The 288,358-nt window shown below is 36.3% G+C and overlaps 4 protein-coding genes across 4 annotated transcripts; 3 read left to right on the top strand and 1 right to left on the bottom strand.

The window, feature by feature from the left end:
- Positions 1 to 35,209: 35,209 nt before the first annotated feature.
- Positions 35,210 to 72,065, bottom strand: gphb5 (glycoprotein hormone subunit beta 5). Its single transcript, XM_030127240.1, has 3 exons — positions 71,919 to 72,065; positions 61,896 to 62,088; positions 35,210 to 35,519 (listed from the first exon to the last, which is right to left on the bottom strand). Exons 1-3 carry the CDS (start codon positions 71,945 to 71,947, stop codon positions 35,328 to 35,330), a joined length of 414 nt encoding a protein of 137 aa, XP_029983100.1. The 5' UTR covers positions 71,948 to 72,065; the 3' UTR covers positions 35,210 to 35,327.
- A 43,160-nt stretch (positions 72,066 to 115,225) lies between these two features.
- LOC115413213 (nesprin-2-like) lies at positions 115,226 to 146,654 on the top strand. Its single transcript, XM_030125949.1, has 8 exons — positions 115,226 to 115,304; positions 120,985 to 121,046; positions 135,849 to 135,944; positions 136,841 to 136,918; positions 137,016 to 137,108; positions 138,467 to 138,669; positions 142,956 to 143,155; positions 146,599 to 146,654. Exons 1-8 carry the CDS (start codon positions 115,226 to 115,228, stop codon positions 146,652 to 146,654), a joined length of 867 nt encoding a protein of 288 aa, XP_029981809.1.
- Positions 146,655 to 146,830: 176 nt separating this feature from the next.
- Positions 146,831 to 186,127, top strand: LOC115413212 (uncharacterized; the record flags this gene model as incomplete). Its single annotated transcript, XM_030125948.1, has 22 exons — positions 146,831 to 146,956; positions 159,522 to 159,635; positions 161,092 to 161,229; positions 161,938 to 162,102; positions 163,597 to 163,709; positions 164,524 to 164,692; positions 164,811 to 164,907; positions 167,273 to 167,472; positions 168,625 to 168,789; positions 170,136 to 170,276; positions 170,642 to 170,743; positions 170,898 to 171,071; positions 171,552 to 171,710; positions 171,792 to 175,199; positions 175,812 to 175,946; positions 177,721 to 177,837; positions 180,828 to 181,021; positions 182,739 to 182,820; positions 183,017 to 183,117; positions 183,205 to 183,325; positions 183,728 to 184,018; positions 185,915 to 186,127. Coding segments are annotated over exons 1-22 (6,525 nt in total), but the record flags the coding sequence as incomplete, so codon positions are not given.
- A 52-nt stretch (positions 186,128 to 186,179) lies between these two features.
- On the top strand, positions 186,180 to 275,300 carry LOC115413488 (microtubule-associated protein futsch-like). The gene is made up of 51 exons (XM_030126360.1): positions 186,180 to 186,510; positions 187,566 to 187,721; positions 187,856 to 188,006; positions 189,484 to 189,642; positions 191,184 to 191,351; positions 191,443 to 191,544; positions 192,373 to 192,573; positions 193,454 to 193,661; positions 195,106 to 195,218; positions 196,069 to 196,271; positions 198,217 to 198,324; positions 198,441 to 198,720; positions 202,507 to 202,833; positions 204,701 to 205,030; positions 209,020 to 209,349; positions 210,958 to 211,257; positions 212,183 to 212,410; positions 212,585 to 212,701; positions 214,239 to 214,565; positions 215,580 to 215,924; positions 217,047 to 217,225; positions 217,359 to 217,575; positions 218,433 to 218,531; positions 218,743 to 218,907; positions 220,036 to 220,383; positions 220,479 to 220,615; positions 223,289 to 223,418; positions 223,547 to 223,720; positions 223,823 to 231,145; positions 232,432 to 232,581; positions 232,832 to 232,984; positions 233,803 to 234,044; positions 234,840 to 235,503; positions 237,119 to 238,507; positions 240,863 to 241,197; positions 242,948 to 243,092; positions 244,728 to 244,928; positions 245,943 to 246,202; positions 247,456 to 247,615; positions 252,950 to 253,105; positions 254,310 to 254,450; positions 255,505 to 255,681; positions 258,290 to 258,427; positions 261,092 to 261,277; positions 261,623 to 261,736; positions 265,728 to 265,880; positions 265,975 to 266,076; positions 267,331 to 267,465; positions 268,519 to 268,617; positions 270,811 to 270,876; positions 272,689 to 275,300. Exons 1-51 carry the CDS (start codon positions 186,200 to 186,202, stop codon positions 272,842 to 272,844), a joined length of 18,558 nt encoding a protein of 6,185 aa, XP_029982220.1. The 5' UTR covers positions 186,180 to 186,199; the 3' UTR covers positions 272,845 to 275,300.
- The last annotated feature ends 13,058 nt before the right edge of the window (positions 275,301 to 288,358 follow it).

Here is a 288,358-nt window from a genome sequence, read left to right as displayed (position 1 = left end):
ATCAAAAACAAGAATAAACTCTTCCCATTTTATACAATAATACACATATCAAAACAAAAATAAACTCTGTCCATTTTATACAATAATACACATATGAAAAAAAAAAACTGTTGATTTCATAACAATAATACACATATCAAAAACTAAAATAAACTCTGCCCATTTCATAACAATGACACACATATCAAAAACAAAAATTAACTCTGTCCATTTTATAACAATAGTACACATATCAAAAACAAAAATAAACTGTTCATTTCATAACAATAATACACATATCATAAACAAAAATAAACTGTCAATTTCATAACAATAACACACATATTAAAAACAAAAATAAACTCTGTCCATTTCATACAATAATACTCATATCAAAAACAAAAATAAACTCTGTCCATTTTATACAATAATACACATATCATAAACAAAAATAAACTGTCAATTTCATAACAATAATACACATATTAAAAACAAAAAATAAACTCTGTCCATTTCATACAATAATACTTATATCAAAAAAGAATAAACTCTATCCCTTTCTTAGCAGTAATAATACATATGTCCAAAACAAGAATAAACTCTGTCCATTTCATGCAAAAATACACATATCAAAAACAAAAATAAACTCTGTCCATTTTATAACAATAATACATATATCACCAAAAAAATAAACTCTGTCCATTTCCTACAATAATATTCATATCAAAACAAAAATAAACTCTATCCCTTTCTTAGCAGTAATAATACATATGTCCAAAACAAGAATAAACTCTGTCCATTTCATGCAATAATACACATATCAAAAACAAAAATAAACTCTGTCCATTTCTTAGCAGTAATATACATATCAAAATTAAACTCTATCCATTTCATTACAATAATACACACATCAAACACAAAAATAAACTCTGTCCATTTCATAGCAATGATACACACATATTTAAAAAAACAAAAAGGGAGATGCACGGGCTGTGATGTGTCCAAATTTTACTGAAGACATGGTCAAAACTAATAGTGAAGTTCGTTTTAAAGCTTTAAAAACATTAATATTGTCCATTGAAAGTTGAAGTTATTAAAAACTGGAAAACTGGCTTTGGTACCAAATATTCTTCACAACCATGAGACTTGTTTTTCTCCAGACGAGCACCTTGAAATGGTACCTCCTCTCCGTTCAGCCGTAGACAATATCAGTAGAATGACTCCAGCCCAGTGCTTGTATAACCTTTAATTATCGTGTGGAAGCTCGGTTTGGATGTTTGAAGCGTTGGTGTGAAATTGGAAAATTAGACTGTTAATGGTCTGAAAGTCTGTCCCCTGTGGACTGAACCTCTTTTGATTTCAGATTCAATATGACCATTGAAGAACTATAAAATTATCACTGAAATGTGGAGGAGAATAGAGCTCTTCTGTCTGTTGGAGCCTGTAAATATAAGCTTTATTGTCATTGATTGATCTTCTCACTCAGTCTCTGGATGATGCAGTTACAGCCTCATCTTTTACAAAGAAAAAGAGCAGAAATATTGTGAGTTCAGACTAAAAACTGTACAAAAGATGTTTATGTATTAGCCTGGTCCGTCCATGACAGAAATCTGGGTTAAATACATTAGCATTTATCAGATTTCAGTCGACTATCTGTGAAACCTGCGATTATTACCACCTGCTCCATATAGTGTAGGTTCACAGTATGTTACCAAGACAACCCTGATCCAAGGCCTGGAATCCACCAGACCTTTGAAGGTGTGCAGATCCTTTAAGTCCTGTTAGTACATGTTACAACCCAGCTCTGCTAGGGGTTAGAGCGAGTGGAGGCAGTGACGAAAGAAACCGGGCGGTAGCAGATGTAAGGTGCAATTGCTTTTATTTTGTAGCACTCAGTTGAATAAGCAAAAACTAAACACTGAACAGAAAGAGGGCCGAGCAGGTACTGCCAAATTAAATCAAAACTACAGGGGTTGGACAAAATAATGGAAACACCTTCACCTCAAGATGATAATGCCCCAATCCATACAGCTAGAATTGTTAAAGAATGTGTTATGGAAATGTTCAACTGATAACCCACACACAAAGAGGAGGAGAGAAAATTAGAGTTAAAATAAATAAATGCATTTATTGAGAAGTCAATCACAGAGAAACTCTGTAAGTGAAGTCTGATTAAACAAGAGAAAACTAAAGATTATATAGAACCAAATCCAACCCCCTCAAACTATGATGTCATTCCTTACGTACATCGTACCACTCCCTACTACTGCTTCTCTGCTCCGTGAAGAGGTCATGATGACCTCTTCACTCTAACCTTGCTTGGATCCTATCTGGAGTGCAGGCGCCATCCTCTATCTACACATTCAGACATTTAGGTGTTTGGGTTTTAACTCAAGGCAAGAACTCCGTTCCTGGGTTGGGGGTGTTACAGAGTGGTAAACATCACAGATAATGAATAATGACTCAGCATTAAAAGAAGATGTACTAACAGTATAAAATATAAAGAATATAAAATATAAAAAGTAAATTTTTCCACCACAAATGGCATGAGGAACATTCTAATGAAGTTGAGCATCTCGTATGGCCGGCACAGTCCCCAGACCTCAACATTACTGAGCATTTATGGTCAGTTTTAGAGATTCAAGTAAGACGTCGATTTCCACCGCCATCGTCTCTAAAAGAGTTGGAGGGTATTCTAACTGAAGAATGGCTTAAAATTCCTTTGGAAACAATTCACAAGTTGTATGAATCAATACCTCGGAGAATTGAGGCTGTAATTGCCGCAAAAGGCGGACCTACACCATATTAAATTATATTTTGTTGATTTTTTAAGGTGTTTCCATTATTTTGTCCAACCCCTGTAGAAAAGCACTCAGAGAGCGCAGCAGATCACCCCACCCCACCCCAACCCCCCCGATCACCACCAAAATTTTATCATTTGTTCCTTGTGCCAGTATCAACATTTCCTGAAAATTTCATCCAAATCCATCCATAACTTTTTGAGTTATGTACCAGTACTTATATAGTCTTCTTGGGTGTTCCTGAACTGTTTGGGTCAGTACTTATATTTTGTTGGTTGATTACCTCCGCCAAGGAGGTTATGTTTTTGCCAGGGTTTGTTTGATTGTCTGTTTGTCTGTCAGTTAGTGTGCAACATAACTCAAAAAGTTATGGACAGATTTTGATGAAATTTTCAGGGTTTGTTGGAAATGGGATAAGGAAGAAATCATTAACTTTTGGGGGTGATCCGGAAGAAATCCTGGATTCTGGATCACTTTGAAATTTTCATTAACATTGTGGTAAATGGGGCCAAAATTTTCGTTTCCCAATATCTCGCTTAATTATTGACCAAAACTCATGAAATTTCACTCAGGAATTGACAATGGGGTCCTCTATCACATTCCAAAGGCTGATCCGGATCTGATCCAGAAGGCGGATTTTATCTCAATTTATATAAAAAAATGGGGGTGCCCTTACTTTTTGGCCTACTGTGCCTTTAATATTAAAGGTAGAAATTTCTGACAAGCGCCATCGTGTAGCTCAGTCAGTTCCTCATCGGGAGTATGCCACCGGATTTCATGTAGCTTTAATACTTAAGGAGCTAGATCCATAAGAAAACCGCCATTACGAGAAATGTGATTTTCATGAATAACTACTGAACTAATAAGGATATAATTATGAATCCAGTTGCTAATGGTATGTTTTCATGGTCAAGGAATCTTAAAATATAGGTAAAATAAATATGGGACAAATATTTATGGTGGAAATCACAATATGGGGGAATTGTGCAAATCTCATGCAATTTGACTCAGGGATTTACAATGGGGTGTTCTATCAAATGGCAAAGACTGATCCAGATCTGATCCAGATTGCGGATTTTATTTTGCTTGAATTAAGCAACAAAATCTTGAATTAACCAAAATAATCTTCCAATGGAACAAGTGAAAATTATCTTGGTAAGATTTTTACCTCCGCCAAGGAGGTTATGTTTTTGCCAGGGTTTGTTTGTTGGTTAGTTGGCAATGTAACTGAAAAAGTTATGGACGGATTTTGATGACATTTTCAGGAAATGTCCGAAATGGGACGAATAACAAATGATTAGATTTTGGGACAGATCTGGATCATTGTCTGGAACCAGGAATTTTTAAAAGGATTCTTTATCATTGGGAGATAGGGATATTTTCAACATATGTATGTGTAACTCCACAATGAATGGTCAGAGTGCTTGGTAAAAAAAAAATACAAAATAAGTTCCCAACAGGTTCTACAAGATATTAAAGATGGATTCATCATGTGTAGCAAAAGTGATATAGTAGTTTATCTGTTAGCAAGATAACTCAAAACATTATGGATGGAGTTGGAAATTCAGGAAATGTTGATACTGGCACAAGGAACAAATGATTAAATTTTGGTGGTGATTTGGGGGGGGGCTGATCTGCCTTGGCGGAGGTCTGCGCTCTCTGAGTGCTTTTCTAGTTTTTGTTTTGATTTTACTGTCTACGTGTACGAAATAAAGATTTCAATCAGTCAAGTTGCTAACAGACAAACAGACAGACAAACCCAGATGAAAACATAACCTCCGCTGTTCCTTGGCAGAGGTAACAACAGAGACAGACATACTCCCTCGTGCATATTTTCCACTTAAACAAGTTCTCTCGTAACACTGTTTTTGCAAATGCACTGTTGCAACATCCAAGAACTAGCCTAACAGCTACAATGATTCCTACCGTTTTTTCAGAAAGATAGCTGATGGAGCTGAACCTGAAAATGTAAAGACTTGGCTTTTCTAACACTGGCACTAATGAAGTATGGAGGTACAGCAGGTCAGGGAGTGCATGAGGGAGCGAACACTGAGTCCTTCTGCAGATGGTTCCTTGGTGCAGATGTTACTGTTATACCTTAAGAGGTCTTATAGAGTCCTAGCCTCAGGTAAGAGCCACCTGACACCTACTTGAAACCTCCTCAGGTGCAAACTGCAGGTCTTGTTGGGTGTTCCTGGACTGTTTTGGTCAGTACCTTGCAAAAGTAGTGTAAGGATGGAAAACCAGATCTCAGTCCAAGTGAGCACTTGTGGGATGTGCTGGGCAAAGTCCATGCCCTCCCATGTTGCAACTCCCAAGACTTGAAGGATCTGCTGATGAGGTCTTGGTGCAGATATTACAGTATACCCTCAGAGGTCTCATATACTGCTTTGAGTCAAACATGATTCTGGTTCTGGTTCTGGCTCTGGCTCCTTCCTTGAGTCTCAGAACTGTGGTGCTCTCTGATGAACCAGCCCATGTTCACACCAAGGTTATAATAGTTTTGGATTTTTCATGATAGTTAAGTTTTATTTAGTTTTTTTTTTTTTTTTTCTCTCTAATTCAGTTAGCTTGAATTAGTCTTTAAGAGCAGGTTTGCTAGTTTTTATTAGTTTTTGTTATTTTCTAAATGCTTAGTTTTAGTTTAGTTTTAGGTTTTTTTTATGTTTTTTATCTTCTTCGCCGTCATACTCAAATAAATCCCAGACAGGACTCTGCTGCTTTCTCCCAACTATAGTCTCCATGTTTCCAGGTACAGTGGGGACCAGAAGACGACTGGAAACTACATGTGATAAGAAGTGACGGACCGTTAAATTTAATACGGTGCCAGCAGCTAAAATTGCTTGAGTGAAATAAATTGATTTCATATCAATCCGACATTGACAAAGACAAAAACGAAAGGAATTTTATCTATAATTTTTATATGTTTTAGTTAGTTTTGTAAGCACACAATACAGTTTCAGTTACCTTTTTTTTTTTTTTTAATTCTAGTTTTTATTTATTTCAGTTAACAAAAATGTTTTTACAATTCTAGTTTTTGTCATTTCGTTAGTTTTCGTTAATGATAATAACCTTGGTTCTACTGTCCACATGCCATTTATGACGAGAGTCTGTACGTAACTCAAAAGTAATACAGGAGTCATGTAACGCATTACAATTCTGAGGCAGAAATATTGTAGGGCACAGGTGTCAAATATGCGGCCCGAGGGCGAAATCTGGCCCGCCAAAGGTTCCATTCCGGCCCGCAGGATGAAAGTGCAAAAATGAACCTGAACAGTTAAGGTTGTCCAAATCCTTTTGGTTCAGGTTCCACATACAGACCAATGTGACCTACAGTAAAAATAACAACACAATAACCCATAAATAATGACAACGACAAATTTTCTTTGTGAAAAATTTAAGTGAAAAAGAAAAAAAACATTACACTGTGAAAATATTTACATTTACAAAACTATTCTTTCACAATAAAATGCAAATAAATACATAAATAAAAACACAGATGAACAACCTGAAATGTGCAATTTGAACAATTTTCTGCCTGTTACTAAATGTTTTGTGCATTTATGGATCCACTGTGATCTGTAGTTATGTTAATAATAAGAGATGGAATATTGTAGAAATTGTTCAAATTTTAGTTCCAAACTCCAAAAATTTAACAATATTCTGCCTGTTACCAAATGTTTGTGTAACATTGTGTGTAATGTACATGTATAAATAATAAGTCGAGGCATAATATTGTTAAAATTGCACTAATTTTTCAAATGAAATTTCTGTTTTTTCCAGTTATTCACTTCTTTTTTTGTAAAATGTAAATATTTTCATAATGTAATTGGGATTTTTTTGTACTAAAACAAAACGGAAAAACTTGGATTTGTCATTATTTATAGGTTATAAAGTCATTATTTTACTGGTCTGGCCCACTTGAGATCAAACTGGGCTAAATATGGCCCCTGAACCAAAATGAGTTTGACAGCCCTGTTGTAGGGTAAGGAATTACTTTTAAATATCAGTGTCACAACCCGGCTCTGAGGTTGTGACAAAAATGGAGACGGAGGAGGTGGTAAAAATGTAACAAAGGTTTATTAACTCAAACTAACAACCAAAACCAATGTATTGCAACACAAAACGCCAGTCGAGAGGAGTATGAGGACCAGGGCAGGGCAGACCAGGCGGCGAACAGAACCAAGACCAGACCAGATCAGAGCCGAGCAGATCGAGAGAGCGACTGATCATCCACGTCGAGCTGCTTAAACAGGCCCGTCCCAGGTGTAGCCAATCAAGACCTCTCCACCTGTAAAAGAAATTGACAGTGCCCCTAGTGCCCAGAAAGGTACGGGGCCGTCACAATCAGTAACAAGTAATCTGTAGTGGATTAATAATAATAATAATAATAATAATGGATTGGATTTATATAGCGCTTTTCTAGACACCCAAAGCGCTTTACATTATTAACCCATTATTCATTCGCTCTCACATTCTCCCTCTGGTGGTGGTAAACTACAGGGTGGGGAAGCAAAATTTACAATATTTTGAGGCAGGGATTGAAAGACAGTGTATGACCAATTAGTTCATTGAAAGTCATGAGAATTTATTTGCCACAAGAAAATTGACATAATAGAAAATGTTTTTATTCTATGTGTCCTCCTTCTTTCTCAATAACTGCCTTCACACGCTTCCTGAAACTTGCGCAAGTGTTCCTCAAATATTCGGGTGACAACTTCTCCCATTCTTCTTTAATAGTATCTTTAAGAAAGTCCACATTGCTGTGTGATGTTCTATTGGTAGCATGTTCTAAAACGCCCCAAATAGCAGAATCCAGAGGGTTTAGATCTGGGCTAGAAGGCGGTCATAAACATGATTCCCAAAAATTGCTAAAGTTGGATTTGTTGCTGTTGTCAATAAGTGTTTTGGTGTTCTTGTGTAAGACTTTAACTTCAAATCATATTTTACTGCATTTCTAACGGTCTTGTTGTCTACCTCAAGTTCAATTGCCATTTTTCTCATGGATTTGGTTGGATCCTTTAGGATTTGGGATTTGAGAGCTTTAATAAAAGCTTTGGTACGTTTTTTGTTGCTTCCTCCACTTCCAGACTTTCTCGTAATAGTTTTGCTCATAGTCATTCTCTTCTTTACATTATAAACAGTCTTTATGGACACTCCAACTATTTTTGAAATCTCCTTTGGTGTGACGAGTGCATTCAGCAAATCACACACTCTTTGACGTTTGCTTTCCTGATTACTCATACGGGCAAAAGTTTCTGAAAAGGTATGGATAATAGTGTTAGGTATGATTATGACATCAATATATGTTTGGTTTCAAAACAATTGACGTAGTGCCTGCTGAGAAAAAACAACTAAATGTTCATTGTAAATTTTGCTTCCCCACCCTGTACATTTGTCACTACTGTTGCCCTGGGACAGGCTGACTGAAGCGTGGCTGCCTACGGCCCCTCTGACCACCACCAAACATTCATACACTAGTGTGGGTGGCACTGGAAGCAAGGACGGTGAAGTGTCTTGCCCAAGGATGCAACAGACTGACTAGGACAGAGCAGGATTTGAACCACCAACCCTTCGGTTATTGGACAACCCGCTCTACCACCTCAGCCACAGCCGCCCCGATGACAGTTTGGAAGTAACTTGCACAACACTGGATACTAGTAATTATAAAAAATTACTCATTTAGAACGTGGTCTCAGTGCCTCCATCTTTAAAGTGTGCTATTTAATTAAAGGCCCAGCCTGAACCCACAGATCATCAAGCACCCAAGACTCAGGCCTGTGATGGATCTGCTGGTCTTTGATGACAAGATCTGATCCCTGTGTTCACAAATCAAAAGTCTCCCACGGGACACGGTGTACTGTACAAACCTAATTGATCCCGGGGGTGGCTGGATTTCTGCCAGAGAAGAAGAAAGTCATGGACTGGAGAACAAAGATGAGACGAGGTAATAAAGGATAAATGAAATGCAAAGTTGAGCGTTTTTCCAGTTTTCCACCTCTTTGATTTTTCAGCTCCATGAGGCTTTTGTTTCAGTGTTTGTTGCTGTTCATTTAATGATCATTCTGACTCCACCGTCGCCCTTCTGCACGTCCAGGGAACAGAATAAAACATCTCTACATACATGTGGATCTGCACACGCTCCCTTTCGTACATTTATCCGTGTGTTTCTGCGTATCTGTGTGCGTTCTGGGCTGTTGTTCTTAATCACGTTTGTCTGATTTCAGCAGGTTACATCATCTGGAGGAGGTGGAATCGAAACAGACGGGGGTGAAATCCAGGATCTGAAGCCCACCTCCCCTCTGAGCTTCATCGCCGTCATCATCTGTCACCACAGTAACACAGCACTCCTCAAGGCCACATGAGGACACTGCATGATGGTAACAGTAGGGATGAAGATGACATGTCCAACAGATCTGGTCTTAAACCTGAAGTATACATCAGCACATGTACAGGATCAGTCACATTACATGTTAGTATTAACCCTTAAAGGCCTAGAACTACTTTTGTCGTGACTCAAGTATTTTTTTCTCTGCATTTAACCTTTCTTTTGCAATTTATCATCAATTATTACTATATTATTCTTTGATTTTTTTCATATATATAATTCACTGATCATGTAGATGTTCATAAAACCTCAGAGTAAATCAAAGGTTATTATATCACAACTGAGAAAACTGAAGAAAATGTGACTTTTTCAGCAAAAAATATCATTAACTGAACATAAACCAAGTGTGTCCATCTGCTGTCATTTATCAAACTCTGTGGGTTTTGCTGGTGGATTGATGTTGTAGAAGATAACTGTTTTTCCACGTTTACAACAAAACCTCTGAACGTCCACATGGGTCATATCTGATGGACATGAAAAGATGACTAGATCTGCTCTTACTGTTAGCTTGTTAGCTAGTGTTAGCTACCATTAGCACATAGCTAATGACACCAATTGGACTGTTTATTGAGAAACCTAAAATTATATCTTATTTTTTGGTTTGTACTGAAAGAAAGATGACACATTTATTATTATCATTTGGTTTTTAAATTCCACAAAGTGCCATAAATTATTTAGAATGAGTAACAGGAAGGAGCGTACTGAAAAATTGTAAACAGGAAGAGAATAAAATCACACAGAAATGACTTTAGTTTACTTTATTTCAAATATGCACCAAAACAAAGTAATCCTACTTAGTCTTTACAAATGAAACAGACTATAAGAAAAAAAAAACAAACAAAAAACAAAAACCTGTACATATACATGAAAACAAAGTATGGCTTCATTTGCATATTTGAAAAGGAGTGGGAGGAAGTATAACTTATTTAATCCCACCCATTCTCCACAAAACAGTCTATCGGTTAGCTTCCTATCAGCAGAATGTATGAAAAATCAAGTCCCTTGGATCAGTTCACCTCATTTATTGTCTTCACATACATACATACATACATACATACATGTAATCATACATACATACATACATACATACATACATACACGCATACATACATACATACATACATACATGTAATCATACATTCAGACATACATGCATACATACATACATGCATACATACATACATGCATATATACATACATGCATACATACATACATACATACACGCATACATACATGATACATACAGTACAGGCCAAAAGTTTGGACACACCTTCTCATTCTTTGCATTTTCTTTATTTTCATGACTATTTACATTGTAGATTCTCACTGAAGGCATCAAAACTATGAATGAACACATGTGGAATTATGTACTTAACAAAAAGTATGAAATAACTGAAAACATCTCTTATATTCTAGTTTCTTCAAAGTAGCCACCCTTAGCTCTGATGACTGTTTTGCACACTCTTGGCATTCTCTTGATGATCATCAAGAGGTAGTCACCTGAAATGGTTTCCTAACAGTCTTGAAGAAGTTCCCAGAGATGCTTAGCACTTGTTGGCCCTTTTGCCTTCACTCTGCGGTCCAGCTCACCCCAAACCATCTCGATTGGGTTCAGGTCCGATGACTGTGGAGGCCAGGTCATCTGGCGCAGCACTCCATCACTCTCCTTCTTGGTCAGATATCCCTCACACAGCCTGGAGGTGTGTTTGGGGTCATTGTCCTGTTGAAACATAAATGATGGTCCAACTAAACGCAGACTGGATGGAATGGCATGTCACTTCAGGATGCTGTGGTAGCCATGCTGATTCAGGTTGCCTTCAATCTTGAATAAATCCCCAACAGCGTCACCAGCAAAGCACCCCCACACCATCACACCTCCCCCTCCATGCTTCACGGTGGGAACCAGGCATGTAGCATCCATCCGTTCACCTTTTCTGCGTCGCACAAAGACACGGCGGTTGGATCCAAAGATCTCAAATTTGGACTCATCAGACCAAAGCACAGATTTCCACTGGTCTAATGTCCATTCCTCGGGTTTCTTGGCCCAAATAAATCTCTTCTGTTTGTTGCCTCTCCTGAGCAGTGGTTTCCTAGCAGCTATTTGACCATGAAGGCCTGATTCACGCAGTCTCCTCTTAACAGTTGTTGTAGAGATGTGTCTGCTGCTAGAGCTCTGTGTGGTATTCATCTGGTCTCTAATCTGAGCTGCTGTTAATTTGCGATTTCTGAGGCTGGTGACTCAGATGAACTTATCTTCAGCATCAGAGGTGACTCTTGGTCTTCCTTTCCTGGGGCGGTCCTCATGTGAGCCAGTTTCGTTGGAGCGCTTGATGGTTTTTGCGACTGCACTTGGGGACACATTCAAAGTTTTTGAAATTTTCTAGACTGACTGACCTTCATTTCTTAAAGTAATGATGACCACTCGTTTGTCTTTACTTAGCTGATTGGTTCTCGCCATAATATGCATTCTAACAGTTGTCCAATAGGGCTGTCACCTGGGTGCCAAGGGTGTGCAAGGCAGTCATCAGAGCTAAGGGTGGCTACTTTGAAGAAACTAGAATATAAGATATGTTTTCAGTTATTTCACACTTTTTTGTTAAGTACATAATTCCACATGTGTTCATTCACAGTTTTGATGCCTTCAGTGAGAATCTACAATGTAAATAGTCATGAAAATAAAGAAAATGCAAAGAATGAGAAGGTGTGTCCAAACTTTTGGCCTGTACTGTACATACATGCATACATACATACATATATACATACATACATAAATACATGATACATACACACACATACACACATACATACATACATACATACACACACACATACATACATATACACACACACACATACATACATACATACATACATACACACACACATACATACATATACACACACACACACACACACATACATACATACATACATACATACACACACACATACATACATATACACACACACACATACATACATACATACATACATACATACATACACACACATACACACATACATACATACACACATACATACATATACACACACACACACATACATACATACATACATACATACATACATACATACATACATACATACACACACACATACATACATATACACACACACACATACATATATACATACATACATACATATACACACATACATACATACATACATACACACACACATACATACATATACACACACACACATACATACATACATACACACACACATACATACATATACACACACACACATACATACATACATACATACATACATACATACATACACACACACATACATACATATACACACACACACACACACACACACACATACATACATACATACATACATACATGCATACATACATAATCAATCAAATACAGTTCAAAACAACAGCACTACAAGTACCAGGGAATATTATATTACAGTCATGTACACATATTTCTTCATTTCAGAGTTGTTTTTGCTGTAATTCATAAGTTTAAGGTCATGCATATTTAAATAGCTCTTCTTCTTCAAGCATTTTAAGTGAGAGCAGAACCACAGCACCCCCTGTGGTCAACACTGGTAATGGCTCAAATCATATCATCAGTATTATCCACAAAAAACTATATCAATGTGACTTTTTCACCTCTGTTTTTATTATTAGCTCATGTATGTGTCACTTCCCTCTCTTCCTGAGTCACTATATGTTTACCTGCTTACATATACTTTGGTGTTTGTAGTATAATTTGAATGTTAATCCAGTGTGTGTAGTTTTGTCCCTAGAGTGTAAAATATGTAGATAGTTGCTGCTGCTGCTGCTGCTGTGTGGCTGCCTGGGCTTATGTAACGCCCATGAACACAGTGGTGCAGTGGAAGTGCTGTGACCTCCTGGTGTTGTAGTGGCATTATTGTTTTATCTCCTGCAGAGGTGTGCGTGCTGCGACCCCGCTGCCACCGCTTGCGGTCCTATTCTACGTCAGTGGTGATTATGGCTGATGGGCTGACAGACTGTATCCAGTGGGCGATGCAATGCAGCGACTGGGCTGCAGCGAAAGGGAGTAAAAATAGCAGTATCATAGTGGGCAAATACTCCTGTATATGTATATGTAACAGAGGACGAGGACAGGGGGGTTTACTATTATATAATAAGGAGAGTTTCTAACAGCACACTGATGCAGGATTAGGGGTGTTAGAAAATATCGATTCTGCAATATATCGCGATAGTTCATTTTACGATACTGCAGGGGTGTCAAACTCATTTTGGTTCAGGGGCCATATTTAACCCAGTTTGATCTCAAGTGGGCCAGACCAGTAAAATAATGACTTTATAACCTATAAATAATGACAAATCCAAGTTTTTCCGTTTTGTTTTGGTACAAAAAAAACCCAATTACATTATGAAAATATTTACATTTTACAAAAAAAGATGTGAATAACCTGAAAAAACAGAAATTTCATTTGAAAAATTAGTGCAATTTTAACAATAAAATTGTTAAATTGTTAAAAACTCGACTTATTATTTATACATGTACATTACACACAGTGTTACACAAACATTTGGTAACAGGCAGAATAATGTTAAATTTTTAGAGTTTGGAACTAAAATTTGAACAATTTCTACAATATTCCATTCCTTATTATTAACACAACTACAGATCACAGTGGATCCATAAATGCACAAAACATTTAGTAACAGGCAGAATATTGTTAAAATTGCACATTTCAGGTTGTTCATCTGTTTTTATTTATATATGTATTTGCATTTTATTGTGAAATAATAGTTTTGTAAATGTAAATATTTTCACAGTGTAATGTTATTTTTTTCACTTAAATTTTTCAGAAACAAAATTTGTAGTTATCATTATTTATGGGTTATTGTGTTGTTATTTTTACTGTAGGTCACATTGGTCTGTATGTGGAACCTGAACCAAAAGGATTTTGACAACCTTAACTGTTCAGGTTCATTTTTGCACTTTCAACCTGCGGGCCAGAATGGAACCTTTGGCGGGCCAGATTTGGCCCCCGGGCCGCATGTTTGACACCTGTGCGATACTGTATTGATATTAAAATGTACTGTATCGAGATTTTTAGGTATTTATTCAAATGCAGATATTGTGGAGGTTCTTTTTTTTTTTTTTTTGGTTTTCTTTATTGTTTATATCTTGTTTATTATTATTTAACACTGTTTTATTACTGTTTTATTTTTGCAGTCTGGCATATGTCAATGATTCACAGCAACACTGGTTAATATGCATTATTATTATTATTATTTTTGTGCTTGGTCAAATGTTTTAAAATGTGTTGATGTGCATTTTTTTACTCACTTTGGAGAAGGATGTTACTGTAGGAATTTTTATAGTAATTTCATAACATAGTAATTTCCATTTACTTTTTTACATCTTTTTGTTTTACAATGTGCTGATTTTAGAGGGTGGGTCAGAATATTAAAAATTCATGCAAAAATGAATAACTTCTGAGTTCTGACCTAATACTCTGAATTGTGAAAAATAATTTAACCTTTTATTACAAAATGCACTTGACACATTGTTGTTTTGTTTTGTTTTTTAAATGTAATAACATGGTTCATGATGTAATAACAATCCAAATTAATATAATTTCAGAGCAATTTAGAAGAAAATAGTCACAGGAGCTACAGGTAATGTAATCAGAACTTTAACCACACTGGAACAGTTTTTTCAGACACATTTTTTAAAATAATTTTTATTTATTGATTGACTGTTTTTTTAATGGAATGTCCTTTGTAATGTACAGCATTTTTTAAGTAAAACTGTCAAACTTTTGTCCCCTACAGAGGACAAAATGTATTGCTGGGTCTCAGGAGGATTTGCAAAAAAAACAAACAAAACAAAACACTTTTTGTTTCAGAAAGCTGTTAATTACAGTCTGATAACAATTAGCAACTGATTTACATTAAAACATGTTAGTGCAGATCAGGTTTATAGAATAGAATAGAATAGAATAGAATAGAATAGAATAGAATGTCTTTATTGTCATTGTACAGGTACAACGAAATTAAAAAGTGCAATCGTCTTAGGTGCCATAAAAAAGTATAAATAATGTATATAAAAGAGTATAAAAACTAAAATATAAAAAGAAAACCCTGATGGCATAAATATCTAAAAAAAATCTTTAAAAAATCTTATGAGCAGCAAAGTTGCAATAATTGTATGAAGTGCAGTGTTTGGGAGGATGCATAAGCGTCCACTGTGTTGGCTGATATGGAACTAAAACTACAAAACCCATGAATAAACAACAGAACAGCTGGAGAAGAACTGTCCACTGGAGTGACCACTATGCATGAAAGGGTTAAAGTGCTTTATAAATAAAGTTGGTTTGCTATCTCCTACTATAATGGACGTTCTGTGTCTGGCGTGTCTTTGTCTGACACGTGTCCCGATGTTGCAGCACGGGAGGGCGTATGGGTGCAATGCCGCTGTTGTACCATCGTATAATGGCACCATGGGTACAATGCCGCTAGTGGTAATAAAAAATAAAAAAAGACCGACAGACCCAAACACTGTACAAGGGTTAAAATGCATAATCCCATTTAAAAAAGCTAAAAATCACTCCTTTAAGAGCTGAATGTGTGAGTCATTACATGTCTGTAGCAGTGGCGGCTGCTGGTCTTTCAGACAGGGGAAGCTCATTGTCAGCTTACATCAAAAAAAAAAAATTGGCAAGTTATTTAAACATACATTCAGCCCTCTGTTCCTTTTTAAGAAAATGCTCAGTGACCTTATTGAACCAAGTAGGCGTCTTTTCCAGGGACTGGACCAGTGTCCTCTGAATGTCCAGCAGAGCTAGGCTGCTCAGATTGCGTTGGCCCAGTGTGTTGTAGGTGTCAGACTTCAGCCCTTTTAAACTACAGATGCTCCTTTCACTCCGACCTAGCCGACAGTTTGATTTAACTATCTACTAAACGATATTAAACTGAACAAGAAATGATTAAATTATGTAACTAAAACAAGAAAATGCTGAATGTTAAATTGAAACAAGGAAGTACAATGAGTGTGTTTTATTTACAGTCCAAGAAATGAACGAGTAATTTCGTAGTGGTTTCTCTCTCCATTTCACAGCAGAATGTGCGACGGTATTAAACTGAACTGTGTCAGTGAAGGAGGAGATCTGAAAACAGCTGTCAATCAAACGGAATTCAGCCTTTCGACCGATCCTCCAATCAGCAAGTGGGATTCTGGAGTCCAGCCCGGCTGAGCTCCGCCCACAGCTCCATTCACCCCAAGAGACGTCCGGCGTCCAGGGGCGGGACGACATCGTGGCATTTATCCAATTACCGTCCAGTTCTGAGGCAATGAAAAAAACTGTTCCACTCAGTCCCACTGAAGCCCAGAGACGCCCGCAGTCTACGGACAAATGCACTGAGCAGAGATGGAGGAGAAAACAGCACAACGGGAATGGAGGAGAAGTGAACAACATCGTGTCCATTGATTTGTGATAAAGCTGCTTCTGAACAAACTCGCCTGTGAGATGAACGTGTTCTAAAACATTTGTAGTCAATGAAATGTCAACACAACCGAACATATTTAACCATTTAATTTTCATAATTTTAGGGGAAGCTGAGCTTCCCTTGCAGTCTGTGAGAAATCGCCACTGGTCTGTAGGTAAAACACTGACTCAGATTAACCCCTCGTATTGTTTAGTTTCTGTTTTCTCATATTGATCAGACTCTACCAGATAAATCGATATCCTCTATATTTGGCTCCGAGTTAAAGTCAAACACAAGCCCCTCCCCCTCCCCCGTCCCGTCCCCTCCTCCTGTTCCAACTCCACATGCTAACTGATGAATGATCACTTCCCATGATTCCTTTCATGATTTCAGGGCTGTAAAAATGCTGTGTGCACAGTTTGGAAAGCCAGTTCATCAATCAGCCCCAGCCCCCGCCGCCCCCCCCCCCTGTCATTTTACATGTCAGTGCTAATAAAGGTGATAACGATTGGAGGCGGAGCCAGTCCCTGGAGAAATCTGCCCTCCAGCAAAGCTCCGACGTCACCACGGATCCGGACGGGGTTCACCAGGGCTCTGAACGAGGACCTGTTTAATTCATGCCCCAGTGGCGTTCTGTCCGCCTGGATGTGGAACAGTTGTGTTCAGCAGCTGCATTCATGTTTAATAAGAGCACAGTGACAGAAGTGACCCACACAGCAGACAGGCCTGAGTCCAGTCCTTCCATTCTGACCCAAACTGAACCTGCTGACCCTGGACCAGCCTTCAGCAGGAGACGCTCAAAGACAGGATGGGCTGATCCCAGTGGAGGGGGGACACCTGAGCTTAGGAGGCGCCCAGGCTCCTCCTCCTCTTTTTTCTGCCCCTCCTTCTCTCCCTCCTCGTCCTTCTCCCCCTCCTCTTCCTCCCCATCCACCCCCCTCTTGCTCCTTCTTTTCCTTCTCTCCCTCCTTCTCTCCCACATTTTCTCCCTTCTCCTCCTCCTCTTCCTCCCCCCTCCTTCTTCTTTCCCTCTTCTTCCTCCTCCCCCTCTACCCCCTCCCCCTTTTGGTCCTCCTCCTCTTCATCCTCCTCCTCTACCTCCACCTCCTCTTCTCCCCCTCCACCCCCTTCCTCCTCCTCCCCCTCTACGCTCTCCTCCTCCTCTACCCCCTCACCTCCCCCTCTTCCTCCTCCTCCCCCTCTACCCTCTCCTCCTTCTCCTCTACCCCCCCACCACCCTCTCCTCCTCCTCCACCTCCTCTTCTCCTCCTCACCCCCCTTCCTCTTTCTTCTCCTCCTCCACCCCCCCACCCCCTTCTCCTCCTCCTCCACCTCCTCTTCTCCTCCTCCTCACCCCCCTTCCTCTTCCTTCTCCTCCTCCTCCTCTTTCTTCTCCTCCTCCACCCCCCCACCCCCCTCTCCTCCTCCTCCACCTCCTCTTCTCCTCCTCACCCCCCTTCCTCTTCCTTCTCCTCCACTACCCCCTCACCCCCCTCTCTTCCTCCTCCTCCTCTTTCTCTTCCTCCTCCCCCTCTACCCTCTCCTCCTCCTCCTCTACACCCCCCTCTCTTCCTCCTCCTCCTCCTCCTCCTCTTCCTCCCCTCCAGCCGAAGCAGGAAGTGCTAATGTCAGTAGTGGTTCTGACAGCGGGGGTGGGTGCATGGTCTCTCCTGTCAGGGTTGTTGAGGATAACGGAGGATAACGGAGGACCCTGGGGAGACTCTGAACCTCCTCCTGTGCTCCTCTTAACCTCCTCGATCTCTGTTCACCGGTAAAAGCCTCTTCACATCCTGTATCTGTTCTGGTCCAGGTCTGTCCTCCTCTGGACCTGTGGATGCTCTTCAGTTGAACTCAGTGACACATGTTTTCATCTGAGTTTAGAGCTGAAACAGTTAAAGCAGTTTCACACCTGAGAATAAGAATACGTTTAGATGGAGTTGAGGATCTATTAACATTTAATGGGATTAAATGATTCATAAAATTCACAACAACAGAAATGAAATCCCAACCATCTTGTTGCGTCTCCTACATTGTTTTAATCTTTTATAGAATCTGTCGTAACTTTATTCATTATTGTTTTGGAAAATATCCATGATTTATTGATAGCTGACATCTTTTTTTTTTTTTTTTTGCTTTTTATTTCATTTTTTTTTAAATGGTTTTCATCTTGTAGCATCTTTTACATCGTGTTACATCTTCTTCGTCGTGTTGCATATTTTCTGCCATCGTCATTTTACATCTTTTACGACTATGACATGTTGCATCTTTTATGTCATGTTGCGTCTTTTACTTGAAATTTACACAAAAATTCCTTCAGAGTTTAATATATTTAAAGTAGTTTTCCTCTGTAAGGAAACAAAATTCAGGTATACAACAAAATAAATAACACCCCCCCACCCTCCGGACATGAAAAGAGGGCATGTCTGGACAAAAAAAAGGACATTTAATCACCCTGGTTTTATTCTTCTTCTGTGGTTAAATCATTACAGTATTGGCAGCGCCCCCTGCAGGCAGGAAACCCAAACATTTTATGAATATGACACAAACTCTGAATTTTATCCAGTAAATTATAAGCAAATGAAGCTTAAACCCCGGCCTTTACTAAATATTTTGGTTTGTAACTAAAAACTCAGACAATAAAAACAGATTAGAATTAAAAATTAATTTAAAAACATTTACAGAATTCAGAATAATCATCACATATGCCGGAAAAACTGTGCCTTCTTGAATCTGAATATTGGTTGGTTATAAAATGGAAAAGACAAAATGAACAGACGACAACAAAGAAAGAAAAAAAAAAAAAACTTTTTTTGTTTTTTGTTCATTTTTTCCTTTTTGTAACTGATGGAAAACATGCTAAAAACCAATAAAAACTTAAATGACAAAAGAATCTGAATATTGGATTGAGATAATCGCTCTGTGAAATCCAGTCAACTTAGAACATGTGTAACTCTGTGTTGAATTCTGTCAGTTTTATGTCCAGTATCGGGGGTCCACTCAGTCACCTTTCATGCATACTGGTCACTCCAGTGGACAGTTTTTCTCCAGCTGTTCTCTTGTATATTCATGGGTTTTGTTGTTTTAGTTCCATATCAGACAACACAGCGGACACTTATGCATCATCCCATACACTGACATTCAGACCATTACTGTAACTTTGTTGTTCTTGATGAACCTGATCTGCAGTGACATATTTTAGTGTAAATCAATTAAAAATCAATCTTTTTTTTTTTTTTTTTTTTTTGCATATTATCTCCATGAAGTGAGTAATAACTAGTATTAGAGTATGTTAAAATGTGAGAAAACATCAGATTGGTGGCATTAAAAATGTTTTTATATCATAGTTTTCACACAGTATATAACTTTATTATTGTTATTATTGCCATTTTTTGTCATTTTAGCCACTTTAACAAATTTGTTTATATTGTTTATATTTTTCTCTCTTTATTTTCCTATTGTATTGACCCATACTGTCTTGCACTGCTGTACACACTTCAGTTTCCCCCTTGATGGATCAATAAAGTATATCTTATCTTATCTTATCTTATCTTTTCTTTTCTTTTCTTTTCTTATCTTATCTTACTTTCTGATGATGGGTTTTAAATACATGTTCCTTTCCTTAAAAAATTAAACACATGATGTCCAACTGAGTGGACATTTTTTTAACTCCATGAAAAAAAGGTTCATTAAAAAAAAAAAAAAATTCAGTTGCATTGTTTTTTGTTTTTTGTTTTGTTTTGTTTTTTTCATGCATAAAGTGGAATAAAATCACTCAAGAAAAAAATATTGACTAAGGTTCTCATAATTCATGCATGAAAGGGTTAATACCCACCATCATTTTCCACTCACCGAAAACATCTAAACAGGGCTAAAGGTCAATGAAAAGGAGGCTTTTAAGTGTGCGTTCCTGTTATTTCAGAGTCCACTGAAGGCGTTTTGATATTCACTGTGTTTCTAAAAATAGACCAGAGTCAAGAGTCTGATGGTTATCTCTGAACTGGTTTCATACGGTCAGTCCTGATGAATAGACTCCCTCATTAGCGTCATTCATGTGACCTGATGGTTGGAGTCGAAGGTCACGGGCTCTTCATTAGAAGGTCACGGGTTCTTCATACAGTGAATGATTAAATCACTGAGTGGATGAAAAACAGAGGAAAGAGCTGATTCATATGGAGCCGTTGTTCTAAAGCAGGGACGTCAAAGTCCTTTTAGTTCAGGTTCTACATTCAGCCCAGTTTGACCTCAAATGGATCAGACCAGTAAAATAATAACATAACAGCCGATAAATGAGGACAACTCCAAATTTCTCTTTGTGTTAGTGCAAAAATTGCACTTATTGCACAAATGTCATATTGTTCATCTCTGAATCCTGGAAGATTCTGTTGGGTTTCTGTAAATTGGCTTAGAGTCTGGTTTTGACCAACTCTATATGTGAAGTGTCATGAGAAAACTTCTGTTATGATTTGGTGCTATATAAATAAAATTTGATTTGATTTGACAGATTTGAGCAGATTTGTTTGTTTATTAGGCTAATTTTTTTTCTTTGCTTTTACTATTTTATTTATTCATTTATTTATTTATTTATTTTATCTTTTTTTTTATTTTATCTTTTTTATTCTATGAGTACTTTGCAATTTTTTAAATTACTATTATCAAGTATGTCATCTAGGACTGGGGTGGGAAGAATAGGACATGCTTATTGCACATATTTCATACTGTTCATCGCTGACAGTTTTGCACAATTGCTCATATATGAGTAATTGTGCAAAATGGAAAAGACAAAATGAACAAACAACAACAAAAAAAAAGGTTGGTTGTTTTGTTTTTTGTTTTCTTTATTTGTTTTTGTTGTTGCTTGTTCATTTTGTCTTCTCCATTTTGTAACAGAACCAATATTCAAATTCAAGAAGGTACAGTTTTTCCAGCGTATGTGGTGATTATTCTGAATTCTGTAAATGCTTTAAAATTCATTTTTAATTCTCAACTGTATTATTGTCTGACTTTTTAGTTACAGATCAGAATGAAAAAGATGCAACATGGTGTAAAAGATGCAATGCATACATTACACATTTATATAAATATATATTTACTTAGTAATAATAGTTTATGTTTTTATGCTCATTATCTTTTGCATGCCGTTCTTAAATGCCACTTTGTTTTGTGTTTTAATTCCCCTGTTAAATTATTTTATTTTATTTTATTTTTTTATATATATCTTAAATTCTTTAAGCATTCAGTATGGACAGCAAAGTAAGATTTTCATTATACAGGGAATTCTGACTTTTTTTCTCAGAATTCTGACTTTAATTTTAGAATTTTGACTTTTTTCTCATGAGGAAGAAAATTTGTGATTTGAGAGCACAGAAGGCACCCTTTTGTTTCATGTTCCCTGCCGAGCTAACCTGTTTAGCATTAACCAGTGATGTTTTGATTATATGTTAAGATGCCTCCACCAGGTCTGACAGACTTACCCTCCCTTTCCCTTGGTGTGAACCCCCTTCCTGAAGTGCGACCCCCCTCCCCTTTCCCCTGAATGTAAATTCTCTTGTCTCCTTCCTAAAGTACAACCCCCTTTTTTCTTTATTACTTTGTTTGTCTTTTGTTTTCTGTTGACTGCTTTGAAGTAACTGTATAAATACCATCTGAAAACACAGATTCAGGGTCAGACTACTGAAACAGCCTCTGTCTGCATCGGTACTCTCACCATGCTCTGGAACACTAAATAAAACTACACTCATCACAGCAAACTTTGAACCATGTTTTGTGATTTTTCTTCAATGCTCAGAATAATAAAAAATATATATATTGGACTTTTTTTTTTTCTTTTTCCAGTGATCCTAATCTTCTTCCATAGTTTCTTTACCGTACACATGACAATAAAACATGTCATATTTACTTAGTAATAGTACATATACAGTATATTTTTATGCTCATTATCTTTTGCATGCCATTCTTAAATGCTACTTTATTTTGTGTTTTAATCACTTTTGTCTACATTTCATGAGCACTTTTTGAGTTGACTTTGGAAGGTTTGACTTGTCTATGTGCTTTTTGTGTATTTGTTTTTTGTATGGAAGTCTGTCTGTAACTATTTAATGTACTGCTGCCCGTCTTGGCCAGGACACTCTTGAAAAAGAGATTCTTAATCTCAATGAGGTTTTCCTGGTTAAATAAAGGTAAAATAAAAAAACAAAATTAAAAAAAATCCCTAGTTATTTTATTTTATTTTATTTTATTTTATCTTGTTTTATTTGTATATATCCTAAATTCTGTGTGCATTCTGTTTGGACAGCAACGTAAGATTTTCATTATATAGGGAATTGTGACTTTTTTTCCTCAGAATTCTGACTTTAATCACAGAATTTTGACTTTTTTTCTCAGAATAATAAAAAAATATATATTGGACCTTCTTTTTTTTTCTTTTTCCAGTGATCCTAATCCTCTTCCGTAGTTTCTTTACCGTACACGACAATAAAACATGTCATATTTACTTAGTAATAGTACATATACAGTATATTTTTATGCTCATTATCTTTTGCATGCCATTCTTAAATGCTACTTTATTTTGTGTTTTAATCACTTTTGTCTACATTTCATGAGCACTTTTTGAGTTGACTTTGGAAGGTTTGACTTGTCTATGTGCTTTTTGTGTATTTGTTTTTTGTATGGAAGTCTGTCTGTAACTATTTAATGTACTGCTGCCTGTCTTGGCCAGGACACTCTTGAAAAAGAGATTCTTAATCTCAATGAGGTTTTCCTGGTTAAATAAAGGTAAAATAAAAAAATAAAATAAAAAAAATCCCTTTTTATTTTATTTTATCTTGTTTTATTTGTATATATCCTAAATTCTTTGTGCATTCAGTTTGGACAGCAAAGTAAGATTTTCATTATATAGGGAATTCTGACTTTTTTTCTCAGAATTCTGACTTTAATCTCAGAATTGTGACTTTTTTTCTCAGAATAATAAAAAAAAATGTACAGGGTGGGGAAGCAAAATTTACAACGAACATTTAGTTGTTTTTTCTCAGCAGGCACTACGTCAATTGTTTTGAAACCAAACATATATTGATGTCATAATCATACCTAACACTATTATCCATACCTTTTCAGAAACTTTTGCCCATATGAGTAATCAGGAAAGCAAACGTCAAAGAGTGTGTGATTTGCTGAATGCACTCGTCACACCAAAGGAGATTTCAAAAATAGTTGGAGTGTCCATAAAGACTGTTTATAATGGAAAGAAGAGAATGACTATGAGCAAAACTATTACGAGAAAGTCTGGAAGATACTATTAAAGAAGAATGGGAGAAGTTGTCACCCCAATATTTGAGGAACACTTGTGCAAGTTTCAGGAAGCGTGTGAAGGCAGTTATTGAGAAAGAAGGAGGACACAGAATAAAAACATTTTCTCTGATGTAAATTTTCTTGCAGCAAATAAATTCTCATGACTTTCAATAAACTAATTGGTCATACACTGTCTTTCAATCCCTGCCTCAAAATATTGTAAATTTTGCTTCCCCACCCTGTATATTGGACCTTCTTTTTTTTATTCTTTTTCCAGTGATCCTAATCCTCTTCCATAGTTTCTTTACTGTACACGTGACAATAAAACACTTTGAATCTTTGAAAAAAATAATGAAATTATGGAAATATTTACATTTTCAAACTGTCCAAACAAAAAAAAGATGTGAATAACTTGAAAAAGCTGAAATTTCTTCAGGAAAAATAAGCACAATTTTAACAATATTTAGCTTCAACGTGTACATCACAGATTTGATGTCACGTTTTACATTATTTTCATCTCATTGTGTATTTTATGGTGTTTTTCTTTTACATTCTTATAATTGTGTTGTTCTTTGTCCTCCAGATTGTGTTGTTCCATCTATTACATTATTTTTTATCATATTACACCTGTGTTTCATAGAGTGAAACGGATCAGAGTGCCTTTGTTTTTATGACCTTCCTCCCTCATGCTGTTCCATAATCTGATTGGATGGAGGTAAAAATAAACCGCCAAAGGTCGACATCCTGAGAAACATCCAAAAACAACAAAACAAGAAGAAAATAGAAAACGGCGTCTCTACAGGTTCATACTTTACCTCAGTGTCATTTTTCAAACAACACTTTCAACCAACAGGGACTGAAAACACTGAACTTTAACGACATGGACACGATCGCAAAACCAGGAGTTTAGAGACGACAGTGAAACGTGGATGAATCCAGACTGACTTTTGCGTTTTCTCTCCTCAGTCGTTACATAAACCCGTCTCCTCTCGTGAACCGGACCCAGGCCTGTTTCCATGACGACGGCCCAACAGAACGTTTGACCTCGCCGCTCCGCTCGCTTCATCAGACACTAATGAACGGTCATATTGTTAGACCCCATCAAACACTGATTGGTCTCTGATTAGTAACTGGGACAATTACAGCAACAGCAAGATTTCAGTCAAAACAATAAAGTCTTTAAAAACTAAAAAAAAAACAACCATGAGGAAAGTTTGAGACATTTACATGTGGAAAGTGAATAAAATAATGTAAATATTATCTGTAACAGTGTGTAGAAAATGTCTTAAATTGGTCCCAAACTCATTTTTACTGAGTCTGTAACTGTCAGATTAAAATGCTGTGATATATGAAGTCATTCTTCTAATTAAAATAGGCTCAAACATCTGTTTGTGCTGCTCAGGTTCGATTTATTATTCACTAAATCTGTTTCCATTTCACTCCCTTCCATTTACCTTTTGTCTACATCAGGGGTGGCGAACTCATTATAGTTCAGGGGCCACATTCAGCTAAATCTGATCTGAAGTGGGCCGGACCAGTAAAATAATAACATAATAATATATAGATAATGTCAACTCCAAACTTTCCTCTATGTTTTAGTGTGAAAAAAGTAAGATTACATAATGAAAATGTTTACATCTACAAACTATCCTTCAAAACCATGTGAATAACATGAACAAACTGAATAAATAAGTACAATTTTAACAATATTATGCTTCAGTTTATCATTTACAGACATAATATTGTTAAAATTGTACTCACTTCTCTTAAGAAATTTCAGGTTGTTCATATTTGTTCAGCTTGTTCACAGTTTTTGTGAAATTATACTTTGTTTTAGTGTAAATACATGAAAATGTTTACATTTACAAAGAGAAAAATTTGGAGTTGTGAGTATTTATAGGTTATTATCATCGTATTTTACTGATCTGACCCACTTTATGTCATTTCAGTCTGAATGTGGAACCTGAACTAAAATGATTGTTAATATCTTAGTGTAATTTTTGCATTTCACACACTCATCCAAAGGACCGGACTAAACCCTTTGGTGGGCCAGATTTGGCCCCCGGGCCGCATGTTTGACACCTGTGGTCTACATCATAGGTGTCAAACTCATTTTAGTTGAGGGGCCACATTCAGCCTAATATGGTCTAAAGTGGGCCGGACCAGTAAAATAATATAAATAATAGGATAAGCACTTTTGAGTGAAAAAAGTAAATTCCATAATGAAAATGTTTACATCTGCATATTGTACTTAAACATAATGTGAACAAATATGAACAACCTTGAAAATTCTTTAGTAAAATAAGTGCAATGTTAACAATATTACGCTTTTGTTTATCATTTATACATGTGAATCACAACTTACAGATCACAGTGGATCTATAAATACACAAAACATTAAATAACAGGGAGAATATTATTCAAATTCCATATACTTCTCTTAAGACATTTCAGATATTCACATTTTTTGTTAAAGGCTCATCTGTAAATGTAAACATTTGTGTAATTTTACTTTTTTTACACTAAAACAAAGAGACGAATTTACAGTTTTCATTATTTATAGGTTATTATGATAGTATGTTACTAGTCTGACCCACTTGAGATTAAATTGACCTAAAATGATTTTAACATCCTTGATTGTTAATATCGTCAGTGTAATTTTTGCATTTCACAAATTCATCCCAGGGGCCAGATTGAACCCTTTGGCGGGCCAGATTTGGCCCCCGGGCCGCATGTTTGACACCTGTGGTCTACAACAACTTTTCCATTTCCCACTTAAACTTTTTTTTTTTCCAATATTTCAAGCTTTTTCAGGTTTGAGTTCAGGTTTTTGTCACATTTTCGACATTTCTATTTGGACTTTTTTATGTGTCAGTGAAAAATGCAAATACAAACAGCAGAATGGAGAAGTTTTGACAGTAGAAAAATGATTTTTTTTTTTATGAGCACAGTTTTGTGAACAGTAGTATGTAAATTGTTTTTGTCTGTTTTCTGAGCTTTTGGATTTGGAAACAGTAAATCGTGGACATTTTGGCATCTATAGATCCTGTAGACACCGAAAATGTCTTTTATTATATGTATTGTAAATGTTCTATATTGTATGTGCTAATACTAATGTACTTGTACATTGTCCCTGATAAATAAACAATCAACAAAAGTCAACTAACCTGAAAGGACCTTAAACAAGTCTTACGCAATGTTAGTAATACAACTTTTTAGGCCTCTTAAACCTTCGCAACAGAATTTAAATATTTTCAAATGTTTTACTGTATTTTATTTTATCTGCACATATTCACTGAACCACATGTGAAATATGCTGAAATTCATCAAACCCCAGTTAAAATCTAGCTCTTATTAGGGATGGGAATCGATAAAAGCATCTGAAAAGGATTTCAATTCATGAAAAAAAGTAAGGCTGTATATCACTTGATTTGTATTTGATGATTTGTAATGTGGATTACATTTTTATTGTTTTTACTTTAGTTTATTATTTCAGTTATATTGTATTTTTTAATTCTTTTTTTTTTGTGTGTGTATTGTACATTTCGGGGGAGGTATTCATATAAGCCTTCTTTTTGGCTATAAACCTCCCCTGCACAATTTTGTTACTTGTTTGAATGTTGTTATTTTTTCTATTGCTGTTTTATTTTGTGCAAATAAATTAAATTAAATTAAATAAGAATTTAATGATTCCGATTCCGTTATCGATTTTGCTTATCGATCCGATTCTCTTATTGATTCTCATTGTGTGAGGGAATAAAAGAGTACAAACGGGTGTGTTTGCATTAAATGTCTTTTATATTTCCATCTCTGCACAGAAAATATAACATATACAGTATGAACAAATAATAATAACAGATGATGCTGGGTCTGGATTGGGGGGGGTGGGGGTGGCATACAGTGAAAGTGAACCTTAAGACGCTTTACTAATTCCTATGTCTCCCGTTGTTGTGCACCTCGTTTCCTTTCCCCTATCTTTGGAAACTTGTATTTGAGGTGCCAGGACGTTTGTTGTCCCCACCAGAACTGGGCCCAGATGTCATCCTGGCGTTCACTCTGCCGCTAGATTCACAAGCGTCGCTAAGTAGAGTATCAAACACATGACGTTCCTGTAAATGAATCACATGCTGTGGACAAATGTTTGAACATATTGGAGGGATTCCACCTTCTTGAAGAAATGGAAGCTTTGACAGCGTTCCAAGTGGCCCTCCTGTCATGTTTTTGGAGCGTTTCATCCTTAACGCCAAGTTGGCCACGTTCTGACCAAAACAATGCAGCATGCGCCTGACGTCATCGTGCATGCACAACGAAGGCAGAATCGATAAGCAGAAACGTTAAGCGGGCAGGCAAACGATTCCAAGGAACTGAGCTACTGGGAAACGGTTCTCAAAAAGAACCGGTTCTTGATTCCCATCCCTAGCTCTTTTGCTCCAACTCCAAATCGACCTCCTCTGTCCAACAGCACATTCCATTTGGGTGAAATAATCTGAGCTCCACTAGATATACAAAAAGTAGCAGAAGTAGAAGAGTACCTGAGTGGATTATACACCACAACAAGTTCAGACACTGATAAAGTTTAGGAATTAAATCCTAATCTTAAATTTGTAAGGATTTACCTTCCATAAACACTTAAAAACTTTGCATATTTTGCAGATTTGTGGTAATGTAGAAGAGTAAAAAGTATAACTTATACTCTGAGGCACAATGGAGTAGTACAGGATAACCTGCCGAAAATGTCAAATGCAAATGCCTCTGTCTGAAGTACACTGTAAGCCCGGAATTTGTATTTACTAAAATGCTTTAATTACAATACACTTAAATGATTTAAATTTTATGATGTTACTATAAAATGTTAAGTATATTCTGCTAATTTGTAGATATAGTTGAAAGTATGAAAAAGTTTAAGTTGAATGGAATTAAATCACTAAGTTTTAGTCATGACCACATCTTTTTATCTTCGCATTGCATTGTGGGTATTGGGCATGTTGTTAAAAATGTGTTATTTTTCTGTGCAGGGGTTCAGCGGGGTTGTAGTGTTAGTGTTAATCTGGATTTAATGTGTGTATGCAGGGCCGGACTGAGACTCATTTTCAGCCCTGGAGTTTCATACCTCAGACCGGCCCACTTTAGATCACGACCGATTATTATTAAAATCATGCAATTCTAACCTTACATGTTAGGTCTACACACTGTTCTGCAAAGCCTTCTAATTCAGTGTATTTTCTAAAATATTTCCAATTCAGCGCAAGTAAAGGTTGCTTCACAATGTGGATTTATTTCAAAAGTGAGTGCACATTGACATCTCCAACATTATTATTCCTCACAACACAACAATAACAGAATCTATATTTTTGTTCTTATAAGTGTTAACATTTTTCAAACCTTTAAAATGTTTGAAATGAAATGAAAGTATAAAAATATTAAAAATTACAAAAAATAAAAATAAAGCTTGCTGCACTTTCTAATAACTATTATTTTTGTATCCTCTGAAACAAAAGATTTCCATCACAACTTACTTGCGGTTTGTTCCATCGATGCTATTGAAAACTTTTGGTACAGTGATATTAGGGGTTTGATGAGGATGATAAGAAAAAAATATGTGTATCCTGTGACTGAGGGTGAGCAAAGCAGTCAAAGCTAACAACAGACTCCTCTTCATCTGTGTCATTTGTGCCTAGTGGTTCAGGGCTGTGCTGCTGAGCTGCTCCTCTGTCATCAGTAGACTCTGCTCTCCCTTTCACACTTCCTCCAGTTTCTCTAGACTCGCCTGCACCTGGATCACAATAAAAAATAATATCTACAGACATTTTGACTTACTGAACCAGTTCAGATCTTTACACTGGCTAAATATGCAGGCTTATTAAATATTACTTTATACTATTGCCTTTCAGTTGTGGGCTTTGTGTATTTACTGTCTCACTTTTGATAATAAAAAATAAAATAGGCCAGTATTATCGTTTGGGTCTAGAAAGTGGTTTTAGTAGAACTACTGCTTGTTCACACAGTCTGTTCCAACAGCTCACCTTTTCCTTCCATCCTGACAGGAACAATCCCCTCATCACTACTGGCTCCTGGCTCTGCTTCTGACACTAAAGCACAGTTTAAAAATGCTCAGAATTCTCAGCACAAATCTTCTATTTTCAAAGCCTTGGTGTCAGTTTCATTCATGTAGTGCTGAATCCTGGAGCATCTCAGAGCACCTTTCATACTGAACAGGCCTACACCATACTCTTCACTGGAGCCTATTTCTTCTAATCCTCTTCCCTCTCTGAGCAGTCCTACCTGCCCACTCTGGACTTGTGGGCTCATGGCTGCTGTTTGCTGCTGGATCTGCTTTCTGACTCTGAGGAGCTACAAGACAAAGTTTCCCACTTTCGTGGCGTCGCATCATACTATTATTTAAATGACATAACGTTATGTTCCACGTCATTCATTCATTCATTCATTTTCTGAACCCGCTTTATCCTCACTAGGGTCACGGGGGTCGCTTGGAGCCTATCCCAGCTACATAGGGGCGAAGGCGAGGTACACCCTGGACAAGTCGCCAGTTCATCGCAGGGCTGTGTTCCACGTCACAATGCCACATAATTCACTGACTCGATAATTAACTAACTTGAAAGGTGGTTTACCTGGTTCATCGTCCTTATTAGTTGTTTCCAACCGGAGGTCGTTTTTGTGAAAAAGTTGCAGATTTTGGCACATTTGGCTGCGTTTGCTTCCAGAGCTTTCCTCTTTTTCATTCTTGCCTTCTCCACACCACCCTTGCTCTTTCTATTCTCCATGTTTCAAACAGCAAACACAGCTGACCATCCACAGCCTGCAGAGCACAGATCATATATGCTCCACAGCTACAGTACAGAGCTACTAACCGTATGCAAGGAGATGTTACGCCAGGTCATGGTGTGTCCGCAAAAAAAACAGGAAGAAAACAAAAATAAATAAATAAATAAAATATTAAATACATATTTAAAGTGAACTCCGGCCCTCGCGGCCCAAATATTATACCGGCCCACCGGGAATTGTCCCGGTCCTCCCGATTAGCCAGTCCGGGCCTGTGTGTATGGCAATGTTTATTGGCCTTTTTGTGTTTGTTTTTGTATTTTTGTAGAGCTGCACCATGAGTCAGAGCCATAGGAAGAACTATGGCTTTACTGTTCATCTACAAGTGTTACTGTACAATGGAAATTTCAATGTCTTGTCTAATTAAGAGCACTTCCTGTACTGGCAGATGACATTTATCTATCTTCCATTCATACTACACTATCTTAAGTTGATTAATTTTATAACTATTTTGGTCAGGAATAGGATTTTGAGTTTGATTAATTTAAAAAAATTTGCTTAATCAATCTGGCTGCCATTGAGAAAATTAGTCAGTGTAACCTAAAATGCTGAGTTGAATGGTTGGATAGTGGGGTTGATTTTACAACAGATTTAAAGTACAAATAACTTGTCTTTTAGTGTTTTCTACTTAATAGTTTAAGTGCAATACTTTTAGCATTAAAGTTGAACCTACTTAAACCAATTGATTAGTCGATCATTACTCAAATCATTTAAGTGCGATCACTTGCCTCAAATTTTTTGAGTAAACTCTACTTATCGGGGCTTACAGTGTACAGGTATTTTATCTTATATATTCCAGCACTGATTTATGTTGTTTTGCATCTCATCACAGCCAGACAACAGTTTGTAGACTCTAAATTATATTTTCCACTTAAATTAACAAAACCAGTCATTCCCACGCCACTAGTGAATAGAAAATACACTATATGGACAAAAGTATGTGGACACATTGAATTCAGGTGTTTGTTTTCTAACAGGGGTCTAGGATACGAAACAATAATGACTAATGTCAGAATATAGTTGTATATTATGGGATAAATATCATTGCATCGGAAAGGATATATTGATGTTTTTATCTTAAATTATCACGAACAGGATATCTTACAGCTGTAGACATGATGTGTCCCAATACTTTTGTCCATATAGTTTAGAAACATCAATATTTCCTTGATGTGAAGAAAGTAGATTAGAGTAGTAGAGTATTATCAGTAATCCATTAGTCTTTCTGGGCTTCTGCACCTAAATCACTTCCCTCATGGTGAACACTTTCGAAGACGACTCCATCATAAACACAGTCTGACTGTTTACATAACAAACCTAAATGTCACTCTGGCCTTTTTGGAGATTTTGTCACGAAGATGGATTAGTGATAACTAGGATATCACCAGGGTTCCTGCTTTAAATGTTCTTCCTCTAAATTTCTAAAATATTTTTCCTGCTCTGACTACATATAATAATTTTCTACCACAACTAACCATGTACTTTCTTCGTATCAAGGAAATACTGATGTATATAAAATATATGGACAAAAATATTGGGACACATCATGTCTACAGCTGTAAGATGTCCTGTTCATGATGATTTGAGATAAAAACATCAATATTTCCTTTCTGATGCAATGATATTAATCCCATAATATAAAACTATATTCTGACATTAGTCATTATTGTTTTGTATCCCAGACCCCTGTTAGAAAAGAAACACCTGAATTCAACATGTCCACATACTTTTGTCCATATAGTGTATTTTCTTTTTCTGAGTCATACGTTGCTTTAAAATCATGTCATTTCATCATGTCATGAAAAAAACTAAATGAATGTTGAGAGAAAGTATGTCCAAACCATCTCTGAGGCGTTTTGGAAGCAAAGATAAGAATTTAAACCAAACTAACTTATTTTTTGGTCTTTACTCATATCGATACTTATGGTAGTCCATTTTTTGCCTTATGTTGTTATTTTTTCTTATTTTTATTTCTCAATTATCCATCTATCAATAGGAAATATTGATGTTTATAGACTTTATGGACAGAAATATTGGGACACATCATGTCTACAGCTGTAAGATGTCCTGTTTACGCTGATTTTACATAGAACCATCAATATTTCTTTGAAGTTTAATGGTAGATTTTCCTTCCTTAGTGAGATGTGAAGAAAGTAGATGGTCAGTTGTGGTAGAAAAATATGCTATACACTCATAGCAGGAAAAATATTTCAGAAATTTAGACGAAGAACATATAAAATCATTGTCACGAATAATAAAAATAAATAAATAAATAAATAAAAAAAAACATCACTGTTGAGAAAAATTAAGTCCAAACCATCTCTGAGGCATTTTGGAAACAAAGATAAGAATTTGAACCAAACTAACCAATGAAATGATATTTGTCCCATAATATAAAACTATATTCTGACATTAGTTATTATTGTTTTGTATCCCAGAGCCATGCTAGAAAACAAACACCTGAATTCAACATGTCCACATACTTTTGTCCACATAGTGTATTTTCTATTTTTAAGTCATACGTTGCTTTAAAATCATGTCATTTCATCATGTCATGAAAAAACACTAAATGAATGTTGAGAGAAATTATGTCCAAACCATCTCTGAGGCGTTTTGGAAACAAAGATAAGAATTTAAACCAAACTAACTTATTTTTTGGTCTTTACTCATATCGATACTTATGGTAGTCCATTTTTTTCCTTATGTTGTTATTTTTTCTCATTTTTATTTCTCAATTATCCATCTATCAATACGAAATATTGATGTTTATAGACTTTATGGACAGAAATATTGGGAAACATCATGTCTACAGCTGTAAGATGTCCTGTTTATGCTGATTTTACATAGAACCATCAATATTTCTTTGAAGTTTAATGGTAGATTTTCCTTCCTTAGTGAGATGTGAAGAAAGTAGATGGTCAGTTGTGGTAGAAAAATATGCTATACACTCATAGCAGGAAAAATATTTCAGAAATTTAGACGAAGAACATATAAAATCATTGTCACGAATAATAAAAATAAATAAATAAATAAATAAATAAAAAAAACATCACTGTTGAGAAAAATTAAGTCCAAACCATCTCTGAGGCATTTTGGAAACAAAGATAAGAATTTAAACCAAACTAACCAATGAAATGATATTTGTCCCATAATATTGTAACCTTGTAATATTGCTTGTCTCACCGGGGCTGTGGGTAAGGCGGGTTACAATGGTATTCTTGGTGTTGAGTTTTGCTATCTTCCGTGCTAATAATCACCAAACGGCAGGACAGTTTCAGCCGGCTTTATTGTCAGCAGCTCAGCACAACATACGCTGCTCACGCCCCACCATGGACATAACTCTCGTGTCACACCAAAACAGGTCGTACCACAAACAATAGGCAGGAACCAAAATATTAAGAAAGGCAAGAAGAAACATAATAAAAGAAAATATAATATAAACTGACTAAATAATTAATGAAATAATATGTAAATTACAACATAAACAAATTTCAAAATAATAAACAAAAATTAATGATTTGGAAATAAAATAATATTCAAATTAAATGCTACAATATCAAAGTATACAGGGTGGGGAAGCAAAATTTACAACGAACATTTAGTTGTTTTTTCTCAGCAGGCACTACATCAATTGTTTTGAAACCAAACATATATTGATGTCATAATCATACCTAACACTATTATCCATACCTTTTCAGAAACTTTTGCCCATATGAGTAATCAGGAAAGCAAACGTCAAAGAGTGTGTGATTTGCTGAATGCACTCGTCACACCAAAGGAGATTTCAAAAATAGTTGGAGTGTCCATAAAGACTGTTTATAATGGAAAGAAGAGAATGACTATGAGCAAAACTATTACGAGAAAGTCTGGAAGATACTATTAAAGAAGAATGGGAGAAGTTGTCACCTGAATATTTGAGGAACACTTGCGCAAGTTTCAGGAAGCGTGTGAAGGCAGTTATTGAGAAAGAAGGAGGACACATAGAATAAAAACATTTTCTATTGTGTAAATTTTCTTGTGGCAAATAAATTCTCATGACTTTCAATAAACTAATTGGTCATACACTGTCTTTCAATCCCTGCCTCAAAATATTGTAAATTTTGCTTCCCCACCCTGTATTCTGACATTAGTCATTATTGTTTTGTATCCCAGACCCCTGTTAGAAAAGAAACACCTGAATTCAACGTGTCCACATACTTTTGTCCACATACTGTATATTCCAGCTCTGATTGTTGTTGTTATTGCATCAGATTTTTTCAACTTTCTTCCACAGCCAGACACAACAGTTTGTAGACTGTAAATTATTTTTCCCTCTTGAATTAATCAGACCACTCATCCCCATGCCACTAGTGGACAGAAAACACTTACCATCACTTCCCTTAAATGTGATTAACCTGAGTATTTATGATCGTGGTGTTAGGAGCAGAAACAACAGCTAATGCCAAAGCAGAGAAAATCTGTTTATTGAGTAGAAAACACTGAATCTGAGTGAATATAAAGTTTTTGGAGTGAATGTTGAAGAGGAAAGGGTGATGGGTGGAAGTCAATGTGGAGGTGTTAAACAGAGGTTATGCATTCAGTGGTGCTGGTCTGACACACCCCGCAGTCACACCTGAGGGCCACGGGGTAGGTGTAGGAGGGGTCGACGTGGGGCTGGCAGTTGGGCAGCTTCACCGTCACCAGGCGGGTCTGGTTGTAGGTGCAGACCCTCTGGTAGGACTCGATGAAGGGCGGGTCCAGGATGGGCTTCTGCGAATCAGAACAGACCGTCAAAGAGGGAGGTTCTTAGGACGTTATATTTCTACCTTTGAAGAGGTTCTGTGTAGTATTTATACCACAGGTGTCAAACATACGGCCCGGGGGCCAAATCCGGCCCGCCAAAGGGTCCAATCCGGCCTGCGGGATGAATTTGTGAAATGTAAAAATTACACTGAAGATATTAACAATTAATGGTGTCAGAATCATTTTAATTCAGGTTCCACATACAGACACATACAGTCCAATTAGATTTCAAGTGGATCAGAACCAGTAAAATATTATTGGAATATCCTATGAATAATGACAACCCCAAATTCTCTCTTTGTTTTTTTGGTGTAAAAAAAGTGAAATTACATGAAAATGTTTATATTACCAAACTATACTTTTACAAAAAATGTGAATAACCTGCACAAATATGAACAAACAGAAATGTCTTAAGAAAAGTAATTACAATTTTACCAATATTCTGCCTGTTACTAAGTGTTTTGTGCGATTGTAATGCACATGTGTAAATGATAAACTGATAAACCGAGGCATAATATTGTTAAAATTGCACTTGTTTTTCTGAAGACAAGTCAAGTTGTTCATGTTATTCAGATTTTAAGGTAACTTTGTAGATGTAAACCTGATCATAATGTAATTTTACTTTTTTCACTGCTATTATTTTACTGGTCTGGCCCACTGGAGATCAAATTGGGGCGAATGTGGCCCCTGAACTAAAATGACTTTGACACCCCTGATTTATACTGTCAAATAAATATGAAAAAGAACAAACATTATCATCAGTGTTTAGAATAAAGGTCAGTGAAGTTCTGCCAAAAACACCACTGTATTGGATTGGACCGATATGAAGTGGATTTATTTGCAAAGATGAGCTGGGGGGGGGTGACCACTATAGGCAGTAGTGAGTCACTCTGCCGGTCTGCCAAACAACTTTTAGAGTCAAAGAAATGAAGTGAATCCGTGTATCATTCGTTCTTTTCATATTCACTTGAGAATCCACAATCGGAAAACGAAAAATTACTCATTTCATTATTCATGTACAAATCAAAAATCAAAAAAAGAATTGTTTTTCATTCTTTCGATTGTGCGTAAAAATTAAAAATTGGAAATATGCAAATGGACCAAATGTGGGGCTTCATGTTGACATTTGTCACAGAGGTGGAAATGAGAGGACTCAAGTGCACGGTATTGAAGGGAAAAACGCAAGTTTATTTAACATAAATAAAAACTAACACAATGAGAAACACAAAACCTGGGTAGTGGTCAGAGTCCGTAGTAGATGAAGTGAATGTCCGGGTTATGGTGAGGGTGTCGTAGAGGAACGGAGCAGCGCTGCACAGCTGCAATGCTAAGCCTTAAATAAGGCAAATGGGTGATGTGCTGCAGCTGTGCAGTGCTCAGCAGGTGGGTCAGATGATGGGTAACGAGGAGATAATCTGGAGAGGGAGGAGCCGGACAACAGACCGTGACAACATTTTTGATATCTGGTTTGACCTGGAAGTTACTGACTTCTTGGTGTGTTGTTCTGGACAGTCGTGGGTTTGCTAGTATTCTGTATAATACATTCTGCGATAACGGAGAATTTCATGTTATTCAGAGGCAGCAAACGGGTTATTCTGAAGGAGAACAACATCACAACTGAAAAAATGGTCCGGATCTTCCAGGTGTTGTTGTTTTGTCTAATACAGTGTGTCCATGGTCGACAGTCGGTCAGCGTATCTTTTGGTAATTGGATTTTCTTTTCCAAAACAAAAGAAAAACTAGTGGTTAATTGATTTTGGGTTTGTACAAATCTTCCAGTTCGTACGAAATCTGGAGTTCGTAGACGTTTGTGGAGGGAGCATGTCTACGATGTCCAGATTTTGTACGAACCAGTGGAGGCTGCTGGTCTTTCGGACAGGGGAAGCTCATTGTCAGCTTACATAAAAAAAAAAAGTCAAGTTATTTAAACATAAATTGGGCCCTCCGTTCCTTTTTAAGAAAATGGTCAGTGACCTTATCATTCCAACTAAACAAGAAAACATTGAAATTATGTTGCATTGAAACAAGGAAGTACAATGAGTGTGTTTTATTTACAGTGCAAGAAATGAAGAAGTAATTTGGTAGTGGTTTCTCTGATTTCACAGCAGAATGTGTGACAGTATTAAACTGAACTGTGTCAGTGAAGGAGGAGAGCTGAAAACAGCTGTCAGTCAAACGCGATTCAGCCTTTGGACTGATCCTCCAATCAGCACGTGGAAGCCCAGCGTCCAGCCGTGGCCGAGCTCCGCCCACATCTCCATTCGTCCCCAGAGACGCCGAGCATCCGTGGGCGGGACAGCATCGTGGCATTTATCCAATTACCATCCAGTTTTGAGGCAATGAAAAAAACTGTTCCACTCAGTCCCATTGAAGCCCATAGATGCCCGGCGTCTACGGACAAATGCACTGAGCAGAGATCGAATGAGAAAACAGAGACACGGGAATGTATGAGAAGTGAACAACATCGAGTCTGGATTTGTGATAAAGCTGATTCTGAACGAACTCGTCTGTGAGTTGAACGTGTTCTAACACATTTGTAGTCAATGAAATGTCAACACAACCGTACTGTGCAGTCTATGAGAAATCGCTTCTGGTACAAACCCACTGTTCGTAAGAATCGTTGTGACTTCAATGGCATTAGCGCTCTTTGAATATGAAAAGAACAAATGATACACAGATGGAAGTGACACAAACAGATGCATTCTGGGGTTTTCTCCACTGGACTCAGCTGTAAATATAAAGAATGAAGTCTGATGGTTAAATGTCAGTGTTTCTCCTACATGGATGAATTTGATTATGAACATATAAAGTTATTATGGGATGTTGTTTTCTTTGTTAAGTTGCGTTTGTCCTTCCTGGGAAATGTAGTTTTACTGATGATGAACCTGCAAACTGGAACAACGAGCGGTAAAAGCTTAAGTTTGCTAAATTTTTATCCCTGGGGCCATGTGAATTTTTTATTCCACTCCATTTTACCTCTGGCTCTGTTTGTTTTAGCTGATTCAGTTTCTTTATATTGTAAGTGTCTCAGTAATTCTTGGTTTTTACTGCACTATAGAAAAAGCCTCCGTTGTTTCCTGTTGTAATTCCTTCAACTGTTACTGAATGTATTCAATATTACTACTGTTTCCTGTTTTTTATTCATCTACATTGAACCTCTACAGGGTGGGGAAGCAAAATTTACAATATTTTGAGGCAGGGATTGAAAGACAGTGTATGACCAATTAGTTTATTGAAAGTCATGAGAATTTATTTGCCACAAGAAAATTTACACAATAGAAAATGTTTTTATTCTGTGTGTCCTCCTTCTTTCTCAATAACTGCCTTCACACACTTCCTGAAACTTGCGCAAGTGTTCCTCAAATATTCTGGTGACAACTTCTCCCATTCTTCTTTAATAGTATCTTCCAGACTTTCTTGTAATAGTTTTGCTCATAGTCATTCTCTTCTTTCCATTATAAACAGTCTTTATGGACACTCCAACTATTTTTGAAATCTCCTTTGGTGTGACGAGTGCATTCAGCAAATCACACACTCTTTGACGTTTGCTTTCCTGATTACTCATATGGGCAAAAGTTTCTGAAAAGGTATGGATAATAGTGTTAGGTATGATTATGACATTAATATATGTTTGGTTTCAAAACAATTGACGTAGTGCCTGCTGAGAAAAAACAACTAAATGTTCATTGTAAATTTTGCTTCCCCACCCTGTAATAGTTTTGGATTTTTCATTATAGTTTAGTTTTATTAATTTTGACTTTTTTTCTCTCTAATTCAGTTAATTTTAATTAGTTTTTAGAGCAGGTTTGCTAGTTTTTATTAGTTTTTGTTATTTTCTAAATTATTTGGTTTTTTTTTTTTTTTTAATATTTTTTATCTTCTTGTCCGTCGTATTCAAATAAATCCCAGACAGGACTCTGCTGTTTTCGCCCACCTTTAGTCTCCATGTTTCCAGGTAGAGTGGGGATGAAAAGCAGACTCTAAATGACAAGTGATGAGAAGTGATGGACCGTTAAATATCATACGGTGCCAGCAGCTAAAATTGCTTGAGGGAAATAAATTGATTTCTAATTTGATTTTTAGTTTTTGTTATTTTCTAAATGCTTAGTTTTAGTTTAGTTTTAGTTTTTTACCTCTGCCAGGAGGTATTGTGATCACTTTACTTTGTGTGTTTGGGTGTGTGCATGTTTGTTTGTTTGTTAACAAGATAACTCAAAAAGTTATGGACAGATTTTCGTGAAATTTTCAGGAAATGTTGACACTGGCACAAGGAAGAAATGATTAAAATTTGGCGGTGTTTGGGGGGGGGGGCAGATCTGTCTTGGCGGAGGTCTGTGCTCTCCGAGTGCTTTTCTTTTTCATATCTTTTCTCTTCTTCTCCGTCGTATTCAAATAAATCCCAGACAGGACTCTGCTGTTTTCGCCCACCTTTAGTCTCCATGTTTCCAGGTAGAGTGGGGACGAAAAGATGACTCAAAACGATAAGTGACGAGAAGTGAAGTTAAATATCATACGGTGCCAGCAGCTAAAACTGCTTGAGGGAAATAAATTGATTTCATATCAAGCCGACACTGACAAAGACGAAAACAAAGGGAATTTTATCCATAATTTTTATCCGTTTTAGTTAGTTTTGTAAATACACAATACAGTTTCAGTTAGTTACCGTTTTTTTCTTTTATTTATAGTTTTTATTTATTTCAGTTAACAAAAATGTTTTCACAATTCTAGTTTTCGTCATTTCGACAGTTTTCGTTAACAATAATAACCTTGCCCCAGACTACCTGTGAATTTTGAAACAGCAATGAAAGTAAATAAAGTAATAATTGACAGACAATGTAACTAATAGGGACTTGAATACTTGTCAATATCCATTTTTGTATGTCTGATAGATAATCAAACATCATTTAACAACAATAATCAAAAAAAAAAAGAGTTATGATGATGAGATATCAGGCCTTGATTCTAAAAACTTGGGAAATGAATTCCATATCATGTGGAAGATATGAGTTTTCCCTTTAATTGTGTACAGGAGCCTTTCCATAGCTATGCAGAATGAGGTTATTTACATTTTTGGAAAAGTTATATTATGAATCTAATCCCAGGAATCAATAATCCCTATTAGATTTGTTATCAGTAGCATCTTTGTAGTGAAATTACATCAGAGAGCTTCATTTGATCAACTGTTAGTGGTTTAATCTACAGCAATGCGCCATATTCTATTCTATTTTGTGTTTTATAGTGGTATAAAGTTGACGTAGTGCCTGCTGAGAAAAAACAACTAAATGTTCATTGTAAATTTTGCTTCCCCACCCTGTAACTCAGATTAAATACATGATCAATGACCTACAGCTTTAATAACTGTATCTCCATCCCCAAATGTATTGCAGTTGAATATTTGTAATTAGCTGAGATGTTTTTCTGAGCTCGTGATTTTGTCTTTTTAGACCAAAGCTTTGTAAACACCGCATCTCAAACTTTCCAACAAAACTTTCCCAGAGATCAGCTCCATTTATTCATTATTCATCTCTGAATCCTCTGCTCACGTTCAGCTCAAAGACTCATTTCAGTATTCGCAGACGAGGACAGTAAATTATTTCACACTCATTTAGACCCAAATATGTTGAAATGAGACACTGCGGTCTAATCCAACCTGAACTCAGAGGTGATATTCTAATTTCTAAATTGACGGAACAGGTCTAATGAGGATTCAGAGCGTTTGCTGCTGCAGAAAAACCTTGAAATCTGTTTTAAAGGCAGAACATTTTACTCTGAAGTGGCCTGCTTTTATTCAGAGTTGTTAAAGTCCACAGTGTTATTTCACAGTGTAAAAAAGTGTGATACATTAGATCAGGGGTCTCAAATATGCGACCCAGGGGCCAAATGTTCCAATCAGGCCCGTGGGATGAATTTACAAAGTTCAAAAATTCCACAGTCAAAGGTGTGGAACTCATTTTAGTTCAGGTTCCACATACAGACCAATAGGATCTACAGCCAAATAATAACACAGTAACCGACAAAAAATAATGACTGTATTTTCTTCTTGGTTTGATGTGGAAAAAATATTATATTATGCCTATAAATAATGACAACTTCAAATGTTTGTATTTGTTTTAGTGCAAAAAATAACCTTAAATTATGAAAATATATACATTTACAAACTATCCTGTAACAATAAAATGTGAATAATCTGAACAAATATGAACAACCTGAAATGTCTAAAGAAAATTAAGCAAAATTTTAACTATTTGTTGCCTGTTACTAAGTGTTTAGTGTCTTTGTAGATCCGATCCATAATGCACATGTAGAAATGATGAGTTGAGGCATAATATTATTAAAATTGCACTTATTTTTCTTAAGAAATTTTAGGTTTTTCAGGTTATTCACATCTTTTTTATTTAGATAGTTTTTAAAAGTAAGTATTTTCATAATTTAATGGGGGGTTTTTGCACTAAAACAAAGATAAAAATTTGGAGTTGTCATTATTTATAGGTTATTATGTTATTATTTTATTGGTCCGGCCCACTGGAGATCAAATCGGGCTGAATGTGGAACCTGAAAGAAAATGAGTTTGACACTCCTGCATTAGAGAGTAAAACACTGACGGAATCAAACCAAATATAATAATAATAATAATAATAATAATAATAATAATAATAATAATAATAATAATAATAGCTTTGTTTGTATAGCACCTTTAAAACAAAGTTTACAGAGGGCTTTGACAGAGGGCACAACAGTAGGATACAAGAAGCAAGTAAAAACACTAAAACAGAAGCAACACAATGAGACAGATGTGTACAACAAAAGCAAAAAATATGGTACTTCAAATAAATTAAGTGAATTGGAGTAAAGAGGGCAGGGATAACGTAACAGCACACTTTGCACTTCATGTTAAAAAACTTCATATTATTTTTCACAATTTAAATAAGGTTAGAATTCAAAAGTTGTTCATTTTTGCATGATCTTTAAAATTCTGACCACTGACTAAAATTTGCACATTGTAAACAAAAGAAAATTACAAGACTAGCATCTGTCTCCCAAGTGTGCCTAAAACGCACTATTTCTTCCATTTGATATGTATGATTAGGGCTGACTTTGATTTACTAAAATAAAATCAAATTAGAGCAGAAAAATAAATCAATATATAATATTTAATAGTTTGATTTATAAGTGTGCATTTTACGCACACTTGGTGACAGAGGCTAGTATTTTTGAACATTTGACCTAGCGCCAAAAATAATGCAAATTAACCAGTGCTGGAGTTAGTCATTGACATTTGCCAGGATGAAAAAATCAAATAATATATGATCCACTTTTTATGTAGTATATTGAAAAAAAAAATATTTGTGTGTTTTTTGCATCCAAAAAATGGTTTGTTTACATTACAAACAGCATTTAAAGGGTTAAAAAAAATGTGACAATTATTGAGTATTTGGTATTTTTATTTACAGCTCAAGTTGATGAAATAGAAAAAAGTGTAAAAGAATTAAAAACAAACTGTATGGAAATTTTTTGACATTATTCCACAAGTGTGCGAAAAACGCACACTTGATGCTTAGTAAGGGCCTTGCTGGACAGGATACTGGAGGGTTAAATCAATACAAAAATGAATAAATGACATAAAACAACATCATGTGTGAGAATATATTATTGTTCTTAATGGATCTGACGCACTTGCAGTTTTGTTTTGTTTTTTTTTCATTTTCTGCAGCTTTATCCTTATATTTCTACATCTCATATTCAGTTAGTTTTTACTCCACTGCATCTGTTTGTCAGCTTTATTTCCTTTTACAATTTTTTCGTGAACTGTCTTGGATTCACTGGAAAATGCAGCATCACAAAACTGAAAACAGTCTCGATTTTCTGAGTCCAAGAAAAGTTGAGATGCTTTTCTAACAGGTCAGCGATGCTACAAACATACACACAGCTCTAACGAGAGCGTTTCATGTTTTTCACTGTTTTAGACATTCATGTTCAGGCTTTTGTTTGACTGTTTGTTATTCTTTTAAGATACAAGCATTATTAGATTCTCGTGTCAATCGGTTACAATCCTTAACTGAACTGTGTCAACAAAACCAGATAAGTTAAAAGTGTTCATATCATTTCCTTTAGTAAAAGTACTAATATACACAATAGAGATAGTCCCATTGTGTATTTAAAACCTTACTTGTACATTAAAATACATGTATTACCAAAATAAGATCTCCCTGTTAGTATTATACTACTATACAGTCGAGGAAAAAATTATTAGACCATCAAAAGTCATCAAAAGCAATGGTTATATAATCCAGTACTAACTCCTGTGTGTATCATGTGACTAAAAAACACAGAAAAGAAAACATGGAATGTCTAAAAGCACTGTTTTTGTCAGTACAATGCCATAGATAGTGATGGAAGAACTGAAGTGATTTTGGTTATTATCAAGAAAACACGTTAAATGGATAGATATCAGCTCTGAAATTAAACTACTATGAGCTGTTTTTGTTGTTATCATTATATTTGTCCAAACAAATGGACCTTTAGTTGGACCAGGCATTAAAATGAACAAGAAACTGAAGAAATCAAGGGTGGTCTAATAATTTTTTCTGCAACTGTATAATAATCTTATAGATGTAGATGAAACTGCCAGCTACTTTTCAGTAGGTTCAGACGGTTCAAAGGGTTCTAGAGGTGAGCAGGGTTTTGGTGTCTTCCCACAAGAAAATGATGCTTTTTTTTGTTTGTTAATGTGGATCTATACTAGTAATTTCTTTTTACCTATATTCCTTTTTCACTATTTCATCCATACTATGCTATATGTGAACTTTGCACACACTTTTACTCTGTATAAAGTTCATACAAGCTGTGAAAAGCCATCTTACAGTGACAAGGCTTCTTCAAGGACACAGTGGCGCCAGCTGAGACGTGGACTTATCTACCATTTATGTAAACACATACGTGTAACAACTCTGAAGATTCCTTGAAAAAGCCTGGACACGAAGAGGCAATTCGTATTGCGGACACTGACTGCTGTGAGTGTTTGTTTTTCCATTTATGTTGTCCATCACTGTCTATAGGTACCATATTTATACAGGGTGACACAAAAAAATGGGAACTTTTTAACAATCCAATAAAACCAAGAGTGATGGAAGAAAAATATTTTATTCATAGTAATTGAAACCTTAAAACATGCCATTTAAGAAACAATGATGGAATTTTAATTTTTTTTAAATTCCTTCCTGTAGATGGCGTCCTCCTGTACGAATGCATTCTTGAAATCTGCTGTTGAGATTCCTCATTGACCGCTGCAACATCTCAGCTGGGATACTGTGAATTTCATCCTGAATTCTCTGTTTTAACTCATCCAGAGTTCTTGGTTGAGTCGTGTACACTTTACTCTTGAGATAGCCCCACAAGAAAAAAATCACAAACAGACAAATCTGGCGATCTAGGGGGCCAGGGAACGTTACCGAATCTTGAGATCACACGGTTACCAAACAATTCTCGCACAGCCGCCAATGGTTACTGAAATGGGGGTGTGTTTACTTGCTCAAGGTCACTGTCTCGCAGTGCTGCCACTTGCTCATGTCTGCCAATACGCACTTCAAAAATTCCCGTTTTTTTGGGTTTTTGGTTCATAGTAACCATTGGCAGCTGTGTGAGAACTGTTCGGTAACCGTGTGATCTCAAGATTCGGTAACGTTCCCTGGCCCCCTAGATCGCCAGATTTGTCCGTTTGTGATTTTTTCTTGTGGGGCTATCTCAAGAGTAAAGTGTACACGACTGGACCAAGAACTCTGGATGAGTTAAAACAGAGAATTCAGGATGAAATTCACAGTATCCCAGCTGAGATGTTGCAGCGGTCAATGAGGAATCTCAACAGCAGATTTCAAGAATGCATTCGTACAGGAGGACGCCATCTACAGGAAGGAATTTTTAAAACATGAAAATTCCATCATTGTTTCTTAAATGGCATGTTTTAAGGTTTCAATTACTATGAATAAAATATTTGTTTTCCATCACTCTTGGTTTTATTGGATTGTTAAAAAGTTCCTGTTTTTTTGTGTCACCCTGTATTTTTTAATATATTTATAACCATTTGCTCTACATTCATACCAAACTGTATTTGCACTCTCCTTTTAAACACCTTTTAAACACTTTTTTATTCAAATTTATATGACTGTTTGTTTTACGTGTACAGTACAGGCCAAAAGTTTGGACACACCTTCTCATTCTTCGCATTTTCTTTATTTTCATGACTATTTACATTGTAGATTCTCACTGAAGGCATCAAAACTGTGAATGAACACATGTGGAATTATGTACTTACCAAAAAAGTGTGAAATAACTGAAAACATCTCTTATATTCTAGTTTCTTCAAAGTAGCCACCCTTAGCTCTGATGACTGCCTTGCACACTCTTGGCATTCTCTTGATGAGCTTCCAGAGGTAGTCACCTGAAATGGTTTCCACTTCACAGGTGTGCCTCATCAGGGTTACTTCGTGGAATTTCTTGCCTTATTGATGGGGTTGGGACCATCAGTTGTGTTGTGCAGAAGTCAGGTTGATGCACAGCTGACAGCCCTATTGGACAACTGTTAGAATACATATTATGGCGAGAACCAATCAGCTAAGTAAAGACAAACGAGTGGTCATCATTACTTTAAGAAATGAAGGTCAGTCAGTCTAGAAAATTTCAAAAACTTTGAATGTGTCCCCAAGTGCAGTCGCAAAAACCATCAAGCGCTCCAACGAAACTGGCTCACATGAGGACCGCCCCAGGAAAGGAAGACCAAGAGTCACCTCTGATGCTGAAGATAAGTTCATCTGAGTCACCAGCCTCAGAAATCGCAAATTAACAGCAGCTCAGATTAGAGACCAGATGAATACCACACAGAGCTCTAGCAGCAGACACATCTCTACAACAACTGTTAAGAGGAGACTGCGTGAATCAGGCCTTCATGGTCAAATAGCTGCTAGGAAACCACTGCTCAGGAGAGGCAACAAACAGAAGAGATTTATTTGGGCCAAGAAACCCAAGGAATGGACATTAGACCAGTGGAAATCTGTGCTTTGGTCTGATGAGTCCAAATTTCAGATCTTTGGATCCAACCGCCGTGTCTTTGTGCGACGCAGAAAAGGTGAACGGATGGATGCTACATGCCTGGTTCCCACCGTGAAGCATGGAGGGGGAGGTGTGATGGTGTGGGGGTGCTTTGCTGGTGACACTGTTGGGGATTTATTCAAGATTAAAGGCAACCTGAATCAGCATGGCTACCACAGCATCCTGAAGTGACATGCCATTCCATCCGGTCTGCGTTTAGTTGGACCATCATTTATGTTTCAACAGGACAATGACCCCAAACACACCTCCAGGCTGTGTGAGGGATATCTGACCAAGAAGGAGAGTGATGGAGTGCTGCGCCAGATGACCTGGCCTCCACAGTCACCGGACCTGAACCCAATCGAGATGGTTTGGGGTGAGCTGGACCGCAGAGTGAAGGCAAAAGGGCCAACAAGTGCTAAGCATCTCTGGGAACTTCTTCAAGACTGTTAGGAAACCATTTCAGGTGACTACCTCTTGATGCTCATCAAGAGAATGGCAAGAGTGTGCAAAACAGTCATCAGAGCTAAGGGTGGCTACTTTGAAGAAACTAGAATATAAGAGATGTTTTCAGTTATTTCACACTTTTTTGTTAAGTACATGATTCCACATGTGTTCATTCATAGTTTTGATGCCTTCAGTGAGAATCTACAATGTAAATAGTCATGAAAATAAAGAAAATGCAAAGAATGAGAAGGTGTGTCCAAACTTTTGGCCTGTACTGTATGTGTATGTTTATGTGTATGTTGCTGCTGTCAACACTGTGAATTTCCCCACTGTGGGATCAATAAAGGAATATCTTATCTTATCTTGTGCCAAATAAATCCTTCTTTTTTCTTTGGACAATCCACTGGTTTCACCTGGTCTTTGTGAAACACGACATTAATTACAAAATGTGTAGAAATTGAAAATATTTTGGATAATTATTATTCATTTAAAAAAAAAAATCAAAGGCAATAAAAATTAAACAGCTTCCAAAAAGCTAAAAACAAAACCGCAGACCTGGCAAAAAAAGTCGCTATAGGTCTTCAGTAAACTCCACCCCTTGGCCCCTCCCCCTCTATTTTGTGCATTCACATGAAGGGGTGGGGGTGTCCTGATTATTTTGCCGTTCCTTGGCGGAGGTAATAATGGAAATTTCCTACACTAACCCCCATCTCCAAAGTGAGTAAAAAATGCACACTGACACATTTTAGTCTTTAACATTTGACCTAGCACAAAAAAATAAAAATGCATATGAACTAATGTTACTGTTAATTATTGACATATACCTGGCTGAAAATAACAAATCCAATTATTACTCTGTTTTGGGTTTGGTTAAAATGTGAATAATCTGAACAAATATGAACAACCTAAAATGTCTAAAGAAAATTAAGCACAATTTTAACTATTTGTTGCCTGTTACTAAGTGTTTAGTGTCTTTGTAGATCCGATCCATAATGCACATGTAGAAATGATAAGTTGAGGCAGAATATTATTAAAATTGCGCTTATTTTTCTTAAGAAATTTTAGGTTTTTTAGGTTATTCACATCTTTTTTGTTTGGATAATTTTTAGAAGTAAGTATTTTCATAATTTAATGGGGGTTTTTTTGCACTAAAACAGAGACCAAAATTTGGAGTTGTCATTATTTATAGGTTATTATGTTATTATTTTATTGGTCCGCCCCACTGGAGATCAAATCAGGCTGAAAGTGGAACCTAAAAGAAAATGAGTTTAAGACACCTGCATTTGAGAGTAAAAAACTGACGGAATCAAACCAAATATAATAATAATAATAATAATAATAATAATAATAATAATAATAATAATAATAGCTTTATTTGTTTTTGGTTTGGTTTGTTTCTTTGTTTGTTAAAACTGTAGCAGCTATTGGTTGAATTCATACCATACTGGGTTTATAGATTACCAGTTACCCAGATTAGATGTCATTACATTTTGAGAAAAGTAGGTCAAAGTTAAAAAAAAAAAAAAATTTGTCTGAATTTTTTAAATCTTTTTTTTTCTCCCATTTACTATAATGGGAGAAATTTCTAATGTCTATAAAAACATACATTTTGTTTCAATTTACTTCAAACTTGGCACATATATAGAGGCACTTGATATCAGCACATCCATAGACATGATGACATCAGCTGGGCCGACGTCAAAATAAGCTACAATACATGTGAGGGGCGGGGCTTGTTGTGACTGGAACCACTTGTTATGTAGCATATTGGAGAAAAAATTATTTTTGCATCAAAAAATATGGTTTGTTTACATTACAAATATGATAATTAAAGGTTAAAAATGTGACAGTTATTGAGTATTTGGTATTTATTTATGGCTCAAGTTGATGAAATACCAAAAAAAAATTTTTTAAATTATGATTACGCCGGTGCTAGGCAGATTATGCACTTTTGGTGATTAGAAGGACCTCTGTGGATAAGAAAGTTTTTTAATGCAGTATGTTTAATTATAGTAGTTTCACAGTGTGTTTTGTGGTTTTACTCAAGTGAAAGATCTGCAATTATCATCATCTAAAATATCCCAAACTTTCCTTCCCACTGCTGCAAATCTTAGCGTAATGATCCAAAATAGTGTCAAATTAATGACTAAAATTAACCACAGTGACTTTTTACACTTCAGCAGGTTTGGGTTTTAAGCAGTTTGGATTCCACATTTTAGACAGTATATTTTATATTTACAGTATATATTTGTTATTAGAAAACATAGTATTTTCTCAGCTCTACTTTTCGACGTGCCTGCACTGCAAAAATCTAAATCTTACCAAGTGTATTTCTCTCATTTCTAGACAAAATATCTCATCACACATAAAATACGACATAATCACCTAAAGAGTAAGTTTTCAGTGAGATATAAGATCTGATTTTTAGACAATAGATCTGGATAATCTGATTTCAAGAAATCTTACCAAGGTAATTTTCACTTGTTCCATTGGCAGATTTTTTGGTTGAATTAAGCACAAAAAAAAAAAAAAAAAAATCTTGAATTAAGCAAAAAAAAAAAAAAAAAATCTTAAATTAAGCAAAAAAAAAAAAATCTTGACTTAAGCAAAAAAAAATCTTGAATTTAGCAAAACAAAAAATTTTGAATTAAGCAAAAAAAATCTTGAAGTAAGCAAAACACAAATCTTGAATTAAGCAAAAAAAAAAAATCTGGAATCAAGCAAAAACATCTTCAATTAAGCAAAAAAAAAAGTTGAATTAAGCAAAAAAAAAAAATCTTCAATTAAGCAAAAAAATCTTCAATTAAGCAAAAAAAAAATCTTGAATCAAGCAAAATAGATCTTGAATTAAGAAAAAAAAATCTTGAATTTAGCAAAAAAAAAAAAAAAAAACATTTTTTTTTTTAATTAAGCAAAAAAAAAAATCTTGAAGTAAGCAAAAAAATAATAATCTTGAATTAAGCAAAAAAAAAAAAATCTGGAATCAAGCAAAAACATCTTGAATTAAGCAAAACAAAAACAAAAAAGTTGAATTAAGTAAAAAAAAATCTTCAATTAAGCCACAAAATCTGCAGTTAAGCAAAAAATCTCAAATCAAGCAAAATAGACCTTGAATTAAGCAAAAAAATCTTGAATTAAGCAAAAAAAAAGTTTTTTTTAATTAGGCCAAAAAAAAAAAAAAAAAAAAAGTTGAATTAAGCAAAAAAAAAAAAATCTTGAATAAAGCAAAAAAAATCTCCCAATGGATTTAGATGATTATTTAGGTAATTATTAACTTATTTTTAGACAATAGATCTTGAAAATCTTATTTCAAGTAATCTTTCCAAGATAATTTTCACTTGTTCAATTGACAGATTTTTTGCTTGAATTAAGCAAAAAAAAAAAAAATCTTGAATTAAGCAAAAAAAAAAAAATCTTCAAGTAAGCAAAAAAAAAAATTCTTGAATTAAGCAAAAAAAATGTTTGAATTAAGCAAAAAAAAAAATCCTGAATTACACAAAAAAATCTTGAATTAAGCAAAAAAAAACCTCTAATTACGAAAAAAAAAAATCTTGAATTAAGCAAAAAAAAAAAAAAAATCTTAAATTAAGCAAAAAAAAAAAAAAATCTTGAATTAAGCAAAAAAAAAATCTTGAATTTAGCAAAACAAAAAATTTTGAATTAAGCAAAAAAAATCTTGAAGTAAGCAAAACACAAATCTTGAATTAAGGAAAAAAAAAATCTGGAATCAAGCAAAAACATCTTCAATTAAGCAAAAAAAAAAGTTGAATTAAGCAAAAAAAAAAAAAAATCTTCAATTAAGCAAAAAAAAATCTTCAATTAAGCAAAAAAAATCTTGAATCAAGCAAAATAGATCTTGAATTAAGAAAAAAAAAATCTTGAATTTAGCACAAAAAAAAAAATTTTTTTTTGAATTAAGTAAAAAAAATCTTCAATTAAGCCACAAAATCTGCAGTTAAGCAAAAAATCTCAAATCAAGCAAAATAGACCTTGAATTAAGCAAAAAAAAAATCTTCAATTAAGCAAAAAAAAATCTTCAATTAAGCAAAAAAAAAACTTTTTTTTTTTAATTAGGCAAAAAAAAAACCAAAAAAACAAAAAGTTGAATTAAGCAAAAAAAAAAAAAAATCTTGAATAAAGCAAAAAATCTCCCAATGGATTTAGATGATTATTTAGGTAATTATTAACTTATTTTTAGACAATAGATCTTGAAAATCTTATTTCAAGTAATCTTTCCAAGATAATTTTCACTTGTTCAATTGACAGATTTTTTTGCTTGAATTAAGCAAAAAAAAAAATCTTGAATTAAGCAAAAAAAAAAAATCTTCAGGTAAGCAAAAAAAAAAAATTCTTGAATTAAGCAAAAAAATGTTTGAATTAAGCAAAAAAAAAAAAAAAAATCCTGAATTACACAAAAAAAATCTTGAATTAAGCAAAAAAAAAAAAATGAATTAAGCACAAAAAATCTTGACTGAAGCAGAAAATCTGCCAGTGGATTTTGGTGATTCTGTCTTATTTTAAGTGTGATGACATATTTTGACTAGAAATGAGAAAAATACACTTGGTATGATTTGGAGTTTTTCCAGTGTGAGTCCAAACAGCTGTCCTGAAACCAGTGGACAAAGCTGCATATTTTACAAACCAAAAATGTGCGGACTGAAACCAGTCCGACTGCCTGTTCTTCTCTTCTCCACGAGCCGGTGCAGTTTTTCACAGTGTGCCGTTTGTACTTTGACTGAAGTCATCGATCCAAATAGTACCTCCACGGCTGCCGCCCTGTGACCTGCAGTCTGCGGCTTTGACCTCTCGTCTGTCCGACAGACTGTCCTAAAGCCAGACATCGAATCCCTGCGCAGTGTTCTGACCTCGCTCGCTGAGAGAGCAGACGAAAGCATGACTTTCTTCCCCGGAGGAATCAGAGCAGTATCACAAAACAAAAGCCGAGGCCCGCAGCCGACAGCGGCTCCAGCGCAATAATAATAAAAGACAAAAGCATGAGCCTCCTAAAGCCCCGGCACCGAACACAACCAACACAGGAAACCACACATTTCACAGCTTTATCTGCAATCACTATCCCACTACTTATCAAATCCACTCGTGTCTTTTATGCACTGGAGGCGTCGTTATAGAAACCGCCGCTGTCACTTCCATCTCCAGACTCCAGGACACTTTCCATTTCGTGCACAACATTAACTGGATTTCAGCACAAAGATCTGCAGAAGCATTCATTGTCAAAGCTTCTCATTACGGTGGAATAAAGTTTAGAGCGTGACAGGTTATTATCACCACAATCTGACACACTTACCTGTTTATGTGTCTGTTCACTGCAGCTTTCACATCATTTAATTAATGCAATGATGGAAACCTTTACTCCAGTGGTTCCCAACCTTTTTAGGCTCGTGACCCCGTTTTAACATCACAAATTTGTGGTGACCCCAGACATGCAAAAACAGAGACTTTTTTTTTTTTTTTTTTTTTTGCTTTAATAGTTTGCTGTACTATGTTGCAAATAAACATTATTTTTAGATTACATTTAGTCTATATAATGTATATTATTATGGACGGAGGCAGAAAAGCCAGGTGTAGATTACTGCACAAAATGAGAATTTGATTTTCCTTGGTCAGGATATGTACAGTCAGTCCAGCTTGGATTTACAAGAACGACAGTTAATACTGAACAAACAAGAACTCAAACTATGAACAAGTGTTCAGAGAACGCAAACCTCCACCAAGCACCTCGAACAGTGTGCATGTGTGGATCGATGATTTCTTTTTAAATTAAACAGTTTCAGAGCTGTTCCATACAACAGAAAAATTGCAGTTAAACATGGGAATAAATTTTTATAGGTTTTAAATTTTTATAGTTATAGTTTGATTGAATTAAATGATTTGAACTATAGGTCTTCAGTACAGGGGGTCTGTAGTTTATATTTTTTTATTTATTTATGTATGTATGTATGTATGTATGTATGTATGTATGTATGTATGTATGTATGTATGTATGTATGTTTATATGTGTGTATGTATGTATGTATGTGTGTATGTATGTATGTATGTGTGTATGTATGTATGTATGTATGTATGTATGTATGTATGTATGTATGTATGTTTATATGTGTGTATGTATGTATGTATGTGTGTATGTATGTGTGTATGTATGTATGTATGTATGTTTTTATTTATTTATTGAATTTTAATTTTAAGAGAAGGTGAAGCTTGGTACCAGTCATGTGTATGTCAAATTATATTAAATTCCAATCAATATTTGTTGAGTTATAATGAAAAATGTATCATAAATGGGATTTTCAATGTTAAATGTAAATGTCCACAGAGTCCACCTTCCACAGTGGATGTGGACAATTTTGTGCCAGATACAAGATATTGTTATAAGCTACAGGTGGATCAAATTGAAGGCTAATCGGAGTCGTTTTGAATTTTTATTGAATTTTCGAAAATTGCTTAATGATGAGAGGCAGGAAAATTGTAGATTTTGTGACCTTGCTGTGACCTTGAACTTTGGCCTACTTGGCCGAAAAATTGAATGGGTTGGTCCCAGGGCCTAGGCCTATCTGTGGGGACAATTTGGTAAAGATGGTTGGAATAGTTTTCCTGTGAAGTTGCTAACACACAAACAAACAAACACACCCAAACAAACACACACACAAAGCAAAGTGATCACACTACCTGCTGGTGGAGGTAATTATGAAAGAGCTGCAGCATCTGAAACCGACCACAGTGAACATTTGACAGATAAACAGAACCACAGTGCTTCAGCTTCAGCTTCACAGTTTGTCATGTCTTTTATGGTTTGGGATTGTCTCTGTCAACTCACCATATATTTTTATTAGTAAGTTTTTTGTTTGTTTTGTTTTTATCAATTACTAGATATTTCAGGTGACCCAGTTTGAATTCCAGGCGACCCCACGTGGGGTCCTGACCCCAAGTTTGAAAAACACTGTTTTACTCATTAGCACTTAGGTTATTAGGACTCTGCATGAAAACCTTTAGATGTTTCTTTGGGTAAAGATACATTTATATATGTTTATATCTAATCAGATTTATCATTAGGGATGTAATGATTACCGCTATAATGATAAATTGCGGTAAAATTGCAGACGGTTAGTATTACTGTTTAAATTCTAATTATCATGATAACCGTGTTTGATTACTGCACTTTTCCAGAGAAAACGCCTATGTAAAGATCTGCTTTTATGTCAAATATTTGAGTATAGTTTTAATGTATTACAATTTTTAATTTTCTATACCTAATATTTGGAACCAATATTCACTTTTAAAGTCTTTGAAAAGGTTCGTTAAGCATCTTTGTGTTATTTATGCAATAAATTATATACATTTTTCAAATGGGATTTTATATATTTTTTGTGTTTTCTGGCCTTTTGTGTTGATATAGTAGGTTAAAGTGAAAAAAATAATAGGCAGATGAAGTAGATGAAGTTGTGCTGAAAAAAAAGATCCCAAACATGGGTATAGTAAACATTTGTTTATATAGTATATAAAGGCAAAATCAAAGGGACTGAAAAACGGCCAAAATAGACTCAGACCACTAAGGGTTAATATTTGAATGTTTCTGCAACAGAAGGTACATTGTGTCACTTATTTTATTATTTTTTGTTGCTGTTGTTGTTGTTTTCAAAATACAACTTGGTTAAATTATTTCAGTGTGTGTATTAGTACTTTTTGAACATTTTGAGCACAATTTCAACAATATCGCGATAATAATGATAACCATGATAATTTTGGTCACAATAACCGTGAAATGAAATTTTCATATGGTTACATCCCTATTTAGCAGCATGATTAAATACACTTCATCCTTGGGGTTGCCCATGTGGGGTCACCTGAAATTTCTGGTATTTATTCCTACATTCAAAATTTGCTTGCAGTAGTGAATGTTGTCCTCCATCATCCATCTGGAACTCGATGCAGATTGGTCCAAACACACAGATGGTGAACGGACAGCAGACACAGACATGAACAGATACAGAACTGATCCCATGGATGAAGTTTACTCTCACTTTCCCTCCACACTGAGGTCAGAGCAAGGTCGGTGGCTCAATGGATACAGTAGATACTCAGCAAATGTGTACATCTGAGGTCAGAAGGGTACGACAACCCACCACGAAATGTTTCGACAGAACATTCAACCCTTGAAAAACCCAAAACCATCTACTGATCTAAACTGTTTAATACCTGCTGATCCATTAATCCTATCAATACATGTCAATAATTGGTGTAAAATACAGTTATTCATCTTTTCGTGGTCATCAGATATGACCCATTTGGACGTTCAGAGGCTCCATAGTCACCATGGAAACACTGTCATCTTCTACAGCATTGATTCACCAGTAAAACCCATGGAGTTGAATCAATGACAGTGGATGGACACACTGGGTTTATGTTCAGTTAATGAGAGATTTTGCTGAAGAAGTATATTTTCTCATGATTTACGTGTAGTTGAGCTGGAATTGAAGTCCTGTTCTCCTGTAGAAAAGTGCTTTAGTGGCTTCACTGTAAATATAAATACAAAATCACATCCTCGTTCCATACAGACGGTTGTATTTTTTGCTTGCTTTAAGAGAAAAAGAACCTTTTTGTCTTGATATTGTATTGTAAACTTAAAAACATCGTTGTTCCTTTGACCCATAAAGACCCAAACATCCACCTTTAACCTAAACCATCTACTGATCTAAACTGTTTAATACCTGTTGATCCACTAATCCTACCAATACATGTCAATAATTGGTGTAAAATACAGTTATTCGTCTTTTCATGGTCATCAGATATGACCCATTTGGATGTTCAGAGGCTCCGTAGTTACCATGGAAACACCGTCATCTTCTACAGCATTGATTCACCAATAAAACCCATGGAGTTGGATCAATGACAGTGGATGGACACACTGGGTTTAGGTTCAATAATGACAGATTTTTGCCAAAAAAGTAGATTTTTCTCATGATTTACATGTAGTTGAGCTGGAATTGAAGTTCTGTTCTTCTGTAGAAAAGTGCTTTAGTGGCTTCAATGTAAATATAAATATAAAATCACATCCTCCTTCCATATAGATGGTTGCATTTTTTCTTTGTTTTAGGAGAAAAAGAACCTTATTGTCTTGATATTGTATTGTAAATTTAAATCAAGTCAAATTAAATTTTATTTATATAGCGCCAAATCATAACAAAAGTCATCACATGACACTTTACACATAGAGTTGGTCAAAACCAGACTCTTAGCCAATTTACAGAAACCCAACAGAATCCTCCACGAGCAAACACTTGTGACTGAAATTTAAAAACATCGTTGTTCCTTTGACCCATAAAGACCCAAACATCCACCTTTAACCTAAACCATCTACTGATCTAAACTGTTTAATACCTGTTGCTCCACTAATCCTATCAATACATGTCAATAATTGATGTAAAATACAGTTATTCATCTTTTCGTGGTCATCAGATATGACCCATTTGGATGTTCAGAGGCTCCATAGTTACCATGGAAACACCATCATCTTCTACAGCATTGATTCACCAGTAAAACCCATGGAGTTGGATCAATGACAGTGGATGGACACACTGGGTTCATGTTCAGTTAATGAGAGATTTTGCTGAAGAAGTATATTTTCTCATGATTTACGTGTAGTTGAGCTGGAATTGAAGTCCTGTTCTCCTGTAGAAAAGTGCTTTAGTGGCTTCACTGTAAATATAAATACGAAATCACATCCTCCTTCCATATAGACGGTTATATTTTTTACTTGTTTTAAGAGAAAAAGAACCTTTTTGTCTTGATATTGTATTGTAAAGTTAAAAACAGTGTTTTTCCTTTGACCCATAAAGACCCAAACATCCACCTTTAACCTAAACCATCTACTGATCTAAACTGTTTAATACCTGTTGATCCATTAATCCTATCAATACATGGAAATAATTGGTGTAAAATACAGTTCTTTATCTTTTCGTGGTCATCACACTATGACCCATTTGGACGTTCAGAGGCTCCATAGTTACCGTGGAAACACTGTCATCTTCTACAGCACTGATTCACCAGTGAAACCCGTGGAGTTGGATCAATGACAGTGGATGGAGATACTGGGTTTTTACACTGAGTTAATGATATATTTGCTGAAAAAGTCACTTTTTCTTCACTTTTCTCTGTTTCTGATATAGTAACTGTTAAACTGACTCTAGGTTTTTATGAACATCTACATGATCAGTGAATTAAATATATTAAAATACATAAATTTCACTGAAAAATGCTAAATTCAAAGGATAACATTACATTAAACTGTGATTAATCAGTTGGGAAAGATTAGATGCAAAGAAACATTAATGCAGAGGTCTCAAACTCATTTTCTTTCAGGTTCCACATTCAGCCCGATTTGATCTGCAGTGGGCCGGACCAGTAAAATAATAGCATAATAACCTATAAGTAATGACAACTCCAAATTTCTGTCTCTGTTCTAGTGCAAAAAAAAAACAAAACATTAAATTACGAAAATACTTACTTTTCTAAACTGTCCAAACAAAAAAGGTGTGAATAACCTGAAAAAACTGAAATTTCTTAAGAAAACTAAGTGCGATTTTAACAATATTATACCTCAACTTATCATTTCTACATGTACATTACACTGGTCTACAAGGAAAATGCTTCCAGAATAAAAGTAATGAAATTTTACCACATGAGAGTCACTGATAAAAGAAAAGTCAAGTCAAAAATGTTGGTTGGCTGAACTTTCCAAGATACAGCCTTGGGTCAAAATGTGAAATTAAAGAATTAACGAGAGAATGGGTTTGACTCAAAAGGAATATTTGTCTCAGAGCTACAAGATCTACTTCAAAACACTGTCTGCACATTAGAATACATTCACTTTACAGGTTCTATTTAGTGGAAGATTTATAAAACTATTATATAAATGGACATAAACCAGTATGTATGTGTAATAACACTTAATCATACCTTGAAAACATCAGCAAACCGGCACTTTTGTCATTTATTTTCCAATTAATCTTATTAAAATACGTAACATTTAGCACATTTAATGTCTGAAGCAAATCATTTCTAAAAAAACTGTAGACCAGTGTTATGGATCAGATCTACAAAGACACTAAACACTTAGTAACAGGCAGAAAATTGGTAAAATCGTCCTTAATTTTCTTTAGACATTTCAGGTTGTTCATATTTGTTCAGATTATATACATTTTATTGTTAAAGGATAGTTTGAAAATGTAAATATTTTCATAATTTAATGTTATTTTTTGCACTAAAACAAAGACAAAAATTTGAAGTTGTCATTATTTATAGGCATAATGTAATATTATTTTTTTCACATCAAACCAACAAGAAAATATGGAGTCATTCTTTTTTGTCGGTTATTCTGCTGTTATTATTTGACTGTAGATCATATTGGTCTGTATGTGGAACCTGAACTAAAATGAGTTCCACAGCCTTGACTGGAATTTTTGCACTTTGCAAATTCATCCCACGGGCCGGATTGGAACCTTTGGCGGGTCACATTTGGCCCCCGAGACGCATGTTTGAGACCCCTGCATTAATGGAAGTGTCCTTAAAAACAAGTGCATTAACAGTATTTTCTTCCTGTTCTGATATAGATTTTTAAAAAAATCTTCTCTAAATCTGATGATTTTAATGTGAAGATCAAACTAATGGGATCAAGTTTCATTAAATAACACTGGTCAACAACAAATTTATTATTTAAGTTTTTTGAGCTGATTTAGGATAATTTTGGTGTGCTGAATCCAAAAATCACATTAATTTTGCTCAATCAGGTCAACTTTCTGAACTATGCTACATATTGGCTTTTTAACATTTTTGCTGACATTTATGGGCATTTTCACATCATATGATACAAAATTCTTTCATATTTCTTGCAATAAACGAGTTCTGAAGATTTTACTTTTGCCAATTTATGATTAATGTTTTTTTTAAATATTACAGGTGAATGAAATGGCTTCGACTAGAAGATCTTGCAAAAATAAGCCTGACGTATTCTGCTACATCTGCGGTGAATACATCATAAATAATAAATACATCCTGTTAGAAAATGATTTTTTTTCTCTTAAAACCTATTTTGGGTGAGAACTATGTAAAAAAAAAAATCAACTGATAAAGTCACAAAAATGTAATCAATTTTGTGAGAAGATCAAATTTTTCAAAATCAAATTAGCAAAAAAAACCTGACCTGATTGAGAAAAACAGATGTCATTTTTGGATTTAGCGGTGCAAAATGGTCCTAATTCAGTTGAAAAAACCTAGACAACATGCAAATAACATTTTTTTGTAACCCAGTGTAATCATTCAGTAGTTTTTTTTTTAAATATTAATAATGCTTGAAGTTGGAAGTTATGAACAATTTCTAGCTTTTTTTTCTGTATTTTATTTTATGTTTTGTTGTCTCTCCTGTCTCTCATTCATCCTTTACAAGTTATTTATTAATCTTTTTTCATAATATCATTAATTGCTGTTTAATGTTCATGGTCCGTATATGGACGTTGCGGCGGTATAGCAATTAGCGTGGGCTTCTTCGGTTTCCCCCGCCACTTAAACAGGTAGATGTAGGTTAATTCTCCTGTCAGTGTCCTTGACTGATGTACTGATGCAGATCTGGAGCTGGTCCCAGAGGCTGCTAAATGCTTATGCTAATTGCTAATCACTAATGCTAATAGTAGGTGCTGTGTGTATTATGAGGGTTAGAATGCACACACTGGGTTTCCCAATGAGGATAATAAAGTGAGTTGACCTTTTGACCTTTAGATAATGTTTGTTTAAGTCAGGAGTTACAGGATGGTGTTAGTAGGATGAGGTTGGTGTATTAACCCCTAAAGACCCAAACAGCCACCGTCGACCAAAACCATCTACTGATCTAAACTGTTTAATACCTGCTGATCCACTAATCCTATCAATACGTGGAAATAATTGGTGTAAAATACAGTTTGTCATCTTTTCATGGTCATCAGATATGACCCATTTGGATGTTCAGAGGCTCCGTAGTTACCGTGGAAACACTGTCATCATCTACAACACTGATTCACCAGTAAAAAAAATATTTCAGGAAAAATATTTCAGAAATTTAGAGGAAGAACATTTAAAATCATAGTCATTGATTTTAAAAAAAAAAAAAAAACATCAATGTTGAGAGAAATTAATTAAATCCCATCTCTGAGGCATTTTCTTTTTCTTTTCTTTTTTTTTTTTTTGAGGCATTTGGAAGCAAAGATAATAACTTAAACCAAGAAAGTTAGGTATTGCATTGGTTAGTTTGGTTTAAATTGTTATAATTGGTTACAAAATGCCTCAGAGATGGTTTTTACATAGTGTTAAAGCTGCTGAATACTTGAATTTCCCTCGGGATCAATGAAGTATCTATCTATCTGTCTGTCTGTCTGTCTGTCTGTCTGTCATTGTGCTAATTATTTATGTTTATTTCTGTCCATTTTCTTTCCCATTTTGTTCATTTTTTTTAAATAAATTGTGTCTCATTTTGTTCATTTTTCATTAATTTTGCAGTTTATTTGCTGGTCTTTACTCATTTTGATGCTTATAGTTGTCCATATCTTCCCTTATGTTTTTATTTTTTCTAATTTTCATTTGTTAATTATCCATCTATCGATTGGAAATATTGATGTTTATAAACTATATGGACATAAATATTGAGACACATCATGTCTACAGCTGTAAGATGTCCTGTTCATGAGGATTTAAGATAAAAACATCAATATTTCCTTAAAGCTTAATGGGGGATTTTTCTTCCTAAGTGAGATGTGAAGACAGCAGATGGTTAGTTGTGGAAGAAAATTATTATTTACAGTCAGAGCAGGAAAAATATTTCAGAAATTTAGAGGAAGAACATTTAAAATCATAGTCACTGATTTTAAAAAAAAAAACAAAAAAAAAACCCCATCAATTTAGAGAGAAATTAATTAAATCCCATCTCTGAGGCATTTCCCTCTGGATCAATGAAGCATCTATCTATCTATCTATCTATCTATCTATCTATCTATCTATCTATCTATCTATCTATCTATCTATCTATCTATCTATCTATCTATCTATCTATCTATCTATCTATCTATCTATCTATCTATCTATCTATCTATCCAGCCAGTCATTCATTCACTCATTCATTCATTCATTCATTCATTTTCTGGCCATCCATCATCTCTCCACACATCATTTGTCTGTCCGTCCATCCATCCATCCACTGTAGTGAACCATTTCACCATTTGTTGTAAATATAACATATAGACGTGGTTTTCTTGTGTGTACATGTCAGGCCAAAATGTAATAAAAGATACAGAAAATGTTTGCTTTACAAACTGAATAAAGAAATAAGCTATATTTAAATGAGAAACGACAACAAAAAAAAACTATTTTCTCACTAATAATACATAAATGAAGAACATCTGACACTGAAAAATAATCCTGAAATAATGAAAACTCCAAAAATATACTATCAGAAGGTCACAGACTGAATTTCTGCTTAATGAAGTATCTATCTATCTATCTATCTATCTATCTATCTATCTATCTATCTATCTATCTATCTATCTATCTATCTATCTATCTATCTATCTATCTATCTATCTGTCTGTCTGTCTGTCTACCTCTCTGTCTTTAACCGTGTGTTTTCAGATGTAAGTGGGTAAAGTCAGATTCCTCTGGTGTTGTTTCAGTCTAATCCTTTCCTCCTGTGTGAACTTGTCACTTTGGTTCCATCACCTTCAGTACAGTCTCATGTCCTCTGTGTCAGTACAGTACAGCCTCTGTTTGTGTGATTCTCACCTCCCAGGTCTCACAGCGCCCCCAGCAGGCGTCGGTGGTGATGTGCACGCCCCCGCAGCCCGGCTTCCTGGCCAGGAAGGTGAACTCTCGGACGGCGCAGCCAATGAAACGCCGCAGGTTGACGGCCTCCACCCAGGGAGGGGAGTCTGGGGATGGAGACGCCCAGAGGAGGAGGAGGAGCATCCATCCACACCTGGGGAAGGACAGACAGACCCAAGAGGTGAGTGGGAGGGGGCTTTTCTGTCTTTTTTTTTTTTTTTCACATAAACTTTTATTGGTTTTTTTAACAAACAAACAAACACAAAAAAAAGGGGCCAAAGCTTTGACTTACATATCGATGTAGGTACCCACAAAGTTTGCAGAAAAATAAATAAATACACTACCAGTCAAAAGTTTGGACTCTTAATGCAGAGCAGAGATATATTTTACATATTTTACTATTGATTGCTAAAAAATAGTAACAGTAAATTGGAAGAGTGTCAAATCAAAAACGGTACTAGAATGGAAACAAAGACTGAAACAAGTGTACACTATGGAAAGAATGACCGCATCATTACAAATGAAGATGGATCTTTTTAAGCGGAGATGGCAGATGGTCGAAGACTATTTGTATAATTAAACTTTTTGAGTTGTTGAGGAGAATTGCTCTTATAAGCCCTGACATGAGGTGTTTTGTATTTATATAGATGTGTGCATCTGTAACAGGGTCAATTATCTAGCAGCAATGTGGGTATGTATATTATATTGTGTATTGTTATAATTACACAAAACCTGTTCATTTTATTTCAATTTCTTTTGGTTTGGTACCTGACATTGTGGGCCTCCAGGTCAGTGTGTGAAACTTTTGGGTTTGGTCTGTTCCCCATCAAACAATTTACAGTGTGACACTGCGCACTATAACCTGAGTTTTTGCACCTTTGCCTCTTCCCTTTTGTTCCGGTTTTCTGTGGGAGAGGTAAGCAGCCGTGTAGTTTGTAAAAAGTTTTGGTTTAACTTCCATTAATTTAATTTTTTTTAACATGAACCAACTAGTTTAGGCTGTATTAGGCGCTTATAATGTATTTAAACATATTTCTTTATTATTTGGTTTGTACAGGAGTGTGTTTTACGTGGGATACTGACCGAAGGTCTTAATGTTTTATCATTTTTGTCAGGTATGCTGTATTTTGTTTTAATAATTCAATGTATTTTGTGCCCTTTTGTTCCGGTTTTCTGTGGGAGAGGAGTGTGTTTTACGTGGGGTACTGACAGGAGGTCTTTATGTTTTATCATTTTTGTCAGGTATAACAATAAACGGAGACTGTCTCCAAAGACTCACGAGTGGGTTTCGTCATTAAAAGAAAAAGAACACAACGTAGAGTCTGATACCACCAGTTACACATATGTATACAAATATATGAATATTTCAATATTTGGCAATGTATCTATAGATGTAGTATAATATTTGTAACAATAATAATACTATGTGGTGTAATTTAATTTTTTTTATTTATGTCTTGTCTCAGATGTTTTGTTCTGTTTTATGTTGTGCAAAAATCTAAATAAAAAGTTTAAAAAAAAAAAAAAGTTTGGACTCACCTTCTCATTTAAATGGCACGAGATAGACCACGGATGGCCAATAAGTGCTCAGCATCACTGAGAATGCCTTCAAGATTTTTGGAAAATATTTCAGGTGATGACCTCATGAAGCTCATTGAGAGAATGCCAAGAATGTGCAAAGCAGTAGAAAAAAAGCAAAATGAGTCTATTTTGAAGAATCTAAAATCTAAAGCATGCTTTGAGTTATGTCACACTTTTTTTAACTACATAATTTCATATCTGTTCATTTATAGTTTTGATGCCTTCAATGAGAATCTACAATGGAAATGGTCATGAAAATAAAGAAAAACCAGGTGAGTCCAAACTTTTGACTGGTAGTGTAAATAAATAAATAAATTTCAAGAGAGAGGTTTTTCTGTACAGTGGCCCAGAGGTGCAAAAGGCCAAAAAATTATACACTAGCCCAAAAAATTATACACTATAAGAAAAAAAAGACAACAGCCCAAACAATTATCCACTATAAGAAAAAAAGAGAACAGTCCAAAAAATTATCCACTATGAGAAAAAAGAAAAAAGAGAACAGCCCAAAAAAATGATTCACTATTAGAAAAAAAGACAACAGCCAAAACAATTATCCACTATAAGAAAAAAAAGAGAACAGTCCAAAAAAATTATTCACTATTAGAAAAAAAGACAACAGCCTAAAAAATTATCCACTAGCCCAAAAAAATTATCCACTATAAGAAAAAAAAGACAACAGCCCAAACAATTATCCACTATAAGAAAAAAAAGAGAACAGCCCAAACAATTATCCACTATAAGAAAAAAAAGAGAACAGTCCAAAAAATTATCCTCTGTAAGAAAAAAAAAGAACAGTCCAAAAAAATTATTCACTATTAGAAAAATGACAACAGCCCAAAAAATTATCCACTATGTATTTTAAAGTAACTTTATTTTTAGCGCACCAAACCCCAGTTCCGGTGGGTTATTCATTAGCATTAGCCACATTTGCTTAAGGCTTTAAAAATTTTCAGCCTATGCTTTTTTTTTTTTGTGGTGGCCTTAATTTTAAAGCAAGAGACCTTCTGGGTAAACAGCGCCCCCTTAATTGAAAAGGTGGATGACATTTTTTTTTCTTCGAGTGGATAATTTTTTGGGCTGTTTTCTTTTTTTTCTCATAGTGGATAATTGTTTGGGCTGTTCTCTTTTATTCCTTTATATTGGATAATTTTTTGGACTGTTCTCTTTTTTTTCTTATAGTGGAAAATTTTTTGGGCTGTTCTCTTTTTTTCTTATAGTGGATAATTGTTTGGGCTGTTCTCTTTTTTTCTTATAGTGGATAATTTTTTGGGCTGTTGTCTTTTTTTCTTATAGTGGATAATTTTTTGGGCTGTTCTCTTTTTTTTCTTATAGTGGATAATTGATTGGGCTGTTCTCTTTTTTCTTACAGTGGATAATAGTTTGGGCTGTTCTCTTTTTTTTCTTGTAGTGGATAATTGTTTGGGCTGTTCTCTTTTTTTTCTTATAGTGGATAATTTTTTGGGCTGTTGCACCTCTGGGCCACCACATTTCTGTCTTTAACACAGAGGAGAAATGAACACAAGGAGCTGCAGTCCTGAAGGAGATGAGGCTAAAACTCCAGAGTATTCACATGTACTATGTCACAGGTGTCAAACATACGACCCATGGACCAAAAGTGACCCACCAGAGGGTCCAATCTGGCCCATAGGATGAATTTGTAAAATGCAAACATTACACCAGTCACTTTTCCATTGACCCTCAAATTGCACAAATATAACTTGCACATAAAAATGTACCTACCTTTACCTACAGACTGACTTTAACCTTTAGAACCCATTCAGTTCTGTTTTTTGTGTGTCCTTTAAGGCTGTGCACATATTTCCTGTTTTTTCTTGTTGTATCAGAAGTAAAGAGACTGAGAAATAAAGATGCATGTTCATTTCGACGCTGCAAAAACAACAAATCTAAAGGCCGCCTAAAACTTTTGCACAGTACTGTATGACTGGTGTCAAAAAATCAGTATTTTAATCAAAAGTATTCAATAAAGTATTTAACCTGTATTCATTTGCATGCCAGAAGTTATTCTTAGTGAAATGTGTAGATTGTACCAGAGTAGCTGACTTTTTTTCCTGGGAGACCCACAAAAGAACGAACACATGTAGCCATCAAAAGAGCCCGTGAATTTACGGAAAGTTACAGAACGGGGCGGGCAGAAAGAATATGTGAGCTCATGGAAAGTTTCAGAAAATGTGGTGTACAAAAGAAGTACATGTGAGTGGAAATTTTGGACATTCTGGGAAATAATTTACATTTTCTGGGAAAAGTTTAACCCTTTCATGCATGAATTGTGAGAACCTTAGTGAAGATTTTTTACTTCAGTGTTTTTATTCCTCCTTAGGCATGAAAAAAACAATGCAATCGAGTTTTTTTGTCCTATGGAGTTACAAAAATATCCATGCATTTAATTTTTGAAGTAAAGAAACGTATGTTTAAACCTTTCATGCATAGTGGTCACTACAGTGGACAGCTATTCTACAATGTAATTTAATCTGAACTTCTGTAACAGCACCTGCATAATATCTGCATGAGTGAATATAAAGGCTAGGAAATAAAATGTTATTAATATTTAACCCATAAAGACCCAGCGCTTCTTTAATGGCAGTTCCCAAATGATTTTTTTCTCTCTATTTAACCTTTCTTAAGCATTTATCACCATTTATTGTTAAATTATCCTCAGCATTTAGCATTTTTTTCAGTGTAGAGTAGGTATTTTCCTATATTTAATCTGTTGATCATGTTGATGTTCATTGAAGCTCAGAGTAAATTGAAAGGTTATTAAATCAGAGACAGCAAAAACAGAAAAAAAGTGACTTTTTCAGCAAATGTATCATTAATCAAGTGTGTCCAGCCACTGTCATTGATCCAACTCCATGGGTTTTACTGGTGAATCAATGTTGTAGAAGATGACGGTGTTTCTACGGTAACTACGGAGCCTCTGAACATCCAAATGGGTCATATCTGATGACCATGAAAAGATGACAAACTGTATTTTACACCAATTATTTACATTTTCATGCAGTTAAAAAATGTCCAGGTGAGTGGACATTTTTTTAAATCCATGGTTCATCAAAAAATTTCAATCGCATTGTTTTTTTCATGCCTAAAGAGGAATAAAATCACTCAAGAAAAAAAATATTGACTAATGTTCTCATAATTCATGCATGAAAGGGTTAAAACCCAATAGCAGAAAGTGATATGAAAACAATGAAATAAAAACATTTTTAATGCTGCCAATCTGATGTCTTCTCACATTTTAACATATTCTAATGCTAGTAATTACTCACTTCATGGAGATAATATGCAAAAAAAAAACTTCTTGTCTAACAAATAATAATTGATATACACTTAAACATGTTAGTGCAGATCAGGTTTATGAAGAACAGCAAAGTTACAGTAATGGTCTGAATGTCAGTGTATGGGATGGTGCGTAAGTGTCCACTGTGTTGGCTGATATGGAACTAAAACATCAAAACCCATGAATATACAAGAGAACAGCTGGAGAAGAACTGTCCACTGGAGTGGCCTATGTATGAAAGGGTTAATATTTATATATGATAATCAAATACTGGGAATTAGTTGCATATGTTTATGTTTTGACCAATCCTGACTGACACCAAAAAGACCATACCCTATCGAAGACAAGCTAAAAAGGGGGGCTTCCAACGTGACTAGATTAATGTTCAGAATATGATTAAAAATGGGTATGGTTTGTAGCTAAACCTAACCTAACCTACTTTTGACAATATAAAAGTGGTTTCCCAGAGTGAAAAGTCAGTTGTTTCTGCAGGTACCAACTCAGTGTTATTTTATGCATGAATAAACACTTTATACGGCTACAATTCTGCTCCGATTTTGACTTGACTCTGTGTGCATTTACTTGACAAAGCTCCGCTACATAGATTAGGGAGGACAGAGACATAAATTCAACATGCCAGAGTACAGTGTGGAAGAGCGTCAAAAGGACCAAAGACGTCTCCCACCTGCTGCAGTAAATTTTTCACGACATATACTTTCAGCATTATTTGTTCCAGTTCTACGTCTACATTTCGTCTTTTGCAAACTAATATGTCTGTTAGGCTGTTCATGTTTTTGTTTGCAATTTTTATTCAAGCAGTTAAAAGAGTGTTGGAGGTTTATTTTGTCTTTATTTTAGTGTAGATTAACATTAGTTGCTTTTCCATTGACCCTCAAATTGAGCGAATATAACTTGCGCATAAACCTAATGAAAAAATGACAATTTTGCCAAAACTCGTTTTTCTATTAAAAGTTTTTGCGCTGGCAAGAGGTGGTTTTTTGGGTGTAGTGCAATAGAAAAATCACGCAAAACTGCAATGGAAAGACCTTTTTCTGCAACTAAAGAAGATGAGAAAAAAAATGGTCAAAATTAAACATAAATAAGTAGCACAATGAATAGATAGATAGATAGATAGATAGATAGATAGATAGATAGATAGATAGATAGATAGATAGATAGATAGATAGATAGATAGATAGATAGATAGATAGATAGATAGATAGATAGATAGATAGATAGATAGATAGATAGATAGATAGATAGATAGATAGATAGATAGATAGATAGATAGATAGATAGATAGTTTATAAACATCAATATTTCCTATTGATTGATGGTAAATTTAACAAATAAAAATTAGAAAAAATAAAAACGTAAGGGAAGATATGGACAACCATGAGCATCAAAATGAGTAAAGACCAGCAAATAAACTGCAAAATTAATGAAAAATGAACAAAATGAGACACAATTTATTTTTAAAAAATGAACAAAATGGGAAAGAAAATGAACAGAAATAAACATAAATAAGTTGTACAATGACAGACAGACAGACAGACAGACAGACAGACAGATAGATAGATAGATAGATAGATAGATAGATAGATAGATAGATAGATAGATAGATAGATAGATAGATAGATAGATAGATAGATAGATAGATAGATAGACAGATAGACAGATAGACAGATAGATAGATAGATAGATAGATAGATAGATAGATAGATAGATAGTATTGTCTGATATGTTCTGTTTTATTAAATGATAAACATACAGATTATCACTGAAAAAACAATAAAGACATAACCCAGGTTTCTATTTGTTTATGGACCTGTAAAGTCCACAGATATTACAGATCCACTGCGCTGATAATAACTCCACAACCAGCAATAACACTGAGAAAACAGCATTAGAGCCACAGCGGAAAATAAATATTCAAATGTGGAAAAGAAAAAAAATAATCCTAAAAAAATAAGAAGTACACAGTAATGACTGAGGATGAACTGCCTGAACTGTGTGGTCTGTCTGCTCGGGGATATTTAACCATATATCACACATAAATAAACCACATAATCACATTTATAGACACAGTTTTACTGAAACTCCAGCTCCTCCTGCAGGTTTCACCAACAGTAGTATTTGACCCTCAGTGTTTGTTTTATTTCTACTGAACTCATAATGTGGAAAAGTACAAGTGGAAAAATCCAGGCAAGTCAAAAGGAAGGAAATTAACCCTTACAGACCCACAGCTATGTCTGTGGTGACTTTCAGATGGATGCTTCTTTGCGGTTTTTCTTTCTTTGGTGATTTTTCACCATTTATTATCATACAGTTCTCTGAATTTTGCATTTCTGAGTGAAAATCAGGTATTTTCCTGTGTTTCATATACTGATAATGAATGCTTTTTTAACCCTTTCATGCATAGTGGTCACTACAGTGGACAGCTATTCTCCAGCTGTTCTCTTGTATATTTATGGATTTTGTTGTTTTAGTTCCATATCAGCCAACACAGTGGACGCTTATGTATCATCCCATACACTGTAATTCATACCATTACTGTAAATTTGCTGTTCTAGATAAACCTAATCTGTAGTAACATGTTTGATTGTAAAAAAAAAAAAAAAAAAAAAAAGCTAATTGTGATTAAACTGTAATTAACAGTTTTGTTTTGTTTTTTAACAAAAAGATTATTTTTTTTTGCATATTATCTCCATGCAGGTATTGTTAAAATGTGAGAAAACATCAAATTAGCAGCATTAAAAATATATAAAATGCATCTCATAGTTTTCACACAATATATCAGTAGATGCATGTTTCTTTGCCTCTAACATGGAATGCATGATTTTGTAACTCCATGTAAAATTGGTTCATTAAAAAAAAAACAAAAAAAAAATTAAATCACATTGTTGTTTTTTTTTCATGCCTAAAGAGGAATAAAAACACTTAGGGAAAAAAATCTTGATTAAGGTTCTCATAATTCATTCATGAAAGGGTTAAAGTTTGTTTTTGCTGTTTTTCAAACTAAATATTCCACTTCTGTTTTTCATTTATCATTAAATGTTGTCTATTTAACTTTTTCTTGGACCCAGGGGGAATAGGTATTACTGTGGAAACAACTAATGAGGATCCTGAGTTTAAATAAACAAATGAATAAATCATATAAAATGTAGCTGAAATTGGTCACAGTGGTACAAAAAACAAGTAATTCCCCTCAAATGTATTAAAAGTAAAGAAATAAACCTTATTTCAATAAGCTATTTGCTAAATAGTAGGCACTAAAAGGAAAAAAGTTATAATAAACAGTCAAGTATAGATATCAGTAACAAAGGACTGAGGATGAAACCAATGTTTAAATTCATATTATGGCTGATTTTACATTTATTTAATTAGTTTCCGTTGTTGCTATGAGACTGTTGCAGAGACTGTGACATATGAGTTACTACGATCAAATGTCCATAAAGTATAGAAGAATTAAGAAGGTGGAATTTCTTTGTTTTCAATTGAACTCTGGGAAACAAATCATTATAGAAGAAGAAAAGCACTCGGAGAGCGCAGACCTCGGCCAAAACAGACACCCCCCCCCGATCACCACCAAAATTTAATGATTTCTTCCTTGTGCCAGTATCAACATTTCCTGAAAATGTCATGAAAATCCGTCCATAACTTTTGGAGTTATCCTCCTAGCAAACAAACAAACAAACACGCATGCAAACACACAAAGCAAAGTGATCACAATACCTCCTGGCAGAGGTAAAAATCACAGAAAAATTTTGTCTTTAAGGCTGTTATCATTATATATAATAACAAATACATGTAGTTCTTTATTATTTAGACATATAATTCATGGAAAAAATATCTGATTGATAGATAGATAATTAACAAAATGAATAAAAATGAGAAAAAAAAAAAAAAAGCAAAATTAGGGGAAAAAATGGAGAGCCATGAATATCAAAATGAGTAAAGACAAAAAAATAAATAGCAAAATTTTAAAAAATGAAGAAAATGAGACAAAATTAATACTTTTTTTTTGTTTTTTAAACAAACTAGGCAAGAAAATAGATAGACAGATCAACTATTGATTCCAAACTGGGAAATAGTTTACCATTGTTGTTGGGTTGTTAGGTACTAATGTAAGGAATGATGTTCAAAGGGATCATGTGGATGTGGACAGGGGTCTGGATCAGCATGCATGGAGGTCTAATGTTCTAAAATATATGTAACTTTCACCTTACATGTGTTTTTCTTTAATTTTGTCTTTAAGGCTGTTATCATTATATATAATAACAAATACATGTAGTTCTTTATTATTTAGATAGATAATTCATGGAAAAAATGTCCGATTGATAGATAGATAATTAACAAAATGAATAAAAATGAGGAAAAAAATAGCAAAATAAGGGGAAAAAATGGAGAGCCATGAGTATCAAAATTAGTAAAGACAAAAAATAAATTGCAAAATTTAAAAAAAATGAACAAAATTAGACAAAATTAATACTTTTTTTTTTTTTTTTTTTTTTAACAAACTAGGCAAGAAAATAGATAGATAGACTTATCAACTATTGATTCCAAACTGGGAAATAGTTTACCATTGTTGTTGGGTTGTTAGGTACTAATGTAAGGAATAATGTTCAAAATTAGGAAAGACAAAAAATAAATTGCAAAATTAATAAAAATGAACAAAATGAGACAAAATTAATACATTTTTTTGTTTTGTTTTGTTTTTTTAAACAAACTAGGCAAAAAATAGATAGACAGATCAACTATTGATCCCAAACTGGGAAACAGTTTTTAGGTACTATTGTTGTTGGGTTGTTAGGTACTAATGTAAGGAATGATGTTCATGTGGATGTGGACAGGGGTCTGGATCAGCACGCATGGAGGTCTAACGTTCTAAAATATATGTAACTTTCACCTTATAGTTGTTTTTCTTGTATTTTTTTTCTGCTTATGGGCAAAGAACTAAATATGGTAACTTGATTTTCTCCATGACAATAAAAAAATTAGAAAAATTTGACAACAGTATTACAGTCTTGTTGTGTCCTCCAATAACCGACTAAGGTTGAAGCGTTGACTTTCAGAGTATTTGTATAAAGGGTTAAAGTTCAACTCACCATTGTGTCGTCCTGGTCTTCAGACTCATCTTATCCTGGAGATAAAAACTGAGACTGAGAACAATCCAACAGTTCAGGTAGAAGGTGGTGTTTTCAGAGTAAAAGCCTCAGACCTGTGGATCCAGGTCCCAGGTTCTTGTGCTCAGACCTGAACCACCTGTTCATGCATCTGACAGAACAGGCCTTTTTATTATCATCCTGTCTCTGCCAATCACAGTGGGAGAACCCTCAGCCCGGCCTGTTTTCAAGCCTCCCGGGCCTTTTCCTGCCTGTCACCGGTTGTTCCCACTCCATTAGGTTGATTAAGGGAAGAGTGTGGCCTTTTGTTCGTATCCATCCACCTGGAAAAGGGGGAACAACGCCGTCAAACTCGGCTCCTACCTGCGTCTGATCTCAGTCGACTCAGCTCAATTATGTGGATCCGCAGACTGAGCCGGATCCTGTTCTCACATGCACCATCTAATGACTTCAGCCCGGAGCTTCTGCACCTCCGTTCCACATTGTCTCTCGCTTTTCAGTAGGTCTTTTTCTTTTTCCACATTTGCTGGCGAGACTTTACCGCCCAGGCTGAAGGTATGGTATGTGTGATGAAAGATGGCACAGCAGAAGAAAAGGTGACGGAAAGATATGAAGAACACTGGAAAAAATCCAAATCTTACCAAGTGTATTTGTCTCATTACTAGACAAAATATCTCATCACACTTCAAATAAGATATAATCACCTAAAGAGGAACTTTTCAGTGAGATATAAGAACTGATTTTTAGACAATAGAGCTGGAAAATCTGATTTCAAGAAATCTTACCAAGATAATTTTCACTTGTTCCATTGGCAGATTTTTTTTTTTTTTTTTTTTTTTGCTTGAATTAGAAAAAAAAAAAAAAGATCTTGAATTAAGCAAAAAAAAAAAAAAAAAAAAAATCTTGAATCAAGTGAAAACAAAATCTTAAATTAAGACAAAAAAAATCTTGAATTAAAAAAATAATAATCTTGAATTAAGCACAAAAAAAAATAAATCTTGAATTAAGCAAAAAAATAAATCTTGAATTAAGCAAAAAAATAAATCTTGAATTAAGCAAATAAATCGGCCATTGGAAAAAGTGAAAATTATCTTGGTAAGATTTCTTGAAATAAAATTTTCCAGCTCTATTGTCTAAAAATCAGTTCTTATATCTCAATGAAAAGTTACTCTTTAGGTGATTATGTCTTATTTTAAGTGTGATGAGATATTTGGACTAGAAATGAAAAAAAATACACTTGATAAGATTTAAATTTTTTTCAGTGCAGAGGCCAGTAACTTAAGATTTTTGTCAACTATCATCCATAGAACATTTTTATCATGAGGTATTTAACCCATAAAGATCCAGCGCTACTTCTGTGGCACTTCCAAAGGAGTTTTTTTCTCTGTATTTGACTTTTACTAACTGATTTATCCCCATGTATTGCAATATTATCCTCTGTATTTTTTCTAATGAACATCAGGTATTTTTCAATATTTAATTTACTGATCATGTTCATAAAATGATGCTCATAAAAGCTCATGCTAAAGTTGAAGGTAAACACACAAAACTCTAATAAAGTGACTTTTTCAGTAAAATATATCATCAGCTGAACATTTTACTGATTGATGCTGTTTTTGTTCATTTTGTTGCTCATTTTATAAATTGTTTACTAAATGTTGGTAAATTTTTTGCTTATTTTTTCATGTTATTTTGGATTTTATTTTTTTAAAGTTTGTATTCATTTTTGTTAATTTTATTTATTATATATAAGTCAAGTGTCATTTCTCCAATTCCACGGGTTTTACTGGTGTTATAGAAGATGACAGTGTTTCCATGGTAACTACGGAGCCTCTGAACGTTCAAATGGGTCATATCTGATGACCATGAAAAGATGAATAACTGTATTTTACACCAATTATTTACATGTATTAACAGAATTAGAAGAAGAAGTAGATCAACAGGTATTAAACAGTTTAGATCAGTAGATGGTTTTGGTTGTTTTGGTCTTTATGGGTTAAAACATTTCCATCCTCCTGAGACCTAGGATAGTTAAAGTTTGGACTTTTTACATTAAATAATTTTATTAATTGGAAACAGTAGTCACTTTTCCATTGACCTTCAAATTGCACAAATATAACTTGCACATAAAAATTTACCTAATGGAAAAACGACAATTCAGCCAAAACACTAATTTTTCCATTAAAAGTTTTTGCGCTGGCAAGAGGTGTTTTTTTTGGGTGTAGCACAATTGGTATATCATACAACCAGAGTCACATGAATAAAAAAAACAAAAAAAACAGATGTTGACGGACGTTACAACAAGTGAAGAAGAAGAGTTTTAAAAGAAACATGTCGTGGTATGTGTGGACACACCAGGAAACTGAATCATTTTTTAATTTAGAACAAGATAGAGAAGTAAAATATAATAATAATACTGAACATATCTGTAAATCAACACAATATTTACGTTCGTTGCCATGTTTATGGAATGACTTCTCGTGTCATCTCACGATAATAATATAGTAATAATAGATATATAGATAATAATATAGTGATTTAATGGAAAAACCAACATTACGCACTTCTGTGTTTTTTGACACTTAGTAAATATCGATAAAGTTTTGTGCAGATGTCCAATGGAAATGCCACTAATGTAAGGCAACAGTTTTTCAGATATTTAGTCACAAACACAAAACTATTTTTCCACAAATATTTCATGGTAATATTTGAAATCTTACAGTTTTCATTTGGTCTTTTTCTTTTTCCACACATGACATTTGCTGGTGAGACTTCCCCGCCCAGACCGAAGGTGGGGGATGGGTGGCCAAAGATGTCGCAGCAGAAGAAAAGATGTGAAGCTGAGGTAAGAACTGATTTGGGCGAGTAAGAGCCTCGTCGAGAAATTAGTACCATATATAGATCAGTCCTTGGGGGCGAGGCCTGAACCGGGGGGGGCAGCATATGGAGGCAACTGAGCAGAACCGCACTCAAGTAGTTTGGGAAATGAATCTTTAAAAGTAAAGTTGAAAGTTGGGGCCAAGCAATTAAAGTTAGATTAGAGAAAATATTGAGAAGGATGAGTCAGGGGCAGGTTCACACTGCTCCGCACACCCTGACATCCCCACTTCCACAAAGAATTACCCACCGAAGGCTATTATTGAACAGAGTGCACGGTGTGGAATAACACAATGCATATAATTGGATAAGTGCACGTCTTAGAATGAGGTTAATTGTAATCTAGTAGTAAGAGTGTAAACCGGATTTCCACAATCCAGCTTTTATGTGATTATTCACAGAGCGCAAATGAAAGATTTTAGTTTAACCCTTACAGACCCAAACGTCCACCACCGACCAGAACCATCTACTGATCTAAACTGTTTAATACCTATTTAACCACTAATCCTATCAATACATGTAAATACTTGGTGTAAAATACAGTTATTCATCTTTTCATGGTCATCAGATATGACCCATTTGGATGTTCAGAGGCTCCGTAGTTACCATGGAAACACCATCATCTTCTACAACATTGAGTCACCAGTAAAACCCATGGAGCTGGATCAATGACAGTGGATGGAGACACTAGGTTTATGTTCAGTTAATGATAGATTTGTTGAAAAAGTCCCTTTTTTTTCAGTTTTCTCTGTTTCTGACATAAAAACCTTCAACTTCAATCTGAGCTTTTATGAACATGTACATGATCAGTCAATTAAATATAGGAAACTACCTGATTTTCACTGAAAATACACATTAAACAGAGGATAATATTATAATACATGGTGATAAATCACTTAACTAAAGGTTAAATAGGGAGAAAAATTCATTTAGGACTGTAAAGCAGATACACATGGATGTGCTGAGTGCATAAAGGAGCCAGGACACGGCTTTGTGTGTTGGATTAAAAATGGATCAAACATGTGTTTCTGCAGATCATTAACCTCATAGTATAATGGTCTAAGTCACAGGTGTCAAGCATGCGGCCCGGGGGCCAAATCCAGCCCGCCAAAGGGTCCAGTCCGGCCCTTGGGATGAATTTGTGAAATGCAAAAATTACACTAAAGATATTAACAATCATTTTACTTCAGGTTCCACATTCAGACCAATTCAATCTCAAGTGGGTCAGACCAGTAAAATACTATCATAATAACATATAAATAATGACAACTCCACATTTTTCTCTTTGTAAATGTAAATATTTTCATGTATTTCTACTAAAACAAAGAATAATTCCACAAAAAATGTGAATAACCTGAACAAATATGAACAACCTGAAGTGTCTTAAGAGAAGTAAGTACAATTTCAACAAGATTCTGTCTGTTATTTTAAATGTTTTGTGTATTTGTTGATCCACTGTGATCCACTGTGATCTGTACGTTATAATGTACATATGTAAAATGATAAACTGAGGCAGAATATTGTTAAAATTACATTCATTTTTTTCAGTTTGTTCATGTTATTCACATTGTTTGAAAGGATAGTTTGTAGATGTAAACCTTTTCATCATGTAAATTTACTTTTTTTGCTCTTAAACATAGAGAAAAGTTCGGAGTTGACATTATTTATATATTATTATGTTATTATTTTACTGGTCCAGCCCACTTCAGATCAAATTTAGTTGAATGTGGCCCCTGAACTAAAATGAGTTTGACACCCCTGATCTACAATATTGATTCACCAGTAAAACCCATGGAGTTGGATCAATGACAGTGGATGGACACACTGGGTTTATAATAATAATAATAATAATAATAATATAGAAAATATTCACATTTTACAACCCAGAGAATTTTAACTTTTTTCTTAAAATAATTACCTGAGCCAGTTATCAGTGTAGGTGTATTAATTCAATAGTCAACAACTAATCGAATAGTGGTTGAAGCTCTCTCTCTAAATACAAAAAAAAAAGGTCAACCTGAAGTATTTTAATAAGAGGAATACATTTACATCAACTCATATACCGTTAGCCTCATAGCATAACTGCATAAAGTCGTACACTATATGGACAAAAGTATGTGGACACAATGAATTCAGGTGTTTCTTTTCTAACAGGGATCTGGGACACAAAACAATAATGACTAATGTCAGAATATAGTTTTATATTGGGATAAATCACATTGCGTTGGTTAATTTTGTTTAAATTATTATCATTGTTTCCAAAATGCCTCAGAGATGGTTTTAACATAATTTCTCTCAACATGAATTTTTTGTTCTGTTTTTTTTTTTTTTTTTTATCCATGACTATGATTTTAAATGTTCTTCCGCTAAATTTCTAAAATATTTTTCCTGCTCTGACTGTAAATAATAATTTTCTACCACAACTAACCATCTACTTTCATCACATCTCACTGAGAAAGAAAAATCTATCATTAGACTTTAAGGAAATATTAATGTTTATAAACTATACAGACATAAATATTGGGAGACATCATGTCTACAGCTGTAAGATATTCTGTTCATGAGGATTTGAGAGAAAAACATCAATATTAACAATCAATATGGTATTTATCTCAATGTAAAAATACATTCTGACATTGTGTCCACATACTTCTGTCCATTTGTGTTTGAGTTGGCCAGTTATGGTTTGTAATATTACAGTTGTTTGACATTAGGTGGTTGTACTTCATAAATCTGCCCCCTGTGTTCATAGTGTTTTTTCTCAGAAGGATTAATTAGGTCAATGTTAAGTCTCAAAACACTGATTGTTGTTTTATTATTAATTGTCTCAAGTGCAGCAACTAGAAACCTAACAGTGATGGATTTATTTAGAAGAACAAAAAGTCATGCAGTAAAAAAAGGATTTGGGCCATTTTGATTTACAACATTTAGGAAAGTGAGAAATTACAGATTAAAGTTTCAGGACTTGAATAGAAATAGACATAAAAATACTAATACACAGTAAAAATACTGCACTACAACTGAATGACCTGGAAAAGTATTAACCCATAAAGACCCAGCGCTACTTTTATATCAGTTCCTAAATGAATTTTTCTCTCTATTTAACCTTTAGTTAAGTGATTTATCACCATGTATTATAATATTATCCTCTGTTTAATGTGTATTTTCAGTGAAAATCAGGTAGTTTCCTATATTTAATTGACTGATCATGTACATGTTCATAAAAGCTCAGATTGAAGTTGAAGGTTTTTATGTCAGAAACAGAGAAAACTGAAAAAAAAGGGACTTTTTCAACAAATCTATCATGAACTGAACATAAACCTAGTGTCTCCATCCACTGTCATTGATCCAACTCCATGGGTTTTACTGGTGAATCAATGTTGTAGAAGATGACAGTGTTTCCACGGTGACTACGGAGTCTCTGAATGTCCAAATGGGTCATATCTGATGATCATGAAAAGATGAATAACTGTATTTTACACCAATTATTTACATGGATTGATAGGATTAATGGATGAACAGGTATTAAACAGTTTAGATCTGTAGATGGTTTTGGTCAAAGGTGGATGTTTGGATTTTTACGGGTTAACTTATGATTAGAAAAATATATTAGCGTATGAATAGTCAAGTGTTGATTCCTGCTGCATTAATGTGTATTTTACATTTTCCTGCTGTTCGTGTTCAAAGTTGAGCTGATGTAAACGATTTTATAAAGTGTTCTGTAAGTTTATTTACAACAATGCATCATATTCTAGAAGATCATCATATGACAGATTATCACAGATTAGAAAATGTTTCATTAGTCCAGAAAAACAGGCCTGAGTCCATGTTGTGATGATGCATTTTTCAGAAAATCTGAAAGTTTTTTATTTAAGAGGTTATTTATTTCGCTTAATTTTTTCATTGTTTGTTTATTTTGAGCATTTACTGAATACATGCAAATTCAAAATTCCAAAATCCTTTATTTACACTTGAAAAGGAGTGGGAAGAAGAAAATCTTAATTAATCCCACCCCCATTCTCATCATCAAATAATTTAACTTAATTTAGATTAAGAAGATTTAGAGGAACATTTAGAACTCAGCCAATAAAGGAAACTCTTCATCTAATACATTCATTTAATACAAATATTGAATGTCAACACATATTTTTCAACTCAACAGGAAGGAGATGTAATTTTATTTTATGTTTTGCTTCTGAGATGTAATACAGTAGAAGTGTAAAGCTGCAGAGAATGGAAATACTCATGTAAACACAAATACTGCAGTACAAGTTCTTCGATTGAACCATCACAGTTCATCCCTAAATGAACCTGTTAAAGCAGCCACACATAAATGTTGTACTACACTGCCCTCTGCTGATTATTTGTAGTTTTAACATTTCTCATAATTCTCCAAAGTCAAATATTCTTTTTATAGATTTTTCCTAGAGGTGGAAGTCTGAAATTCATGTATTGTGAATATTTTATTGTTCTGCACAACTTTTTTTTTTTTTTTTTTTTTTTTACACCAGTCATTTCTTCGTTAGATGGAACATAAAGAAAACTATAACTACAAATATCTTGAGTCAGTATTTTTGTGGAAGCCATCAAGCAGCACACATTAGCTTTTATATATGAAGCTTAACCTCTCAGTTTTTAGCAAAGATAAATAAAAAGAAAGTTGAATAATGTAAGATTAAATAAAAAAAATAAAATAAAATAAAGAAAAATCTCCATCACAACCTGAATCTTCACCAAACTATATGAATAAATTAAAATGAAAGCAGGTGGTAATTATGGCAAGATTAAACATTTAAAGTCGAACAAATATTTTCACTTAATAATTAGTAATAATAATTACAGTAATTAAGGGACTTCTATGGCAATGATATTAGATACAGAAATGAAAAAAGTGTTAATTGAAGTTAAACAAACGAAAAATATATATTAAATCATGTGTGACGTTTGGAATAATAATTAAATCTACTACATGAAATTACATATTATAATATTAGCAAAAATAATTATAGTAATTAAAAGACTACCATGACAATAATATTAGATACATATAATTTCATGTGGTAGATTTAATTATTATTCCAAACGTTACACATGATTTAATATATATTTTTTGTTCAATCAACACTTTTTTCAATCTGTTGTATTATAATATTAGTAAAAATAATCATAGTAATTAAGAGATTACCAAGACAACGATATTAGATACATATAATTTCATGTGGTCGATTCAATTATTATTCCAAACGTTACACATGATTTAATATATATTTTTTGTTCAATCAACACTTTTTTCAATCTGTTATATTATAATATCAGTAAAAGCAATTATAGTAATTAAAAGACTACCATGACAATGATATTAGATACATATAATTTCATGTGGTCGATTTAATTATTATTCCAAACGTTATACATGATTTAATATATATTTTTGTTCAATCAATACTTTTTTCAATCTGTTATAATATTAGTAAAAATAATTATAGTAATTAAAAGACTACCATGACAATGATATTAGATACATATAATTTCATGTGGTCGATTTAATTATTATTCCAAACGTTATACATGATTTAATATATATTTTTGTTCAATCAATACTTTTTTCAATCTGTTATAATATTAGTAAAAATAATTATAGTAATTAGAAGACTACCATGACAATGATATTAGATACATATAATTTCATATGGTAGATTTAATTATTATTCCAAACCTTACACATGATTTAATATATATTTTTTGTTCAATCAACACTTTTTTCAATCTGTTATATTATAATATCAATAAAAAATAATTATAGTAATTAAGAGATTACATAACAGTGATATTAGATACAGATTGAAAAAAGTGTTGATTGACCAAAATAAATAAATAAATAAATAAATAAATAAATAAATAAAGTGTAACGTTTGGAATAATTCTACCACATGAAATTGGGATTATTATTATTATTTTATTATTATTTATTTATTTTTACATGTTTGACATGGCCGCTTTCTCTCATTAATTTGGTAATGCAGGTATTTTAATTTCTAATATTTGCAAATTAGCACATTTAGCAGCTGTTTTATTTTATTTTAATACCTTACATGTTTGTCGTGACTGTTTTGTCCTATTTTGCAAAACTAATATTATCGGAGTAATTTTGCTAAATTAGCAGATTTAGTTAGCTAGTGTTGATAATGTAATCGCTAAAAGCTACAGGATAAGCTCACGTCGCATTTTGGTTAACTTGTGTTAAATTTGATAGTATATTTTAATAATTTATAAGTTTACACGTTTCTTGAATTAGACATAAGGGAGAATTTATACCGGAAGAAAAAAAAAATTGGTCAAGTATTTCGCAGCTGAAATGGCTAAATGCTTAATTAAGCTAACGGTAAGCTAAGCTAGCTGACATAAAGTGCTGTTAGCTAAGTGTTAAATGAGTGATAATTCAGTGTCAGTGGTTTGTGTTGTAATGTAACCCCCTGAATTCAACTGGAAGTGTAGTATGTTGTTGTTAACATTCTTGTTGTATTTATTTACAAATGCACATGCTGTTTCCTGGCTGTGGACGGCAGGTTGTAATACTTTGGCTCCAACATGAGTTGACATTAAACTTAGATGCACCAGTTACAGCTGGACCTTTAACCCGGGTTACTGCCACCAGTGCCAAACTGAAGGAGGGGGGTGTGTGTTGAACCCTGGCTGCCTGCTAAATTTAGCGTCCCACTGAGCTCCCTTCCCCGGTATGGCTGAGGCTTCTCCGGTGACAGCCCTCCCGGCCCGGGTCCCGTCCTGTCCCGTCCGGTCCTGGAGCTGATCGGACCTGATCCGTCAACCTGCACCTCAGGTTTCACCTCCACAAAACACCACAGGACGACCGTTCCTTTTCCAGTTTGGAGATCTGCACAGCCTGGACCTGCATCTGTACTAAAACCTGCATCTTCAGTGTAGACCTCATCATCTGCTTTCTGTAAGTACATGCATCCATTTGTATTTATGATGCATTCTGTTCTGCTTCTAATGCTGCTGTTGCTTTTTCTGGCTGTGAGGCTTAAAACTCCTGCTCTAACTCTTCCTAGACATCCTTATTATTACTATCACTCCCTTCACTTCCTCTGGAGTGCATATTTTAATACATAACTTCTCATTTGAGCCTGCAATGCACTCATTTGTTCTACCCTTTATTAAAAAGTCCTCCAGTTTCCTCAAGGACTCATTATGAGGTTGAACTGATCTCAGAGCAGCTACACACGTGTTCTCTGCTGCTATTTCTGGACCTGGACAGCTTCAGAAGACCAACGCTGAGCCACATTCCTGCAGACACACAGTGCACTTTGTAGCACTTGATAACACATCAGTCATATTTACAGCCGTACTCATCTCACTGCTTCATTAGTCTATTATTTTTTGATTAATTAATGAAATAGTTGGAGAGAGAAACAGACAAAGCCACGAGACATGAAAATATATCATGTATTCCTACTACTGGCTTCTTAAATGTAAATAATATAAGGTGTGGTTCTGTTATTACATGAGCTATAATTTTAATTTCCCCTATTGGAATGAAGACGCTTTAACAGTATAGATTATGATAATGTAATATGACCCAAATTCTCTCCATTATAGGTAATTTCAGATCCAGATACATGCCATTGTACAGCACATTTTCAGTAAATTTTGGAAAAGAAAAAAAAAAAAAAAAGAAGTTAATAACAATGCATTGAAAAGTAAGTTTCATCAACAAATAAAATATACTTACTTGTATTTGATAATTTTTCTCCAATCAAAACATCTGTGCAAAACATTATCAATATTTACTAAATGTCAAAAAAACAGAAGTGCGTAATGCCAGTTTTTCCATTAAATCACAAATGCTACGATTTTTTTTTATTATCACAAGATGACACGGGAAGTCATTCCATAAACATAGGATTTTCAAGCTCTATTGTTTAAAAATCAGTTCTTATATCTCACTGAAAAGTTACTCTTTAGGTGATTATGTCTTTTTTTTAGGTGTGATGAGATATTTTGACTAGAAATGAGAAAAATACACTTGGTAAGATATAGATTTTTTTCCAGTGTGTTCATTTCAACGCTGCAAAAACAACAAATCTAAAGGCAGCCTAAAACTTTTGCACAGTAGTGTAAATACCTAGAATTTATTAGTGACAAATTTAAATTAACTGGTATGAAAGTAGTATAAAATGAAACAGTAAATAATCTTTCTGTAGTCACGATAGCCTGGAATTCATGTATTGCGAATGTTTTGTGGTTGAGTTGTTGCTTTAATGGATCAAACTTGTGGACGTCAAAACAAACTGCATGAGATGGAACAGAAAGGAAACTATGACAACTATAAATGTCTTGTTTCAGTATTTTTGTGAATGTCATCAGGTTGCACACATTAGCTTTTATATGTGAACTTTAACCTCTGAGGTATGTCAGAGGCAAATGCAAATAAAAGAAATAAACTTATACAAAAAAAACCCTACATTTTTATTTATTTATTTATTTATTTTGCACATGCATAACATTAATTGAAGAAATAATAAAACAGCACAAGTGCAGGAAGAGGCAGAAAGCCTAAAATGGCTTGTTTTAAAGCCTCTGCCTTATAAATACATAAAAGTTATAAAAGTTATGAGATTTCTTTAGTCCATACACAATCAGAATGCATTAAAAAAAAAGCAAGACTAAATAAAAATATATATATCAATGCATTACACACTTCTTCAGTTATAAACCACATGAACTGATTTAAAAGTAAGACTAAAGATTTAACTTTAATTCAGAAAATCATCCATATATAATAATGGATTAGATTTATATAGCACTTTTCTATGAACGCATACTCAAAACACGTACAGTGGATCCATTATTCATTCATTCACACATTCACACTCTAGTTACTGATGAATAATCATTAAACATGGTCGGCTGCTGCTTTGTTTGTGACTCAAGGGTTTTTCAATTTTAATAGACTGGGTCTTAGATTGAAGTACAGTCTTTTATGGATAAAATGTATTTCTAAGTAAATAAACTGAGGAATTATCCACCATGTCTTTGGCCATGTTACCTGGTCGCTGTAATATTTGTTCTTGTTTTTTTTTTTTTACATTAAGGTGAGTTTCTGCTTCTTATACGAGACGAGTACATTATAGATTTCAGGACGCACAAGTACTAATTCAGTCCTGGAATGCGGCTACCATTTCTACTACTCATACCACTACATTTACTTTTGTCTCTGTTACCCATCATGTTCAAGCCTATAATCCCATTTAAACATTCCTGACGTGTAAATCCAGTGTTTCCCAGCTGCTGACACAGATGAATAACACAGACACTGAAGTGAACAGGGAATCTTCCGTTAAGCATTCTGGATTAGATGCACATGGCGGTATGGCGAGGCTGCTGACCCGGTATGATTGGCAGCACGTTGACGAACAGTGACCCCCTCCCCCCCTGCAAACAAAAGGTCAGAGCAGTGGTCATGTGATCAGAACATCCAAAACCCTTGACTATTGAGGAAAAGATGAACAAGAACTGAGGAGAACTTACACATGTAATGTTTCTTCAACAATTAATCCATCTGTTTATCTGTCATCTATTTATTCAGTCATGATTTTAATGAATCATTATCGGTTTTTACTAATATCTCACTGTAGTTTCTTTAATTGGAACATTTTCTACTTTCCATCCTTATGTGAATATCATTGGGTTGTTGAATAAACAGAACATTAGAGGAGGGTCTTCTTGAACTTGGGAAACACTGGTCAACATGTTCACCATTTCACGACAGTTTATAGACCAAGTAGTTATTTGATTAATTGAAAAAAATCACAAATAGATTAACCAGCAGTCAGTATATTCATTAGTTTCATCTCTATTTGACTGTTGTCTATAGTGGCTGGTTAATGAATAGAATATGTCCGACTCATGTTTTTCATTTTTAATCAGATTTTCATGCTTTCACTCCTCTAATGAGCAGCACATCCTGTACTTTATTTGATTTTATTTTTTTATTTTTTATTTCACAGCTGTAACTTGACATATATCACATAATATTTATAATTACTGTTTGTCAAAGCGTGTTCCATAAAGCTCATCAGTGTAATATTAAAGTACAAGTGATCAGAAAACCACAGCTCCAATGAATGGGTGACTCCCCAACATCAGCTGCAGATACATGAGAAATAATTCCTCTGCTTGATTTAAATTCTTGAGAGACACATTTTAATTTAACTAGAATGTGTAATATGTCAAACCAGTTTGATTGATGTCAAACCAGCTGATTATCAGTTTACACTGCTGTACTGACTTTTACCACTAGGTGTCTCTGCACAGATGTCCGAGTGGAATGTAATGAAACTGAATAACAGCATAAGAACTCCAGTCCACTTGGTGGCACTGTAGCTGCTGGATGAAAGTAAATAAACATTAAGATGAAGAAGCAGCAGGAACGTAAGCAGCGTCATAGTGTTTACATTTTTTGGCTTTGTTTGCTCCAAATCTGAAAAGTTATTGTATCTGTTCAGTTTTATGTTTTCTTTGAGACTTAGTCGTCCAATTATCTTCTTGTCACTCCAGAAACCACATGAATTTCTGCTAAAAAGACAGTACACATCTTCTTTCTCCTGAGACTTGATCTCCTTCAGGTTCTCCACTGTGGATCAGTCATTAACTGTTTCATCTCTTAAAACATTAGTAACTCTGTTCACAGACTACAGTATTATGCTTGTTATGTTGCTTTGCCACCCACGATTTTTTTCTCATACAAAACAAGTTGGGTTTAACCCCGTGGCTCTAAATACTTAATTTCCCAGAACCTGTAATACTACAGATGCTATTTCAGCCACTTTGCATTAATAAAACTGGTTTAAGGTTTTAAAGTGGACAAGACCAGCAAAACCACAAACAACTAACCCCAGCGCTAACCTTAGACATTTAATCAAAACCTTTTTTTTGACAGGCCACTTGCTGTAAAGCAGGGGTGTCAAACTCATGTTAGTTAGGGACCACATGTAGCCCTATTTGATCTCAAGTGGGCCAGACCAGGAAAATGGTAGCATAAATAAAACTTTAAATAATGACAACTCCGATTTCATAGTGCAGTAAAGTAAAGCAAAAGCAAAAATGTTTATATTTACAAACTACAGGGTGGGGAAGCAAAATTTACGATGAACATTTAGTTGTTTTTTCTCAGCAGGCACTACTCCAATTGCTTTGAAACCAAACATATATTGATGTCATAATCATACCTAACACTATTATCCATACCTTTTCAGAAACTTTTGCCCATATGAGTAATCAGGAAAGCAAACGTCAAAGAGTGTGTGATTTGCTGAATGCACTCGTCACACCAAAGGAGATTTCAAAAATAGTTGGTGTCCATAAAGACTGTTTATAATGGAAAGGAGAGAATGACTATGAGCAAAACTATTACGAGAAAGTCTGGAAGATACTATTAAAGAAGAATGGGAGAAGTTGTCACCCGAATATTTGAGGAACACTTGCACAAGTTTCAGGAAGCATGTGAAGGCAGTTATTGAGAAAGAAGGAGGACACATAGAATAAAAACATTTTCTATGATGTAAATTTTCTTGTGGCAAATAAATTCTCATGACTTTCAATAAACTAATTGGTCATACACTGTCTTTCAATCCCTGCCTCAAAATATTGTAAATTTTGCTTCCCCACCCTGTACCCTTTCACAAAAAATGAATAACTTGAACAACTAAGAATGCACTGAAATTTCTTAAGAGAAATACTTTTATTTTAACAATATTCTGTCTCAGTTTACCATTTACTCATGTGCATTACAACTCACTGATCCCATTGAATCTACAAATACCCAAAACATTTAATAACAGGCAGAATATTGGTAAAGTGAACTTATTTTTCTTAAAAATGTCAGGTTCATATACAATATGTTCAGGTTAGTTTGTAAATGTAAACATTTTCATGCAATTTTACAATTTTAAATTTTGGAGTTTTTTTTTTTTTTATGTATATATGCTATTATTTTACTGGTCTGGCCCATTTGAGCTTCATGTAGTGCCTGAACTAAAATGAGTTGGATTGTTAATATCTTTAGTGCAATTTGTAAATAAAATTCAACCCAGGGGCCAGATTGAACCATTTGATGGGCCGGGTTTGGCCCACGGGCCGCAGGTTTAGCACCTCTGCTGTAAAGTATCTAATCTACATGAAATGTTACTGAAAAATGAAGTTTTTGGGGGGATTTGTTAATCTTTTAATGCACTTTGATTAGATCCTTTTGACCATTGAGGCGTTACGTTATCCTTACGTCTATTAACCCTCCCCCAAAAGAACTGCCCCAAGTACCTTATCATCCACAGAGCAGTTCTGTTGTTTTTCTACCTCTATGGAAAGTCATCATGACCCTTAATGTTAATCCCACGTCAGGAGAGAAATGAGGTTAAGTGTTTACATGGATATTAGTTGCTAATATTTTTGTCTGGTGATAGACTGACCTAATCACTGCAGCTGCTGACCTTTGACCTTTTAGAGTCAGTGATGTTGACAGTGTTGAAGTGCAGATTAGAGCTGGACACCTTGGACACAGGTGTGAAGGTGGTGTTTCTTGTCCATTTTAATTCAGATCAGTGAAACTTACGTTAAACCAGTGTAAACGGGGCCGTTGTTGTGTCAACTGCTCGATGCCCTACAGAGATAATGAACACTGTAAATGAAGCCACCCTGACACTGAAACCTTTGGGTGTTTGTCCTAAAATGACCTCTTTGTCATGTTATGAGTCCAATGAAAGCAGGGATAATCCTGTGGCCTGTGCTATTATCATATGTTCCAGGGTGTGTTTGTGAACGCTCTGCGTGACAGGTTCTGCAGCATTGACTCTATTGATTTATTATCCAGACATTCACAGCAGCACAAAGCCCTTATGAAAGTAATTTACAGCTGGCTAATGAGTATGAGGTTATTCCAGTGAGAGTCACGGCGCTGATCATCAAGAGGAAATTATGGTTATTCAATCCTGAGACTGTAGGGAATGTGGTCCATGTGGTTTCTACAGGTGTGAGTTTACAGCGACTGCACAAACTGGAAGGAAGGGTTAGTCTCTGCTACCTAAATCAGGTCATTAAAGTTTGTAGAGGCTGGAACATCATTGTTTTCTGCTTGGATATTGTTTGGGAACTGTGGAAGAGCCCTTTGCATGTTATTTAGATCCTTTAGGCCAAGGGTGTTGAACTCATTTTAGTTCAGGGGCCACGTTCAGCCCAATTCAACCTAAAATGTGTCAGAATAAGATAGTCCATTATAGCAGTCATTGTCATTATGCCTAGAAATAAATGTCATTATTTACAGGCACAATAGCATATAAAAAATGGCAACTCCAAATATTTTACTTTGTTTTAGAGTGAAAAAGTCTAATTAAATTATGAAAATGTTTACAATTTATGCTTTCTCAAAAAAATGTGAATAACCTATAGGGGTGTAATGATGTCATGGTGTTACAGTTAATAGCGATTTTAAATGTAACAGTTAATTAATCATCAAGGCTGCCAAAAACCGTCTCATAAAGTACAGTACAATACAAGTGGCACCAAAAACATGTCAATATGCACTTCCCACACGGAACAACAAAAGCAGCTTTACAGACGCTACATTCAACATTCCACCAGTGAAAATGACAGAGAAGGAACAAGCTTCTCATTCAGAAATTCAGACAATTCAGAAATACTGTATACAGAAAGTATTTCTGAATTGTCTTTGACCATAAATATATTTTCGATGCGGGCTCACTTTCAATTCCATGGAGTTTGCATTCGCTACCATCATGTACACAGCTTCAATTCAGGCTACCATTGGCCAACCCATTCCCAACAATCTGTCTGCTTAACTGTCGAACAGTGAGGCCATTCTTCTCAGACTGTCATACAAGCTTCTGGAGGGTGAACTTGTGAATTGAAGCGGTAAACACGCTGTTTGATCACAAGGCAAACGGCATAAAATAGCCCGATTCGTCACAACAGTGGGTGACATAGAGGAATTAGTAACACATGTTAAGTTTCACTTTCACTTTCCTGGGGGTGCGGCGGGGGGGTTTATACGTGGGGGTGCGGCACAGACTGCACCCCATGTATAAACCCCGCAGAATAATTGTAATAATCGTGAAACCGTGATTATTTCTCTGACAGTAATCGTAGCACCAAAATCTCTTATCATTACATCCCTAATAGCCTAAAAAACCCAGAAATTTCTTAAAAGTGCAATTTTAACAATATTATGCCTCAGCTTATCATTTATACAGATTGGATCTACAAAGACAGACAGATTTAGTAACAGGCAGAATATTGGTAAAATTACGCAGTTCGGAATTACAATATGTTTGACACCATTGACTGTTAAAGTTATACCGTATGATGTGGCATTTTTACACTTTTCTTTTATCATCTTAAAATGCTCCTAAAAAGCGTGTGTCAAACTAAAATGTAAAAGAAATTCACCAGGTATTGAAACTCAAAAATGTTTAATTCTCATGTATTGCTCATATTTCTGATAAAATTCTGACCAATTATTTTATTCGGTCTGAATGAAATAATTGGCCAAACCTGGCTGAGCCTCCTGTCAGTCATCTATCACGGCCGTCCAGCATCCGATCCATTATCGCCATCTCTGCATCCAGTATGTGTCCTTCTGAATCTGACGCTTCACTGGTGCTGCTCCTCCTGTCACTGACCACAGTCTGCTGTCTAGGATGTGTATGGATAGAACTCAAATGCTCATGTGGAAGGGAAAAAATGGATTTATTAACAGAAACAACAACTAAGGGGAACAAACAGGAGTCTGATGAATGAAGGATGGAGATAAAAGTCCGGAAGTCGAGTGTACTGGACTGAACAAACAAGTCTGCACAAAGCTCAGCTTTTATGACCACAGTACTCATACACGTACATGTACTTGGTGTCACATAATGTAGGATTATGTAGGATGAGAAATGTATGGACTATGAAACCTCAAATGTCCACGGAAAATTCATGGAGGCCGCGCGTTCACAGTGCGCACGTCCATCACCTGGGCACCTCATCAACTGGGTGATGTGAAGACACTGACCCAGTGCTGCACAGACCAGACCCTTAAATACAGGGTCTACTGAAACAGGAGCCATGGGCCCGTGGCAGGTGGATGATGTGTCTGATTACTGAGGGAGGGGTCTGTGGACACACCGAAGCGGACCGGACCTCCGCCTGCACCTCCACTTCCACTGCGTGCATCAGGTGAGAGGAGGAGAGTGTCAGAGCTCAGGCAGAGGGAAGTGGGCGGGACTTTGGAGGAAGGCGGCTGGTTCATGTTCAGACTTTTACTAAGTGCTGTGAGAAATGCCACATCGGTAGGTATAGGTTTAATATCTGTTTGCATGTCACAAATTCATGACCTGGGCCAGATTGGAGCCTTTGGGGGCCAGTTTTGGCCCATGGGCCGTATGTTTGACACCCCTGCTTTAGGCCTTTTAGATAGAAAACATCCACACTGGTACTGGTGACCCTGATAACACTGAACACTGGGTACAGTCCAAACATAGCCCTAGTATTACACTGGTGCAGTACATTTTTCTGGAGTAGGCCAATTGAAGAGCTTTTCCTCACCGTGGCAGCTCCTGTTGAAGTTTTCTTCTTCTTGTTTTATTTCCTGTAGCCTTTACTCTGCCAAAGCCCAAAGCACTGTAGTGATTTAAAGCTCTGGGCCATGTAAACATTCATCTTATTGGATCAGTTTATGTAGCAGCCATGTAAACAGATAAAGCTGCAGCGCTTGATAGCTTTTTGGCATCACTAGGGAAAAATCCCGTAATTACCCTTCAGCGTGTTGTGATTCAAGTGGTCTGACAAGAAAATGGAGTCGAACCCACTCATTCTGTTTTCAGACAGGAATGGGTTAAATCTGTGATTGACAGGTGTAATTATTAATCTATTCACTACTATACTCTGATTCTACATGTCGACTCTGTTTGACACTAGCATGAAACATCTGTCTTTACATTTAGTCTTTTTATTTGAATTATTAATTAGAAGGATTTAAGTTGAAATTTTAAGTTTATACAATAGTGGAAAAACCTTTTGGACACCCTTAAAGTTTGACCCAATCTCAAATATTATCATGAAATAGTTGCAGAAGAATCTTTTTTGTGTTTCTAAAGGTGTGGCTGCATCAGACAGGCAAAAACAAATGTACATAATTATTATTTTTGTGTCTATTGTTGACCTTCCAGTATCTGGGTGAGCATATTATGCACACCTTGCACGATATGTTATAAAAGGTCATATTATTTTTCACACTTTGTATTCAGTCAGGATTCAAAAGTTGTTCCTTTTTTGCATGATTTAAAAAATTCTGACCCAACCACATTGTAAACAATGGAAAATTACTACAATAACACCCTTCTACCAAGTGAATGAAAAATATACATTGACACATTTTAGCATTTAACATGTGACCTGGCACAAAAAATAATAATGCATATTAACCAATGTTTGTGTTAATCATTGACATATGCCAGGATATAAAAATAACTAATCCAATTTTTATATAGTATATTGGAAAATAAAACTGTTTTTGTGTCATTTGCATCAAAAAATATGGTTTGTTTACGTTTCAAACATGGCATTTAAAAGGGGTAATAAATATGACATTTATTTAGTACTTGGTGTTTTTGTTTGTGGCTCAAGTTGGTGAAAGTTAAAAAAAAAAAAAGTGAAAAACAAACTGAAAAAAACATTTGACATTACTACTGCACTGAGCAGATTATGTGCTTTCTGTGATTAGGAAGGACCTCTATGGGGTGGACACCAGAGGGTTAATAAGTAAAAATAACCAAACTAAGCCGCTGACAGTTTCAACACGTCATGTCCTGGATGTGTTTCATTATCTGCTGAAACATCCAATTTTGACCTGGATCGAACAGAGCATGTGCAGAAGGAGCACGTGGGTTTGGAGAGTGGAGCAATACTTGGAGTTCAATGACTTCAACGTGATTCTTAATGTAATATATATCACAAATGACATATCTATTTTATATATATATATATATATATATATATATATATATATATATATATATATATATATATATATATATATATATAAATATATATATATATATATATATATATATATATATATATATATATATATATGACAAATGATTAAGAGTAAACTCAAAACCCACTTGTTCCTCCAGGCATTTTAATGGCAGTAGATGAAGGGTTATTATATGACCATCATGTTTATTTTAATTTATGCCTTTTTGTGATTGCAGTTTATCTTGTATTTTATTGTCTTTTGTGAAGCTCCTTGTGACTTCTCTTGTCTGTGAAAGGTTGGGGTGGTAGAAAATATCGGCTCTGCAATATATCGGGATATTTCATTTCATGATACTATATCGATGTTAAAAGGTACTGTATTGGTATTTTTAGGTATTTATTCAAATGCAGATATGGCGGAGGTTCATTTTTGTTTTTTGGTTTTCTTTATTGTTTATGTCTTATTTATTATTATTTAACACAGTTCTATTAAACAATGGTTATTTGAAGCATCCTAAAAGCACTTTTTACTGTCTGAGAAGCAGATGTTCGTGCCATTGTTGGGATTGCACAAAAATACTGTTATGATGTTAGCTATGAACTAAAAGAATATGAACATTTGAACAGGATCTTAATCTGTAATGCAGTGTTTTTCAACCTTGGGGTCGGGACCCCACGTGGGGTCGCCTGGAATTCAAATGGGGTCACCTGAAATTTCTTGTAATTGATAAAAAAACAAAAAAAAACAAAAACAAAAAAATGTGCTAGTTAAAAAATATATGGTGAGTTGAGAGAGAGAATCCCAATACATAAAAGACATGACAAACTGTGAAGCTGAAACTGCAGCACTGTGGTTCTGCTTATCTTTCAAATGTTTATTGTGGTCAGTTTCAGAAGCTGCAGCTCTTTCATAATTCATAGTTTGAGTTCTTGTTTGTTCAGTATTAATTGTCAGCCTTGTAAATCCAAGATGGACTGACTGTACATATCCTGACCAAGGAAAATAAAATTCTCACTTTGTGCAGTAATCTACACTTGGCTTTTCTGCCTCCGTCCATAATAATAAGATTATATACAGGGTGGGGAAGCAAAATTTACAATATTTTGAGGCAGGGATTGAAAGACAGTGTATGACCAATTAGTTTACTGAAAGTCATGAGAATTTATTTGCCACAAGAAAATTTACATAATAGAAAATGTTTTTATTCTATGTGTCCTCCTTCTTTCTCAATAACTGCCTTCACACGCTTCCTGAAACTTGCGCAAGTGTTCCTCTAATATTCAGGTGACAACTTCTCCCATTCTTCTTTAATAGTATCTTTAAGAAAGTCGACATTGCTGTGTGATGTTCTATTGGTAGCATGTTCTAAAACGCCCCAAATAGCAGAATCCAGAGGGTTTAGATCTGGGCTAGAAGGCGGCCATAAACATGATTCCCAAAAATTGCTAAAGTTGGATTTGTTGCTGTTGTCAATAAGTGTTTTGGTGTTCTTGTGTAAGATTTTAACTTCAAATCATATTTTACTGCATTTCTAACGCTCTTGTTGTCTACCCCAAGTTCAATTGCCATTTTTCTCATGGATTTGGTTGGATCCTTTAGGATTTTGGATTTGAGAGCTTTAATAAAAGCTTTGGTACGTTTTTTGTTGCTTCCTCCACTTCCAGACTTTCTCGTAATAGTTTTGCTCATAGTCATTCTCTTCTTTCCGTTATAAACAGTCTTTATGGACACTCCAACTATTTTTGAAATCTCCTTTGGTGTGACGAGTGCATTCAGCAAATCACACACTCTTTGACGTTTGCTTTCCTGATTACTCATATGGGCAGAAGTTTCTGAAAAGGTATGGATAATAGTGTTAGGTATGATTATGACATCAATATATGTTTGGTTTCAAAACAATTGACGTAGTGCCTGCTGAGAAAAAACAACTAAATGTTCATTGTAAATTTTGCTTCCCCACCCTGCAGACTAAATGTTGTCTACAAATAATGGTTATTTGCAATATAGTATAGCAAACTATTACATGATCAAAAACAAATGAATTATTGCAAAAAAGAAAAAGAAAAAGGCTCCGTTTTGCATGTCTGGGGTTGCCAAAAATTTGTGATGTTAAAATGGGGTCACGAGCCATAAAAGGTTGGGAACCACTGCTGTAATGTCTATAAAGCATAATTTAAGTTTTAACACAGGAAAATGTTGAGATATAGCATCAGATCCTTTTGTGATCAAATAAAAATGTGTTTAGTATTTGTGCATATTTCTGGGGTAATTCAATTCTTCAAGGAAATAATCATTTTAAAAAAGACACAAACAAAAAATTGCCTTTTTAACAGTGTCATGATATATCGTGATATATCTTCCTGAGACCCAGCAATGTATTTATGTCCTCTGTAAGGGACAAAAGTTTGACAGTTTTACTTAAAAAAAAAAAAAAAATTCTGTTCATTGCAAAGAACATTCCATTAAAAAATACAAAAAATAAGTAAAAATAATATAAAATATGTATCTGAAAAAGCTGTTGCATTATGCAGTTTCCAATCAAGACAATTGTTGAATGGAAAAAATCTAAAATTTTCACTTTCCTGGGTCTCAGGAGGACATCGTATTGTGATCCTTGTATTGTGATTTGTATCATACCGCCAGATTCTTGCCAATACACACCCCTAGTGAAAGGTGCTGTATAAATACACTTTGCTTGCTTGCAAATGCACGAGTTGAACAAAAATGTACATATTCAGTGTGTGTTTGTGTCAGATTCACCTTTCCTCCTCTTTTGTTGACCTCCTGCTGACGCTGTAAATAATCATGTGATCACCTTGAAGGGGTTGAATACATTTTAGAAAGTGTTACAGCCCCCTGCTGTGCCCCCTCCCTGTGTTTTTTCCACAGTGGGGTGTGATGTGTTCACTGCGTTGTTGCTGCAATTAGAGCTGAACCCAAGTGACATGAAAACGTAGTCACAGACTCACTCACTGCTTTCATTTTTAATTTTACTGCAAATGTTTCTTCTTCTTCCCTTTTCTCATTATTACTCCTGCTTTTAGGGGCTTTCCCTTTTCCTGCCCCCCCCCCCCCCCCTCATTCTCTCACCCCTGATCCCTGTTCCTGCAGCTGACATGAAGCCTTCAGATTACTCAGATGCCGTACTATAGTGGTGTAGACCTCCACCCACCCCCACTCATACGTGTGTCACATGTGCCTGTATTAAGGTTGGAGGTCAGTTGTTCAGTTTTTAGTTTTGCTTTTAGACGTCACATCTATTAAGGTCGTAGACACTGACCCAGGACAAACACTGGTAGTAATAACTGCATATTTTACTCATTATTTAGCCAGATTTTGACATATTACTCTGTAAATGCTGTATTATACATATTTATATGACACAATACATACATTAATGTGTTGTGATATTAAAGTGCAGGTGCATTTCTATAACTCTCAACTAGAAAGACCAGTGTCAGGAGTGACTTCCTGTTGCAAGTGGATGATTTAAATCCGTGTATCCATTCTTTTCATATTCAGTTGAGAATCCACAATCGGAAAATGAAAAAATGACTCGTTATTTCATTCATTTATTCATTCATTTGTTTATTTCGAGCATTTACAGAATACATGCAAAGTCTAAATTCCAAAATCATTCATCTACACTCGAAAAGGAGTGGGAAGAAGAAAAACTTATTTAATCCCACCCCCATTCTCATCATTAAATAACTTAACATAACATTTTAAACACTCACTCCTGTCCTTAGACTTCAAGCCAAAACAATGAACAAAATAGGCCTGTTATTTATGTACAAATCCAAAATAAAAAAAAAAACGAGTTGTTTTTCATTCTTTCGATTGTACGCACAAATTAAAAATTGGAAATAAGCAAATGGACCAAATGTGGGGTTTCCTGTTGACATTTTTGATATCCGATTTGGTATGACCTGGAAGTTACTGACTTCTTTGTGTGTTATGCGAAGTGGCTTCTACTTAGATTGGCTACCATCAGTGTAGGGCAAATTATTTTTAAAAAGTAATTAGTTATAGTTACTAGTTACTTTCCCAAAAAAGTAATTGAAATAGTAACTGAATTACTCCTTCATAAATGTAATTAGTTACCAGGCAAAGTAATTGTTGTGTTACTTTTTTGAAAAACCTTCAAATATGTAAAAGAAAACTGATTTTGAGCATGTTTTCACGGGCCAGTTACATAGAGTAGAACAGCATAGATGGGTACTTTATTTAACTTCATATTTATTGGAGTGTGAACAAAATTAAAGACATTATCCCTGAAACAATAAAGCAGTGTCATCCTTTGTGGGTTCTACTGCCTCTCCTTCGTATCCTTTGGCAAATTTGAGTTCAGGAAGACGAGTGATCTAACTTTTCCATCTTGAGGCAACTTCTCTGGGATAATATTAGATCTGTCTTGGATATCAAAAATGTCAACATGAAATCCCACATTTCATGTGTTTCATGAAGTGTCTTCTACTTAGATTGTCTACCATGGACGCACATTATTAGACAAAACAACAATACCTGGAAGATCCTGATCCTTTTTACCTCTGCCAGGAGGTATTGTGATCACTTTGCTTTGTGTGCATGTGTGCGTGTTTGTTTGTTTGTTAGCAAGATAACTCAAAAAGTTATGGACGGATTTTCATGAAATTTTCAGGAAATGTTGATACTGGCACAAGGAAGAAATGATAAAATTTTGGTGGTGATCGGGGGGGCAGATCTATCTTGGCAGAGGTCTGCGCTCCGAGTGCTTTTCTTGTTTCACTTATCATGTCATCCTCCTTCAGAGTAACGCATTTGCTGCCTCTGGATAGCATGAAATTCTCTATTATCTCAGAATGCATAAGACAGAATACAAGCAAACCCGCGACTGTCCAGATCAACACACCAAGAAGTCAGTAACTTCCAGGTCAAACCAAATTAGATATCAAAAATGTCAAGATGAAACCCCACGTTTGGTCCATTTGCTAATTTCCAATGTTTAATTTGTGCGTACAATTGAAAGAATGGAAAAACAACTAATTTGTTGTTTTTGGATTTGTACATGAATATTGAAATAATGAGTCATTTTTTACGTTTTCCGATTGTGGATTCTCAATTGAATATGAAAAGAATAAATGATGCATGGATTGATTTACTGCATTTTAGTTTATTTATTTGTGAAATACGTTGCATTGTCGACATATTACACAAGACAGACTCAAAACTGCTGAATTTAAACATTTATTTGTTGCAGTGTTTCCAAACCTTTTCCTGCTTAACCCTTGATCAGTATTTTCATCTCATTGCATCTTTTATATCTGTTATTGTGTCATCTTTTTACATGTTTTATATACTTTTTTTGTTTTTTACATAACTTTCCTCTTGTTTCATCCTCTCTGGCTGAGGTCTCTGCTTTACATTTCTCTTGGTTTTGTTGAGGTCAGTGTTTATTAACTATTGGCAACATTCTTCTGAACTAACTATTAAAAATAATCCACATTTCATATTATTATTATGTATTTTACTCAGTTTATGACAGTTGACATCCCAATAAGAACAGCTCTGTGATCCATTTTGTATCCCTGCCCAGAGTTTGGGAAAAACAGATTTAATGCTGTTTTGTCGGATTCTGTTCAAGTAGATCAGTTCCGCTCTTTATCCAACAGTGTTTACTCTAAATAACACAGGGGGTTGCTGATGAGGTCGTCTTCCCACATTTTTCTCCAGTCTATTTTGTTCACCAGCCTCTTGGAATAAACAGTAGCTGATGCTAGTCTCCTAAATTAATTTTAATCACCCAGTAAAAATGGCTTTGACCTTAAAAGTTGTCATTGAGTATGTGTATCTTTGTATATTTATATAGATTCAGTTTTATTTTTGCCGTACCACCATGACAGTAACATCTATTCTATTAAATTATATTGTAGCTGTGTACAGTCCTGTTTAAAAGTCTTATTCCACCTTTATCTTTGTTGTTTTTCAGGGTTGAATTGATCATACATATTTATTTCTCATTCTTTTTTCTCCACATACAACCGGAAAATACAGGAAATATGTGTACAGCCTTAAAGACTCACAAAAAACTGATGTAAATGTGTTGTAAAGGTTAAAGTCACTATTTAATGTGACCTCTGACCCCATGACAAGAAACAGCGCAAACAATTCGAAACATCTGACTTGTGCTGAATGAAACCTGATTATTTTGTTCATTTTTTTTTCCAATTTGGTTTTTGTTATCTTGTTTTGTTGATTGTTTTGTTGATTTTTACTCATTTTTTGGATTTCTTTGTTCTTTTTATTGATTATTGTATTATTTTTGTTGATCATTTTGTTCATTTTGTTGATTATTGTGTTAACTTTTTTTAAATTTATTAATTATTTTGTTCTTTTTGTTGATTATTTCATTTTTGTTCATTTTGTTGATTATTTTGTTCTTTTGGTTGAATATTTATTTTGCTAATAATTGGGTCATTTTGCTCAGTTTGGGTTTTTTGTGGTTATTTTGTAAATTTTTTTAAATGAATTTTGCTGATTACTTTGTTCTTTTTTGTCGATTATTATTTTGTTGATTATTTTGTTCTTTTTGTTGATTATTTAATTTTTTTTAATATTTGTTTTTTCAGTATTTTGTTAATTTTTCCAGATTTTCTTCTTCTTTTTTTTTTTTTTTAATTTGTAGCTCATTTTGCTAATTTTTGTTCAATTTGTTACTGGTATGAAACATAAATAAATTAATGTCATAAATCTCATATTGTCTGAACCAAAGGGTTAAAGACATGTCAAGTGCAAAGGGAGGTCACACTGAATACGACCACTTTGTTTTGTTTTTATAGGAACTATTTTCTCCCTGAAACTTTAGTTTTTCCTTTTGCACATATTTCACATTTATCCACATTGGATGTAAGTACTGAGAAGAGACTCAGAAATAAAGAAAACAAACATAATGTTGGACTAGGACTGTATATCTTTGTATTTGTTCAATGCTCCTTGCGGTTAATATGAGGACTTGGTCACACAAACACTACAAAATGAAAAACTATTCTAAAACAACATCATGAAACAGACTGTTAAAGCATTTGAAGTAAATCTATATAATGATGTCAGGTTTGGAGAAAACCCCACAGACGGCTCTAATTTGACCTGCTCTGACATTTGCTTTGACATGTTAGTGAGGCCTAGTGTTGATTGTCGGTTTTATTTTTGCCGGTCTCACCTGTCTGTTCTCCTAAACTGTCAGTCACGTCATGTGTGTTGAACAGACCAAGACCTTCTGGACAAATCAAAGTCACCTTCCTTTTCTTTGTGTATGATTTGTTTGGGCAGGCGTTGTTGGAAACGTGTCAAAATGTCACATTTTTCTCAGTTCACCTATTCATAACCGAGGGCCAGTTGGGACAAGACCAAACTCAACCCAACAAACACCCTGCACTTTAACTAATGATAGACCGGCCGTGAGCGGTATTTAATAATGTGGCACTGTTTATTCACCTCGTCTGCTTCGTAAATAAACATGTGGATAGTAAACACTTTAGCTTTCTGGTATCAAGGTGAACATATTATGCACACTTTGCATTTCAGGTTATAGAATGTCATATTATTTTTCACACTCTAATGTCATTTGAAGTATTATGTATGTACAGTAGTGGGAAAAAATGTTTGGACACCCTAAAAATTTGACCCAGTCTCAAATATTATCATGAAATATTTGCAGAAACATCTTGTTTGTGTTTCTGAAGGTGTGACTGCATAGACACAAACAAATGCAGATGATTTTTTGTGTGTATTGTTAACCCTCTGGGATCCAGGTGAGCATATTATGCACACTATTCATTTCATGTTATAAAAGGTCATGCTATTTTTCGCAATTTGTATCAGGTCAGAATTTGACTTGGTTTATTTTTGCATGATTTTTCAAATTCTGACCCAGCCACCAAAATAAACAATGTTACATTCCTATACTTTCACCCTTCACCCAAGTGAGTAAAAAATGCACATGAACACATTTTATTTAACATTTGACCTAGCGCAAAAAAATAATAATGCATATTAACTAATGTTGCTGTTAATCGTTGACATATGCCAGGCCAAATAAATCAAAAAACAGTAATTACAGTTTTATGTAGTATATTGAAAAAAGTGTTTTTATGTTTTTTTGCATCAAAAATATGCTTTGTTTACATTACAAACATGGCATTTAAAGGGTTAAAATATGACAGTTTTTCAGTTTTGTTTTTTAATCGTCAGCCACACTGGCTGCAGACCATTGTCATCAGTTGGTTGTTCGTCCGTCTGTCCAAAAACTTTGGCATGCACTGATAAATCAGTCCACTTGGTGGCAGTAGTGCACCTGATAAGTCAGGCTGAGGGTTTTCAGATTGGTGATTCCGATTGATGATGGCGACACGTGTGTGTGCAGCGGCTTATGGCTCTCTCAGTTCTCCTTGAATTTCGTCATGTTGATGCCTTGTGCTAATATAATGACAATAAAACTTCTATTCTATTCTATTTTATTCTATTCTATTCAAGTGTGTACACATTATGTTTATAGCTCTGTGATGAAATACAAAAAGTCAATTTTTTTTCACTGTCTATGTTCTTTATCTATTTATCATGTGTTGTATTTCCACTGTATTTTATTGAATTGTACTATATTTGATCTTTTTCAATTGTGACTGCTGAGAAAAATGCTCCTAATTCCTTTCTCACTGTCTTGTTACGGTGACATTAAAGTTATGTTCTATTTTTGTTTTCTTAATGTGCCCAGACTGCAGTCAGTCTTTTATTATGCAAAAATGATCTTTGCATACTAACTCGTATCTTAAAAAAGGAAGACGTTGACATGCAGTAGTGACATGGACAGGTTATGTGACATTTCTGCACAGTAATAAATCACTCATCACATTTAGGAGCTGATTTGCATTTCTTTTTTTTTTTGGTTTGGTATATGGCATTTGGTATGAAGCTGTTGCATCATCTTCTTTATGCTTGTTTTCTTTTTGTCTGTTACACCATTTCTGATATGTCATGTGCATCAACAGAATTTATTATTAGAATATGACAACATGTGAGTTGTGTAACCAGAAGTATCAGCACTGAGGTGTGTTGTGATTGTTTAGGGTTTAGTTTTAGTTATTTTTTTCTTTTTCTTTGAGTGTGTGTGTGTGTGTGTGTGTGTGTGTGTGTGTGTGTGGTAGATGTGAATAGGCTTTTATATCATGGGTTTATACTATTGTTTATTGTTCATACTGTAAATGTATTTCTCAGTTGAAAAGTCCAATCACTTATGAGATTTGCAATTAGCTCAGTGCTGTTTACTCTTTGTGCATCTGTCCACTATGTTTCACAGCACTGTCCCTGATAAATGAATGAATAAAGTAACATAAAAATAAGGATAACGTTGTAATTCTGACTGTCCTCTGTGTCTTGCAGACTGTTGCCATGCTGTCGGCGGTCAGTGCATGAGAAAACATGGCGTCAGACTTCTATTCCAGAGATGGTCTGGTGGAAAGAGGGTCCATCCCTCTGGACATCGACAACGTCCAACTGCTGCTGCAGGGTCAGTTTTATATCACACTCTTTGATTTTTATTCCACTGGCTGAAGCTAGTGTGAAGGCGCTGTGTCATCATTGTTGTCTTTGTTGTTGTCATCTTCTCCAACAAGACTACTGATCAGATTTTATATGTATCTTCCTCGGGACAATGTCTACAAAGTCTGTTTACAGTTTTGAGAAATTGTGATTTTTGAATTTTTGACGAATTTTTGAAATATTAAAAATCTGCTTATTTGTACTTGTAATGGTCCATATTTTAATGGTTTATAGCATGTAAATGGTTAGAGATATCAATATAGTTACTGTTGAGCACTGATAGGAAGTCATATATAGACTTTCATTTGGGTCCATGACCTTTAACCTTGAAGGCCCAAACTCAAGGTCATCAATGTCTACATTTCAACAATCTTCTCTGAAACTACTGGTCGGATTCATTTAAAATTTTATATGTATCTTCCTTGGGACAGTGTCAACAAAGTTTGTTCGTAGTTTTGAGAAATTTTGAATTTTGACCAATTAATGATTAAAAATGGCCTTCTCTTATAATAGTTCATATTTGGATGGTTTATAACATGTAAATGGTTACAGATATCAATATAGTTCCTACTGATCACTGATAGAAGTCATATATGGACTTTAATTGAATTAGCTGAGTTCTCCTCCAGTGAAAGTACCACCACTTCTATTGTTAGATTGATCTCCTTCATCCAGATCACAGGACTTTAACATAGAACATAACCTGACAACCTCACAAATTCAACTGGGGATTGATTCTTGATAGAACATGCTGGTGAGATACAGGAACATTGGTCCTATTTGTATTTGTAGAACCTAGAAAAGGTGTCTGCTGTGCTTATTGTAGCTGTATTCTCCATAGTGGTCGTGCTATTAGTGAATCACTTCTGCAACCCTTCCAGTGAGTGTTTTGCTCATCCAGAGAAAAGTCTGAGCTCATGCGAGCGTAAAAAGAAAAAAGCCCCATGTCTTGATGTCAGTGTTTTATCTGGGTTGTCGTGGTAACATAATCACCATCAGGCTCCGGTTGTGTTTCAGCTTCAGCGGGGCAGTTCACTGACCCGGTCCCAGTCCGCTGATGGCTCCGTCTTGTTTCACTTTTGGTCTTTTTTTTCTGAGGTCACGCTTGGTTTAATCTACTGAAACTGAACCCTGTTCTCTGAGAGGCATGAGTCATGTTGCAGAAACCGTCCACAGGGACGGAGGACGGGGTGGAAGAAATAATAAGCGCTGCTCACTCACTCATCAGCCCAACGTCTCCAGGGGCTTTTATGAAGAGATGAAGCTCTGCTGTGATGCATCGGCTTTGTAACATGATCACATTCTCACCGCCGGTTTGACTGATTATCAGCTCTCAACTTTTGGAGTCCCTTTTCCAGTGGCTTGTCACTTGTGTGTTAGATTCTGGAATCAGGACACTTTTCATGACAAGTTATAATAGTGAATAATTAACTGACAGTTGATGTTGATTGAGGAGTTTCTCTGTTGTAAAGCAGTTGTCACCAGGGCAAAGAAAAGGATATAACTGATTTATTATTACAAGTTAACGTGCAGGTTGATGTGCTGTGCATCTAAATAATGTTCTGGGTTTTTTTTTTTTTTTTTATTTAACCAAGACAACCCATTGACATTAAGAACATCTTTTTATCTCACCGGGTGATAGACTTCATCTTCATTAGCAATTTCTTCAAAAATCTTCTGTGATGAAACTACTGGTCAAATTCATTTCACACTTTATACGTAGTTTCCTTGGGACATTGTCTACAAAGTTTATTCCCAGATTTAAGATACTTAGATTTTTGAATTTTTAACGAATTTCTGAATGGTTTAAAATGTGCCTTTACTTCCAGTGGTCCATATTTTAATGGTTTATAACATGTAAATGGTTACAGACATCAATGTAGTTACAACTGAACACTGAAAGGAAATCATACATGGACTTTCATTTGGGTCCTTGACCTTTGACCTTGATTGACCTTGAAGGGTTAGACTCAAGGTCACCAATTTCTAGAATTCAACAATCTTCTTCTCCGAAACTACTGGTTGGATTCATTTAAAATTGTACATGTAGCTTAGTAATTTGTTCAGTTTGAGAAATTTAAAATTTTGACAAATTTTGTAATGATTAAAAATGTGCCTTTTCTTATAATAGCTCATATCTTAATGATTTATAACATGTAAATGGTTACAGATATCAATATAGTTATTACTGATCACCGATAGAAGTCATATATGGATTTTGATTTGATTAGTTGACTTCCAGTGAAAGTACCACCCACTTCTATTGGGAGATCGATCTCCTGCATCCAGACCACAGGACTGGAACATAGAGACAGAACCTGACAACCTCACAAATTCAACTGGCTATTAATTATTGATAGAACATGATTTTGACATGCAGGGACACTGGTCCTATATTTTACTAATATTCTCCAGCTTTAGTCTGAACCACACTGCTGATTCCTTCTTCTCCCGGTCGATGACCTGTCAGTGTGACCAGGCCTTTGTTAAAGTTGATTCTCCAGAGATTGAAGTCAGTTAAACTTTGAATCAAACTCTTTTGTGTTCATATGATGGCCAGCCTCATTTCCAGTTTGGTTCTTTTCTTCTGTCTGTCCATCTTCAGGTCATTCTTATTCTCTTTTCCTTTTGATCAGTTTGATGAAGTTAAAATCCTATCTTTTCTGTCTAACATACCCTTCAGAATCAGTCTGTTTTCACCCACCCCAATCCCTCTCCTAATTTTACAAGGTTCTCTACTGAATATTTTTAACACATGACTCCCCACACTTCCTCCTCACATTTGGAACAGAGTGTTTTTATTAAAGCCTTGTGCATTTTCTTTCAGCTGTGTAATCTGCAGAAAGGCTGATGTAAGACCCCATGATGAGCTGTCGTAAATCACACTCCAGAGAGGCTTTTTTCTAAATATTTAAGGTGGTAATGATGAAAGAATGCCACTAAAAATAGATGGTATTGCACATGAATCCTTGGTGTATGTTAAAGTTACATCAGCTATATCGATCTCTTATTATTATGGGATGCTTTTACTGTTTTCTACTCTGTCTAAACAGTTTGATGCACATATGTTAATTTATAGGGTTTTAGGTTTTGTCCAGGAGTCTCAGTCATATTAGACAAGAGGCAGAGAGAAATATGTTGATTATTGATTGTGTCCTTGTGTTTTTAGACGGTGATCATTAACGGGAGCTGGTTTTAACTGATAGACTGTTGGAGGTTTTGTTGATGACTTCATGCTGAGGTTTTATCCTCTGTTTCTGAGGATCATCTACTCATACACAACTGTCATTTGGGTTTCATTAACCCTAGAATCCAGTCTGTCCATAAAACATGCTTTTGACCATATGTGAAGAATCCATGTTGTGAATTTTCTTTTAGTTACTTTTTATCTCACCAGCTGATTGTCCATGAGCTATTGGGAAGGCGTGTTCGGCATTGTTGTCTATGTCATAGTCTTCATTAGCAATTTCTTCAAAAATCTTCTCTGACAAAAGTACTGGTTACATTCATTTAAAATTTTATATGTGTCTTCCTTGGGATAATGTCTACAAATTTGTTAATGGTTTTAGGAAATGTAGATTTTTACATTTTTTAATGATTTTTTTTAAATATTAAAAGTTTGCCTGTACTTTTAATGGTCCATATTTTGATGGTTTATAACATGTAAATGGTTACACATATTGATATAGTTCCTGTTGATCACTGATAGAAGTCATATAAGGACTTTCATTTGGGTCTGTGACCTTTGACCTTGAGTGACTCTGAAGAGTCAAATTCAAGGTCACCAATGTCTATGTTTCAACAATCTTCTTTTCTGAAACTACTGGTGGAATTCATTTAGAATTTTATATGTATCTTCCTGTATGTATCGTCTACAAAGTTTGTTCCCAGTTTTGAGAAGTTTGGAGTTTTGATGAATTTTTTAATTATTAAAATTGCCTTCACTTATAATGGTCCATATTTGGATGGCTTGTAACATGTAAATGGTTACAGATATCAATATAGTTCCTATTGATCACTGATACAAGTCATATATGGACTTTGATTGAATCAGTTGAGTTCTCCTCCAGTGGGCGGTGCAGTGGTTAGCACTCGTGCCTCACAGCAAGAAGGTCCTGGGTTCGATTCCAACACCAGTTGACGGGGGGTGGGACCTTTCTGTGTGGAGTTTGCATGTTCTCCCCATGTCTACGTGGGTTCTCTCCGGGTACTCCGGCTTCCTCCCACCATCCAAAGACATGCACTAATAGGTTAATTGGTTAGTCTAAATTGCCCATAGGTGTGAATGTGAGAGTGACTGGTTGTCTCTATATGTCAGCCCTGCGATGAACTGGCGACTTGTCCAGGGTGTACCCCGCCTTCGCCCCTATGTAGCTGGGATAGGCTCCATGCGACCCCCGTGACCCTGGTGAGGATAAAGTGGGTTCAGAAAATGAATGAATAGTTGAGTTCTCCTCCAGTGAAAGTCCCGCCCACTTCTATTGGGTGATTGATCTGCATCCAGACCACAGGACTGGAACATAGAACAGAACCTGACAACCTCACACATTCAACTTGGTATTGATTATTGATAGAACATAACGCTGACATACAGGGACGTTGGAACTATTTTCCATTTTAGTTTGGGGTATCATCCATTTCTCTCTTATGGCACTTTATTTTTTTAGTTTTTTCTTCTCGTTTTTGGTTTTATAGTCAGTCAGTTAGATGAGTTATACTTTGTTCATAAAATACTGAGAACCAACAAGAGCTGCAACCGATTAATCGATTAGGTGCTTTAAGCGAATGCAAAAATTCACGATTCGATTAATCGACTCGAATTGATTGAAGGGAAATATTCTATTGCAGTTTTCCTGAACTGAAGCTTCTTTGTGCGTCAAAATAAACATCTGTGTGAAAGACAACAGTGGAACCAATGTTTAACAGCAGAGAAATGAAGGAAACAAAGCTTTGATTCAGGAGAATTGTGGTTGAATGGTTTTTTTGGATCACTTTGAGTCGATTAATCAGTTGCAGCTCTAGAACCAACACAAAGGGTAGTTACTTAGATGAGGTTTCTACCCAACAAATTGAAAACAAGAAACAGAAAAACTAAATGAAAAACACCAACATCAACAAAAGCTTTTTTATTTATTATATTGTAATAAAATAAATCCCTTATTACCTACACTCCAACAATCCAGTCAGTCCCAGAAAAATGGTCAAACTCCAACTTTTACTCCATTCAGTTCATATATATTTAACACAAAAAACATTCAAACCATAAAAATAAGTGACTTAAGAAAAAAATAGAAAACAAGAAAAAGCTCGATGATTGAAAAGTCGCATCAGTCCAGGGTAGACGGGACCTATTGGAGGGTAAACAGAGGGTCTGTGGTCCAGCAGAGGGAGGATGAGGAGCAGATGAGGGTGAAGAGGTGCGACATGAACACGGGATTATAATTATAACAGTATTACACACATTGAATAACTAACACTTTATCCTCTCTCTTCTGAACAACATAAGAGCAGATTGTGATCATTTGTCACATTTATCAGATGCTGAACTGCACTGTTTGTAGAGATCTCCTCTGATAAGTTCAGGTATATTCTTCTTTTTAGAGCTACTTCAGACTGGTTTGTGTCTCGAGTCTAATTCAGCTCTTGTTCTAAATAAATACAACAGTGTTTACTGCTGCTTTCAACGCAGTGAACCACAAACAAAAATGAAACAGTGAGCAGAACAAACACAACGTTGCCAACAGTGTCAATGAAATATAGAAGAGGAAGAGTATTTTTAGACGTGGATGTATTGTTTGGTGATGGTAGACGTCTTATTTCATTTTATGCTCTGTTGTTTATCTCAGTGTGTTGCAAATCACAGTGATTTTCTCATCATTTGGACGATGCCTTTTATGGATTAAAGCAGTGTTTCTTGACTTGTATTTTACATATTTATAATTCAAGCCTTATTTTGATGCTGATTTTCAGTGTTTCCATTTATGTTACATATGTGTCTTTCAGTACCTAGAAAAGCGCTTTATAAAATTGATATATTATTATTATTATTATTATTATTATTATTATTATTATTATTATGCCAACATTTATATTGGACCTCTGTTCTATTTTCTGTCAGTGTTTTATGTTTGATATTCATTTTATTTGAGCATAGTCACTTTTTAGGCTTAAACTCTTGTTATTTTATACTTGATGAGTGCATATTATTCAGAATGTAACAAAAATTGGGTCATCTTTGCTTCCAAAATGCCTCAGAGATAGTTTTTACTTAATTTCTCTCAACATTGATTTTTTTTTTTTTTAATAAATGACTGATTTTAAATGTTCTGCCTGTAAATTTCTAGAATATTTTTTCCTGCTCTGACTGTAAATAATAAATTTCTACCACAACTAACCATCTACTTTCTTCACATCTCAATTAGGAAGAAAAATCTACCATTAAACTTTGAGGAAATATTGATGCTTTTATCTTAAATCATCATGAACAGGACATCTTACAGCTGTAGCGAAGATGTGTCCCAATATTTATGTCCACATATTTCCTAAAAGTTTAAAGGGACAAAGTAAAGTGTGAAGCGTTTCTATTAACTGCCTTGACTGTGGAATTTGTCCCACCAGAGTTTCAGAAAGACTCAGAAATATTTTCACACAAATATACACTATATGGACAAAAGTATTTGGACACTTTGAATTCAGGTGTTTCTTTTCTAACAAGAAATATTGATGTTTTTATCTTAAATCATCATGAACAGGACATCTTACAGCTGTAGACATGATGTGTCCCAATATTTATGTCCATGTAGTTAATAAACATCAATATTTCTTTAGAGTTTAATGGGAGAGTTTTCTTTGTCAGTGAGATGTGAAGAAAGTAGATGGAATTTATTATTTACAGTCAGAAATTTAGCAGTAGACAGGGTTTTCACGGGTCATCAAAAAGCATTAAAACTCATTTAATAGATTTTGTGAAAATTAAGGCCTTAAATGGCATTAAAAAGCATTAAATTCAATGTCCAGAGGCATTAAAACATTAAATACACTCGATGGAAAAAAAAAACGACATGACACTTTCAAAACCGAAAGTGAAACTAAATACGCTTTACCTCAAACTCTCCTACTATTGTGCAGCTTCTCTTGCTCTTCCATACCTACTGACACTTCACAAACTTTCAGTTAAAGATGCTGTATGTAAGAATTATGTTGTAAGTAAACATAAAATGGCCCTGACTGTCACCAGACATTAAAGAATCCTGTTCATTTCAAATACTGATATCACTGACAGTAGTAGTCCAGCCAGAATATTTGCATTTGAAAAGCTAAGTGTCAGCCCGTCAATAATGTTTCTGTTGTCATTGTGTGTTGTGGTCTGATGCTCTGCCCATCACCTATCTCCCGATCACAAAGTCAGTAGCCTTTCAGCATCCAGGTTGCCAGTTCCCACTGAGCTGCAGCAGGAACATTTCTGATCATAAATGTCTGACATTTCTAAACCAAAAAGGCCTCTTATTATTCCCAAAGACATTGTGATAAAGTGAGAAACAAAACAAGGATATGTATAGACGATGCTTTTGAAACATGGAGACGACTGAAAACGGAGAACAATTTGACGACTGACGCTGGCTCTTCCGTGGTCTCCCCCCGGCTCTCAGTGGCTCTTACCCGGTGGTGAGACTGTGGGCCCGGGCCGTGAGTCGTGGTGTTGTCTCCCAGCCCGGCCCCAGGACAGAACACTGCGTTCTGGGTCGTGGCCCGGGTGAAGAGACTGGGTCCAGCATAAGTACCAGTGTAGGACTCGTTGCTTGCCGTAGTAGCGCTCCTTGTAGTAGACGCTCATGCTGGATCTGGCAACCCCTAGTCTGGGGGTAAGGAGAGGGGATACCACACTCTACAGTATTTTGAATGTGATTGCAGTACCAGTTTTGGCCACAATCCTACATATGACTCCTTTAAAGGGCCACAGTGGGGGGTGGAGACGCTTCAGGACGTTTGGACGCTTTACGGAACCTGACGCGGCTTCTGTGTCTGCGGATAGACATGGGCATTAAATTTATTTAAAGTGGCATTAAAAAGCATTACATTAGATTTCCTGATACCAGCAGAAACCCTGGGTAGAACATTTAAGATCATAGTCATGGATAAAAAACAAAACAAAATCAATGTTAAGATAAATTAAGTAAAAAAAAAAACATGTCTGAGGCATTTTGGGAATAAAGATAACAATTTAAACCAAACTAACCAATGCAATGATATTTATCCCATAATATCAAACTATATTCTGACATTAGTCATTATTGTTTTGTATCCCAGAGCCCTGTTAGAAAAGAAACACCTGAATTCAATGTAGCATGTATAACCCATGAGGCCGTGGGAGGGCTGGCGTGTTGCAGGTCAGGTTTGGGCAGGCCTGCAGCGTCTGTGAGTCAGGTTTAGCGGGGGCGGGGCCAGCGGGGCTCACCTGCCTCCCTGTAGGCTGCACATGCAGGCTGTTGGCCGCGTAGGTGAGATTAATCCAACTGATTTCAGATCTGTTTATGTTCACCTGCGTTCTCCTGCAGCCGCCGATCTGCAGGGTTTACACTCAGCCCAGTAAAGCATGATTCTGCAGAATCAAAACCTTCTGTTTCTGCTGATCTGGTAGCTTTTCCTGCTGAGTCAACATCAGCGATCCCACAATGGGTGAGTGTTTTTATTGCCTTGCTATTATGGCTTTTATTTGTACACAATAAGTAATTATGCACCACTCCCAGCAGTCATCAGTGTGTTCAATTGGAGAATGTGGGTTAGCAGTGGGAGAACAGTTATTGTACAGAGAGGTGAACTGAGCTCACCTTAAACTGGATGGATGTATTAACTGACATGAACAGTCTGTAATTATTGCAAATAGAAAAAGAAATAATGCATATTTTTAGGAAAAGGATCGAATGTGATGCTTTTGACTCTAAAGTCCTGTTGTTTTTCATCATACACTGGAAAAAATCAAAATCTTCCCAAGTGTATTTTTCTCATTTCTAGTCAAAATATCTCATCACACTTAAAATAAGACATAATCACCTAAAGAGTAACTTTTCAGTGAGATATAAGAACTGATTTTTTAGACAATAGATCTTGAAACTCTTATTTCAAGAAATCTTACCAAGATAATTTTCACTTGTTCCATTGGCAGATTTTTTGCTTGAATTAAGTAAAAAAAATCTTGAATTAAGCCAAAAAAATTATCGTCTAAAAATAAGTTCTTATATCTCACTGAAAAGTTACTCTTTTAGGTGATTATGTCTTATTTTAAGTGTGATGAGATATTGTTTGACTAGTAATGAGAAACATACACTTGGTAAAATTTCGATTTTTTTCCAGTGTACATCGTCCCACTCTCTTGTATTTGGCCAAATAATGAAGATTTGTTGAATTATTTACTGATTTAATTCAACAGTGCATCAGATCATGGCTGTAACTCAAAAGTAAATCCAATCTGTGAACCTGGCTTCTATCCAGAGATTACCCCCCCCCCCCCCCCCCCCCCCCCCGTAGAGCTTTACCCTGCAGCCACAACTTCGCAGTGACATTTCACACAGGTAAATAAATGTCAGCTTTGTCAGAAAAACGGACCCACTTTGAGAAAAAGGCAGCTGTAGTGTTTGAAAAATCTAGTCTTAAAAGCTAAACATTCCTCTGTCTTTAAATGTATTCGCTAACCTGAGCTGAATAAGTTACGTTAAGAGATTAATTTATTTAACGCTCTGCTAACTTGCTATTTCCATGTGACAACACAAAGACAAATGAATGCACTCACTTTTAAACACCTCATCTCACACCAGTGTTTATTTATTTTTCCTCTGACTGAGATTATGGCATCTTCCGCATCCCTTTATCACCATCTTATCACAACCTTTTCATCACCTCCTCATCTCTAACAGGTAAATCAGCCTCGTCAAAGAGATGCTTTGTTATCTTCCTTTGAAACAAATCCAGGGGTTTCTTTGCCAACAGTCAGTGAAGTGTTTCCTTATCTATATATATAACTATATAAAACTGATGTATTATTATTATTATTATTATCTCCATGTAGTTTTTTTTTTACTCTCATTTGTGAGTTCGTACCACTCATGGATCAGCCCAGGGATGTCTCTATTTATCTTAATTCATCATATGATCTACTTTGTGAACAAGAGTTTGTGTATCGTGTTGTTTGTCGGCTGCTGGTGCTGATTCTAATCTCCAACATGCGAGTCTGATTCACACAGATGCTTTGAGCTACACTACATGGACAAAAGTATGTGGACATGTTGAATTCAGGTGTTTCTTTTCTAACAGGGGTCTAGGATACCAAACAATAATGACTAATGTCAGAATATAATTTTATTTTTGGATGAATATGATTGCATTGGTTAGTTTGGTTTAAATTCTTATCTTTGTTTCCAAAATCCCTCAGATAGTTTTGACTGAATTTCTCTTAACATTGATTTTGTCTTTTTGGGGTTTTTTTAATCCATGACTATGATTTTAAATGTTCTTCCTCTAAATTTGTAAAATACTTTTCATACTCTGACTAAATAATAATTTTCTACCACATCTAACCATCTACTTTCTTCACATCTCACTAAGGAAGAAAAATCTAACATTAAACTTTAAGGAAATATTGATGGTTTTATCTCAAATCCTCATGAACTGGACATCTTACAGCTGTAGACATGATGTGTACCAATACTTTTGTCCATTTAGTTTATAAACATCAGTATTTTCTTTTCATGTCCAGCCTGCTTTAGATTAAATTGGGCTGAATGCCTAATCTGAGCTAAAATTAGTTTGACACCCCTGGTCTAAAGCATCTATGTAAATTTTTAGGCTTCACATTCAGCCCTTAAAGCGGGATGGACCAAGTAAAATAATAGCACAATAATCTATAAATAGTAATCTAAAATTTTCTCTTTTAAACGTGAAAAAAGTGAAATTGCATCATGAAAATGTGAATAACCCAAACAACCATATACAACGTGAAATTTCTTTTGAAAACTAAGCACAATTTACTAATATAATGATATGCCTCCAAATTTCTTTATTTATTTTCATGCAAAAAAGTGCAATTTTAACAATATTGTGCCTTAGTTTATCATTTACACATATGCATTACGATGTATAGGTCACAATGGAAATACAAATACACAAAACATTCAGTAACAGGCAGAATATTATTAAAATATCACTTAAATAATTCTCAGGTTCATAGTTTTACATGATTCACCTTTTTTTGTGAAAGGATAGTTTATAAATGTAAACATTTTCATCATTTAATTGTACTTTTTTTTTACACTAAAACAAAGACAAAAATGTGTAGTTGTTATTATTTATAGGTTATTAGGATAGTATTTTACTGGTCTGACCCACTTTTCCATCATATTGACCCCTTTATTGTTAATATGTTCTGTGCAATTTTTGTATATGACAAATTCATCCCGTGGGCCAGATTGGACCCTTTGGCGGACCGGTTTTGGCCCACGGTCCGTATGTTTGACACCCCTGTTGTAGAGCTACATTAGTGTGATTACATTTCTGAGTGGTTCTGAAACTCCGGTGGGACAAATTAGTCCACAGTGGAGGTAATTAATAGAAACACTTCTGCAGCATGTACAGGGAATATGGCCTTGTGTTTACTTCATGTTGTAATTTTCTTTCATTATATAAGATGTGAGGACATTGTGAATCAAATCACAGATGGTTATTCTACCACAAATGATCCTCATATGATCTTTAAACCACATTGAGCAGAACTAAACATATGTCACAGTTGTGGGGTTGATGTGGTTTGTCCTTGAATGTCCACTTCTTCTGCCTGGCTGTAGAATCTGGTGGATTTTGGAGCAAACCTCTCACTTTCACATCTGTGTCTTTGAATCCAGTCAGTTTCAGGTGGTTTCACTTTGTAAATGATGTCGATGTTCTTTTCACCCAGTAGTACTGTCCATATTTCTTAGGTTCTGTGAGTCTTACTAATGTGGGATCTGGACTCTGTTATGAATCCACCAGGAGTTGAGGAATGAATTATTTGAAAATGATCGCACAAGTAAGAGTTGTGGGAAAAGCCGATATCTTGGAGAGCATCTCATTTCCAACATGCTTCTAGTCCTTCACTGTGTAGAAAATGTTCTTATTGAGACAGTGGTTGATTCCTTTAAGGCCAATAACATAGTTAGAAAGTCTGGCTCCAGAGACTGAATAGGTTTTTAATTATTCTTTTCTTAGAAACATCTCAATAGTTTACAATTCTCTGGTTTCTTCACCTTCTTGACCTAAACACATTATGTTTGGCCAGGGGTGTCAAACATGTGGCCCACAGTCCAAAATCATCCCGCCAAAGGTTCCAATCCGTTCTGTGGGATGAATTTGTGAAGTGCAAAAATTACATCGAAGATATTAACAAACAAAGGCGTCGAACTTGTTTCAGATCAGGAAGTACATACAAACCAATGTGAGTAAAATAATAGCATAATAATCTATAAATAATAGCTACACATTTTCCTTTGTTTTGGTGCAAACTTACGAAACTATTTACATTTACAAACTATCCTTTCACAATAAAATGTGAGTAACCTGAACAAATATGAGCAATCTGAAGTGTAATTTTAACATATTCTGCCTGTTTGTGTAACATTGTATCTAATTCTCGCGTACAAATAATAAGCTAAGGCATAATATTGTTACCCCTGTAAAGTCTGAACCATTAAATCATTGACAGAAAATTCCAGTTCTTTGAAACCAGAGCCTTTATTGGTCCTTCTGAACAACCAAATCATTTTTTTTTTCCAAATATCAATCTCCATGTATTAGTTTCAATTTTGTATCGTATTTGATCTATCGGGTCTCAATGCTCAAATATTATTATTTTTGAACAAACAAAAACACAAACACGTCTAACAAATTGGTAATTCCTTTTCTAAATTGTCAAAGTTCTCCCTCATTAATGACAGTCTTGTAGTGTCACTGTAAAGGCCTCTGGTGAATGAATTCCTCCCCCTGGTGAATTATCGGTGTATTGTATGTATCTAATTGTATACATCAGGTTTTTCAAGAAAAATATATCACACTGATCATATAGAGGACTTGTGAACTCATGTATTAAATATGATACGTTTGGTGTTATAGGGTTAAAATTGCACTTTTTTTTCTTAAGAAATTTCCGTCTTTTCTGGTTAGTCACATCTTCTTTGTGGAAGAATAGTGTGTAAATGGAAATATTTGCATAATTTAATGTTTTTATTGGACTAAAACACAGAGGAAAAACATGGAGTTAACATTATTTATAGGTTATTATGTTATTATTTTACTGATCCAGTCCATTTGAGATCTAAAATGATTTTGACACCCCAGTATGAAGCATATAATAATGGTTTCAGACCAGTGACCTCAGTGTTTTCATCACCTTCAGAAGGTTTGTGTTACTGGTAAAGTAAACGTCTTCTTCTTTTCTATCTTTGTGTGATTAATTATAATAAGACATCCGAGTCCTCCTAAGATCAAGATTAGACTGCAACTGATCTGAGGCTAGTGGAGGCCTGCTGTTAAACATATTAAGGCAGAAATAGTTCATAACGCAGCCTGTAGGAGGGTTAGGGCTTTGCATGGATGTTCAGCAGCTACAACAGTGAATCTGAGGTCTGAGGTCAGCTGCATCTTTATTGAGTCGTCCAGAGGATAATGTGGTTTCAGAAAGGTTAATGTGAAGAAGAGTCAGTTTAATGGAGTTCGTGAACTGTTTGAGATGTGAGTCGACTCCGTAAACTGAACCCATGAGGAGATGGAGAATGAGGACTGGATTATATGTGAGAGTCTCCATACGGTCGGTGATCTGAATGACTTCATTGAGCCTTATGATGGTGAGTGGTGGTTTCATTGGTTTTATGGTTTAATGCTTATCTGAGTCTGGCTCCCGTTGACATAATGGTTTTAATGCTTCTATAGATTTGAGTCTTTCTGTCTGTGCTTTTAAAACATGGCAAGAGTTTCCTTTCTCCCTGTTTCTTTAAATATGTTACTGATAACGCTATAACCCGCGGGCCTAAAAAAATTTATTAATATTCATCTACTATAAAAATATAATAAATCAGGACAATGGATGTTTTTTTTCAACTTTTGCACAAAGTTTAGACCTTAATGTTAACAAAAGTACATCAAAAGTGTATTTTAGTGCAAACTTTAATGTTCAAACATGATTTTTAATCTTTGTGGGGTGAAATATACGCTATGAAAAATCCCCGACATGAACAATTAATTTATGCATATTATCGTCAATCCAGCCGAAAAAAAACAGGCAAGGATAAAAAATTCTAATTTCTCTTTTAGTTTGTTAAAGTTTACTCAGGCGTAGTAATAGATATAATATTTTAGACAATGGGAATAGATTCTGTGAGGTCTCTAAATGTCCATAGACACCAAGAACATCCATATGAACCTTATTATTGTGAAGTAATTCTTCATTTACTTTGGGTATGTTTTTTTAGGCGTTTTTCCCCTGAAAATATGGTCAGGGTTAAAGAGGTTGAGCATTTTGTTGTTGTTTTTTTTTTTATATGCTTTTGAAATATAAAATGTCTTACGTTAAAACCTGTCCTTGAAGTGTGCTGCTTCCCTGTCAAACTGCATTCCAGTTTTATGTCTAATCTACTGTAAAGCGTTAGTGGCTATACTGAATGTGTCATACACTCATACAGTAATTTATTGAAGCAGCTTCATCAGGACTCAGAGCAGTAAGAGATTTGTATGAGACAAAGATCTGGTCATCAAACAGAAATAAGCCAGAAGTAGCCTATATACAGTATATATTCACTTATGTTTTTACCTTTAGTGTGCACGGCCATTTTACACAGAAATGGTTTATCATGTCTCACTTTTAGCTCAATAGCCAATACAGCATGAGATATTGTGAAGGCGCTGACAAAACTACTGGTCTGATTCATTTCAAATTTTATATGCATCATCCTTGTGACAATGTTTACAAAGTTTGTTCACAGTTTTGATAAATTTTTATGTTTGAATTGTTGACAATTTTTTTTTTTTTTTTTAAATATTTCAAATGTGCCTTTACTTTATAATGGTCCATATTTTGATGGTTTATAAAATGGAAATGGTTACAGATATCAATATTGTTACTATTGATCACTGATAGGAAGTCATATATGAACTTTCATTTTGGTCTGTGACCTTTGACCTTGAGTGACCTTGAAGGGTCAAACTCAAGGTCACCATTATCAACAATCTTCGCTGAAACTACTGGTCAGATTCATCTCAAATTTTATATGTATCTTCCTTGGGACAATGTCTACAAAGTTTGTTTACAGTTTTGAGATATTTAGATTTTTCAATTTTTGACAACTTTTTGAGCTATTGGCTATTGCCTTTACTTATAATGGTCCACATTTTGATGGTTAATATCATGGAAATGGTTACAGATATCAACATATTTACTATTGATCACTGATAGAAGTCATATATGGACTTATTAGTTGAGTTCTCCTCCAGTGAAAGTACCACCCACTTCTATTGTTAGGCTGATCAGCATCCAGACCACAGGACTGGAACATAGAGACAACCTGACAACCTCACACATTCAACTGGTATTGATTCTTAATAGAACATGACGCTGACATACAGGGACATTGGTCCTATTTTTGATCATAAACTATAGATATCTATGCATTGTACCCATCCTAATACACACACTGTATCTATTCATTTTTGGACCCAAGGAGGACCGTCTTAAAAACAGCATGCAGCTCCAGTCTCTTCAGTTAAAAACCTCAGACCAGACTAGGAATCTGGGTGTTGTCATGGATTCAGACCTGAATTTTAAAAACCACATACAAACAATTACAAAGTCATCTTATTATCACCTCAAGAATATTTCTAGGATTAAACTGAAGACTGATGTTGCAGCAGGACCTTGAAAAATTTGTCCATGCATTTATCTTTAGTCGAGTTGACTACTGTAACAGTATCTTCTCTGGTCTGCCTAAAAAGTCTATCAGATGACTGCAGCTGATCCAGAATGCTGCTGCTCGTGTCCTCACTAAGACCCAGAGAGTGGACCACATCAGTCCATTTCTGAGGTCTCTACACTGGCTCCTTGTCTCTCATAGAATAGACTTTAAAATTCTCTTGCAAGCATATAAAGCACTGAATGGTTCAGGCCCAAAATACATCAGAGACCTTCTAGTCCAGTATGAACCATCCAGACCACTCAGGTCATCTGGTGCAGGTCTGCTTTGTGTTCCAAAAGTCAGAACTAAACATGGAGAATCAGTGTTCAGTTTCTATGCTCCATATATGTGGAACAAACTACCAGAAAATATCAGGTCTGCTGAGAGTCTGAGTTCTTTTAAGTCAAGGGTAAAAACTCACCTGTTCACTGCTGTCTTTGACCGAAAGGCTTTTTAATTTTTAAATTTTATATTCTCTTTTGAAACTCTGCACTCTAACTCTTACTTTAATATGTGTGTGTTTTTATATTTTTGGATTTAAAGTGTTGTTTTCTTACTTGCTGCTTTTAATCACCTTTTACATGTTTCTTTTATAATGTTTTAAATATGTTTCTTTTTCCCTGACGTTGTATTTCAATGTCCTGTGTGAAGCACCTTAAATTGCATTGTTGCTGAAATGTGATATACAAATAAACTTGCCTTGCCTTGCCTAGCATGAGCAATTAGCATTAGCACATAGCACATATTGGTACCAGTGAGCCACCAGGAACACCAACAGGAGAATTTACCTATATATCTCTTCTTAGTGGTGGGGTAAAGTGAGGGAACTGGTAAACTCAACACAGAAAGATTCAAGATTCAAATTTATTTGTCATTTCAGCATATAAAATACACAGAAATGAAACAGTGTACTCAGGTCCCGATTTTATTTATTTAATTTATTCATTTAACCTCTATTTAACGAGGAAGTCCCTTGAGATGAAATATCTTTTTCAGGGAAGACCCAATTGTCAGCAGCATTTAGTAAATGCTATAAAATACTGATAAAAATAATAAAATACTGATAAAAAAACAATACCCCCCCCAAAGTTACCTATAAATAACTAAAATTATTATTTCTAAAGTGCACAACAGTAAAGTGCCAATTAAAAGCGCATTCCGGGGCTCAGTTTCAACAAGACTTCTGATCCGACTGAGAATTGGACCCAGAACCTTCTTGCTGTGAGGTGGACATGTTAACCACTACACCACTGCGCTACCTAATATACAGTTAATAAAGTGTAGCTTATTGGCAGTGTGGTTCATTATTTCATCATCATTATTTACTGTTTGACAAGAATCTGACCAAAATGCACAAAGATAAGATGAACAATGGAGCTAACTGACCTCATTTTAACTCTGATAAAATTGGCTTCTGCATAACCAACCTACACAGTTTGTAGACGTTAAAACACCCACATTATACAAAGTTTACATCTTATTTTGGCTGTGATTCAAGAAATTTTACTCTGTATCTGCTGCAGGAATGTAAAAGTCTACACCCAGCTGCAGATCTGCTCTTTTATGCAAATACACTGAATGTAGACAAAGTATGATATGAAAATCTACTGCTATTGCAAAGATGCATTTAAGAAATATATTGCAAACTTTATTTTTCTCTCACTACACATAAATGAAAATACAATACATCAATAAATGTATAAAAAAGCTAAAATTACATGATTTTCCCTTTGCGTGTTTTATCTGGATGCTTCTGCTCTCAGCTGTGTTTGTGTTTTATTATTTCATTAGACTGTTCATAATTGTGCTGAGGTTCTGTGCTTGTTCTGACACACACCAAATACTTTTGTTTGTGATTATTATACTCATAGTGTTTTGTTTTTTTTTCTTTCCACACTGAGTGGCCAGACCTCAGGGTGGTACTGCAGTAAAAACCTGCCTTTAAAAGACTGGCGCTGCTGTAAAACCCTGAGCTAATCTAATCTTTTCGTGGGTGTATAAACTCCTCAAGAGTTGCTGTTTAAACAGTGCATGTTGGTGTAGGGAGTGGAGTGGTTTGGATGCAGACTTGGTCACATACTTTACAGAAAATTAATTATTCTATATTTGTTTCCTCATTCATTCAGTTTGTAGCAGCTGCACCAGTAGCTCAGTGTGATGATCCTCTTACTGTACTGAGAGCAATCAAACACATGCTGAATAAAGCTGCATGTTTGGTGTATTTTTACTCAGACTGTTTGTAAAAATTCAACTATAAAAAAAAAAAATTCAACTATGAAAAATTCTAATTGTGAAATATAACTGTTGAAAAAAAAAAAATCAACTGTAAAAAAAAATTCAACTTACAAAATACAACTATTAAAAAAAACCCTCAACTATAAAAAAGATTAGATTAGATTATTGATCCAACAATGGGGAAATCTCTGGTCAAGGCACCAACAGAATAAAGTGCAAGAAAAAAAAAGTACATGCATAAGCATAACGCAAAAGACAAAAAATATAAAAAAAAAACATAATAGTAGTAGTAAATAATAAAAATTTTATTTGCATGTTTCCATAATTTCCATAATACACGTTTACATTTTCTTACCATTGTCATTTTTATTTCCCAATTTGATAGATTTGAGCAGTGATGTTTCTTTGTTACTGTCTTGTGTAAAACAAACTCCTCCAGAGTTGTTTGTATTGTGTTGTATTATTACCTCCGCCAAGGAGGTTATGTTTTTGTCGGCATTGGTTTGTCTGTTTGTCTGTCTGTCTGTCTGTCTGTCTGTCTGTGTGCAAGATAACTCAAAAAGTTATGGACTGATTTGGATGAAAATTTCAGGAAATGTTGATACTGGCACAAGGAACAAATGATTAAATTTTGGTGGTGATCGGGGGTGGGGGGCCCACTGATCTGCCTTGGTGGAGGTCTGCGCTCTCCAAGTGCTTCTAGTGTTTATAATGTACAAAGTGCACTCTTTTTAATTGTCTTCATAATCTAGTCTGGGCTGTTCTGTCACAAAAAAACAAACCAAAAAACAAACCAAAAACTCCACAGGCCATCTGCAAATGTTCTGTTAAAATTCAAATTATGAAATACAACTATTCAAAAAAAAGCCCAAAAACATTCAACTATTAAAAAGATTAGATTAGATTAGATTAGCCTAAAACATAAAATAAAATTATAGTAAGAGTAGTAAATAATAAAAGCTCTATATGCATATTTCCATAATTTCCATAATACACATTTACATTTTCTTACCATTGTCATTTTTATTTCCCAATTTGATAGATTTCAGCAGTGACGTTTCTTTGTTACTGTCTTGTGTAAAACAAACTCCTCCATGGTTGTTTGTATTGTGTTGCATTATGTTTATAATGTACAAAGTGCGCTCTTTAATTGTGTTCATAATCTAATCTGGACTGTTCTGTGACAAAAAACAAACTAAAAACTCCACAGGCCTTCTGTAAATGTTCTGTTAACCAGTGACAGGGTGGTAAACTGTCAACTCTGCTGCTGTTCATGTGCGTCTACTGTGATTTACTATGTGAGAAAAGGTGAAATCTAACCCTCCCTTTCCCTCTTGTTCAACAGTGGAACAAGAACAGATTCAGAAGAAGGTCTTCACCAACTGGGTCAACGCGCAGTTGGCAAAGGTGAGTGTGACCTCTGACCTCTGAGTTCGTCCTGTCTCAGCTGTCTGTGATTTTCAAATGGCCTCTCGTTATAAGATGAGCTGAGAAAAAGCATGACATTTATACTTATATATATGTAATGTGGATCATTACTGCTTACAAACAGTGGGACATTCCTTCACATCTAAAGGCTTCACAGAGTTTTAGCTTCATTTCACCAATTATAATGATCATACATGTTTCATTTGGACAAGCTATAAATAGTAAACAGGCTAGAAAGTGGAACATTTGGGACATTTAGAAGCCCGTGACATAGTTCCTTGTCATTTATGGAGATTCCTTTAGCAGAAATGACTATTTTGTGTAGTTTTTGAAACATCTAGGGTCCAATAATGTGAATTCTTGGACTGTACATATTAGGGCTGCACGATTGATCAATTTTAAATCGAAATCGGATTTTTAAATTAGGACAATTTTTAAAAAAGGGAAATCGTAAAATCGATTTCATCTTTCTCATGCCTCTGGGCCGTGCAATTGCGGGCTACCGTAGGCTCTATTTCCTATCTGTGAGAGCGGTCTTTCACAGAAGTCTGTGTAATGATCATGGACGTTAAATCTGTTAATGAGCCCGCAGTACTTACAGCAATATAAGCCGTGGTTTCACGCACGGATCCCGCAGTTCAAATACAACTGCATGGGGATCCCTCATCTTACATTGTCCCGGATCCGTACTGCACTGTCTTCTTCCGATCCGGGTCCGGGTCACGGGGTCATCAGCCTCAGCAGAGGAGCCCAGACAGCCCTCTGCCCACACACATCCACCATCTCCAGGATAGAATCCCTCCAGTGTGTCCTGGGTCGGTCTCTTCCACGCACGGATCCCCCAGTTTAAATAGAACTGCATGCAGATCACTCATATTACATGGTCCACGCACGCACAACTGATGCCTGTCTTACATCGGTATCACTTCTGGGCCTAGATACCCCAAAAAGGAAAAAAAAAACATTTTCTTTTTTTTTTTATAATTAATTTAGTTTTCTCACTTGTAAATTTTTCATTCACAAATGTAAGTTCTGTAACAAAAAAACAAAATATTATTTATTTTTTGAAAGAGGTTGAACTTTATTCAAAGGTGTTCAATAAATCTAGAAACAAAAAGGCTCTAAAAACCATCAGTATTTGCTCTGATCTGGACATTGTATTATAGTGTATTCCCCTTGGCAAACTTATGTTATTTTCTTGTTGTATACATTGTTTGTACACTCTGCTTAATTCAATAAAGATTTAATGAAGACAAAAAAAACTTCTGTGGGTTCATCATGTGATACCATCACAGATTTGAGGTAGGGAGCAGTGGCTTGCATTGTGGGCTGCTCACAAAAATGACATGCTGACCTCTGTTGTCTTTTGTCGTTTTACCCAAAAATTGAAATCGAAAATCGAGTTTTTAGAGGAAAAAATCTGGATTTTTTTTTTTTTGCCAAAATCGTGCAGCCCTAGTACATACTGTAAAATATTGTAAGTATTAATGCTTAAATTAGGAAAGTTACCAGGATTTGATGGCTACATGGCAGAGTGGTACAAGGAATTTAAAAAACAACTAATACCTGTCTTACTTCCCACACTGAATTGGGCCTCTAAAAAAGGCTCAAACGCCACCCAGCTAGAAGGAGGCAATAATTTCAGCCATACCAAAAGAAGACAAGAATAAAATGGAATGTGGATCTTTTAGGCCAATATCTGTTCTCAGTGTAGATTATAAACTATTTACCTCTATCATGGCCAAATGACTGGAAGATTTTCTACCAATATTGATACATAATGATCAAACAGGTTTTATGCACCAATGCCAAACACAAGCCACTATTCGAAAGACACTACATATTTTGAATCATATACAAAAAAAAATAAAATTAAAGCAATTGTAATAAGCATAGACGCTGAAAAGGCCTTCGATTCGGTCCATTGGAATTTTCTTTATTTCGTGACCATAGGCAATAGGATGATTGTGTTGTATGGAAAAGATCACTCCTTACTTGTACATAGTTTTTTCTTTTTTTTTTTCTTCTTTATTTGGTTATCTGCCTTTCTTTTTAGTGTTTGGACATAAAACAAAAATATTATTTTGGCATTTAGAGCAGACAACAGATGTATGATATATGAACATACATATGATGTACCGAATGTCTGATACTGAATGTTGATAAAAAAAAAAAAAAATGTAAGTATTAATTTGATAGACCCGATTTTAATGTTTGGTTTGACAGTAATGCAGTATTTTACAGATTATTATAAGGTTTAGGTGTGACATCCAAGCATTTTTTGGGAGCAGTGATCTAAAACCAATGCAAAGAGCTTAAAAACTAAGTTATTTTTTTATTTTATTAATGTTATGGATGTTTATCTGCGCTAGCTTTCTGTTCACAGGTAGAGTAATAGCAATGACTCAACAGTAAATGATGGAACAGTGTAGATTTTTCATTGAAATATATACACTGGTCTTAAATGAGGACCTGAACATGTGCCTAAAGTCTTCCTTACACTCATGGAAAATGACGGAACCCAGACAACGTGTAACTTTTCAGAAAATCGGATGCAAATTACTTTAAGATTATTGAGAATAAAGGCATGAGGAGTCACATGTGAAGCCAGAGAAAACATCTTAAACAGCCATCAGGAGATGAGCGCCGTCACGTCATGTTTTGTATGGGAATCACCAGGTTTTCCTTCATATTCAAAGAAGTTTTTTACCAGTATGGACACGAAATACATTTTAATTAGATTCACATTGGTCTTAAAAGGGTCTTACGTTTAACTTGCTGAAACCTGCAGAAACAGTTAGAGCCTAAAGGTGGTTTTATCTACGTCATGACATTAACAGTCCTCTGTCCCCTCAGGTCTACATTAACTGTTGTATCCAGTTAGAGTGTGTTATTCATTCAGTCACACAGTCTTTTCTGCTCATTAAACTGAGTCCAGGCCAGTTTCATGAATTCGTGATGCAGCTACATGTCAGAACATGATATGACACATCACAAGCTGTACTTAAAAATTATGCATTAAATAAGAAATATAAGAGTTAGAGTTTAGTTTTATGGGTGAACATGTTTTTTTTTCTGTACTCGGAGAAATGGACTTGTTTTAGTTGAGCTTTCGGTCAATTTAGTGTTAGCTGGAGTTTTTCAGGTATTTTGAGCATCGGTGCAGCCTCTTAATCGCAGTAATGTGTAGTCTGTGTTGCCATGGCAACACAATGTAATGCTGGTCTCAATATACATGTTCTATAGATCCACGTAACCAGAAGAACATCAGATAAAAGCTCAACAAATCCAATTATTAGACAATAGAACACACTCCAGTCAATAAGAATTTAAATAGGTAAATCTGTAAACCAGTCTGACAGTCTGAGATCATATTTATGTCATGAATAATTTAATAAGACAGACCAATGAGACAAACTCTGCAGCGCTGAGCTAACACTAAACAGATCCAACAGCACAAGGATTATTTCTACCGATAAAACTCACTGAACGAGACAAAAAAAGAACAAAAATAAAGGTCACATTATGAAAAAATGATAATGAATATTGTCTTACCTGTGCTGTTTTCTGATCATAACTTGGTTTTATATGATTGAAGCTAATCCACTGTTTGGTGTTACATTAACCTTTTCATGCATGAATTATGACAACCTTAGTCAAGATTTTTTTCTTGAATGTTTTTATTCCTCCTTAGGCATGAAAAAAAACAATGTGATCGAGTTGTTTTTTTTTTTTCTTTTCATGGAGTTACATAATGTCCATGCATTTAATTTTTGAAGGAAAGAAACCGTTTGTTTAAAACCCAATATCAGAAAGTGAGATGGAAACAATGAAATAAAAACATTTTAATGCTGCTAATCTGATGTTTTCTCACATTTTAACATATTCTAATGCTAGTTTTTACTGACTTCATGGAGATAATATGCAAAAATAAACCTTTTTGTCTAACAAATAACAATTGATTTACACTCAAACATGTTTGTGCAGATGAGGTTTATCAAGAACAGCAAAGTTACAGTAATGGTATGAATGTCAGTATTATGGATGATGCATAAGCGTCCACTGTGTTGGCTAATATGGAACTAAAACAACAAAACCCATGAATACGCAAGAGAACAGCTGGAGAATAACTGTCCACTGTAGTGACCACTATGCATGAAAGGGTTAAAATGATTCCCACTGGTATCAAATGCACCAGATTTTAACAGGTTAAAGGAGCTGAAAAAGGTTGGACGAAAGAAAGGCGTAGAATGAACGGTTAACGTTAGATGCAAACCAAAACATAACTTATTGTTTGTTGTTCTTATTCAGTTTTTGTTTTGAAAACTCTTTTCACTACTTATAGTCTTAGCTTTCCGTAAAGGGCTCATATTTTGTTAAACCCACTTTTCTTAGTCTGTGGTTCATTTATTTGTGTATTTGGACCCTAATAGTTCATACAGTTTGAATTTGAACCCTCCAGCTGCTGCAAAACTATCTTTAAATTCATTTGGACAAAAATACAGTGGATTTCTACAACCTGTGTTAAGTCTTTCTTAATTTGTTACGTCTTATAACTAGTTACATCACAACATTTTCACATATAAGGTCCAGACTTCAGACAAACATTTCTCCAGTATCTCTCCATAATTGTTTATCAGCAGCAGCGGTTGTAGTCCAGACTGAAAATATGTCCAAACTTTGAGCTGATTACCTAAAATGTTCAGTTGTTGGTTGAACTGGACAGAGCAGCACAGCCAACAACCTGGAGGGGGCGGGGTCTGACATGGCTCATGTGCATTTAAAGGGCCAGCGCTCCAAACCACCTTTCTGGTGTCATTACTCAGAAATAGGGTTGAAGATGGACCTGTGGAGTTGAATTAATGAAGAATTAAGACCCAAGCAGAGCATTTACAGTTTATGGAGACCACAGGGAAATGTGGGAAAATGAAGAATTCCATTTAAAAAAAAGCAAAATATCACTCCTTTAAGTTGCATGTATTTAACAAAATCTGCACAATAGTAGGTGTGAACAACATGTATGATGGTAAAAAAAATTACATCCACTGATCAGCAATAGATGCATAATAGGACTGAGATCTGTTTGTCCTTCAGAACACTTCAGATAAAGTCCTAAACACTACAGACCAGGAATACCAAATAAGAGCTGCAGGTTCAGACATGCTTTGACCAGTCGTATGGCTGTTCGTGTCACGTGTCATATGTCATGTCAATCTCAGAGTTGTTGAAAGTCGCTCCTCACGCTGCACATTTTGCTGCTTCCATCATGTCAGCGTCAAAACTAAATATTCACTTGCTGCCTAATATATCCACTCACTGACAGATGCTATTGTAACAAAATCATATAGGCTAATCTGTGAGTATGTAAAACAACATAATATAACACATATAAAGAGATGAATACAGTTGAAAAGTCAATATGTAGAGTGAGTCAAGACAGAAAACTTACATTGTTCCAGTGTTTAGGCCCTATTTGAACAAAAAAAAAAGAGTAAATGATGAGAATATATTGAATAATTAGCACTTCTAATCACTGTATTGTGTTTGTTTTTGTGGATTTACTTGATAAACATGAGAAAATACTGCAAAGATTCTTCTGAAATTAAATCAAAAACACGCTTTTTGTATTTTCTGATTGGTCTAAAGTTGTTGAACTTTGTGTCCACTGTTCTTTATTCTGTTCTTTGTCATCTTTAAAGCGCATTAACGTTCCTATTTGTTCCTTTTAACACATGAAGCTCCATTGTTAGGATTCATGGGAGTTGAGCTTTAATTGGTTTAATGATCAGCTGACGATTTTATCTGCTGTTAAACTTCAAAGGGCAGAGGAAAACTAAATGAATTCATTAGATTTGCTATGCTTTAGGGCGACATCAAACCTCCTCAGCCTCTTACAAAAACAGATCAGAACTAGGGCTGGGTGCAGAACTTTTGTACTTTTACAACACTGAACCTAATTGTTTAGATAAGGGATGTCCAACACATGGCCCGTGGACCAAAACTGGCCCTCTGAAGGGTCCAATCCATTCTGTGAAATAAAAAAATTACACTTAAGATAAGACAGTCAAGGATGTAGGAGTCATTTTAGTTCAGGTTCCACATTCAGAACAATTTGATCTCAAGGGTTTTGGACCAGTAAAATACTATAAATAATGACAACTCTATATTTTTCTCTTTATTTTAGTGTAAATAAATTTAATTATATGAAAATATGTACATTTACAAACTATCCAATAATAATAAAACTACTACGAATAATAAATTGCATTTATAAAGCACTTTTCATTCAGCAGAATCTCAAAGTGCTACAGAGAAAAGACAATTTACAAAGCATCATGGTGGGCCATTGAAAGCCTGTCTGAACAGGAATGTCTTCAGTCCCTTCAGTCCCAGTGACTGTAGAGTTCCTTTAGCCTTTAAGAATAAAATGTGAATAACCTAAACAAATATGAACAACATGAGATATCTTAAGAGAAGTAAGTTCAATTTTACCAATGTTCTGCCTTTTATTAAATGTTTTATGTATTTGTAAATCCACTGTGATCTGTAAGTTTTAATGCACATGTGTAAATGATAAAACAGAGAGATAATTTTGTTAAAATTGTATAAGAAATGTCAGATGTCAGGATTTTCATGGTTGTTTATGTTATTCACATTTTTTCAAAGAACAGTTTGTAGATGTAAACATTTTCGTAATGTAATTTCACTGTTTTTCTCTCTAAAACATCGTGAAAATGTTGGAGTTGATATTACTTATAGGTTTTTATGTTATTATTTTACTGGTCCGACCCACTTGAGATCAGATCAAGATAAATTATTATTAATTTATTATCCCAGAGGGGCAGTTCTCTGTGCAGCCAGCAGTCTGTTAAAACATGGACAAAAACACAGCACATAACATAGCAACTGGTGAAACACAGTTCAGACGATTCATAAATACAGTAATAAAATGATCAAGTGCTATTTAACCCTTTATAGTTCACTCATAGAAATGTTCTGAAATTCGGCATTTCAACCTTAGTGTGTTATTGGAGGACATAATAAGACTGTATTACTTTGGTGAAATTTTTCAAAATTTTCTATTATCTAGAAAATCAGAGTCAATGAAGTTGCCATATTTGGTTCCTTGCCCATAAGTGGCAAAAAAAAAAATCAAGAATTATATAAAAAAAATAAATAAGTACAAGAAAAACAAATGTAATGTGAAAGGAACATGTATTTTAGAACATTAGAACATGTATTTTTATAGATGTTCCAGATATTAGATGTTCCAATCAGTTTTTCAGTACCTGGCAACCTGTTGTGAATCACATAACAGAGGTCGATCCCTCACTTATTCCAGAGGAGTCTTATTAATACTAGTGACTAATATCTGAGTCTGATTTTTGGTTTTTAATCTAGTATTATTGTTATTTTTAATTAATTATCTTCTTTTTGTGGTGCAACAGGGTGGGAGTGTTCATGGGTTTGGGTATAAAATGTGATGCTAGGGATGGGAATCGATAAGAATTTAACGATTCCGATTCCATTATCGATTTTGCTTATTGATCCGATTCCTTATCGATTCTCTTATCAATTCTCATTGGGTGAAGGAATAAAAGAGTACAAACGGGTGTGTTTGCATTAAGTGTCTTCTATATTTCCATCTCTGCACAGAAAATATAACATATACAGTATGTGCAAATAATAATAACAGATGATGCCAGGCTCGGTTTGGGGGGGGTACAGTAAAAGTGAAACTAAAAACACTTTACTAATTCCTCTATTGCCGCATTTCCACTACGTGGAACAGGTTTGACTCTGCCCATCTGCCGTTATTATGCACCTCATTTCCTTTCCCCTACCTTCAGAAGCTTGTATTTTAGGGGGTACGATGTTTGTTGCCCGAACCAGAACTGGGCCCGGATGATGGCCTGGAATTCACTCTGCCGCTAGACTCACAAGCACTGCTAAGTAGCGTATCAAATACGTGACGTTCCTGTAAACCAGGAGTGCCCAGCCCTGGTCCTCGAGAGCTACTATCCTGCATGTTTTAGATGTTTCCCTCTTCCAGCACACCTGATGGTCATTTTCAGGCCTCTGCAGAGCTTGATGATAGGCGTATCATTTGAATCAGGTGTGTTGGAAGAGGGATACATCTAAAACATGCAGGACAGTAGATCTCGAGGACCAGGATTGGACACCCCTGCTGTAAACGAATCACATGCTGTGGACAAATGTTTTCACATATTGGAGGGATTCCACCCTTTTGAAGATATGGAAGCTTTGCAAGTGTTACCAGTGGACCTGGTGTCGTCTTTTTAGACCGTTTCTGCCTCTACACCATGTTGGCTACGTTCTGACCAAAACAATGCAGCGTACGTGTGATGTCATCGCACATGCGCAACGAAGGTGGAATCGATAAGCAGAATCATTAAGCAGGCAGGCAAACGATTCTAAGGAATCGAACTACTGGGATCCGATTCTCACAAAGAACCGGTTCTTGATTCCCATCCCTAGTGATGAATTTATTATGCTCTTGTGGATGACTCAGTGTGTAATAAAAACACTTTGAACATGTATTTTAGAGCATTATTTTTTTTAAATTAAATTAAATTTAATTTTATTTAATTTTATTTAATTTTATTTAATTTAATTTAATTTTATTTTATATCTTTATTTAGGCAGGACAGTGCACATTAACAAACACATTTATACATTCCATTTCAGTATAAACATGTAAATATTATTATTAGATCAACATGCGTGCTGATCCAGACCACATCCACATGATCCCTTTGAACATCATTCCTTACATTAGTATCATTACTTCATGGTACCTAACAAAGCAGGTCCACTCCCTGTACGGGCAGAGGTGGATCTTACAGACCCTGGAGACCACATAGGACCTCAGATTGTTTCCTCACTGGAACTGTTGCTGTCACTGTCTTCTAATGTATGTGGAAATTACTAAAAATAATCACTTGCCCGATAAAGGGTTAAAATACCAGTGGCTATGGGGACAAAGGAGTTTTTATGTCAGTCTGTCCTACATATTGGTCTGAATGTGGAACATGAACTAAAAGGAGTTCAACACCCATGGTTTAGATATGACTGAGTATGGAAAAAAAAGCTTTGTCATGGATTTTCTTTTTGTTGAAATGTGAAATTCGTATTGGACTTTAGTATCCTGTTATAGTTTATATTGAAACCGTAGTCAGAATAGCCTGTGTTTAGGATAAATGTGGCGTTTTCAGGAGAATCATTATCAGTGAGTCAGCGGACCGTCAGGCCCGGTTCAGCTTCATACTGGAGGTCAGCTGTGAATGTGACAGTGGAGGACAGGGGTGTGTGGGGGGGCAGGGCAGTGCTCATAAATATAGCATTGAGGAGCAAGGTTCACAACACACAGATAGACAGCGACAGACGGAAACCCCCTCCCCAACCCGCCCCCTTCACGTACCCCATACCGGACTGAGCGTAGTCCAATAAAAGAGCGGTGCAGATAATTGTTAATCCTCTGCTGGTGGAGCACATCTGATCCCACATTGCAGCAGAACCTCATCACATGCAGAATCTTTCTTTTTTTTTCCCAGTTATATGATTTGTTCTGTTCACATTCAATCTAATGTAGTTATTTTGTGCCGGAGGAAACACAAACACTGGGCTGTTTATGCAGCTTAAAGGCTCCTGTGTTGTGTTTGGATCATGTGCATAAGGAGATTATGTCCTTTTGATTAATTTATTTGTGAAAATCAGGACTTCAAGGTGCTCAAGGTTCTCACTGAAGATGCTTTAACCACTAATGCAGCATATAAAGAAGTTATAGATTGTTTCGTTATTGCTGTTAGCAAACCTTTAACCAGGAAAAGCCTGACTGAGATAACAAACCACCCCTCTAAGAAACTCACAAGTAAATAAAACACTTAAAAGTATTCATCCAAATTATCACCAGTCGTCATTATTCAGGTCATTTTGCAGCTGATACCAATTTGTCAAAAAACCAGAGGGGGTGTGTGGGTTTTTTTTTACCCCCGCCAAGGAGGTTATGTTTTTGCCAGGGTTTGTTTGTTTGTCTGTTTGTTTGTTTGTTTGTTTGTTTGTCTGTCCGTTAGTGTGCAACATAATTCAAAAAGTTATGGACAGGTTTGGATGAAATTTTCAGGGTTTGTTGGAAATGGGATAAGGAAGAAATGATTAAATTTTGGTGGTGATCGGGGGTGGGGGGGCCCCCACGGGGGGGGGGCCACTGATCAGCCTTGGCACAGGTCTGCGCTCTCCGAGTGCTTCTAGTTTGTTTGTTTGTTTGTTTGTCTGTTTGTTTGTTTGTTTGTTTGTTTGTTTGTCTGTTAGTGTGCAACATAACTCAAAAAGTTATGGACAGATTTGGATGACATTTTCAGGGTTTGTTGGAAATGGGATAAGGAAGAAATGATTAAATTTGGTGGTGATCGGGGTGGGGGGGCCCACGGGGGGGGCCACTGATCGTTAATGTGCAACATAACTCAAAAAGTTATGGACAGATTTGGATGAAATTTTCAGGGTTTGTTGGAAATGGGATAAGGAAGAAATGATTAAATTTTGGTGGTGATCGGGGGTGGGGGGGCCCACGGGGGGGGGGCGGCCACTGATCGTTAGTGTGCAACATAACTCAAAAAGTTACGGACAGATTTGGATGAAATTTTCAGGGTTTGTTGGAAATGGGATAAGGAAGAAATGATAAAATTTTGGTGGTGATCGGGGGGGGGGGGGGGGGGGGGGGGGGGGGGGGGGGGGGGGGGGGGGGGGGGGGGGGGGGGGGGGGGGGGGGGGGGGGGGGGGGGGGGGGGGGGCGGGGGTGGGGGGGGCCACTGATCGTTAGTGTGCAACATAACTCAAAAAGTTATGGACAGATTTGGATGAAATTTTCAGGGTTTGTTGGAAATGGGATAAGGAAGAAATGATTAAATTTTGGTGGTGATCGGGGGTGGGGGGGCCCACGGGGGGGGCCACTGATCGTTAATGTGCAACATAACTCAAAAAGTTATGGACAGATTTGGATGAAATTTTCAGGGTTTGTTGGAAATGGGATAAGGAAGAAATGATTAAATTTTGGTGGTGATCGGGGGTGGGGGGGCCCACGGGGGGGGGCGGCCACTGATCGTTAGTGTGCAACATAACTCAAAAAGTTACGGACAGATTTGGATGAAATTTTCAGGGTTTGTTGGAAGGGGGATAAGGAAGAAATGATTAAATTTTGGTGGTGATCGGGGGTGGGGGGGCCCACGAGGGGGGGCCACTGATCGTTAGTGTGCAACATAACTCAAAAAGTTACGGACAGATTTGGATGAAATTTTCAGGGTTTGTTGGAAATGGGATAAGGAAGAAATGATTAAATTTTGGTGGTGATCGGGGGTGGGGGGGCCCACGGGGGGGGGGCACTGATCAGCCTTGACGGAGGTTTGCGCTCTCCAAGTGCTTCTAGTTTTGTTTATTTTGTCGGAGTGTGTCTATACGTGGGGGTGCGGTCCATAACTAACGTAACTAACGCTGGCGTGAAACAAAAGTGAAACTTTACATACTTGTAATGTCCAACTCCCGGGTTCTATTCCTCTATTATACAGCAGATCTTACACGAAATTTACACAACTTCTAACCTTTATCCACTGGACACACAAATGCTGGGCCCCAGGAATCTGTCATGTTTACCCCCCTTTACAGTGCCCCCTTTTATGGGGACGTTTGCAAATTCTGAGACTGCGGACAGTTCAGTTCAGGTGAACGTTAGTGCCAGTAATGTAGGATATAGATAGAAGAAAACTGTCACAGCCTGCCTGGTATTTACATTGTTTGGTTGTCTCCCCCCCCCTCCAAAATGAAATTCATTCAGCAGAAGCAGGGATGTAAAAACCAGAGGGGGGGTTGATTCCCCTCCCCATCCCCCTCCCCACCCCACCCCAAAAAAATTGCACCCTGGATACCAGATGATAAGATGCAGCACATTTACATGCTTTTTGTCCTTTTCACATCTGGATATAGGGATGTGAAAGGATTCAAGGAAACAGTTGTATCTGTATGTACCTGTATTCAGGATCACATTTGGCATATTTGATAATAATAATAATAATAATAGTAAATTTTATTTCTAAGCACCTTTCATGGAATCCAAGGACACTGTACAGCAGAGGATAAAAAAGACAATACATAGAATACAAATAGATAAATAAACAAGTGATTCCAGATACAACAAACCCCGCCCCTCGCACATATTATAGCTTATTTTGACATCGCATCATGTCTATACGTGTGCTGATGTCAGCATATCAATTGCCTCTATATATGTGCCAAGTTTATAGTAAATTGAAACAAAATTGATGTTTTTATAAACATTTGAGATTTTGCCCATTATAAAGAAATGGGAGGAAAAAAAGATTTTAAAAATTCATAAAAAATTTGAACTTTGACCTACTTTTCCCAAAATGTAATCACATCTATTCTGGGTCACTGGCAATCTATAAACACAATCTGGTATGAATTCAACCAGTAGTTTTGCTGCTACAGACATGTGAAATTTCACCCATTATAAGTAAATGGGGGTGGGGTGTAAAAAATTCATAAAAAAATTAAACTTTGACCTACTTTTCCTAAAATATATTGAGATCTATTCTGGGTCACTGACAATCTATAAACCCAATTTGGTATGAATTCAACCAATAGTTTTGCTGCTAGAGTGTTAATAAACAGAATGAGCTGGATGTTTTAGGTTTGTTTATGTCATATCTGCCTTGTTCCAGTCTATACATTTCCTACTAGACTAGTGTATAATTCATTTATTGAAAGTTCTTGTCAGTGGTATCGCCCTAGTCAAGAGCCAATCTGGAAAAGACACCCTTTCACAATTCCAGTTTCACGTCCTTTTGAAGCTGGAGAAACCCATCAAGAGGGAAACAACTCCCTTGGAAAGTCTATGGGAGAATGAACTTTGGAGATGTGCTATATGTCTGAACTAGAAGCACTCGGAGAGCGCAGACCTCCGCCAAGGCTGATCAGTGGCCCCCCCGTGGGCCCCCCCACCCCCGATCACCACCAAAATTTAATCATTTCTTCCTTATCCCATTTCCAACAAACCCTGAAAATTTCATCAAAATCTGTCCATAACTTTTTGAGTTATGTTGCACACTAACGGACAGACAAACAGACAAACAAACCCTGGCAAAAACATAACCTCCTTGGCGGAGGTAAATAGAAGAAAATGTATATAATGTCATATTTAGTGACTTATTTACTGACCTGGATAAATTTGTGATCAGATAAAGCAGATCTGAATCATAGATTTTTATGCCTGTGTTTGTACACAGTGGACATTTAAGTGGAATTTTAATAATCCATAATGACAATCAGAATTAGTCTGCATTTAATTACTACATACCAGTACAAAAGAATGGCCATCACTGTTGTGTCATTAAAAACACAAACATGCATTATATTTATATTGTGAAAAGCTGTAAAATGTTTTGTAAGAGACATTAATTTTAATGTGTCTGTTTGTGCTTTTTTATCAACCCTGTTTGTTTTTCCTCCATGAATCCTTCCACGGATCTGCAAGACCAGAACACTGATTTGCAACTTCAAAGATGCAGATCCTTATTCTGGACTAATTAAATTTTTTCTCCAGATTTCTAAAATGTCAGCTTCTCAGAATCCAACTAACAGTCCACTGTGTTTCCAGCTTAGCTAATCGAAGAGTCAAACCGTAATAATGTCTAAATTAAACCAGTTTATATTAGATAAATTCCATTTCATCTCCTGTTTGCACTTTGGTAGCACTGCTTTTTATTTGAATTATTTCTATAACAATTAACCCTTTCATGCAGGTTTTAGATTCAGATTCAGCCTGTTTATTTGAGCAGATAATGTAGTTTACACAACATGTGACATCAGCAATAAGCATTTTGCGCTGTCCAAAAGGAGTTGGATGAAGTACAAACTTATGAACTCCACCAGCACTACAAACATCAGCTGTTATTACAGACAGTGTCACAGTTTCATAGTATTACAGTTGTATATTACATCACTACAGTGTATACACGCATGTACACAGGGTGGCACATGTGCACACACTTCAGTCCACACTCAACAAATTAATTCAGCATTCAATAAATTAATTCAGCCATCAATAAATTCATTCAGCCATCAATAAATTTATTCAATATCCAATAAATTCACTAATATCCCTTCTTGCTGAACACAATTGCATGCACTCACATGACTGACAAACAGGCAAGTGCTCAAAACAGATTAAGACAATAGACCATTAATGCTCCAGTACTGCAGTGCATTACATATTTTCTTCATCTGCAGATTTCTCCAAAATTTCCTGTTTGTATAGTCTTTTAAAATTGTGTAGGGCTTTGCTACATTTTGTGTCACTGTCCACCTTATTCCACAATTTCACCCCACTTTGTGAAATACACACGCTTTTACAAGTTGTAAGAATTATGAGAACTTTAGTGAAAATTTTTGTCCTGAATGTTTTTATTCCTCTTTAAGCATTTTTTTATAAACCCATTTTTCATGGAAATACAAGAACCATGTGTTTAAGTTTTAAAGCAAATAAATATGTATTTAACAAACCAATCTGGTGATGCACAAGTGTCCACTGTGTTGGCTGATATGCAACTAAACCCGTGAATGTACAAGAGAACAGCTGTCGAACAGATGAACACTGGAGTGAACACTAGGCATGAAAGGGTTAAACCCAAGCAGATGCAGTTTGAATGTTTTATTGAAACATTAATGACATAATTGATGTTATTTTGACAGAGGAGGCCGCCATGTATGATCGTGGATCTGTTCCAGGATTTCCGTGACGGCTCCAAACTGCTGGATCTGCTGGAGGTGATGAGCAGCCAGCGTATTGTAAGTCCACTCAAAAAGACAGTTATTTAATGAATAGGCAGCGTTTTAAGGCACATACTAAGCTGAGCTCCAATCTCTGACTTTTCTGGGACTGCTATTTATTTGCACATTTTGCCATTTATTTGCACACAAATTGCTTTCAGACTGCACATACTGTTCTACTGTGGTGTACATACTGTGTTTTTACACTTCTTTTCTATATATGATGTACATAGTGTTGATGCACATATTCTTTAGTGTTTTTATATTTTTATCAAGCCAAGAACTATCTGTAAGAAAAATGTCATTATGTGCGCATAATGACAATAAACATTCTTGAATCTTGAAAAGTCGTCATCATTCATAAGCACTTCAGGGGCAATGTTTTCTCTTCCCTTTATTTAATAGATACTATGGTATCTTGTCATGAAATGTTTCTGTTCTACGTTGTACACCAAATATACTTTTCAGTTGTCGATATAGAGTCAGAATATGTTGTTTTTTTCAGCTTTCATGAATGTGACCACTTTCTGTGTGATTTATTTGACTGACTGAATATATTTTATTAAAAAAGCCAACATAAAAAATGAAGAGTTCATATGTCAATATACATGTAGAAAATTTAGCTAGTGTCACATTCATCAATGTATAATTTGGAATTTATATGATATATAATATACATGATAACAACTAACAAAAAACAACACTATAGATAACATATCATTGGTTGCATATACACACATTTTATTCCTTTCACATGTGTGTATATCATTACAACAATTATTAAAGATGATGACATGCTTTTGTGACAGAATAGACGTGAAAACACTGCCTCAAAATGCTCACAAATGATCACGACTTTTAGTACCTGCTGCATTTTAAGGCTCAGACTGACAGACGCTGTGGTTTTGTTGCAGAGTCGGGATAGAGGAAGGGGAATGTTTCAGCACAGGAGCAACATCGAAAAAGCTCTGGCCTTTTTAAAGTCAAAATCGGTAAATGATGCAGCTACATGCATTCATTCAGTCTCCACAGATTTCTCCTCATTTGCAGCTTTATGAAACTCTGAGATACTTTTGTGTTTGCCTTCAGATCAAACTAGTCAACATAAACATTCCTGACATCATCGATGGTAAACCGTCCATCATCCTGGGCCTCATATGGACCATCATCCTCCAGTATCATGTGAGTTTAAATACTAATACTAATACTGTCATCATGTTTGGTGTTGGAAGAGACGGTAAAAATGGGCTTCTAGGGGAAATGTTTGCATAAAAAAAAAAAAAAAAAAAAAAATTAAAATAGCATGTGATCATGTTTGGTGGGTAAGTGAACTACATCAACCGATCAGATGTGTGGCATCTTGAAACACCTGATTGTTGTGATATATAGTTATAGATTGTATAGTAGTATATAGTTTTCTGAGTTGTAAAAATGGTTCATTGAAGATGACAGTTAATCAATCATTTTATTTATTTAGCGCCAAATCATAACAAAAGTTATCACTTGACACTTTGCATATAGAGCTGGTCAAAACCAGAATCTCAAGCCAATTTACAAAACCCAACAAAATCCTGATCCTGAATCCTGAAGATGTTTAGACAATAAAATAATTAATTAATAAATAAATATCCAATCTGGATATATGCGAAGTAATTACATTAGGAAAAACAAAAGTTTCAGGTTAAAGAAACTTCTATGAACCAAAATGATTTAGAAAAAAAATCCAACAAAATGAACAAAATAATTGATCAAATAAACAAAATAAACAAAAAATAAACAAAATTAACATATTAATCTCATGTAATCTCAATGTACAAAATAACAAATTGAAAAAAAAAAAATCAACAAAATATTCAACGAAAAATAAACGATGTTTGTTGATTATATTGTGACACCTGACTGTTGTTCTAAATAGTTATACATAGATTTAATAGTTGTAAAAATGGTTCATTGAACATGTTTTTCCATCATATTGTGACAGCAGATTGTTTTGTAGATAGTTCTACATACTTTTCCTATAAACGCCTGAAGTATTGCCTGCATTTTTATGTCAATAGTTGCATATAATTGTATTTATGTGATAAATTTGTAATTCTTTTTTTTTTTAAGTTCTCAATTTATATGTTCATTCTAAGTTATAAAAATGGTTTGTTCAACATACTTTCAGTGAAAAACAGTAAAGAATCTAACATGTTCCTACTGGGATTTCATGTTTTTTGTGTGATTTTAGATTCAGTGAGTTCATACAACGTGTCAAATGGAAAAAAAAATAACTGTAAAGTCACACAGATGGCAAAGTAAACAGTTTTATAATGAGAAATATAAAGGCTAAATCCAATGCATTCACTTTCACACTCGTCAGGACCACTGACATGAATACAGTGGACTGTGTTTTCTCATGACTTCATCTCAAAGGTTTCTAAAAGACCTCAGAGCTGTTTCCTTTCCCTGATCCTCCTGGTCCAGTTTTTCAGATTTATCTTCCGTTTCCAAATATAAACGCTGAAAAGGTCAAAGCTGTTGTTTCACATCCTCCGCAGATCGAGGAGTTGGCCAGCAGCCTGTCTTTCAACTCCCGTCAGTCGTCCATGGAGTCGTTGGCCAGTCTGGACTCCCGCTCCACCTTATCCAACCGCTCGGCCACAAGCAGCCCCGTCCCCCCCAGAGGGTCCCCGCTACACCAGAGGTTCAGGGTGTCCGCCAAGAAGGCCCTGCTGCTCTGGGTTCGAGAACAGTGTCACAAGTAAGAACCAGGACAACCGGACAACAAGATATAGTATGTGGACAAAAGTATGTGGACATGTTGAATTCAGGTGTTTCTTTTCTAACAGGGGTCTGGGATACAAAACAATAATGAGTAATGTCAGAATATAGTTTTATATTGGTATCAATATCATTGCATTGGTTAGTTTGGTTTAAATTGGTATCTTTTTTTTTTTGTACATATATTTACTTGAATTTTGATTGTTAGAATCACAGTGCATAGATACGACATGAACATAGACACATAATATGAACTATAGTAACCCCAGCCCCACATCTCATCTATCAAGGTTTACAAAGAGGACAAAGTAAATGCATACATAAATAAACATAAAGAACTTAAATATACATAAAGTTACAAAATTAATTTGTGATCTTTGCTTCCAAAATGCCTCAGAGATGGTTTTTACATAATTTCTCTCAACATTGATTTTGTTTTTTGGTTTGTTTTTTATCTATGACTATAATTTTAAATGTTCTACCTCTAAATTTCTAAAATATTTTTCATGTTCTGACTGTAAAATAAATAATTTTCTACTACAACTAACCATCTACTTTCTTCACATCTCACTGAGGAAGAAAAATCGACCATTAAACTTTAAGGAAATATTGATGTTTATAAACTATATGGACAAAAGCATTGGGACACATCATGTCTACAGCTGTCAGATGTCCTGTTCATGATGATTTAAGATTAAAACATCAATATTTCCTTCAAATTTAACAGGATATTTTTCTTCCTCAGTGAGATATGAAGAAAGTAGATGGTTAGCTGTGATAGAAAATTATTATTTACAGTCAGACCATGAAAAATATGTTAGAAAGTTAGAGGTAAAACATTTAAAATCACTAAAATATAGGACTAATGGCCCTGTAGCTTACCAGCCAAATGAAAAGCTTTGGGAAATGTATCCAGATGCCATTTATTATCACCCAGTTCTGTGTATTTATTATATAACAGAAATAGCCCATGTTTTGGTCATATTCCAATCAGATCTGTAAAAAATTAAAATTCCAATGTGATATCATTGATACTGATTTATTGGATCAATCCACTTCCTATCTGTTGTAATGGGAAAATTTTTCAAAGTGGTACCAAATCCAGAATCAGATCTGGATCAAAATAATTTCAATACCTTGTGTTGACATCATCATACAGAAGCTGTATACCAAGTTTGAAATCAATCAGAACAGTAGTTTCGGAGAAGAAGACGATTGAAATTTTTTCCCCATAACAACCCATGTTAAATTTTCCGTAAGTTCCAGAAGAAGATCCTGATCAGCATGTGGACATTATGTTTTGGTCATCTCCCCATCAGGGCTGGACTGTAGAAATTTACACAGGATATCATTTATATTTACTGAGTTATTGCATTGATCCACTTCCTATCTCTTATAATGGGGACATTTTTCAAAGTGGCACCAAATCCAGAATCAGATCCGGATCCAAATAATTTCACTAACTTTTGTTGACATCATTATAAAGAAGCTGTATACCAAATTTGGATCGGAATTGGAGTTTCGGTGAAGAAGACAATTGAAATTTTTGTAATGGACTACAGACGACAACGACAGATGCCGCCGGACGCCACATGACAACAATAGCTTATGGCCTGTCGGCCGGTAAGCTAAAATCCCAAAAAAAAAAAAAAACTCGTTGTTGAGAGAAACCCATCTAACCAATGCAATGATATTTATCCCATAATATAAAAGTATATTCTGACATTAGTCATTATTGTTTTATATCCCAGACCCCTGTTAGAAGAGAAACACCTGGATTCAACATGTCCACATACTTTTGTCCATATAGTGAACATCTAAATGTGTTGTTACTTTTACACTGAAGTATCATCTGGACTCCAGAAGCATCTAATTGATACAGTTTTACTTACATAGCCAAGTATGTGATCTGAGAAGTGATAAATCCTCACACAGGGACCACAGGGACATTTCAAGTCTGGGCTAAAAACCAAGAATAAAAAAAAGAAAGGTTTGTGTCCGGAGTTTTATGAGTTCAGATAAAAATGCTGCCAGGATCTTTGGTGATTTCAGATCACACATAAAAATACTGTTAGACTTGGACTTTTGTCTCTTTAGTACATGTTTATACACTGTGAACCATAAACTCGGAATAATTTAGTTTTTAGACACATTCTTCTTTTTATTAATATTTATGCACTTTAGTAATCACCTCTAAACTGGTGTAATGATCACATACTGAGTCCCAGTTATGATTATCTAGCAATAATAAATCACACTGTCACAATCATTTCATGAGTAAAAGCTAAAAAAAAATGTATTCCAACTTCATGGGTAACAGTATATTTGAGACATTATCTAGTAGCTCTGATAGTATTTGTTTGGTAGATACTGATTCACTTTAAAAGGTTGATATAATAAGTGTAATTGATTTCTTTTAATTTCAGCAAGAAAGAAAGAAAGAAAGAAAGACAGAAGGAAAATTAATTAAAAACATGCACATCAGTCACCACATTTAAAAGGATATTTAAAACTTAGGTATTCAATAAGCATAAAATATTAGGATAAAGTAAGCCAATTATCAGTATGAATCTAAGATTTTGCTTATATTATATTATTTGTTTTATCTCTATTATTGTTTAAAACTGTGCCATCTTGTGATCTTGTTTTGTTTCTGCAAGTTTCCTTCTTGTAAATAGGGTAGGCATAAATAAGATGTTGCCTCAGCCTAAGCCTTTTCGCCCATGTTTAATATAGAAGAAAGAAAGAAAGAGAAAGAAAGAAAGAAAGAAAGAAAGAAAGAAAGAAAGAAAGAAAGAAAGAAAGAAAGAAAGAAACAAACAAACAAACAAACAAAAACAAAGGAAGGTTGTGTGGAAGGGAGAGTAAGAGTGGAAGGAAGGAAGAAAGAAAGAAAGAAAGAAAGAAAGAAAGAAAGAAAGAAAGAAAGAAAGAAAGGAGGGTGGTGTGGAAGGGAGAGTAGGAAAGAAAGAAAGAAAGAAAGAAAGAAAGAAAGAAAATAGAAATATAACCCAAATAGAAAGCAGAAGTTTGAGGCCGGAATATCTGACTAATTCGAATAGAAAACTTTATTGTTTGTTCCACGTAAAAAAAGAAATCTGTCTTTTAAAACGTTTCCATGGGGCAAACACACCTAAATTCGACTCCCAGGACTGATTGGATTGGATTGGTATCCAGTCCAACTGCTGATTTTTGAAATTAATTACCTAATAACAAATAAATATCATTTATTCAGTCATTTCATCAACTGCTTAACCCTATGAAAAATCACAGGAAATTAATACCCAAATGAATAAATCAATAAATACGTCTGAAATAATGAATGTCAAACTCTAAATACACTGTGAAAAATCAGGAAAATCTGGACGTAAACATCAAACTAACCATCGAAATGGTCAGAGTAAAACAAGTAAAACATCAGCAACAATCTGAGCCAAGCTGTTCTGATACCAATAGACTAGTTTATGTCTAATTACAATACTTTATAATTACTGTCACACATGAACTTATAAAATGGACAAAATACATCTGTTTTTTTTCTAGCAGGAGGTCTATACAATTTTACAAATTGTATACCAGACAAACATTCCTTTTGAGCTTGTATCATTACACTTAGGAGTTCTACCATCACAAAATGTCTCCTCTAATGACACATATTTATTTCAGATTTTAAGCGCTGCTTGTAGGAAAGCTATTACAAGAAAGTGGCTAAAACTTGAAAAACCTACAGTGGAGGAGTGGACTGACATCATTTGTGACATTTTTAAGATGGAAAGAATTATTTTTGCAAAAAGACTACAACAAGATGTGTTTTTGAAAAGATGGGAAAGATGGATTAGGTATGTCACACCAGTTCGACCATCATTTATCTAAAACCATGTCTTATGTCCATTTCACCCCTTTTTTTCTTTTTAAACCCTTTTATATTTAGTGTAGTGTAGTTTTTTTTAATATCACAAATGTGCACCCCAGCTTTCCTGTTCTAGGGAGTTTAGTTCATAATTTTGTATTGTAAAAATGACATCTTTGGTATTGCTGAAGGAGGACCAGTTATCCTTATTTGTATTGTCGGTGGAGTGACGGACGTATCCCTGTGTGATTGAATTGTAATTTTCAGATGAATGAATGAGAATGGTGAATTGTTATGTGAATAAATATGTGAACCATGGAAAATACAAATAAAAAGAGAATAAAAAAAAAAAAAAGAATACGTCCGTTTTGATTTACCATCAGTATAGTTGTAATGACATGATTGCCTGCTTTCAGATCCGGCTGCACCATTAACGTTAAAGACTTCAAAGCCAGCTGGAGGAGCGGCGTGGTTTTCCTAGCCATCATGTACGCTCTCAGACCGGACCTGGTGGATCTGTCCAAAGCCAGAACCAGAAGCAACAAACAGAACCTGGAGGAGGCTTTTCGCATCGCCGAGAGAGAACTGAGGATCCCCCGACTGCTGGACCCCGACGGTGAGAAACCAACATTTACAACAGGTGTTCTGTGAGTCCTGGTTAAAGGAGGCTGTAGACTTTACAGCAGGGGTCTCAAACTCATTTTCTTTCATGGGCCACATTCAGCCAGATTTGATCTCCAGTGGGCTGGACCAGTACAATAATAGCATAATAACCTATAAGTAATGACAACTACAAAGTTTTGTCTGTGTTGTAGTGCAAAAAAAAACCCATTAAATTATGAAAATACTTACTTTTATAAACTATCCAAACAAAAAAGATATGAATAACGTGAAAAAACTGAAATTTCTCAAGAAAAATAATAAAAATAATAAGTTTAATAATATTAAACCGCATTAGGGTTCGGATCTACAAAGACACTAAGCACTTACTAACAGGTAGAAAATTGGTAAATTGTTAAAATTGTGCTTAATTTTCTTTATACATTTCAGGTTGTTCGTATTTGTTCACATTTTATTGTTACAGGATAGTTTGTAAATGTAAATATTTTCATAATTTAATGTTATTTTTTGCACTTTGAAGTCGTCATTATTTATAGGCATTATGTAACACTTTTTTTCACATCAAACCGAGAAGAAAATATGGAGTTATTGTTTTTTATACGTTATTATGCTATTATTTTACTGTAGATCATATTGGTCTGTATGTGGAACCTGAACTAAATTGAGTTAGACAGCCCTGACTGAAATTTTTGCACTTTGCAAATTCATCCCACGGGCTGCATTGGAACCTTTGGCGGGCCGCATTTGGCCCCCAGGCCGCATGTTTGAGACCCCTGCTATATAGAGAAATACAGGACTTCATACTCCAGTCAATAACGAAACACAGAGCCTCAATATACCGGTTTCTGCAGTTTGGCAAAGGTCACCACAACAATGTTTCAGTAAAACGCTGCCCCCTTCTGTTAATAATAAGAACTAGTCATCAATATAAGTTCCAATGTTTATCCTGTTCACACACGTACAAATCATTTTAGTTCAGGTTCCACATACAGACAATATGATCTAAAGTGGATCAGAACCAGTAAAATGCTATCATAAATATAACATATAACATAAATAATGACAACTCCAAACTTTTCTCTTTGTTTAGAGTAAAAAAAGGAAAGTTACATGACAGTGTTTACATTTATAAACTATCCTTTCACAAAAAATGTGAAATCCTGAACAAATATGAACCTGAAATGTCTTAAGAGAAGTAAGTGCAATTGTACCAATATTCTGTCTGTTACTAAATGTTTTGTGTATTTGTAGATCCACTGTGATCTGTAAGTTGTAATGCAGATAAGCAGAAGTATAATATTAAAATTGGACTTATTTTTCTTAAAGGGCTGATATTTTGCTTTTTTAAATGGAATTATGAATTTTAAACCATTCCCCTGTGGCCTCCATAAACTGTAAATGCTCTGCTTGGGTCTGAATTCTTCATTAATTCAACTCCACAGGTCCATCTTCAACCTTATTTCTGAGTAATGACACCAGAAAGGTGGTTTGGAGCGCTGGCCCTTCAATCCAATCCAACTTTATTTATAAAGCACTTTAAAACAACTGCAGTGGACCAAAGTACTGTACAGAAGAATAAATAAAAACCAAAGTAAAAGAATAAAATACAAAAATAGATTAAAACACATGGAACAACTATACAAAAAAACCAAAAAAAACCAACTGTGCTTTAAATGCACACGAACCACTTCAGGCCCCGCCCCCTCCAGGTTGTTGGCTGTGCTGCTCTGTCCTGTTCAACCAACAACTGAATATTTTTGATAATCGGTTCCAAGTTTGAACTTATTTTCAGTCTGGACTACAACCACTGCTGCTGATAAACAATTATGTCAAACTGGAGAAATGTTCGTCTGAAGTCTGGACCTTATATGAATAAATGAATGAATGAATGAATTTATTTTTGGTTTTACATCAATCATTGTACTCAGTTCATTAATCATAATAAACATAAAAGCAAAAAAAGGAATAGACTAGAAGCAAAAGCTTATTTTTTTGCCTATCCTTTTCAACTAATACACTGCATACATCAACTTAAATGTGTACAGCATCGAGCATTCACACCACAATAATTAAAAAAAAACATATCTAACATCTCAATTCAATATTTCTGAATAATTTTAAAATTAAGGTACTTTTTTTTTTCTTTTTTTTTTTAAACGTCACCAAAGGAGTGGATAACTTAAATGCATCATAAGGTCCATTCCGTAATTTCACACCCACAGTCCTAGTTCATCTAGACTTCACATTCGTCCTCACTTTAATCCACTCACTCATATGAAAATCTCTGGAATTCAAATTACTCTCACTTAATTCCAAGAACCATGACTGGTATTTGAGACAATACTATTTTTATCCTTCATCTTCCTCATACCTATCTAGAAACAATTCTTTATACCTCTTTTTAAATATATTTATGTGTGTATTTTCCTTTATCTCCTGTTCTAGATTGATTGTTAGTTTTGTTGATTCTTATTTATTTCTACGTGCACTGCTTATGATGTTTTGTTTTGTTTTTGACTTATTTCCTTCTTTTAATTAATTTTGTTTATTTATGATTGTGTATCATATTAGACACTGTAAGTACTTTTTTTATTTCAAGTCTTTGGGGAGGCCCACGATAAACCACTTTGGTTTTTGGCTTCCCCGGCATGTCTTTAACTATTATTATTGTGTTTTTATTGTCTTGTATACATACAAATGAACAATAAACAAATAAGCAATTGTTCCACAAAGTCACTCCACAGCTTGCATGCATATGTGCAAATGTAGTGACGAAACTAATTATAAAACGTAACAAATTAAGCAGGAATTAAAACAGGTTGTAGAAATCCACTTGATTTTTTGCCAAAATGAATATAAAGATAGTTTTGCAGCAGCTGGAGGGTTCAAATTCAAACTGTATGAACTATTAGGGTCCAAATACACAAATAAATGAACCACAGACTAAGAAAAGTGGGTTTAGAGAAATATGAGCCCTTTAGGAAATTTCAGGTTGTTCATGTAATTCACATTTTTAAGGAAACTTTGTGGATGTAAACATTTTCATAGTGTAATGTAACTTCTTTCACTGTTATTATTTTACTGGTCTGATCCACTTCAGATCATATTGGGCTGAATGTGGAACCTGATAAAAATTAGACTGGCACCCATTCTCTGTCTTATATGTTTAATCTGACTTTAAAGCTGTACGTTCTGTCATTTCTCTAGGTTTCAACACTGACACACGTTTGTCACGTTTTACAGACACTTTCTTCTCAGTTCATTCACCCTAGTTTTCCCCTTTTTCCATGAAGCTTACATCCAAATATCTGTTTGATCCGCTACAAACACTTTAATTCTTGAAACCGAAATTTAATTTCCTAGTGACGTACTTGTGCAACAGTGATATTTGTGTTATTGTGCGAGTCTTTGGCGTTTCCTTGTGAATGTGTGCAACAGTAGCCGAGCCCTTTGAGCCTCGGGGCGAGTACGATGACGATCTGACAGTCTGCTGACTCGCGCTCTGGTTTTGTGCTCCAGTCACATAAAACCTTCACTTGTTTGGCTTTGCTTTGCCTCTTAGACAACTGCATGTCCGAGAACTTAAAGCCCCGCTCCTTCTTAGGCTCCTGTTTCTAGTCTGAAATGTTAGTCTAAACGTGAACAGCGGAGTTTTATTAGGAGTGGAATCATGGAGGACTTTGATGTCGATGCAGATGTGGACGTCCGAGACCCCGATGAGAAGTCCATCATGACCTATGTGTCTCAGTTCCTGCAGTATTCCAGAGACCTGCCGGTACCGGAGGAGGAAATGCAGGTCAGTGTCACGAAATAAAGAAAAAATGAAGTGAATTAATGTCACATTTTAATATACACTATGTGGACAAAAGTATGTGGACATGTTGAATTCAGGTGTTTCTTTTCTAACAGGGGTCTGGGATACAAAACAATAATGACTAATGTAATTTTATATTGGGGTAAATATCATATCATTGGTTTAAATTCTTATCTTTGCTTCAAAAATGCCTCACAGATGGTTTTTGCTTCATTTCTCTCAACCTTGATTTTGTTTTTTTTCTTTATTCATGACTATGATTTTAAATGTTCTTCCGCTAAATTTCTAAAATATTTTTCCTGCTCTGTGAAAAATAATTTTCTTCCACAACTAACCATCTACTTTCTTCACATCTCACTGAGGAAGAAAAATCTACCATTAAACTTTAAGGAAATATTGATGTTTCTAAACTATATGGACATAAATATTGAGACACATCATGTCTACAGCTGTAAGATGTCCTGTTCATGAGGATTTAAGATAAAAACTTCATTAATTTCTTCAAATTTAATGGGATATTTTTTTCCTAAGTGAGATGTGAAGAAAGTAGATGGTTACTTGTGGTAGAAAATTATTATTTGCAGTCAAAGCATGAAACAGTTTTTTAGAAATTTAGAGCAAGAACATTTAAAATCATTGTCATGGATTAAAAAAAAAAACAAAAAAAAAGAAAAAAAAACAAATCGTTGTTGAGAGAAATTAAGTAAAACCATCCTTGAGGCATTTTGGAAACAAAGATAACAATTTAAACCAAACTAACCAATGCAATGATATTTATCCCAATATGAAACTATATTTCGACATTAGTCATTGTTATTTTGTATCCCAGAGCCCTGTCTGAAAAGAAACACCTGAATTCAACATGTCCACATACTTTTGTCCATATCTAGTTCAGACATTCAGTTCAGGTAGAAGATGCAGAAAGTCAGCTTTAACATTAGGTCAAATAAAATAATAAATATCCTGATTAGTCGCTTTTCCATTGACCCTCAAATTGCGCGACTTTAACTTGCACATAAAAAATTACCATTAATTTAGCTGAAACTGTCATTTTTCAGTTAAAGGTTTTTGCGCTGGCAAGAGGTTGTTTTTTGGGACAGGATAGAGGGGTAATATACTGTATAATAATAATGAATATATCTGTAAATCAACACCATATTTACGTTCTTCGACATGTTTATGGAATGACTTTTCATGTCATCTCGCGATAATAAATAAACAAATCATCGCATTTGTGATTTAACGGAAAAACCGACATTACACACATCTGTTATTTCGACATTTAGTAAATATTGGTGAAGTTTTGAGCAGATGTCCAATGGAAAAGCCACTATTGTGAGTCTTTTAATCTTCTAATTCTACATGGATGAAAAGTGTGTGATTGATGGTTTTTCTGCGTCTGAACAGTGAACAGACAGATATAAGTACATGTCAGATTAAACACATGATTACCAGAATCAGTCAAAGCTCATAAATGAAGCGTTGTTCTGCAGATGTAAATGACAGACAGAGAATTTACAACCAAACAATAAAGGTTTTCATGTGAACAAACCCACCGTTCTGCAATCCGTCATGCATCCGTCACAGTTCCTTCAGTTTATTTAAACCTATAAGGATGGGTTCTTCTATGAAACTGGTCCTACAAACAGGACATGGGGCTAAAAATTTAAACCAGATGTAGACTAATGTTATGAAGCAAGTTTAGAAGCAATTTGGGTCTATTTTAAAAATAAATATTTACTGAGATAAAAGAGAAATTTTTTCAGATAAAACACATTTTTAATTATTTTACATGAGATTTAATACAAAAATATGTATGTAACACGGTAAAAAGGACATAAAAATTACACGCTACTATTTTTTTTTTAATATCTTTTTATTTTCTCACAGGTACATTTTGGGAATTGAAATAAATATTCAAGGCAGAGTGTTCCACAAAAATGGCTGCTGTTGCAAAATAAATCGCAATTTGTTCGTGTTTAAAGGTTCAGGTTCTGCATGTAACACCAGTGGACACGATGGGTTACACACAAAACCTGGAATCAGAGTGAGATTCATGAAAAACCCACGTGTGGATTAGAAAAACCACTAGGATTGACACATTTAACACAGTGTCTTTATTTATAGTCTATAGAAGACCATTTACAGACATGTTTTCACATCTAAGGACACCTAAGTAGCTTTTCATGTCCCAATTTTGGTCCTATTTTTGACCCCAATACATTATTAAAAATTAATTAATTATGGGATGGCTCAGAGCAAGAGTATAATTTTTTTTTTTGTATTTATCTGAGGTCATAATTAGGTACATCCTGGGGGGAAATATGTCTACATTTACCTTTTATTATTGGGTCTAAAAAGCTGGAAAAGTGCCAGATACTTAAAAATAAACCCAGTTTCATAGAAGCACCTATAAACAAACTTAATATATATTTTAACAATTTGCACTGAAATGTGTTTTTGCAAAACAGTCACAGAACAAATCCAAAAGTTTTTGCAGTGACACAGATTAACTGTTTGCAGGAATGTGATTTATTTGCCAGTGAAACTCTTTGTTCTTCTGTGCACTCAGAAACAGTGGGAAAAAAATCTAAAAATAAACAAAACAAACAAATAAATAAATAAAACACCTGGCAGTGGGATACAACAAAATGTAGTTTTTTAGTTTCTTCAGTATTTTCTGTAAATTTATTGACATTTTTACATACCTGGAAAGTAAAAAGCACTTGTTACTTTTATTTGATTATTTTTCCCTTTTTATATTGAACCTTTGTTGAAACTTTAACCCAAAAAGGGGACAAAATATTAAACATTGAATATTAATCTGTAAAAATCTCCAAAGGTATATTGAAAATTTACCCTTTTCAAATGTAGCTGTGAACTAAAATAATAGATTTTTTAAATATATATTATTGGTATTTTAAATGTCAGAAAAATAAATCTAGGCCTAAAATGTGAATTTGGTCTGAAATATTAAAACCATATTCAGTATATTTACGTTTTTAACAGTACATCTGTTTGGATTATAATTGCAAACAAAATTTAAAATAGCCAACATAAAAATTTGTATAAAATGCAAAATATAAACGTGTCATTTACTTCAAGTTTAAACTGTTTGTACTTTATTTTTATTTTGCTTCCTAGACTTATACCTGTGTTTATTCTTGCACATTCCTGCATCATTGTTCTTAAAATGTTTCTTTATTGCTGTTTTTATTCGTGCCTTATAACGTGTCCTCAAGTATTTTGAAAGACAGAATAAAATTAATTATTAGCAGTAAAATAAGGCTCCCAATATCAATATATAGGATAAAAACACGAAACAAACTACTGTCTGCATCTGTTATGTGTTTATTTTCTATTAAGACACCCAATATTAAAAGAAAAAGATAATTTATGTTATTAAACTGTTTATAATATGAATAACTAGGCATTTTTTCTATCATCATATGTCACATTTTGTTGATGAAGTTCTCAGTCTGTTTGGAGGATTTGTACTATTTACATCTGGAGGAAACAGACTGACGGCGGCTGGAAAATGTTTATTTGATTGATTTATTTATTGTTATTTTATTAGTTTATTTAACAGGGACGGTGTGCTGTAAATGCACCAGAGTTAATCTAAGGGTTGTTTTTCATTTACAGTCCCTGGACAGAAAAGGTAGCACAAGGTTCTAAACATGCTAATTTAAAAAAGTAAAAAATAGGGAAAATATACTTTGTACTTAGACATATTAAAAATGCAACAGAGACAGGAATAAAACTGTGTTTCGAATTGTAAATAATCTAAAAGTATGTGTTTATTCCTTTTTAATGAGTGCACTTCCTGTTTTTGTTTCCGTTCACGTCATCTTTGCCTCCAGCCTCTGTTTCTGCTTTAACATCCAGTGTCTGGTTTTTACTGTTTAACTTGATCTCCTTCCTCTTCCTCCTCTTCCTCCTCTTCTTTCTCTTCTTCTTCTTCTTCTTCCTCTCCTTCCTCTTCCTCCTTTTCCTCCTCTTCTTGTTCCTTTTCTTCTTCTTCCTCTCCTTCCTCCTCCTCCTCTTCTTCCTCTTGTTCCTTTTCTTCTTCTTCCTCCTCTTCTTCCTCTTCTTTCTATTCTTCTTCTTCTCCTCCTTCCTCTTTCTCTTCTTCCTCCTCCTCCTCTTCTTCCTCTTCTTCCTCTTCTTCTTCTTCCTCTCCTTCCTCTTCCTCCTTTTCTTCCTTTTCTTCTTCCTTTTCTTCTTCTTCCTCTCCTTCCTCCTCCTCCTCTTCTTCCTCTTGTTCCTTTTCTTCTTCTTCCTCCTCTTCTTCCTCTTCTTCCTATTCTTCTTCTTCTCCTCCTTCCTCTTCCTCTTCTTGATCCTTTTCTTCTTCCTCCTCTTCTTCTTCTTCTTGTCCTTCCTCTTCCTCTTCTTCCTCCTCCTCTTCTTCCTCTTCTTTATCCTTTTCTTCCTCCTCCTCTTCTTCCTCTTCTTGTTCCTTTTCTTCTTCTTCCTCTCCTTCCTCCTCCTCCTCTTCTTCCTCTTCTTCCCTTTCTTCTTCTTCCTCCTCTTCTTCTTCTTCTTGTCCTTCCTCTTCCTCTTCTTCCTCCTCCTCTTCTTCCTCTTCTTTATCCTCTTTCTTCCTCTTCTTGATCCTTCTCTTTTTCCTCCTCTTCTTCTTCTTCTTGTCCTTCCTCTTCTTCCTCCTCCTCTTCTTCCTCTTCTTGATCCTTCTCTTTTTCCTCCTCTTCTTCTTCTTCTTGTCCTTCCTCTTCTTCCTCCTCCTCTTCTTCCTCTTCTTGATCCTTTTCTTCTTCCTCCTCTTCTTCTTCTTCTTGTCCTTCCTCTTCCTCTTCTTCCTCCTCCTCTTCTTCCTCTTTTTTATCCTCTTCTTCCTCTTCCTCTTCTTCCTCTTCTTGATCCTTCTCTTTTTCCTCCTCTTCTTCTTCTTCTTGTCCTTCCTCTTCTTCCTCCTCCTCTTCTTCCTCTTCTTGATCCTTCTCTTTTTCCTCCTCTTCTTCTTCTTCTTGTCCTTCCTCTTCCTCTCAGACTCAGTACCTGACTCCCCCCAAAAGTCCTTCTCCTGTCAACCTGCCTCTTCACTACACTCCTGCTATTTCTGCTTCACCTCTGCGACAGGTAGATGCCAGAATCACCCTGCACTTCAGTTTCACCCCCAGGGATCCTCATAATACTCACATATGCAACTGTAGACGTTCACTGTTGGTTTGTCTGGTTCCAGTAGAGGTCAACAGATGCACAGACTGACGACTAGAAAAAAAAAAAAACACCAAAGACTAACATGATAGATTTGGGATGAACTTAGAATGGAATGGAATAAGACTTTGTCACTGTTACAGGAACATGTACTGATACATTTTAGGTTAACATAGAATAGAATAGAATAGAATAGAATAGAATAGAATAGAATAGAATAGAATAGAATAGAATAGAATAGAATAGAATAGAATAGAATAGAATGGCCTTTATTGTGTGTACAGTGAAATTAGGATTGCTACTCCGGTCAGTGCAACAGTATGAATAAAAAACAAAAACAATATGTCAGCAATTTAAAAATAGAGAAATTATAAACTTACAGAAAACTGAAAAGTAAAATAAGAAAATAGAATATTAAATTTAACAATACTAAAATCAAAATAGAACCAACAGTAAAATAAAATCAAAGATAGGCATAAAATGTGTTATAGGACACAATATTTACAATATTAACTGTATTAACATTGTTTATATCTGTGAATATTAACAATATAAACAGTATGTACAGTTTATCTATGGAAGTCTATAAAAATAGTGCGTTTGTGTTTGAATAGATATTGAATAAATGTTGCATTGTTATTGTAAGAACAGATGATTATTACACATAACTTCAACCTATAACTCTGCTGAAGTGCTTTCAAACTGTCAAATTCAACAAAGAAAGTGCAGGTCGTTCAGTTTCATATTGAAGCGGCTGAACTGTAGCATTAAACACTAGTAAATAAATCTCTGTCCTTATTTCAAAGTTGAAAGACAGACATAAACAGATGCCTTTGAGCCAATAATTAGTCAATTACAGAGTCATTATGAACAGTCAGTGCTGCGTTTTCAGCTCATTTGAGGACATTCTGAGCTTTACTGTATAGTCATTCTGTATAATTATGAATTATTACTGCGCAATAGAATCATTAATCTGTTCTGTTTGTGTCTCATCTGTACTGCTATTCTACTCTTATAGAGTTTTTGATTACTTACTGCTATTGTTATGATTTTTTTTTTTTTTATATATATACTGTACATTGTCTTTTGCACTGTCTGCGCATGCACATTTTTTTCTTGAACTTTATTCTGTTGCTGCATTGACCAGTGAATTTCCCCGTTGTGGGATCAATAAAGTCTAATCCAGTCTAATTATTATTATAATAAAAATGTAAAAGTATATCCTGGTTTTTTAATTACGATGCATTGGCCACAATAAAAACACATAGATACAACACTATGAATACCATAAACAGGATAAAACAGTCAGTAGAAAAATATATATAACTATTCATTTAAAAAGACTCTTTGATAACAACTAATTATATATGATTTGACAGCATGTTTTCTGTTTTTTGTTGTACACTATGTGGACAAAAGTACGTGGACACATTGAATTCAAGTGTTTCTTTTCTAACTGGGGTCTGGGATACAAAACAATAATGACTAATGTCATAATATAGTTTTATATTGGGATAAATATCATTGCATCGGAAAGGAAATATCTATATTATAAAAGGGAAGTGGACTCTGTTTGTGTGTGTGTCTCGGGGATCACACAAAATTCGTACAGAGCTGACTGCTGCAGTTTGTCATGCTTATGTATTTTTGGTTAAGGAAGACACTAGCAAAAACGGCAAGTTGATAGGACCAATGTTTTGGGAGATATTAGTGATTTTGGAATTCAACAGCCTTACAGTCACATTGCTATGCCCAGAATCATGTGAATGCTTTGGCGGGGACTGCTGGACAGATGCGGTACAGCATGCATGAATACACAACAAGTATCCATGCTGGGGGACCGGGATGTTGCCCCTCAGGGTTGGGATGTGGATTTTATAAACACCCCCTGCCCCTTTTTTTTTTTTTTTGCACCCCACCCTCGGTGCTAACAATAATGAAGTCTAGGATCTAGTTGATGTTTTTATGTCAAATCATCATAAACAGGACATGATGTGTCCCAATATTTATGTCCATATAGTTTGTTAACATCAATATTTCCTTAAAGTTTAATGGGAGATTTTTCTTCTTAAGTGAGATGTGAAGAAAGTCGATGGTTAGTGGTGGAAGAAAATTATTATTTACAGTCAGAGCACAAAGAACATTTTAGAAATTTAGAGGAAGAATATTTAAAATCATAGTCATGGATAAAAAACAAGTTTTGTTTAAATTGTTATCTTTGTTTCCAAAATGCCTCAGAGATGGTTTTGACTTCATTTCTCTCAACTTTGATTTTGTTTTTTTTATCCATGACTGATTTTAAATGTTCTTCCTCGAAATTTCTAAAATATTTTTCATGCTCTGACTGTTAATAATAATTTTCTACCACATTTAACCATCTACTTTCTTCACATCTCACTGACAAAGACAAATCTACCATTAAACTTTAAGGAAATATTGATGTTTCTAAACTATATGGACATAAATATTGGGACACATCATGTCTACAGCTGTAAGAAGTCCTGTTCATGAGGATTTAAAGTTAAAACATCATTATTTTCTTCAAATTTAATGGGATATTTTTTTTCTTAAGTGAGATGTGAAGAAAGTAGATGGTTAGTTGTGGTAGAAAATTATTATTTACGGTCAAAGCATGAAACATTTTTTAGAAATTTTGAGGAAGCATCAGTATTTCTTTTCCAATGCAATGATTTGTTGTGTATTCATGCATGCTGTACCGCATCTGTCCAGCAGTCCCCACCAAAGCATTCATGTGATTCTGGTCATGGCAATATGACTGTAAGGCTGCTGAATTCCAAAATTACTAATTTCTCCCAAAATGTTGGTCCTATCAACTTGCCGTTTTTGCTAGTGTCTTCCTTAACCAAAAATACATAAGCATGACAAAGTGCAGCAGTCAGATCTGTATGGATTTTGTGTGATGCCCGAGACACACACACAAATGCGCAAACAAAGTCCACTTCCTTTTTGTAATATAGATATTTCCTCTCCAATGCAATGATATTTATCCCAATATAAAACTATAGTATGGCATTCGTCTTTATTGTTTTGTATCCCAGACCCCTGAAACACCTGAATTCAACATGTCCACATACTTTTGTCTATATAGTGTACGTCTGTGGGTTCTAAACAGTTGGTCTCAGAGTGTAAATGGCCGGAGCCAAACATTCCCATCACCTTAACTTTCACTTCAGATAAAGACACTCAGGGTGGTGACTGGGCTCTGCTGTTCCCCACACTGAGCTCTGAATTATTTGGACGTTCCCTCGGAGTCACATGGTGGTTAAAAGCAGGACGGATCACGCTGAATGGAACGGGTTTGCCCTGTTCTCTGGGATCCGGTCCAAAGCCACAGGAGGGTGTGTTCCCGGAGCTCCCATCAGATGAATGAAGGGCTCATGGGCGACTGCGGCGCACAGATTCCAACCGGTATCGCCTCTCGCCGAACTCGTGACGGATCAGTCACACCTGTCGGCTGGAGTTTCTGACAGGATATTAGCGGACGGAGGGTTCTCAGAAGGGTTTTGTGCAGAGATTATACACGATAGGAGAGTTTAGAACAGGGGTGTTAAACTCATTTTAGCTCAGGTTCCACATTCAGCCCAGTCTGACCTCAACCAGTACAAGAATAACACAATTACCTGCAAATAATGACAGTTTTCCATTTGTGTTAGTGTAAAAAAAAAAAAAAAAAAAAAAAAAAAAAGCAAAGTTACATGAAAATATTTACATGTGCAAACTATCCTTTCACAAAAAATATGAATAACCTGAACAAATATGAACAACAGGAAATGCCTTAAGAGAAGTCAGAGCAAATTAAACAATTTTGTTAATGTTTCTCAAGTTTTTGTTGATTTTTGTGCATGTTTTTTGTCTTGCTTAATTAGATCATATTTATTGGCTTTTTGTTTTTTGTTTTTTTTTTTTCAGTTTATTTCTGCTCATTTAGCTCATGTTTACAAGTTTTGATCCTGTTATTCTTTATTTTGGTCATATTTGTTTTTTGTTCTTTTTTCTGTTAACTGTGTTCAATATTATCTATAATTAATGAAAACTTCAAGTTTTTTTAATTGTTTTAGTGCAATAAATAACAGCAAATTATGAAAATATTTACATTTACAAACTATCCAAACAAAAAAACGTGGGAAAAAAATGAAGTTTCTTAGGAAAAATAAGTGCAATATTAACAATATTAAGCCTCAACTTATCATTTGTACATGTGTTACACACAGTGTTACACAAACCTCTGATAACGGACATAATGTTAAATTTTGGAGTCTAAAATAAGAACTATTTCTACAGTATTCCATCTCAGCTTGTTACTAACACAACTTACAGATCACAGTTGATCGTCAAATGCATAAAACATTAGTAACAGGCAGAATATTGTTCAAATTGCACCTAATTTTCATCAAACATTTCAGGTTCATATTTGTTCATTTGTTTATTCCCATTTTATTATTAAAGGACAGTTTGTACATGTAAATATTTTCATAAGGTGATGTTATTTTTTTCACATTAAACCAAGAACATTTTTAGTTGTCATTATTTATAGGTTATGATGCTATTATTTTACTTGACATCACATTGGTCTGTTTGTGGAACCTGAACTAAAACTACAGGGTGTATAAAAAAAAAAAAAAAAACTGTACATTTTGAAAAATTACCCCCAGTTCCACATTTGATAATTTTTTGGAATTTTCTTTTCTGGACTTCGGTAGGTGGATATTTGTCCAAATTTACAGACCCAGGTTTTCATGCATGAGTGAGCAGGGGACAGTTATGCAATCCAAGTTAAAACTGGTTTGTAAAGTAAGTAGCGGGGGGATTTAAATCCAATCAAAGGTCGTGAGATGGGACAATTTTCCACAAAATTGGGTTAGGGTTAGGGTTAGCCTAACCCTAACCCTAACCCTAACTTGGTCTGTCCTCAGTGACATTTTCAGGCCTAAACAAGTTGAATTAACTTTGAAAGGCAGGAACAGCTGCCATGGGTAAAGAAATGAAACTGACATGGTGTCCAAAGTGTTAACGCTGTAACCTGGCAATTTTGTGGAAAACAAGATAGACGCCCATTGGCCCCTCCCACGACCTTTGATTGGATTTAAATCCCACCGCTACTTCATGCAAACCAGTTTAAACTTGGATTGCGCAATTTGCCCCTGCTCACTCATGCATGAAAACCTGGGTCTGGAAATTTGGACGAATATCCACTAATCTCCTACCTACCGACATCCATAAAAGAAAATTACAGAAATTATCAAATATGGAACTGGGGGTAATTTTTCAAAATGTATAGGTTTTTTTTTTTTTTTTTTTTTTGATACACCCTGTACACTCAAAAAAATTATTCTTGGCTTTAATAAACATGAAGTAATATTTTAAAGTAAAATGTAACTGAAATATATGAAATTTAAAGTTTATTTATCCGAAAAAGTCAAACATAATGTGAATATACTTAGTATAATGTGAATCTAAAAAAATAAAGTATACTTTATTTACTAGATCACATAAAAAGGCTGAGCGTCACAGTCAAACACAGTTTATGTAAAAGTTTGCATTAACTAAATCAAATCTCACTGAAGGTATTTAATTTATTCATATTGACTCAGTATGATAGAAAAAACATTGTATTAACTGCAACTCTTTACATTAAACTTATGTAATAAAATTACATGGAAAATTTACATGTAATTAAAATACATAAAGTCAACATTTTTGGCTTAATTATGTTTTTGAGTGTAGTTCAATGTCCTGGACACTTCCCAAATTCATCCTACAGGCCAGATTTGACCCCTTGGAGGGCCAGTTTTGGCTCGCAGGCCACATGTTGGACACCCCAGCTTTAGGATATATGAACAAATGTCATTTACATGGATTCAAACCCATTATGTTCACAAAACACTGACAGGAATCATTCAATAACTATGATCTCCATTAACATTTCCATTGACTGTGAGGAAAATAAAGGCAGTGGTATGTTGTCATGAATTTAAAAAAAAACCCATTGTAACTAAAACAAACATGTACCTGGGCTCGGTTCTCTGCTGTGTACAGGCTTGTAGCTGAACTAGAAGATGTTTTGACACAACAGCTGCTGCTCAGCTTTGGGGAAATATCCCATGACTGGTCACGGTGTCTTGTGGGAAAAGCTTTTCCCACAGCTCCTCCGCTTCATTATATTTGTTTATATCATTTTATTACATAAATGAGACAGCTTTTTTTTTTGCACTGAACAGAATGAACCAGCTTTTTCCTGTAGTTCTGGCTTCATCTAATCACTTTATTCCTATGTCATGGGTTGTAAACATGTAAAGAGAACTGTAAGTGGAGCTGTGTTTGGGTTTTCAGACGCAGTAGTTTGTCATATTTGATAATATACGGCCTCTGTTTGCATCTGTCATAGATCCAGATTAAAAAATTGATGTCACATTATGTTGTAATGTGTCTTAACCCATTAGAGACCCAGTGCTACTTTTGTGGCAGTTTTTCTTTATTTAACTTTTTTACAGTGATTTATCAGCATTTATTCTAATATTATCCTCTGTATTTTGCATTTCTTCTGTGAAAATCAGGTAGGTTATATCAAAAACAGAAAAAACTGAAGAAAACTTGACTTTTTCAGTAAAATCTATCATTAACTGAACATAAACCCAGTGTGTCCATCCATTGTCATTGATCCAACTCCATGGGTTTTACTGGTGAATCAATGTTTAAATTTTGTATTAATTTTGTGCATTGTGTTACTCATGTTGTTCATGTTATTTATTATTTTGTACATTTTCTTATTCACTTTTGTTCATTTTGTTAATTTCATTTACTATTTTCTGGTTTCATTTTATTTTCTTAGCCTTTTTTTTTTATTTAGTTTGATTTGTTAATATTTCTTATTAATTTTTCTTCATTTTATTCATTACTTAGGCATTTTTTGTTCATTTTATTGCTTATTTTATTCCTTTTTTACTTTATTTTAGTAAAATTTTTGCTTAGTTTTTCCACGTTGTTTATTATTTTGTGGGTTTTTTATTCATTTTTGTTCATTTTATCCACTGTCATTGATCAAACTCCATGGGTATTACTAATGAATGAATGAAAAACTGCATTTTACAACAATTATGTACATGTATTGATAGGATTAGTGGTTCTGAAGTTATTAAGCATTTTTTATCAGTTGATGGTTTTGGTCTCTGGTGGTCCATGTTTGGGTGTTCATGGGTTAATTATAATCTCAAAGGGAGCGAACTTTGGTGATGTTCTGCATTGTTCCTCTTATTTAGACATTTAACTTGACAAATCAGGAGGGTCTTTTTTTTTTTTTTTTACTTAATTTTCAGTCAGTGACACTTTGTTTGTCCCGTATTTCCAGGCTACACCCAATCAAAAGGCCCAGGAGGTGACATGTTGGCTGACTCAGGCCTACGACGAGCTGCTGGAGGGATGGGATTCCACTGAGGGGGAGAGTTACTCTGAGAGATACCATGTACGTTCATCAGCACACACTAACACTGACATATGTTGGGTGTTGGGATTTCAATCTGAGTCTAGTTCCGTAGTTATCAAGAGAATCCACCAGTTACTCATGTAGACGTATTAAAGGGCTCACATTTATCTAAACCCACTTTTCTTAGTCTGTGGTTCATTTATTTGTGTATTTGGACCCTAATAGTTCATACAGTTTGAATTTGAACCCTCCAGCTGCTGCAAAACTGTCTTTATATTCATTTGGGCAAAAATCAAGTGGATTTCTACAACCTGTTTTAATTCCTGCTTAATTTGTTATGTCTATAACTAGTTACATCACAACATTTGCACATATAAAGCCCAGACTTTAGACGAACATTTCTCCGAGTACGACGAAATGTTTTTTTCAGCAGCAGCGGTAGTAGTCCATACTGAAAATATGTCCAAACTGTGGTCTGATTACCTAAAATGTTCAGTTGTTTGTTGAACGGGACAGAGCAGCACAGCCAACAACCTGGAGGGGGCGGGGCCTGAAGTGGCTCATGTGCATTTAAAGGGCCAGCGCTCCAAACCACCTTTCTGGTGTCATTACTCAGAAATAGGGTTGAAGATGGACCTGTGGAGTTGAATGAATGAAGAATTCAGATCCAAGCAGAGGATTTACAGTTCATGGAGACCACAGGGAAATATTGGAAAATGAAGAATTCCATTTAAAAAAGCAAAATATCACTCCTTTAAATTGCACAGACTTAACCCCATGAGATCCAGCTATGATGCTTTATTGTCCAACAACAAAAAACTGTCCACTTCAAAGAAGATTCATTAAAAAATAATATAAAAAAATATATTTGAAAAAATTATTGCAACATTTTTTAATACAAAAAAGCAGAAACTTGTACTGTCCTGGGTTTCAGGAGGTTAAATTAAACACAAAAACTAAAGAGAAACACAAGAACTTTGCATGGTTCACACAATACCTCTGCCAATCCAAAATAACACAATTTTTTTTATTTTTAATTTTTTCAACACCTGAAGTCCTCGCTAAATCCTAACCTGCATCCTTAAAAAGTCTTAAATTTGTCCTAAATTAAGGATTTAACTATCCTTAAAATCTATTTTAGAAACGAATAGAAACTAATAGAATAGAAACAAATAGAATAGAATAGAATAGAATAGAATAGAATAGAATAGAATAGAATAGAATAGAATAGATCTTTATTGTCACAGGATCAATGAAAATCAGTTTAGCAGCTCTGTTCTATTTAGCACCAAAAACACAAAAAGGAACACAAAAAGGACAGTATAAAAATATCGCAAAATGCTGAAGAAAAATGTAGGCATGGGCAAAAGCTCTAGAATAAAATATTAAATGCACACGCTGTTTGCTACTAAAGTACTACCAGAACTACTGAAACAGATAACTCTATAATGAATGTAATAATAATGTAGTGTTTGTTTCTCCTTCCATCCCTCAGGTGATTCACACCTTTCTGGTGTCATTCAATGAGCAGCGGCGTCCCATCATGCCTCTGTTGACAGCGATGAGACGCAGCTCCAAACTGAGCGATGAGCAGCGCGCTCTGCGACAGGCCTGGGATACCCTCACCGAGAAGGTCCGCCCACTCACATCTGTGTATACCCTTTAAAAAACTGAATCTAGCGAAGTTTTCTCTCTTAAAAAAATGTTATTACAACCATGTTTTCTAAATATACAGGGTGGGGAAGCAAAATTTACAATGAACATTTAGTTGTTTTTTCTCAGCAGGCACTACGTCAATTGTTTAGAAACCAAACATATATTGATGTCATAATCATACCTAACACTATTATCCATACCTTTTCAGAAACTTTTGCCCATATGAGTAATCAGGAAAGCAAACGTCAAAGAGTGTGTGATTTGCTGAATGCACTCGTCACACCAAAGGAGATTTCCAAAATAGTTGGAGTGTCCATAAAGACTGTTTATAATGGAAAGAAGAGAATGACTATGAGCAAAACTATTAGGAGAAAGTCTGGAAGATACTATTAAAGAAGAATGGGAGAAGTTGTCACCCGAATATTTGAGGAACACTTGCGCAAGTTTCAGGAAGCGTGTGAAGGCAGTTATTGAGAAAGAAGGAGGACACATAGAATAAAAACATTTTCTATTATGTCAATTTTCTTGTGGCAAATAAATTCTCGTGACTTTCAATAAACTAATTGGTCATACACTGTCTTTCAATCGCTGCCTCAAAATATTGTAAATTTTGCTTCCCCACCCTGTATAGTGGAGGATTTCAGCTGCTTTAATAAGTGCCTATTCTGTCTGTGGTTCCATTCAGCTCCGTGAATATAAAATGGAGTTGGATATGACCCTTCCTCCACCCCTGGACTCAGTCGCCCGTTGGCTGCTGCGATCAGAGGGGGTTCTGGCCGAGGAGCAGGGAGACCCCCAAGACCATGGGCGGGCTGCTGATGAGGCCAGGGAGAAACAGGAGCTGCTCAAGGTGAGGAGTGACTGGGATTAAGATAAGAGGCAAGATAAGATAAGAAAGACATAAAATAAGATAAGGTAAGAGAAGAAATAAGATAGACATAAGATAAGATAAGGTAAGGTAAGAGAAGAAATAAGATAAGATAAGATAGACATAAGATAAGAAAGACATAAGATAAGGTAAAATAAGATGGACATAAGATAGACGTAAGATAAGATAAGATCAGAAAGACATAAGATAAAAGATAAGATCCACATAAGACAAGATAAGATAGACATAAGTTTAAGATAAGATTAGATAGACATAAGATAAGACAAAATAAGATAGACACAGATAAGATAAAATAAGATGGAGATAAGATAGATATAAAATAAACATAAGATAAGATAGATATAAGATAAGAAAGAGATAAGATACAATATGATATAATATGAAAGAGATAAGAATAGATAAGACTTTATTTGTCCCACTGTGGGGAAATTTCACAATAACCAGAGAATACAAGCAAATGTAGAGAAGACAGGTAGAAAAACATACAAGTGAAACACGAAATATAAAGCGAAAAAATATATATATTTATATAAATATGTATATACATTTAGATTTAAATATTATCTATATATTTACAATATAGTTGTAATCTTTAAGTGTCAGCTTTAGGAGGTGATTTAACTCTTTCAATGCCAAGGGCCGATTAAATCGGCTTTACGAATACAACCTTTAAAGTGCCACGGGCCGATCAGATCGGCTTTACGAATACAACCTTTAAAGTGCCACGGGCCGATTAAATCGGCTTTACGACTACAACCTTTAAAGTGCCACGGGCCGATCAGATCGGCTTTACGAATACAACCTTTAAAGTGCCACGGGCCGATCAGATCGGCTTTACGAATACAACCTTTAAAGTGCCACGGGCCGATCAGATCGGCTTTGGAGAACACGCCATATTTGTGTACAAACAAACCATCCACCCCCATTTCTTTCTCACATTTCGATGACGTTCTTTCAAATCTTCTTGCAAATGACGACCAATAATGAATCGGCTGCATCCGGTGCGTTTTGAATCTAAGTAGCAATCGCTCGGATGTTACCGAGCGGTTTTTGACCAAGGAAGAGCTCGCGTTTCGTTTTCTGCTTGGGAAATTTTATGAATGAATTTATGAATGAAATCATATGCAAATTAGATGGCCATTTTGTAGTAATATCGTAAACACAGCGATCTGTCAAAACAGTCCCATCTGCTAGAAAATGAGTTCTGATGACGATTCAGACTTTGATTAGAAAAACGACGCGAAATACTGAAAAACGGCCAAATTCTGTGGCACTTTTAAGGCTTATTAGCCCCTTAACTGTCTGGCACCGAAAGAGTTAAAGAATAATTCAGACCAACTTTTCACATTAAACCTCTTAATAACATGCTTGTTTGTTTAACAGTTGTAGAAAACAGACTTATACATGATTTTGTATTCCGATTTTGTGTTTAATTTTAACGCTGAATCGTCTCAGGTTTGTCTGGAGGAGATGCCTCAGCAGGTGAAGACCTTCCAGAGCTTCCAAAACGTGGACGAGTACGGAAACATGTTGGTTCCCACAGACAAGATGGACGAGCTGAAGAGGAGGTGAGATAGGACCGTGGACGTCTGTGGAAGTGGACATGAACTAAAACAACAGCTGGAACCAAAATATGTGAACATGTGGATATAGAATATAATGACTGAATAAATAGAAGGATGAGGAAAAACATCCATCTATATATCTATCTATCTATCTATCTTAGATATATACAGTATAGACTATATATATTTATTTTATATTGTCCATTCATCCATATTTCGATCCATCAATCTATTTATCCATCCATCCATCTTTCCTTCCATGCATTCATCCATTTAGTCATCCATTTATCCATCTGTGCATTTATCGTTCGATCCATCCATTTATCCGTCCATCATCCATCCATTTATCCATCAATTTTTTCATCCATCTGTCTATTTATCATCCATTTATCCATCTGTCTTTTTATCCATCCATCCATCCATCCATCCATTTATTTATCCATCCTATCTATCTATCTATCTATCTATCTATCTATCTATCTTATACATATATATATTTATTTTATATTGTCCATTCATCCATATTTCCATCCATCAATCTATTTATCCATCCATCCATCTTTCCTTCCATGCATTCATCCATTCATCCATTTAGTCATCCATTTATCCATCCATCCATCATCCATCCATTTATCTATCATTTTTTCCATCCATCCATCTATTTATCATCCATCCATCATCTATTTATCCATCCATCCATCCATCATCTATTTATCCATCCATCCATCCATCCACTCTTCTGATTTCTTCTTATTTCCTCTGTTCTTCCTTTCCTTCCTCATGTCCCTAACAGTCTTTGTGGACTTGTCTTTCCCAGGTTCACCAGTGTGAGAGTGACTGCCAAGTACCATGGGATCAAGCTGGAGTACCGGGAGCACCGCCACACCGTTTTGGATCTGTTGGGACAGATCAGGACCAAGCTCCGGATGTGGAAGAGGCCGTACATCTCCCCTGAAGGAGTCCGGGTGCTGCTGCATGAGTGGAATGTAAGTATGAATGAGTCCTGCTGAGTGTGGACCAGAGGTGGACGTCCACAGTGAGTGGTCGGTGGACGCCTTCAGACATCAGGTGGTAATTCTACACTTTCATTTTCTTCTAAAACAGGAGCTGGTGAACAGACAGGACCTCCCGTCTCTGTTGGAAGCAGCTGTTTATAAGCTGAAAAACATATCTGAGAAGTACTCAAGTAAATCTGCCCTTGGTAAGTGTCTCCAGGACCCCTCGACCTGCTTTCCAAACACTCATTAATCCTTTTAAGACGGTGTGTGTCTCTGCATTCATTGATATTCAAATTAGCATAACTCCTGAACGTTTTGCACTTTTTACAAAATTCAAATATCATCTGAAACTTGAGATTGGGTTCTTTCTATTGGTCTATAACACATTAGGGTAGAGGTCTGCATTGGCTGAGGGGGAGGGGTGGAAGTGGGCGGAGCATAGAGCAGCAGAGTGCAGTCGGTAAGAGAAAGATGGAGGATTTTTATTACTTTTGGTAGTGTTTTAGTGAGGTTTTAGCGGTGTTTTAGTGGTGAATTCTTGTAAATAATGTATATAATGGTCATAGTGTTGTTTTGGAGTGTTTCCATCAAGTTTCGCTGGTCATTTTTTGGCTATTTTTCACTGTTTTCATCTGTATTTTTCCAGTTTGTATAGTTCATCAATAGTTGTATTTTAGCTGTAAATATTATATAGGGATGAGGTCAAGGGCATCACGGATGGACAGCCCACTACTTTTTGATTCATAACTTTTGAACCAGACAAGTTTAAGCCAAATATTCCACATAATTGTAAAGGTCTAAATGCCATCTTTTTTTTTTTTTTGTTAATTCTCTTTTTATTGAAAGAAAATTTTTCTTTTCATACATTGAAAAAACAAACAAAAAGACAAACTATGCACATCCAGAGAGTGGTTGTAAAAAACAAAACAAAAACATTTACAGCAGCTCATTATGGTCCTGTCATACAAGATCTCAAAGTAAAGAATCAATGCATAAATAAAGATAAACAAAAACACAAAAACATATTTCCTTCAGATGATTTTGGGTTCATAGTCATGCATTCATCTCAGCAAAATCAGATCTCAAAGGCTTCACATATCTCACCCATCCCTCCCAGTGTCGCACAAAAACATCCATCTTCAGATTTACAGTAAAGGTTATTCTTTCCATCCTATAAATTCCCATGGTTATGTCTATCCAATTATTTATTGTCGGTTCTTCTTGTGTCATCCATCGTTTAGTTATTGCTTTTTTTCCTGCAGCTAGTAATATACCGAAAAGGTATCTGTTTATGTTCTTGACCTCTGGAGAAATGCATCCCAAATACATTGTTTTGAAATCAAAAGGTAAATAGATATCTAAATGCCATCTTAAACATACTCAAAAGGCAACATTTTGTTACCTCCGCCAAGGAGGTTATGTTTTTGCCAGGGTTTGTTTGTTTGTTTGTTTGTCTGTCCGTTAGTGTGCAACATAACTCAAAAAGTTATGGACAGATTTGGATGAAATTTTCAGGGTTTGTTGGAAATGGGATAAGGAAGAAATGATTAAATTTTGGTGGTGATCGGGGGTGGGGGGGCCCACGGGGGGGCCCATTTCCAACAAACCCTGAAAATTTCATCCAAATCTGTCCATAACTTTTTGAGTTATGTTGCACACTAACGGACAGACAAACAGACAGACAGACAAACAAACAAACCCTGGCAAAAACATAACCTCCTTGGCATGGGGGGGGCCCACGGGGGGGGGCCACTGATCAGCCTTGGCAGAGGTCTGCGCTCTCCGAGTGCTTCTAGTTTCAAATATTTTTAAATGAAAAATATCTAAAACTAGAAGCACTCGGAGAGCGCAGACCTCCGCCAAGGCTGGAGGTTATGTTTTTGCCAGGGTTTGTTTGTTTGTTTGTCTGTCTGTTTGTCTGTCCGTTAGTGTGCAACATAACTCAAAAAGTTATGGACAGATTTTGATGAAATTTTCAGGGTTTGTTGGAAATGGGCCCCCCCCCGTGGGCCCCCCCACCCCCGATCACCACCAAAATTTAATCATTTCTTCCTTATCCCATTTCCAACAAACCCTGAAAATTTCATCCAAATCTGTCCATAACTTTTTGAGTTATGTCGCACACTAACGGACAGACAAACAGACAGACAAACAAACAAACAAACCCTGGCAAAAACATGACCTCCTTGGCGGAGGTAACTACTGCATCACGGATGGACAATTAATGTATATTTTTTGCAAGAATTACAAAGTTCTCAAAAGTGACGTTCCTCTGACATTTTCATCCTCAAATGTATTCAGCATATACCTTAAACGCTGTATTTTACAACCGAATAATTGGTTAGAGGAAATTTTTTTTTAATCATACTTAGAAAAAGTTTTCAAAAATGGCAGCATCACAACAAAAGTTAATATCAAATTAAACATTTTTATTTCAATTATCGATATCATATATATCATCATATGGTTAGAGGAAAAAAATATTTGATCATACCTAATTAGCAAGAGTTTTGACAAATGGCTGGTGCAGTTTTTTCCCAGACTGAGTTGCTAGTTTTGCCTCCACAGCTGCAGATTACCACCACGTCAGTCAGCAGGTGAAGCAGCTGGAGGACGACACCGCCCTGGTTCTGGATGAGGTAAAAGCAGTCAAGACCACCATGGGCCGGGTTCTGTCAGCCTGGGATTCGTACAGCGACTGCCTGAGCTCCCTACAGGCGTGGTTGGAACAGGGCAGCGGAGTCCACAGCCACGACCGCAGTCCTGAGGTAGGAAAGACCGTCTAATGGGATGACATTTACACTGTCTACTCACTACATATACAACTTTATACTAGACAACTTTTCCTTCATGGTTCCTGTGTTTTTTTTTCCCCTCTAAATCAATGGGGAAACTTTTTCTGTAATAATACACGCTTCTTTATGAAAACTAAAATGTCTTTACCTCACTTAAGAAACCTAAATAGGTCTACAGAGTTATTCAGAGAGGACACATAACAGACCTCACCTGTTTACGTATGTTATTTACAGCCTTTTTTTATGGCCTTCAACATCAGTTTTTGATACGAAAATGTGTAATTTAGGGAATTCCCCTTATCACCTGTTCCTTTCCTGTTTTAACTGCACATGTAGATGTTTGTGCATCAACCTGTTGTGGTGAGGCATCAATAGATTTCAGAACCCAATGATGCTGTGACATTTCATCTGAAAGACCCTTTAGATTTGGAGATTTTCACAAGTATTTTTTATAAACAATGCACATGTTTTGTCTTGATTAAAATTCTGTCTTGATGTTGTATTTTTGCACTATTTACTCATTAGATATTGGTAATCGATTTTTTGCATCAGTTTTTTTTTTCTCTTCTTTCCATCTTTAAGTATAAGTTCTATTATTTTATGAACTGAAATACTAATAATTTGAACTTATAAATCACATTACCAGATTTTTGATTCAATTTCAAAACAGTAAAAAAAAAAAAAAAAAAAACACAATCTCATTGATTTTTTTGCATCAGTTTTGTTGCTATTCTTTCCATCTTGAAGTATTAATTGTATTATTTTATGAACTGAGATATTAATGTTTTGAACTTATAAATCACATTATCAGATTTTTAAATTAATTTCAAACTGGTAAAAAAACAAAAAACATGGTCTCTGGGTTCTTCTACTAACAAACAGAATTATCTGGTCTTTTTAATCACACTGGACATGATTCTAACCCTACTTTGAAGTGTTTGCTTCTGGAGGATTCTGTTGGTTTCTGTAAATTGGCTTAACAGTCTAGTTCAGACCAGCTCTAAATGTAAAGTATCATGGGATAACTTTTGTTATGATGTGACACTAAATAAACAAATGTGATGATTTGATTTGATTCACTGAAAAATTACCCAGACATCCTCTAACATTCCACCCTATGTTCAGGTGACGCCCGAGGCCATGGCCGAGTGGGGCTCCAGACACGCCCACCTGAATGAGGTGGGGAACTTCCTGATCGAGTCGACGGACCCTCAGACCAGCAGGAACCTGGCAGAGGAGCTGCGTAAAGTCAACATGCACTGGGCCGAGTTCGTCAAGAGAAACACATTTGTATGAGCATTTACTTCTTTGTCACTTTGTGGTTTGATTTCTCTGTGGTTATTTACTGTCAAGTAAAAGGGATTTGGTAATTTAACTTCTCAGGCCTGAAGCTACGATTGTCCCTTCGTTCTAATTGTTCCCACGCTGTGATGAAGGAGTGGCTTCATATTTGTTTCTTAGCCTTTACTGTTTATATGGAGGACATAATCAAAACAATGTAATCTATAATCACAGTGTATTATGATTGACTTGAGTGTTTTTTAATTTGTATATTGGACAAGAACCAAACATACCTCTGAGGATTATCTGTGAAAATACTGGGTGTATTAACCTGTCCACTGTGGTAAAAGGAGTTAACGTTAACCATTTAGGTGCCGAAGTTTATAAAAAAAAAACTAGAAAAGCACTCGGAGAGCGCAGACCTCCGCCAAGGCAGGTCAGTGCCCCCCCGATCACCACCAAAATTTAATCATTTGTTCCTTGTGCCAGTATCAACATTTCCTGAAATTTTCATCCAAATCCGTCCATAACTTTTTGAGTTATCTTGCACACGGACAGACAAACAAACCAGCGCCAGCAAAAACATCACCTCCTTGGCAGAGGTAATAATAATAAATTCAATTTTGATATCAAGATTTAAAAAAGCTGTATCTTGGAAGTGATTAGAGATAAAGTCATACTGTAAATGAGAAAAATAGTGGTTATGACCCAAAGTTTATGAATGGAGTAAATTTTCTCATGTAATTTGCATATTGTGATGTCACAGGGTGGCGGCCATATTGGATTGTGCAACTTTTAGTAAAATTGAACTTTGAGCGTATTTACATGGAGGTTTTCTTTGTGTTTTTGTTTTTTTTTTTTTGTCATCTTGTCCTTAAAATAAATGAACTTAAACATTAGTAGAAGGTAAAATGCTGTACTTTTTAGTAGCTTTTTAGCCACAAGCGTCACAGTAGACAAATCTTTCCTTATCTATCCAAACTAAAACTAAATAAACTTTACTTACTTATTAAACCAGCTCAGGACCACACCTTTAAACTGGATTTTCGTCTCAACTTTGAATAGAAACATGCCCTAAAATGGTGTTAGGATTGACGGGGGACATGTCTGCTATCTCTTGGTGGGAGGTGGTAACAAGATTTGGCCACTCTATCTGGAGTTATGGTCGGTTTCAGTCAGTTATGATGCCTGTTGCAATATTGTGACTTTGGTGTTTAAAGGGTTAAAATGTTGCAAGCTCTTAAATAATTAACAGGTTTATTTTTGCATTAAATATCTTTTTTTTTATTTGGTTTTTCTTTTAAGCTGTTGTTCTTGTTAATTTACAACTTTTTGTGTCTTTTTTTTTTTTTCAGGACAGTGTGTCTGAACCCAGCGCTGACCTCCAGGCCACGCCTCACGACCTGCAGGCTCTGATCAGAGAGGCCACTCTGATCCTCAAAGAGCCTCTGGAGGCCATGGGAGGTCCTTTACGCACCTACAGGAAAAGACTACAGGTGGGACTGAAGGAAATAACTCATACTGGACTGTTTGTTCTTTTAACTCCTTTAATTTATCTCAGCTCTATTTATATAAACACCATCTGGAAGTCTTAGTTCTATATTTATAACATGGAGTTTCTGCACAGCTCTGCACCTCTTAATTCATATTTCAACATATGTTAAACTAATTTTATTACTACATTATGTGACTATCTCCGGCCAAACAGTTGATCCAGATGATTGTTAATGATCATTACATTTAATGAAAATAACAAATGAAGAAAATCGCTTATGTCAAAACAGGTAAAACCTCAAACATCCCATCTCGTGGTGTGGTTGTTATTCTGTCAAACCTGATTGTTTGTTTTCCGTCTTCTTAGTTCATAATGAGGAAGATTAAAGAAGTGGATTTGGCAGCGCTTGCTCCGTCCCCAGACTGCAGTGCTGATCAACTACAAAAACTGAAACAGGCTGTACCTGAAGTAAGGACGAAGCTTTCCCTTTCAGTGTTCTCGTACACTATCCATAAGCACTTCAGTTTTTATGGTTTATTTTATTTTTAATGAATGCATGTACAATTTCTCTGCACAACTGTTCAAAAGGAGTTGTCATTAACTGCTGTTCTTTGTCGTGTAGGTAATGCAGACACTGTTTGAGGCAGAACAGGTGTGTACAGAGCTACAGCACAGCGTATCAGGTCTGGACAGTCGTCTGGCTGAACTCTTACACTGGGAGACAGAGGCCAGAGATCTGTACCAGCTTCTGAAGGCTGCAGAGCGGCAGCAGCGTGGACAGGACCCTCGAGCCAGGGTAACGTCAAAGACAGCAACTTTGAAACAGTTAAACTTTTACAGGCTTATTGGCCTGTACTAAAAAGACCCTCATGTTCCTCCAAGTGGTTGCTTTTGACTGTTCCCCGAGTTCTGACAGACTGGAATAACAGCATTTTCCTACCATGCACCACGGTCATGGAATAATCCTCAAAAAACTGTAAATGTATATAAATTCATTTCTATTAATCATTTTAAAAGTATCTTGGAGAATGCAGTGAAGGAGGAATGTCACTGTTTTTTCTTGATGCCATTATGGTTGAATAGTTGTTATTGTGTTTTATTGTTCATTGTGTATCATGTATGTGTTTTATGTTGTTTGGACTTTGTATGGCTGCTACCTTGGCCAGGTCTCCCTTGCAAAAGAGATTCCTAATCTCAGTGGGACTTCCTGTTTAAATAAAGGTAAAATAAAATAAAAATGTTCAAGATGGTTGTTTGACATTGTTTATTCTTACAGGTCCTCATATCTCGCGGTCTACAGCTGGAAGGTCAGGTGGTGACAGAGGAGCAGGACCTTCAGGTGATGGTTATGACAAATCAGAAGAACTCTCCTATCCAGTATCTCCACGCATCCGCCATTCAGGACCGAGTCCGAACTGTCGTTGGACAATCACAGGTCAGTGAACGAGGAGGTTGCTGAATTAGAGTAAAAGAGGAACAGAGTATCATAATCAAAGAGTGATGTGTTTTGTTGTAGGAGGTGGTTGGGATGCTGAGCAGCCTCGGAGCCAGAAGAGACAGAAGCAAAAGCCCTCCAGAAGGACCCCCATCCAAAATCTTCGTCCAGGCTAAAACAGAGACTCAACATGTGGTGGCATCGGACACAAGGCAGTCGACTCAGGACACCACTGTGCCCAAGATAGTGGTGCAGGAGTACAGAGAAGAAAGGATCACGTCACCTCCTTCACCAACATACGCCGAAATTGTGATGAGGTCCGGGCCACGGTCTCCACCTTTAGAAACCAAGGTTCAAGGTATGTCGAAGCCTGTGGTACAACAACAACGGAGACAGGAACAAGTGCCTACACAACAACAACAACAGATCACGGAACAAGTACATACACAACAACAACAGCAAACACAGGAACAAGTACGTACAGAACGACAACAACAACAGCAGAGACAGGAACAAGTACTTATACAACAACAACAGCAGATGCAAGAACAAGTACGTATACAACGACAGCAGCAAACACAGGAACAACTACGTACACAACAACAGCAGATGCAGGAACAAGCACATATACAACAACAACAGCAGATGCAAGAACAAGTACGTATACAACAACAACAAGAGCAGCAGATGCAAGAACAAGTACGTATACAACAACAACAAGAGCAGGTCGACAGGCAGATGGTCCTCCAACAGCAAGAACCAAAGCAAAAATCACCACAAGAAGTGGAAATGCAACAGTCGAATCAACCTCAACAATGGCACCAGGAACAGCTTTTTGAGTATCAACAAGTTCAGCAACACCTGGTACCTCATGTACAGGTTGAAATGCAGGTCAAACAGGAAACGGAACTTCATGAGATTTCAGCTCAAAAACCAGATGTAAAGAAGCAGCCTTTAAGCTCAGAGGAGCTTCAGAGCAGAAAAGCTCAGGCAGTAAAGAACCGCCCATGGCTTCAGAAAACAACCGCAGGAGAACAGAGAACTCCACCTCCAGATCGGGATTCCCAACGGGAGCCAGTCCAGACCACAAAGAGACAGACAGACAAAGAAAGAGCAGCAACAGTGAAGGTTGTGGAAAAACCACCAGATGCACGAGCCAAGACAGTTAAACAACCACAGCAGCAGGAGAAAAAGCAACAAAAATATGTGCAACCACAACAAGAGCAGGAAGTGGAACAGAAGAAACAACATCAAACACAGAAGGAACAAGAACCGCAGATACAACCACAGCCTACAACGAGACCAGCACACCCAGGTTTAGACAACACCGTGGGTCAGGATCAGCCACAAACTCAACTTCAGTCACAACCACGCACTGTAGTTCAATCCAAGACTCAGACCGTTGTCCAGGTGCAGTCCACCAGCGTGTCCCACAGTCCCAGACCACAAGAACTTCCTCAGCCACATCAACCTATGAAGGCACAGACTCCAGCCCAGCCACAGAGTCAACCACAACCCAAGACCTCCGTCCCAGCTGGACCTCCACCACCACAGGTCCAGCTCCAGGTCCAAAGCCAAGCTGCACCTCAGACCTGGGCTCAGGTCAGTGCTTCTCCCCCTGTGCAGGTCCATATGGGTCCTCCTTCTCCATCTCATATCCAGCTTCGTAGTCATCCTCAGTCATGGGCCCCAGTCAGGCCCCCCTCCCCTAAACCACCAGCTCAGACCCAGGCTCAAACTCAGCCTACACCCCAGCCTCAAATCCAGACACGTCCTCAGATCAGCGCTCAGGCACTGGCTCAGTCTCAGGTCCATCCTCCAACTGGACCTCCACCACCCTCTACCGCCCATCCTTTGACTCAGCACCAGCCCCAACCTCCGCCTGTGATCCGGCCTCAGGTTCATCCTCAGCAGGTCCCCCAGTATCAGACGGCTTCTCAGACAGTGGTCCAGCATTCAGGACAGATGTCCCAGGGCCAAATGCAGACTTGGACTCAGTTCAGAGGCCAGTCACCTGTGTCCCCAGTGCCTCCAGTGTCACCAGTGCCACATCCACAGCCTTACTCCCAGGGCTTCCCCCAGCCTCCATCTCCACAGTGGACGCCCTCACCAGAGCCACAAAATCAAGCTGTTTCCCAGCTGAGACACCCGATCCCCCAGCCGTACCCTCAACAGCAGTCTCAGGCTTATCCAAGAGCACAGCCGGTACCACAGTGGGGGCCCCAACAAGGACCTCAGATGGTTCCCCCTGGATATTCTCAAATGGGCCCGTCCTATCCTCAACCACAAACACAAAGCCAGCCTTGGGCTCAAACCCAGATGAGGTCCCACAGTCCAATGCAACAACAACAACAACAACAACAACAGCAGCAGAGGATGGTTTATAATGTGGTTCAAACGCAACAAGTTCAGCAGCAAACCTGGGCTCCACCTCAGGTCCAGTCCCAGTCTTACCCCCAGGTTCAGCAGTATTCACAGCAGGTTCCACCACAGTTCCAAGCGCAAATGTCTCCCCAATATCAACCCCCGCACCCACACCAAGCCTATCCACAGCCACGGCCTCCGACTCAAACACAAATCCAGGCACCACCATCTGCACCAGCAAAGCCTCAAGCCCAGCAGACCCAGCAGACCCAGCTCACATTTCAGATTCAACAGCAACCCCCGCAAGTCCAACCTCAGATCCCACCACAACCAAAGTTTCAGTCACCAGCTCAGCCCAAACCTCTGGCCCAAGCAGCGCCACAGTCTGAGATGAAACTACAAAGTCCACTGAAGCTTCAGTCACCAACCCAACCCAAGGTTCAGCCCACACCTGAGCCCCTGGTACCTCCACACCCTGAGGCTCCTTCACCCAAGAAACCCAAAGTTGAATCCCCAACAGAGCCCAAACCACTAGCCCAGTCACAACCCTCAACCAAGACCCCAATAGCCCCACAACAACCAGCTCAGCCACAACCCTCAACCAAGACCCCAATAGCCCCACAACAACCAGCTCAGCCACAACCCTCAGCCAAGACCACAACAGCCCCACAACCACCAGCTCAGGCCTCAAACAAACTTGAATCTCCAACACAGCCAAAGCTACCAACGCAGCCCCAGATCCAGTCTGAGTCGCCAACACTGCCCAAACCCCAAACATCAGCTCCGTCCAAGGCTCAGTCCCCCCAACAGTCCAGACCACAAACCCAACCACCTCCACAGTCAAAACCTCAGACCCAACCTTCTGTCCAACCCAAACCTCAGCCGTTCCAGACCCAGGTGAACGTTCTGACCCAGTACGATGCTGACTCACCTGACATCTGTGTCACACCTCCAGCCCTGGCTCAGGTCCCTCCTCAGGCCTACACCGAGGCCTACGCCAAGGCCCAGGCTTTAGCCAGGAACGGATTCGAGGAGGCCAAGCACTGCCTGCAGGAGCACATTCTGGAGACCATCAACATCTTTAAGTGCAAATGTTTATCAGCTGATCAAGCTTCAGTCAAAGAGGTATACGCAAACGAATAATCAATCCTACCCCATAAATGAGTCTTTGAACATGTGGAATATTTCATCTACCGGTCGAAACCTTCAGAACATGAGCTTCTATTAAGGTTTATTCTGGTTTGTCTTTGTTATAATAATAATAATAATAATAATAATAATAATAATAATAATAATAATGATAATGATAATAAGCTACTTTTTTTATTGTCATATTACAACTAGGGGTGTGTATTGGCAAGAATCTGGCGATATGATACAAATCACAATACTAGGATCATGATACGATATATCATACGATATAACAAAAAATTGCCTTTTTAACAGTATCATGATATATCATGATATATCATGATACTGTTAAAAAGGCAATTTTTTGTTTATTACTTTTTTTATAATGATTATTTCCTAGAAGAATTGAATTAGACCAGAAATATGCACAAATACTAAACACATTTTTATTTGATCAGAACAGGATCTAATGCGATATCACAAAATTTTCCTCTGCTCAAACTTAAATTATGTTTTACAGACATTACAGTTTAAGATTCTGCTCAAATAATCATATTCTATTTGTTCATAACTAACATCATAACAAGCGTATGTTTCTTCTGTCAGGAGACTCTGAGAACTCTGGATCCAGAGTTACTAGAGGAGTTCCTGAGAGCAGCCAAAGGCATGGAGGCGTTCTGTACACCACCACAGCTCACAGACATGGAGTTCTTCACCCAGTCTGTCAGAACCCAGTGGGAGGTAGGAGACGCAGTCATTCAGTGTGGACGTTTACTGGTTGTATGTGACTTTTTAATCAGAGCTAAATGAACATAATCACCATCTGAACAGGTTCTATGAGGTTCAGATGTTTCAGATGAATGTGTATGATTTTGAAGCATAAATATACTAAAAATATGACAACATTTACACCTGATTTTAGAATGTGAACGTCAATAAAATGCACGCGTTTGCATGTAGGGCTGTGTGATATGGTTGAATGGATGATTTTATATTCAGATAAGAATAAATATGATAAAACACATCTATAACATCAAGAATTAAGTAGTTTATATGAAAGGTCAGTTTCCTATTGCATTTCTTATTGTATTACACTTATTACATGTTGTTACACTGACGCTTAGGTGATTTGTGCTAATGCTCAATTAAGTATTTGTAACAAAAATGTGAATGTATAAAATATAACAAGGTCAGTGGTAAAAACTTAAAAGCAACAGTCCTGTGTAAAAGTCCTGGTCCGACATTGTTTATTGGTTCATTAAAGTTCTAATGTTCACACATATGCACTTGTCCATGTATGTAATCCAATCTGATATAAAGCAGATGCAGCCTGTAAAATGCAGTTTATCATCTTTTCATGGTCATCAGATATGACCCATTTGGACGTTCAGAGGCTCCGTAGTGAACGTAGAAACACCGTCATCTTCTACAACACTGATTTACCAGTAAAACCCATGGAGCTGGATCAATGATGGGAGATAAAAATTAACAAAAATGAATAAAAAACCTCCAAAATAATAAATAATGTGAAAAAACAAGCAAAAAATATGCTAAAATAATGTGAAAAAAAAAAAAAAAAGAATAAAATTAGCAATGAAATGAAAAAAAAAACAACCAAAGTAATGAATAAAATGAACAAAAATTCATAATAAATCAAACTTAATAATAACTAATATTAACAAAATAAGCCACAAACTGAAGTAAATTGAAGAAGAAAAAAGGGCAAGAAAATGACACTTGGTTTATGTTCAGTTAATGATATATTTTACTGAAAAAAGGCCGTTTTTCTTCAATTTTCTCTGTTTTTGACATAAAATCCTTTGAATTTACTTTCAGCTTTAACATCTACATGATCCGTCAATGAAATGTAGGAAAATACATGATTTTCATGAAACATGCAAAATACAGAGGATAATACTGACACTTTTAATCTGTACTTTATTGCATTTTGCACTGTATTTTGCCTTTTGCACAGCCTATATTCCACTGTGTACATATCTTACATTTTTTTCTGTCTATATTCTATATTTTTATTCTGTTATTTTATACTGTAGGGAGCAAATGCAATGACATTTTGTTCTGTATACACTTGTATATCTGAGTAACACTAAAGTCTGTCTAAGAAGAAGAATATTATAACAAATGGTGCTAAATCACTTAAGAAAGGTTAAATATAGAGAAAAAAATCATACAGGAATGGCCACAAAAGTAGCACTAGGTCTATATGGGTTAATATTAAGTGTAACATCAAAATCAAACTCCAAATATAAAATACTATATGAAGTGAATTGAACTCCTATGTCTGTAATGCATGGAGGAACACCAACTGGTCCCACTTGTATAAATAGTACCATAAACAGTGATCAGCAGCACAGTGTGATCATATATGCGTCATCATGTCTCACAGCCCTATTTGCATGTATATAAAGCATCTGAATGTTGAAATACTGAACACTGCTGTAGTTTGTTGTGACATGTCATGTGGTGTTTTTCTTCGTGTAATCTCGTCACCCAGGCCGTCAGAGCTGAGATCTCAGGCTTTTTGCCACAATTACAGTTTGAAGTAACAAGGAAAGACTTTAACAGAGCTGCCCTGCAGTGTGAGATGCACTTAAGCTCAAACCAAGTCCAGGTAGTTAGATGACGGAGCGACACTGTGGGCCGCTGTGCTTTGGTGGATGCTTTAAAGCTGCTCTGTGTGTTCAGCTGCACTAACTGTGTTTCCTCCTTCTCCTCCTCATTGCTTTGCCTCCAAGGAGTCAGTGGGACTGGGTAATACTCCATTCAGTCACTCAGTTAAAAGACTGCTGTTGGATTTCATCAAAGGGTGTTACAGTATTAGGAAAGAACATTTATTGCAGGATGGTGCATTTACATGATTACACTGTAGAGCAGAGGTGTCAAACATGCGGCCCGTGGGCCAAAACCAAACCACCTAAAAGTCCAATCCCTCCTGTGGGATGAATTTTTAAAAAGCAAAAATTACACTGAATATATTAACAATCACAGATCTCAAAGTCATTTTAGTTCAGGTTCCACATAATCTTGAATGGATCAGATCAATGAAATACTATCATAATAACCTATAAATAATAACAACACCAAATTCTTCTCTTTGTTTGTGTAAAAAAAAAATTTACATGAAGATATTTTCATTTACAAACTGTCCTTTCACAAAATTTGTGAATAACCTGAACAAATATAAACAACATAAAATATCTAAAGAAAAATAAGTGGAATTTTAATAATATTCTGTCTGTTACTAAATGTTTGTGTATTTGTAGATCCACTGTGGTCTGTAAGTTGTAATGTACATGTGGAAATGGTGAAGTGTATCATAATATTTTTAAAATTCCACTTATTTTTCTCAAGACATTTCAGGTTCATATTATTGACATTATTTTAAGGCAATGACTCCTGCCACAGTACTGTGGCACGGAATATTGGTTTGTCTAGTGCCGCAGACCAATCAAATGTTATCATTTGTACCAGAGCCAATCACAGATACTGTTCCATAAACTCATTCTCCTCTTGTTGCCACAGTACTGTGGTGATATATGGCATATACCTCAGGTCTTTCTTTTGTGCATGTTGCTACCACAGTACTGCAGCAACTGACGGAAGAAACAACAAATTAGTGATAGTATATAATATATAGGAATTATTGTTGCAAATGCTCTATATGTTGTTTTATGGTGTTCTTTGTGCGATCAGTGCGATTGAGGCTTTTTGGGATGTGACGTTTCATGATGTGACAAGTTACCAATATACACATGATATGATGAGGGCGCTGATTGGCTCTGTGGTAATAGACAAACTATATTTCGTGCTACAGTTCTGTGTCAATAGCCATATTGTTATTTTAAAGGATAATTTGTAGATGAAAACATTTTCATAATGCAGTTTTACTTTTTCCACTTTCAAACATGCAGAAAGGATTGGAGTTGACATTATGTATAGGTTATAATGTTAGTATTTTACTGGTCTGACCCACTTGAGATCATATTGGACTGAATGTGGAACCTGAACTAGTAAGCATTTGACATTCCTGTTGTAGAAGTTACACCGTGGGTAATAAAGCATCATGCAAACAGCAGTCTTTTATTATTTGTGCAGTACATGCGTCAGCAGCTCTTACCTGTGGGGTAATACTCTATTACGCTGCCTTTACTCTTTCATGCATGAATTATTATAGAACTGAATGGGATTATTTCTCCCAAAGCAGACTTAAACATGTCCAAACGGAACCTGTTTACATGACCAGAAAAATCCAATTACTGGGAGTAATCAGATAATTGTAATAATCAGATCTGATGCATTTACATAGGGTTAGGGTTACATAGGGTTTTCTGTGATTTTAATTGTATATTCACGTGCAGACGTAAAAGAACTAAATAAATCAGATTAACCTGTAAACAGGAAGACATCAGAGTATTGGGGACAAATCCAGGTGTGTTAATCTGATTTATTATAATCAGATTACTGCTGTTATCTGATAAAACATATCAGATAATACTGTTTATATGATCAACAATAATATTATAACTCCAGAATTCAGATAATAATCAGAGTATTAGTGTGAATGTGAACAGGCTCATTGATAAACATATATTACAGTTGATCGTTTGTAACAGGTTAAAGACAGTATTAATCATAAATGTTAGGATAGTGTCCAAAAGCTTCTTTCCATAAAAAAATCATACGATACATTTAGGAAAAGTTAATGTAAACAGTAAATGTAGTGAATGTTATGTATTAGCTGATGATTTTACACATTTATAGCACAATTTACAAAAAAAAATTGCTATATCAGTTGAATTAACACGTCCAAAACTATTACTCAAGAAGTGGGTGATGATAAATTGTGTATCAGCCATTTTTCTTTTTTTTTTAACACTTAGTTTTTATTAGTTATTTATCATTTTGCCATAAAGAACATAACAACAACAAACAACAATCGGCAACAGATAATAGTCACAATCTCATAGTAAAGATAATTTAGGCTACAGTTATGAAATAGCAATCAAGTTACACAATTACATTTTTAGAGCAGCAGTTTATGGGTCAAAACATGGTATTCGAAATCTCTTCCACAGAACATTTTAGAGACAATTTGACAGATTAGTGTTGCTAAATGACTCACATTTTTACTTTTAAATACATTTTTGCTTTAGTTGGACTGTAAGGGATTATCCAAAACAAGGAGCTACTTTATATTGAAATAAATGTTGGAATGACAATCAATCAAAGTTCAGTCGCTGACGGGACATTACTGTGTTTTGACCCTTATATAACATTTCACAAGACTTTGAGACAAACCATACATTAAGTATCAGCCATTTTTCATTTCCCTACAGCAACAGAAACACGTGAACACAACGCAGATGTCATTTTGAATTCACTAGTAGAAAGCATCATCCTCCTGATAACACACCTGAAGGCAGCATAATTATTGCAATTACACGTTTGAATACCACCATGCATGAAAGGGTTTACATGAAAATGAGCCTTTGTGGTAATAAATGCTGGGTAATGGTTTATGGCTTGTATGTTCAATCAAAGCTGAAGTGTGTAAATGTTTAAAGTGAGCGTAGTTCTCCTCACTCTGGTGATCTTCTGCAGGCTTGTTTCTCAGCCGACGGCAGTTTTGCGCAGGCAGGAAGGCACCTGGAGGCCCTGAAGGAGCTGTGTGACACCCTGAGCCCCGAGGACACCCACCGCTTGGCCCAGACTCAGCTCATGGAGTGTGAGACGAGGCTGGCCGCCATCCAGAGGCAGTTCAGCGGAGACCAGGATGCACCACTCCCTGATTCCAGGTCTGATACCACCACAAGAAAATATACGCTCTGACAACCTACGCCTGATCGATGACTGCCTCCTAAAACCTGTACCTGCTTGTGTTGTGTTTAGAGTCTGGAAAAAAAAAACTCAAAAAGAGAGCACTTAAGGACAGCAGAAAAAGTTCAGACTAGTTTTAAATGTTTTTATTTAATCACAAGGCACTGAAAACATTAGTAGCAAATCTACTCAGAATGTCAGAATAAGAAAAGCAAAGTCCTTAAAGTCATTTCAAACTGGGTGTAAAAAAAACAAAACAAACAACATAAATTATAGCTTCTTAATGTAGCACATTCATTAAATACCGGGAAAGATTGGCTGTCTCATCTGCAAAAATCTTGGGAGAAGCAAGGGATCATGGGAAACGTAGTCTTATATACAGTGTTTGTTATGCAGGTCATTAAAAAGCATTTAAAGTCATTAAATAGATTTTGTGAAAATTAAGGCCTTAAATGGCATTAAAAAGCATTAAATTTGACGTCCAGAGGCATTAAAAAATTTAATACACTTGATGGAAAAAAAGCATTGTTATTCCTGGTTTATTTTGAGTTTATAAACATTTAATAATTTTGATCGGAAGTATAGTGTGATGATTGACAGTTAGAACCCTTTAATTGGCCGTTGTTTAAGTCACAACACCAGATGCTGGGAATGCGAAAAAAACAGTGTTTTTTAGATTTACATTCATCTGTGTTTTTTTTTTCTTTGCACTGATTAACCTGATTAGATTATGCTGTGTTATTCTATTTTCTTGTTCCATAAATGAAATTGGTTTAACATGAGGTTTAAAGACACATTCAAATAGTCAACCGTTGCACACTACAGTGTATTGTTGCATCTTGCTGTTTTGATTGTTCAGATTTAAGTTAAGACAAGATAAGATAAGATAAGATAAGATAAGATATGCCTTTATTAGTCCCACAAGGGGAAATTCCAGGTTTTACAGCAGCAAAGTACAAAAGCACACAGGAGCTTAAGAAGTGCAAAATCAAAATAAAGACAAATCAAAAATCAAAAAAGCTATATACAGTTTACAGCTGTGCACATGCTGACCATGCCACAGGTTGGATAGGATATAATTTATTGCACAGTTTACCGGACAGAATTATTTGGAGCAGTTATTGTTGTGGTGCATGACAGCTGCAGGAAGGAAAGACCTGCGATACCTCTCCTTCACACACTTTGGGTGTCTCATCCTGTCACTAATGAAGCTCCTTAGTGCAGTGAGTGTATGTTGGAGGGGGTGGGGGTCTTTGTCCATCATGGAGGACAGCTTGGCTATAACCCCCCACCCACACACACACACACACACACACACACACACACACACACACACACACACACACACCTCCTCCACAGGTTCCAGAGGACATCCCAGGACAGAGCTGGCCTTCTTTATCAATTTGTGCAGCCTCTTCCTGTCAGCTGTGATTTTTTTTACCACTTCTGTTTTTTTTACTTTTAATTTATTATGTATAGCGTGTTTACTCTATTATAACCCTAACCCTTGTCTTCTATTTTTATTCTTTGCCATGCTGCTGTTGCACTACAATTTCTCCGTTTTGGATCAATAAAGTATAAGTATCTATCTGTATAACAAACATTTGTAAATTTAGACAGATCTTTCTCCACTTCTGTTCCAAATGGGATCAGCCTCTCCTCACTTACACGACCACATAAACTTGTCTTTGTCAGGATCCCTGTTGCATTTGTGGAGGATCTGGCCACACAAAGGGAGCCTCCGAAACCCAGTGACAAACCTCAGCCCTCAGCCGAGGTATGACTCACCCTGTGGAACAATGTCCTCTGTAGAATAAACTCTGTAATGAGAGACACTTTAAAACCACACATGGTTTGTGGACTGTAATAGCTGTTGTTTGGTAACAGTTCGTGTGTGTATTTCTCCCTGGAAGCTGAAAATCCTGCAGTTTAAGAGGTTTAACTATCATGTATCATACTGTTGTTGTTTTCAGGTATCACAGATTACAGTGAAGACGAGCACTTTGGAGAAGAGAGAGGTAGAAAAGCAGGTGTCAGTGGAGGAAGACGTCACCAAAAAGGAGGCTCTAGACAGGTACAAAGGTTTACATTTAGAACATGCTCATGGATGAAAACTGACAGGATTAGTGGACGCTTTTGTTTTCTATTAAAAACCTTCCAGATATGAAAGCTGTAAGAGGACTCTTCAGGCCCAGCTGGCCAAAAATGAACAGAGTATTCAAGACGTGCCCTCAGACTCTGTGTCTCTGAAAGGTCTGCACACTCGGCTGCAGGAAATTCAGGTATAATGTTCATGTTTCAGTTTGAATGAAGTTTAACAAACCAATATTTAAAGTGTCTTTGTATGTTCACATACACATCATTTTTATTACTACTATTTTATCTATTTCTTTATCTCTATTTCTGCAATTTGTTGCACAACCTGTCTAAGGGCAATAAAGCCTATTCTATTCTATTCTATTCTATTCTAGTCAGTTCAGTTCTATTCTGTTCTATTCAATTCTGTTCTTTTTTATTCAGTTCTGTTCTATTCTGTTCGGTTCGGTTCTATTCTGTTCTTTTCTTTTCTTTTCTGTTCTATTCTATCCTATTATTTTTATTCTATTCCATTATTTTCTATTCTATTCTATTCTATGTACTGTAGTTCTTTCCAACATGCCAGTGATCCTCATCTTGTCTCTCAGTTCTTGCGTCAGGAAACAGAGTCTCTGTGGTCTGAGTTCACCAACCAGTGCTCCCAGGTGAGTGGGAACACTGGGTTGGATCAGGAGAGGGCGGAGCTCCAGGACCAGTGGAGAAGCCAACAGCTAAAGCTCCAGAGACGGGGCAACTCTCTGGGCACCGCCCTCAGACAGATCGACTCCACCGAGAACCACATGGTGGACTTCACCGACCGCATGGACCGCTACCTGAGACAACCCAAAGACATCAGTGGCCTCACCTTATCCAACAGCAACATCCTGAGAGACATCAAGGTCCACCGTGCACCATGCTAATGTCCACCATGCTAATGTCCACCACGCTAATGTCCACCACGCTAATGTCCACCACACTAATGTCTACCACGCTAATGTCCACCACGCTAATGTCCACCATGCTAATGTCCACCACACTAAAGTCCACCACAATAATGTCCACCAGGCTAATGTCCACCACGCTAATGTCCGCCACGCTATGTCCACCACGCTAATGTCCACCACACTAATTTCCACCACGCTACTGTCCACCACACTACTGTCCACCACTCTAATGTCCACCACGTTAATGTCCACCACTCTAATGTCCACCATGCTAACGTCCACTATGCTAATGTCCACCATGCTAATGTCCATCATGCTAATGTCCACCATGCTATTGTCCACCATGCTAATGTCCACCACACTAAAGTCTACCACAATAATGTCCACCATGTTAATGTCCACCACTCTAATGTCCACCACGCTAAAGTCCACCACACTAATGTCCACCATGCTCATGTCCACCAGGCTAATGTTCACCGCACTAATGTCCACCATGTTAATGTCCACTACGCTAATGTCCAACAGGCTAATGCCCACCACACTAAAGTCCACCACACTAATGTCCACCAGGCTAATGTCCACCACGCTAATGTCCACCAGGCTAATGTCCACCACGCTACTGTCCACCACTCTAATGTCCACCACTCTAATGTCCACCATGCTAACGTCCACCACACAATTGTCCACCACGTTAATGTCCACCACACTAATGTCCACCACGCTGATGTCCACCACGCTGATGTCCACCATGCTGATGCCCACCACACTAATGTCCACCACTAGTGTCCACCATGCTGATGCCCACCACACTGATGTCCACCACACTAATTACAGTACTACTTACAGTAGAGGTATTTTAATACCATATATAATAACTACAATTATTATATGCATTCATTATCATTCAAAATATTTAATAATATGTGTAGTAAACATTGCTTTAGTTAAAACAAAAATACCAGCAGATTCATAGAAATTGTATGTATTGTTTTGACTGTTATTGATACGGCGTCTTCATCTCCTCCTTATCTACAGACACAAGTTAGATATAGGCTTATGTTTGACAACTGTGTGTGTTTCAGTCAATCACTGGCTGTGTTCTGCGGCAACTCAAATATATTTAATATTCAATCCATGCAGTTCTATAATTCAAACTGTATGATAATATATTCCATACCTCCTGTGGCTGCCTGTTTGTTTTTAATGCAGACCCAAATGCTGCTTGAATAGACATTTGTCACTTCATCATTAGACTTTAGTTTAGATTTAACTCCTTTTACCGTATTAACTCTAGATATAAATGGTGTGTGCACAGTAGACCCCCACCCCCCAATACAAGAAGTAGGAGAGCCTTGGGGTGCAAAATAAATGTGAAGTAATAACTCAGTAAGTAAAAGTACAGCTCACGATGTTGGAGACCGGGGTTCAAATCTCAGCAAGAGTGGTAGTAACACATTCAAAATGCCTCTAAAAAAAGGTGCATTAATAACTGGAACTGCCAAAAGCAGAAATGTTTTATTCCTGTCTCTGTTGTATTTTTTAATATGTGTAAAGTGTATTTGGACAAGTTTTTACTTACTTTGCCTGATGTGTAATTAATTGTACATGTTTCTAGTGCAACACTCGTCCTCTACTTGTCTGTGTTTAGGTATTTTAAATGTATTTTTATTTTTTATAAATTGCAAGTTTATAACCTTGTGCTAACTTCATCAGTCCAGGGGCTATAGATGAAAAATAACCATTAGCCACTAACTCTGGTGCATTTACAACACTGTGAATTAATGCACAGTGTCCCTGTTACCAAACATTACTAACATGCCACCACTGTACTCTGTGTCTGCATGTCCTCAGGAACTGGACGACAACATCCAGAGCGAGCTGGACCAGCTGTCCCGTCTGCACCCAGAGTCCAGTGATCTGGATCCCAGAGACTGCTTCCCTCTGTCCCGGGAGGTTGAGACCCACAGGACCAGCCTGGACCAGCTCCGACAGCAGGTCCGGAAGAGCGAAGCCGCCGCCCGCGCCCTCGACCGCTTCCTGATGTCGCTGCGTACTCTGGATGAAGACATCTCAGGAGTCCAGGGCGCCCCCTGCAGCGACGCGGCAATTCTGCAGGACTGTCGGTCCAAACTGGCCATGATCAGACAGAGCCTGGACAGCCTGAAAGACAAAGCGCCTCAGCTGGATCTGCTCCTGCAGGGGGCCCGGCTGACCGTCACCAGGGATGGACTCCCTGCCTCCTGCCTGGACACGGTTACGGCTCTGCTCAGGAAGCTGGAGGAGGCGGACGGCGGACTGGCCAACCAGCAGCAGAACCTCCAGAAGGAGACCCACAACAAGTCCCTGGGCCTGAGGAAGAGGAGTCTGCTGGGGGAGCTGAGGAAGCTGCAGGATACCATCGAATCTCAGGGTCTGAAGGAACCCACCATGCCCGCTGTGCAGCAGAGGTGAGAGGTGTTCAGGGGGTTCAGAAGACGAATATTTAATGTTCCTCTGGGATCATCATGGTTTATTCAAGCTGAACGCACACCCTTTACTGTCAGTTTTAGTTAAAAAGTATAATATATAGTATAGTATAATATATAATATATAAGAATAGTATGAATTATGATATAATAGAACATATCTATCTGGATCTGCAAGTGAATTTAAACTATTTCAGTTAAGATACCAGATTTTAACAGAAATCTGAAAAATGCTTAATCACTGGTATTTTATTCAGACTCCAGACGATACATTTTATTAACCCTTAGATGCATAAGTGGGTCAAAAATTATCCAGTGAGGTTGTTTTACTGCAATATCTTTGTAATGAAAAGTTATTATTTCATCTTCCAGGTATTCCCCAATAATATGTTATTGACATCAAGCTATCTGAATTTTTAACTTACCTTGTATAGATATTATGAAACTGTAGTTTTTATATTACTACATCAAACTTGCATAGGTTGGTCAAAATAACCTGCATTCATTTACAATGGAATTACATCTGAACCTTTGATTCATTGTGCATTCATTCACTCTACAGAAAGACCAAAGAACTCAGTCATAAAATGGATGTTGACATCATTCTATTACTGCTATATACTATATATTATATACTATATCTAGTTTGTTTTTCAAATTTTCAAAATATTAAAAAACAAATCATTAAAAAAAGAAAAATAAAAAATATTTCAAACATAAAATCATGCTTTTGTGGACCAAAATATAACACAAATGATTATTTTTAACTTGACAAAATAACAAAAGTCACATGAAAACACATTGATTTTAACACTAATGGAAGAGTTGAAGGTCCAGACACACTGGCATCTAAGGGTTAAATAAACAATAACTGATAATTTAAGGATGATTTTAGGCTTAAAACAAGAAGAAGAGATGATACATGGAGTATGAGGGACACGATGCCTCCTCCTGTCCATGAATATAGATCTGTCATATGTTTAAAGATGTTCATGTACATGCATTCTTTCTAACTACAGTTTCATGTTGTTTTTCAGGCTCCGTGCTCTGTCAGATTTGGACATTCAGCTGCAGAGCCACGAGTCAGAGCTCCAGAGTCTCCGTGAACTCCAAGAAAAGCAGGGAGGAGGAGAACACCTCCTGGAGGAGCTGGAGACTCAATGGGATGACACCTGCAGAGCTCTGACCAGCAGGTGGGTCGGACATGAAACAAACACTCAACAGAAGCTGTTTGTGTGTGTTAATGTGCAGTCAGTGTGTAAACTTAAGTCTCCTACCGAACCTTCTACTGTTACCTGTAGGTGCTTAATTTTTGTTTTTTGTGCAGGAAGCAGCGGTGCAGCGTCCTCCTGGAGCTTCTGAAGAAGTTCCAGAGCTGCCGTAGTCACCTGAGTAACACCATGCAGAGAGCAGAGCAGACCATCAACGACCAGGCCTCATACATGGGCAAAGACAACCTGCACAGGAGCATCACAAAGGTGAGGAGGCCGTTGTATTGACCTGTTTGAGTCAGTATAGAAAAGAGACGACCCACAGCTGGAGTGGATCATATGATGAGAGAAATGATGGGATGTTTTCCTCAAATGTATAAAGTCACATATTAACAAAGAACCGAAGAATTTACTGCTTTTTGCTTTTTTAAATAGCAGATATGCTGTTGGAATACAACAAACATATATTAAAGATATTATTAGCAGTCTGCAAAAAGCTCATTTAAGACAAAACCTCAAACAAAGGCTATGTAAAGATTAGATTAGATTAGATTAGATTAGATTAGATTAGATTAGATTAGATTAGATTAGATTAGATTAGATTAGATTGAACTTTATTGATCCCTTGGGCAAACACCAAATGTACACATATAAGAAATATTAAGAGACAAAAAGGGAAGAAAATAGTAATAACAATAGCTAAAAAACAGTGGTGAAAAACAGGCAAATGCACGTTAGAAAGTACAATTGAAATAAATAATAAAGTAGTAAAAATAATAAATAATAACAAGAAAAGCACTCAGAGAGCACAGATCTCCGTCAAGGCAGATCCGGCCCCCGTGCCCCTCCCCCCGATCACCACCAAAATTTAACCTTTTCTTCCTTGTGCTAGCATCAACATTTCCTGAAAATTTCATCCAAATCCGTCCATAACTTTTTGAGTTATCTTGCTAACAATCAAACAAACAAACACGCACGCACGCATGCATGCACACAAAGCAAAGTGATCACAATACGTCCTGGCGGAGGTAACAAAAAGTAATGTTATAATATGCACAGTATGTATATATACAGTTTAATAATAGCAAAACTACTACTACTACTACTACTACTACTAATAATAATAATAATAATAATAATAACAAGTAGCAGTAAGAAAAGTAAAGCACCAACAACAATAAACAAGCATTACACACTGGAATAAACAATAAACAACAGTCAACACTGAGACACCGAGACAAATGTTGAACATATGAAGAGAAAAACTAACTGGAAACATGTTTGTGTTTACTGTTCAACCCGACACATATTTCCATCTATATAATGTTTTTTCAGGAGGCCATTTGTTCCACAGATTTCAGTTGCATTCTTCTTCAGCTTTGATTATATTTGTTTTTCACAAGTTTCACAAGGATATAACAGAGATATACCAACTTGGTTGAAACAACTCATTCATTCAATCATTCAATCATTCATTCAATCATTCATTCATTTTCTGTACCTGCTTTATCCTCACTAGGGTCACGGGGGTTGCTGGAACCTATCCCAGCTACTTATGGGTGAAAGTGGGGTACACCCTGGACACGTCGCCAGTCCTAAAACAATTAATAAAATGGAATATCTAAACAAATACAAATACACAGGACAACAGTACATGCAATGAACCACTAGATGGCAGTCACATCCTTACAGTTTAAAGGCTGATTTTCTGACAGATGCTGAACATTTACATGTGTTTGTTCAGGTCCATGATATTAAGGAGGAACTGGGGGGTCTTAGGGAGCCCTTGGAGGAGCTGAGGAGTGTTTGCAGACAACTTCAGTCCCACCTGAAGAAGATTCCAGACTGTGGTGAAGCTCCATTTGAGGCAGAGGCTGATACGCTGATGGACAACTGGTTGGATGTAAGGATGTCAATGAGACTCTGTAAAGTACAAATGACAGAATAAGTCAAATTTATCCACGATTCTGAGGTCAATGCAGTTTTATATCCTTGTCTATGACCCACTGATTTAGAATTTCATTAGGTTCAGATACACTATATGGACAAAAGTATGTGGACATTATGAATTCAGGTGTTTCTTTTCTAACAGGGGTCTGGGATACAAAACAATAATAACTAATGTCAGAATATAATTTTGTATTAGGATAAATATCATTGTATTGGTTTAAATTCTTATCTTTGTTTCCAAAATGTTTTTACTTAATTTCTCTCAACATTGATTTTTTTAAAATTATTTTTTATCTATCACTATGTTTTTAAATGTTTTTCCTCTAAATGTCTAAAATATTTTTCCTGCTGTGACTGTAAATTTTAATTTTCTTCCATAACTAACCATCTACTTTCTTCACATCTCACTGTGGAAGAAAAATCTCCCATTAAACTTTAAGGAAATATTGATGTCTATAAACTATATGGACATAAATATTGGGACACATCATGCCTACAGCTGTAAGATGTCCTATTCATGATGATTAGAGATAAAAACATCAGTATTTCTCATCAATATGATATTTATCCCAATATAAAACTATATTCTGACATTAGTCATTATTGTTTTGTATCTCAGACCCCTGTTAGAAAAGAAACACCTGAATTCAACATGTCCACATACTTTTATCTATATAGTGTACATTTCACAAAGATGTCTTATTCACATTTATTTATTTGACTAGTTGAAAATCCCAATAAACTTTCATTGTATATCATTGAAATATTGACGTTTTTATGTGTCAAATCCTCATGAACTGGAGACATGATGTGTCCCAATACTTTTGTCCACGTAGTTTATAAACATCAATATTTCCTTAAAGTTTAATGGGAGATTTTTTTCCCTTTAGTAATATTTCCTCTCTATATTTTAGAAATTTAGAAGTAGAACATTTAAAGTCATAGTCATAGATTAAAAAAAACCTAAATCAGTGTCTAGAGAAGTTCAGTCAAATCTACCTCTGAGGCATTTTGGAAACAAAGACAACAATTTAACCCAAACTAACCAATGCAATGATATTTATCCCATTATAAAACTATATTCTGTCATTAGTTATTATTGTTTTATATCCTAGAACCCTGTTAGAAAAGAAACACCTGAATTCAACGTGTCCACATACTTTTGTCCATATAGTGTATGACTTATACTATTTTGCTATGATGCTAATGCTATAATTAATCAACATTTTTCATATAAATCAATCAGTATGAGGTTGTGTTTCATATTTCACTTACCTAGCAAAGATAATATGTAGAAATAAACTTCCAGAGTTCCAATTTTCAATTTCACTTCATTTAAAAATGCTATACACACATACTGAATTGTTAAAGAAACACCTGAATTCAATGTGTCCACATACTTTTGTCCATATAGTGTATATTATTAATGAGGATGACTGGAATGTTTCTGTTGTTGCTTGGAGTCAGTTTTGTTCTGTTTGGGCCCATGTGCAGGTGACAGAGAAGACAGACGCCTACATGGACAACCTGAAAGTGGGGTTGGAGCTGTGGGAGAAGCAGCTGATGCTGGGTGGAGAGGTGGATACGTGGGCAGGAGCCAAACTGGGCCTGTTCGCAGAGAGCCACCCCTTCCACAACGAGCAACAAGTCCTGGCCATGAGGGTACGACCCGCACAGACCAACAGACACATTCTGTAGAAGTTCATGAACTCATACATCTGAATGGTTTATCAACGGTCCGAATGTTTTACAGGATGAGATTCACACCAATGAGCAGAACATCGAACATTTTCACAAGAAGTCTGTGGAGATCCAGGAGATGCTGCAGAGTCAGGAGTCTCCACTGGAGCTGCAGGTGACTGTTATTATTAGTATTATCATCATCATCATCATCAACATCATCATCAGTAGTATTAACGCTTATTTAAGCAGCAAAAATGGCTTGTTGAGATCAAATATCTATTTTTTGTAGTTCATTTTTGTTAATTTTCTTTATTCTTCTGTTTGTTTTTTACTCATTTCTGTTTTAATTGTATTGATTATTCTGTTCATTTTTGTTGTATTTTTTTAAATTCTGTTCATTTTTTGCTCATTTTGATTTTAGTTTTATTGATTATTTTGTTTATTTTCTTGTTTTGTTCTTTTTTTTTTTCCTTCATTATTTTGTTTTTCTTGATTTTCTTTTTCTATTTTTTGCTCATTTTGGTTTTAATTTTATTGATTTTTTATTTATTTTCTTGTTTTGTTAAATTTTTTGTCTTCATTATTTTGTTTGTTTTTCTCGATTTTCTTTATTCAGTCTATTTTTTGCTCATTTTGGTTAAATTTAATGATTATTTTGTTCATGTTCTTGTTTTGTTCGTTATTTGTTTTTTTTTCTTCAGTCCTTTGTTTTTCTTGATTTTTTTCTTTATTATTCTGTCTTTTTTTTACGCATTTTGATTTCAATTTTATTGATTTTTTTTTTTTCATTTTTGTTTTTCCCTTCATTATTTTGTTTGTGTTTTATTCTTTCTGAGTTTTAAAGAGCCTTGCTCTTTTATTTTCAGCGCCTTCTGTAGGTTGTTCCAGACACTGATCATCATTTGGGCTTTAATAATATCATCCAAACTAACTAATTCTTATTTTCTCGCTCTCGGACCTGTTGTGTGGTTCTTAAACTCTGTACTTGTGTCGTCTCCAGGTGATGGAGACCCAGCTGAGGAAGAGGATGGAGCAGGTGAAGGAGCTGTTCACAGACTGCACCGACGTCTTCCAGGAGCTGATGGCTGTGAAGAAACACCTCGCTGAGAAGATCGACGACTGTCAGACGGCCGTCGAGAACCTGCAGAGTTCCATCAGCAAATGTGACGCTTCAAAACCAAACACAGAGACACAGATACAGGTATTCTGTTTGGGATTCTTCTTCTTTACCTGTTTTCTAACCACTGTTTTTTTTAATCTTATTGTTTACTATCTTACTATTACTATTTTCTTGTAATATTTCTTATATGTTTACATTCATACATTGTTCTGCAACTGAAACCTTAATTTCCTGAGGGCTCTGCTCAAGGGATCAGTAAAATTTTATCTGATCTGATCTGATGTAATCTAATCTGATCTAATTTGAACTAATCTAATCTAATGTAATCTAATTTGATCTAATCTAATCTGATCTGATCTAATCTAATCTAATCTGATCTAATGCAATCTAATCTAATCTGATCTAATCAATCTATTCTGATCTGATCTAATCCAGTGTAATCTGATGTAATCTATTCTAATCTAATCTGATTTGATCTAATGTAATCTAATCTGATCTAATCTAATCTGACCTGATCCAATTAAAACTAATCTAATCTAATCTAATCTGATCTGATCTGATCTGATCTAATACAGTCTAATATAATCTGATCTAATCAATCTATTCTGATCTGATCTAATCCAGTGTAATCTGATTTAATCTATTCTAATCTAATCTGATCTGATCTAACGTAATCTGATTTGATCTAACGTAATCTGATCTAAAATGATCTAATCCAATCTAATCTAATCTAATCTAATCTAATCTAATCTAATCTAATCTAATCTAATCTAATCAACCCTCTCAGTCTGACAGTAAATTCCTTCTGATTATCAGTTATTATTAGAATGTGATGGTCCATATACACTGTTATTCAGTTATTTCAGTACAGATTCTTTGTTGAAACATGGAAAATAAATCCATATGTTTTAGTTTAGTACCAGGTGTGAGCTCCACTGACGGTTTTGTTTTACTTCGTCAGGATCTATGTGATGAGCTGGACGCTCAGGAGGACCAGGCTGAGGCCGTGCTGAAGGAGGTGGGTTTGGTTTCCAGCGTGGCCAGTCCTCAGGCTCTGGAGGCCCTGTCAGTGGACTGCACCCGCCTGAGGGAGGCCATCGCCCGCACCAAGGAAATGATCCACCTGAAGAGAGAGGAGAGGGACAAGGGTCTGCTGAAGGTCCTCAGAGGTGGGCGTTGGGTTTGAGGTGGTTTCAGCTGTGATGGAAACTGTCTTTGAGAAACTGTCTTTGAACTGTTGAGAGGAAACAGGAGGAGATGAACAGTAACGACACCATGAATTTATCACATCATCAGTTAGTACCGTCGCCAGACATTAACCCATAAAGACCCAAACATCCATTGGCAAACAAAAGCATCTACTGATCTAAACTGTTTAAAACCCGTTGATCCACTAATTCTATCAGTACATGTTAATAATTGGTGTAAAATACAGTTTTATCTCAGTTATTCATAGGATAAAATGTACAAAAACTTGTAAAATGACAATAAAATAAGCAAAATACTTGAAACATAAGGAAAAAAATTCACCAAAAAAAACATGAAATATGGCATGAAAGTGAACTAATCCTTCTGAAGCAAGGAGAAAATGTGCAAAATACTTTAAAAATGAGGAGAGTTCATAGATTCATAACATCCAGAACCCTGTATTTAGTCTGTTAACCCTCAAAAACCAAAAGCATCTCCTGATCTAAACTGTTTAATACCTGTTGATCCACTAACCCTATCAATACATGTAAAGAATTGGTGTAAAATACAGTTTGTCATCTTTTCATGGTCATCAGATATGACCCATTTCAGAGGTTCTGTAGTTACCTTGGAAACACCGTCATCTTCTTCAACATTGATTCACCAGTAAAACCCATGGAGTTGGATCAATGACAGTGGACAAAATGAACAAAAAGGAATGAAAAAACCTACAAAATAATAAATAATTTGGATAAAATAAACAAAAACTTTACTAGAATCAGCAACAAAATGAACAAAAACCATCAAAGTGATGAATAAAATGAACAAAAATGAATAATAAATCAACAAAATAATTAACATGAATAAACTAAGCCACAAACTACAGTAATTTGAAGAAACAATATAATAAGGGCAACAAAATGAATAAAAACGAATAAGAAAATTTACAAAATAATGAATAACATGGAGAAAATAAGCAACAAATGCATGAGATGAATAAAAATTTAGAACACTTATTTACCAGTAAATACCACATCGTTCACTAAATGACAGTGGATGGAGACACTTGGTGTATGTTCAGTTATCACCTTTTCTTCCGTTTTCTCTGTTTTGATATAATAACCCTTAACTTTAATCTGATCTTTTTGAACATCTACATGATTAGTGAATTGAATGTAGAAAAATACCAAATTTTCACTGAAAAATGCAAAATACTGTGGATAATGTTATAACAAATGGTGATAAATCTCTTAAGTAAAGGTTAAATAGAGAGAAGAAGTCATTTGGGAACTGACACCAAAGTGTCACTGGGTCTTTATGGTTAAACATGTTTAGAAAACTCTCTGAATCAACCATGATAAGTCTTTCTAGTTTTAGGTCTTGATGCACGTTATAGAAATCAGAAGTTATTGTATTTTTCTGCAGATGAAAGGCAGTCGTTTGAGGAGTGGTTCCAGGACTTGCAGCTCTCTGTCAATGAGTGTTTTGAGAATCCTGAGAGCAGAACGATTATGGAAATGTCTCTGCAAAGACTGACTGTAAGTAGACGCAGATGAAGACATGATGCTACTGGAGAGTCTGTTAAATGGTGTTTTCTGCACATTTTCATGGTCTCCTGAAATTCTAAAGTGTGATTTTTGGGGTTTTTTAATAGTATTTTTTTTTTTTATTATTTTCACATTTTTTTGTTGGTTTTGGAGGGTTTTAGGGCCTGTCCTTATAGAGCAGCGATGTTGAGCTTGTTTTCTTTCAGGTTCCACATACAACCCAATATGATCTCAAGTGGATCAGACCTGTAAAATAATAGAATAACATAAATAATCCAGATTTTTTTCTCTTTGCTTTAGTGTGAAAAAAGTAAAATTACATTATGAAAACGTGAATCACCTGAACAACTTGAAATTTCTCACCAAAAATAAGTGAAACTTCAACAATATTATGTCTCAGGTTATTATTATTAACACAACTTACAGATCACAGTAGATCCACAAATAACAAAACATTTAGTAACAGGTAGAATAATGTTAAAATTGCACTTATTTTTTAAAGACATTTCATGTTCATATTTGTACAGATTATTCACATTTTGTTGCTAATGGATAGTTTGTAAATTTAAACATTTTCGTGGTGTAATCTTACTTTTTTTTCACATGAAACCAAGAAGAAAATTTGGAGTTGTCATTATTTCTAGGTTATGATTCTATTATTTTACTTTAAATCATCTTGGTCTGAATGTGGAACCTCAAGTAAAACGAATTTAACATCCTTGATTGTTAATATCTTCAGTGTAATTTTTTCATTTCACAAATTCATCCCATGGGCCGGATTGGACCCTTTGGCAGGCCGTATGTTTGACACCTCTGTTACAGAGTGTGTTGTGTCCCTCAGGGTTTCTTAAAGTCCAAAGACGCCCACCGACGTCTGGAGCAGCTGCAGAACCAGTTGGACCGCGGCCGACAGCAGATTCCACCTGAGCAGCTGTCTGAGCTCACAGACTTCCTGAAGGAGCAGCAGGAGGAGGTGACCACGTTCAGAACCCACTGTCAAAACAGACAGAACCAATTGGAGGCACTGCTCAGCGACATGGACAGGTACACGCTGCCTCTGGTCCTCTAACAACACAGCTCTGAAGGACTTTTATGTTAGAAACACTGTAAAAAATAACACTACATTAACCTGTCGGAGTCCCCAGATACACCCTGATGTCCAAATCGCAACCAGATTTAAAGGGCTCATATTTATCTAAACCCACTTTTATTAGTCTTTGGTTCATTTAGTTGTGTATTTGGACCCTAATAGTTCGTAAAATTTGAATTTCAGAATCAGCTTTATTGGCCAAGTAGGTGAACACATACAAGGAATTTGGCTTCGGTTTTTACATTGCTCACAACATACAGTTCCGACATGAACCCAATCACATGTGGACCTAGACATAATGTAGACAACGGCTAAAATTTGCTTAGAGGTCTTATTTATGTCTTTGTGCACAAGAAATCAATCTAAGTGAATCCCTAAAGGAACTTTGTGTTGGTAAATGCAAGTTCTGCAAATTTACAGGATTTCAGTTCTGTTGCAGCATGTTGATGCTCATATGAACTATGTTTTCAGCTCAAAAATGTCCAATTTCATCACAATTAATGCTATATTTTCATGTCACAAATGGCCAAGTTATATTTGAACTGAATTTACCTGAAAAACAAATATTCTATTCTTTTAGATTCCCCAATTTTTCTTCCAAGATTCTATCCTACATATCACATGTTTTATTTTTACAGGTTCAATATGGAGTATGGTGCTGATCCATCCTGCTTGTGTTACGCCAATACATACATTAAGAATGTCACGTCACTTTTTAAATCAACACTTTTCTAATACTAAGCATTTTTATAAAGAAATAACAATTCTATATTGTTATTTACTCTTTAGTATGATGATAGACTATACAATAAATAATTCTGATCCTAGTTTTTGCACAGGGATCATTTGTGGAAATGGTGACATGGCTGCCGAGCATCAGTATGATGGGATCTGTAACAACCATGTCACATCCGTCCACTGACACATTTTGTGTTTTTGTGTCAGCTGTTATTGTTTTAGATCCACAATACTAACATTTATGAATAAGAGGAGAATTAGCAATAGTAAGTATATAAGTTTATTCCTAATAAAGTACTGGTACTGACCAGATCATCATGGGTAATGTCACGTCCGTCCACCAGCAAAAGTTTTCACATACACGTGCTATTCAAAATCCAATATTCCTGAAAATATAGTTTCCACTGTCAAATAATATCAGTAGTCTGTGCACAAATGTATTAGCATTATTTCAACACAGTTCTATGCATTTATTACAACTTTTTTTTTTTTTTTGACAAAAATGGCCACTCATTTGACCCCTAAGTAAATTTTAGCCGACAAACATTCGACTAGAGACAGAGACAACAATGGGTTGAGATTTACAGTGGATTTATAATGTAATATGTACAGAGTGCAAATTGGAGTTTTTATATGGTGAGTGGATGTGTGGATCCTGTCAATTAAAAATATATGTTTTTGTATATATTATTTACAGTGTGTTTTATATTGTGATATGTACAGAAAGTACAAATAGAAGTTTTGAATTTGACAACAACCCATTTTAATTCCTTGTTAATTTGTTACGTCTCATAACTAGTTATGTCACGATATTTGCACATATAAGGTCAACATTTCCGACGAACATTTCTCTGAGTACGACATAATTGTTTATCAGCAGCAGCAGTTGTAGTAAAAGTTTTAGGTTCAGTGTGTTAATACAATATGTCAAATGAGAAACATAACTGTAAAGTCACACAGGTGAGGTTGTGATGAAAGAAATGATACCAAACAAGGCAAAGTAAACTGATTTATGAGTAATATGAAGAGAAAGGTAAAATCGACGGTATTCAAGAACGGCCCAAATCTACTCCGACTAATAAGGGTTCATACAAAATCTAGAAAAGACCATGAACGTAAGATAATGTGTTGGATGTTTGAATGTCTTTTTTTATGTTTCAGTTTGCAGAAGCAGCACAGTGTCTTCAGTGAGTGGCTTCAGACCAAAGAGAAACAGTCTGTGGACGCAGACAAAGTCCAGCGTCTTCTGAAAGAGCTTCAGGATGAAAGGTGAATTAACATCCACATCATAAACGAAAGAGAAGATCCCACCTTTAATTCACTTATAATTCATGTCTATATAAGCGTGGACTGTATGTATAATGTGTTTAATTTAATTTCCACAGTGGGAGAGTTGAATCTCTCTGTGAGCTGCTGGCCTCCGTTCGCAGACAGGGCGTCAGAGCAGACAACCTCCTGAAGAACAGCGACAACCTGATCCAGCGCTTCAGGAACCTGGAGGTCCGACTGCAGAAACAGGCCGAGGCCCAGAGCGCCTTGGACGGACAGTTCAACAAGTTCAACAGCCAAGTGGAAAGCACCAGGAGCTGGATCAGTGAACTCCTGCAGCCCCTCACCTCAGCTGGAGAAACCAACAAGACTGAGGAGATACAACAAACAGCACAGGTCAGTGAAGCGACTTAAAGACATAAACATGCAGAAGGTTAATGGTTATATTCATGAACTGACGGATTGAACGTGTAAATTAAAGGGTCATTCATAAATACAGGGTGGGGAAGCAAAATTTACAATGAACATTTAGTTGTTTTTTCTCAGCAGGCACTACGTCAATTGTTTTGAAACCAAACATATATTGATGTCATAATCATACCTAACACTATTATCCATACCTTTTCAGAAACTTTTGCCCATATGAGTAATCAGGAAAGCAAACGTCAAAGAGTGTGTGATTTGCTGAATGCACTCGTCACACCAAAAGAGATTTCAAAAATAGTTGGAGTGTCCATAAAGACTGTTTATAATGGAAAGAAGAGAATGACTATGAGCAAAACTATTACGAGAAAGTCTGGAAGTGGAGGAAGCAACAAAAAACATACCAAAGCGTTTATTAAAGCTCTCAAATCCAGAATCGTAAAGGATCCAACCAAATCCATCCAGATACCAGGTATTGCCATGGCTTAAAGCAAACTACCCAGATGGAAATTATGTATGGACACAGGATGGTGCTCCAGCCCACACAGCTAGAAAAATACAAGATTTCTGCAAATCCAACTTTAGCAGTTTTTGGGAATCATGTTTATGGCCGCCTTCTAGCCCAGATCTAAACCCTCTGGATTCTGCTATTTGGGGCGTTTTAGAACATGCTACCAATAGAACATCACACAGCAATGTGGACTTTCTTAAAGATACTATTAAAGAAGAATGGGAGAAGTTGTCACCCGAATATTTGAGGAACACTTGCGCAAATTTCAGGAAGCGTGTGAAGGCAGTTATTGAGAAAGAAGGAGGACACATAGAATAAAAACATTTTCTATTATGTACATTTTCTTGTGGCAAATAAATTCTCATGACTTTCAATAAACTAATTGGTCATACACTGTCTTTCAATCCCTGCCTCAAAATATTGTAAATTTTGCTTCCCCACCCTGTATATGAGATTGTAAGAGTTTTTGATGTAGTGTTTCATCTTTGCGTCTGATGTTTAGATTAACGTCTCCGTGATGCGTTCATGGTCTTACCTCTTGTCTGATGTTAGGGTTGAATTCTGTTCAAAGTGTTTTTAGTGCTCATTGAGTCATCCACAAAAGCATAATATAGTCATCACTTTTTTACACCCAAACCCACGAACACTCCCACCCTGGTGCACCATAAAAAGAAGATAATTAATTAAAAGCAACAATAATATGTGGAGAATTCAATGTGGATCACACACGTTTTTTTGGAAATGTGATAAAATAATTGGGTTTTGGGAAATGGTGTGCTGAGTACTAAACCAAATAATGGGTTATGAGATTCCAGTGGGCTGTGATGTACTGTATTTTTGGTGGAAATGTAGCGGGAAACAACATATACTTAGTTAAGATACTTTTAGTGGCTGTAAAGAAGCTGTTACAAGGAACTGGGGAAGGACAGAACCACCAACACAGGACCAGTGGATCGCAATTATCGATGGAATATATACAGTGGAAAGGGTAACTTATAGACTGTAACTATAGGAAGCTCAAATGGACAAAAAGTGGAATAAAGTGACTGTTTACAGAGCTCAGAATGGTGGAAAGACTGGAAAATATAAATGTATGGAAATATGTGTAATGTACCCAAGCAATGTTGGTTTGTTCATTTTTTTGTTGCTTTGTCAAACATACAGTATGTATAAAAAAATTTTCAATAAAAACTTAAGTGGGAAATAAATAAATAAATAAATAAATTAACCCTTTCATGCATGATTATGAGAACCTTAGTCAAGATATTTTTCCTGAGTGTTTTCATTCCTCTTTAGACATGAAAAAAAAACAACAGGATTGAATTTTTTTATGAACTTATTTTTCATGGAGTTACAAAAATGTCCACTCAGCTGGACACCATGCATTTAATTTTTGAAGCAAAGAAACATGTATTTAAAACCCATCATCAGAAAGTGATATACCGTGTGAAAACTATGAAATAAAAACATTTTTCATGCTGCTAATCTGATGTTTTCTAACATTTTAACATACTTTAATGCTAGTTATTACTCACTTCATGGAGATAATAATCAAAAAGGACAACCTTTCTGATTAAGGAAACTTTTAAATTACAGTCTGATAACCATTAGAGAGAGATTGGAGGTAGGAGTATATAAGTTTTTACTTCTTCCTACTCCTTTTCGAGTATGTATAATTTCATTTCATTTGTTTTATTTATCTTCTTATTATTATTCTTATTCTTATTTTTTTTTTTTTTTTTTTTCATTTTGTTGACTTATCAACCTTTTATGTACCAGTACTTGTATTTTGTTGGTTGAGTTTTGTTTTGATTTCACTGTCTACATGTTCAAAATAAAGATTTCAATCAATCAGTCAATCAAAATTAGCAATTGATTTACACTAAAATATCTTACTACAAATGAGGTTTATCAAGAACTGCAAAGTTACAGTAATGGTATGAATTGCAGTGTATGAGATGGTCCATAGGCGTCCACTGTGTATGCAACTAAAACAACAAAACCCATGAATATACAAGGGAACAGCTGTAGAATAGCTGTCCACTGTAGTAACCACGATGCATGAAAGGGTTAAAAAATAAATAAAAATAAGAGAATCAGATCTTAATCACAGACTCGTATTAATAAAACTCCTCTGGAATAAGTGAGGGATCTACCTCTGTTATGTGATTCAGAACAGGTTGTCAGGTACTGAAAAACTTTTTGGCACATCCTCTTATAGAATATCTAATTTTTTCCAATGTTAAATGATGTAAAAGATCCAGAAAACAAGATTTAAATGTTGGAGGTTGTTTATCTTTTCATTGAAGTAGTATTATGCTGTATTCCAGGCAACTCATAACTCATGTTTTTCCAACCTTCTACCGGTGAAAATGCACTGGAATGTCAGTCAAACCTGTGACTTCCCACCCGTGAACTCGTACTAGATCGATGTACTCCCAGTTCCAAGCTCTGACATCAGATAGTAACGGCAGCCCCCATGGATGTGGTGTTTATGCAGATTATTTATTAAAACAAGGTATTGCTCTGACATTATTTATCTGCAAATGTTCTGTATAATCAGCAGCGACTCTAGAGTTAGCTAGTTTTCAGTCCATTGAGTGCAAGAATAAAAAATAATACCAAATATGTATCCAAATATACAAATAATATAACATAAAAGGTAGAACAGCTTCTCTTGCCTTATGCGCTGTTTTTCCTCCTCTGTTTCCCTCAAATAAGCAAAAAGCAAACACCTTTAGGATAGAAATGACTGTAAATGAGCATAACATATGGTCCATTATGCTGGTTTGTTTACATCTAACTACCACAATTCCTTGTGCTCAGGCAGTTTGGCGTGACTTGCCTGGAACGTTACAAAGTCATGAGTCGTGGTTTGAAGTCATGACTTATGGGCTCAAAAAACGGCCTGGAACGCAGCATTAATCTACAAGGTAGAAGAGTGGTAAAGGCAATCAAATGTTTATATTTTTGATTAAAATGAAAAGAATGTGATGTAATGCCAAGTATCACAAATGTTGCCTCAGGTTCAATAACGGTTGAATTCTAACCTAATACAAATTGTGAAAAATAATGACTTTTTATTACAGGAAGTGCAGAGTGTGTATAATATGCTCACCCGGATACGAGAAGGTTAAATATTGTTCGGTATCATCACAGTGTGTTCCAGATTTTCAGTTCTGTTCAGTCCTGACTCTGGGCTCCAGCAGATGGTTCACATGTTCCAACTGTTTCCCTTTTATCTTCAGACCATCCTGAGCTCCAAACCAGAAGGAGACTCTAAAGTGAACGACCTGAGACACCAGAGCCAGAGTCTGAGTGAGCAGGATCTTCAGGAGAACCAGAGGCTGGAGGTCCAGAGGTCGGTCCAAGACACCGAGGAGCAGTGGAATAAAGCTCTGCAGGTGGTTGAAGACGCTCTCTCCAAAGCCAAGACCCAAGCCCAGTTAGACCAGGAACTGGACGCCTTCAAAACCCACAAACACAGTGTCCAGTCCTGGATCACGGAGCAGGATCAGAAGGTCCAGTCTCTTGGTGGACACATGCCGGCTAAAGAACGAGTCCAGGCTGCACAGGTGAGTGGACAACAAATGTAACAGCTGCAAAAAATGTGTTGTTTATCCTTTAACCCTTTCAGGTAAAGGTGCTGCTGTGAATGTGCGTCTGTTTCAGGTTCGTTAAAGCTGCTGTGAGTATGTGCTTGTGTTCCTTTTCTTCAGTGGTTTTGCTTTACTGTGTGTTTTAAGGTCAAAACAGGTGGAATAACTGAAAAAGACAAAGAGAGGAATTGAAATTCGACAGGTTTGGACTAAATAAGGCACTAGAATGGACATCAGTAAGAGATTTTGGATGCTGGACATGAACTGTGAACTGGAACACACTGAACAACAACAAGGATTTGAATTTGGGCCCAGTAGTTTTTGTTTGGGGCTCTTTTTTTCTAAATCAGTCCAGATGCTTTTTGACACCTGGTTGAACTCCAAAAAGTAGTTCCACGGTCAAAACTCAGGAAAAACAGTAAAAAAAAACAAACAAAAAAAAAAAAAAGGAAAATCACAACAACAGTGGAAACAACAGTAAAAACAACAAACCACAAGTACAACGGTGTAAAAAATTAAAAAAAAAAAAAAAAAGAAAAAAGGCCTAAACCGTCTATTTTTATAGTGAGTTGGTCAGTCGCGGGTGCACTGAGCATGCTCAGATGTCTATGGAAAGAACAAGGTCTCTTCTATCATCAGCATGTTTAGAAATTTTCCCTATTGAGCAAACGGTTGAATTTTTTTGAATATTTAAAGGTGCGGGAGACTTTCATGACCAATTTTTCATCAAATCTGTCAAACCTCAGTCATATCCTCAGTATCATGAATCTGTAAGTCTGTCTGTGGTTACTCACCTGAATCTCTTGCTGAACAGTTTCTTAGTGCCATCCACCATAAACAAACCATATGTTTACAGAGTCAGGAGGTAACTCGGGCATCTTTGGAATTTTGTCGCGACGTGCACTGTGGGAAACGGAGGTTCGCGCAGCCTCCCAACAGCGGCAGCGGTAGCGCAACCATATGATATTATATGAATGAAACAAACACGACGTGGAAACATCTGAAATGCGGAAACGGTTGGAGGAATATGCATAGAGGGAAGGGAGCTCCTGCTGTTTCTGTGTCGTGTCTGTAGGAGCTGCCGCTGTCAGGCGGCTGCGCAAACCTCAGTTTCCCACAATGCACGTCACAACAAAATTCCAAAGATGCCCGAGTTACCTCCTGGCTCTGTTTGTAAACACATGGTTTGTTTCTGTTGGATGGCACTAAGAAACTGTTCAGCGTAATGCAAGAGATTCAGATGAGTAATCATAGAAAGACTGACAGATTCGTGATACTGAGGATATGACTGAGGTTTGACAGATCTGATGAAAAATTGGTCATGAAAGTCTCCCGCATCTGTAAAATAAATCATACATTCAGAACACTCACCACAGACACGTCAGGGTTTAAAGCAGTGTTTCTCAACGGGGGTGTTGGGCCATCATTGGGGGGCGTTTGGAGCGAGAAAGCTGAGAGGGGGGTGCTGAGAACACAATAGGGGGTGTTAGTCTGTATAAGTATTAATATCAAGCAGCATGTTATGTCAATGTTTCGTGCCCCACCCACCCAAAAAAAAAAAAAATGGAGGACACTTGACAGTTTCTACTATCGTGACAATTTGTACTACCTATGCAATGTATATAAGCTCCATCAGACCACCCCCCCAAAGGCTCGACATTTTGTAACAGAGCTTATTACGGTATAATGCCCCCCAGTCACACATTTTTTTTCGGGAGGGGCAACAGGAGGCTGATGATGACAAAAAGGGGCATTTGTTCAAAAAAGGTTGAGAAACACTGAGTTAAAGGGTTAAAAGTATCAATGATAAATGGTCACCTGACAGGTTGTTTCTTCTCTTTAGTCATCTTGTAGTTCGAAGCCTGAGGGGGACTCAAAGGTCCAAGATCTGAAGCAGCGATGCCAGAGTCTGTGTGACAACGAGGCTTTGGACGAAACCAGGAGACATGAGATCCAGGACGCAGTGAGACAAACGGAGGAGCAGTGGAATAAAGCTCTGCAGGTGGTTGAAGACGTCCTGAACAAAGCAAAAACTCAGGTCCTGTTAGACCAGGACCTGGACGCCTTCACAACCCTCAGAGACAGTGTCCAGTCCTGGATCGCGGAGCAAGATCAGAAGGTCCAGTCTCTCGGGGGACACATGCCGGCTGAAGAACGAGTCCAGATCGCACTGGTGAGTTTAAAACGCCTCTGAATCACAAGTGTTAGAGCTTTGAAGAATATATTTGAAGATTGAGATCAGGGCAGGGATGTCAAACTCATTTCAGTTCAGGCTCCACATTGAGCCCAATATGATCTAAAGTGAGCCGGACCAGTAAAATAATAACATAATAAGCTATAAATAATCCAAATGTTTCTTGTTTGGTTTGAAATAAGTAAAATTACATTATGAAAATGGGAAAAACCTGAACTACCTGAAATTTCTCAATTTTTTTCTTTGTTTTCATGCAAAAAAATGAATGTACAATTTCAGTATTTCAATATTCTGTCTCAGTTTATCATTTACACATGTCCATTACAATTTGCAGATCACAGTGGATCTACAAATACACAAAACATTTAGTAACAGGCAGAATATTGGTAAAATTGACTGCCCCATGCTAGTCCTCGGTGACATGAACATCCACTTAGACAATCCCAGCTTCTCAGATTTCATGTCACTAATACTCTCTTTTGAGCTACAGCGGGTTTGCAGTCCTCCAACCCACAAAGCTGGTAAAGAGCTCGATCTCATTTTCACCCGAAACTGCATCACAGATGCCCTCACAGTCACACCTTTACACCTGTCTGACCACTATTTCATTCAGTTCAGTGTGTCTCTCCCTGAAAAACACTCTGCTCCCTCCCCCATGGTCTCTTTCCGCCGCAACCTCCGCAATTTGTCCCCCACCCACTTCTCCACTGTCGTAGCCTCCGCTCTCCCTCCCCCCAGCACTTTTTCCTCCTTAGAGGTTAATGATGCCACTGAGTCTCTGTGCTTTACACTTAGCTCCTGTCTGGATAATCTGTGCCCTCTATCTACTAGACCCGCTCGATCCTCCCAGTCCCACCCATGGCTCAATGATAACCTCCGGTCGCTGCGTACCAACCTCAGAGCCGCAGAGAGAAAATGGCACAAAACAAAAAGCTCTTCTGACCTGATCACATTCCAGTCACTATTGGTATCCTTCTCATCCAGTGTCACTGCTGCGAAGAAGGCTTACTATAATAACAAAATTCATTCTGCCACCGACACCAAGAAACTATTCTCAACCTTTAAAACACTACTCAACCCTCCACCTCCACCGCCCACTACTAATCTGACAGCAGACAATTTTGCTTCATTTTTCACAAATAAAGTGTCTACTATCAGCAGTCAGTTCACTGATCCACCCATAGACTGCACGCCTCCTTCTTCAACATCATCATCATCACACACTGCTTCCTCTCCCCTGACTATGGCTACTACTAACTCAACTGATAAAAGCCCAACTGCGTCATTCCCCTCATTTACTCCCCTCACAGAGAACGAGGTGTCTAAACTCCTTTCCTCTAGCCGTCCTACAACATGCTTGTTGGACCCTATTCCATCCAACCTCTTACAGTCTGTTGCCCCTACTATCACAGCACCAATCACACATGTGATTAATGCTTCACTGACTTCAGGAACATTTCCTACAGTATTTAAACAAGCGCAGGTAACACCACTACTCAAAAAACCTTCCCTCACCCCCACTCAAGTGGAGAATTATCGACCAGTCTCACTCCTCCCATACCTTTCTAAGATCATCGAAAGGGCTGTTTTCAAACAGGTCACAGAATTCCTCTCCCAAAATAACCTCCTGGACATCAACCAATCTGGCTTCAAAATCGGCCACTCCACTGAAACGGCTCTGTTGTCTGTGACAGAAGCCTTGAAAGAGGCTAGAGCAGCACCCAAGTCTTCAGTACTCATTCTACTGGACTTATCAGCAGCATTTGACACTGTCAATCATGATATCCTGTTATCCATACTCTGGAACATGGGCATCACAGGCCACGCACACTCCTGGTTTCAATCTTACCTTACTGGTCGGTCCTTCAGTGTGTCCTGGCTAGGGCACACATCAGCAGTTCACCGCCTCACCACGGGGGTCCCCCAAGGCTCTGTGTTGGGCCCCCTCCTTTTTGCCATATACACCACCTCACTCGGTCAGATCATCCACTCACACGGCTTCTCATATCATTGCTATGCTGATGATACCCAGCTCTATCTGTCATTCCCACCTGATGACTCCACAGTCTCAGTGCGGATCTCAGATTGTCTCTCTGACATATCTGCATGGATGAAAGCCCATCACCTTCAGCTGAACCTGTCCAAAACTGAACTGCTGGTCTTCCCAGCTAAGCCAACCATACAGCTGGACATCTCCATCACTATTGACTCCATACCTCTGGCTCCTACCAGTGTAGTACGTAACTTGGGAGTCATGATTGATAATCAGTTGACCTTCACGGATCACGTTGCCTCTGTCACCCGATCATGCCGTTTCACTCTGTTCAACCTAAGAAAGATCAGGCCATACCTAACCGATCAGGCCACCCAGCTCCTGGTGCAGACTATGGTTATCTCCCGTCTTGACTACTGCAATGCTCTTCTAACGGGCCTCCCAGCTTGTGTTGTCAAACCACTACAGATGGTCCAGAATGCAGCAGCGCGTCTGGTCTTCAATCAGCCTAAAAGGGCACATGTCACCCCCTTACTCATTGAGTTACACTGGCTACCCATAGCTGCCCGCATCAAATTCAAATCTTTAATCCTAGCCTACAAAATTCTCCGTGGGTCTGCTCCTGTCTACTTAGGTGCACTAATAAAAGCTTATGTCGCCCCACGACCACTCCGCTCATCTGGGGAACGTAGTGTGGTGGTCCCCAGACCTTGTACAAGACAATCCAGGCTCTTTTCATGGGTCGTTCCACGTTGGTGGAACGCTCTACCAAGTGCTACAAGAACAGAGTCATCCCTGCCTATCTTCAAGAAGCTCCTGAAGACCCAGCTCTTCCGAGAGCACCTCCTGTCCTAGCACTTTCAAACATTCCATTTTAAATATTCTAATAAGGTTTTTCCCAGGACAACCACAGATTCTTTCACGATTATCTCTGGACCTGCTGCGGTGGTCCGGCCTCTTCCCTGCCCTCATCATCACCACTCACTTATCCTCAACCGCCTCCATGTGTCTCCCCCTACTCCCCCCTTCTCCCCCTCTCCCCCAGTCCCTATCTCTATCGCTCTCTCTTTTTCCCCTTCTCTACTCTCTCTCTTTAACCCCAACTGGTCAAGGCAGACGGCCATCCTCCAGGAGTCTGGGTCTGCTCGAGGTTTCTGCCTGTTAAAGGGAAGTTTTTCCTCGCCACTGTCACCAGTCACAAGTGTTTGCTCCTGGAGGATTCTGTTGGGTTTCTGTAGAATTGACTTAGAGTCTGGTTTTGACCAACTCTATATATAAAATGTCAAGAGATAACTTTCTTGTGATCTGGCGCTATATAAATAAAATTTGATTGATTGAGTGATTTAATTGGTTTTCCCCTGTAAGTCGCTTTGGAAAAAAGCGTCTGCCAAATGCGTAAACATAAACATAAACATAAAATTTCACTTAAATAACTCTCAGGTTGGTCATAGTTTTTAATTATTTACCTTTTTTGTGTAAGGATAGTTTTCAAATGTGAACAATTTCATCATGTAATTTTACTTTTTTACACTAAAAGAGAAAAAAATTGTAGTTGTCATCATTTATAGGCTATTATGTTATTATTTTACTGGAGCTATCCACTTTTCCATCATATTGACCCCTTGATTGTTAGTATCTTCAGTGTAATTTCTGCATTTAATGAATTCATCCCATGGACTGGACACTTTGGTGGGCCAGTTTTAGCCCACGGGCTGTATGTTTGACACCCCTGTTTTATAAAGAAGGATTTAATGAGAATAATTAAAGGGCCCTCAATGGAAGCTCACTGCTCCTAATGTGTGCTATGTGCTAATGCTAACTGCTAATGCTAGGTAGTGAGACTGAATTTCCCTACAGAGATAATTAAGTGAATTTAACCTTTAACTTTTAATATTGGAGCATCCAGCACAGATAGATACATATGTTCGACACCCTTGATTTAGAGGTCACCTAATATGATGTTTCTTCTCTTCAGTCATCTTGGAGTTTAAAGCCTGAAGGGGATTCAATGATCCAGGATCTGAAGCAGCGATGCCAGAGTCTGTGTGACAACGAGGCTTTGGACGAAACCAGGAGACATGAGATCCAGGACGCAGTGAGACAAACAGAGGAGCAGTGGAGGACGGCGCTGCAGAACGCTGAACAGGCTCTGAACAAAGCAGAGAACGAAGCCTCCACTGAGAAGGAGTTGGATTCATTCAAAGACCAGAATGAAAATGTCCAGTCATGGATTAAAGAACAGAAGCAGAAGCTGATGTCGCTCAGTGGCATCATGCAGTTTGAGCAGAGGCTGCAGATCGCACAGGTGGGTTGAAGGAATACAGCAAGTACGCATCAGGTTAGATTAAATAAAGAAATTATAAATGATAAAAACAGTTGTGAAAAAAACAGGCAACTGCACATTAGAAAGTATTAGTGGAAATAATTTATGACAAAATATAGTTACCAGGTCTCAGCTTTGTAGCATAGAAGATAAAAGGATAAAATACAGTGTATAAAAGGTGAATAGGATAAAATAAAAAGTACCATAAAATGTGCAAAGAAAGTTAAAAAAAAATAAAATAAAATAATTTCTTCATATGTACAAAATTCACAGTGGGCAGCAACAGTACAGTCAAAGTGATGGTGCATGTGGAAAAACTTATTAACCCACCCTTGTTTTCTTCAATTTCTTGTTCATTTTAATGCCTGGTCCAACTAAAGGTACATTTGTTTGGACAAATATAATGATAACAACAAAAACAGCTCATAATAGTTTAATTTCAGAGCTGATATCTATCCATTTAGCATGTTTTCTGGATAATAACCAAAATCACTTCAGTTCTTAAATCAATATCTGTGGCATTGTACTGACAAAAACAGTGCTTTTAGACATTCCATGTTTTCTTTTCTGTCTGTTTTAGTCACATGATACACACAGGGGTTAGTACTTGATTGCATAACCATTGTTTTTGATGACTTTTGATGGTCTAATATTTTTTTCTTGGACTGTATATACACAAAATTATAATAAAACGACAATAGTAATATTAGTTATAACAACAAAATCTAATTAGGGGGATAAATAACAGTAATAGGTACTTATGTTTCTGTATTTAATCCATTGTATATATAGTATACACTCCAGAAAGCAGTTACACGATCAAAACTTGGTAAAACAGTAAAAAAAATAAATAAAGGAAAATCACAACACTGCAAACAACAGTTAATAGCAATAATAACTATAAAAACAATAGTGAAAAAACAGGCAACTGTACATTAAAAAGAAGTAGTAGAAATAAATGATAAAGTAGTAATAATATCAAACAATTTATAAATATATATATAGATAGATAGATAGATAGATAGATAGATAGATAGATAGATAGATAGATAGATAGATAGATAGATAGATAGATAGATAGATAGATAGATAGATAGATAGATAGATAGATAGATAGAAAATGTGTATATATGTATATGTGTGTACTTTAAGAATCACAGGATAAAAGATTTGAATAATAATTGATGTGTCTAGCATTTTTGTGTTTTGCGCTTAGTCAGAATTTAGTCTGATCTGTGTGGCTGGATTTTCAAGTTACTTATGGAATTTGACAGGAATTTAGGATAGGTAGAAGGAAGGGGTAAGGGGGCAGGGGATTATAGATTAAACTTCATCCCACTCCTTTTTGAATGTTTTCCTTTCTTTTATACAAATCTTTATGTTGTTTGGTTTTAATGTTACATTCAAAATAAATAAACAAACAAAGTTATAAAAGTAATATTAGTCGTAACAACAAAATATAAGTTATAAGTAATCTAAGTGTGTAAGTAACAGTAATAGGTACAAACATACAATGATCTGATATAAAAGGATTCAGGTGTGAGTTTTTTTTTCACTTCATTCTCCACATTTCCATATTTTTCACCTCAGGCTGTTCTAGCGTCCAAACCCGAAGGAGAATCCAAGCTGCAGGATCTGCAGAGACAAAGCAGGGCTCTGTGTGAACACCTGGCGGAGAACAGGAACCCAGAGGCGGAACATCTGCTCAGAGACACGGAGCAGCAGTGGCGAGGCGTTCTCCAGGCCGCCAGACAAGCAGAGCTACGAAGCCTGTCCGACGACTTCGACGCTCAGACCAAAACCACCCAGTCCTGGATCAGAGAGAGACAGCAGCAGCTCCAGACCGTCAACAGTCAGACGCCGTCTGAGGACAGACGTCACACTGCTCAGGTCAGTGGGTCCGGTACATGTAGAGCACTGGTGTCAAACAGAAGGCCCACGGCCCAAAAACAGGACGAAAAATTAAAAAAAAAAAAAACCAACAGGATGAATTTATAAAGTGGAAAAATTAGACTAAAAATATTAACAGACAAAGGTGTTGAACTGGTTTTAGAATAGAATAGAATAGAATTGAATAGAATAGAATTGAATAGAATTGAATAGAAGATGATAAAATAAGATAGAATAGAATAGATTAGAAGATAATAGAATAAGATAGAATAGAGTAGAACAGAATAGAAGATAATAGAACAAGATTGAATAGAATAGAATAGAATAGAATAGAATAGAATAGAATAGAATAGAATAGAATAGAATAGAATTGAATTGAATTGAATTGAATAGAAGATGACAAAATAAGATAGAATAGAATAGATTAGAAGATAATAGAATAAGATAGAATAGAGTAGAATAGAATAGATTAGAATAAAATGGAAGATAATAGAATAAGGTAGAATAGAATAGAATAGAATAGAATAGAATAGAATAGAATAGAATAGAATAGAATAGAATAGAATAGAATAGAATAGAACAGAGTAGTAGAATAGATTTGAAGATGATAAAATAATATATGGAGTAGAAATGCGTATAAGATAATAAAATAGAGTAGAACAGAGTAGACTACAATAGAATAGAATAGAATAGAATAGAATAGAATAGAATAGCCTTGATTGTCATTGTGTCCAATGAAATTAGGAGTGCAACAATATGAATTAAAAAAACAAACCCAATATGTCATATATATGAACGATGACCTGGGCAAATGAGAACCTACACAGACAGTATGTCATATAATATTTGCATTAGTTTTTATTTGAATTTGTCTTTTGTGTTTATTTTTGTGTGTTTTCCATCATTTCTCTCTTTTTGTTGGCAGACGGTCTTAGGCTCCAAACCAGAGGGCGACTGTAAAGTGAACAACCTGAGGAGGAGAGGCCAGACCATGTGTGACCACCAGGACGTGGGTGAAACCAGGAGAGTCCAGGTCCATCAGACGGTCAAAGACACCGAGGACCAGTGGAGGTCGGTCCAACAGGCGGCCAAACAGACCGAAGCAGCGGCCGAAGCTCAGATCGCCCAGGAGACGGAGACCAAAACCCAGCAGGTAACAGTTCCACCATCCTCCTATTGAACCTGCGCTGACTCTAAACTCCATTTGACTGTGATGTTCGTGAACGGTGTTGGATTAGGTTCCTCCCCAGCATCACCCTCAGCCCCTCCTTGGTGACGCCAGGTTGAAACACCTCATTGTGTGACGCCTCTACCTTTACCTTTTCAGCTCCGAGAATTCGATACCCATCAGGGGGAAACGGGACGCTGGCTGAAAGACCTCCAACAACGACTGGACGCTCTGAAGAACCAGACTGAAGCTGAGGACAGACTGCACACAGCGCAGGTGAGAGCACAGGGACAGTCATGTCCTTTTAGGAGACGTAAAGATACTACAGGTAATCCCAGAATGCAACACTGTGGACAGCTAATGAAAAGAGAGGGACACTCTACTGTTGCACTGCTGTGAGTGGCTGTGTATTTCAGGTGCAAGCTCAGCTACGAATAGAGTAGAATAGAATAGAATAGAATAGAGCAGAATAGAGTAGAGTAGAGTAGAGTAGAGTAGAGTAGAGTAGAATAAAGTAGAGCAGAATAGAGTAGAGTAGAATAGAATAGAATAGAATAGAATAGAATAGAATAGAATAGAATAGAGTCGAGTCGAATAGAACAGAAGAGAATAGAATAGAATAGAGTAGTAGAGTAGAATAGAGTAGAGTAACATACAGTAGAATAGAGTAGAGTAGAATACAGTAGAATAGAGTAAAATAGTAGAGTAGAATACAGTAGAATAGAACAGAGTAGAATAGAATAGAATAGAGTAGAATAGAGTTGAGTAGTCTATTCTATTCTATTGTACTCTATTTTATTCTATTCTATTATCTTCTATTCTACCTTACTCTACTCTATTCTAATGTATTCTATTCTATTCTACTCTAATCTATTCTATTCTACTCTACTATATTCTATTCTATTCTACTCTATCTAATCTACTTTATTCTACTGTGCTCTATTCGACTCTATTCTACTCTAAAGTAGAGTAGAATAGATTAGAATAGAATATAGTAGAATAGAATAGAATAGAATAGAATAGAATAGAATAGAATAGAATAGAACACATTAGAGTAGAGTACAGTAGATTAGAGTAGAATAGAATAGAATAGAATAGAATAGAATAGAATAGAATAGAATAGAATAGGCTTTATTGTCATTTCACAGGTTGTGCAACAAAATTACAGGTGGACAATATAGTAATATAGAATAGAGCTATAAGAAGGTAAAAATATAAAATAAAAAAGTAAAAACAAGAATGTAAGAGTACGGAGTATGTAAAAGGTACCAGTGGCACATGTCCTAAGTCTTTTGTTAGAGTTTTACTTTAGATTAAATGACAAACATCTAAACTCTGATTTTATAGCCCTTATTAAAATCATAAATGTTCTTAGGAGGTGTCTTTACCATGATTTGTTAAAATTTAGAACACTGAGATAAACAACTGAAGTCTGGAAGCTGTGCATAGTTTGATAAGTGACAGTGGATGGAGATACTTGGTTTATGTTCAGTTAATGATAGATTTTGTCAAAAACGTCACCTTTTTCTCATGTTTTCCTAATTTTGATCTAATTACCTTTGAATCCACCTTGAGCTTTTATGAAAATCTACATGATTAGGGAATTAAATATTGGGGAATACTCAATTTTCACTAAAAAATACAAAATGCAGACAATAATAGTATAATCAATGGTGATAAATCACTTGGGAAAGACTGAAAAGTGATTTAGAAGTTGTGACAAAAATAGTTGTGGGTCTTTAAGGGTTCATTAAAACACTTATAGCTGAGTCAGTGATAATAGAATAAGGGTGGAAAACATTTCTCTTTCCAGGCTTTGATGAGCTTTAAGGCTGAAGGAGACGCTAAGCTGCAGGAGCTCAGGAGACGAGGACAAAGACTGGATCATCTGGACCTGGAGGGAAACAAGAAATCACACGTCCAACAAACAGTCACAGACGCTGAGGAGCAGTGGACCAACATCCTGGAGGCTGTGAAACAGGCCCTGGACCAGGCTGAGAGACAATGTGCTCTGGAGGAGCAGCTCAAGGACTATGAAGCCCTGAAGAAGAACACCACAGACTGGATCCAGGAGAAGAACCAGTGCCTCAGGAAACTGGACTCTCACACGGATCCAGAAGAAACCATAAAGAATGCACAGGTCAGTGTCTCAACAACAGGATTTAAGGTTTTCCTACATAAACATGTGGATCAATTCCACCCTCCTTTTTTCTCCACAATATTTATACATTCCATTAGTCCATCCTCTTGTTTGTCCAATATTTTTTTTAATTTAAGTTTTAAAAATAAGATGCTAAAAATAATCAACAACACAGCTTCTTCTCTTATAATGTAGAAAAAACATTGTGTACAATGAAATTAAATATCAAATTTTAAATTAAGGAATTATCTTGACTGGATGGATGGATGGATGGATGGATGGATGGATGGATGGATGGATGGATGGATGGATAGATAGATAGATAGATAGATAGATAGATAGATAGATAGATAGATAGATAGATAGATAGATAGATAGATAGATAGATAGATAGATAGATAGATAGATAGACAGACAGACAGACAGACAGACAGATAGATAGAATTCACAAGTATGGTATCATAAACATCCTTCATCTTCATCATGCATTATGTTTACGTTTTGGACATAATCACTGAACAGTTTCCATATCTTGTCAAACTTGTTTTTTCCACTTCAGTACAAGTGTTACTGTTTGGAGTGGAAGGTTTGTTCACACCTGTCTCAACCACTGAGTCACATCTGGTCTTTGAGTCTTTTTTCCACAGTAATTCGATACAAACTGAGGTTTATGAATATTCTCCTGCTTTTGCTAACGGCGTGTTTTTCTGGATACAGACCAAACAGACACAGTTTAGGGTTCAGTGCTTTTTGTTTTGCAATTATTGTTCACACCTCTTCCCAACACATTCTAATTTTCCTGCATTGCCATAAAAATGAAATATGGTTCCTTCACTTTCCATACAATTTGTGCATGGACCTGGTATGTTTTGATTATATCTGTTTAGTTACCTGTCCATTAACCACTTATAATGGATCAATTTAAGACGTGAATGTTCTGATTTACTTTGACCTTGTGCATAAGCCTTTTCCACTGTTCAAGTCCACTGTCCTTTGAATTCATTTGCCCCCCAGACCATCCTGAGCTCCAGACCTGAAGGAGACTCCAGGCTGGCAGAGCTGAAAAGACAAAGCCAAAGTCTGAACGACAGAGACGACGTGGACAAGAACAAAAGACGAGAGCTTCAGCAGACGATGAAGGACACAGAGGAGCGGTGGACGAAGGTCCTGCAGACAGCGGAGGATGCTCTGAAGGAAGCGGAGGTCCAGTACTCACTCAACAGGGAGACGGACGCCTTCAGGATCCAGGCTGGAAACACTAAAGCCTGGGTGGAAGACCTGCAGAGACAGGCCCAGTCCAAGGGGACGGGTACTCAGGGAAGTCCGGCTCAGATAGAGGAGCGACTCAGTACAGCACAGGTACAGCAGGGGTTACAAGAAGGATCAACATCCAGTCTAAATACAGGACCTCAGTTAACCCTTTAAGACACATTTTACATTTCATGTCATTCAAAACTCCTGACTATTGACAACATTCAAACTGCATCTGAAAGCTGACAATCAGAGCTTTCAGTTGACTTTGATATATAACACATTAGGGTAGAGGTCTGCGTTGGCTGAGGGGAAGGGTTGGAAGTGGGCAGAGCATAGAGCAGCAGTGTGGAGTCGGTGAGAGAGAGATGGAAGATTTTTATCACTTTTAGCAGCATTTTAGTAAGATTTTAGCTGTGTTTTAGCAGTGAATTCTTGTAAATAATTATATATAGCAGTGATAGTGTGTTTTGCCATGTTTTTGTCAAGTTTCACTATTTTTTTTGTTCGCCTTTTTTTACCGTTGTTATCTGTGTTTTTGCAGTTTGTATAGCTCATTGCATTATAGCTGTAACTATTTTATAAGTGTGTGTGTGTGTGTGTGTGTGTGTGTGTGTGTGTATATATATATATATATATATATATATATATATATATATATATATATATATATATATATATATATTTATATATGTATATAAATCTATATGCAGAGAGCTATCCAGGGCAGAAAGAGGTGGAGTGTCTGTAAAAGAAGCAGATGATGGATGTTTTTGTCAGTGAAATGAGGAGCTCGGTCTACAACTAGACAGAAAATGAACTCAGACTATCACACAAAATAAAAGTGACTAGGAAAAACTACAAATAAGAAGAGGAACATGGACACAGAATTATCTAGACAGACTCAAATCTTTGAGCACATGGAAAATAGTAGAAAGTTTATTTCCATAATCTTATAAAGTTTTGTTATGAACATTTACAGTTATTTTTTTAACTATAAATTATTTTATTTTTTTCTATAGCACATTGTTTTAAGCATTTATAACATATAATAATGATAATTAAAGGCCAGATATTGAAAACTAAGTTCTTCGTGGAAAAAGGTGCAAAAGAACTAGCAAAACAGACATTTTCTGATGTTTTTATTGCAAAAACAACATAAAGAAATATAGGCGACCTTTTACAATGGGAGTCCTACAAGGGTTAAAACTCTGCCTGTTTTGTGTTCAGGTTATCTTAAACTCCAGGTTGAATGGTGACAGTCAGGTGATGGAGCTGAAGAGACGAGCACAAAGTCTATGTGGACACCAGGACCTGGACCACAACAAGAAACAGGAGGTTCAGCGGACAGTGAAGGACACAGAGGACAAGTGGAGGACAGTCCTGCAGGCAGCCAATGATACACAAAGGTAGAGGACACGGCATTTAACCTTCACATACATGTTGACATGGTACTATTATAAACCAGGCCTCTGGGTTATAAATAACCGTTGCATCTGTATGACTTTAATGTGCTTTTCTTTATCTCTGTGTTACTTCCAGGCAGCTCCAGGGGGTTTCAGAGCGCCTGGTGTCCTGTACGCTTCATAGAAAACAGGCTGAGACCCGTCTGTCTGAGGTCCAGAAGCAGACGTCCAGCCTGCCCAGGGTCTTCCCCTGGCCCGGTCTGGGAGAGCGGAGGCAGGCTGTGGACCAGGCCCGGTCTCTGCTGGACCAGACCTCAGCCCTGGCCCCTGTGCTCTCAGATGTCCACAGACAGGTAGAATAAATGTCATCTGACAATACAATACAATATACTACAATACAGTACAGTACAATACAATACAAAATGATATAATACAATACAGTACAGTACAATAGGACTTTATTGTTGCTGTTACAGGAACAATGAAAATCAGTTTAGCAGCTCTGATTCTTTTAGCAGTGAACATTTAAAGTGCAACAAGACTGTATAAAAATATAACTGTATAAAAAGACTGTACAGATTGCATAAAAATATAACAACACAGAGTGGCGCTGGTAATGGCGACAGGCAGCAGCAGTTGTGCAGGTCGCAGATACAGTGTTCCTAAATGTAGGACCAATAGGATGAGGAATTCTTTGGTCCCGGCAACCATTGTTCTGCTGAATAACTCTTTGTAATGTTTGTGCTATTGTCTTTAATGGACTATTTATTGTATTTATTGTTGGTTTGTTGTCCGTGTGATACTGCTGGCTGTAGAGCAAATTGCCCCTCAAGCATAATAAAGTTTACCTTGACCCTTGACCTTGAACTTATAGCAAAAAATTTTGACAATATACAAAACTACAAAGAATTACTCAAATATACAAAAGCCCAACCCTATACTACAGATGGAAGAAATATGTACAACATATAAAGGATATATACAGGTCATATAGGTTGTATACAAGGTGAAATTAAAGACAAGGTGTGTGAATCGTGATTATTGCACTGAGATAAGGTGAGTAATTCATTGTCCATTAAAACAGAGGGCGGTTGTTATTCAGTCAGTGGGGGAGGAGATACATTTATTAAGACAACATGTGTTTGGTTGTTTCTATTCATGAAATGGAAACGGTTCAATTCACATCCTTTACCACTATTTTCTAATCCAGGCTGCAGACCTTGCTAAGATCACACAGGATCCCAGTTGGTCAGATCCATCCTGGTCCACCATGGAGGAGTCCATCCCTGCTCTGCTGAAGGATCTAACCGTGAGTTTAACACACTCAAACTTATGAAACGTCTTCATCATTCACATTATCATGACAATACTGAGTCATTTTTGGAGCTACCATTGTTGCACAAACTTTCCCAGTTGCCACTAACATCTTAAATTCTTTCGTGGTTCTATAAATGAATGTCTTCTAGTTGTGTCCAGTCCAGGCTCCTTTTATTGGGTGATGTGTCTGGTGGTGTTCATAGGAGGTGGTGTCGGAGCTGGAGCAGGGCGTCCTGACGGAGAGGCAGTGCACTCAGCTGATGGAGCAGCATGAGGCCGCCCAGGACTGGCTGAGGGAGCAGGTGAAAGGCCTGGGGTCGACTCCGACAGACAGGCAGGGTCTGCACAGCACTGTCAACACCCTGAAGGTAACAGGAAACACAAACACACACACACACACAGCTGAAGACGGTCAATGTGTACCAAAGGATGTACATGTACTAGCTATGTAAATGAAATAAAACAGCACAAATGATCCTTTTATCCAGTTTACAGAAGCCTGAGGTAGACTGATTTTTTTGTAAAGATTTCATCTTCATCATCGTCTTCATTAGCAAGTTCTTCAAACATCGTTTCTGACAAAACCACTGGTTGGATTCATTTAAAATTTTATAAGCATCTTCCTTGGGTTAATGTCTAGAGAGTTTGTTCACAGTTTTAAGAAATATTGATTTTTGAATTTTTTGCCAAATTTTTGATTTGCCTTTACTTATAATGGTCCATTTTGATGGCTTATAACATGTAAATTGTTACAGATATGACTATAGTTCCTATTGATCACTGATAGAAGTCATATATGGACTTTGAATTAGTTGAGTTCTCCTCCAGTGAAAGTACCGCCCACTTCTATTGGGAGATTCATCTCCTGCATCAAGACCACAGGACTCTAACATATGCTGCGTTTCCCCTACGTGGATCTGGCTCGACTCGACTCAGGTACCAGATACTATTCCTGGAGACCGTTTCCAGTATAGGATACTACCGACTTAAGAGTACCTGGCATGTAACTTCCATGACGCCTGCTCAGAGAGTTGCTGATAAACTTGCTCATCCCGCTCGTTGTCCCATCAAGCTCATGTTGAATTTTTTCGTCAGCCACCAAGGACAGACATGTCTGAACCTCCTCGACTGACCACGGTGTAGTTTTGCGGGCTGTCATCATGTGGGTTAACCTACCGGTATATTTACTGTAAACTTCCGAATCTGTTTTTTTACAACAGCAGGTCGCACATTGATGACACAATGACGCAGAGACAACTCTGTGACCAATCAGTGGTCTGCAGTGTTTACATGTCATGTTTTAATATCTCATCCCCCCTTTTGGAACCTTGGTGGAGCAGATACCAAAAAACTAGCACCTTGGTACCAGATTCAAGGTTCTTTTACGTAATGGAAACAAAAAAGGCTGAGTTGAGTCGAGTTGAGCTGGTTCCACATAGTCGAAATGCAGCAGTAGAGACACAACCTGATAATCAAACTACTTCTTCTCCTTCCAGGCTTTGCTCCAGACGGTTCACAGAGAGCAGAGGGAGATGCAGGAGTTGGACGCTGCCAGAGACAGTCTGCTGACCCTCTGCACCCCCGGCGGTCGGGACGCTCTGACCTTAGAGGTAGGTCATCTCCACGACCTCTGCGCAACCTCAGAGCAGGAGGTGAAGGAGCACCTGTCTGCCTGCGAGGCCCGGCTGGATGACCTGGACAAACAGCAGAGCAGAAAAACACAGGCACTGAAGGAGAAATCTGCAGCGCTGCAGTGGGAGCTGCGATCTTTGGACCAGGCACTGAGTTACAGCGAACCGCAGAACAACATCACACAGCTCCAACAACGCTGGCACAGTCTGAAGGTTAATACCACTGTATTCACACAAGGATGAGTTATTAGGAGTTATTATGCGTGAACTTATAAATGTAAAACCTGTAATGCATCTGTTCTTGTTAGAACTGTGAGAAGTCACTGGAAGGCCTGAGGGTCAAAGTTCAAGATCTGTCTCATGAAGTGAAATCTGCTCCTGCATCAGATGAGCTGCCGGCAGAAATTATGACTGTGGTGAATTCTTTGAACCAGCAACACAACAGGTACGACTTCAGTCACACATGTTGTCATAGCTCTAATAGAGCTGGAAAATTTAGACTCTAAAGCCAAAATAGTTCATATTTAATCTGACAACTGCTCACTTTGTAAAATACCAAAACTTTTTTTTTAATAGGAGTGTGGTGAACTTCATCACAGTAATGATGATGGTAAACAGTCATATTTGTTGTTGATGATGATGGTTTAACAAACAACCTGTTGTGCAAATTAAAACAAGAACCGGTTAGAAACAAATGTCAAAATCACTTTCAAATCAGATGAAGCTGTAAAAGTAACTCCTTCCCTTTGGCTGCGCCCATCTGCATCATCTGTAATCATTATTATGAAATAGTTTTTATTTCATTTTTCAACATTTACAAAGAACAAACCCAAGTACATACGCACACCTGTGCACATCCGCCCTAGATAATAGAAAATAAATTCATTAGTATTGAAAAATGGTAAATTCATGGTGTAAAATTGTGTAAAATCAGTTAATCTATAATTAGAGTTCTATTCTACATATGAGTTTTTTGCTGAAAGTAATATATTCAGAGGTAACAACGTTTATTCACCATTTTGATTAAAAATTGTAAATTAACTACAGATAATGCTCATATAATGCAAATCTATATATGTCTGTCACTACAGACAAGACATTTAAACATACACACATACATGTGCCGAGATATTAATCAAGATATAACTCACAAAAATAAATAATAATATGTATCCGTAAAACCACATGTACACGTGTATACACATACATAAGTGTATCATTACAATTGACAGTCATACTTAAAACAATAAAAGACAAAAGAAAAATAACACAAAACACCTGCATATTTTATAGCCCCTTAACCCTAACCAACCCCATCCCACAGATCTTTTTCATCTTTTTCTAAATTTCATGACATGCTGGATATTTCAAATAAATACATAAAAATACAAAATAACAATAGAGTTAACTCATAGCTCAAGCTACATTGAGTGCCTCCTTGCTAGTTTTGAGCACACACTGGCCTGCTCCATTCATTTTATTAACAGAGAGCTCCAGCAACATCTGTATTAACTAATAAATACACTGATACACAGATAAAATATAATGCTTATATTTTAGCACATGAACCACATGTCAGTATTGTTTTATTCTATTTTTTGTCTTTTACTTATATTCTGTTTCATGAGTACGTACAGTACTTTGGGGCAGTAGTGTCTGTTTTTAAATGTGCTATATAAATAAATAAACCTTGACCTTGACCTACATTTATTTTAAAGTTTAATTACATAACACCGTCTCATGTAACTAGTTTCTCTCCAACCGTGAATTGGTGTTTTTTTCCCCAACTGTATATTTTCATGAAAAAGATGATGCTCCGTGGTACCTGTACACAACCTGCCCCTCTAATAGATTTCAGAACAAATCCTCAGCTGGTTTCTGCCTTTTAATAATTGCTACATGCCAACAACAAGCCTCACTGGGTCATTCTGCTCCATCAGTGAGTTCTGTTTTATTTATAACCTGATATAGATAAAGATGGAACACATGTTATACTAAGCTTCATGAACAACTCCGCTATATGAACAGTACTGTGCCCAGCCTTAAAAGACACATAACAAAACTGAACTAAATGTGTTGTAAAAGTTAAAGTCACTATTTAATGTGACCTCTGACCCCATGACAAGAAGCAGCACAAACAATTAGAAACATCTGACTTGAGTTGAATCAAACCTGGTGTTAAATATCAGAGTGAATGAATAATGGGTCAGTAATGTAAAGCGCTTTGGGTGCCTAGAAAAATGTTATAGAAATCTAATCCATTATTATTAATACCATAAATCTCATATTGTCTGAAGAAAAGGGTTCGGAGACATTAAAGATTTTTCAATTCAATTCAAGTGCAAATGGAGGTCACACTAAATAAGACCACTTTGGTTTATAGAAGCTGTTTTTTGGATGAAACCTTTGTTTTTTTCTGCTGTACATATTTCACATTTGTCAGATTGGATCTAAATACCGAGACAAATGCATGTGTGGTCATTAGAAGTTTACTAAACCATCAAACATATTGTTAAATGAATGTTTTATTTATTTCCAGCATATAAATATTACAATACCACCACCAACAAAGAAAACACCAGAAGCAAATTATCAAGAGAAAACAACAGTAACAAAGAAGGAAACTTCCTGTTATATAAAATAAATAATACAATTGTAGTGTTATTTACACATCCAAAAAGGAAAAGGAAGAAGAAAACACTTATTTAATTCCACCCCCTTTTCCTAAAAGTAAGTAAGTAAGTAAAGTAAGTTTTATTTATAGAGCACTTTTCACAGACAGAGTCACAAAGTGCTTTATCAATTCAAATCAGAATCAGATTAAGTTTACAGAGACCCAACAGAATCCTTCAGGAGCATGTTATATTAGGACTTTTACACAGGACTGTAAGTTAACACATGTAATAACATATAAATATGTATCTGAATTAGACATTACAAAATAAGAAGAGTTGAAAAGAGAAACGAAACAAAAAGAAGTTTAGTTGTGACAGAATAATTGGTTGTTATTCTTATGGTTTGCACTTATTTACCAAAACATTTGTCTTGTTCCAAACCTATTTCTTCTAGTGTGAAACATTTTACGTTGACAGTAAATGTTGACTAATTGTCTCCACAGTCTGAAGTCCAGGCTGAATGAGCATCAGGAAACCTGTTCTTCAAACACCACCCGCTGCCTGACGGAGTCTCTGCACAGTTTACAGAACTGGAACCACAGGAAACAACCGGACTCCAGAGATTCTTTACAGGTCTCCATTTTATATTATTTATGAACTCATATAGAAACTTTGCTTCAGTAATCTTTGGCTGTCCTTCAAAGTCATGACCATTAGAATTTATTTTGGACCAATTCTACATTTCGTCTTCTTGGTTTCAGGAGACATTAGAGGAAGGTGAGAAGTTGCGAGTCGACCTGCAGGAGGCACTTTCACACCAGCAGTTTTTATCTGAATGTCTGAGGCCAGAGTTGTTTGAGAAATTGAAGAAGGAAAGTTCAGAGACATTTGGAGAAGCAGAAACCCAGAAGAAATGTCTCCACAAGAACTTAGAGGTATTTTAATGAAGTTATTGATTTTTTTTTAACTAGTCATTCCTTCAGTTTTCTCATTTTTGAGAAACCCCAATATGATTTCTTTTTGTTCTTTCCTTTAAGGAACTTGAGCAGCGTAAACACATGCCATTAGCTAGTCAGCCCTCAGACGTCGTCATGGAGACTCCTGTGGTGGCGCCTCCAAGAAGAAACAAACGTTTACCTGAGAAAAAACCTCAAATAAATGTGTCAACAAGTAGCCCCTCAACAGAGAAATCTACTAAAATCAAAGATGAATTGGCAGATTTGACTGAGGCGATGCAGACTGAAGCTGTGGTTGCAGGTCTGGAGCAAACCTTAATGGAACCAACAAAAAGGAAATCCCAGAGTCCCCCATGTTCCTCAGAGCCTACTTCTACTTCTCAAGAAGCAGAGGTTAAAAGCATTAAACTAGACGTCACAGCTGAACCTATATCCCCTGAACAGATTAAGCCTGCTGCCGTTGAAAGTAAGGAAGTCACTGAGCAGACTGCACCCGTTAGCAAAGAAACCCCTGTACCATCCAGGAGAAAGTCCAAGGGTCCAACCACTGACACAGAAACTAAACAGATGAAGGTCGAGCCTGTAAACCTAGAGTCTGGCTTTACCCAACCAGAAACTACTGCTGTGGAAGAAACAAAGCGTATATCAACCATTATTCTACATGAACCTCAGCCAATCACTGCTGTTTCGGAGACAACTACCGTTTTGGAACAGTATGAGATTTTGCCGCCAACACGAAAGCCAAAAAGTCCCAAAATTCCTCCGAAACAAGCCAATGTGGAAGCTGCACAGATGAAAAAAGAACCTGAGAGTCAGAAACCTGGAAGCCCAGGTTCTATTAATGGTGATGCAAAGGTAATACCAACCAGGAAGAAGTCGAAGAGTGAAGAACCAACCACAACTTCACAGGAGACTGCTGCCTACATCGCTACTGTTCAGGAAACTAAGGATAAGCAGAAGCCGGCATCAACAGAGACCCAGAGAAGGTCAAAAGCTTCAAAGATTCCCCCAGAAGTTTCTACGAGTGAGGTTGTAAGAACTAAGGAAGACGAAACTAAACCTGCAGATGTTAAGGAAGCCAAAGTTATACCAGCCAGGAAGAAGTCAAAGAGTCATGAGATTCCCTTAGCTCCAGAGTCAGATGTTAAAACAGCTGCTGTAAAGGCAACAGAGGAGAGTAAAACTACCGCTCCAGATGGGCAGAAGACCATTGTCCAGGTCGGTGGTGCTGATGACCTCCAGGAGACTGAGGAAAAGAAGGTGGCTATGCTCGTTTTGGACATACCTGGGGTTTCCTCAGCTTCAGTGTATCCTTCAGCCCAAGAGATCATAAAAGAACAGTCTGAGCAAAGTAAGTTACTACCACCAAAGAGAAAGTCAAAGAGTACAGAACATCCTCCAGAACACACTGAAACGGAGACAGCACAAAGACAAGACAAACCTGAAAAACAAACATCATCTGCCAGTAACCAAACTGAAGAAATAAAACTTGTACCAACCAGAAGAAAATCAAAGACTGGAGAGCCTCCCACACCTTCAGAGCCTGTTACTCATGTTCAAACTGCTGGGCCAAGTGAGAGTCCTGTTGTAGAAAAAGGTAAGCTGTCGCCAACCAAAAGGAAGTCCAAGGGTCTGAAACTTTCCCCTGAACTTCCTACCAAGGAGGTGCAAATGGTCTTGAAAGAGTCTGAGTCTGTAGTTTCAGAAGTGACAAAACTCAAACCACCTGTTCGAAAATCAAAAAGTCTTGACATTTTCACAGTTGATGAGGCAAAGGATCTGAAGGATGTTAAAGCAGGAAAAGCCTCAGAGGCTGAAACTACAGCAGTGGAAAAAGGTCGAGTTTCACCAACAAAAGGAAAACCAAAGAATCTGGAATCTTTACCTGAACCTGCCACTACACACCCACCGGAGACCAAAGACCAACCAGGTCAGAAACCAGCTTCAGCTCCAGATATGCCCACATCACTGACCAAAAGTACTGTTGGTGAGAACGGTCAGCTTTCACCAACCAAAAGAATGTCAAAGAGTCAATCCAAAGAATCTCCAGGAATCTCTAAGAAGGAGCTGATAGAGACCAAGGAAAAGCCTGATAGTCAGAAGACTTCATCCACTCCAGGTGTAGTTACATCACCAACTAAAATGACTGTTTCTGAAACAAGGAAGCTTTCACCAAACATAAGACAGTCTAAAGGGCTGAAACCATCTCCAGAGGTAGAGAAAAAGGTAAGCCCTGCCACTCCAGAGGTGGTCACATCACCAACGGATAAAGGAAATGTTTCGCCAACCAAAAGAAAGTCAAAAGATCGCCCAAAGATTTCCCCAGAACTTTCTAAGAAGGAGCTGGAAGAGACAAAGGTCACATCACCAACTGAAAAAGGAAATCTCTCACCAACTAAAAGAAAGTCAAAGGACCTGAAATCTTCCTTTGATTCCAAAACACTGCCTGCACCTGAACGTGGTGCTAAAAAGGTTGCAGAGAAGTTCATAGATGACAGAGATCCATCACGGACAGTAGAGGAGGAAAGCACTTTCAAAAGTGGTAGTATTGATACCGTCCAAGAGATTCAAGAAAAGAAAGTGGCCACAGTCATTTTGGATGTTTCTGAGACCTTTATACAGGTTTCTGATACTCACCCTCAGATGAGTAGTGAGATGGTGGATATACAGTCCCCTGCATTGGTTGAATCAGTCAACAAGGAGGCAGCACAGATGAAGAACAAACCTCAAAGTGCAAGGTCTGAAACTGAAAGTGCTGTAGTGGATGGTACAAAGCAAATACCAACCAGAAGAAAATCAAAAGGTACAGAATCTCCGACAACCTCAGAGAAAGTCACAGCCCATAAAAGTGGTAAGGAAACTGGGGATGAGAAGAAACTGCCATCAACTACTGTTGAGAAGGTAGATAAGCTTTCACCAGCCCAGAGAAGGTCAAAGGCTCCCAAGATTCCCTCTGAAGTTGCAACCAGTGAGACTGCAAGGACTAAGGAAGAGGAAGCTAAACCTGCAGACGTTCAGGAAGTAAAAGTTGTACCGGCCAGGAAGAAGTCTAAGGGTCATGAGATTCCCTCAGCTCCAGAACCAGACATTAAAACAACACCTGTGAAGCCAACAGAGAATCAAACTATTGCTCCAGTGTTTCAGAAGACCACTGTCCAGGCCACTGGCGCTGATGACCTCCAGGAGTGTCATGAAAAGAAAGTGGCCACAGTCATTTTGGACATTCCTGAGACCTTTGCACAGGTTTCCTGTACTCATCCTCAAATGAGTAGTGAGATGGTGCATATTCAACCCTCTGGATTGGTCCAAGCAGTCGACAAGGAAGCAGCACAGATGAAGAAAGAACCTGTCAGCTCAAGGTCTGAAACTGAAAGTTCTTTAGTGGATGATACAAAACAAACACCAATCAGAAGAAAATCAAAGGATATGGACCCTCCCACAACTTCAGAGAAAGTTGCAGCTCATAAAACTGGAAAGGAAACTGGGGATGAGAAGAAGCTGCCATCAACAAAAACTAGTGTTGAAAAAGAAGATAAGATGTCCCCAGCCCAGAGAAGGTCAAAGGCTCCCAAGATTCCCCCAGATGTTGCTACCAGTGAGGTTGCAAGGACTAAGGACAAAGAAGCCAAAGTCGTTCCAGCCAGGAAGAAGTCAAAGAGTGAAGAACCAACCACAGTTTCACAGGATGCTGCTGCCCACATCACTACCGCTAAGGAAACTGAAGATAAGCAGAAGCTGCCATCAACAGAGACTACTGTTGTGAAAGAAAGTAAGGTTTCACCAACCCAGAGGTCAAAGGCAATGATTCCTCCAGAAGTTGGTACCAGTGAGGTTGCACGGAGTAAAGAAGAGGAAAGTAAAATCACAGATGTTAAGGAAGCAAAAGTTATACCAGCCAGGAAAAAGTCTAAGGGTCATGAGATTCCTTCAGCTCCAGAACCAGATGTTAAAGCAATGGCTGTGAAACCAACAGAGGAGAGTGAAACTACTGCTCCACAAGGTCAGAAGACCACTGTCCAGGTCAGTGGCACTGATGACCTCCATGAGGCTGACGTAAAGAAAGTGGCCACAGTCATTTTGGACATTCCTGACACCTTTGTAGAGGTTTCTGAATCTCACCCTCAGATGAGTAGTGAGATGGTGCATATACAGACCCCTGGATTGGTTGAAGCAGTCAACAAGGAGGCAGCACAGATAAAGAAAGAACCTCAAAGTGCAAGGTCTAAAACTGAAAGTGCTGTAGCGGATGGTACAAAGCAAGTACCAACCAGAAGAAAATCAAAAGGTACAGAATCTCCGACAACCTCAGAGAAAGTCACAGCCCATAAAAGTGGTAAGGAAACTGGGGATGAGAAGAAACTGCCATCAGCTACTGTTGAGAAAGAAGATAAGCTTTCACCAGCCCAAAGAAGGTCAAAGGCTCCCAAAATTCCCCCGGAAGTTGCAACCAGCGAGGTCGTGCAGTCTAAGGAAGAAAAAGCTAAACCTGCAGACGTTCAGGAAGCCAAAGCTATACCAGCCAGGAAGAAGTCAAAGAGTGAAGAACCAATTACAACTTCACAGGATACTACTGTTAACAAAACTGAGAAGCAGAAGCCGGCATCAACGGAAACCACTGTTGAGAAAGAAATTAAGATTTCACCAACCCAGAGAAGGTCAAAAGCGTCAAAGATTCTACCAGAAGTTGCTACCAGTGAGGTTGCGAGGACTAAGGAAGAAGAACCTAAACCTGTAGACGTTAAGGAAGCAAAAGTTATACCGGCCAGGAAGAAGTCAAAGGGTCATGAGATTCCCTCAGCTCCAGAACCAGATGTTAAATTAATTTCAGTGGAGAGTAAAACTATTGCTCCAGATGGTCAGAAGACCACTATTGAAGTTGGTGGAACTGACAAGTTACAGGAACCTCAAGACATATCTGAAGAGGCCCCGAAGCAACCCTTGTCCCAGTCTAAGGATATAGATTTAAGCACTCAACCACCTGTCTCGACTGAGACGACAAGTGGACAAGATATTAGAGAATATATAGACAATTTATGGAAAGACGTCACAGATGATATTGAGAAGAGATATCTAGTGCTTGATATGCCTGAGGCACAAATATCCCAGACACAAGATACAAAGACAGATCAACCAGAGACAGAGAAGGAGGCTCAACATGACCTCAGTCAGCCTACTGTCCCTGGTCTTCCAACTCTGCAACCACATGCAGCAGAAGTAAGCATAACTGAACAGATCATAGTGAAACCAAGTCAAACCATGAGAGAACTAGAGCTCTTAAAAACAGAAGAAAAACCCAAAGAGGGCAAGCATTTTAGTGCTGAAAAACCTCCTGCTGAAGTGTCAACAAGTAACATGCAGGATGCACCTGAGATCCTGGATGAAAAGACTGTGAGGATGGAGAAGATTGTCAAAGGCTCTGAAGTTCACGTGTTTGAAATAAAGACACAAACTGATATAGACAAACACGAACCCTTAAGGTTCATGGACCAAACAACTTCAGAAAGCAGGAATAGGTCTTCCACAGATGTTCAGCTTGAGAAAACTCCTGAAGAGGTCGTAAAGGTAGAAGTGAGAGAACCGACGTCTGTTGTTTTTGCATTGAAGCCATACGAAACAGCAAGATTTACAGAAATAAGTTTATCTGAAAGTGAACTATTAGATCCAAGTCAAACTGAAATTAAGGTAAAGCTGGTGAAAACAACAGAGACAAGCCAAAAAGAACTGAAGGTGAGGAGCACTGAAGATAATCCAGATGTCGAGATGTCACACGAGGACCTGGATGAAAAGCCAGCAGTTTGCATTTTACAGCTAGACATACCAACGAGTTCTGAACAGAACGAAAATGTGTTTGTCACGATAGTCAAAGAACCGCAGGCTGATATCGTTGAAACGAGTATTCAGAGCAAAAAAGTACCAGTGAGTAAAGAGATGATGTCAGCTGATGTTAAACAAGAGGAAGTCATTAAGATAGAAGTTCCTGGGAGCAGTGACACAAAGACAGATGTTTTACAAATTAGTTTACATGAAAAAGACAAACTGAACCGGACCGAAACTCAGGTACAGTTGAAAACCACACAGGAACAACCTAAAGTAGTCAAAGAACATCATGTCCAAGAAAAACATCCTGGTGAAAAGGAGAAGAGTGAACAGTTTGATCAAACAGAGAAAATTCACCAGTCGCCAAAAGTGTGTGTTCTACCAACAGAGATGGTTCAGAAAAAGGAAAGTGTACCAGGAGTAGTTCCAAAGCCAGGCGTGGATGTCCAAAGAAGCTCTGATGTCCAACCAGAGAAGAAGTCTGCAGCTGTTGTAGAAGTGGTAGAACTGGAGGAAACCATCATTGATTCTTTGACACCAGTTCGCACTGACGCTAAGCTGAAGACCACACCACAGAGACCCAAAGAACTGAAAGAGCATGGTGTCCATAAACAAAGTCCACAAGTATCAACATGTGATGTGCATGAAGCTCCTAAATCTGTGCAGGATGTGTCTCTGAAGAAGGATGACATTCTTCAACCAGATACACAAAAAAGTGTGAAGGAGCATCAAATAACCTCAGTTATGAAGACACCAGAGACGGATGAGCGTCAAATACGTGTCCAGTTTGAAAAAGTTACTGATGTTCAGGCAGAAAAGGCAGCCATCAAACCAGCCACTGTAGATGTGACTGTCATGGAACAGACTAAGATCAATGTTGCACCTAAAAGCCTGGATGAACCTGAGAAACCTGTTGGAACAGTGGAGATCCAGATGAGCACCAGTTTACAACAAAGTATACCAACGGGTAAAGCTGAGGATCTACACATCTCAGAGGAGCCGATGACGTTTATGGTTCAAACATCCAGCCTGGTTAAAAAAGTACCAGAAAAGAAAGACGGAGCTCCAGAAGAACAAGAAACCTGGACTATGAAGCAAGACAGAGTGGCTCAGAGAGACTCTGTCCATCCTACTCCTGTTGTTTGTGTCACAGAGTTTGTAGAAATAAACTTATCAGAGCAAAATGGACTGAAACCAGGTCAAACTGAGACTCTGATCCGGTCTGTAGAATCTGCACAGGAAAGACCTGCAGAACACAAAACTGAACCCACAAAAACTGAACCGGGGTTGGATCTCAGGTTTGAGACCAAAGAAAGTATGGATACGACTCCAACTGACACTCAACCCGAGAGGTCTTCAGGTGAGATGAAGAGGACGACGGTACCAGAAGTTGGTCCTGAACCTCCTGAACCCAGTGTGGTTCTCAAAGACAGTGAGCAGAGGAAGGACGAGGAGAGGATGGCACAAGGAGAAGAAAAGATGGCTGAGGTGGAGAGACAAAACGTTCCGCTCACAACAACAACTACTATCACAACAACAACAATCATCACTGGTGACGAGAGGCTTCAGAGTGTGGATTTGTCACAAGTAAGACGTTATATAAACTATTTTATTCATGTTCAACCTTTCATACAAATGATACAGAGAAGAAAAGACTAAAACTGTATGACAATAAAACAAAGTAACACTAGTTGATTAAAAAAAGTAAATGGAGTAAAATGAAATAAACATCAGGGATAAAAAATAATATAAGAAACAAATGGGCTTTATAATATCCTGTTGGTTAAAAGTGAGATTAAAAAGATGTCTGTAATTTTCTTCTTAAAACAGTTGTGGGATGTTTCCAACCTAAAATCCACAGTGATCTCACCAGAACCTAAACTGAAAGAAAAACTATCATGTAGGAAGAAGAGGTTATTTAAAATGTATTAGCAAATAGAAAAGATGCAGGTCAGTAGTACAGCGTCATTAATGAACTAATAAACAACTGCAGATGAAACATGGAAGAAATGATAGAAATATGCAGCACACAGGTGTAGGAACACATTCTGATCTGATACAGAGGGGTTGTGGATGTTCGTCTTAAAACTGGCCCCTGAGTAAAGACCTAGTTGATTTGAAATTTGACATTTTTCAGTTTCTGTAAACAGTCAGTGTCTTTTTTTAGGTCTGAATGTAGTGTATATCTTTGTTTTTGGGTAGTGTATATATTTGTTTTTGGACTTGTATCAGCAGGACTTGCATGTTTTATTGTCAGCAGATTTACTATTGGAGTTACAGCCTGTTATTTAAAGAGCTACATGTTTAGGGTCAAACCAAGTTGAATCAGCTGTCTGTGTTAAAATACACTGTATTACAGTGAAAGTGCTAATTTAACTCAGTAGTAGGTCACTTTATAAATAGACTATTCTGGCCTCAGGGAAGTTATACACTGTACCTGCATCCTCTGTTGTGAGTGTACGTATTTATGTTTGCACTTGTCTGACATTCTTTAGAGTTACATCTGAAATAGGTTAAGGTTTTACATAATTCATGCATTGAAAACATAATTTTACATAATGTTTACTGTTGGATACATAACTACGTCTATTAGCAGTGCATGTAAAACCAATTGTCCATAGTCTTGTAGCATTCATAACTTCACCGGTTTCCAGCAGTTTCTTTGCCTCGGGACAGAAATACAAGCCTCCTCATGTGTGAAATCATTGTTTTACAACGTAAACACCGTGAGACCTGAGTCGAAATTAGATTTCAAACCAGTCGGACGTCTTGGATGACGCAGGTCTTTTCTTTGCTCAGGGGAAACACCATACAGTGTTCAATAGTATGTCAGAGTTTTTTCAGTGTGAGTTAATACTCTGCGTTCACAATAGGAGCCACTGCAGGCAGTTCTGAAATCAACTGATATCCCGACTGAGACTGAAGACCTCATCCTGGAGGAACCGGAAGGATCAGCCATGAAGGACATATTCTCAGAGATACAGCTGCTCGCAGGATCCGGAGCCAACAGTCAACTTTTAGAGGTATTAAGATTACCTAGGGTCAGCAGTATGCTTGTGTTTACAGTATTTCCATAATAGCGTGAATAAATGTGTGTATAGGGGCCTTAACCAGTGTCTGCTAAACCATGTGAAAATGTCTGGATTGTAAACGACAGAATGTCTTCAGTTAAAAAATTAACGACTAGTCTCAGATGGAGCTTGTTGAAACCTGTATAAACCCTGATGACATGTTGTCTGTAAAGACTTCAGACTCACTGTGATGTCTCTTCAGGGTAAACCTGTCGAAGCTCCAGAGGTTCTGATCACATCCACCACTGAGCAGGAGGACCATCTGACCCAACTGAACTCTAGAGTCCAGAGCTGTAAGAACCAGCCGGCATCGCTCAGCCCGTCGGCCATGGCTCTGCAGGTGGAGGAGGCTCAGGTGAGATGAGTTACACAGTTCAACCAAACATCTGGAATAAAGAACCTCTGAATCTGGTCCCTGGACACAGTCTGTTCAAACTCGTCCCTCTAGTAGGCGTTACAGAACCAAACAGAACCCAACAGATTCAGGCAGTCACTGTGTTGATCCAACAGTCTGTACCTGGTTTATATTTGCACCTGTTCTGGATTACACTATTGTCCTTTCATACTGCACTGTTGGTTTTAATACTTTCACTGTTGTTCTGTTTACTGTTTGGTCTCACACTGTTTTACAGTTCTCTAAAAAACAATAGTCTTATTCTTTATTCTATATTTTTATACATATACTGGATTTGTTCTACAACATGTGAATGCTAAGGTTAATTCAGAATCAAATTCCTTGTTTGTTTGCACAAACTTGGCCAATAAAGCTGATTCTGATTCTGATGCCTGTAACAACTTGCTGTAAGGAAAATGAACACATATCCAGTAAAGGCCAGTTTTGTGCCTTTATGATTACAATGTTGGCCATAAATTATAATTGGGACTCAGTATATGAACATTGTACCTGGTCAGAGGTGATTACTGGTGTGTATAAGTAGGAATAAAGAGGAATGTGTCTAGAAACAACATCAGTAACAACAAAAGTCAAAGTCTAACAAAGTATTTCTCTGAGTGATCTGAAATCAGCACAGATCCTGCAACTTTATGGGAAACTGTATTTGTTTAAATAAAGTTGTCAAAAAACCCTCAAAGTATAAATGTTTGGTAATAGTTTTGAAATGTGATGACCCTATTTAATTTAACCCTGTGTTATTGTGTTGTTGGTGAGTGCAGGAGTGCAGAGAGGCGGCGCTGGCCCAGTTGTCGTTGCTCTCCCAGCAGAGGAGTGTTGGTGCTGGTGACCCGGATGTTCTGGAGCGTGTTGAGGACCGGTGGTCCACCGCCGTCCAGGACGCAACCGCCATCATCCAGAGTAAAGAGGTGCAACTGCAGCTGGTCAACGATTACAACCAACAGGGACAAGCAGCCAAGACCAGCCTGAAGAACCTGACCACAGAACTGGACGCCATGACAACGTTAGTGTATTCTCATGGTTTTATAAAGGATGAAGACTGTGGTTTAATTTCTGTGTTTGTTACAAACTGTCATCACTTCATCACTACAGATGAAACTCACTGAACGAGACAAAGAAGAACAAAAATAAATGAAGCAATGGTTATAAATGTTGTCTTACCTTTGCTGTTTTCTGATCATAACTTGATTTTATATGAATGAAGCTAACGTTATTGGTTAATCTGTGCAGTTTCTGTGGTGCAATGTTTATTGTTTATTCAAGTTCACAATGTTTATTGTTGTTAATTTAGTGTTCTTATTGTTTCTTCTTCTTACTTAATACTTAGATTACTTTTTACTTATATATCATTGTTATGACTACGATTATTATTAATACTAGTAGTAGTTCTGCTATTATTAAACTATACACACACACACTTACACACACTGCATATTAGAATATTTTAGCATAATTCCTTTTTTATTATTATTACCACTCTATTTATTTCTACTAGTATATTCTGATGTCCAACTGCCTGTTTTACACTACTATTTTTATACTATTTGCTTTCCTTTTGTCCTGTAATATTTCTTATATATGTGTACATTCAATGTTTTTCTGCTACTGGAACCTTAATTTCCCAGAGAGATCTAATCTAATCTAATCCATTGGTTTATGTTACATTGAAATGATTCCAACTGGAAACAAGTCTTCTGAAATTTTGTAAGAGTTCAAATGTTTCCAAAATGAGTGTATTAGTGTGAGGGCATTGGACCAGACGAACTTCATATAACTTTATTTTTCCTGTTTCCTTCAGGTGTCCAGGTGAGAGCAGCTCTAAGGAGGCCGAGCGTCTGTGCTCCTTACAGAGGAACATGGAGGAGAGGAGGACCAGGCTGGGAGAATGGCTCCTGATATTCACCAGACTGAGTCCTCACTTCAGCCGATCTGAGCGAGCCGCTGCACAAAATGAGCTGAAGAACCTGCAGCAGGAGTGGAGAGACCTGGAGAGAGCTGTAGAGAAGTCCTTCCATCACAGAAACATCCAGTCCCGTGAAACCATCGACCTTCTGTGTGACATATCCATGCTGCAGAAACACTTGGAGAACATTTCCAAAGACCTTGAAGCCAAGTCTCCATCTGATGCTCAGTGGAACTGTAAGAGGGCGAAGCAGGTGATGGAGGCAAATGCAGAGGTTAAAGCCGCACAACAGAAGTACCTCCACCTGCAGCGGCTGTCGGAGGAGCTCCTCAGCAGCTCACAGTGGGAAAAGGAAAACAGAGACATTCAACAGGGGCTGCAAGGGCTGAAAACACAACTGAGCCACACAGAGGAACTGGTCTCCTCCCAAACCCAGAACAGCAGCAACCCCATCATGGACAAAATCATCACGGTGATGAGGGACGGCCTCGCCTGGGCCAAGAAGACAGAGATGGACATCGAGGGTCGGCGGAGGAGGGTGGCTCTGCTCCCTGAGGAGGTGTTTATTCACTCATTTATCTCCTCACGCAGATAAAGATAAAAACACATGAAGGAAATGTAAGAAAAATGTGTTTAACAGAACAGTGGAATCCAGTAAAGGCTGAAAATAACAGTACAGAGATGTTTAAACAGTGAAATTTTAACTCAATGAGATAAGACTTTATTTATCCCACTTTTGGGAAATTTCGCAGTTAACAGCAGCAACATTCAACAAGCAACTGCAGAAAGAAAGACAGCGAGAAAAAAAACGCAAACTTTAAGCGCCAAAGTTGCAATATTGCGACAAGTAACTGAATGCAACAGACCATATCTCCGGGTAGAGGTGCCAAATCTTGTTACCACCTCCCACCAGTAGATGGCAGACATGTGCCCCTTTAATTCTAACACCATTTCAGGGCATGTTTCTGTTCAAAGTGAAGAAGAAAATCCAGTTTAAAGATGTGGTCCTGAGCTGGTTTAGTAAGTAAAGTTGATTTAGTTTTAGTTTGGATAGATAAGGACAGATTTGTCTACTCTGCTGCTTGGATAAAAAGACACCAAAACTTAGTGCATTTTACTTTCTAAAAATGTTTAAAGTCATTAATTTTAAGGATAAGGTGAAAGAAACACAAAGAAAACTTCTATGTAAACTTGTTCAAAGTTCAGTTTTACTAAAAGTTACACAATCCAATATGGCCGCCGCCCTGTGACATCGCTATATGTAAATTAGATGAGTACATTTACTCCCATCATAAACTCTGGGTCTTATCCGATATTTTTCTCATTTACAGTATGACTTTATCTCTAAACACTTCCAAGGTGCAGCTTTTTGAAATCTTGGTATCAATACTGAATATTATTTGAAAAAAACTCTGATGCCTGAAGGGTTCATTTAAGAGTCAGTTCTGAAAAACAGGACAGAATTAGGTAGTTCCCAAATTTATACCAGCTTTTAAAATGATTTTTGTTTTTCCAAATCAAACAGGGCATTTTAACTGACTTGTATAAATAACGACACACAGGAATCTGTTGAATGAACATTTTCATTCCAAAAGAAAACAATATCCAATACAAAACTGAAACTGTTATGTTTTTAAAGAAAGATGCCTATTTGAGGAACAGTGGAATTGAGTGTAAAAATCCATGTAAATAATTGGTGTAAAATACAGTTTGTCATCTTTTCATGGTCATCAGATATGACCCATTTGTATGTTCAGAGGCTCCGTAGTTACCATGGAAACACCGTCATCTTCTACAACATAGATTCACCGGTAAAACCCATGGAGTTGGATCAGTGACAATGGATGGACACACTGGGTTTATGTTCAGTTAATGAGAGATTTTACCAGAAAAGTCAGTTTTTCTACAGTTTTGTCTATTTTCAATATAATAACCCTCAGCTTTAATTAGTTTTTATGAACATTTATTTGATCAGTAGATTAAATATAGGCAAATACCGGATTTTTTCCTGATAATAGCAAAATACGGAGGATAATATTATCGTAAATGGTGATAAATCACTTAAGAAAGGTTGAATAATTGGGACCTGCCAGAAAAGTACCACTGGGTCGTTATGGGTTAATAATTTCCTCTCTTTGACACTGAGGTTTAATTTTCTCATCGTCTTATTTCAGGTTCACCGTCAGCTCCGAGATCTGAAGAAGCTGCAGTCGGAGGTTATAACCAAAGAGGGTCAGCTGGAGGCTCTGGTGGAGGAGGTGACGGAGCTCCTCCCACAGCTGGACCAGGTTGAGGAGGTGCCCATGGTGGTCTCCTCCCTCAAGTCCCTGGAAGAACTGTCCAAGTCCACCATGGAGAAACTGTCCAAGGCTGTGAGAGACACCGAGTCAGGACTGCAGACCAGAGAGAAGTTGTCCCAACAGATGGCCGACCTGGACTCCTGGACGGTGTCTCACCTGAACAGAGATGACTTCAGGAGTCCAGAGAGTCCTGCAGAAGTGGACCGGCAGTCTCGTCTGGTCCAGGAGACCCAGGCCGAGGCTGAGAGGCAGGCGGCGGTCTGCGAAGCCCTTCTAATGAAGAGTAAAGACATTTCCTCTGAGCTCAGTGTCACTGAGAACTGCCAGCTGTTCGATAAACTCACCAGCCTCCAGGAGGACATCAGGGACATCATCATCCACGAAAAGGCCAACAAGAAGGAGCTGGACGAACTCATCCAGAAGATGACTCCAGGAAGGCAGAACCTGGTCACCATTGAGAAAACCCTGAGGCAGATGTTGGTGGATCTGAACAGACACCGGTTCCCCATCACCACCGAGTACCTTCAGGCTCTGGAACCTTTCAAACACATGATCCACGAGTATAAAACCCAGGTGGACTTCATGAAACCGTGGACTCCTCAGGAAAAGACGAGGGATCTCCATTCCATCATCTCAGAACTCCAGAATAAAATGGCTGCGATGGAAATGAAGATCCAGGACCATGAGCAGTATCTGGACCTGAGGCAGTGTGTGGAGGACCTGAAGGAGAACATAAAGGAGCAGGTCCGCCATGTCAAAGACCACCCCGGGGATCTGGAGCGGTACAAGATCAGCCAGAGCCTCCTGGTCCAGTTCCCTGTGATCCAAGAGCTGGTTAACGAGACCAGCTCCAAACTCCACGTGATCTCCAGCGACATTTACCCGTCAGAGCTGTCGATGGAGCGGCAGAGACTCAGGCAGATCGAGGAGAGTCTGAACCACATGGAGACCGGACTCAACAACAGCCTCAGCCTCATCGAGTGGAACCTGCTCCAGGATCTGGACCTGGAATTAGAGACCAAAGCCTCCCGGGCCTTCCTCAGAAAGACCCTGGAGGAGATGACGAAACCGACGACGATGGAGCCCAATGAGGCGGCAATTCACAAGGAATACCAGAAGACGGTGGCTCTGAAAAAGACCGTAGAGTCCAGAATGAGAGCATGGGACGTTCTGAGGCAGAAGAAGGACAAAACACCCGGAGGTGGATCACAGGATCTGGTGGACTTGAAGAATGAAGTCCTTCAAGAATGTGACTCAAAGATGGCAAGTTGCATTGTTGTTTCTATTATGGATGGATGGATGGACGGATAATATAAGATGAATATATCTATAAAATCTATAGATAGATAGATTGATTTACTGTTAGCAAACTTACATACAAGTCTTATGTTTATAGTCCATTATTTCATACTTTTACTGTTAGAGAGTATTTTTTTATATCGTTGTAATCATACTTTCTTCTAAAGAGAATTAAGTGCAATTTTAACAATATTATTTCTGTTATTAAATGTTTTGTGTATTTGTAGATCCACTGTGATCTGTAAGTTATAATGCACGTGTAAATGATAAACGGAGACAGAATATTGTTAAAATTACACTTACTTTTCTTAAGATATTTCAGGTTACAGCTCCAAATTTTTCTCTTTTTTTCATTTTAGTGTGAAAAAGGTAAAATTACAGATGAATAAATTTACAAAAAAAATGTGAATAATCTAAATAACCATTTTGTAGGGTGTTTTTCATAACCTTTATTTGACCATGAAAACAATCCCATTGAGATTAAGAACCTCTTTTATAAGGGAGTCTTGGCCAAGATAGATGCAGCAAATACAAAACACACTTACAAGATTGCACCGTTAAAACACACAAGACACAACACACACATTTAACTAGAAATAGTAAAAATGACATTTACGATCAGATTAAGAAAAACAAGTGAAATTACAGTTGGCCTCAAGAACTTTGTTTGGATTTAAAAGCGCTCAATGAAATGAACTCAGTTTCCAGTGTTTCTGCAGCTGATTTCATGCTTAAGGTGCAGAGTAAACAAAAGCCCTTTGACCCAGTTCTGTACAGACGCCTGGAACAGAAAGCAATAAATGATCATTAGTACAGAGAGAATAAATACATTCAAGTGGAAATGAAAAAGAACTAGAAGCACTCGGAGAGCGCAGACCTCCGCCAAGGCTGATCAGTGGCCCCCCCTGTGGGCCCCCCCATGCCAAGGAGGTTATGTTTTTGCCAGGGTTTGTTTGTTTGTTTGTTTGTTTGTCTGTCTGTCTGTCTGTCTGTCTGTCTGTCTGTCTGTCTGTCTGTCTGTTTGTCTGTCCGTTAGTGTGCAACATAACTCAAAAAGTTATGGACAGATTTTGATGAAATTTTCAGGGTTTGTTGGAAATGGGCCCCCCCGTGGGCCCCCCCACCCCCGATCACCACCAAAATTTAATAATTTCTTCCTTATCCCATTTCCAACAAACCATGAAAATTTCATCAAAATCTGTCCATAACTTTTTGAGTTATGTTGCGCACTAACGGACAGACAAACAGACAGACAGACAGACAAACAAACAAACCCTGGCAAAAACATAACCTCCTTGGCAGAGGTAATAATGATCACAGATACCAATGGTTTTACAGACAGCCAGTGTCTAAGTCTAGTAAAAGAAACAAAATGGAACAAATGCTTCACTTTCAGAGATTAGTAGGTGACTAAAAAATAAAGAGCTGTAGTTCCAGCCCTTCAAGTTATGTCCCATTAATTCAGGAATGTTTATTGTAATTATCTGTAAACATAAAGAAATGTAGACAGGTGGTTCTCTGCAATGAGCATAAACTTAAATACTCAGATATTAAATGAAAACAGAAACACAATATGAGCACACTATAGGAATATGAACAACACATGTAAAAGAGGAAATGTAAAAACAGTACATACAGTGGACAAATTGGACCTTCAGAAATAGAATTGCACTATGGTCCATTAATGTATTTACAAATGGATGGTTTCAAATGTGTATCTGTAATAATATATCCTTCTGAGCCTCAGGAAGGTAACACTTCTGGCTTTTTAGATTAAATAATTACCCTAATCAGAAACAGCAATGCAACAGTTTTCCAGATACGTTTTTTTTTTTTTTTTTTTTTTTTTTGTAAAGAATGCCCTTTGCAGTGGACAGTGGTTTTTTTTAAGTAAAGCTGTGAAACTCTTGTCCACTAAAGAGGACAACAATGCATTTCTGGGTCTCAGGAGGATATGACCAGTTTTATCAAATAGTGGGAATTAAACGTAATGATGTGTCTCTTGTAGAAACCTGTTTCAGATAAAGACCTGTTACCGGAGTTAAATGAGTGTTTCTGATTGTACTGAAGCGGTGTTAGAACAGATTGTGTTACTGCAGCATTTGAAGCATTATTTGGACAAAATGACAATGCAGGAAGTTCTATAAATAATCTGATTATGGTGAGAAAAAGCCAGACAGATCATGATAACCTTGAAAAAATGAGGTCTGTCTTTTGACCTCTAGTGTAAAACAACTAAACCAAACCTCACACTGGTTCTGGTCCTCAATGTGGTCCCAGTTTTCAGTAAGTGATCATATTTGATGCTATTTGTTGTAGGAGAACCTGGTCTGGGCCAGGCAGTCTCTGAAGGACTACACCAGTGCCGTTAAAGAATCCGTCCAGTTCCTGAAGGACACCGAGGCCTCTCTGCTGGTCCAACAAGACTCTGATGGATCCTGCTCCCAAAAACTGGACCAGATCCAGCAGGCTCTGGCCTCCCTGGAGCTGTACTTCCAAAACCACGTGGACCAGTTGAAGAGGCTGCTCCCCCAGCACCCTTACCTGTCCCCCCACCGGGTGGAGCGTCTGCTGGAGAACACTCTGAGCAGGCTCCTGGTCTGGATGTCCACCCTCCAGGCAAAGGGACGTGTACAGATGGAGAATCTGGGCAGGTACGATAAGAATTTAGCGGTTCTGGTTCCAATATAGATTCTCATTGGATTAGGACAGGGGTGGTCAACCTGTGGCTCCTGGGCCACATTTGGCTCTCTTACCCTTTTCAAGTGGGTAAAGTCTTTTTTTTTTTTAACACATTTTGCTATCATTGTTGCAAACATAAAGTCCTTCTCATGTTATGCAGGTGTAAAAATGTAGACTACACTCCAAATTAATAAAAAAAAAAAGAGAGGTAGCATTAGTAGTAGTTTTAAATCAATGCTGTGGTTAAAGGTGCAGGAGACTTTTGTGACCAATTTTTCAACAGATCTGTAAAACCTGAGTCATAGCCTCAGTATCATGAATCTGTAAGTCTTTCTGTGATTACTCACCTGAATCGCTTTCATTACGGTGAACAATTTCGAAGTGCCATCCACCATAAACAAACCCATGTGTTTACATTCAGAACCGGGAGGTAACTTGGGCATCTTTGGAATTTTCGTGAATTCGTGATACTGAGATTTTACAGATTTGTTGAAAAATTGGTCACGAAAGTCTCCCGCACCTTTAATGTTTGAACATGATGGAGGTATTTAACCCTTTGCAGCTGTGGTAAATGGTCCTTAGGCCTGTAACAGTACACAAAATTTTCAGTTCGGTACGTTTTCGGTTTTCAAAGCCACGGTTCGGTTTTTTCCGGTTCGGTACGGGAAGAAAGAAAACCTCTCAAAATGTCTATTAATGCATTTATGAATTTTTTAACATTTTTTCCCCCAATTTTTGGAGACAATAGAATATAGAAAAACAGGAATAATATAATTCTGCTGCTATAAATCAAATAGAAAATAAAATAAATTAATGCTACTAAATGTATTTTTTTAAACATTAGTATTGCACTTTTCCCTGAAAGGTAGTTTCGAACAAACAAGAAAAATCTAATCACAGTTCTGTCAGTTCACATTCTGCATAAAAATAACAAGTACATAATAAATAATACAAATAAATAAATTTGTGTGTGCCTGTGTGCACAGGGGATTTTTTTTTTTTTTGTCAGAGCCGGGGGGTAGGGGGGGCGCGCAGTTATATACCTGGTGTGGTCCATAACTAACGTAACGAACGCTGTCTTGAAACGAAAGTGAAACTTTACGTACTTTCAACGTTCTATTTATTCCTCTATTATACAGCGTGTGTGACAGACAGAAAGACAGAGCTAGTGTAAGTGTTTTAGAACTACCGTAGTTCCTAGGGGCCAAACAACGTCCGTCTTATTAACGTCTCTTTCCTCATTGTTGTCTTTCACCTGAATCTGAACTGATCCAAACTGGACTGTACTGATGGTGGAGGGTCTTCAGTCTCTTCCTTCCAGGTTCACATTATATTTGTTGTTTTTTTAACCTTATATCAGCTGCTATTTCATATTTTGGGTCAATGTGTGCGTCCTTCCATATGTCCGTGTGAAACTTGTGCGGATTTAAAGTTCCGCATCGAACGACGTCTTCCGTTCCTTTTTCTTTTTCTCATCATACTGTGTTGTTTCGGTACAGCTGTGTACCAAACCGAACAGGTGTGTACCGAAACGGTTCCGTTCGGTAAGTGTACCATTACAGGCCTAATGGTCCTAGTATTGTTTTTACTGGTCAAATACAAGCATACTTTAGAGCAGGGGTGTCAAATATGTGGCCCGCATGCCAAAACCAGCCCACCAGAGGTCATCATCATCATCCTCCTCCAGTGCAGTGTTATATTTATTCTAGTTCTCTCTTTCAGATGTGTTGAACATTACAAAAAATACTGCGAATCCCAAGAAGACATCGTCCAGAGTTTGGACAGAGCGGAAATCAGCCTTTGCCAGTTCATGTCCCAGAAGGTCACGTCTCTACAGGACTGCACCGAGCAGCAAACCAAGATAAAGGTAAACTATATGGACACTATGAGAACACTATTTCACTTTATTTCTCAAGTTTAACCTGTTCCTTTGCATCTAATTAGTGTTAATTGTTCCCTATTTACTAATCCAAGTTCCAAAGCTTCTAACTGAAGAACCACAAAACCAAAATTAATCAATCGCTCCTAATTTAAAAGGTAATATCCTCTAGTTTCACATTTTTTTAGCATGCGGTTAATATACAACCTGGATTACACACACTATGTCAGGGGTCACCAATCCTGGTCCTCGAGGGCCGGTATCCTGCTTGTTTTAGATGTATCCCTCTTCCAACACACCTGATTCAAACTATAAGCCTATCATCAAGCTCTGCAGAAGCCTGATAACGGCTGTCAGGTGTGTGGGAAGAGGGAAATATCTAAAACATAAAGGATACCGGCCCTCGAGGACCAGGATTGGTGACCCCTGCACTATGTGGACAAAAGTATGTGGACACATTGAATTCAGCTGTTTCTTTTCTAACGGGTCTGGAATACAAAACAGTAGTGACTAATGTCAGAATATAGTTTTATATTGGGATAAATATCATAGTCCAGGAGCTGCACCATTCAAATATCCAGACATTTCTCTCAATTGGGCATGAGACACAAGCTCACCTTTGATGAAGGAGTCTAGTGTTGAAATGCCAAAACACCCTATGACTCAAAGGTACACTACTGATGATGTGGCCCAAAATTTACATCCTTTCCGTGTCTGAGATACAGCTCCCATCCCCCTCTCAACATCTCCCTGGAATTTTCATCTACAGCTGTAGTCGAGTGTAAGAGTGGACCTCGGAGTGGGCTAACTAGAACCGACCTGAGGTCCAGCGATTTGGTCTAAGTATTGTGGACTGCTAATTCCAACATTCATATTGGCAACACTACTAATGATGTGTCCCGAAATTTACATCCTTTCCATGTCTGAGATACAGCTCCCATCCCCCTCTCAAACTTCATGTGCATACCATCTATTGGCATAGTGAACGGTTTAACATCATATCCTGTGTTTCATCATTCTCATTGAATATCATTGAAATATTGATGTTTTTATCTCAAATCATTATGAACAGGACATGATGTGTCCCAATATTTTTGTCCATATAGTTTAAAAACATCAGTATTTCCTAAAGGTTTAATGGTCAATTTTTCTTCCTCAGTGAGATGTGAAGAAAGTAGATGGTTAGTTGTGGTAGAAAATTATTATTTACAGTCAGAGCATGAAAAATATTTCAGAGACTTAGAGGTAAAACGTTTAAAATCATAGTCATAGGTAAAAAAAACAAAAACAAAATCAATGTTGAGAGAAATTCAGTAAAAACGATCTCTGAGGTATTTTGGAAATAAAGATAATTTAAACCAAACTAACCAATGCAATGATATTTATCCCATAATATAAAACTATATTCTGACATTAAGTCATTATTGTTTTGTATCCCAGACCCCTGTTAGAAAAGAAACACATGAATTCAACATGTTCACATACTTTTGTCCATTTGTGTATAAAGATCGGATTTATTGGCAACTGCTCGAGCTTGTATCATAAAAGTTTAAGACAGTGAAGAAAGGTTCAGATTTTCAGCTGGATTTCAACCCTTGTTGAATGACGTCCCGGTGTGTGCAGGCTCTGTGTGAGGAGGTGGAGTCTCTGCAGAAGCGTCTGAACGAGCTGAAGGAGTGGTGTCCAGAGCAGAGCTGTCGCGAAGGACGGGAGGTCACCGTGGCGACTGTCTGGAGACGAGTATCACGACTACGACGCTGCACTCAGAAACTCACAAGTCGATGTACGCCGAGGATCGCAGAATGGAGCGACATCACCGACAGTGTATGTCAAGGGTGTCGAACATGTGGCCCACGGCCCAAAACTGGCCTGATAAAGGTTCCACTGTGGACAGCGGCATGAATTTGCAACAGTCAAGGGTGTTGAACTGGTTTTAGTTCAGGTTCCACATTCAGACCAATGTGATCTAAAGTAAAATATTAACAGAATGATCTATAAATAATGACTCCAAATCTTCTTGGTTTAATGTGAAAAAAATTATATTGCATTATGCCTAAAAGTAATGACAACTCCTAATTTTCCTCTCTGTGTTAGTGCAAAAAAAAACCAAACATTAAATTATAAAAATATTTAGATTAACAAACTATCCTTTAACAATAAAATGTAAATAATGTGAACAAATTTGACATATTAACACGTTTTGTTGAATATTTTGTTTTTTTTACTCATCTTTTTGATTATTTTATTTATCTTGTAATTGTTTTGTTCATTTTTAAACGACTATAACTCTAATTTTTTCCCTTTTTTTTAGTGTATAAAAGTAAAATTACGTAAGAATATTTACATTTCTAAACTATCCTTTCACAATAAAATGTGAATAACCTGAACAAATATGAACCTGAAATGTCTAAAGAAAATTAAGTGCACTTTTAACAGTTTTCTGCCTGTTAATGAATGTTTTTTGCTTTTATAGATCTGATCCATAATGCACTTGTGTAAATGATAAATTGAGGCATAATATTGTTAAAATTACACTTATTTTTCTTAAGAAATTTAATAACACATCTTTTTTGTTTGAATAGTTTGTAAATATTTTCATAATTTAATCCTATTTGCACTAAAACAAAGAGGAAAACTTAGAGTAGTCATTATTTATAGGTTATTATGTTATTATTGTACTGGTCCAAAACCACTTCAGATCAAAATTGGGCTGAATGTGGAACCTGAACTAAAATGACTTTGACATCCCTGGTGTAAGTGAATTAATAAATATCTGCTGTGTTCATACTGTAAACATTCGTGTTGAACTGACATCTGACTGCGTGCGTTCCCGTTCAGGTGGAGAAAGCGTCCTCCGTGCTGCAGCAGGTGGAGGCGGAGCTCCCCACGGTTTCCCAGGTGACGGCCCCCACCGAGGAGCTCCAGGACCTGCTTCAGTCCTGGGAACAGTACCAGGACCGACTGGACTGTGAACACCGCGCTCTTTCTGCTCTGGAATTGCGCGTCGCCAGGCTGCTGGGTGTCCCCGCCCACCTGGAACAGGCTCCTCCCACTCCGCTGTGTCAGCAGCTGCAGGCGATGCAGAGTCGATACAACAGGTTTAATGTGCACTTCATTACTTCACCTATTTCTGTTATTTTACTTGGAGACTATCATTTGCAAATGCTTATTAACAGTTCAGACACAACTCTATTACCCATAAGCCCCTGACTATATTTGGATGATCAGGAAACAGTGGTTGGTCATGGACTGTACTTTCTGGAAAAGTAGATTCCAGTGTAATGGTTGGTGTTATTCTTGTAGGTATTAATGCTTTCTTTTACTGTTTTCAGATTATTGTAACTCCTGAACCGTTTACGCTGTTGACAAAATTCAAATGGTATTAGATTCAACATGGTATGAAATCCAGAGCTTTCTATTGGTCTATAACACATGAGGGTAGAGGTCTGTATTGGCTGAGGGGAGGGGTGGAAGTGGGCAGAGCATAGAGCAGCAGAGTGCAGTCGGTGAGAGAAAGATGGAAGATTTTTTTTACTTTTAGGAGCATTTTTGCAAGGTTTTTGCGTGGAATTCTTGAAAATAATTGTATATAGTGATAGTGCTGTTTTGGAGTGTTCTACTAGTGTGTTTTGCCATATTTTTGTTGAGTTTCGCTGGGTTTTTTTTGCCTTTTTTCCACTGTTTTTATCTGGGGTTTTTTTTGGTTTTTTTTGTCTATTTCATTGATAGTTGTATTTTCGCTGTACATATTATTAAATGCAGCTATATTTATATACAGGTATTCATCTAAATCTATATGCAGAGAGCAGAAAGAGATGCAGTGTCTGTATTTGAATCAGATGATGGATGTTTTTGTCAGTGAAATGAGGGGCTCTGTCTACAACTAGACAGAAAGTGAACACAGACTATCACACAGGATCAAAATTACTTGAAAGAACTAAAATAAGAAGAAGAACATAGGCACTGAATGATGTAGACTAGCTAAAATGTTTGAGTACATGGAAAAGAGTTGAAAGTTTATTTGTATAATTTCATAAAGTTTTGTTCTGCACATTTACTGTTGGTTTTCATATAAATATGATAAAAGTTCAAGTCAGTTTTTAATTTTTTTTTCTGTAACACTCTGTTGTAAGCATTTATTAAATATAATAACAATAATGATGAAATTATAAAGATATTGAAAGTTAAGTTCTTCCTGAAAAAAGTGCAAAAGTATTGCCAAAAAACACATTTCCTGACACTTTTATTCCAAAACAACATAAAGAAACCTAGGCGGTCTGTTATAATGGTAGTGCTTATTGGTTTAAATTGTGGTTGAACCTGTTGGACGTCTGTTTCTTTGTTCCCACAGTGTTTTGCAGACGAGCAGGGAGGGTTTGGAGGCGACTCGGCAGGAGCTGGAGGACAGGGAAAAGGTTCGAGAGGAGCTGCAAAGCATCCGGGTTTGGATGGAGGCTGCAGATCATCTGCTGTCGGAGATGGAACAGAGCAGCAGCACCAGCCAGGTCCAGGTGAGTCTGAGGTCACTACCAGGGTCGAACCAGACCAGGACTTCTGCTTAAAGAAAAGGGTTCACATTTAGACTGGAGCCACGTGGTGTTAGGAATGGAAAACTTTTTACAGTGGTTGTTATGGGATATGTCTTTAACCCTATAACGCCAAATGTGTCATATTTGATACATGAGTTTTGAGGCCCTCTACATGATCAGTGTGACTTTCTTTTTTTTTCTTTTTTTTTTTTTTTGAAAAACCTGATGTATACAATTAGATACATGCAATACACAAATAATCCACCAGGGGGAGGAATTCATTCACCAGAGGCCTTTCCAATGACACTACAAGACTGTCATTAATGAGGAAGAACTTTGACAGTTTTGAAGGAATTAACAATTTGTTAGACATGTTTGTGTTATATTATGTTTTTGTTTGTTCAAAATAATAATATTTGAGGTTCTCTCCGGGTGCTCTGGCTTCCTCCCACCATCCAAAGACATGCACTGACAGGTTAATTTGTTAATTGGTTAATCTAAATTACCCACTGGTGTGAATGTGAGAGTGAGTGTTTGTCTCTATATGTTCAGCCCTGTGATGAACTGGCGTCTTGTCCAGGGTGTATGTTGCTGGGATAGGCTCCAAGCGACCCTTGTGACCCTAGTGAGGATAAAATCAGAAAATGAATGAATAATATTTGAGCATTGAGACCCGATGTATCAAATATGACACAAAATTGAAACGCATACATGGAAATTGATATTTGAACAAAACATTTTTTGGTTGTTCAGAAGGACCAATAAAGGCTCCAGTTTCAAAGAACTGGAATTTTCTGTCAGTGATTAAATGGTTCAGGCTTTACAGGGTTCACATGTTTCAATCAACAAATCTAACATCATAGTGTCATTATAACATGGACCATCCAATGTTACTTCAGTGCTGACATTATTCATGAAGAAACATAACTGCAGTCACATTTTCTATTGTGTTTCACACTGTAAACTATAACCGTAACTTACACAAATTACACTTATTAAAATAAACTCTGTCCATTTTATAGCAGCATTCTTAAAACTCTCCACGTCTCCCATATTATATATTACATTGTATGTCATAATACAATGTAATAATAATAAATTGTTAACATGTGATTAAGTTGTTGAAAACCCTCTAATATCCACCAGACATGGAAGTGTCTTTGACAGTCAGAACCTGCTGTCAGCCGTCTGGTGTGTCCATATCAGTGTCTCCTTGTCTGTCCCGTCTATTTGAGTGCAAATAATGAGAACAAACACATGAATCATCTGAACCAAACACACAATGATGCACTTGTCTTCACTGTCACCAGCGTTTGTTCTGTAAAACCTACTGGAAACAGACTGTTGAGACTCGAACCGGTTCAAAGGGTTAAAACCCCTCCACAGGTCCGGTGGGTTTGGTTCAGATGGTTCTGTTTGTTAAATATAAACGGACTGAAGCGACCGTTGGTTTGGTTTGGACCGGGGCCCAGAGGATCCGTCTGTCCTGAAACCTGAGCAGAGTCCAACGTCCCCTCATCTACTCACACAGAGGGTCGGCTCTGAAAGACCCCCCCCCCGATACCCCCCCACCGCCGCCCACCGTCTCCGGCCCAGACGCCTTTTGTTCCTGGTTGTAAGTGGATCTTCAGGTGGAACCGGGGCCAAGTCACTTCACAGACACACATTCATCTGTGTTTACTATAAATGAGAGGCCAAACACCGAAAACCCACAAAGACCAGAAAAGCAGCTGTAAACGAGGGGAAACGTTACTTCTGTTCTTAAAACAAGTAAAACCATCTAATAAAAGGAACTCACATGATTCTCAAAGTACATTCAGAAAGGACTAAAACCAGTTCACAAGCAAAAAGTAAATATATTTATGTCAGGATGTTGGAAAATGTGAATGAAAATGTGCATCACTTTATATGAATGGAAATGAATCTTAAAACCAGCACAGCTGCACTAAAAATACCTACAAAAATAAATAAATAATTAAATAAAAATAAATGTCCCCAGTTATAATAGCTTTTATTTATTATTATATTATGTGTCTTAATTTCGATTTCTTTATCATTGATTGTTTGTTTTTTGTTTTGTTTTTTTTTTGTGTGTGTGTTTTTTTTCATTTCGTTTGAGAGCAATAAACCTTATCTTATCTTAGATATAAGGGGAGGAGTTAATTATTTAGATTTGATTAGATTAGATTAAAGAGAAGATAGAAGATAAAAAAAAAGGAAATAAAATATGAATAAGTACAAAAACAGTGAAAAACAAACAGGCAATTGCACATTAGAAATACTAGTAGTAAAAAATAAGTAGCAGTAATAACAATAATGATAATAATAATATTATTAATAATAAGTGTAACACTATCAATAATGTCAGCAGTCACAATGACTATAGTAATAGTAATAAGAATTATAACTATTACCAGTAAGTAATAATAATATTAATATGAATAATAATAATAAGAATTTAAAAAGAAAAACTAAAGTAACAATAACCAACATCACACACTGGATTCTCAATATGATGAAAAATATGCTTCAGTTTATGCAGTTAATACTAGTGCCTCATCTTGATTTAAGACATTTCATTTAGTTTTTAGCTTTTCTTTTTTTGTTTTTTTTTTTTTACAATCTTTAGAGGTGAAGACCTTCACTAATTGTCTGTACTTTCTAAAAATAGACTCATTATCTCGACCTGTTTTGCTCAAATGTCCCAGCATTCCCTACAACACTCATCTAAAACACATATCGTCCTTGTAAGAGTTAAAGTGTTTGGAACAGACGTCCACATTTCCTGAACCGTCCTCACAAAGACCCCTGCCCCCCCGTCCCCGTCCCTCTGTCCCTCCCCCTCCTCCAGGGGACACAAACAGCCTCCTCATGTCCTCCTTTGTATCCTCCTCTCACACAAACATCAGTTTTCGTGGCGATAACGCGATGCTCCTCCCTCTTCATCGTCCTGAGTCGATCACAGTCAGATCCAGGTATCACCTCCAGACTCGGACTCAGGATTAGGACAGTTTTTATTAAAATGTAGAGGTTTTTAAACTGTTTTGGGAGCGGAGGACGTGAAGAGGTAGGCTCATTATAATCCCATAATGGATGGAAGGTCTAGGGCAGGTTTCAAAGTGGATGGTTTATATTAATATATGTGACATTTTAAGAAACTACTGAGGGATTGTAACGTCTCACAGCCTGTTTGAGGATGTTTATCACTTAACACTGTTCTGAAAAAACTGTTTTTATCCTTTTAGAAACACAGTTTAGCAATTTTTATAAGTTTTATGTCATTTTGACTTGCAACTAAAACTTTGTTAGCTTTTTTACTGGTTTTGTTTTTATGTATAGAAAAAGTTGTTTTTTGTTGTTTTAAGTTATTTTTAATATTAGTTTTATTTAATTTTTGTATATTATTAGCAGTATAGTGTTTTATGTATAGTTTTATGTATGGTTTTAGTATTGAGTTGTTTTATGTACATTTTTAGTGTGGATGTATGGATGAAATCTCTATTTTCTGTAACTTCTTGGCCAGAGCACTCTTACAAAAGAGATTTTTCATATCATCGAGTCTTTTTTTCTTCTTAAATAAAGGTTGAATTTAAAAAAAATAAGTCTATGGGGTAATTGTTAAAAAAGTAGAAAAAAAAAAAACTGTCGCCCATAAAACTGGAATAAAATATGTTTTACCTGTTCTCATGAAATGATTATGACAATGTGATTTATTATTATAGATGAAGTGTCACTGGACTCAGTATGTAATCATTGGCTATACTGATACAGATGGGTAGAAATAGGAATAAAAAGAGGATGTGATGGCGTTAGTACAAACACTGAATCCAAATGCAGGAACTCGGACACAAAAATAAGGTTCAAAAGGTTTATTATTTACACACAGGTGTAAGAATAATAATAATGACAGAATCTTGAGGATAATGGTTGGAGATATCCTCCTCTGATTCGTCCTCCGGTTTGAGGGCAGCAGCCCGTCTCCCCGAGCGGCGTTTGGGGTATTTTTCCCGACTGGGGAAAAGCAAAGGGAGGTCAGGGACGGAAACAGGTCATACACAGGCAGGCTATCACTCAGGCAACAGGACATAAGGGCTAGACAAATACTCACGTACCAAAGAGTCAGGGCGAGAAGATCGAAACCAGGAAATCAGATGAGGCAGACAAAACCGACAGGGAGCAGGCAGAAGGCAAAAAACCGAGGAATCCAAAATGGGTCACAACAGGCAGACAAAACGAACAGACGAGGTCAAAACGCTGGTTAGAACTACGAGAGTTACAAACTGGCGTCTGACAGGGGGAAGAGACAGGGTTAAAATACACAAAAGGGAGGGAAGACAACTAGACACAGGTGGAGCAAATCAGGGCGGAGACAGGTAATCAGGTAAGAGGTCAGGGAGAACAGGGAACAGGAAGTAAAGACGACAGACAAGACACATGAGGGGAAACTTAACAAAATAAAACAGGAAATGACAAAACATAAAAGACAGACAAAACCAGACTAACGTCTGGCTGCGGGTATGACAGAGGAATGGGTGTGAAAACCGAATTGTTTCAACTTCATGGGAAATATATATTTTATGCATATGTATTTTAACCTGTTTAACCCTGACCATATTTTCAGGGGAAAAACGCCTAAAGACATACCCAAAGTAAATGAAGAATTACTTCACAATAATAAGGTTCATATGGATGTTCTTGGTGTCTATGGACATTTAGAGACCTCACAGAATCTATTCCCATTGTCTAAAATATTGTATCTATTACTCTGCCTGAGTAAACTGTAACAAACTAAAAGAGAAATTAGAATTTTTTATCCTCGCCTGTTTTTTTTCAACTGGATTGACGATGATATGCATAAATTAATTGTTCGTGTTGGAGATTTTTAATAGCATATACTTCACCCCACAAAGATTAAAAATCATGTTTGAACATTAAAGTTTGCACTAAAATACACTTTTGATGTACTTTTGTTAACATTAGGGTCTAAACTTTGAGCAAAAGTTGAAAAAAATATTCATTGTCCTGATTTATTATATTTTTATAGTAGATGAATATTAATATAGGGCTAAAGTTAAGGGTCTTAACTTAAGACAAATGAAAATTCATAAAACACAACTTACCACAAAAATTCAACCAGACACAGAGACTTAAAATGTAAAAATGTTCATAATTTTCTAAATAGTTTCTATAAGACACAGCCTTAAAAGTTCAGTGTGTTTCTTTTTTTATTTTACACAAGTGTCATTAATTAAATATATAAATGTTGTCTTTTCCATTGTTCATATTGTTGATTTCTTTCTTTCTGTGTGGTTTCAGGAGGTCCACAGCCAGCTCATTACCCAGAAGGCTTTGCTCCAGCGCATCATGGACAGCCTGAAGATGAAGTACTCGGACATGTACAGTCTGGTTCCTGTGGAGATCGAAGGCCCGCTGCAGGAAGTCAAACAAACGCTGCCGAAAGTAGAAGTAAAGGTAACGCCTGTAACCGCCATAGTTTAGCTTCACTTCACGACTCAGAAACAACAGGAATCAGCATCAGATTGACAGTTTTTACATGTCAGCTGTTGATTAGGACAGGTGTATTTTCTAATTCTGGTGTTTTCGTTCTTAATCTTGTACTCTTTTGGCTTTAAAAAATATGTTACACTAGTGCAGCGATGTCAAACTCATTTTAGTTCAGGTTCCACATTCAGCCTAATTTGATCTCAAGTGGGTCAGAGCAGTAAAATAATAGCATAATAGCCTATACATAATGTCAACTACAATTTTCTCTTTGTTTTAGTTAAAAAAAAAAAAAAAAAAAAAAACATTAAATTATGAAAATATTTGCATTTACACACTATCCAAGCAAAAAAAATATGAATTACCTGAAAAAACTGAAATTACTTAAGAAAAACGTGCAATTTCAACAATATTAACCCTCAACTTATCATTTATACATGTATATTATAGAACAGATCTACAAATAATAGGTATAATAACCTATAAATAATCCAACAGTTTCTCTCTCCAGTACACTCTGAAATATTTTTTTTTTAAATGAGTGCAGTTTCAACAATATTATGTCGCAGCTTATTATTAACACAATTTACAGATCACAGTAGATCTACAAATGCAGAAAACATTTACTAACTGGCAGAATATTGTTAAAATTGCACTTATTTTTCCTAAGAAATTTCAGCTTTCTCATATTTGTTCAGGTTAGTTACATTTTATTGTGACAGTATTTGTAAATTTAATATTTTCATAATGTAATTTTACTTTTTCTCACATTAAACATGTGTAGTTGTCATTATTTATAGGTTATTATGTTATTATTTTACCTCATATCACAGTGAGTTGTATGTGGAACCTGAACACGCCTGACTCTTAATATTTTCAGGGTAATTTTTGCACTTCTGAAATTCATCCCATGGACTGGATTGGACCATTTGGCAGGCCGGTTTTGGCCCGTGGGCCTTATGTTTGACACCCCTGCACTAGTAGAACTGTTGAAAAATTTGTCACGATCAGGCTGATGTTCAGAATTTGTCTTGTGTTTTTTTTAAGTCACTTGTAACACCATCAAAGTGTGACATTATGACAGTGTTGTTACAGCAGTACAGTGGAAAGGATGTAAGAAAACTGTGAGTGGTAATTAAACATCTAATGACTCTGCTCCTGATTGGTCCGTCAGGTCAGTGAGGCGGTGGAGAAGAGCGGTCCCGTCCATCGTCTCGGGGCCAAGATGTCTGAGATCCAATCCGGTCTCAGATCAGTGCAGAAGAGACTGGAACAGAAAAGTCCAAATGTGGCCGAAGCCAAGAGAACCCAGAAGGTGAGAATGGACCAAGGTCAGATTTATTTATGCAGCACATTTAAAACAACACAAAGATCTGTACAAAGTTGTAGATAAAATACAAGATATGATAAAACTAGTAAAAATAAGAATAAATATGACATAAACTGATAAAAACAGATACATAATAATAAGATAAATATCATCTAAAAACCTGTGAACAGGTTGTGTGTACAGTTGTGTATTTGCATATCATTAGCCTTATAGCATAATTGCCTCATACACAAATGGACAAAAGTATGTGGACACGTTGAACTCAGGTGTTTCTTTTTTAACAGGGGTCTGGGATACAAAACAACAATGACTAATGTCAGAATATAGTTTTAAATTGGGATAAATATCATATTAATTATTACTATTGATTTTTATTTGTCAAATCCCCATGAACTTACAACTGTAGACATGATGTGTCCCAATATTTTTGTCTGTATAGTTTGTAAACATCAATATTTCCTTAAAGTTTAAGGGAGCTTTTCTCTTTTCTTTAGGAAACTGTATTTCCCTGTACATTGTTATTGTGATTTATTTAATTATGTACACCCCTTAAATGTTCCTGTAGTTTTTTTTTCTGGACAAAAACTTCTTGAAAAATAAAATTATTAAAAAAAAAAAAAAAAAAAAAAGTTTAATGGTAGACTTTCCTTCCTCAGTGAGATGTGATGAAAGTAGATGGTTAGTTGTGCTAGAAAATTATTATTTACAGTCAGAGCAGGAAAAATATTTTAGAAATTTTCAGGTGGAACATTTAAAATCATAGTCATGGACAAAAAAAATGAATGTTGAGAGAAATTAAGTAAAAATCATCTGAGGCATTTTGGAAACAAAGATAACAATTTAAACCGAAACTAACCAATGCAGTGACATTTATCCTATAATATAAAACTATATTCTGACATTAGTCGTCATTGTTTTGTATCCCAGACCCCTGTTAGAAAAGAAACACCTGAATTCAGCGTGTCCACATACTTTTGTCCATATAGTTTATGAATTAATTAATTATGCTATGAGGCTAACAATATGTTTGTGTGTTCAGTGTGTGTGGGATGAGCTGGACGTGTGGCATTCGTGTCTGGCAGCGTTGGAGGTCGACATGCAGGACTTGGAGAAACCAGAGGAGGCTCTGATCCTGACGGAGAGGCTGGTGGAGGTCCAGCAGCTCCACTCCCACCTCGCCAAGCAGGCGGAGCAGAGGACCACCCTCCTCAGCAAGGTCAGAGGTCAACCTCACACGAGTCCACATCTAGAACCTTAACCCCTAAATCTGAGCATCGTTCTGGTTTTATGCTGCCTTCAGGTGCTATCAAGAAAATTAACCTTTCCACTAGTGAATTCAAAATTAGGTTTGTGTTGTGTTCAAGTGCTTTTGTTGTCGTAGCAAAGTGAAACATGGCTGACACACAGTTTATCATGACCTTACACTTGGATAAAAGAGTTTTGGATGTGTTTTGTGGCAAATTGTGTATCGTTTAAATGTGTAAAATCATCAGCAGAATGTAAATAAAAGCATTGTTTATCATTCGCAATTAATTCCTTGTTGTTTTCCGCCATGTCAAAAAGGTCAAAGGTTATTTGGATCAAAATTATTTCCCAGAATATACAACATGAGGGGGCATTCATGTGCAGTTTTTGAGTTCAAAAATAGTTTTTACCATAATGGGCTCTACGCACAGCCCCACTACTTCCTGAACTTAAGGCAGCTCCTTTATTTCCTGTCTTTCATTATTGGGCACATTGATTAATCCAGGTGTGTCTGCTACTTCTTGTTGTGACTACTATGGTCAGACACACCTGGATTAATCAATGTGCCCAATAATGAAAGACAGGAATGCTCCCCTACAGTCTACAAGAGATGTTTGAGCCCAGGCAAAGTAATTATAATTTAAGGGGAACTGAAATCTACAAGAAAATTAAGTGTCGAACAAACATAAAAAGCCAGTTTATCTCTGTTAGAGGGGTACATCTGTGGAATAATCTGGAGCAAAACTTCAAAATGTCTTCTTCAGTTTGTGCATTTACAAGGATGTATAAATCCACTATAATAACAAAATATAGAGCATTATAGAAGTACGCATAAAATAAGATATTATAGTTAATTGGTTATCATGACAAGAAGATACTATCATATTTATTGATCATTGTATTTGGAGCAATATTTAAAGTGGATATATATATATTATAGTTTATATTAAAAACGGTTGATTATTGCAAATCTGATTGTGTGTATATGAATGGTTTTTATGGATGTTTTGTGTTATTGTAAAAAAATATACAGAGGAAAATGTGTGTTAACAAAGCAAAGGAAGCCAATCTAGTTTGATTATTAGTTTGTTAAAAGGGGGTGGGAGTCAATAAGTTATACAGGGTGACCCAAAAAAAACGGAAATTTTTGAAGTGCGTATTGGCAGACATGAGCAAGTGGCAGCACTGCGAGACAGTGACCTTGAGCAAGTAAACACACCCCCATTTTAGTAACCATGGATCAGTGGAACGGGCAACAGCGTGCATTAGCCATAAAAATGTTTTATAAAAACGGTGATAGTTTGACAGCTGTGCAGAGGGAGTTCCGACGTTTTTACAATTTAGGACGTCATGGAGCTGTTCCATCAAAACACGCAATAAAATGTTGGATTAATAACTTTGAAGAGACTGGATCTGCCCTGAAGAAGAAACCAACAGGATGACCAAGAAGTGCTCGTGCTCCTGGCCCCCTAGATCGCCAGATTTGTCCGTTTGTGATTTTTTCTTGTGGGGCTATCTCAAGAGTAAAGTGTACACGACTTGACCAAGAACTCTGGATGAGTTAAAACAGAGAATTCAGGATGAAATTCACAGTATCCCAGCTGAGATGTTGCAGCGGTCAATGAGGAATCTCAACAGCAGATTTCAAGAATGCATTCGTACAGGAGGACGCCATCTACAGGAAGTCATTTTTAAAAAATGAAAATTCCATCATTGTTTCTTAAATGGCATGGTTTAAGGTTTCAGTTACTATGAATAAAATATTTTTCTTCCATCACTCTTGGTTTTATTAGATTGTTAAAAAGTTCCCGTTTTTTTGTGTCACCCTGTACTTCTTCCCACTCTTTTTCGAGCGCAACAAAATTGTATTTATTTATTTGTTTTGACCATGTTGTATGATTCTTTGTTATCTGATGATTCTGTGTGCTCGAAATAAACTACTACTAACTAACTAACTAAATAAAGGAGCTGCCTTAAGTTCAGGAAGTAGTGGGGCTGTGCGTAGAGCCCATTCCCATAGCATGTGAAGGCAGCATAAGTCTGAGGTTTTCGACTCCAGATGGTGTTTGTTTTACTGTGAGTCCGTTTACACAACCATAAAAATATGCTCACTGTTAGTAATCAGATAATTGTAATAATCAGATCTGATGCATTTACATGCACTTCAGAAATGCAATAATCGAAAACCCTGGTTTCGGTCCATTATCAGATTTCTTTCAGAGTTCGTACATCCATAGTGATGGTAGAATCAAACTTCCTGTTATTGTCTTCTACTCATGTTTGACTTCCTTTTCTTTGGATTTTAATTGTTTTTACACATGTTCACACATAAAAGAACTAAATAAATCTGATTGACTTGTAAACATGCAGGAAGACATCGAAGTATAGGGGACAAATCCAGGTGTGTTAATCTGATTTCTCATAATCAAATTACTGCTGTTTTCTGATAAAAACAGATCAGATTGTCCTGTTTACATGATCAATAATAATCTAATAACTCCAGAAATCAGATAATAATCGGAGTATTAGTGTGGATGTAAATGGGTTCAATGTTTCCTGTGGTTTGTGTTCTTCCTCAGATCCACACGTGGCTTCAGGAGCATCAGGAGATGATCAACAGCTCTAAAAGTTGGATTTCTGAGGCTCAGTCGTGGCTGGCTGCGCCCTGTACCTACACCTCGGCTAAATGTCTGAGCAGCCACGTCCACGCCCTGCAGGTCCGTCCAAAACCATCCAGCATTCATTCATTCGTTTCATTCTTTTATTTGTTTTGAGCAGAAGGAAAAAAAGCCAAAACATTTTAGGTGTACAAGGAACCAACAGCAGAGCTAATACATTAATAAATAAAGGTGGTCAAGACAATAAAGCAGTTACCATGTACAAGAGTAATAACGAACTAAATTCAAGTGGGAAGAAGAAAACTTAAATCCCAGCCCCATCTCTCTATACTACTACTACTACAAATACAAGTACTAACAGTGGGTATACTACTACTACAAATACTAGTACTAACAGTGGATGTACTACTACTACAAATACTAGTACTAACAGTGGATATACTACTATTACAAATACAAGTACTAGCAGTGGATACACTACTACTACAAATACAAGTACTAACAGTGGATGTACTACTACTACAAATACAAGTACTAACAGTGGATACACTACTACTACAAATACAAGTACTAACAGTGGATATACTACTACTACAAATACAAGTACAAACAGTGGGTATACTACTACTACAAATACAAGTACTAGCAGTGGATACACTACTACTACAAATACAAGTACTTACAGTGGATATACTGCTACTACAAATACAAGTACTAACAGTGGATATACTGCTACTACAAATACAAGTACTAACAGTGGATGTACTACTACTACAAATACAAGTACAAGCAGTGGATGTACTACTACTACAAATACAAGTACAAGCAGTGAATATACTACTACTACAAATACAAGTACTAACAGTGGATGTACTACTACTACAAATACAAGTACAAGCAGTGAATATACTACTACTACAAATACAAGTACTAACAGTGGGTATACTGCTACTAAAAATACAAGTACTAACAGTGGATATACTGCTACTACAAATACAAGTACTAACAGTGGATATACTACTACTACAAATACAAGTACTAACAGTGGATATACTACTACTACAAATACAAGTACTAACAGTGGATATACTGCTACTACAAATACAAGTACTAACAGTGGATATACTACTACTACAAGTACAAGTACTAACAGTGGATATACTGCTACTACAAATACAAGTACTAACAGTGGATATACTGCTACTACAAATACAAGTACTAACAGTGGATGTACTACTACTACAAATACTAATACTAACAGTGGATATACTACTATTACAACAGTTAGCACAAATAATAGAAACTTCTACCATCTATGGAACTATATAATAAACACTATCATAACTATATGGATAAGTGAGTGATGACGATGAAGGCAGGAGAGAGGCAGGACCACTGCAGCAGGTCCAGAGATGGTCCAGGGAAAACCTGTGATGATCCTGGGAGAACCTGTGAGGCAATAAAGCACAGAGACTCTGGGGAAGAAGTCAAGATCAATCAATCAAACCCATTTTACATCATTTTTATTTTTATCAGATCAACCTTTTCTTGTTTAACCCATAAAGAGCCACTGCTACTTTTATGGCAGTTTCCAAATTAATTTTTCCTTTGTATTTAATCTTTTTTTTTTTTATTACAACAAAAACAACAAAACAGGAACATTTGAAAAGCAGACAGACAGGGTCATCATAACAATCAGGAAGTTTGCCAGTATGTAAGGTTAACCTTGCAGAATGTATTTAACCATTCTGAACTAATTTATCACCATTTATTGTAATATTGTCCTCTTTATATTGCATTTTTTAAGCAAGGCAAGGCAGGTTTATATAGTACATTTCATCTACAAGACAATTCAAAGTGCTTTACATAAAACATTAAAAGCATTACAGCAGGGGAAGCAGTAATAAGTAGAGGCATGAAAAGAAAAAAAAAAGACAGATAAAAACTTTATGCTTAAAAGAAACGGTGCAGATCTGAAGTTCTGAATGAGAGCTCTGTTCAAATGCAGCTGAGAACAGGTGGGTCTTTAACCTGGATTTAAATTAGCTGAGTGTTTCAGCTGATCTGAGGCTTTCTGGAAGTTTGTTCATGTGGAGCATAGAAGGTGAACGCAGCTTCTCCATGTCTGGTTCTGACTCTGCGAACTGACAAAAGACCGGATCTCGATGACCTGAGGAGTCTTTTTAGTGTAAATTTGGTATTTTCCTGTATTTAATTCACTGATCATGTAGATGTTCATAAAAGCTCAGATTAAAGTTGGGGGTTATTACATCAGAAACAGAGAAAACTGAAGAAAAAGTGACTTTTTCACCAAAATCTCTCATTAACTGAACATAAACCCAGTGTGTACATCCACTGTCATTGATCCAACTCCATGGGTTTTACTGGTGAATCAATGTTGTAGAAGATGACGGTGTTTCCATGGTAACTACAGAGCTTCTGAATGTCAAAATGGGTCATATCTGATGACCATGAAAAGATGAAGAACTGTATTTTACACCAATTATTTACATGGATTGATAGGTTTAGAGGTTCAGAGGTTATTAAATGTTTTAGATCAGTAGATGCTTTTGGTTGCCAGTGGCTGTTTGGGTCTTTATGGGTTAACATCATTATCATCAATCAATCAATCAGTCAAACTGTATTTATCTACCGTCACATCACAACTACAGTTATCTCACTTTGATTCCCAGTTGTAGTTGTAATCATAAACATATAAACCTGCGTCATGTTGTGTTTCCTTCTCTAACGTCTGTGTTTCAGATGGTATTAAACGACTCGGTGCAGATCCGAACCACGCTGCAGGGCTTCAGCTCCATCCTGGATGACATGTCGCAGGTTTGTGACGTCACAGATCTGCAGGAGAAGCTGCTGGACGCCGACGAACAAGTGGCGTCTGTTCAGGACAGTTTCACCGCTCCTCTGTCACAGCTGGAACACGCTGCTGCTGTGAGCACACACTTTTATTTACTGTAGTCAACGCTCCAGTCTTAAGTAAACCTTTGTCTGTTTGTCGTTTAATCCTTCAGCTTGTGTACTTTTCTGTTTCATAAACAATGAAATATGTAAATGTTTTTGACTCTTTCTGTTATTGCTCGCCTGTATGAGTATGTTCTTGTTTTTGTTTGTTTTCTTTACATATATAGAAATTATATACATGATGTAAAATGCTGATAAGATAAAGCTGCCTGAAAAAAATAATTTAAAAAAAGATAAATACAAAAAAAATGTAAGTGCCATTTCACCAATAACAAAAAAAAAAATTAAATATGCAAATGGTTTCCTTGTGTCCAGGAGGTGGAGGCTATTGAGACTGAAGTGAAGCGGATGGAGAGCGACGTGGGTGAGATTAAGACGTTATTATCGAATCCAGAGGCGTTTCCCAGCCCCAGAGAGGAGAGACTCAAGGTGAGACGAAAACAACTCTACTTAAAAACAATAACAGCAAACACGGACAAATAAAGAACACTGAGCTCTGACTCTTTCCACTGACTTTCAGTTAAATATAGAATCAACTTTAACCCTTTAATACGGTGGCCCAGAGGTGCAACAGGCCAAAAAATTATCCACTAGACGAAAAAAATTATCTACTACAAGAAAAAAAAAGAGAACAGCCTAAAAAAATTATCCACTAGATGAAAAAAATTATCTACTACAAGAAAAAAAAGAGAACAGCCTAAAAAAATTATCCACTAGATGAAAAAAATGATCTACTACAAGAAAAAAAAAAAGAGAAAAACAGCCCAAAAAAATTATCCACTATAAGGAAAAAAAAAAGAGAGAACAGCTTAAAAAAATTATCCACTAGACAAAAAAATTATCTACTGCAAGAAAAAAAGAGAACAGCCTAAAAAAATTATCCACTGTAAGAAAAAAAAAGAGAACAGCCCAAAAAAATTATCCACTAGATGAAAAAAAATATCCCCTATAAGAAAGAAAAGAGACCAGCCAAAAAAATTATCCACTAAAAGAAAAAAAAAAGAGAACAGGCAAAAAAAAATTATCTACTAGCCCAAAAAATTATTCACTATAAGAAAAAAAAAAAACGAACAGGTGAAAAAAATTATCTACTATGAGAAAAAAAAAAGAGAGCAGCCCAAAAAAATATCCACTATAAGAAAAAAAAAAAACATCATCCACCTTTTCAATTACGGGGGCGCTGTTTACCCGAAAGGTGCCTTGCTTTAAAATTAAGACCACCACAAAAAATAAAAGGATAGGCTGAAAAATTTTAAGGCTTTCGGCTAATGTGGCTAATGCTAAGGAAGTACCCCACCGGAAGTGGAGGTCGTGCGCTAAAAAATAAAGTTATTTTAAAATATAGATATTTCCATTAATATAGTTTGCAAAGCAGTTAAATGATTAAATACGGTTCCAGTGTCTGCTCAAGGTTAGGCATGGGCGTTAAATGGTTAAGGTTAGGGTTAGGGTATGGTTGGGGTTAGTTTTCAGTGGTAAATGGCCCTTGTGTGCACTGTGTGAAGGTTCGTTGCTAAGCTAATGCTAACGCGAAAAGTTGACGGCAACTTTGTGAACTACCAGTGCGAGTAAACAATTGTGTGATTACGGTGTTGAATTGTTCAACTGCCTGACATTCAATATCATTTTTGATGAATATTCGCTACAAGAAGTTCTAAAATTATTGTATTTTGAGAGGAGGAGAAGAGGAGCTTCCTGTGGAGCTCCACTATCATGGCATCGCCCATTTGTTGAGAGACAGCAAGTGCATATTGCGGCACCGACACCTGGTGCCGTGGCACCTCGGGTGGTGCCGCGAGGTACCGTGGCACCTCGGCTGGTGCCGCGGGGTACCGTGGCACCTCGGCTGGTGCGGCACCACGGTTGATGCCGCGAGGTGCCGTGGCACCTCGGCTGGTGCCGCGACGTACCGCGGTACCACGGCTCGGTGCCAGGTACCCCAGCACGGCACCGCGTACCATGGCTCGGTACCACAGCTCAGCTCGTTGCCAGGTGCCGAGGCACTGCGGTACCACGGCACACATCTTTATCTCCACAAAATGTCCTTCTTGATCTAGTGTTAGTGAAGACACTCCGTTTGAGTTGAGGAGGAGAGGTCTACCTGCAATCAAATGGGCAATGCCATGATAGTGGAGCTCCACAGGAAGCTCCTCTTCTCCTCCTCTCAAAATAAAATAACACAAAGTTGCCGTCAACTTTTCGCGTTAGCATTAGCTTAGCAACGAACCTTCACACAGTGCACACAAGGGCCATTTACCACTGAAAACTAACCCCAACCATACCCTAACCCTAACCTTAACCATTTAACGCCCATGCCTAACCTTGAGCAGACACTGGAACCGTATTTAATCATTTAACTGCTTTGCAAACTATATTAATGGAAATATCTATATTTTAAAATAACTTTATTTTTTAGCGCACGACCTCCACTTCCGGTGGGGTACTTCCTTAGCATTAGCCACATTAGCCGAAAGCCTTAAAATTTTTCAGCCTATCCTTTTATTTTTTGTGGTGGTCTTAATTTTAAAGCAAGGCACCTTTCGGGTAAACAGCGCCCCCGTAATTGAAAAGGTGAATGATGTTTTTTTTTTTCTTATAGTGGATATTTTTTTGGGCTGCTCTTTTTTTTTTCTCATACTAGATAAATTTTTTCACCTGTTCTTTTTTTTTTCTTATAGTGAATAATTTTTTGGGCTAGTAGATAATTTTTTTTGCCTGTTCTCTTTTTTTTCTTTTAGTGGATAATTTTTTTGGCTGGTCTCTTTTCTTTCTTATAGGGGATATTTTTTTTCATCTAGTGGATAATTTATTTTAGGCTGTTCTCTTTTTTATTTCTTACAGTGGATAATTTTTTGGGGGGCTGTTCTCTTTTTTTTCCTTGTAGTAGATAATTTTTTTCATGTAGTGGATAATTTTTTTTAGGCTGTTCTCTTTTTTCTTATAGTGGATAATTTTTTTTAGGCTGTTCTCTTTTTTTTCTAGAAGTAGATAATTTTTTTCATCTAGTGGATAATTTTTCTAGGCTGTTCTCGTTTTTTTTTCTTGTAGTAGATAATTTTTTTCATCTAGTGGATAATTTTTTTAGGCTGTTCTCTTTTTTTTCTTATAGTGGATAATTTTTTTGGGGCTGTTCTCTTTTTTTTCTTGTAGTAGATAATTTTTTTCATTTAGTGGATAATTTTTTTAGGCTGTTCTCTTTTTTTTTTCTTATACTGGATAATTTTTTTTGGGCTGTTCTCTTTTTTTTCTTGTAGTAGATAATTTTTTTTTCATCTAGTGGATAATTTTTTTAGGCTGTTCTCTTTTTTTTTTTCTTGTAGTAGATAATTTTTTTCGTCTAGTGGATAATTTTTTGGCCTGTTGCACCTCTGGGCCACCGTACTTTAAGGACTAAACTACTATTATAACAGGCCTAGATTTATTTATGTTGTTTTTGCAAGAAACGTGTCAAAAAATGTCTTTTCTGACAATTCTTTTACACCTTTTTAATATTCGATATCTGGCTATTAATTATCATTATTATATGTAATAAATGGTTAAAATAGCGTGTTATAAAAAAAAAAAAAAAAAAAAAAAATTAAAAACAGACTTGAATTTTTTGCATTCACGATGAAAAACAACAAAACTTTATGAGATTATAGAAATACACTTTGTCTGTGTCCATGTTGTTCCTCTTATTTTTAGTTCTTTCAAGTCATTTTGATCCTGTGTGATAGTCTGTGTTCACTTTCTGTCTAGTTGTAGACAGAGCCCCTCATTTCACTGACAAAACATTCATCATCTGATTCAAATACAGACACTGCATCTCTTTCTGCCCTGAATAGCTCTGCATATAGATTTACATATATATATATAAATACGCATAGATTTATATAATATTTACAGGTAAAATATAACATTCAATGAACTATACAAGCCAGAACAATACAAATAAAAACTGTGAAAAACAGGAGAAAAAAAACAATGAAATTCAACAAAAACATGGCAAAACACACTAGTAGAACACTCCAAAACAGCACTATGACTATTTCGTACAATTATTTACAAGAATTCACCACTAAATCACCACTAAAACTTCAATAAACCTCTGATAAAAGTGATAAAAATCTTCCATCTCTCTTCATTCTGCTGCTCTCTGCTCTACCCACTCCCACCCCTCCTTCTCAGTCAGTGCAGACCTCTATTCTAATGAGTTATAGACCAATGGAAAGAACCCGATCTCAGGTTTCAGATGGTGTTTGAATTTCAATATCGAGTACTTAAAAGGACATAAAATGTTAAATGTGTCACCGGAGACACGGTCATCTTAGAAGGGTTAATTATTCCTTGTTCTGTTTTATCTTGTGCATATTTGTTTCTTTCCTCCTTTGTGTGATGAGGTTCTGTCTAAATGTTCTACTGTTGTGTTGCTGGTCCTCAGATGGTGGAACAGAGGATCCAGTCCATGAGGAGAACCATCGCTGAAATCCAGAAGTGTAAACCGGGCCTCTGTCTCCCAGAAAAGGCCGAGGAGACTCTGACTGTGTTCGCTGTGGTCGACCAGTTACAGACTCTGCTGTTGGAGCTGGAGAAGGTGAGTCAGGAACCAGACCCGGTCCAGATCCGGTCCAAACCCGGTCCGTGGATTCAGTATTAACCCATCTGCTGCTGCTTCTCCGTCTTTGTAGAAGGTTCCAGCTCTGTTCATCCAACAACCTCCGACTCCGGTCCAGGCCAAGGGTCCGTCAGGTCCAGCACACGTCCTCAAACCCATGTCAGAGGAACCAGAGGTGGGTTCAGCTCCAGACTCATGGATCTATGTCTGAGCTGGTGATAATCACAATATTCAATCAGATAATTCACATTTTACAGCGTCGCGTCGTCTTCGTTTGCAATTTCTTCAAACATCTTTGACGAAACTACTGGTCGGATTCATTTCAGTTTATGTGTCTTCCTCGGGACAGTGTCTACAAAGTTTATTCACAGTCTGGAGAAATTATGATTTGTGAATTTTTGACATATTTTTGAAATATTAAAAATATGCCTTTCTTTCTAATGGTCTATATTTTGAGGGTTTATAACATGTAAATAGTTTCAGATATCAATATAGTTTCTATTGATCACTGATAGGAAGTCTTACAGTATATGAAGTATGTACGCAGCCTTAAAAGACACAAAAAACTGAACTAAATGTGTTGTAAAGGTTAAAGTCACTATTTAATGTGACCTCTGACCCCATGACAAGAAACAGCACAAACTATAAGAAACATCTGACATGTTGAAGGAAACCTGATTATTTTGTTCATTTTGTAGATTATTTTGTTAAATTTTATTGGCTATTTTGGTGATTTTTTTAAGCATTTTTTTGGTTGCTTCATTAATTTTAAGATTAATTTGTTCATTTTGTTCAATTTTGTTCATTATTTTGTTCATTTTTATCGGTTATTTTGGTAATTTTTTAAGGATTTTTATGCTTACTTTATTAATGTTGTGATTAATTTGTTCATTTTGTTGATTATTTTGTTAATTTATATTGGTTATTTTGGTAATTTAAACTCATTTTTTGTATTACTTAGTTAATTTTGTGATTAATTTGTTCTTTTTGTTGATTGTTTTATTCATTTTTGTACATTTAGTTGATTTATTTTGTTCATTTTTTCTTTGTGTTGATACTTTTTTTCAGTTTGTGGCTCATTTTGCTTATTTTAGTTCAGTGTATCACTGATATAAACCTTCTGTGGTTTATAGAAGCTGTTTTTAACCTGAAGCATTCATTTTTTTCCTGCTGTTCATACTCAATATATATCAGATTGAATCTAAATACGGAGACAAATGCATATGTGTGGACATTGGAACTTTATTAAATCAACAAACAGAATGTTGGACTTTCACACTGGACTGTATATCATTAAAATTTAAAGCTGTAGAAGCTCGAAATGTACATAAATATAACCATAATATTACAGATACAAAAGTGTTCAGAAATAGCCAGTTAAAATGAAAATAAGATATTTAACTAAGCCTTTTTGTATTTCTTTTCACAGAGGGAGGAGTCTGAGGGTCAGATCCAGATCGTTCGTGTTAAGGAGGACGTGTTGAGGAGATCGGGGGCGGAGCTTCTGTCCGTCGAACGCTCCTCATCTGAGCAGAGGAAGTCGTGGACCCCTGACCGCGCCCAGGTATGGAAACCCAGTCAATACTGATACATGATCACATCACAACACATTCATTATCATCATTTAACTTCAAACAGGCATCGTCAGATCATTTTAAGTCCACGTTATGATCTATGAAGGCTCGGATATTTACAGTTTGTGGAATGTGATGCAGCCAAACGCATGAACTCCCACCCATGTGTTATTAACAAATCCACTCAAAGACTGTTGTCTTACAGCATGGTTAATGTTACTAATGTTCCCATAGTAAAATGTCAAGAAAAAATTAGAGATAAAAGGAAAACAAAAAAAAATGATGAAAGAAAATACATCTGTTCAAATAAAACAGAATGAACAGTAAAGCGTAACAGAAATCGAGTCTATGTGATGTTTTTATTGTTTAGATTAGTTTAGATTAGATTAGATTAGATTAGAATTTTATTGATCTCTTAGGAAATTAAGGTTCCAGTAGCAGCACAACTAATGTACACATATAAGAAATATTATAAGAAAATAGTAATAACAATAATTATAATAAAAACAGCAGTGAAAAAGACAGGCAGTTGCACATTAGAAAGAACTAGTAGAAATAATAAAGTAGTAATAATAATAAATAGTATTTTATAATATTATTATCATTGTTGTGTTGTATAAAATAATAGTTATTTTAGTAATAATAATAATAAATAACAGTTATATATGTATATATGTAATATAGTTTAAAAATCACACAATATAAGTTATAATAAAGTGACAACAGTAACGTTAGTTGTAACAGTGATATATAAGTAATATAAGTATGTAAGTAATAATAATAATAATAATAATAATAATAATAATTAGCAATAAGAAAAATGAATTGACAATGACAACAAACATTGCACAAATACATAGAATAAATACCTAAACTGATACAAATCCGTTAAATATGTTTCGATGCTTTGGAAACAGCTGCATCCTTTTACCTCCAGACCAGGAGGATCAAAGCGACGCTCCGTCCTCCACCTTTTTCTCAGATCTGGACAAACACAAACCGACTGTAAACAGTTTGTTATAAATCCAATGTTTCGCCTCCAGGCTGAAGGAGGCAGACTGAGGTCAGAGGTCGAGGTAGAAGAAGGTGGACGAGGTATTTTGTGGTGGCTCTGGGAAGCTTTCCTGGGCATTGACCTGGAGGTAAAACCGCCGAGAGCCGCTGTGGAAAAGCTTTCATCCACTTCCTGTTTCTGTCCTTCAGCTTTTTGGGCTTTTCTGCAGCTCTGACGGGTTCCTCTGATCATAGTTTATTTAAACTAAAGTTCTCTCCATAATTTTCATAGACCTTCAGTTTGTTTGGGTCTGGGTTTTCGAGGTCCCTCTGCTCATTTCTTTTTCCTTTTCAATAACAATTTGTACAGTTTCTTATCTTTTTGGACAATTATTAGAAACTAGAGCAGATAATAAACATCTAAAAAGAATCAGAACCTGAATACTTATAGTGTGTTACAGTTGTTCCATTCAAATATAATTAAAAGAAGCAGGAAAGAAATTAAGAAATTATGAATATAACAAAACAGAAAAAAGAAAAAAAAAATGTGTGTGTGTATGTGTGTGTGTGTATAAAGCTCTAAATATAACATATATAGGTCTGAATATATATAGATACCAAATATACATATAAAACACTCTATTAAGACACATTTAGAACAACAGTTTGTATGATACGTACTAGACAATATATTATCAGTGGCTTTTCCATTGGACATCTGTGCAAAACTTTACCGATATTTACTAAATGTCAAAAAAACAGAAGTGCGTAATGTCGGTTTTTCCATTAAATCACAAATGCAATGATTTATTTATGTATTATCGCGAGATGACACGGGAAGTCATTCCATAAACATGGCGACAAACATAAATATCATGTTGATTTACAGATATATTCATTCTTATTATATATCACCCCTCTATCTCATACTAAATTTAAAAAATTATTCAGTTTCCTGGTGTGTCCACACATACCACGACATGTTACTTTTAAAACTCTTCTTCGCTTGTTATAACGTCCGCCAACATCTGTTTTTTTTTTTTTGTTTGTTTGTTTGTTTTTTTATTCATGTGACTCTAGCTGTGGAAAAAGGTCTTTCCGTTGCAGTTTTGTGTGATATACCATTTGCACTACGCCCGAAAAACCACCTCTTGGCAGCGCAAAAACTTTTAATCGAAAAGCAAGAGTTTTGGTGAAATTGTCATTTTTCTATTAGGTAAATTTTTATGCAAAAATTATATTCGCGCAATTTGAGGGTCAATGGAAAAGTAACTAATATGATAATTAAAGACATATACATAAATAAATGTGCAAAAATATATGTAAAAAAAAACAAAAAGTTGACTGTGAACCAAGTAAAAACCCCATCGACTAACTATTAGCTTGACGTGTTCTGTGCATAATGAGAAGAAAAACCCTGTAGTTAATAATTAATAGTATTTTGTTTGATTTATGATTCAGTTTGGTTCATTTTATTCATTACTTTGACAGTTTTTGTCCATTTTGTTGCTCATTTTATTCTTTTTTTTTTTTACTTTATTTTACTACATTTTTTGCTTATTTTTTCCTCTTATTTATTATTTTGGGTTTTTTTTTTTATTCATTTTTGTTCATTTCACCCACTGTCATTGATCCGACTGCATGGGTTTTACTGGTGAATCAATGTTGTAGAAGATGACGGTGTTTCCATGGTAACTACGGAGCCTCTGAACATCCAAATGGGTCATATCTGATGACCATGAAAAGATGAAGAACTGTATTTTACACCAATTATTTCCATGTATTGATAGGATTCGTGGATCAACAGATATTAAACAGTTTAGATCAGTAGATGGTTTTGGTCGCTGGTGGATGTTTACATCTTTGAGTTAAACAAACAGTATAAACCCTAAATGTAAATAAGAAACCTGTTATTTTTCATCATAATGAATCATTTCAACCATGAACTAACACAGACTGTGGATAAAATACATTAAAATAATAAAATATTCCATTAGATTCATGACTCATTTCAATAATCCGTCTCCTCCTGCTGTTGATGCTGAACCCTTCCTCTTCCTTCTTGTATAAATCCATTCCTTCTGCCTGATTCTTCTCTAAATAAACTCATTTTTTGTCATTTTTTCATCCTATTCCTTCTCCTCCCGTCTGTCTGTCTGCTTGTCTGCCACTAGAGGGCAGCTTCAAACCACTTTTATTGTTTCCTGTGGCAGCGTTTTAGTTCATTTCAGAAACTCACTCCAGTGTTTTGCCGTCTTGGTCATTATTATCGGTCATTATTACCTCTGCGTGGTTCTTCTGGCGTTTGGTTGTTGATTTAAACTATTTGTCGTTGGTGTCAGATGCCTGTGATCGTCGTCGAGGAGGAAACTGAAGCAGCAGCGGCAGAACAAACGGAGGACACAAAGGTAATAAACTGATTTTATTTCACAACAGTCAGACTTATAATGTTCTGTGTCTGTTACTGAGAAATGAATAATAACATACAGATTAACTGGGAACTAAAATATACGGCCAAGTCAAACTGGGCCAAACGCAGCCCCCCAAAGGGTCCAGTCTGGCCCTCGGGATGAATCTGAAATGAAATCTGTGACCTTTGAACTAAAATGATTTAAGATATTTAAGTTCAGGTTCCACATACAGACCAGTTCAATCAGATTAAGACTAGTAAAATAATAATAACATGTAAATAATGATGAATGTTTTGGTGTAAAAACTGTAAAATTACATGAGAAAGTTTACATTTATTTGTGCTCAGCCTTAAAAGACACAAAAAACTGAACTAAATGTGTTGTAAAGGTTAAAGTCACTACTTACTGTGACCTTTGACCCCATGACAAGAAGCAGCACAAACTATTAGAAACATTTGACATGACTGAATGATTATTTTATTCATTTCTGTCCAGTTTGTTAATTATTTTTATAATTTTTGGTGATTTTGATGATTATTTTATACATTTTTTTGTTCAATTTGTTGATGACTTTATTCATTTTGTAATTATGTTGTTCCTTTTTAAATGATGTCAACTCCAAATTTTTCTTTGTTTTAGTGTAAAAAAAAATGTAAAATTACATGAGAATGTTTACATTTATTTGTTATCAGTCTTAAAAGACGCAAAAACTGAACTAAATGTGTTGTAAAGGTTAAAGTCACTATTTAATGTGACGTTCGACCTCATGACAAGAAGCAGCACAAACATCTAACATGAGGTGAATGAAACCTGATTATTCTGTCCATTTCTGTCTAATTTGTTGATTATTTTATAAATATTTGTTCATTTTGTTAATTTTTGTTAATTTTGTTCATTATTTTGTTCCTTTTTACTCATCTTTTCAAATATTTTACTTATTTATTTTGTTTACTTTAAATGATGACAACTCCAATTTTTTTCCTTTGATTTAGTGGATAAAAGTACAATTACATGAAAGTGTTTACATTTATAAACTATCATTTCACACAAAATTTGAATAATTTCAACAAAAATGAACAGCTTGAAATGTCTTATGAAAAATAAGTGCAATTTTAACAATATTATACCACTATGATTCTCTGTGATCCGTAAGTTGTAATGTACATGTGTAAATGATAAACTGAGGCATAATATTGTTAAAATTGCATTTATTTTTAGGAAGAAATTTAAGGTTCTTCATGTTATTCGTAGTTTTTTAAAGGATAGTTTATAAATGTAAACATTTTCATTATGTAATTTTAGTTTTTTCACTGTAAAACATAGAGAAAAGTCTGGAGTTTACATTATTTATAGGTTATTGTATGATTAGATTAGATTATATTAGATTAGATTAGATTAGATTAGATTAGATTAGATACTTGATCCCACAATGAGGAAATTCAACAGAATAAAGTGCAAGAAAATATTAGATAATAATATTAATAATAGTATTAACTAAAATAAAACGCTAACGATTCTTTACATATTTACAACACAGTGGAGTTGGGTTATTCTTTTTTTGGAGCTCATGTTCTTCTGTATGTGGCCCCTGATCTAAAACATCTGGAGCCTGTTCCTGTATTTTTGTCTTGACTTGCTGAATAAAAGTATGGATAATGTCTGAAAGCCAGAATAAAAGCACCGTGGTGTGTTTAACCTCCTGTAACCTGAGTGGTTAACCCTCGGACCGGGTCCCGTTAACCGTGTGTGTGGTGTCATGTTAAATGGACTTACTGGACTGACTCTCTAACCCTGCTCATGTTTCTTCAGGATGTTGAGGGCTCGTCCGACTCCGCTGAAGCCGGTTCATCTGAAGCTTTATCAAAACCCCTGGGCACAGTCAGAACCCAGTCCAAAGCCGACACCATGGTAAACACGGCCCCCAAAGCCGACTCGGGCTCCCAGCAGAGATGTGTAGTCTCCTAGATCTAGATGTGCTCCTTCTGTCCACCTTTAGCCTCTTCTAGAAGCTGCACCCACTGCCTTTATCTATGAACCCACATCTGGCTTCTAGAACCCGCCCTTCTGTCGCCTTCTAGATTAAGACCTGTCACTCTGACTTCTAGAGCTTCAACGGTGTCTAGATCTTAAAGTTAACAAGTGCAATGTGAAGAGTTTACGTGGATTAGTCCTGAATCTGGAGCTCAGTCTTTGTCTAGAATAACTTTTTTTTTTTAACTTCACATCGGACTCGTTTTAAAACCAAAATTAGAACACAAACGACTCTAGATCGACAACATCTCGAAAGTATAGCCTTCAAACTGTTTTCTAGAATCACACCAAAGGCCTTTTTACACCATTTCTAGACTGTTTTTATATCCTCCAGTTAAACTTGATAACTTCTAACATCTACAAGAAACAAACTTAGGACGATTCTAAACGCCTACAGTTTATCCTTAAAACTGTTTTCTAGAGTCAGGCCAAGATTTAAAGCCTTTTTATACGATTTCTGTTTTTAAGTCTTCTATAATGTCTACAAGAACCAACGTGAATGTGATTCTAGACCTTTACAGTGTCCTGTTTTCTAATTCACACCAATATTAAAAGACTTTTTTGTACATTTTCTAGAAGGTTTTTATGTCCTCATGACAGATTCTAGACCTTCAACATCTTTACAGTGTATCTTAAAACTGTTTTCTAGAATCACACTTAGATTCAAGCCTTTTTTGATTGTGATTTTTGTTACATCCTCCAACTGAACTTTGTAGCCTCTAATTTCTACTAGAACCGAACTTAGAACATGAACGATTCTAGACCTCCAACATCTCTAAAGTATAGCCTTCAAACTGTTTTCTAGAATCACACCAAAGGCCTTTTTAAACAATTTCTAGACAGTTTTTTTGTATCCTCCAATTAAACTTTATAACTTCTAGCATCTACAAGAACCAAACTTAGGACGATTCTAGACAATTCTAAACACCTACAGTTTATCCTTAAAACTGTTTTCTAGAGTCAGGCCAAAATTTAAAGCCTTTTTATACTATTTCTGTTTTTAAGTCTTCTAATTAAACTTTAGAATTTCTAATGTCTACAAGAACCAATGTGAACTTGGTTCTAGACCGTTACAGTGTCCTGTTTTCTAATTCACACCAATATTTAAAGTCTTTTTTGTACATTTTCTAGAAGGTTTTTATGTCCTCATGACAGATTCTAGACCTTCAACATCTTTACAGTGTATCTTAAAACTGTTTTCTAGAATCACACTTAGATTCAAGTCTTTTTTGATTGTGTTTTTTGTTACATCCTCCAACTGAACTTTGTAGCCTCTAATTTCTACTAGAACCAAACTTTGAACATGAATGATTCTAGACTTCCAACATCTGCAGAATGTCCTTCAAACTGTTTTCTGGAATCATACCAAAAGACTTTTTATACAATTTCTAGACTGTTTTTACATCATTTAATTAAATTTTATAACTTCTAACATCTGCAAGAACCAAACTTAGAACAAGAACAACAGATTTCTAGAATCCCACCTAGATTTAAAGCTTTTCCATAGGATTTCCAGAGTGTTTTTTTACGTCTTCCAACTAAACTTTTTAGGTTCTAACATTTACAAGAACCAAACTTAGAATGATAACAGCAGATTCTAGACCTCCAACATCTCTAAAGTTGATCCTAAAAGCTCTTTTCTAGAATCACACATAGATTTAAACCATTTTTTTTATAGAATTTCTACAATGTTTTTTACGTCTTCCAACTGAACTTTCTAGGTTCTAACGTTTACAAGAACCAAACACAGCTCCTTCAGCATCTTTACAGTTTATCCTTAAAACTGTTTTCTAGAATCACACCTAAACTTAAAGCCTTTTTATATAATATCTCAACTGTTTTTATATCTTCAGGTTAAACTTTATAACTTCTGACATCCAAACCAAACTGACTCTAAACGTCCCAACTCACCCTAACCCAAGTATTTTCTAGAATCACATCTAAAATTTAAGACAAACTAAAGGCTTTTCAGTCATAAACCTTCACACTCCCTGTTCTAAAACACTGACCTTCTAAAATATACACTGATTAGAGTCTGTTTATACTATGTTTACATTCAGATCTAGAGTTCTGTGTTGATTCTCCAACGGGCTCCAGAGGCTTTGACTTTTCAAGAATAGAAAAGCTCTGGACTACTTCTTAATTTCCTGCTTTTTTTCTAGAAATTAGAATTAGACTAGAAAAAACATTGTAATTCCTCCAAGATTTCTTCTCCAACCGGTTGATTTTCTTCTACAAATAGAACCAGTTTTCATTTGTTTTTCCTTTTAGATCTGATCTAGAACTTAAATCACCCTCAGTGCATTTACATGGTGTTCAAAAAAAAACAAAAAAAAAAAACAATCAACTTCAATAAAACCGATTCCTTGAGGTTTTTATCAGTATTTTTTCGCGTTCAAACTAAAATAAGGTTTGACTTATTATAAAAGACTCACTAAAGAGTTGAGTCTTTTTCTACTTTTGTGTTTACACGAAGGACTACTGAGCTCTCCACAGTTTTTCTGTCCATTAAACGTCGCCGTCTGTTTTAGCGAAAAGGCCACGAATTACCTAGAACAGAGTGCGAAGTGGTTGCCATGGAGACGGTTGCTATGGTCGGTTGTCGTTGGGCTCCAGGTGGATCGTTTTCAGGGTCTGTCGTAAGCCTCTGCATGGACCTTCACTGTGATGGTTGGATGTTTTTATAAAAGGCAGGAGGTTGTTTCTGTACTAATAGACACTTATATGTTTTATAATGTATCATATGCTGTTTTCGGGGGTTGGAGGGGTTCGGGGGGGGTTTTCTGGCGTTTTTTGTTGCCTTCCTGAGCTTTTCCCAGCCGTGCTTTTCTGAAATAAACTTGTTTTCTGGCTTTTATGCATCTGCCTTTTGTATTCAATAAGATGAACATGATAATAAACACGACTGTTTGTCGATTCTCATGAATCATTGAATCTCTGCCTGAAAAAAAACATCTGAATATGTCGTAAATATTTGTCTTGAATCAGTCTCTTCAGACTTTACACGTGAACTACGAACTTTTATGAGTCGATCTGTGACCATGAAAATGCACTGGTTTGACCTGATTAACAAACAAACACCGTTTACTTCTGCTCTGTTTGATCTAAACCTCCATCAACACATTATGTCACATAAAAATGCAATAAACTCTAATCACAGGTAAGTAATTGTATGTTTGTTACAGGGTTTTAGCTTCACCTGAACTAAACGCATGTAAAAACCAAATTAAGTGACCTTTTTTTAATCATCTGCTCTGGTTTTTACAATTTCAAAGCTTTTCTTCATTTTATCTCTATTTTGTCTCTATGGCTCTAGTTTTTCCAAATTTATGTGTGTTTTGATGTAATTTAATGTGAAATTATATAATTTTATTGGAGAAATGTCAATGCAGTTTAAGACATTGTCATGAGTCTTAATGTTCTACAAACATACGGAAGAAGCTGGAACACAAAGCCTTTAAAAAACCAGAGAAAACCCTGTACAGGGTGAGTCAGAAAAAACGCTCTTTTCATTTAAAGAAATTGTACCACTGAAATGGAAATGCTTATTTTTCTTTTGATTATACAGTCATATTGATGTGGTTATTGAGCATGTCTGGCGATTGAATCATTGATTTATGGCATAGCATAACAGAGGGAATGTCCATTGTTTTTTGTGCACCGAAATATCTGCCAACACAGTTTATGCCACCGTGAATGAAATTGAAATTGTCAACCATTACAGCATGTTTACTTGCCATCAAAATGTTTTGTCTCAACGAAGTCGTCCGGCACGACCTTCAACCTGGCTACCATTCAGATTGATGCAAATCTGTGCTCGTTGTCGCATCTCTAACACAGCTCTTCTCGCCATTCGTGTTCGTCGTAGGGCTTGGATTTCAGCCGTGACGCGATTTCGGAGTTCCTGAAGAGTTTGTGGAACAGTCTGATACACACGGTTTTTAAGATACCCCCACAAGAAAAAATCAAGGGGGGTCAAGTCCGGGGATCTAGGTGGCCACTCTCTCTCCTGACCCAAACAGACAACTCGATGAGGAAATAATACCTACAATCGCTGTGGTCTTGCCATGATGAAAACTCCCTGGGCACTGTCATGTAGGCCTATGTCCTGAGTGTGAAAGCAAAGCCCCGACTCCTGTAATTGTTGTCAATTTCAAGTTTGTTCACTGTGGCATACATTGTGTTGGCAGGTATTTCAGTGCCCAATAAACAATGGACCTTCTCTCTCTTATGCAATGCAATAAATCTATGACTACATCACCAGACATGCTCAATAACCACATCAATATGACTGTATGGTCAAAAGGAAAATAAGTGTACAATTTCTTTAAATGGAAAAAGCGTTTTTTCTGACTCACCCTGTATATATGACTTTATTTTTTGTTTTTAACACTGATTTGACCTGATACTTGTTGATCTATAGACCCCACAGGTTGATTTATCGACTGGTTGGATTATTTGCTGTATCATCTCCCTAAAAAAAAAAAAAAAAAAAAGGCAAAATCACCTCCAGAGAAAATATTCAACAAAAGGAAAATATATATTTCAGTGATTATTATGAAAAAAAATTAGCTACATGTTAAAAACTGAACATGAGTCTCTGCAGTATTAATCTGACTAGAAATAAAGGCATGAATGAGCTGTTTTAGTAAAATATATAAAAGATTAAAACACATAAACTTAGATTAAGATCAGAACTAACACCGTAACACTGGTGTGATTTAATATTTAGGGACTTAACCCCTTCCAGCCCAAATAGACTTACAGTTTTAACCTCCTCAGACCCAGGAAACTACAAGTTAATGACCTTGATTGGAAACAGATTAACGCAACACTTTTTTCAGATACTTTTTTTTTTTTCAGTTCTTTGTTTATTTGGAAAAGCATGTCGTACATATCTTAACTTTCGAGTACAATTCAGTATCCACACATCAAATTTGAACGAAGATGCTAACCTACGATTTTTAGTCGAATATAGAACAAATTTAAGAAGTATGAAAGAAAAGTGGAGGGCTTACTCCGCTACATCAACAATCCAATCCAACTTTATTTGTAAAGCACTTTAAAACAACTGCAGTGGACCACAGTGCTGTACAGAAGAATAATTAAAACCAAAATAGAAGTATAAAATACAGAAATGGATTTAAAGACGTAGAAGATAAAACAAGATAAAACACATACAGGTGTGTATGTTTACATTAAGCCTTTCATGCATGAATTATGAGAACCTTAATCAAATTTTTTTTTTCGTGAGTGTTTTTATTCCTCTTTAGGCATGAAAAAAATCCAATGTGATTGAATTTTTTTTTTTTTTTTTTAAATCAACCTGTTTTTCATGGAGTTACAAAAATGTCCACTCAGCTACACCGTGAATTTTATTCTTGAAGCAAAGAAACATGTATTTAAAACCCAATATCATAAAGTGATATGAAAACAGTGAAATGAAACCATGTTTAATGCAGCTAATCTGATGTTTTCTCACATTGTAACATATTCTAATACTAGTTATTACTCACTTCATGGAGATAATATGCAAAAAATAAATATTAACAATTGATTTCCACTCAAGAACCAACCAAGAACAGCAAAGTTACAGTAATGGTATGAATTGCAGTTTACGAGATGATGCATAAGTGTCCACTGTGTTGGTTGATATGGAACTAAAACAACAAAACCCATGAATATACAAGATTAAAGCTGTAGAGTAACTGTCCACTGTAGTGACCACTATGCATGAAAGGGTTAACCTAAACAGAAATATATAACATATAAATGTTTTCACGTAACCAGTTTAGGGATTCAAAGGAGTTCCAAAGGATTCAAAGGAGTTTATTTGTCATTCCATCACAAGGAATAGAACAAAACTGGTTTCTGAGGACCCGTATTTGCCATCTGAATAAAATAAATAATAAATAAATGAATACATTAAAAACGACTAAAACTAAGGCTAATTTAAAATCAGTAAAATATACATCTAAAATTAAACTTTAAAATACCTACATAAAATAATAGCACATATTTACAACCTAACCTAGCCTATACACAGTAGACGCTGAAGTACAGTGCAACAGCAGAGTGAAGTGCAAAGAGGCAGTGCAATAAGGTGCAGTTAGGTATTTGTGTAACCGTCCCTTATGTGAGAGGCTACGGAGCAGTGCCTGAGTTCAACAGCCTCACCGCTGTTGGAAAGAAGCTGTTTTTTAGTCTAGTGGTCCTGCTCTGGATACTCCGCAGCCTTCTTCCTGAGGGAAGAGGGACAAAAAGTGCGTTTGCAGGGTGGGTGGGATCATTCATGATGCCGTTGGCCCTCTTTCTGCACCTGGAGATGTTTATTCAATTCACATCAATGACAGGTTTTACATAGTTTAGGTACATATTTTTATTTATTTATTTATAGATAGATAGATAGATAGATAGATAGATAGATAGATAGATAGATAGATAGATAGATAGATAGATAGATAGATAGATAGATAGATAGATAGATAGATAGATAGATAGATAGATAGATAGATAGATATGGAATGTCCATATAAGCAAAGCTGTGACAAAATGCATATCTGGGTCTCAAGAGGATATATAAAAAAAAATGTATTGCTTGTGTTGTTATCAAGTAGGTGCTAAATTAAGTAAAGATTGTTAATTTGAATATAACGCATACAATAAATATGATGCAAATTAGTGACAGTAGGCATAATTGGTTTAATAGTAAACACATTTTCAGGTCTCAGGTATGTGAATGTATGTTTTATCGACGCTGATATTGGTCAGTTCCACCAGTTAACGATCCAAACAAAACGTAAATGATCCAAAAATCAGAAATTGATAAAACCGTTACAGAAACGTGACTTTGAAATTTCTCCATGAACATCAGGGGTCGTATGTAACTAGGTAACACATGCACAATTAGAAAGAGTCACTACAGTCTACAAGGGGTTACAAGATATAATTCACGCAGATTTTTTTTTCTTTTTTCTTTTTTTACTCATCTTTATTAATCAGAATCTGGCCTTGCATTCTAAAGATTTCCATAGAGAAACTTTTTTTTTTCCAGACTGAGCATCAACATCAAACTATAAATCACACAGATTAACATCTTGGTTGTTTAATACTAGAACTTTAAATCTGATTGTAATAAAAAATGATAATAGGAAACATATGATCCCCTGCATAAAACCTGAGTCATGTTTAGTTAAATTTAGTTTATTTACATGTTTATATATAATATGAGAAAAATATACAAATGTTAGCACATTATGCAGAAGGTTAGCTAGTTAAAAATAACAAATAAAAACTAAATAATCATTAAAAATCATAGAAACTAATATAGACATCAGTAAAACAGACATAGATCTAATACTTAAAAGGTGAGACAGTTATTATTCATATTATTATTACATGTACTTATTATTTATTACTTGAATACATGTTATTTATTACATTTATTTAACAATACATTCAAGCTGTGTATTCAAATATGAAGCAGATAATGACAGAATAAGAAAAATGTGTCACTTTGATTTTGAAAGAAAAAAAAACAGACTCAAACTCAACAAAAATAACACAAGAAGCAAACTATTAGAACTCGTGTCAAATAAATATAAATAAGGAAATTCATGTGTGGAAATGACGTCGATGCATAAATAAAATCAGACGTTTGTGTCGAGGTTTTTTCATCATAAACTCGTCATCGTCCAGACCCGTCGTCATGGTTACATCCACATGATGATGACGATCCTCATGTTTCTTCTCTCAGGAGCTCACGAAGGGACGGGGGGGTGACGAGCCCCACCCCGAAGACGACCCCAGGACACACAACCAACACACACACATCACACACACACACCCTCCACCCACCCTGGACCACACCCCCAGCCCTGTGGGCGGCGGCCTGATCCCAGACCTGCCTCCTTTTACTGTTACACATGACCACACCCCTCCAACCGCCTCCACCCACCGGACCGGACCGAGCCCCCACCATCAGGACCACGCTGAGGGTCCGGGTCCTGTAGATGAACCGGTAAGAACAAAAAACGTAGACGAGCACGACCTCGAACTGGTGTCAGTGCACTGGTTTAACTGGTAACAGGTCAGATCAGCACATTTAAAACCACACAAACTGACCAAAGATACCAGTAAAGCACATCAGATGGAAAACAAGTGGTTCCAGTCACAACAAACCCCGCCCCTCTCCTATTATAGCTTATTTGGCATCGGTCCAGCTGATGTCATCATAGACATAGACAGCATAGACACATTCCAGCTGTTATAAGTAAATGGGATAAAAAAGGTTTTAAACATTCATAGAAAATGTGAACTTTGACCTACTTTTCCCAAAATGTAACCACATCTATTCTGGGTCACTGGTAATCTATAAACCCAATTTGGTTTAGTTTTGTTGCTAAAATGTTAAACAAACAAACAAACCGAACCAAAAACAATACCCCTGACTCCACATCAGCGGTGGGGGGGGGGGGATAAAAATATACAAAAACTGATTAAAACAGATACAAAATAAAAGGATAAAAACATCTAAAAAAAAAAAAAAAACAGATAAACAAGTGGTTCCAGTCACAACAAACCCCGCCCCTCACCTATTATAGCTTATTTTGGCATCGGTCCAGCTGATGTCATCATAGACATAGACAGCATAGACACATTCCAGCTGTCATAAGTAAATGGGATAAAAAAGGTTTTAAACATTCATAGAAAATGTGAACTTTGACCTACTTTTCCCAAAATGTAACCACATCTATTCTGGGTCACTGGTAATCTATAAACCCAATTTGGTTTAGTTTTGTTGCTAAAATGTTAAACAAACAAACAAACCGAACCAAAAACAATACCCCTGACTCCACATCAGCGGTGGGGGGGGGGGGATAAAAATATACAAAAACTGATTAAAACAGATACAAAATAAAAGGATAAAAACATCTAAAAAAAAAAAAAAACAGATAAACAAGTGGTTCCAGTCACAACAAACCCCGCCCCTCACCTATTATAGCTTATTTTGGCATCGGTCCAGCTGATGTCATCATAGACATAGACAGCATAGACACATTCCAGCTGTCATAAGTAAATGGGATAAAAAAGGTTTTAAACATTCATAGAAAATGTGAACTTTGACCTACTTTTCCCAAAATGTAACCACATTTATTCTGGGTCACTGGTGATCTATAAACCCAATTTGGTTTAGTTTTGTTGCTAAAGTGTTAAACAAACAAACAAACCGAACCAAAAACAATACCCCTGACTCCACATCGGGGGGGGGGGGGGGGGGGATAAAAATATACAAAAACTGATTAAAACAGATACAAAATAAAAGGATAAAAACATCTAAAAAAAAACAAAAAAAAAAAAACAGATAAAACAAACAAGTGATTCCAGACACAACAAACTCCGCCCCTCACCTATTGTAGTTTATTTTGGCATCGGTCCAGCTGATGTCATCATGTCTATCCATGTGCTGATGTCACATCAGTTGCCTCTATATATGTGCCAAGTTTGAAGTAAATTAAAACAAAATTTATGTTTTTATTGATATTTGAAATTTTGCCCATTATAAGTAAATGGGAGGAGAAAAAAGATTTTTAAAAATGTATAAAAATGTTTAACTTTGACCTACTTTTCCCAAAATGTAATCACATCTACTCTGGGTCGCTGACAATCTATAAACTCAATCTGGTATGAATTCAACCAATAGTTTTGCTGCTAAAGTGTAAACAAACAAATGGAACCAAAAACAAAACCCCTTGCCTCCACTTTGGGGTGTGGGGTAAAAAGAATAAAAATATACAAGAACTGATTAAAACAGATACAAAATAAAAGGGTAAAAACATCTAAAACACAGATAAAACAAACAAGTGGTTCCAGTCACAACAAACCCCACCCCTCAGACCTATTATAGCTTATTTTGGCATCGGTCCAGCTGATGTCATCATGTATATATGTGCTGATGTCATATCAGTTGCCTCTATATATGTGCCAAGTTTGAAGTAAATTGAAACAAAAATTATGTTTTTATAGATATTTGAAATTTTGCCCATTATAAGTAAATGGGAGAAGAAATTTTTTTTAATTTTTTTTATGAAAAAAAATTTAACTTTGAACTATCACATTTTTTCTGGGTCACTGATAATCTATAAACCCAATTTGGTATAAATTCAACCAATAGTTTTGCGGTTAGAGTGTTAAACAAACAAACAAACAAACAAACAAACAGACCCAAAAATAATACCTTGCCTCCCCTTCAGGGGGTGGGGGAATAAAAGTCACACACTTGTATTAACCCTCTGGTACCCCCCCCCCCCCCCCCCCCCCCCTAGAGCTCCTTCTAACCTCCTAAAGCTTGTAATCTGCGCAATGCCCTGGTCATGTCAGGTTTTTTTTTCATAGTTGGTTTTTAACTTTTTTTTTTTTTTTCAATTTTGGATTTCCTCAACTTGAGCAGTAAACCAAAACACCAAATGCTGAATAACTGTCATATTTTTAACCCTTCAAATGCCATGTTTGTAATGAAAACAAACCATTTTTTTTATTTAACATTTGTTTAATATACTACATAAAAATTGGGTTACTTTTTTTGTACTTATTTTCTTTCTTTTTTTTTTTTTTTAAATTATCATCAACATTGAAAAATATGCATTATTTTGTTAGTTTGTCCGTAACTTTTTTTTTTTTGTACCAAATGCTGAATAACTGTCATATTTTTAACCCTTCAAATGCCATGTTTGTAATGTAAACAAACCATTTTTTTATTTAAACATTTTTTCAATATCCTACATAGAAATTGGGTTACTTTTTTTGTACTTATTTTCTTTCTTTTTTAAATTAACATTAACATTGTTTGTTAGTTTGTTTTTAATTTTTTTTTTTTTTTTTTAACATTTTTTTGTACCAAATATTCAATAACTGTCATATTTTTAACCCTTTAAATGATGTATTTGTAATGTAAACAAATCATATTTTTGATACAAAAACCCCCCACTTTTTTTCCAATATACTACATACAAATTGGATTTGGTTTGTTTTGGTTTTTGTTTTTGTTTTTTGCAGCCTGGCATATGTAAATGATTAACATCAACATTGGTTAATTTGCATTAATATTTTATGTGCTAGGTCAAATGTTCTAAAAATTGTCAAAATACAGCCTTTTTTACTCACTTCAGAGAAGGGTGTTTGTGTAGTAATTTTCTATAATTTTCAATATTCTGATTTCAGTGGCTAGGTCAGAATTTTAAAAATCATGTAAAAATGAACAAGTTTTGAATTCTGATCTGATATAAATTATCAAAAATAATACGACCATTCATAACATGAAGTGCAAAGTGTGTATAATCTGCTCACCTGCACACTGGAAGGTTAAAGGAAATTTAAAGTGCTCAATGCTCTTCAGATTCAATAGATTTTATGCACAAACAGGCTCCACATGACAGAAAAAAACCTGATTAGACGTTCTCTTTCATGATGATGTGTTTTAACCCTTTTAAGACCAAATTATTCTAAACCGGTGGATCCTTTGATTTAATCGCTGCAAATGAAAAGCAGTTCAAGACAAAAGAAAAGTAATCTGTAATAAAAAAAAAAACATTAGCAGTGAGTAGGTTGAAGCAAAAAAAATGAGTAAACCAATCATAAATTAAAAAAAACAAAAAAATGCAGAAAAACCCCAAAATGACTAATAGTAGGAATAACAGTTGGAAAAGTCTGAAGTGTTAGGATGGTAAAAAATACAACTATTACCTCCTTCATCAGGTCAATTTGACTCGAAGCTCAAAAACACTACAAAACTCATCCTATTAAAGCACTAGAAAAGGCCTGTCAGTTTAAAACACATCTGGAACGTAGTCTGAATATGAAATAAAACCAGTAAAAAGCCCAAACTGTGCATCATGTCCCACATAACCAGACTGATGTTGGGATTTAACAGTAAATGAATGTATGTTCTGTTTTTAACTGCAGTAACTCTGACCTCAGACAGACAATGACACATTAAATACACTCATATATGTACAAGTGTACGTATATGTAGATAGATATAGATATAAATAGGTATATAGATAGATAGATGATAGATAGATAGATAGATAGATAGATAGATAGATAGATAGATAGATAGATAGATAGATAGATAGATAGATAGATAGATAGATAGATAGATAGATAGATAGATAGATAGATAGATAGATAGATAGATAGATAGATAGATAGATAGATAGATAGATAGATAGACTGATAGAATGACAGATTTTTTATTTTCAGACTTCAGTAATGTTATCACATTCATTATCTTGGTCTCCAGGGACAAAAGCGTTGCATATGCAGGAATCCACCATGGCTCACCAGAATTAAGAGCACCAGTTTCCTAATAAATATGTAAGCACCACCACACCTAATTTACACCCAAAGTTAGAAAGTTTAGAAAAAGCTTACATGACAATAATTGGAATTTATGGAGATTTCTTTTTGGGTGCTTACTATCAAGTAGATAAGACACTGTAATTAGAATTAGACTGTAATTTTATGTTTCCAGAGACTTAAAAGTTTAAAAGAAAGAAAGAAAGAAAGAAAGAAAGAGTTCCACCCTCCTTTTTTCTCCACAATATTTGTACATTCCATTAGTCCATCCTTCTGTTTGTCCAATATTTTTTTCGATTTAAGTTTTAAAAATAACATGCAAAAAATAATCAACAACACAGCTTCTTTTCTTATAATGTAGAAAAAACATTGTGTACAATGAAATTAAATATCAAATTTTAAATTAAGGAATTATCTTAACTGGACGGACGGACGGACGGACGGACGGACGGACGGACGGACGGACAGACAGACAGACAGGACAGACAGATAGATAGATAGATAGATAGATAGATAGATAGATAGATAGATAGATAGATAGATAGATAGATAGATAGATAGATAGATAGATAGATAGATAGATAGATAGATAGATAGATAGATACTTTACTTTCCAAGCTGGAAATTGTAGTGCAGGAGCAGTATGACAAACAGTAAAAATATAAGAATTTAAAAAAAAAAAATACAAGAGCAAACACACTATACATAATAATTAGAAATATAAAAAGAGAACTGGTAGAAAATCTGAACAAAGTGCAATGTACAAAGTAAGTTATTGGCCTTCCCCTGCACTGGACAGCACAGATGAAGGGCTGACTAACTAAATATGAAGTGTGATGATGTGAAACACCTCATAAAAGACTTATTATATATGAATATAATCATTAAAAATCTGGTTTGTAGATGCAATGACAAACTAATGTTGGTTCTTTAACAAACAGAACTTTATCAATTGACCTCATCTACTTCCTCTGCTCTTTATAATCAAATGTGTAAAGGCTGGATGATGACACAGAAATGCAGCAAACTGAAATATAAAGTAATAACCATACAATAAGTGAACCCAGAAACTATAACTGACGTCCTGTGTCCACATGTTAAATATAGATAGATAGATAGATAGATAGATAGATAGATAGATAGATAGATAGATAGATAGATAGATAGATAGATAGATAGATAGATAGATAGATAGATAGATAGATAGATAGATAGATAGATAGATAGATAGATAGATAGATCAGTCCTGCAGTATGTATGTGACTATTATTATTATTATTATTATTATTATTATTATTATTATTATTATTATTATTATTATTATTGATTTGATTTATTTGGTGCTTTTCTAAATTTGCGATTTTACTTACCAGTGGTTGTCTATGTGTATATACCTTTAAAATTCTTTAATATAGCTTTTTCTTTTCTTTTTTTTTTGCTGTAAGAGATAAGAAAATGAAGTATATTGTAGTGTCTTAAATTACATTTGGTGATAAATTAAAGAAAAACCCTGAAAAAAAAAAAACCTCCATTAAAGAAGTCATCTGTACCAGGATGAAAACCTTTTATTTAATGCAGGACTTTAACTCATACTGCAGTATTTTCACAGCACGTATCAGTACTTTTACTGCAGTACATGGTCTGAATACTACTAGACACTGTTTCCTTTTCACAGAACGATATTTGGAGTTTTTAAACGACAAATATCCAACATGAAAAGGAACCAGAGTGCAGATGAATGCAGTCTGGACGGCGGTGAACACCAAGAGTCAACACATTAATCACACAGAAAATAAAGAAGAAATGGAGCGAAACGTTTACTCTGATTATATATTAGTGGATTTAAAGAGGAAACACAGCAGCACATTCAACACCAACACGTGTGATTATTAAAAACTAAAAAAGAACTGAAGCGTCAGACAAAGGCAGAGCAGTTCAAACACAGTATTTACCTCAGAGACAAAGGATAAAACTGCAGGAAACAGAAAGAAGTAGTGTTGGAGAATAATAACAACATTAAAAATATAAAAAACATACATGTAATCTAAAGGCTTTAAATCTGAATGTATTAGTTGGAGTTGTTTTTATGTCATTTTCTGTCTTTTGTGTTTAACTTTTTACATAATTTCTTCCATTTTCATTGTGTTTTTTATGTCATTTTTGTTTTGTTCCATCTTATACGTCTACGTTTAATCTTTTATGTTTCTGTTTTTTCATCATGTTTACACTTCTCAACCATTTTCATTTCTTTTCCAAAAATCTTTTACACCTGACGTTTTCCTTCTGTTTTTCACACAGTTTTGAGTTCAACTTTTACAGTCTCTTCTATAAAACACTCCTCTTTTATTTTAATGAGGGAAATAAAATGTGTTTTGTTTTGTTTTTTTTTACTTTGACCCAATAAAAACAGCTCCGTGACCTGTTTTTGGATCCGGTATGTTTGTAAAAGTCAGATTGATTACATATTTAACAGAGTAAATAGTCGTGTGTAACCTGTTCAACCTCTAAAGCGCTTAAATTCAAGTGTTTCCTTCCTCACATTCAGCTCTCGGTTTTCTCACAGGTAAATATGATCTGATTGGCTGTTGGAGACGTTGTTTGTGTGCTGGTTTTCCTCTTGGCTCCGCCCCCTCACCCTCAGGCCACGGTCTTTGTGAGTCTGACGCCGTCACTCAGTCCTGATCTGTTGATAATGAGTCTGTCACTGGAGCCCCGCCCCCTCCAGGAAGTGGTTTCAGTCACAGGTGGGCGGAGCCACAGGTGAAGAAAGACAGAGAGCGAAGGGGAAGTCCAGGTAGAGCTCAGAGGGATCAGATCAGACTAGACCAGATCGGTTCAGACCTGAACCCTGCTCAGGTGGAGTCAGTCCAGAACCCCCCTCCCCCTTTGTAACCCTGGATCCCTCAGCTTCATCCCGGTCTGTTTTGTTTCAGGCCACAGAGGAAGCTCCATCTGCAGAGTCCTGGTCCGGATCTGGGTCCAGGTCTAGGTCCGGGTCCTGGTCTGGGGAAGGGGTCCTCCATGTCTGCCTGCAGAGGGTTGGACAGTTGGAGCTGTGGCTGCAGGAAGCCCAGAGGAGCCTGGGAAACAC

The sequence above is a fragment of the Sphaeramia orbicularis genome, chromosome 22 (genome assembly GCF_902148855.1).
Source record: "Sphaeramia orbicularis chromosome 22, fSphaOr1.1, whole genome shotgun sequence".
Classification (NCBI taxonomy): Eukaryota; Metazoa; Chordata; class Actinopteri; order Kurtiformes; family Apogonidae; genus Sphaeramia; species Sphaeramia orbicularis.
This window is presented reverse-complemented; position numbering and strand designations above follow the sequence as displayed.

Coding starts and splice junctions, on each gene's coding strand:
- LOC115413213 (XM_030125949.1), top strand. CDS start 115,226: ATGGAGAATGAGGACTGGATTATATGTGAGAGTCTCCATACGGTCGGT. Junction 136,919..137,015: donor CCTTTTTAAAGTCAAAATCG/GTAAATGATGCA, acceptor GTTTGCCTTCAG/ATCAAACTAGTCAACATAAA. Junction 143,156..146,598: donor CCGACTGCTGGACCCCGACG/GTGAGAAACCAA, acceptor TGTGTGCAACAG/TAGCCGAGCCCTTTGAGCCT.
- gphb5 (XM_030127240.1), bottom strand. CDS start 71,947: ATGAGTCTGAAGACCAGGACGACACAATG. Junction 62,089..71,918: donor AAGACCAGGACGACACAATG/GTGAGTTGAACT, acceptor GTCCTTCCCCAG/GTGTGGATGGATGCTCCTCC. Junction 35,520..61,895: donor GGCGCTGTGAGACCTGGGAG/GTGAGAATCACA, acceptor TCTGATTCGCAG/AAGCCCATCCTGGACCCGCC.
- LOC115413488 (XM_030126360.1), top strand. CDS start 186,200: ATGATCAGACAGAGCCTGGACAGCCTGAAAGACAAAGCGCCTCAGCTG. Junction 223,721..223,822: donor GTCTCCACAAGAACTTAGAG/GTATTTTAATGA, acceptor CTTTCCTTTAAG/GAACTTGAGCAGCGTAAACA. Junction 234,045..234,839: donor GAACTGGACGCCATGACAAC/GTTAGTGTATTC, acceptor TGTTTCCTTCAG/GTGTCCAGGTGAGAGCAGCT.